We start from the raw sequence: 288,358 nt of genomic DNA on the forward strand, positions 1-288,358 counted from the left end.
TTCTATTTTAATTCTTCCTCACTTCAATTTGTTTAAAGTCTTTCTCTAATGGGAAGCACTCTCTCTTTTCATAGCCAATGTCCTCTTTGAAATTTCTGCATAAAACATTTGTGCATATTAGGCACTTGTGTTTCATGCTGCATAAATTTCTGCAGCAATTTCTGGACAATCTTACATTTTACTTCTTTTACATTCTGGCATATGTTTACCATCTTTGGTGGTGACATAGACAGTGAAGTTGTGTCCTCAGCAAGTTTACCAATGACACCAAGCTGTGTGGTGCAGTCAGCACACAGGAGGGAAAGGATTCCATCCAGAGGAACCATGACAGGCTTCAGTGAACTTTATTAAGTTCAGCAAGGCCAAATGGAAGCTCCTGCCCCTGAGACAGGGTAATCCCAAGCACGAGTGCAGGCTGGGTGCAGAACAGGCTGCCCAGAAAAGCTGTGGATGCCTTATCCCTGGAAGTGTTCGAGGCCAGGTTAGATGGGGTCCTGGGCAACCTGCTCTAGTGGAAGATGGACCTTCCCATGGAAGGGGGTTGGAACTGGATGGTTTTTAAGGTCTCTTCCAACCCAAATCATTCTATGATTTTATGATACGACTCTATGATAATCTTATGTGTATGGGTCTTTAACTAAAGTCCCATGGGCTTTTTTGACCTTCAAGTAAGCTGAGATGGAAACAACAGTTGGAATTAAATAATCAACATGTTCTGGAACTACAAGTAATAGGGCTGTTTTCGAATGCCCATAAGTTCCAGGAGAGGGGAAGATACTCATATCAATTTTATATGCCTCAACTCCAGATGTAACACACCTTTCAAAGATTTAATATTAGTGCTGGCAACCTGGACACAACCTGCTGAGAATTAATTTATTTTTAACTATGGTATGTGATTTAGTCTGCCATCACACAATTTTGAATAATAATTTTACTGCCTAGCTATTTTCACATTTGCCATTCACTTAAACCTTTCTTATGTTGTAAAGAAAATAGCTTTGATGTAGGCAGTTATACAGTAATTTAACCTTTACATCTTCATCCTTTGGGCATTTCAGTTGTATAACTTGTCTTGCTTAAACACCTGATCCCTCTTTCCTATCCATCAAATCACAGTAAAGATACTTGTATCAGTGAAAATTTAATTTTTAATTCTATTTTCAGGTAGAAGTTTTTCAGTCTAACTTGCTATGTTACAAAAGAAATCTTTTGAAAGCAATATTAGGTATAAGAAAGAGACTGATGTTAGTGACTGTGGAAAAAATCTTTCCTTGACTACATCAGATCTTTTGTTAGATTTGAAAATATCATTTTATTGCAGAGAGAAGAGACAATAATTTTTTATAGATAGATTTTCTAGGAATGAGTGTAGGAGCTTGAGCTTCTGTTCTAGACTTGCTTGATTATCTCCAAGGTAAAATCTGCATTAGATTTGCCATGAGATATTTATATAAATTACCTTTTCTTAAGAGAAATATTTAAGATGCAACTCCAATCGTATACAGAGGCAGAACTGCACTCACAGAGCCCTTCACAGAAATCAGGCACACTTTACAGCAGATACCTGCTTTCATCATGCATTGCTTTTACATCAGCTGTTATGAACCTCTGCTTGAATGAAATTGCATTATTGAATGTTGATCATGTAATGAGAATTCTGTGTTTTCTTTCAGGGATTAATTGTCAGATTAGATTATGTGGGGGTCTGAAGCAAGAAGAACTGTTTCCTTTTCTCCCTCTGGGAAAAACAGAGAATGCAGATTTCTCAAGCAAAGTTTTGCTACATGAGAACTTGGTATTCACGTGAAAAATATGCCTCTAAGCTTTGCTACTACTGCCTGTCCTCTTTCTAAAGTTTGTGGAAATGCTGTAAAAGGAAGAAATGTAATAGGCATAGTCAATAAAAAAGAAATAAAGTCTGCCATGAGAAATTGCACAGTGTTCTGAAGCTCATCTGTACAAACATGTATACTAGTTCAAAAGAGAACAGAATAAACCCTTCCTTTTGTAAGTTCAATGAAGTCTTTTGCAATTAATGGGTAGGTAATTGATCTAAGAGCTACAGGACTTTAAAAACCAGAGATAGTTCTCAGTACACAATTATATGAATTTTAAACTCTAGTTGATAATTGGAATGGAATAAATTGCAAGTTTTAGCTATAATTCTGTTACAGTGTTTCTGCGCACATAAGGATTTCTTTAGAAAATCAGTTATCTTGGACCTACAACTTAGCACAAAGGAATATTTGGTTTACTGAATATTTCAGGAATTTATTTTCTTTGTTTTCCTGGGGACTCTTTTTCAGGTCTTTGTAGTCTTTAAACTCATGCTATCCTTAACAGAGCTTTTCTTCATGCTACACCTGACTACACATTTAAGATTTTACCCATAATGTGTTTTTTAGAATACAATTGCAGGAAGACTCAAAAAGGAGGTAGCAGTTAAATATCTCTATTTCCCTTTTTTTTTTTTTTTTTTTATTTTCAAACCTTATTTTCTGAGAAACACTTGGGCAGTGTGGGTCTGATCACATGTCAGGGACAGGCTGGAGGGATGAGATAATAGAGAACAGCAAGAGCAGAAAATTCCCCTCCCAAACCTACTCTGCCTGTTCAATTTCTATTCTGTCCAGAGGAGCTATAAAACTCGAGAGAGGTGAGTAATAGATTTGAGAGTCATCAGAAATATAAATTATAGCTAGACATTTCCTATCAGCATCCCATGCAGTTAATGATAAACAGTCAATGAGATGTATGCACTTCTAGCATTTTTATAATGAATCTATTGCCTCCATGACAGCTTACTGTCAAACATTATGCTTTGGAATTTATAACTTTGATACCATTTTTATACATGGTCTGGATATGCTAAAATCTATTCATTTTCTTTTTACGGGTATGACACTTTTACCTGATGAACCTAATGAACATGCCTAATGAAGTCCAAATGTCTCTGCAAACACTTGCCCCTGCACGAGGACGTTTTTCTTTTTTCCTTCTTTTTGTCTCTCTCTCTCCTTTTCTTTCTCTCTCTTCCTTTCCTTCTTTTATTTTTTTAATGACTGCCAATCAAAAGAGAACAAACAATATTTTTAGAGATGAATGGCTTGGTGGCTCATAGGAAATGAAAAAAAATACAAATTAGATTATTTAAAACTCTAATTGCATAAAAAAGGGATCGCTTCTGTACTTACTCACTTACTGATTTATTATTGATCTTCCTACTAGTTCTCGATGTGTTTACAATCATATATGCCAGATGTCTTTAAAAGCATTCAAGTAATGAATGCTCTCCAAGTCTGACTCCTCTTTGCATCATTCTGGGTGTGCAGAGTTGTTTGCTCAGTGATCAGACCAGATTCAAGAGACAGGAAAATGCAGAGCTGTATCTCTGCTAGCAGAAAAGCAGGTCTCAGCTTTGCAATTATTCTTGAATATCAACCTTTTCACTCATCTGTGTTTGAATCTGATTGTTTTTACCAAAATATTTACATTAAAACTTTCCTGCCCTTTGCACCCGCCCTAGCCCTAAGGAGGTTATGATTTTAGGTGACAAGAAATGTGTAGGGTTGAACACAAATCTATTTCTACTATAAAGGTCTGGTTCCCCCCATGCTACTTTTATGGCAGTTTAACTCTACAGATTTCATTATCTGCCAAGGCAGTGAGCTGTTTGGGAAACACTTTCCTTTTCCTGCACTGCCTGGCAGGCAGTTGCAGCCTTTTTGCCCTCAGACTTCTCCATAGTGATAGATCTCAAAGGTAGCTCAGCCTTTTCCTGGCTTTATTGATGGCCTGTTTTGCTCACTAGCTATTCTTCTATTTCTGCTAACATGGGAGGGATGAGAACTCCCTTGTAACAAAGAATTTTTGGAAAGAGTAGGTGACGTATTCAAGTCATGTCTGGAGGAGTTGCTTACTGCAAGCTAAATAGCATTCAAGATCAAAACACATGAAAATGGCAGTCAAGACCTTTAATTTATTTATACTTTACAATCTGAATATCAATCCCATAATTTAGAAGAGTATCACATGCCTATTCTTTTTATAAGTACGGGCAGGGCATTTTTATGCACTGTCTTATAGCAGAAATCTACACAATTGCTAATAAGCCTGGTGTTTTTTAAATAATTTCATGCTGAACTTGAAAAAACCCAGCTTTCTGTTGTCTTCTAATGGAAGAGCTGGCAGATTGGTAACGTCTCATAGCATATGCAGGTTTCATGCATGTTCATTACCTGGAGTCCAGGTACTGCTGCCTAATTGCACAATCAGGAAAGCCAAGGAAGTTCTATAGAGGAGCAGGGAGTAATACAGCTGTGGTGGAGCTCCTCAGCTATTACATTATATTGCATATAAATGTGGCAGGAGCATGTGTGGCTATCCTACTTAGTAAAGTCAAGATGGGAACAAATGGAAACATGAAGGGAGAGCTCCACAGAGTGGGTGCAAAGCAGTATAATGGACAGGCTAAATGGCAGAGGTGGTGATGTGGCAGCTAAAAGGCAGGAGAGAGGCTTGAGAAGGAGAATTTATAATGAGCGCTATGGACTCTACAATCAGATTTGCAAATGTCACAGGGCACTTGGAGCAGAGATGTGAACAACTAATAAGGGTTGTGAGCAAATTAGGATGGGGACCCCACTGGGATAGGGGGACTGTGAGATGAACTAATTTTCCAGGAGATAAAGCTGTTGCTATCTATCTGAGAGACTAGTATAGGCAAGATGCCTGTGAATGGATATACTGAAGACAAAGCTGATAATGAAGCCACAAGTAAGAGGGAGAAGATAAAATGGAGAAGATGATGGTAGCTGTTCTGTAAAAGAATGGGGGAGTGGGTCTAAGACAAGGAGATGTACTGCATCACCCCACGTTGCAGGAAGAGAATGGACTTTAGTGCAATACAGTCCTCTGTTAAGGGGTTTTGGTTACCTTTTTCTTTAACTCGCTGACAGGGACAACTACAGGCTGAATTCTGTAATTTTGTCTTTTACTACATTCTCTTAAAGCAAATTTTTCTAAAGTGTTCTTTCTAGTAAGTATCTGAACAGTTCATAACAAATCATCCCTTCTAGGAGATCATTCATTATTAGACATATTGATGGCATGTTTGAATCTCTAAAGTGGTAATTTATGCTATTAGCTGAGTTGTCTTGATGACCTTCACTACACTAGTATTTTACTCATTCTTTCATATTCTTGTGCTTCATACATACCAGAGAATAATTCATATCCTTGGTAACCTTTGCAAATGATTTCCCCAGAGGTTTTTCTTCATCAATACCAGAGAAAACTAACCCATTGTCATCATCCCCTAAAAAGTAATTAGCCATGAATAATTGCTCCTTTCTGACATCTTTCTAACTTTGCACTGAATTGATTTTTTTTTTTTAAGTAGAGTCTATTAATTGTGGAAGCATTAGGCTGCTTCACACTTTTATTCTCCCATTCCTTATTCTATGCTTTTGTTACAAGTGCTCTGGATTACATTTTGTTTGTCTTGTTTAATGTTGCTTGCGCAGTTCCCTAGCTTTATGATACTTTGAATTCCAGACTGGTAGAATAGATTTTTCTATGCAGTGTTATTAGATTCGATTTTGGAATACTTTTACACACTGAGTTATTTTGTGGAAGTTTTATGCCACTTTCATGGGACATTTTTTCTCTTATTTACCCAGCAGGTAAATAAAAGTTTGTCTCTGCCTAGCAAGACACAGGGAAGAAATATTGATCAGAGCTGTAGGCCCCTATCTTTTTGTAACTGATCCTTGCTTTAGGTGTGTGGCACAATTTGTGCTTCACAGGGTCTTCTGAAGCTAGCAACTGCACAGGGCTCAAGGGTGTGGACTACAAGTCAAACAATTACGTCTCACCCTAAAAGTCCTAAGAAGAGGTGTCTCAAAAGTAAAAGAGTGGAAGAGAAACACCTTCACATGAGCATGCACAGGTATTCCCCTGAAGGGACGATCTCTCTTCATTAGTGGTGACTGAGTTACTCCACTTTCCATGGAGGTACTTTTGTAAAGGTGGGTTATGCTAAAAATGTCTCGTCAATGGACTAGGTGGGAAAAATGTGATTTCCTTCAACATAAGGGAATCCTTCAAACATACTGCTACACCGTGAGGAAAACTGTTGTTTTAAACTGCTGCAGCTCTGTTGACATTTAACAGAGCCATGATTTTTAATAAAAAGAGAGGATGCAGGAAATAGATTGTTTTGTGTTCAACATGCCCATTCCTCTGCTTCTACATATGTGTAGAAAATCACCCTGTTTTTCCTTACTGTTATGATTGAATCCTTCCTTTTATTGTCTTAGTCCTGCTGCACTCCCACCTCTTTTTCATATACTGCAGTGGTGCTCAGCATATGCTTCAGAAAGCCTTGAATCCATTTTAATAATTAAGATAGCTTTTTATTTTAATTTCTAAAAGAATCTTCTTGTACATTTCTATGTATTTAATGTTAGATCTTCTAGATTTGTGGGCCTTTCTTTCTCCTAATGTATTTGTGAAGGCATTTGAAAGTTTTTTTATGAATCCTGCTCTTTTACTTCTCTGTTTTTTGTTCCACATAACTATTAGACTAAAAGACCAAATGTATTTTTTTCAGCTTACTTTCCCATCTTTTATAGATTTAATAGATTCTTTACAACCTCCTATATTGTTTACTTCATTTGACATTCTTTTACATTTTAGTCTAGAGAAACTTAATCACAATGGAATTGGAAAACATGGTGGATTTTAATGCTTTCTTCCAACTTTTCCTAGTAACTTCTTGTATTTGTAAGCCTTATACATGTAAGGTTCCCCTTGATTTCCATTAAAGTTCTGCCTTTAGGACTGAATTCTTGTTTACTTAGATCCTCCAAGTGCTCCTTTTTAGATCGAAAACATTTACACTGCTTTATTACATGAACTCATTCTTTACTCTGTTGGATAGAAACATTCAGTAGTCACTATTTTCAGGTTTGTCTATCTTTCTTTTTTCTTTCTATTTTTGTTCTACCTGTAAACATTACTATGGGCTGAGGATATCTTAGCTGCTGACTTTGGTAGTTGCTTCATGAATCCTAAAGTTAACTTCAAAAGGATATAAACATTTTTTTCTATCAGAATACCCCCAAAATACAGCAACCTAGACTGTTAGCTCAGAAATATTTTATATTTTTCCTTTTGCATGTTTTGACTTTGCTTTCTTTTTCTATTTGAATCTCAAGTAGTATCTTCGCTGTGGAACTACAGTTTATTGAGATAGTGAATCTTTTCCTGGACCAAAAGAGCACAAGGTTTCTCCTTGCTTTTCTGTCTCAGTCTTGAATGCAGTGCTTAGATTGAGATGCTGCTTAGAAGGGAGATTAAAGGACTGCCAGGGAGATATTCAAGGAATCTGTGATTCTATGTAGGGAAATTTGAGTTACAGCTACAGATTCTGGTTATACAATTGCCATCCTAACAGGGTTTCTTTGTATTCACTGGTAAAAGTTTATTTTGTTTATTTACATGTCTATGACTGAGTAGTACCAGCTGAAAATGGAAAACATTTAGATTATACATGTATGTGTACAGGAGGGAATGGAACTTGTCTCAAAGAATTAAAAAAATAAAATACATTTCTCTCCTTTTTTTTTTTTAACTTATTCTGATATAAACATATTGGACTATATTAATAATGGACTCAAATACTAAAGCAACATCTTCATTGATTTATATCCCTCTGGCATAGCTCAATCTACAAGACATCAACAAACAAAATGTAAATTTTCTCCCAAACGCACAATCTTTTCATGCCACCGCAGATTCTGAGAGACTCCTTATTATTACTTTTGATCTCTCTGGGTCTTGATATTATGAAATCCTTCTGTAAACTGAGCTGCATGCACATTTCATCTGTGCAGAAAGCACTTAAGTTGACTTTATATTTTTTCCACTTTCAAAACCCTTTGTTTCCATCCACATGAAGTTAAATTTCTCAGGGGAAGAGGGATTGAAGCCTCAGTAGAATGGGAAATTGGGAGGAAAATCCCCTGTTGACTGCTGGGTATGAAAAAGATTCATAGGCATCTCATTGGGAGTGTTATCTAAGCTCAGATGCTTCTGTGCTACCTTGTATATAATCTGATATTTTTCATTTGGAGTCCAAATACATATAATTATTTTCATAAAAATGTAAAATAAATGTGCATATAAATGATAGATTAGGAGTGAGGACATCCTGGTAAGTAAATTCATATAGTTCGTCCCCCTTTTTTTTCCTATTGCATTATTGCTTTAAGTTTGAAGTAATGAAATCCTTTCTTAAACTTCTAGAATTACTTGTACTACTCCTTATTTTTCCTTCTGAAGCCTCCATGTATGAAAGGTTATTTATTGTGGCACTAGCACTTGCTAAAACTTAATAGGAAAAATTCTTGTAAGTGTCACCATGGAATCTGTCACAGTCGCAAGTAATAATTTTGTTTCCAAAATCTGTCGCCTCTTTCTTTTTTTTTTTTTCGGAAAAGATACCATGCTGATCTGAAAATTGTCTGTGCTCCACTCAAAGGTACAGAGAAAAAATACTTGGTAGCAAAGTTTTTCTTAGGCAAGCCTGGTGAAATTCCTTATTCAGGTGAATTTTCACCTTATTCAGGGGAAATTACTCATGTCAGCAATTAGTTTGGTCTGATATTGTTCTAGAAGGCATTGCAAAAGTTAACAGGGAGTCTTACTGTACCTAGAAATAGTGCTGGCTTTTCCATGTCACTTCTGGGTCACAGTGTTGTCAGTTTCTGCTTTTTAATGGAGTCTCATGACATTTGTTGTTTGCTTTTTTTTTTTTCCTATAAGTCCCAGATTCTGGGGGCATATTTCATATTTCATTTTAAAAAATGAACAGGTCTGTAGTTCTTGTGGTACCTCAGAAATCCTTGACGACTTGACCCGAGTTCACCCTACGGTCTCAGAAACACTGAGTTAATTAAAAGAAACAAGCATTCATGAGACTGCTAAAAATTTCACTTTTTTTTTTTTTTTTTTAGACAGTTATATTCCTTGGAGACTGTAGTAGAGATAATTTGTGACTTTTGAATGCACAGGTCAGCTGTGCAGTGTGCAGCAAAGCATGCCTCCAACTGGTGTGTGCTCAAAGCTCAGCAAAGTCTCAGCCACATACTCTGAGTAGAAGCTTTTCTACTGGATAAGGGGCCATACCAGCTTGGCCATACCAGCTTGGGCAACTGATGGACTGAAGTTCCAGCCACAGATATCCTGCAGCTTGTCTTGGTAACTGCTGACAACCCTTGTGTGACTTCATCACTGCCATAACAAAACAGGACTGATATTTTGCCCTTGGCAAGGCTGTTCTGAGCATTGACTCATTGTTTGAAGTGCATTTGATTATACTGAATGGGATGGGAGGTAGAGGCAGGTTGAAATTGGTGAGCAAAGTATGTGTTGAGAGCAAAGGAAATGTTAAGATTTACCCTTCATAAAATTTGTAGTATTCTTTTCTGATACTACCAGATAGACAGGAATATGCATATTTTTTGAATTTATATATACCCACATGTATTTCCAATGAATTTCTTGCTGGATAGCTGAATCTCTCATCCCTTTGTCTCTGAGGTGTGCTCTGCACAGCACATTGAGGGTCAGTGCAAACTGCTAATGCCTCGAGGTGGCCAAAATCTGGGTGTTGGGAGGAGTGCCCTGCAGAGTGCTGGTGATGAGTACCTGCGGGAGTTCCCTCTGGAGGTGTGCATCCCACCTGCAGCTCTGGTGCAGCTCCCACCGAGCTGCAAAGGTGTGTAGATGTGTAGAAGGGCCATAGCTGGGAAAGGACTGACAGCTAACTCACTGCTGGGAGTGAGAAAGTCAGCAAAGACTTTGGGTAAGATAAAGGAGTGAGGGGTTTAAAACAACACAGGCCAATTTGCATGTCTGTCTTACTTGGGTTGCTGCCAAATGCTGACAGAGCTACTAAACAGGCTTCCTGCTCATTGTCAGCCCTAATGCCTGCGGTTAGAGCTGTAACCCCTGTCTGCCTCCCTTACCTGCCTGGGAAAAGCCTACCCCCTTCTGCAGAAAGAGTCGTATTTTATGGAGAAATCTTTAGTCATCTCCCCTTCCTGCACTTGTATATCTCCCATGTGTCTGTTGAGACATATCTTGTCTGAGGTTGTCTCCTGCCTTTTCTCATTGTTTCCCTATTTCCGTGTTGATTTTACCCAACACCTTTTTACAGTAAACTGTAGATTAACTGAATTAAAACTTGGTATTTGGGAATTAACCCAGAGCTGCTCCATTTCTGTCATAGGCTGTTTCAACATTCCAAACAGTCTTTGAGTTTTTGGTGAATATTTTTTATGTTGTCTGGTGTAAACGGAGCCACTTGAACAATCAGGGCATTGTTTTATAGCAAGATAATATTTAACAAAATAAAGGCAAGATTGCTAAAAGCTTTGAAACAGAATTTTTGAACTGTTCAAAAATGCATGACTCCTTTTCTTAAACTATCAAATATTTGGACAAGGGTTTTACTGCAGGGATTCCCACTCGGAAGTTTTGTGAGGCTGTAATAGCACAGGAATCAGAAGCAAGTATGATGGGGAAAATCCGAGTCTGGTTAGAGAGTTGCCAAGGACTTAAATTAAGCCAGGGCTTTGCCTGAAGTTTCTGGAAGGCAGAAAGCCTGCTGCAGGAGCAGTGGAGAGGATTCTGATGTAGTTTCCTTCCAACCAGTACTGGAAGTCAGCTCATCTCACTTAAGCTGCCTGGAAGTCCAGTATCTACTCTAAACCAGTTTTCCAAGCTGCCCTTATAATTAACAAGAGGAGATAAGCTCCAGAGGGCAATTCATGCTGCTTTTCTGAGACATCTGCTTTAGCACTGGATCAGCCTCTTCAGTATTTTTCATTCTTTGCTGACTGCAGGTGGATGCCAGACAACCAGCTCAGACCAGATATTTCCAGTTAGGGAGGTGAATAGGTTGCTTGTTATCTGCATGATTTTGTGCCTGTGGAGTGTGAGTACAAACTCCTGGAGGATTCCTGCTCTCTTGCTCTTTGTGATTAAAAAGGAAATCGATGTTTGGAAGTGAATTTGCCCCTTACTGTTTTAAAAATACAGTCCTTAACTGTGTAGCACTAGCTTGGTGTGGAGTAGAACACAAAGTTGACTGCAGACATAAAACAAAGATGCAGCAGCTTGTAACCAGCAGTGTCTCCTGCAGTGGTCACCATGCTCCTCTCAGGCACTGTGACTGTTATAACATCAAACTTCAGCCCAAAGATCAAACATCTGTCTACTCCTAGCAAGGGAGGAGACATCCACAGAGCATCCATATAACACAACACCTATACAGCCTGGTTACAACCAGGAGTGAGCAACAGTGGCTATGGCCATCAGATGCACAGACACACAGTAATTATGAGATTTTAAGATGTATGGCTCTATTTTCCTCTAAGCCATGCAGTCCTCATGCATTAGTGCATTGTGGTGCAGCAGCCTTTGTGGATGTTCGTTGCTCCACACCTTGATATTTGTGGCAAAAGAATTAAAGGGGAAAAGGACTCACAATAGCTTCTAAACCCTTGTAAATGGCAAGGGGGCAGAGGCAGAATCTGCAAATGGCAGCAAAACAGTTCTTGAGTTTGACAGGCTAAAGCAAAGTTAGAAAACAACAAAACAACCAAGCCTCTAAGTAGTGTTTGTCTAACTATTTTCAAAGACGGCATTTTGAGCTTTATGTTGCTTTAGTCAGTGATGTGTTTTAGCACAGAAACAACAGGAATCGCATTGAGCTCATCTCAAACGCACATAAAATATTTTAGTTTCTTTTCTTTTATCTCCCCTTTAAGATACAGCTCAGGAGAACTATGTTCCAAGTGACAGCATCTTTGACAACCTGTACTTTTTGTTCTACCTTTTGTTTTTCTTCCTGTGAAAAGCCGTGTGATGAAGATTGCTGTAGAACCTTGATACCATCCCATCTAATGTGGAAAAAAAAAGAAGAAGAAGTAACCATATACTTCCCAGAGGGTCAGACTCAGCCTTTAACAGCAACATCAGTTGAATGGCTCTATATCTCTGAAGCAGCCTGGGGCAGGATATATCCTTGCCTGTATATATCAAAACGAAGCAGTAGAGCACTGAACAGAATTCCTCACTCTAGTGTTAACAAAATTCCTTACAGTAAGTTAATAAGTCTACCCAGAACCATGGAAATACCATTGGCTGAGTTTTCTGAATGTGTTTTCTCCCTTTTGTGCCAGCAAATGTCATTCTGATGCTCAGAGAGAGACAGATTCTGAAAATGTAGGCATTGTTCATTAACCTCGAAATTATTGATTTCTTGAATTGGAACATCACTTTTTCATTTTAATAATTTCTAACTTTGTATTTTTGCCTAATTGCATGCATCTTGAACTTGGTCCAAAGACAGCAAGCACTTATGAATGTATTTAACTTTACTCGTGACCAATGATAAGCCCAAACAAAACCAGTTTTTGAGAGGCTTTTCTATAACCCCTTATCTCTGGTAGTAGAGTCTTTCACAAGAATAATGAATTTTCTTCACAGAATCCTAGGGAGATAAAGCAATGTTATTATGAAGTGCAGAAAGGAATTACTTTTCCTAAAGTCTTATTTCAGTTTAAAAAGAGGTTAAAATTTGAAAAAATGTCATTGTATTATTTTAATTTAATTGATCTGGCTGTCCCAAAGACTTTGCCTGTGTATCCATACACAAAGCAAGCAGTACTCTAAAGTGCTAGTGATCATTTATGATGACAGAGCTCTGCTGGAAAATGAATAAAAACTCTGTAATGTGAGCCTTTGTGTCTGTAAGTGCCTGTGTGCCTGTTTGAGTGCACTTTTTGGAGTTTAGAGCAACTAAACGAAAGTTTAAATCCTCTCGGTCTCACAGCAGAATGCTGAACACAGTAGAAATCAGCAGAGACTGTAGAGAAACAGTGATGAAACACATGCTGTATATTTTCAAAGCAAGGTCAGTATTCATTAATACTGCAATGGAGAGCTCAGCTACACACCAAGTTCGTCACAGACCTTACTGACCGAGGTGCTTGGCACTCCCAATCGTTGCCTGCTCGCGCTCAACACGACACTGCTGCACTCGCAGGGGTGTGGGAGCTGGTTGAGACTGTGAGGACTGGCCTTCAGATTAACCCTGTGTTTCTGTTTGGAGGTGCTGGGATATTCCTTGACTGCACAAACTCAGGAGCAAGTTGTATGGGGCACAACTCAGTTGGTTTCAATGACAGACAACTGGAAAACATGATGGGGGCACACCCCACACCTGGCATCTGCTGCATAAACACACCCACTGCTATCAAACCTGGTGCTCTCTCCAGATTACAAAGCAATGTGGAAAAGCACCTTCTTACATTAAAATAAAGTGAGCCCCAACCAAGTTTCAAAACTCATCTGACTTCATAGAGAGGAAAGGGGTAATGAGAGGTTAAGACCTAGGTGGAAATGAGATGCAAATGACCCTGTGTGGGCCCAATGGTCTCTGATATACGGGAAGCAGATTAATGAAGAGAGACATAGAGGCATTGGACTGGAGAAGATAGAGGAGGTGAACACAGACATGGGAGGAGAATGGAACACCTTGGTGCTCCAAATGGGTATGGAAGCATAAAAAAGCAGAGGAAAAGACTCACCAGAGGGAAAGAATTACAGATCCTTAATATTCAGGAAGCAGGGCTGCAAAAAGTCCCTAAAACAAAGAGTAAGGGGGAAACAGAGCGCCGCTTTCTAGAAGGGTCTGCAAATGTCTCCAGAGTGGGTCCAGTAAATCTAGGCTGCAGAAGAACAAAGCATTTACCAGTCTATGAAGCACAATATATTTGGTTGTGCCTGTTCAATTTAGAACCTGTTATAGCTCCCATACTGCCTTCAGAAGCATGGGACATGGACATCCACAGCTGAGCCTTCTCTCTTAGTTGTCTGTAAAAACTGAACAGGTCTGAATCTTGATAGAGTATTTCTATTTCAGGGCCCAGGGGCAATCACAGTGTAGCCACCATAGTTAATGGAGAAGAGAGTACAAAAGTTAAAACTGAATAGACAATGAGGATCCGAAGGCAGAATTTTTTTTCTAGGAGAAAACTATAGGATCAAATAATATATTTTCAATATTACAAAATATTTGTTTATTCATTAAAAAATACCCACTTGAAAGAATTTCCCAAATCTCTCTCCCTATTCAATTAAATTTAATATCTGAGGTTTCCCAGCTATAGTGATTTAATTTCATAACCCTCTTTCAGATGAAAAATGTCTGCAGAACAGGTGACAGCCCATGATAGGTCACTAGTTTGCAAGAACTGTTCAGGAGTGTTTTTCCCTTCAGCTAAGACCTCACGTGTGTAAACTGTGAAGCTGAGAAAATAGATAAAGGTAGTGTGGACAATTCATGAAGAACAAGGAGCATGTCTTTTTTCCCAGAGTTTTGAACTTAATTTAAAACACTGCTTCCAGCTACAACAGAAAAAAAAAAAAATACAGGCTATTAAGGTGTAATGAAGGTACAACTTCAGATCTCCTTGAAGAGAAGATATGTGTAAAAGCGGTAGTTAGAGTGTTATGATGTTTTGTAGCAGAGATCATCAAATACCTTTGAAGAAATATACCTTCCAGAGCACTGCAATCTATGTTTGAGCTGTTTCAATTTTACAGAAGATTGAAATGATTTCTCTAAAGATTCATTAGACTGAGGTAAAATAAATGTAAAGGCCATGACAGATTTTAGTATACCACCCCACTCCCAAGTTTATACTTCAGCTGCATGTTTGTGTGCAGCAAAACAGAGATTTAAAATAATAGACAAGTTGCTACATATGTATTAAAATTCCTTTCAAAATACATTAAATTGTATCTTAATTAGAAAATTCTATTTTAGTTTCTTTCATCTAGTTCATAGACATAAACAATAAAGGAATGATATTTATAGGTATGTTCTTAACAGACAACATTGTGTAGCAGGAAAGTTTATTTTCTACGTCTTACAGCTGCTGTAATCTTCAAAACCCCCACTGCAGCAGTCTACTTCAGCAGCCCCAAAATTCTCTGTGTCTCTTGCTGCTACTTTTCATCTCAAGGACTCTATGATATGTCCAGCTTTTAATAAAACTGGATATTAGGACACACAGGGCCAAAAGAGTATCAGATGTTTATAGCTGAAGTTTGTCCTGAACAACACTTTGACCGCTTTTCAACAGAAGAAATAATCAGAAGGACATGCAGCTGCTGCATAAAGGCCAGGGGAAATTAAAATGTTTCCCATAAGGAAACAAATGAACAAAATACATATGCAGCTTGATTAGAATTTGCATTGTAACATCATTAATTACTAAAAAGCCACAGGTGGGAATGCCATGAGGCATGAAAATATTATTATGAAGGGAGAAATGATTCTGTGTCAATAGGACAGTCCTTGCAAAGGGACATCAAACTGGTAGATGGCTAAGGCTGTCAGAGCAATATTTTAGCAGATTAAATATTTAATAAGAAACAAGTACAAACCAATAGAATATTTGTAATGCTTACCTTCTTTCAGTCTATCAAAAATACAATTTAAGTACTTTTTATTTTTTTCTTAACAGAAAAATGTGTAAACACTTAGTAAGCTAGTGGCCTTCTGTACACAGCAGCTAATCCTGTCAGTTGATAATTTTATATTTAGGGAAATGGAGGAGAGAGACGCTCAGGGTAAGACAATGTGTTTGAACCAGAAGTGAGACTGGCAATCCCTGCATTTTTTTGACAGCACAGGGGTGTTTTGGAGTCTCTTTGGTTGTGATTTCTCTTGTGTTACTTTACTCTTTTTCTGGTATTCTGTATAGATGCTTCTGCCTGGGAACTTTATCTAGGACTCCATTGTTGCCATATTCCAGACTTTAAAAAGTTGTTGCAGAATTTACAGAAATGCCTGCAGATTTCACATTTTTAAGAAATTGAAGTAGTAAAGCAAAGTTATAAGGAAGAACATCAGCAACAGATCCAACTCATTACGCTTGCAATTATTTAACTGCACAGAATTTAAACCAGTTTAGCTGGACATCAGGCTATGTAGGTAAAGCTAGTTTAGCTAACTATTATAAATGTCAGAGAAACTGCCAGTCAGCAACTAATCTGTTCTTTTGTGTTAATCTTTTCTTGCCACAAATTGCAAAACAAATGGAGCAATACTTGGAAAGATTTTTTCATACTTCTGAACTCAAAGATCTGTCCCTTTCAAAGAATTCAATAGAGGAATTGATAAATGAACTAAGTCTTCCCTCAAATGCTGAGAAACAGATATTGATGCCTGTGATACTAGAAAAATGAGCATTATTCAGAAAAAGAAGTATTGCACACCTTAAGGTTATGTTGAAAATCTCCTCAAAGAACAGGTCTGACTGACAGAATAGATTGGTGTGCTGGTTTCAGCTGGGGTAGAGTTAACTTTCTTCACAGTGGCTGCTATGGGGCAGTGTTTTTTATTTATTCTAAACACAGGGTTGATAATACAGAGATGTTTTTGTTATTTTTGAGCAGAGCTTACACACAGCCAAGGCCTTTTCTGCTTTTTGGATTGCCAGACTGCCAAGGAAGTTGGGGTTACATAGAAGGCTGGGAGGAGATACAGCCAGGACAGGTGACCCAAACTGGCCAAAGGGACATTCCAGACCATGCGGAATCATGCTCAGTGTAGAAAGAAGAAGGAGGAAGGGGAGGACAGTTGGAGTGATGGCATTTGTCTTCCCAAGTCACCATTATATGTGATGGGGCACTGCTCTCCTGGAGATGGCCGAACACCTGCCTGCCCAGGGGGAGCAGTGAACTAATTCCTGGCTCTGTTTTACTTTTCTGTGCAGCTCTTGCTTTCCCTATTAAACAGTGTTTAGCTCAAACCATGAGTTTTCTGGCTTTTACCCTTCCCATTCTCTCCCTGATCCTGCTGGTAGGGGATTGAGTGAATGGCTGTGACGGGCTTGATTTTTGAGGTGCTGGAATTAAACCATGACAACTGGTGACAAAAAGCATGAAAAAAATTTTAAGATTGTTCTGAGGTTATCAGTCCAGAACACCATGATTTTAAAGTATCTTCTGACTGCTATCCCTCACCCACTTGCTACATATGAAGTGCAGAGCCCTACATTTATGGACAAGGCAGTTTGGGTAGCTGACTCTGGTGAGCTTGCCATTGTGCTTTTCATTCCTCCTGGACGGCTTATATGAATTTTGTGATGGAAAGCAGCATTATCTGTAACAGCTATAGATATTTCAATGCAGTCCATTTGGAACACAAATTCTGATATGGGATGAATGAAGAACAGGAACAGAAAACAAAATGAAACCGGACAGCAGCCTATCACTGTGCAAGGATGCTGATTACATGTAAACTGCAGCATGGGTGAGAATGTGGCCTCTGAAAGCTGAATAAACAGTCAGTATGAGACTCAGCCTATCTGCAGTGCACTGAAGCCCTTTCCCTTCTTTCCCTTCAAAGTAGAGTACAAATTCTTTTTCACCCTTTTTCATATTTTCTCTGAAAAGAGGCTATCCCACTGTGTTCAAAACAGGGCAGTAAAAAGTAAAACAAACAATCTGAAGCAAAACCCAGCAACTTTTGTTATTATATGATTGTTTTCTGTCTGAAGTAAAGCAATAAAATTATTGATTGCTGGAGGAAAGCCTAAAAATCAAAATGATTTGTCTCAGTAGCAGTCCCTAGAAGAATGAGCTCCTCAGTTGCTGTAAATTGGACTACTTCTATGGACTTAGATTTTAGTGCAATTGTCGCGTGTGTCTGAAATGTCACAAGAGCTATGAAGCATTAGATATTAGATGGTAAAAATAAATAGAAACTAACAAGGTTTGCCTTCCTACTCAAGCCCTTCAGTCATTCTCTGCCTTGCTTTTTGAACCTAAATAAAACCAAAGGACTTTACTTTATTGCTGCTAGCACAACCTAGTGATCACTTGTAGTCATGGAATGATTTAGTCCATGAAGTTCCCCTCCATCACCACCTGAATTCAGATCAATCAACCCTGCACAGCATAAGCCTTGCCATGTCATTATCAGCAGCTGCTTGTTTTCCTCTGACTGTCGGAGACTGCCTTAGAGAGGGTTAGGATACCCAGATTCCTTATAAGTGAGGCCAGAGGGAGGTCTCAAAGCCCTATCAGCAACATGCATGCTGCACACAAATTGTCATCCTGTCTGAAGGAAATGCAGCTGCAGAGTTTCATTTTGCTGGGCAATTTGAGGAATTATGGCACTGCTGCCATGCTTGCGCTTTGGGGATGAGGGTCAGCAGGGGCTGGTTGGGAGGGCTGAGGGGGATTCTGCCTTAGGAGGAACCACACAGTACTGCAGGAGTGCTGCTTCTCATTTCAATTCCTCATCCTCAGGCAAACTTGTCCTTTTTGGACTTTCTGTCTCATAATATTTTTCACTTGCACCATTTTCCCTTCTGCTTTCATATCTATCCTCCAGTTATTTTTTTTGCCTTTTCTGTGTTGTGAGTCCTCTGTTTTTCACTGTTGATGTTTTAGCATTCTGAATCCAAACTCAGTAAGCTTTGCCTGTGGTCTAATCATTGTGCCAGCTATGTCTTGGTATTAGAATTTGCCCTCTGTCTTCTCATCTGTTTCAGTAATCGACCACTTTATTTGTTAGTTTAACATTTTCATTCCTTGCTCTAGTTATTGTCATTATTCTACTTATACAGAATCACTAATGTTTAACTCCATAATCATTATATGGAGAGAAAAGCTGCAAGCAATTTGGAACAGTAAGTTCCACTAAAAAGAGAAAAAGCTTTAGAACAATTTCTCCCCCCTCTCCAAAGAACTGTTTTTCAAAGCTAATCAACTAATACAGCAGAATGAACTACTTCATCTAGAGAGTCAACACATGGCCATCTGTCCAGTAAACAGGAATGAAATCGTGCCTCATAAATGCCTCAAGGAGAAAGAGATTTTCTGCATCTTCCACATTCAGAAGAGAGACAGTGGCCAAAATATTTACTGCTGATAAACATTAATATGCCCCTGAAAGGCTGCACTAGACAAATTGTTCTAACATAGGCCAAATCTCCAAATATGTTTCCTGTTCATGCAGCTCCCGCTATTTTAATTAAAGTCAAGTTTTTCTTCTTAACTTTCCAGTACAATTTTAAAATAAATAAATTGTAATTCATTTCAGAAGCAGCAGCTTGGCTCATAGATCTAAACTCAAATGATTTAGACAGGCTATTTTGGCCATCCTTAGTCTGAAAACAGAATTGCTATTAGTAAACATTTCTGTCTTTCATGTATCGCTTTTAAAAAGCTGTAAGACTACCCCATACACACCATCTAATCCTTAACATTAAGGATGTCTCCTCTAAAGCTTCTTTGAAATAGCTCAAACTTTTAACTTCTTGTCTTACCTATTAAACAGAAAGATCAATTAATCCCTTTCCTTTTTGGCAGCAAAATTTTGAAGGTTTGGAAACGGTGCCTTTTAGTCCCATGAGTAAATTGAACCAGTTCTTCCCATATTTCCAGCTGGACTGTGATTTTTAGACCTCTGGTCTTTTTAATTTTTTTCTGGAGTCTTTCATCTTAGTCAGCCATTATCTTGAACTATGAATGGCTGACATGACATCACATTGAGACTTTCTTTACCTGGCGCTAAGCAGAGTATGAGGTTTACCTTTACATGTGACTCTTATAAATAATGCATACGGGTTTCAGTACAATTCTTGCCTTTTTTTTTGTTTTGAGTTACTGAATTTGTTGGACAGAATAATTCCTTTATAGCAGCACTGGCAAAAATGTGGGTTGCTAGCTCAGCTACAGAAGAGGCTGCAAAATATCAAGAAACATGTATTTTAATGCTTGTCCTTCTTTCTCCTTCCCTGCCCCTGTATAGGTGCTGCAAAGCCTCTGACTAATAAAAGGCTTTGAGAGATAATGTGTTGTTTAATACCATTTAGTTTTTGAAAAAGAGTTTCCCTTTCAACAAGCAAGTAGCTGTGCTGATCCCTCTAAAACTTGCTTTCCACACACAAGATTACTGCTTCCCTTCCTCTGCCTCTTGCAGTCACCTGGACCGATGCTTCCCTAGAAATCCTAAAACCCTTTTGCAAAGGTGTGGCTACTTTTGGAGCATGGTAAAGCCTTACATAATACTGAAGCTTCATTAAAAATGCACTTTAACTCCAAAGCTTGTGAGCTAATACAGTGTAAAGAAGGGCAGTGCAGAGTGATACTGATCAATGGTATTTTTCTTTGCATAAGTCTTTCTTGTCCTCAAGGCACTCAGGGAGTTATCTCGACTCTAATCTTCCTGTCGCCCTGCACACTGAGCTCTTGCTGAAGTTAATGGCACAGCTGCATGCAAACTTCCAGGTTCAAGCCCTCTCTCAGAAGCAATCTCTGCTATACTTGCAGATTCTGTGATAGTATGAAAGCTTTACTGTGCTGCTGCTTTCCTCTTGTAAACAGGATCAAAGGCAGCATGTCATTTTTTTATTTTATTTTATTTTGGTCTGCTGTCTGGTTGCTGTCATCTTTTTCTATTCTGGCTCATCTTGTACTGCACCTTGAACATTTTATCTCACAGCACTTCACAGTTTGGTTCCACCCTTTTTGTGTGGTACATGACACATTTGAGTATTTTTTCCTATCAGTATGGCATTTTGTATGATACATGCTACTGTGCTGAACTAATTGTGATAAGTCATGCCGCTAGATCCAGTACAAATGCCCCTTTTTCAAGGTTTTTCTTGTGCTCACATATCCTTCACTTTCTAAGCATGCAAGTTCTGTTTTCCTAATTGATCTATTTGTATGACAATTTGATAAGGTAAACTGTCACTATTTTCCTAGGACACAAAAACACAGGCTTTTCTAGACGATACCTGAGAGGAGTCCTGAATATCTATCACATGGATGATGTAAAGTACCTAGGTTGCAAATGCCCTAAATGTCTCAGCTTTGCAACTGTGAGTATTCAAACAGTATTTTGTTTCCCTGAGCCCTTATTTGTAACCTTTAGGCAACAATAAGCAGCTGAAGAGAATGCAAACTCTTCTGAGCTTAGGAACCTCTCTCAAATCTCAAATTACACTAAGCAAGGTCATCCCTGCAGTTCTCAGCAACTCCAGGAAAGTAATTGCAATCTTTCAGTCAACGATTCAGTCTCAAAGCCTTTGAGGATTTCAGTCCTCAAAGCCATTTTCCTTGCTTCTTTCACATCTGGATTTAGACTCCTGCCTTTCAGAATGCAAGCAAAATCTATCAGATGAAACACTGACTCCTGAAAAACAAATTACATTTGGGGTACATGAGCCTAAGTCATCAGTGCAAGGGGTTGCTGTGGGGTAAAAAAAGATGGATTTCCACATGCAAAAGGGACAATTGAGCAGAACTGGTGGGGTGATCTTTCCTCTGTACACAACACTGTCAGGGGTACCATGAAAGGATGCCCTCATCTACAGGAGAATATAGAAAATCTAATCGGGATAAGATCAGAACATACCCTCTTCTATCTGCTGAAGAAGTGGGTGAGGGGCAGTCTCTGGACTTTACTTTTCACTGGATTTAGTTAGTACTTTAAAGAGAGGAGTTCTAATAGCTAGGTGGGAGACATAAAGAAAGGCTCCAACTTGTTGACCCACACTACATGAAGCACTGTATCTGAATGTCAAAGGTAAGAGAGCCACCCATAAATAACAAAATGTAACTTTGCAGCAATGAGTTTTAAATAGGATTCTGGAAATTTCTGACTAAACACAGGGAATCAGGACTACTGGACTAGTTCCACAGATTGCTGGCACTTGGAGAGAACACCAAGCTAGACGAATACAACAAAGCACGAACAAATTCCCCAATCATTCCTTCACTGCTGAGGCTGTAGGAGAAGCTGGGTGTTCCCATTAGAGTAGATAAGCAGACAGAATTTTGTCTTCAAGATCGGGAAAACTCTCCCCCAGGGCAGATCTAGGCATAGCTCCTACGTGGTACAGGGGACTCTCCGGTTTGGTTCATGCCCATTATGCCAGGTTCACATGTTCAGGGGCAAAGGTGGCTTCCCCCTGACCCACAGCATCAGGCACTCTGTTTTTGTCCTGCTATAAAAGAGTACTGTGCCTCTTTGTTATCCGGCATTGCAAAGGCCATGGGCATTTGTGGTGGCTCTGTTTCAGCAGATGTCTGTCTGAAGCACTTAACAGTAAGGTCTCAAGGGAGCTGAAATGTTTTAATTTGAGTAAAAGTTACTGGATTTCCTTACGGGGAAGAAATGTAATGGCCTGTGATACAGAAGAGGTGACCTTCAGCTCTGATTTTAAATCCTGTTATAAATTCCTATGCACATATATTGCTGAGGGAAGGTTTTGGCACAATATGCATTTAATTTAACAGTCTTGTTTATTCCAATAGTGCAGAGGTGTTCTAGCATGTACGAAAAGTTAAATTCAGAGAAAGTAATTTTAACCAAAGATCAAGATGAAAAGCCAAGCCACATTATAAAGATACTTAAGCAAATGTACTATATTTAATCTATTTTCATCTGAAAGCAACTTCCAATTTTCTCTTTCACTTACATTTCTAATGCAGAGATATTTATTACTTATTGCCTACCTTACCAAATGAGCAACAGTATCTAGAGATACCTTCCTGCTGATTAGAAAAGTTCTCACTGCAAAATAATAGATTTATGAAATATACATGAAGAAACTTTTATTAAAATTACATTAATAGCCAAATTCTGCACACAATTACACTTGGCCATTGTGGAAATCAATGAATTGCACCAGGATAATAGAGAGCAGAGTTTGCCCTGACTGAATAATTTTAGCTGATTAGAAACAATGAAATGAGATATTAATATTGACACTCCCTGTTTGAAATACCCTTGTTGTATGGACCCAGGATTGATGATTTGGGGTTCTGTGTGGAAGCACAAAGTCACTCTGCTCGCCAGCCCTGCCAACAACACCATATATATGACATATGGTCTCTTCTGGGAAGCAAAAGGAGGAGAATCTTCTCTCCTGCTTTGCTGCAGGTCACCACTTAATATTCTCCCCAAGCAGCTGGTAATACATATCTGAGCAAGCTTTAAACTCTCTAGCTCAGGAGCTGAGAGCAATGGAACTCCTGCAGCACAGGGTTCAATGGAGGCTAAGCACCCAAATCCTTAACCTGGTCTGTCACTAGTAAGCTTTGGTACCTCTTGTAGTTAGCTACAATATGAGACTGGCTGCAGTCCAACCAGCAGGTTTATTACCTCCAATGCAGAACTGGTTTTATTAGCCTGGGTATGGTACTGTGCTGATGTAATATATATGATGCTGTATAGATGGGGAAGTGTCTTTAATTCTTTTGGTCTGTAAGCCAGCACACGGCTCTGCATTGTGTTTTATACTCTAAGAGAATTATATCCTTCATCTGAGGGAACATCTGGCCTGGGGGAAAAAAAGGGCTCTGGGACTAATGGCTGTGCTCAACTGTTTGGACGTTGAGTCAGGGCTTTGTTGTCAAATGTTCAGACTCTCAGGCAGAGGACAAAACTGGTGTCCATGAGAGATGGAGACAGACAAGGACTCAGAAAGCAAGGGATGTTTTGGGAACTCATTGCTCCTAAAATAGCTTTAGTGACTGACAAACACTGTGTCCCCTCCTGTGTTGGCTGGAGCAAGGGTGAACTCAACCTTCCCTTGCCCTTCTGTTTGGAACTGTAGGGCTGTGCTGCAGCAAAGTCACTGAACTGTGTGAGAACTTCTTATCTGCTAGAGCTGTGAGACCCCAGTGTCTTTAGAGATGCCAAGGGAGTATGCACAGCTGCTTTGGATAGGTTACCTACCAGCCCAAGCAACCAGAGCTCAGCAGGCTCTTCTCTGCTTGACTGTGCCAGCAGCAGTGACTTGGTGTGGAATAGAAACCACCATAATTACAAAATTATATAAAGACCAAAAACCCCAAAAAACCAAACCAAACCCAAAAACCCAGAACAAAACCAACAAACCAACCAAAAAAAAAAAAAAAAAATAAAAAAAACTCACACAAAAAAAAGCTGTGTTGCTCCCAGCTTCAAAAGTGTCAAATGTCTGTTTCCAAATACTAGAATAATAGAATAATTTATGTTGGAAAGAGCTTCTTTTGAAGTCATCAAGTCCAGCCCTGCTCCAATGAGCAGGGACATCCCTGAACTGCTCAGGTCTCTCAGGGCCCTGTCCAGCCTGACTTTAAGAGTTTCCAGGGATGGGACATCCACCATTTCTCTGGGCAACCTAATCCAGTGTCTCACCACTTGCATTGTAAAAACTTTCTTCCTTATACCTAGCCAAATTCTGCACTTTCTTAGTTTAAAATCATTAGTCCTTTTCCTATACTACTGAAGGGTAAATGCAATAAAGAAGAGCTAGTATCTACAAGAGAAGGGTTTGGGTACATTGGCAGGCTGGCAAGAGCCTCACAGAAATAAATTAATTACACTTCAAATAATGCAGGTAGTTCTTCTTGACTCAGATTTTGGAGACCTGGAGAGTAATAATACAATAAAAGACATCCCTACTGTCTTTTTTCTTCTGTTTTATACCATATTTTATACCACAGGCATCTCATTTTCTGGGGTGGAGGAAAAAGCTGTATATTTACTGGAGAAATCTCATTGTTCAGCCAGTTAATGTGTCTCTGGTCACGGGTGCCATGTAGGAATATTTGCATAATTGAAATGGGACTTCAGGGACTGCTGTGCCCAGGGCCTGGCCTGGGAAGCAAATGAACTGAGAAATTCAGGGGTGCTACTGCAGATACCCACAAACTGGACATTTTCCTCTCTGGCACTCCCTGTGGCACAGAGGCACATTCTCTAGAGACCACTCAAGCACATGACGCAAAGTGGCAGGAAGAGGCTGGGGAACAAGACCCCTGCATCCTTCTCATTGTATGCTGAAAGGAGCAGCTGGACTGAGATGCCTACTTCCCTTTGCCACTCTTCTTATCCACACTGAAATCACCAGGGCAATAATATGTTGGATGTCTGAGGACTTCAGAATGGTTGCCCTATTATTTCTCTCTTTTGTTTTGTTATAATGCATGTGACCTTCAACTGCTTTCACACACTTTTCACTCTGCAAAGAAAATACCATGCTGAATGGCTTAACTGTGATTTCAATACAAAACCAACCAACAAAAAGAGAGTTTGGGACAAAAGCAACAATGCGGGTAAGGACATTCAGAAGTGTTAGAAGTAAATCTAACTGCACACAAAGCAGAGTTCAGCTAAGTGTCACTGCCAAAAACTGTCTCCTGTTCTCTATGAAATGAAGTTGGAAAAGAGCTAAACTGAGTACTGAAATTCCCTGGGTGCAAAAAAATAAAAACAACAAAAAAAACCCCCCAAAAAACCAACAAAACAAAAAACAAAACAAAACAAAACAAAAAAACCTCCAAAACAACAACAACAACAAAAAAAAGCCCAACAAAAAAGTGGTAAAGTGGCAGAAAAAGGATGTACCTGCTCTGGAGGACTGCAGTCACTCGTTCTGCATCTATGTGTATTTGGCAGATGGGATGCAGAAGGACCAGTCTTTCAGCTGGTGTAAAAGCATAGAATGATTTGCCTATGCAGAGGATCTGCTCCATGGCCTGTGCTTAATCCTCCCAGGCAACACTTTAGGAAGTAATCAGATAGTCCTTCATATCTGATTTTGAGTGTACAGCTGGAGGGAAATGCTGCAATTCCTCCTTTTTGAAATGTTTTCATAAAACCCCCATCTATTTTAATTTCCTGCCTTATCTTCACCTGCTCTTCCATCTCAGTTTTATTGCTGTTTGGAATAGGTTTAGTCCTACACATCAGACATGGAAAATGTTTCCTGGCTGGACTGAAGGAATAGAGGAAGATCCCCCAAATTTCTGAACGATATTATGCAGCCACACACAAGTTGCTTTCAAATGCAAGGGGTGATGCATAAGCCAATGCTTCATTTGCATGCTAAGGAAGGTCTGAAAGCCTGCTCATTCTCTGCTTGGATCACTGTAATATGCATGAGTGAGAAAGGAGGATAGTAACCAGTAGAAGGAGTTGCTTTTATTAACATGTAAATGCTTCTGCAGTTTTTCTTTTAGATGGAAAGTTTGGAGGCAAATATTTGCTTCCTCTGCTTATGTGTGAGAAAACAGATTTTGTCTGTGTTTCAAATACTAAAAATAGGAAGAAAAGGTTTCAATTTTGATTTTTTTAATTAGATGGAAACGAAAATACCCATGCGGGTTTGATGTGAGACTTAAAATACTCCCAGAGAAAATACCATTTTCCTTCCAGCTGCAGTGAACAGGGACCTTGATATTTACCTCAAATTGATGCAGCAGCTTGTGCTTGTGCACAGAGCTCAGCCTTTTGTCAGACTGTATGGCCTGAGGTTGGGCTTGCCTGGCAGCATCAGTACCACGGTGTCATTCATGTGCAACACTTCAGGTGAGAGCCCCGGTACACTGCCCACCCTGCACAGATAAACCTTTAGGGGAACTGGTCCTTGTCCAGCGATGGGCTTATTGCTTATTGCCTTTTATAAACTACAGGAATTCAGGAAGAATTTCAGGCTGGTAGGGAGAACCACCATTGGAATATCATATTCTCAGCATCTTTCACATATAGGAAACAGGAGAGCAGTAGTCACTTCTGGTCAGCTTCACCATTGCATATTTTTTGTCTAGAAATCCAGGAAGTCTACAGTGAGGTATTTTACTTTGTACAGAAAACATGGGATCAAGAAGCAACAGATGGGAGAAGTAGCAAACATTCCAAAAATAAGTTCCAAGAATCCAAGAACGAATTATTATACCTTGTTCATCTATAGTTTGCAGCAGGAAATGAATATTTATGTCTCAAACGTTATGTTAAAACATTCTTCCTTAATATGTATTTATATACAACCTTCCACAAAAAATCTGCCTTCAAAAGCAGCAGGCACTGACATCCTGTCTTGCCAGAAACACAACATCTCATCTGATGCTCAGAAAGAATTTATATGAGACTTTGTGAAGTGCCTAACAAATAGCAGTCATTCTACTGAAGAAAGCATCAGCATTTCAAGATGAAGAAGTAAATCTGTTCAGTGCTTTAGGAGTTTGAAGCTAGCTACTTTAGGAGTTTAAAGTGACTTCTTTAAAAAATGTAGACTCCCAGATTAATGTTTCTTCTGGAACCCTGTGGCTAACAAATGACTTGTTTATAACATTTCTAAATATAGATCTAAATATAGATCCAGGTAACTTGGATTAAATCTCATTCAAACCCCTCTTTATTTCTAAGCAAAAAAATAACAAAGATTGTATTGCTCTTTGTCATAGTCCTTTGAACATAAAGAAAGCCTCTGAAAAATTTCCTATTAATGTACTCATTATTTTCATATAATCCAAATATATAGTCTTATTTCCAAATAAAACCCAGAATGTTTTTGAACACTTTCCTGCATTATTACTGACAGCTCTACTTTATTAATTAAGGAAAAAAATTCTGGCAGAATTCCTTACATTTGAATATTTTATTACATACAACTGTATCATCTCTTGCTTTTTATTTTATTACTTACTTGTTTCCTTCATCAGTTCCCCAAACTTTCTATCTTCTAAATTTATATACATTTCTGTCATGTAGCCCTTTTTTTCACCATCCCAGACCTCAGCCCTCCCCACTGATGAACACATACACAGAGATCACAAATATATTTTAGCTTTTGGAGTTGCTTTTGTTCTGTCTTCTAAAGTCAAGTTTTTTTATAGCTAATGTCACCTAATTTTTCAGCTGTGGGATGGTAGCGTTTTGACCATCAAATAAAATATTTAATCAGTTCTCCCAAATTATTCATACCTTCTTCCAGGTCTATTAGCCTATAGTTGTTTTCAGCTTTATGAACCTGTCTCTTTTAAATCACCAACCATATTTATTACTGATTTCAACTTTTTTTTCAGTCTGCACATAATGAATGTACTTAAGTCATGATGACTTGCTCCTAAAAAAATCTTTGTTTTTAGTTCTTAGATCAGTTCCCTTTTATCTGCCAAGATGAAATCAAATTTATCGTTCCATGACACTATTTTTTTGAGTTATGAAATTGTCAGTACTTTTTTTTTAGAAATTCCAAGGTAGTTTTTGTACTGACAGGTCTCTGATATATATCACTCACGTCAAGATGTCAGCTCCTCAGCTTTTTTTCCTTAATAGAGGACATGCAGGTTTTGAGGAGCTGTTGATGCTGTTCTGAAATGTGATACGATGGTAGGAGCTGCTGGTGGCTTGTGCCTCAGCTTGCACTATATTGGCTAGAAAATTAATCCATAAACCTTCAAGATCACTTGCACAGGGCTGTGTTAGTGGCTCAGACATGAATATTTTGTGGAGCTTGAGCAGGTATATCAAATGGTACCCTTGTCCCTTGTTCTACAAACCCTGATTTGTCATATAGCTTGTTCCTTAGTGATGGGTCCCTGCTGCCTTGAATCTTCAACAGTGATGCTTTCCAGATGTGTTTTTTCCAAATATCCCTCCTGTATGTGAAGTCGCTTTCTTTTCATTCTTCCCTCATCTGCTTGGTTCCAAAGGACGGCAGGCAGAATGATTTATATATAAATTCTCGCTGCAGAGTCTCATTCCCTCAGTAATATGGGAGGGATTAGCTATTTGATGATTTCAGGCACTGATTCTGATCAAAGACCTGCTAGTCATGGCCAGATGGGTCTCACAGAAACTCTGACAAGCTGAGCAGTACGGCCTGGTAGGAGATTGCAGGACTGTCCCCACAGCTTTCCAAAAGGACAAAACTTGAATAGATAATGCACACACACACACACACACACACACACACACACACACACATATGAAAATACTCTTCCAACTCACCTTCTGCGACTGCTCTACTGCTGAGCACACGGTCTGCAGCTAACCCTTCAGAAACTCCCATGTTAGCTGCTCTGTTTGCTGGGCTCAGCTGTTTCATTCTGCTTTTGATTCTGAGTAAAGTTATTTCAATGGCTAAACAGAAGGAATGATGCATGCAATGCCCTTCTGGATTATCCCAAGTTATGAGCTGTGAGTGATGGTGCAAACAGTAATATACATGTATCATGGCAAAGTGAAAGATGGCCCCAGTGATCACAACAGAATGGCAGAGGATAAACAATCACCAGAAGTAACCTTGCTGGCTGAAACAAACATCTGATTTTTACTACAGCCAAAAGTAGAAAAAACGTTTTCAAGTTTGCTGAAAGACAGATGGAAATGTCTTAGGGAACTTGACGCAAAGCAATTATGGATGCTCAAACACAACAAAGATTTTGAACATGAAAAGAGAATACTAAAAGGATTTTTATACTTGACAGTTCATTTCATTGTATTCTCTTTTTATATTAAATTATTAAAGAAAGATATATCAATGTGTGTATTTTCAGTCCCTTTTTTCTAGTTTATCTTATTGGAAAAGTTTAACATTTCCCAACAAACTATTTTCATAATATTTCACAAATGTTACAATTTGCCAAGTTTTGCCCCCAGTCAATTAGCATTGGTCTGAGCCTCTGATGTGCTACTCTTCCTCTCTTAAATGAAACTTCCTTCTTAATTTAATAAAGTCCTGAGTGTTGGAAACAGATAAGAGAAGTTGCTAATCATCTTTAAAATATCTTTGAACCCTCATCTGTATTATACCACTGAATTCCACAGTACCATAATTTTCAGAAGGTTTAAACCTCCAAGAGCTTTAATAGTGTATTAGAATAAAGTAGACATCTAATTCCATTACTTATGATTCTTCCCTGCTGCTGAAGGTAGTTAGAAGTGTGCTGTGACTTGGGGGTTACAAATCAATTTTCACACTCTTAATGATTGCCATGTTTTTAAATTCTTCTGTATCACTTTATGTCATATATTATATAGATTACAGGCATCTGTTCTGAGCTGTTCACATGGGCCACTGCTATAATGTACTGTGAAGGATCTCTTGAGAGAAAGCAAGTTATCCCACCTCAAGATGTCTAAGAACACTAACATTCAACTGGAAATACCTATCTCTGCATTGAATGCAGAAGGAGCTTGGAGAAAAAGGAGCTTAGGCAAAAGCTAAGCATTTGCATTGCTAAAATTAGGTGAGATAAATCCCACTGCAGGATCTCAGGTGTGCTGCACAATGAGGAGGTAGGAGACAAGAGCCTGTGTTAGGAGGTGGCGTCTCTCCTTCAGCTGTGAGGAGACTTCACCATTCTCATGTAAGCTTCTACACCAGACAGTGTAATATAGATGTCCACATTTAATATGGATACCTGTGTATCAAAGCACTTATTTGAGTCCTACCAGGATTCAAAAGGAGCATGCTGTGCTGAAGCTATACAATTCTACAGGAAATTGTGGTTGCCATGTGCTTACAAGACACTTTTGATGTATGTATATATATAGAGCAACAATAGAGTTAAAATCAGCTCAAGTTGTCATGTGATACTATTGGGGGAACTATTATGTGCTCTTCTCCGCTCTACGAGTTATTACTTTCTGCCTAAATGCAGATTATGTGCAGGAACCAGAACTTTTATATGACTCAGAGGTGCTGTGTACTTTCCTGGCACTAGAATAATAAGCAAGGACTTGCATGCAGCCAAAATATATTGATTCTGCTAACCAAGATTTTAAATTCTCTGTTGGATGTCTGCATGGATCTTCTCACAGGCACTCCCATCCCAGAGACATGCAGCTTCTCTGATAATAAGGCTTTTAACAAGAACAACAACAAAAAACTTTATTTCAAATTCATGTTTTTTTCTCCTAGCATCCTGATCAGCTGCTGCTTCAGTTTACTGCTTGACAAACCCTTGGAATACTGGAGGAGTTGCTGAGCTCTCCAGTAAGAGCTGGAAAGGTTGGACATTATTGCAACTCAGAACTTAATGTGTGTTTCTTGTGGGTGGCTGATCCCCAAATAAAGTTTGGGTGAGACATGTACTATTTGCAGAAACCATACCATTAAGGGAAAAAAAATGAGGTTTAGAAGATGTGAATTAAAGTCTCTCTGATTATCTTTACAAAGACATCTTTTTAGCTTTGCTAGGAATTGATTGCATTACTAAATGTGGATTTTTTTTTTTTTTTTTAAAGTAAACCATTTCCAAATAACTTCCAGGTATAGGATCTACTTTTGCAGTGAAAAGAAACAGAGACCATTTTGCAGTGAACCAACATAGATTAACTCATCTCACTCATAAAAGAACTTTCCTCACCATTGAGTGAGGGTGTTGGCAGACAATATGTGATGTACATTAGTGCCGATCTTGGATTCCATCACAATCCTTTGCCCAGAATAGTCTGAAGCACTGATGAAAACAAGGAGACACATGGGAATTAAGAGAGGGTTAGTAAATGACTTTGCTTGGGGACTGAGGTTCAGGTACATTCCCACTTTCCATGGCTGTCAGTTTGGTAATCTTTCACAAAGTATTTCATTTTTTAAACTCAAATGTGTGAATTCTTATACCATATCACATCTGCCTGTCAAGGGCATTTTCTTACCACCTATTTCTTCTCATTTTATGAGAATGGAGACTTCAAAACCTCTCTGAACCTTTTGTGCCAGTATTTGACCACCCTCACAAAACAAAATTGTCTTCTTGTGTTCTGATGGACTTTCCTGTATTTCAGTGTGTCCCCATTGCCACTAGTCCTGTTTGTTACAGGGCACCACAGAGAACAGCCTGGCTCTATCTTCTTTACACCTGCCTTTCAGTACTTACAGACATTGATAAGATTCCTCCAGAGCCTTCTTTTCTCCAGGTTGAACTGTCCAATCTCTCAGTGTCTCCTTATAGTAGAGATGGTCAGGCCCTCAGCCATGCTTGCAACTCTTTTCTGGGCTCTCTCTATGTCCATGTCTCCTTTGTAGTGGGGAACCCAGGACTGTATCCAGCAATCCAGAGGTGTCTCATCAATGCTGAGCAAAGGGGAAGGATCAGCCAGTTTTCATTCTGCCTCATTGTCCATTTATCTTGCCTGTGCATTATCAGCTTGTCATTGATGATATTATGAAAGACTGTTAAATGCCTTGCTAAAGTCTTCTTTTGCTCTCCACTCATGCACCAGATTAATCATTTCTTTGCACAAGGCTATCGGGTTGGTCAGACATGAATTACCCTTCATAAATCCATGCTGATTACTTCAAATCACCTTGATATTTTTTGGAAATGGTTTCTGGGATTATTTACTCCATCACCTTAACAAGAATTGAGGCCAGGCTGACTGGTCTTTAACTCCCTGGATCCTCCTTTTGCACATCTCAGTGAGTCATTTGAAATTTTCCAGTCCCTGAGAGCCCTCTTTTCCCCTTTCCCTTTCCCTTTCCATTTCCCTTTCCCTTTCCCCAGCACAGAGCTTCTATTTAATCCAATGTTTATTAAATGTGTTTTATTGTTTTGCTTATATAATTTTTTCTCAAACTAAATGAACAATGGATCTTTTTGGCCTGAGGACATTTCCAAGTGAGTCTTTACTAAGCAGACTCAAGCACCAGGGACTATGAAAACAGACTTTTTACAAGTTGAATGGTTTATTAATCCATTTTTACTATTATAATTTATGAATTTTGAAATCTGTATTTGTCTCTCATTCAGATAAATCTTCAGCTGAAGTGAATGTAAGTTTAGTCTGTGTAACAAATGGGTGATAAATGAGTAAGACCTTCAGGATCTGGCATGCTAATGATTATAATTTAACACTACTATAGCTCTTTCCATCTTCAGAGTGCTTCACGAACATTAACCATTCTAATTAATTTCATTTAGAGTTGTTCCTACTGTATCTTTTCCTCTGCTGAATGTTGCATTACACTTACTGCTGTATTGTAATTCAAAGGTTGTTATGGTAAAGATTTTGACAAGAACAGAGAATCCCTTGTGAAAATTTGCAATTGTGTTAATTACATCAAAGATCAGATGTCAAGATTATCCTTGAAAAGGATGCTGGAACATACCACAGGTGTACCAATCCCTCAGTAGAAGAGCTAGGTTTGGTGGACCCACTTAGACTTTTTGGCATGTACCTGCTGTAGGGGCAAACAGATTTAATAACTTGCAAAATTGAAAGTCATGTTAATTTTTAGTCTTGGGTTTGAGAAGAGGCAGATGAGGAAACAAAGAATCCATATAACTATCATACCAGTCAATTTGTCAGAGGCAGTAGGACAGAAGAATGACATATGACTGTAAGACAGTGAGGCATCTGCGTTTTATAGTTTCCCTATCGTAAGATGCATAATTCAAAGTGTTACCTTGTTAGTCTGTGTTACTGGGACTTACAAAAGACAGTTTAATAGATGCATATCAGTCATTTGACAGATTGGTCCAACTTGCCCACCATGGGGAAACTGACTGCCAGTTTCAGGACATATCTTTGCAATCCTCTAGCCGGGACATATCTTTGCAATCCTCTAGCACGTAGTGGGGGTAGACTGTGAGTGTAACTGCTGGGCCACCCGGAGGTAGTGCAGGAGATGCCCTTCTGCTGAGCCTTGCTGGTTGTCTGAACAGCTTTATTTCCTGCTATTTCCTCAGGCAAATCTGCATCCTTTGGAATCATCTTTTGGAAGCTGGCAGTCAGCATGCTGGCATTTTAAGTGTCTGTGATGCTAGGATGTTTGTGGAAGTGTCTGTGGGGAGGAACCCATCAGCCCTAGAGCAACTGTGTGAGCATCTTGTGCATGGAGAATGGGATTTGGGTGTCTAACCAGAGCATCTAGAGAGGTCAGTACAGCTTTGCAGGTACAGCTAGTGAAAGTGAGTTTATCATACACTGTTTCTTTTTGGTATAAAAATGGAAGAAGCTAAGCACTGAATCATAGAATCATTTAGGTTGAAATAGACCTCCAAGACCATTGATGGTGATGGTGACTCAACCACTTCCCTGGTTGTTGAGTCAAAGTGGGATATGTATAATATTCACCACCAAGAAGGACTCGGCCTATGGCAGCACCACTAGTGGAAGGAAGCCAGGCCCCCGGGGCCAGCTGACACTGACTGCTGCCCAGGGCCACAGCTGATCACTAACGCCCTACACACTGATGCTCCTTGGAAAGCCTTGGTGAGAGAGCTACAAAATCAATAGGAGGGACACTCTAACAACTTGGGAGTGACCACAGAGCCTGTGTTCAGTCTGCATCCCAGATCTAGTTTGTAACAGTTTTAGCTGAATCCTACTGAGTCCTCCTGAAATCTATCTCTTTCTAGCAAGCCCAAATGTTTTCCTGGAAATTGAGAACAACAAACGTTACAAGCTGGAGGATGGCTTGAACTTCTGAGAGAAATTAATCCTCTACAGGAATTGTAGCCATGTTCTACACTGGTTTATTTCAACACTTTGTCATGCAGACACCTATTTATGTGGCATATATCTGGAATGATCAAATGCAGAATCATCTGATTAAGTATTTTTCTATGTGCTGGTGGACTTCTATTGTTTAGTAGCACAAAGCTGTAGTTCACAGGGGCTCCTGCAACAGCCTTTCTGATTTCTCTTTGTAAGATGGGTAAAGAATCACCCAGGTGTTTCTTAAAACAAAAGCAAAAAACAAAAGACCATTGTTTTTAAATCATACAGTGTCATTTAACAGATGAGTAGGTCCCTGAAATGGCCATTTCACAATAAGGAATGATTCATTTAAGTATTGGTTATCATTGTTAAATCATAGATGTTTCCGGGACAGCTCCTATAGAATCTTATTACATTTCTAGAGAATCTTGTTATTTTAATTGCTGCTCCTTTCCTCTTTTTCCCATCACTGTTCAACTCCTTAACTAAAAGTGGACACTGTGGTCAAGGACCTCAGGCTCCTGCATTTCAGACCTGAATAATACATTGTTCATGATTTGACAAAACAGTAGATTTCTCCTTTTCCATGTACTGATACCTCAGCTTTCAGAATGTGACTGAATACTAGTTGCTAATGTTTTATAAATTTCTCATTGTATCTGCCCTGTCTTCTGAGTTCTTGGAACTCTTGGATGTTTCTACAGTGGAATTTTATATAAGTGTGGTTTTAAGCAGCAGTTTGTAGACCTTCTGCACTGCTACACACATTTTTCCAATGACCCCTGGCACATTTATGACAACCAAATGACAGCATGGAGACTATTAAAGCACAGATACATGAATTTTTATGAGTTGCATGGCTTCCCTGCTTCATGGCAGCAATGAAGTGGGCTGGGACAAATGACAGGTGGGTCAGTGCAAGAGTGCAACTGTATGGTACATAGTCCTGGACCTGGATTGTGTTATCCCCAGGACTCCTCAGAAGTCACTCAGTTCTTCTTTTACCTGGGTTCCCTCTGGGGTCTGTGCTCCTGGAGTTCCTCTGTAAATTCTTTATTTTCCTTAGTTACAGGAATGGGCAGAAAATACATGCCTGGTGATTCATCCCTACAAATTGCACTGTCCTTTTCTGACTTACTGTTGGTGATCACAATCAGCTGCTGTTGTTGGCACTATTTGGACACTTTTGATTCACAAATTTGAACCTTCTTGATTTTCAAAAGGTTTTACATGCAGCTTGACTATTTATTCTCATTGAATGCGCAAAATCCGTTCAAAGTCCTTTTTTTGTTTGTTTGTTTTTGGAACAGAGGATTCATCTATTTCTGAGACAGTAAATTAAAGCTCATGGACTTATGCTAACAGCTCTGCAAACTAGCACCAAATCATGATAACTGCTGCAAGCCTTCAGAACAAGACTTGCTGATGTCAACAAGTTGCTGACAAGTTGCATGGCTTGCAGAATAAAAAGGTTACAGAAATCTGGAACTTGAGGTTGATGTTCTGCAGTTCAGAAAGTACAGTGCAAATAAGGGAAAAGTTCCAAAAGGTTAAAATCTACCTGCATGCTCTGGGGATCCCACGACACTGGAGAAATTGTTGCTGCAGTACAAAATGAGGAGATCAGATTCTGTTCTGCAAGAGTGACTTTAAAGCACCGATTTTGATCCATGCTGTATCTTCCACAGCTCACTCAATTTGCTTGCACCAAGAAATTGCTCTCAAAATTTTAAGGGTTGTTTCAAACTCATCCTGATCTAAGGAAGGACCATGCCTAAAGATCAATCAGTCCAGTTTTACTTGTACTAAGTACACTTCCCACCTTTACCTCTTCAGGATCCTGAGATAACTGACATTTTAATGTTTCACTTTGATTCCTTTGAAGCTGTGATTTAGTGTGTAGAAAATATAGTGAGAAATTATGTTAAAACTGTAATAAAAGGTGTTTACTGCACTTAATTGTCATAAGTCATTCTATTAAACTGCTGAGGAATATTAACAAGGGATATGATAATATCACCATCTAAAATTCATATACATTTTTCAGCAGTTGTAAAATGTGTTATAATTATTTAATAGCTTTGCAACTGGTTGTGTTTGATAATTAACTGCTGTGGGTAAGGAACTGTGCTATTATTTTAACTATCTGGAAAACACAGAAGAGCCACAGTTTAACCTCAGTTAACAGAACAGCCTCAGTTTATCCAATTACTCACAAAAAAAAAGATCAAGAGGCAAAGAAAGTATTTTTATTGGGTTTTTTCCCCCACAAAGTAATCATGAGGCAAAGGTAGCCTACCTCTTTCAAATGTGCTCGTTTATTTTGTCTCCACCAACATATGGATTAGATTACAGTAATGCTCTTTACTGAGAGACTGCATCTAAAAAATTCTTCAGAAACAGCAGAAACAGGTTTTATAATACTCATTATCTGCTACTTAACTGCAGGCTTTGTGTAGGAGAGAAGAAATGTGTGGAAGAGTCCTGTCATGACCTATAAATCACATTTTCTAAAGCATTTAGGCAGGTGTTTAGGTGTGAAGTCCCACCATGGGCAGTGAAGCTCCCTGCTCTTACATCCTGCAAATCAAAAAGATGCTGGCTCCTCCAAGGAGAACTATGAAGAATTCTGACATCAAAATGTGCAACCTGAAAATCCCCGCTCAGCTCTCATCCAAACCTTGAAAAGCCTCACAAACTGCCTCTAGAGATGCCCCAGTTTTTAACCTTTAAAATCCCTGAGAACCTCCTGCTCTGCTTCTGTGCTTACCCAGAAGTGCTCAGCCTGGGGAGGACAGATGAAAAGTGCTTCATTCTCACCAAAGTCCTCCCAGACAGTCCCTCCTGCCAAGAGGCTCAGCCTGATCAGGCATTCTTAGAAACTGCTTCTGGCATACCTCAGAGATATCTGTGACAAATGTGCAGCACTGGCTGCTGCTTTCCTTGAAAATGTGCACAGAGTGGCCTCACGTCTGAGCATTCACACAGCTATGGGAGACAGATTCAACTCACTTCCCCAGCTAAAGCAGTTCAAGCTCACCTTCTTCCCTCACTGCTAAAAGAAATACAGAACTTCCTGGTATCTTATCTCCAGCCCTCAGATATATCTGTAATCCCATTTAAGATACCAAATTCTTATTTTTGAGTCAGGCTGAAATTTGAAATCAGTGATAAGTGAAGAGAGAGGGATGACTGATAATGTTTACTTGCATTTGGTGCCTAATTCATTTTCAGAGACCATTTAAAACAACCTGTATGGAAGATCCTACTTTGTGCAGTATTGCCATATTATTGCAGGTGCCTTTGACTTCAGGTTCTCTCTGTCAAGCTAGTAGAGACATTTTGGAGCGGATATCTTAGTAGTGGACTCATGGTTCCATCTGTATGTGTTAGAAAAGCTGTCACTAAAAAGCTCCACTTTTGGGTTGACTATGACAGGAAGGTATTCCAGGGAGAAAAGGGATATTTAGCTTGGGCTTCCTGCTTCCTTTTCCTGTGGGGCCAACACAAAATGGCTGGACAAGATGGAAGCTGTATTTCCCCCTCACTTGACTGCATGGTTTTTCATCTTTTTGAATCATTTGAATGTCACCTAGTGTGGAAAGGGACCTATTTTTGCTTGCTGTTTGGTATCAAGTAATTAAATCAAATAAGCAATAATCGAGTATTGAATAAAAGTCAGGCAGTAAACAGGATAAATCCCTGTTCAAGCTCTTTAAATATGGCCCTGCCACCAGCTACACCTTAAAATGGATCAAGTATCTAACAATTTGAGTTCATTCTTGCATCCAGGGCATTTTATGAAAAGACAAAAGGACATTCCTTTGCTTGACACTTTTCTGGGAGATGAGTTCTATAGCTGATCCTAGCACCATCTCCTTGTCTGTCTGCCTTCTTCTCTGACAGCTCAGCTGTGATTCAGCCCTGTAAACCAGAACTGAGACTTTAAATCTGCTGATAAAGCCATTTGTAACAGGAGAGGGAGCTCTCACAACACTTACGGAGAATTTTTGAGGGTGCTGTTTACCCAAGGCAAGCAAAGGACAGAAACCTGACCTTGTTTTTATCAAGGAGGATGAGGTGCATGCTCATTTTCCTGTATTCCTCCTTGTGGGAGGCACTCAGAGTTTAGGTTGCCTACTGTACAAAAAAGACTCGGGATTTGAACAGATTTAGAAACTGCAGGTATCCATACTAACAAAACCCAGAAATTATTTGGCCCCTGTCTGTGTTCTAACTCATGAGAAGGTTTCCACACCTGAAAGAGGAAACTCCATGACTTTCCTCTTGCAGTCAGCTGACCTGGTCCAGTAGTGGTGGTCAGCATGGTGTAATGTGACATCCAGCACATGGGCGTTCCAAGAGGGCAGTGAAACACACATGAACCTCTCAGCTCACTGGGCTTGTTCTGGGAAAACTTACTGAGTAGGTATTAGCAGAACTATGACTTGCTTTCCCTCATCCCCTTGTTTCCCCAAAGCTCCTACCAAAACTACTAATTTTGCCTTTCCAGAATTATCTCCTTTGTGCTTACAGAGACAGTTAATCTACCTAGTTAATTAATGTCTTAAACAAATCCAAATATTCAAATCTCCTCTTTTAAAAGAAAAATGAAGAAATATGTTCTTCTATTTAGTAAGAAAGTCTTAAGATAACATACTTTAATCTTCTCATAGATTTTATTTCTAGAAATTCCAAGAAAACAAAAGTCTGTGTTGTGCTTTCAGCCACTTGCAGAACTTCCTCTCCATTTTGAAACTTCTGTGTCTTTAAAATACATGTCAGTTGTGAGCTATCTTTGATCTGCAATAATTGCAGTACCTTTGGTTTACTAAGAAACAGTATTTTTATCAGTGTCTAAAATTTTGAGATTATTCACTAGTTTTAAGCAATATCTAGCTCTATTTATAAAAGAGCTAGATATTATTTATAGAAAATACAATCTCTCTGTAAAATCTTTATTTATTTTCTGAAGACATATATTAAAGCTCCTAGGTGCTTTGGTAACCTGTAAGAAAATGTGCACCTCTTCCCTGCTCTTTGCCTACATCCCTTCTACAGAAGTTTTCTTGTGCAGTATAGACACTACTCCTTTTGGCTTTTTATTTGTGTGCTCAAATGAATCAAGCAATATGACAGCACAGCTACCAGGGGAAATGAGAACATAAAAATATCTAAGAACCAATCCTGCTCTCGATGTGATGATGTTAACCCCACGCTTCTCCATTTGCTGAAATGAACATACTGCTGACTTAGGCTTTAAGATTGCACCACAAACAGTGCATATTTAAGACTGTGCCAAAGGACATAATTGTTAATGTCAACGAGGCTTTCCTTGGATACAAATGATTTTTCATGGGGAATCTCAGTATAATTTCCAGAGGACAACGAATGTGTCACCAGAAATAGAATGAAACTGAAAGACTTGATATGTTAATTTGAAACTAACCCTTTTCACTTGTCTTTCTAGATGACAGGAAGAGCAGTGAGTCATAATCTGTCATAAATCTGAGGAACAATGAGTGAAGTCAGAGGGATTCTTCAAAAGGAGATCAAGAACAGAAATTTATTTTAGATTTATAGTGTACACAGAAATGTGAGGAAAATGGTATATGATCTGATGAAACACACCCCCATATTTCAAAAAGAGCCCAATGCAACAGAACATCATTGTCCTAATGGCACAGATGACTTGGGAAACTGTTTTGACTTCAGCAGGAAGAAGAGTGATTGGCTAAAATGCAGAAAAAGTGCTATCTCTTCCTTGTTCTATCTGGAGTGTTTAAATCCCTACCAGAAGTTCATAAATGCCACTCTACTAGGGATTTCCTGATACTGTTTCATCCTGCAAAAATATTTAGATACAAGTGGAGTAAAGATTGAACTCTGTCTCCTGTGCTGTGAGCTGCTCTCTGGCTAGAGATCCAGACTCACTGTTCTGCTATTTCTATTAGTAAGTGTCTATATGTGGTATATGAAGCAGAAAAGCTCCAATAAAAGGGAGAGCTGAAACCTTTTATTCAATGAATAGTTCATTCTAGCAGTCAAGGACTTTCCCATGGAAAAGCCTGACCTGGATCTTCTCTGTTCAGGGAGAGATTCTTGATCAAAGAGCTGTCTTTATTGCTGGGTACTGAAGACATAACTCTGTAAAATACATCACCAGTTATGTGGTATAACTTTCCAGTCAGGATAGGAAAACTCACCTGATAGTTGTGGGGTTACAGTCCCTACTCCCTGCTTGGATCTGTAAGGATACCAAGGTAGCCCAGCATTTTTGCACACTCATGGATGGTGGATTATGGTGTTGCCAGTCCACCTAGAAGGGATCTCAGTCTGAATCACCCACCACTCTTGACCTATCCTCGCAGAACTTAAGTTTTGGGTAAAAGAGAGATAGTGACATTTTCTGATAATTTTCTAAATCTAGGTCATTATAATATTTGTTTCTTTCAAGCTCTTGGAATGAGATTCATGGTTTCAGAAAAACAACAAATTGTCCAGAAAAACATAGCATTTTAAGTCTCTTTCTTTTGGAGTATTCCTTCCATCTCTTGAAAAATTGAAAAATCAGTGATTTCCATGACTTTAGTTTTTAGTTAGATGTTACATTTCTTCCACACAGAGTCCCTTCAAAAACAGAGTTTAGCCTGTTATCCTGTTGTAAAATTGATGTCTCATGTTTAAGTAGAGAATAAAGCAACAAAACTGATTGAGGAACTGAGAAGGTAAAATGTAGAGCAGGAGAAAGATTAGAATTTATGTGGACTTAACTCTGATTGTTAAGAGGGAATTTATTGAACCTTATAAAATCCTCAATTGCATGCACAATATCCCTGTAGTTTACTGTTTTCTTTAATATAAACTAAAGAATTATAAATATGGAACAGATGGTATGAAACACGTTTGCCATACTGAGAATCATAAGTGCATCTTCCTGCAAAAAGGTTGTCGGAGCAGCTTCTAGGGGGAATAAAAAAAGTCTAACTAGCATTTTATCTGGGTGGAAAATACATGTGGGAAGTATTACCACTGAAGTTTGTATGAATTTTGAAAATCAAAAGCCACCTCTGTCTACTAGATCACTTGGTGAGATAGAAACATAAAATGGCTTGGCTTGGAAGGGATTTTAAAGATCAGCTGGTTCCCAGCCTGCTGCTGTGGGCAGGAACACCTTCTATAGACCAGGCTGCTCAAAGTTTCATCCAAGCTGTCCTTCAACATTTCCAGGTATCAGACACCCACAGCTTCTCTGGGCAACCTGTTCCAGTGCTTCACCACCCTCGCAGTAAAAAATTTCATCCTCATATCTAATCTAAACTTGCCCTCTTCCAGTTTGAAACTATTGCCCTTGTCTTGTCACTCTGCCTGTATAAAAAGCTCATCCTACTCCTTTTTATAAGACACCCTAAGGTACTGGAAAACTGCTGCTGGAAAACTGGAGACTTCACATTCTGAAAAACGCCATCTCTCTGCCTTTGTAGGAGAGGTTCACCATCCCTCTGCTCATCCTTGTGGTCTTCCTCTAGATCCCCTCTAATGGGTCAGCATCTTTCTTGTGTGGGAGGGCCCCAGACCTGGACTCAGCACTGGTGCTAGCTGTGGCCAGGACAGAGCTGTGTTTTAGAGCAGCAGGGTGCAGTGGCACATGCCTGTAGTCCCACCTTTGGGGGAAGCTGAGTCTGCAGGATGGCTTGAGCCCAGGAGTTCTGGGCTCCAGGGCCCAGTGGGTGAGGCCCAGGGACTCTTTCTCTTGTTTCCAGGAAGAAAGGAGTTCCTTTTCCCGGTCAGGAAAAAAGGCTTCTGTCCAGTTAGGCTCTGCAGTGAGCATTTTTGCCTGTGAATCATTCCGGTATATTTTTGTATAAAAATTTTTTTGAGGAGATTCACTACAGATTTCTGTAGTGATTGTAGGTTATAGTAAGAGGAAGGATTTCTGAGGAAGTTTTGCAATATGAAAATGAAGTTACTCCCAAAAAACTGCATAATTAGTGAGGTAAGCGTCCCTTCAGGTTCATTTAGTTCATTTCAGAGTTAAATTTTTCCCTGACGTTATCCTCTTTCCTTCACCATGCAAAAAAAAAACATGTCAAAAATCCTAATTCTGAGCTCATTTACACTGAATTTAATTCCAATTTATGTTATTGTAACCGAAAAATGAAATGGTGATAATCAATCATAGTGTTTCCTAATGAGATTACAGTCTACTTCTGCTTCCTGTTATGCCAGAGTAAATCAGAAAGGTTTTGATAGTGATTTTTCTGGCATTACTGTAGATAGCTTAGTTGAGACTAATTTGAGTCTGTGTTTCAGGAGCTGATGTTATATGTACATTTTAAATAAAGAAAGATGAAGAAGTCATATCCATGTTGGGGATTGAATGACCATGTATTTAGACTTTGATATCGCATTTCCTTTGCTTAAACCATTCTTTACTGAATAATTTAGTCTTTATTGTTATTAGAATGAGATTATTTTCCAGAGATTTCCTTATAGAGTGTGTCCAGTGCTAGACACTCTACAAGCACACAACCAATCTGCTTCTGTGAAAAATGTATTGCTTGAGACAAAAAAATTAGTGAAATCTCTGTGTCTGCAGAAGTCAGTCACAGGTAGACATGATTTTCTCTTTTCATCATTTGAACTGGTTTAATGTAACACTGTCTCAGAAATACATAACAATGCTAAAATGACTTTGTGCCTGGGGATGTATTGATGGAGATAGTCCTTTGGACACAGTGCTGTCCGAACATGCTCTTGTCTCATATGGCATCCTGCCAGTTTGGAGCACAAGCAAAAGAAACTGGATCTATGTACCCATCAATAAGAGGCAGGCACAACACTTAAAAAGCACTCATCACAGAAGCCAGAAAATGCTCCCCACCCCTGTGAGACTGCGGGAGAAAGGAATCATGCTTGCAGAGAAGGAAGACTGAGTGGTGTCATTATGAATGATCCATAAAGCATCATCAAAAAGCAAAATTTCTTATATTTATCTGCTTCAATTTACGGCCATTTTGTAGTGTCTCCCTTAATGCAAGTACTTTTTGCTTTCATGATATATTCCTGGTTTTAGTCCCACTCCTTGTATTTATTAACTAGATAATCCATCTTTACCCTATAGCCAGTGCCATGATTGCAAATCCTACAGGTTCTCAAAATGGCTATAAAGTAAAACTTTTTTAAGAGCCTCAGGATGGTGACTGGTTGCATAAAGCAGATTATGCCTGTCTAGGGTTTCCAGGAAATTGTTGTATTCCACTTATTACCTGTCTTTGAAATGAAAACATCAAGATAGTTTATCTCTGGAATGCTACACTCCACAATATACGAGACCAAAAACTTAATAGGATCATGAATTTCATATAAAATAACAATACATTTTTCCAAGACAGCTTTCTCCCTATTCCACATCATGAAATCACAGTCAATAAACTTATACACCATTGTGCCATATAAATGTATTAAAATCCTTGATTGACTGAACTAATCTTTTTTCAAAATAGGCTGTAAATAAATAAACAAGGTACAGGGTAAAAGCCTTGCCTATATGCCTCTCATAAAAAAATAGTCCAGTCAGGTTCTGACATTCAAGAGCAGCAGAAGTGAAGTGTTAATGGGCAGAAAGCACTCTTGAAGAGCCCAGCAAAATACAAGTAATCCAAGCAGTCCTTAATGGTCCTCCTATCTATTGACTATCTCTTGCTGTCACATATCTCAGCAATTATTTGGTCTGCAGCAGAGCTACAAGGAGGTGGAGATTTAAATTATGCATAGGCATAGAGGCGTGGGTTCATTCTACTCAATTTAGGCATCTCACTGAGATTGCAGGAGTTAGGAATTTGGTCACTCTAAACTCCATAGTGAATGGAGACAGACAGAAACCTCAAGAAGACAATGCAGCTCCTAAGTGGGCCGAACTGTGCTCTGGAGGTCATTGTCTCTCTATATTTACGGCAGAGAGCTCTTTGGGCAAAGCTGCCCTTCTGTTAGGAACCTCAGGTTGGATTTAACCAGAGACAGCATTTTTCTTATGTAGTGAAATAAGTAAGTTCTCCAAAGTCACTGAGTTTGCACTGAGTTAAAATACATGTAGGTGAGACAAAAATATTTCCATCTATTTTAGGAAGTGGAAATAACAGTGAATAAAGTGCTCCTTTAAAGTACTAGGGCCTGGACAGAAGAGAAAAATGGTACATGCATAGGACATAATAATTTGTGTTTTCCACCAATTAACTGCCAAGTACTTCCTCAAGCTCATCTTCATGTCCTTTCAATAGTTCATTTATTGCGATTTTTATGCCTGGGACCCCAATGCCTTGATATGTTTGTCCTCATTTCACTGAGCTGATGCTGCAGTGGCATCTGAAGATAAAATCGAAATCCCCAACTCTCTCCCCAAATCAGCAACAAGAGAAGTAAAACTGAGCAGCAAGCTCCTCAGCCTGTGGGCTCAACAGCAAAGTTCCTGTGGACTCCACTGAGCCCAGGGTTTTACTCAGTGACCCTGCAACAAACATAATCACTTCTGTCATTTTGTCTCTCTCCCACGCTTGTTTGTCTGTAATGCTGTTTGTAATTTTCATGTTTTAGATTTTAAACATTTCATGTAGGGACCCTGCCTGAATATGTCTGTAAATCACCTATCACACAGCTGGTGCAGTAATACAATAATAATAATTAATTAATAATGGGCCTCTTCCTTAGAAGTGTCAAGATCTGGCAACTGACATTGATGTCGACCCCTCTCAGAGGAATCAAGTCATTAATAATAAATAATAGCAGGAAAATAATAATATCACATTCTGTTTTTTCTCAGTGCTGTGATGATCAAATCTTTCTTTCCATTTGCTAACTCTGCTTGTATAGATCCAGTTACATATAGGACACACGTCTGCAGTCATAGCAGCTGGCTGCCCTGCACAGGCCCTGGGCTGCCTGCAGCTCTTTGGCAACTTAGTGACATTTGCAGTCTCCACAGCCTGAAAGGCATATATATGAGGGGCCAGAAATCCGAGTGTCCTGCAAAGCAGTGATATGAAGGTTAGTTAAGAGCATAGCTCATTACACAGAATCACAGGAATGCAGAGTAATTTAGGTTGGGAGAGACCCTGGAGCTCACTGAGTCAAACCATTAACCTGACATTGCCAAGTCCACCATTAAACCATGTCTCTAAGCACCACAACCAAACATCTGAAGCTGAGAAAATACCCCATCTGTGATTTTGTAGAGGGGTCCTCCAGTTTGTTTCTGCTGGCATTTGCCAGGCGTCTGCCAAAGCAATGCTACATGTGAAATACGCATCCTTTGACCTGGATTTGGAAGAGTGCTGCGCAATTCATCAAGCCACATAAAATTAAGATCATTGGTATTTGCATTATCCAGCCCCTCCAGTCTCTTCATGCAAGTCAAAAAGTCCCCAAACATTCCTACAACAAAGATTTCAAAATGCAGGCTGGTATTTATACTAAAGAGTTGCAAAACTCCCATGGACGAGAGGGAAACCGTCTGTGACATGCCAGCTTTTCCTCTGTGAGTCTGTAACATGTCTTACTATGGGCCAAACTAAGCCTCTTCTGCTGCCTTAGCATGTACTGATCCAATAACACATTGCTTTACTGGGCTTGCAGTTAAAGATGATTTTTAGATTGGGACAAGCTAGGACTTTCTGCCCTTTTAGGCACTCATGTTCCATATCTCATTTGGTTTAGATTGATCAATGGTAAATAAATGTTATTATAAAGGTAAGTAATAGTCATTATGATAGTGAAAATTTTTATTATAAATAAGATGATATTACTATAAATAAATTACATTTTAATTAAACAAATTAGATTTATTTTTAAACTCGTTTCATTTAAATCTTAAGTAAACTTATATCCCTACCACCATCATCTGTTAGGATTTGCTACTTTCACCTGCCATAGAGCTTCCCCCAGGAAAACCTGTGCATCCAGCCTGCCTACAGATAACCTTGCAATCTAATCTAAGGCGCTGGTGTCACAGGGAGTGTATTTGTTTCACTGCTGGCCAGGGTGAGCTTTCTCTGCTGCTACACAGAGGACTTCATTTGAGGCTGTCAATCATCTTTCCGTCATAAAAAGCACTTTTAAAACAAAGGGGCTATTATTCACATAATTCCTTGCTTTTCTTAACTTCTGTTTTTCTGAGCTCCTCATGCTACGTTATTACATCAAAGTTGATTGAAAGGAGTTAAATGGCAATCACTTGATTTTTAACATTGCTGGAATCTCCAAGGACTGTGTTACTTGTAGTTACAGCATTTTTCCTCACTTCACTCTGAATCCTTGTAGACAATGCTTTTGCCAGTACTGCCGGTTAATCCGCCTTTGTTTCTTCAGCTCATCAATTTCTGTAATGCTAGTGGATAAAACACACAACAGGGAAACTGCACAGTGGTAATTGTGCTGTCCAGCACTACATACACATTTACACACATCTCTATATATATAGATATTGCCAAACCGTCTAAAATCTTGGGGGATTTCTGCATCTTGTTTACAAACACATGTGTGAATGAGGTTTCTTTTGTCTACATCTTTAGAAGAATTGACATTGTTATACCTTGACATTAATGAGCACAATTATGAGGAGAGCAAAGAAAGGGAGAACAAGAGGAAGCCACACATATTAGAAAGGATACATTACAATTTCCATCACTGCATTAAATTTTGGGTTCTGTTGTGCCTTACACTGCTTTTGTTGTGTTCTTTTGTGTAGCAAGGCCACTAAATTAATAGCCTGGCATCCAGAAGAGAAGCAAGGCAGAGACAGCAGCACCAAGTCACACAGAGAAGGGAGAATATGATGGCATCCATGCTTGTTCTTGGTAGCAATACAGAATTCAATCCAAATTAATTTACTTCAAAGTTGGAGTGCTGCATCTTTGATAGAAGGAAAAAAATTATAATTTTTTAAGCAGCATGTATTTTCTGTGGTAGCTAGGCTCAATTGGAATGCCTAAACACAGACACCTTTTGTCACTTCAGATATTTCCTGGTCCCTTGCTGCACGCCCTGTAGCCCTGAAAGGTCTGGTAATTCCTCCATTACCTTGGCTCTCTCCTTATTGCCTTTTTGGTTACAACAGGCTTTTCAAGAGGAATGGCAGCCCATTTTACCTACAACAGAGTCTTCAGCTTTTTTCATGTCACTTCAATCAAGAAATAATGCCATTTCAATTTCAAGATAAATTTTCACAGAGCAGGGGTATGACATAATTTTTGGGATGTGTATGAATTCTAGATACAGTAGTGACTCTAAGGGTGCTATTAGAGGTTTTAGGAAGGCTGTTGTGTTTTATGGCCGTTGTTATATCCCTGTGTTTGCAGATGTCACGTGCCAAACTGGAAACTCCATTGCACAACTTGAACTGAGGGTACACATACAGAGTTTCTATTTAAAACAGAAGTTATATTTTTTGGGTTTGATATTCTTTAGCATGAAGACATTGAAACATCCTCATGAAATCATGAAATATCTGAAATAATAATTTGCTTGTAGAACAGAAGTGTTGGTTTAAAGCCTTTAATTACTTTCTAACAGCATGAAAACCCACTGTTATTGACAGCAGTTGTGGGCTGAAATTGATTAATTTAAGACATATTTGAGAAAACTTGTGAACCTTATGTTGGTTCCACATTAACAGTCACAAATTTTAACCTAGCAGAAAAATTAAATTCTCACATAAATTTAGGACTCTGCCAGCTCAATCTTTCCTAATTGTGGTTTGCTTACATTTTCTCCACTTACTCCAGGTGCTATTTGAGAATTAAAGAAAGGTGTCTGACTATTGATGTTCTCAGAGCCTTTTTTCACATAGTAAAAGTTTGAATTTGAACATTTTATATTAAGCAGGTATTTGAATAGAGATGTAGACATCTCTTGGAGTGGGAGCCAGAATTCCATCTACCTATCCCCCAAATAATTCAATTCTACCCAGAAAAGCTTGGATCTTTCCTTAGGTCATCTGCTCTTTATAGGGCTTAGATAAGGCTTACTTCTGAAAAAGAGTTTTAAACTCCTGCCTTTGGAGTATTGCTTTTTATAACTGAGAAAAAAAAATTGTTCTTTGAATTTCCTCAAGAGAGTGTCGGTATTGTAGAATACATTAAAAAAATAAATGTCCCCGCATCTTAACATATTCTAGTAAACAGAAAACCAATTTAATGTTGAAATTATATTTCTATAATTTATTTTCTTACACTTACTTCATGTTTTCAAGTGGCTTTGGTATTCACTGCAGTAGAACTGTTTCTTATCCTCTGGTAGATATTTTCAGTAGATATGAGATGAAAATTCTTAATCAATGTCGGCATAGCATCCCTGACAGCAGCATTTCTAGGCATGTCTATCCAGACATGATTTATCAGTATCAGTATGTTTTAGGGTGCTATTTGATGTATCTTTGAACCCCACAAACAGATCCATTCCCAAGAGTCAGCTGCTTGGATACACTTTTGGTTGTGTAGATTTGTAGGGAAGGCAAAGGACTGAAGTAGCTTAATATAAAAATGGGAGGAATTATAAATATAATAAATTTTTTACAATTGATCTTTTGTAATAATTTGGTTATTATTATTCCCTGTGTTGTCATTTGGCCATGCTGTAAATCTGTTTCCCTGAATGAGATTGTACCTGGCTCACTTCTACCCACAGAGACCAACAGTAAAAAGCTTCACCCTTCTCTGGTGTGCTACGGCCAGTGTCACTGCTGGAAGAAGAGAGTTGTCACTGGTGTCAAGCTGGTCTTTGAATGTCTTGTAGGCACATCACAAGTGAGCTGTGAAACCTGCAATGCCTTCCTGATTATACTGGATATCGAATGCAAGTGTACATCAGTTGGATTAAGGGCAATACCAGAATTCGTGACTTTTTCCAGAGACTTTGCTATGGAATAAATTCCTCCCCAGAGCAAAGGTGTGATGTCCCACTCTTAAAGGGAAGGAAGCACTCAACATTAACAAATACTCATGGTTGAAAGAAAAAACAAAAGTCAGAGGGTCTGCAAAAAACCACAAAGTTTTATTAGTAAATTACATACTTGTCATGGAAATTGATGTTAGTCCCTGACCTAAGGAAGAAGGAAAGAAAGAAGAAGAGAAAAAGAGATCACCAGTCCTGATTCCAGCACCCATCCAGCTGATGGGCTGTCCAAGGTCCTGGAGTACCACCTGGGCCTGGTGGGGGTACCTTTTTATAAATAGGGTTCCCCATCCCGAAGACAGATTTCTCACCATCTGTGCAAATTAGTTCTCATGCAGTATCTATTCTTTCAGATCTTTCTGGAAATGGGTTGAAGAACTTCAGGGGTCTTGGGTGGTCTTGATACCTCCTTACAATTCATGCCCACCTCCTGACCATGTTCCTGCACTTGTGCTGTGCTGTATTTACCTCCAGGAGCTAGAACAAAGATGTTTGTTCTGGAAAAGTGCTGCCCTATTTCTTCATGGCTCCCTTCTCCAGTCATATATTGTTCCTTCCCATTGCCTGTTATTACAAATAATCTTTAGTTATTACCCAAAATTCCTATCTGTTTTTCCAAAACCCCTTGGCTGGCACCACAGACATCCAGCTATACGTGCTTGGGACATACACATTAACCTCATATTTTCTGGGATTATACAAAAGGTTTTCCTCTAAACCCCTGGCTCTGACACTGAATATGAAGTGTTTGCCCACGAAATATTACTGAATTATGTATTTTTAATATTATTATGTTATATTCTTTTCCCCAAATGCAGTTGTCTGTGAAAGAAAGAGATTCTGATTGTGGTATGCTACATTCTCTTCTCTTTCAGACATTTCTACACAAAATGCTATTTAATTTTTCTTACCCAGTGCTTCAGTGAGATTTGTGGAGTGACTGAGGACAACTTGCATAGGTAAGAGCTCTTAGGATCAAAGCCTTTAAAATATTCTGTGCTTGTTAATTCATTGATGGAAGTTGAGTAGCACACACACATACAAAAAAAAACCCCAAAAGACACAAAGAACTGATTATGAGCAAGCCTCATTTGAAAGCAGGTGCTGTTGTCGTTATCCAGCAGGAGACTCGGTTCACAAGTTGTCCACAGACTGCAGAAAAAAGAAGTTTTAATTCAAAAAGATTGTCTCATTGACCCAGCTTGATCTGTGTTTCAAAGGCAAAGTTGTAAGAGCACTATAATAGGCATCACATATTGATCAGTACAAGGAGAGAATGACATAGCTCAGCCCATAACATTGTCCTTTTTTTTTTTTACCTTTTATCTCCTGCCCCTACTTCTTTTCAAGGGAAGAGAAATGTTAAGAGTTAGTTCATCTTAAAGAGATTAGACTTCCTACTCAAAATCTGGAAAAGATGCTAAGAAATCACTGGTAACCTGTAAGCATTTATTTTTGCTCTATGTATGTTTGACTTCACACAACTAATACATGTTTCTAAATGAGAAGGAGGCCATTAAAGCAAGAATTAGAAATGCCTCTTTCTTCCCTTTTTTCTTTGTCTCATGCATGACACACAGAGACACACATTAGTTTTGCAAACTGAAATGAATATGGACATCACTGCAAATAATCTCTCAGTTCCTTATTTTCCATTTTTGTGAGGAGAATGAAATCAATTGTAAAAGACTAACAACAGACTGTTCTCCCATGAGTCAAAACTAATTTTCTGATATGAATGAAGGAATTCTATATAGTGAATAGTGTGGTGCGTTGGAAAGATTTTAATGACCTAGTTTGGGTGTTTGTATGTGGCAATGTACGAATTATATAGTCAGCCTCAGCAAAACCAGATAGCTAAGTTTGGTCTTAGCTACCAAAGGTCCTATTTGCAGCGATCAGAGAGAGGAAATGTAAAATTATTTTGTAAGAAATCGCTAATAGAGCTGTTGCCTTGCTACTAAAATGGCTGAATGTTAAATTAACTAACTTGTACTTATTCATCCACTCTGAAGAATTTACAACATCAACATTAAGTTCCTTAGACAATGAAGAAGAGTGATCAATTAAGCATGGGTTGCACCAAAGACAGCATGACTTGTTACTAGAAAACTCAGACAGTTAATTACTAGAAAACTCACATAGTTATTGCAGCTTCATTAGCTTAACCCAGGAAGAAAAACAAAACAAAACAACTCAACTAAACAGTTTTAAGCCTTACTTGCATTTACCAAGCTTCTCTGACCCTCTCAGACCTCTTTCTTACTGTGGAGGATGGCCAGGTCTTTATCCTGCTTGTGAGTTTGACAGCATATCTTTGAAGGACCAAAAGCAGCTCAGGCCTTTACCGCTGCAGTGCAGGAAAAGAAAGAGATGCCATTTCATTTCTATGTTCCAAAAGGACAGCATGACCATCCTGATAAACTTTTGGAATAGATTCAGGTTTTCTTAGATGGTGGCAGAAATTGAATAAAAATCTCCAATGTTTGAAGGAGTGCTCCTGGTAGAATTGGTGGATACTTATAAAGCTGGGAAGACAGGCAGGCTGTATTGGGATTCTGGAACACAAGACAGAGGATGGACTTTGGATCTGGTTTAGTATAAGAAATTTGATAACAGGATGCCTTGGCAATAGCAAACAGAACTTTGAGGATTAAATAAAGATTAAAAGAAGATTCAATCAGACTGACTTACCAGAAAAAGAAAATGACATCAAGACTTCTGCAAGAAAGAGATGTTTAAAATGTGTTTGTTTATGTGATCTTTAACCCAGTCATTGTAGTAAAACATTACTAGCCTTCCTAGAATAAGTATATAGCAGTGGTACTCTGCAATAAATTCGTATTCTTTGACCACCTCAAAGTCTTCCCTGTCTCTCCTCATCACTGATAGACAGAAAAGTCTTCAGTGTTGTTGAGGCCAAGCCATACTGGGCTTGTTTAAAAGCAGAACTGCATGTGTCAAAGGAGCTTTGTGTGTGAAATCATGGATGGTTCAAAAGCCTGAAGACTGTGTGTACATCCCTGTCTACGTACCAACTAGGTAAAGGCTGGAGGACTTGTACTTGGACAGGAAACATGCCAGTGGCCATGACATGATTATATCTTTTTAAAACTTCTTTGTGAAACTACTACCTGGTCAAAAATTACCCCAAGAATCTATAGAAAGACATCTGCATACGTGAAAATACTGTTCTTTCCACCTGTATTTTCATGTGGAATAAATATAGCCATCTGTGGCAAATATTCTTTCCCACAAAGAAGTGTTTCCTGTGGAACCCAGCACATGAATTAAATAATTATTCATTTGGGATTTTAGGATCGTCCCCCCCACCCAGCTCCTTTTTCTTTTCCCAGTGGCATATAGCTTGGTTTCAAGGTCTGCAGGTCCATCAGACTTTTGACATCAAAGCTGTTATGTTTCCATTCCTAATAGTTTTATTTGACTTATTGTTTGCAAGAAAAACAAAGCGATGCAATTCAGTCATTATAAAAGGTCATTATTAATTTATTCCTGTTGTGCTAGAACTTGATAGTCTGTCTGTGTGCTTAAAATGCCTTTGTATCTTGTACTTTGTTATCTCCTAGGCATGTAATTTAATTAACACATGTACACTGCTTTGAAGATGTAAAGCAATATATAAATGCTTAAAGAATCAAATTAAGGCTTTTACAGGTGAAACAGTGGGGCAGCAGGTGGGAAGCACAACATACAAGCAGCAGTGCTTGAAGGTAATTACTTCTGCAAGGGATGGGAGCAAGTATAATGCCCCCAAATTGCTGTGGGGAGCAAAAGAAACTGTCAGCCCTTGAAAAAGCACCTGGCTTTTGCTACCATCCAGTGATAAAGAGTCAGGTGCTTGCTGCTAATCAATCTTCTTAAATACAATGGATGATTTCTCATGGTGACTTTTTCATGTAAGCCTTGGAATGAAGAAAGAAAGTAACACAGGGGAGCATAATACTTGCGCATTTAGGCCTGTATTGTGACAACTATTAAAACGGGAAGAAAACGGATGAATTAAGTTCATGTGAATAAACACATTCATGCCGGTCAATTACAGACAGCACTGAGTAGGGGACAGGTGACATTATATAATCTCTCTTAGTGAGCTGTACCTCTTGTCTGAGTTATTTTACAAAGAAAGCTTGTAAATAGCAAAACTACTTTAGAACTTCAACTGGTCAGAAGCATTAGTCCCATAATGCTACCATAATATGTCTTACATGTGGCATCCAAAGAGCTCAGATGAGAAAAATCTGAAAGAAATTCATTGGCTTGGGACTCAGTAGCTTTGAGAGTTTACAGTTAGGGGACAATTTTAATCAGCAAGGGTGAAGTCAGCTGCCTAAAACCAGACATCTACTTCCATTTGAAATTCTTTATCTGTACCTGGGCCAGCAGATACGGTGCAGGCCCGATGAGGGACATGTCCCTTCCAGAGCAGCAGTTTCAAGTTCAGGAGAGCATTGGTCTGCCAGTCTTCCTGCCAGCCCTAAATGTGTGCTAGATGATGTTAGGATGTTCCAGAGGGCGTTGGCTGACTATGTTTACGCAACTGAATCCCTTCTATTCAATTTACAGGTCACTAATCTCTCTTCTTTTGTAATGTTTACATGCAGCATATATCAACCCAGTGCCACAAACATTAGTTACAGACTGTATAAAAAAAAGATATTTCAACGAAAAGAAAATAAAATTGCTCCAGTGCATATTTCAGGTGGCATTTCCTGCCAATGAATGGGTTCATGCCATTTTGGCTTTGACAAGCACCTTGTAGTTGTCATGACTTCTTATGACATCCCACTAAAAAGTTCAGCCAATTAACACTGATGCCAGATTGTATATATAATACAGAAAAAGATTTTTATTTTTCATCTGGAAACACTTCCTGTACATTTTATTGTGATCTCAAAATTTGTTAACTTGTGTGGGAACATTTTCATTTTTCTGTATTTGCTTTGTCTTGTTTTGGATGGCAGTAAGGAGGAATCAACAAATCAGAATATTTATCACTCTGACTGACACGTTCACTTCTGATGGGTTTTATCTTGCACATGCTTATTATATTATTCACAATGGGAACCTTATTATGAAGTGGATGAATGTGACTATTCATTCAAAACAGATGCACATTAAGTGACAGTCACTGAGTCATTGCCTTTTATATGACAAGGAAATCAGTACAAAGTTGGCTTTCCTTTGACACAGTTACATCAGTCAGTTTGCAAAGGATAGCTATCCCTTAGTACCAACAATATCATCTTATTTCGACTGTACAGGTTGCTGTTGCCGTGATGTCCTACCTTGGTTTTGTTGTTGCTGTTGTTATTTGTACAAGAACCACCAGATGTCACGAAGCAAACCTCATTATCAGCTTTCTTAGGCTGCAGTGCTGTATCTCTCTCTCTTTCCTTTTCTGATAAACAGGGAACAGACAGAAGAGTTCATCTTTTATACAAATATGTAAAGCTCTGTTGCCACTAGTCTTCCAGCTTTGACTTTCATTCTAATTGCCACAGGAAAACAATTTACAGATTTTATCTTTTTTTTTTCCCTCTAGGAATGTGTAAATTTTCAAATTCAATCGTTATAATGATAAACATGTGTTGAAGAAACATACTAAAAGAAGCATATACCTGTCAGAGAATTTTTTTTCAGTATATCTGAGCAAAACCTATTGTAATCACTGTATCTATTTTTCAAAGGCAACAGAACAACGAGACATTTCTAGAATTGCAGTTAATGATGACAGTTGAAAGATATAAAAGTGTGTGAAAAAGCCTATATGTAGAGTCACATTTTTCTTTTTATTGCTAGCTCAGTATATCTTGCATATTCTCTTGATGAGCCTGTGTAGTTTTAGTTCCTGTAGAGGACTGAGTGAAATTAAGGAGGCACTGTTTTTTTTCATCAAAAAATTGAGATTTTTCTAGAAGAAAGTCCCCCCATGTCAACATATCAGCTTTTACAAAGCTCTGTTTGCTGTCATGTACACAAATGAAATTCAATTCTAGCAGTTCACAGAATTTGCTTTCTTTCTCACTTCTGTAGAAATAAAAAGATCAGATGTATGCACATGATCTACAAGTAATCCATCTATATTGCCTGCTGCCTGAATAGGTTGATTAATGATTACTGATGATTATCTGCTTGGAAAATAATGGGCAAATTTCCCTTTCTGTAACTTCTGTGATTTCAGCCTGCACTGTTTTAATTATAACATATTCAGACCAGACTCAAAAAAGAACTAGTAGATGTGCTAAAGGGAGAAATCCTCCTTTGGTCAGGTGTCAGACTATTACTATTATTTATTTAAGTAGTTCTAACGTGACAGTCTCGACCTACTTGGTCTTTTCTTCTGCTAATGGCTGTGAAATTGAAACAATTCACTTGGCATTTTAGACTGTCATTTAAAAAAAGGCCCAAGAATGCCAGAATGGACGACTTTCTTGCCTGTTTATGTCTCTGCAAGCTGATTAAGAGTTGCTTTGCTGCACTGTTCACAGTGAAAAGCCCATAAAGCCCTCCTGCAACAAGTTATTGTACTCAGAGAACAAAACCAAGGTAAATTCATTTCAGCCATCATTGATATTGGGGATATCAGACAAAATCTTTAACCTTAACATCAGTGGAGGTTTCTTGTTCGAGGGGATTGTACTTGAACTCATAGTGCCCCTTCACATTTGTTTAAAACATCGTGAATTGACAGTTCCCACAGTGAGAAACTCAACTGATGCAATGCAAACATTGAATATCACTGGAGTGTCTTGTATTGTGAAGGTATGCTTGGGGTGCTGAACACAGCAGTAGGGGAAGGAACTGCAGGTCCTGACCCTGACTTGGGTTTAATTTGTGAGCTTTCAAAGGTAATTTCTCCTGCATTCCTTTTATTTCTTTTTTCTGCTTTATTCTTTTTTGCTTTTAAATGTAATTAATTTACACTTGTAAATTTTCTCTTTTCAGCATAAGTGATGCTATTTTGGGGCTTAATCAAGCATTTGTCAAGTGCTTTATTGATGAAAGACAACACAAATGCTTTCTGAAGCGTGTGCAGATCCACAGAAGTAAACATTTAACAAGCAAACAGTCTTTAAGGATACTGATGTAAGACAGGGACAGTAACATGGGTGTTGAAATCTGCTCAGCAGTGCAAGGAGCCATTTGGGAGGCATCTGAACACAAAGACAGTAAGGACAGATCCCTTAAGCTGCTACTTCCAGCTTCCTGTTTGGTCTCAGAATCTCATCAAACCTTCCCACCTTCCTCCTATCCCTTTCGTCCCACCTTGCCCCCTGTGCTAACCTGGGTCCTCCTAAGCAGTACAGCTCCAGCCTTTCTCAGACTGCAGGCTTTCAGCTGGCTTTGGCTCCTCCATAATTCCATACCTCTTTCTCCAGCCTGCCTGGAAAAGCTTTCTGAGAGAGATTTATGCTTTTGACCAAAGAGCAGAGACAACAAGAATACAGGTGCTATGCTACTGGAAAATGGACCAAGAGACCTCTCCTCAGTTACAGCCTTTTCTCTCTTGTCCCTCCGGTGGCAGTCACAGCTTTCCTTTTATGAGACATAACTGCTCACTCTGAAAATTTAAAGAGGTTTATTAAACCTTAACAAAAATACAACAAAGGACTATATAAGGAAAAAGCTCTAGCGCTGGGAACTGCCCCTCATGAATACCACATTTCCTGTTCATCTTCAACATGGATGCTCAGTCTTTTATACCTCTGGGGGTTGCATCAGCTAACCCTGGCCCCTCCCAAAGTCTGTCAGTCAGCTCTTCTTTGCCATTTTTCGGTGGAGACTGCTTTCTTGTAACTTGATTGGAGGTCAGGAGTTGCCATGCCACACCCCCTAAGCGCCAAGCTTTTCCATTTCAGTGCCCCATGCCCCACATCTGCCCCCCTGGCTGTCTGACGGTCACAATACAGGGAGGGAAAAGGGGAACTAGGGGGAGAACAGAGGACATCTAAACCACAATAACATAAGTATACATCAATAAGGCTTTTCTTAATATTCACACTATAGTTATCTTTTAATTTAATCATCTCACTATCCATCTATAACACTTTCCTCTCTCTGGCTGCAAAACCCTGTATCTTGCTCCCCAGGTCTCCAGAAGCCACCTCACTTTCTACTGCAGCCCATGAGTGGGTGGAGAAGGATGAGACCAGTTTGAGGCTTACACAGTATTTCCTCATTTGGTCCCTGGGTCTGTGAGCTACCAGATGGACTACAGTGACTCACATCCTCACGTATTCACATGTCAAGCACGGCTGAAGAATTTAGCACAAGGTGCAGAGGGCCGAGCATTATTCCTTTTAACAACCTGGAATAATTTTTCAATTTATTCAAGCTGTCCTCTCTGAAAGTAAACTGAACAATTAAAGGGCATTCACTTATTTTTCATGCACTGAAAGTATGAATTTTTCATTACGTTCCAATTCACATTTTTTTCCCCAGCTTCATTAACTGTCTAGTGTGAACTTCATTGTCGACACATTCGTATGCTTTAACTAGCTGGTGTGTTTGGGGGAATATATTTTGCAGACTCTGTCTTCTCTTCCTCTCTGCACAAATCTTGTTATTCTCTGAAAGTGAAAAGAGAAAGAAAGGGAAGAATAAATAATGATCAAAAAACATGTTTCTTTTCAGGCAGCAACACTCAGCACTCCGCTGCAAACCATGCTGTGTAGGATCTTGTAAAGCTTGATTGGAAACATGTTATCATATTAAAAATGTGTGTATCTCTTCCATCCCCCGCTCCTCCCAGCTCCTACAATTAACCAAATCACGGGTTTCAGGGGGATTTTCCCCTGAAAAAAACAGCTGTGTTCTCTGCTAAGGTTGCTTTTTCCGTAGAGCCTCAAAGACAGGAGTTTTAAAGACCTTATTAAAGACAAAGTCAGAGCAAATAGACTGGCAGCGTTATGGCCGTGTCAGGTGAAAACGACAGGTCCTTTCAGAGACTCCTCTGGGGGTGTGTAATGAAAACTGTTTGGGAGATGTTGCTGTCGTGAATGGCCGGCTGCCTAGCTCAGATCTGTTGCAGCAGTTCGGGGATGAGACGGGGAGAGCCCTGACCCATTAAACCCTGGCAGCGCCGGCCGCCACCAACGCGCGCCCCGAGCGCTGCCCCGCGCACCGCCCGTGTCGAGGGCTGTGTTTGCCAAGCCATGGAAGCCAGCCTCCTGCTGGACACGGGCAGGAACAGCCCATTCCAATCTGATGCACAAAAAGGCTGCCACGCAAGAGGAGAAAGATTGCATTCAGTTGTGGTGTAGCTGTGAAAGTGGACTATTAACTTCTAGTGCAGTCTTTTTTCTTCTCTTTGGGAAAGCTACAGAGACATGGCATTAAACCTGTGAGTGTCGGAGAAGGCAGGAGCAAGCAGGGGAGGGTTGGTGAGATCTCGGGTCAGGGTGTTGTGCTGTGAGTGCAGCTCTCCCTCTGGAGCTGGCAGCGGCTGCCCTCTGTCCTTCTCCACCTTTTAATGCTAATATTGTAGGGGCTCCTCTCACTCAGACACGTGTATACTCTGTTGCAAGTCTAGTTCTGTGCGCTAGCAAGTGGGGAGGGAGAAAAAAGGAGGTTTCTGAAATACAGCCAGATGATAGTGCTGAGATTTTGGCATCAAGTGCTTTTCTTTTGGCTGTTTATGATGATGGCATCTGGCTAATTAGGAAACATCAATGCTACAAGGACTTGAACTTTTAGCACACTCAGTCTGGGACTGCTTAAATCTTAGTCTGGGGTTGCTTGGTCTTCTAATAAGTGCCTGTCACTGATTGCATTTTAACGTTTGTGCCTTTGTATTTTGCTCGGGTAAGCATTTCTGAAGTTTGGCAAAAACCTGAAGAGTTCATAGGACTGGTTCCTCAAATGGTCCCTTCCTTTGCCATTTCTTAGATATTTCATTGTACTGATTCAAGCTTTAATGTCTGCCAAGAGGGAGATTGAATGAGGGTTAATGACCAAAAAAACCCCATTCTTAAAACACTGCATTTGTTTTGGACTTCCTAATTCAAAAAAGTGCAAACTTCATCAGATTCTAAGCACCTGTCTCTCGTGACAGTTCTGAACAGCAATTTTGGCTCACATGCCAAGCCCTGAGGTCAACTCTGCTCATTTGGGACATGCATTTTGAAATACAAAGTTTCCTTGCATCTGAAACTTAGCCTGAAATGAAATTACTTGAGTGCTATTTAAAAGTGTAGAAAATGTTGATGAAAAAAAAATTTGTGATTAATTTTTCTGTCATAGAAATGTACTCATAGGTCTCTGACCCAAGCCCTCCTCCTAATCTAAGCTCCACCAAGTAAGAGAGGGCAGAAGGTGACAGTCACATAGCAGAGTTCCTGGCACTTCAGGTATTTATACTGTTATTAGCTTTTCTTTCTTTTTTAAGTGTCATCTGCTGTTTTAGATAGGGTCTCTGGAATTTAAAAAGGGTCTCAAATTTGCCAGGATTTAATCACATTTTATGAAGATTATATTTCCCACTATACATTTTGGAATAGTTCAATGGAGCTTTGGAGATAGGCCTATTACAAAGTACTCACTTGTTAACTTTAATATTTATATTGCCCCCTAGAGACATCATCTGAATTAAGGCTCTGCAGTGACAGCTTATCTATCTATCTATTGGAAGAGACATGTTTTAATTATTAAAGTTTTTTTGATGAAACTCAAGTGTTATTGTTACCATTTCAGAGCAAAATACTCAGCCCATGGAAGCTAGAACTAGGCCCTGAATCCAGGTCTTTGGAGTTTTGCTTTGCAGAAATAATCCTGTTCAGATGTATAAATAGACACTTTACAGTTGATGTGTAAGTTCCCTGAGAACCTTAAAAAACTTGATATTTCAAAATCAGATTCCACATTTCAGCATGAATGTGTGATAAAGAAGTGGGAAGAGCAAGAAAAAAACATGTCACATTAACTGGAAGAGTTTACCTCTGACATTTGTGGAACCTGTATCTGACTCAAATGCTGTCATGGATGAATGAATTTACATTTTAGGCAAATGTTGGGAAGCGTATTTGTATCACAGCATATGGTGAAATGAGCAGTTTCCTACATGTGCTCAGGATGGGGAAGAAGAGATTTCTGAGAGCTTCGTTTCAGGCAGCACTGACTGGTCAAGGCTCTGCCTGCAGCCGAGCTGAGCATGTGCTCTCTTGGGATCTACCTGTGCAACCCTTACAGGACAAGATCTTTTTTGTCTTGCTTTCAGTTGGGTTGCTCAGATGTAACTAAGGGCAAAAATTGGGCTGCAGTATTTTTATGACTGGAAATTATGCATGTTGTGAAAAGAGGACTTTTTTTTGTAGCACAGGTTGAATCTGCATACTGGCAGCTGGAAAAAAAAAGCCATCCTTGTGTGAGAAAACAGGAAATCTTCCTTGGGTGTCTCTGAAAGAAAATAAGCATGGAGCCTGCTGAAGTTGTTTTTACAAAGTCAGTTTTCAGTACAGAAACACACTTTAACCCCAAATTGGTACAAAAGGCTGTGCCAAATTACATGTACACTATCTGAATGGGGAAGTTGTACTCTAATTGTTGGATATGAGCTTGGCTGCCTTTGAATTAACAGTTAAAGCTGTATTCATTAATCTGAACAGGGAAGAGTGGGCAGACTGTCACAACATACCTCAGTTCAGTAGTCATGCAGAGAAGATGAGAGGATGCTAACCGCTTACAAAGGGAAGCAGCTGATCTCCATCAGGCCCATCACTTGATGATGAAGAGAAAGACAACCAACTGCAATATCCAGAGAAAGATTTACCATATATCTGAAGGTTCAGAGGCCCAACAGGCAGTGTACAACCTACAGTGACCCAGAATGATTTGTCTTAATGCTTTTCAATGCTTTACTAACTGAAGAACTACAAAGGACAGAATTCATAAATGTATTTAAGTCGATTTGCTGTACACACAGCTTCTGGGGGAAAAAAAAAATTCCTTTGTGAAATAACCATGAAATTCACTAATTTTGGAGAAAACTTAGGGAATGGCAGCGCTAATTCAGAAAGACACAAAACTAGGGATGAGGTAAGGTGAGACAAAAAATTTTTGGCAAAGAGGAGTTGATTAAGGTTTATAAAACTGAATTAAATCCAATTTCTGTGCCTAATGATATTTTCACTTCCTCTTTGTCTTTTTTTCTTTTTTCCCCTCAGGAGATAGGTTAAGGGTTAACAGATTCACCCCTGAGAAGTTGAATATTTAACTTTTAAATGGTATCGGTTTTGAATAGAAGCTACTGTAGTGTATGAACTGTGGCACAAAATTTGTGGTAAGTCTTGCTGGGATAACATAAGATGTCTGCCCTGTCTCTTTCCAGAGGATACTGCCCTCATGGAAGTTGGTTTAAAGGAAGTGCCAGCAGTCCACTTACATTGCTTTATGTTCTTGCATGTTAGTTAAATCCAAGTTCACCAGTAGAGAGAGCTAAAACCAGTCAGGCTAGAATACTTAGCCTGTGCCTTTTGCAAACTTTATTACTGAGATGATATCTGCCAGCAGAGATGTAGGTGTTTGAGTTGTTTTAGTCAACAGCATTTTAAACACAGCCAGACTTATAAAAGGTAGGATATAACAACCCTGAGCTTTTTTTTGTTGTTGTTTTTGGTTTTGGTGTTTTTGATTTTGCCTTAGTCTTGTCTACTATCAATGTTGTAGAGTGGGATGCAGCAGAGGCAGTAAATTCTGTAGATAATCATTGTGAGAAGGAGCATTCACCTGAAAGAAATTAAATGGTTTCTGCAAGTGTATTTCAACTGGAAGTGTAGTCACAATTGGAAACAACTTGGAAATTGCTGATCATAACAGTCTTTTAAACATTACTTCTGAGAGTTGTGTGCTGGTGTGAATGCTTGTGCAAATCACCAGGGACAGGTCTTCAAATGACCATTTCTTTGTGCTATTTCTGATTCGCCAAGCTGAAGCAACAACCTTCAAGAGTGATACATAAAATGAACCTTAATAAGACACATAATTGTTTTCAGGTTTCCTACCTTAATGTTGCTAGTTACCTAATCAGGGACCAGCTGTACCATGCCTCTCCTATTTTTGTGTGAAGCTCACCTGGGAAGAAGCCAGAATATTGGGGGAAATTATCTGTGCTAAAAGACAGCTCTTGGCAATGAGATGAGGAATGAGAGATCTCACACAGGGCAAAGTCAGTGGGATCAGCCATGTGGAATCACCATCTTTTCAGTACAAATTGAATATTTTCTGTCTTCATTTTCCTTTACAAGAGAGGCTTTGTAAAATTTCCTCTCTCTGACAGAACTTGGTTTATAGTTTCTCACAATAGCTGGATCTGGATAGCCTGGAGATAAACATTATATGAAAGAAAGGAGCTTTTCCAATCTATCTGAATAAAGCACTGGTGAAACTTTCATGAGAAAACATGTGCTCCTTTATAAGGAATTTGTATATATCTCTGAAAGACTGCCTGCTTCTGAATGTGGAAATAACACAAGTAATATACACTATGCCATTTCCTGGTTTGAGATTAATAGCCCACAGTCAATATGTAGTCTAAGACCTATTTTCATACACAGAAAATAATGCCCCCTTGCATGAAGCATGAGGCATGAAAAATCTTGCTTCATGTTGAGATTTTTTTCCACCATAGAATTCTCTTCCCTAGCTGTACAGAGAAATTGAGCTGTGAAGGAAATTTGTTATTATTGCTTTGCCATACTAAGTCTGGAATATCAAGACTCCCATATCAGATTTTGTGGACTTTGTATCTATCTGATCACAGATATGTTGGTATCTTCTTGATTAATTTCCATAAATACCCATTAAAACATTAAATATACATTAAAACAAGACTTATCTGCACTTGTGATGGAACACAGTTCTGTGGTGTGCAGAGGACTATGCTGCCTGAACTGCATTTCACAGCAGCTGCTCCTTGGCTCCTTACACACTGCCACCAAAAAGTACTGCTTATTCTGATACTCAGCCAAGCTGAGTGTTGTATACCTTGAGATGCCTGTGAGAAAGGTTAATCTATCTTTTAAATATCCATTAGGTAGTTTGGGATCTCAATACTTAGGCAATATGGACTCTTTGAATTGAAATGAGTAATTTCACTTGTAAACATTCATACAAAATAAAGCAAAGGAGGAAGAAAGTGTTGTCTATTTGAACTTGAAAATAGTGTTCATACTTGTTTAAATTTCTGGTTTATTTCTTGTTACAGAGCAAACATGGAATTTATAAATCCTTGTGCATTTTCTGACTTTTTCTCAACCAGTGACCACCGCTTTTATTTCAGGCCTTTAAGGAGTCATTAGGTCCAAAGTGTGCTGACTAAGCAATGTTCACACTAGGAAAACAAGAATGGTGAGGTTATTATGATAAAAATAGACTGATACATTTTCTAATCTTGTGAAATAGACTTTTTTTCCTGTGTGTATCTGTCTTGGCCTCCAATTATGCTTTTCAGCCACAGGTACCCTTATAGAATCACAGAATGGTTTAGTTTGCAGAGGACCTCAAACCACAGATCATCTAGCTCCAACACCTTCCCTCAGACTAGGTTACTCAGAGCCCCATCAGCACATAGGTAATCCCAATAGCTATCTTGTCTGTGAATTGGCACCATGAAGCAGAATAGGGAAAGCAGCACATGTGTTTATTCATTCTGAAAGTAAAAGAGAAGAGTTAATTTCTGAAGTCAAAGCCTAGGTGCTCAGCTGTGCATTGTGTATTATCTTCATTAATCTACCGTAACGGAGCAGGAGCTGAGTGGTGAAGCATCCTTATTCAAACCTCAGATACACTTCTTGAGCATAATGAGGGAACACAGCATCCAGTACTCCTATTTGTATTCCTGCCTGCTAGTTGGAAAGCAGGGAAAAGGAATTGGTGTGCATACATGAAGACAGATGTGTAAGCACACATCTGTATTAGGCATTGAGTGATTTAGAAAAATGGCAAAATATGCCAGTTGTATTACTCATGTCTTTACATATATCCCCATGTAATTTTTAGAGATCTAGAAGCAACATGTTGGTATAGATTTTGATTTTCAAACTGAATGTTGAGTGGATGATGGATTCCATGCTGTGCTTGGACACATTTCCCAGCTCCCTCCTACTCTGTGAGAAATGACTGCAATCATAAACCCATCATGTAATGAAGACTTCAGTAGGAGCAGGAAACACTACCACACCAGGAATTTGCAGGACATCTGGTAAATCAACAGCATTATCACAAACATCATGGCCAACAGCCTGAGCTGTAGCAACAGTATATTCATTTTCCAAATGTTCCAACTGAGAAAGATACTCAGACCATTCCCACTATACACCAGATGGTTGATTGGGAAGCCAATATTTTCTCTATGCACAGAAGCTTACTCTTCCATCATTTTGCATGGGGACCAGATATTTTATTAGAGACAGGATTTTCTCTGGCCCATGTTCTGCTGAAGAAATATATATAGTGTACATCACACACACCACAATATGGGCAACTGCAAGATACTAGAAGAAGGGTCCTGGCAGGCCACAAACATGAGAAACCTCTGTGGCAAACTGCCTCCCTTTTCATTATTATTGATGTTAAACATATTTAAAGTGAACTAAAATGCATTAAATTGTATTAAATATGACATAATAACAAAGCCACATGAAAATGAATCAATCTGTCATGCAGTGGTGTTAGAGAGCCACAAAACAAGTCTAGTGATGTAGTAGCTCTAGTGCATAGTGGGATGATAACTTAGGCTCCAAGTAATTAGCATAACAATTTCTAGTGCCTTAGTCAAGAAAAACTGTCTGCAAAAGTCAGTGGAAATTGTGCTTACTGAATATATACTTCAGATAAAACCTGGAAACAGAAAGCTGAATTGACTTTGAGCGTTGACTTTGCAAAGTGCTCTCAAAATCATAATAGTGAATTTGCCTACAGAGAGAAAACAACTCCTTGTATTACTAAAACTTCCAGACTTGCTTTCAGTCTGATAATAAAGGTTTTGATGTAAGCCTTTTGTCTTTCTTCTCTTTATCTCTGTTTTAGCTGTAGTTGTAAATCACTGGATGGGTTCCTAGCTTCATTAATCCACACTTTGTCAAATGCCCTAAAAAGACAGGAATTTTCTGAAAGCTGTTGCAGTCTTCTGTGAAACCAAAGAGAAATATAACATTTTTATGTGATGGACATATGCCTATACTTTTTAAAACACTAAGTTATTCTTTCCTTGCAAGTTCACCACATTCTTACTGCTTGACCCCAATATTTCCATTACTAGTTTGTATGTCAGACTGTTGTGTTTCAGGAATCATCATCAGCAATGGTTAAACCTCTGCAAGGAGCTAGGAAAATACATTGTCCTATTATTTTTAAATTCTCCTAGAGTTTTATCAGGTGAATTCTAGTACTATATTTCAACAAACATTTGAATTTAAGCAGTGGTTTTAGCCTATGTGTTGAGAACGTGCCATCTGCTTGATTCGACATCCCTAAGAAAAATCGAGCAGCTTGGTAGAGTTTGAAAGCTACATTCTCTGAAGTGTCCATACCTTGTGAACAGTACTGGTCAAGAGGCACAGAGGATGGGTTGGATTTTTCCTGAAACTGCTCTTGTTAGCAGTTAGATGAATCAGGCTGGCTATTGGGGTTGGATCATGGAATGACATATTTCATCCAGCACTTGTACACTTGTGCATGCTCACTCAAAAAAATCCGAATGGACACCTGTGTACTTACACATTTTACTAAGAACCTATGCTTCCTTTCATCTTCCCAAATTTTTCAATTTCACTTCATCTCTTTAAACCCTGACTGTGTAAAGCCACATTGATATGCTTAACTTAAGAACGGTAAAGCCACTGAAGCAACAGAACTGACGGATGTAAAATTCTAAGTATGTTTGCAGGATTTAGCACTAAACTTCAAGTCTGAGATCTCTAAATTTGGAAGCCTAAGAGTTTCATGACCTTCCAAGCATGGATTATCCTTATTTTCTGCAGAAGTGGTTCTGAACCTACTGCTTGTGCTTAGGAATAACAAAAGCTCCTTAGGAGTGTGCTGGCATCCTTTGGAAGGAATTGTGGTATTTGGTTGTGGAAGGTGAATAACAGAGACAACAGAGAAGACTCCAGGATGGATCAGTCTAGACAAAGCAGTTCAAATCCTGGTCTCAGTAAAGTAAATGGCAGCTATGCCCTGTGACTTTAACTGTCAGTGAAGAGAAACGACTCTGTAATTGCTAAAATCTGATACTAGGCTGGTAGCAAGGAGACTGCATTTTACAGCTGCAGATACATTTTGGTTTTTTTTTTTTGTAAAAACCCAACCAAGCGACAGAAAAAGCCAGGCCAATGCATTAAAACAATGCATTAACTGAAAGAGTTAATTCCGGTCATACTTTGCTTAAAAAGAAAAAAGGAAAAAAAAAAAAAAAGAAAAAAAGAGATTTAATATATTTTCAATCATGTCAACTGAAATGTAACTTTCCCCAATGATAGACTTGCCTACATCTATCACAAGGTAAACAATCTGTGCTAAAAGCATAAAGACTTATTTTTCCTTTATTCTTATCTCAGTGAAACAGTCCACTGACAGAAACACCTTTTGTTTGGAAGAGATTTGGTCATGTTTCACCTTAAACTAATGCAGAAATAGAAGTCTATTAGGGAAGTTTTGACTGCCGGCAGCAGTGGAATTCATTGCCCATTATTTTTGCTCTCTAAAATATAAACACAATTTGATTATGTTGCCAAATAACCAAACGCAGATTTGCAGTTCCTTAAAAGTAACTGACTTATCAACTTTGTCAAGAGCGAAAAAGTCATTTATGACAGGTGCTTGCAGAAAGAAAAGAAAAAAGGGAAAAAAGGTGTTAATCTGTGTGGTTTAATTTTCACAAAACTGAGTGATAGCAAGCAGTATTCTTGTAGGCATGATCATCCAGCTATTGAGACTCTAAGACAAGAAGTATTTGGAAATTGTTAAGGTGTAGCATCACTCTGAAATTAGCAGGGTGTTTTTTTAAGTTGGAGAGTGTAATGTTTTTGTTTTGCTTTAGTCTGTTGCAAAATTTGTCCTCTTCATACCAGATTTCCAAGGGTTCAGGTAATGTGTAAAGAATACCCAAGGCAAAGCTGTCACATCTTCACATCTGTTAGATGGGATCTCTTTCCAATGACTGAAGCCTATGAGAATCAGGATGGAGCTGAACAACCAAGTTTCTCTTGCAACCCCTTCCAAGAGTGTGATTTGCTCACAGCAGCACGTCTGGGGACATCCTTAATTATGGCACACATTCTTTTGACTTGTGTCAGTCATCTGCAGAATCAGATACATTTTCAGTATTCTTCAGGCCTTTCCATCCTCTTAAAAAACATCATCTGTTGGGAGGAAACGGTTAAAAGTGAAAGAATGGTGAGGAGGATGGTTGATTAGCTCAAGTGACCTTGCAGCAGGGAATGCTGAAGCCTGGAGAGTAGGAGTGTGGGGAACCCCATGTATTATGCCTACTGCTGTTAGTCCTCTGTCTGTTTTGTGAAATAGAGTCCCTGTGTGGAGATAGCACAGGTATTTACAGAGACTTGGAGGTGCTCTCACAGACATGTTTGAGCTCCCTGTTGGGAGAGTGATCAAAGATCATAAAAAGATCAAAGATCATGAAAAGCACAGAGGAGATCAGGGCATGGTGGTAAACTACGTGTGTGCAGGCTGTTGGTAACTGGGTGCAAACAGCAGCCCCAGAGTCTGCCATGAGCCTGGTGTTGCTTGTGATCCCCCTCGTGTCTCTGCTGCCCTGGTGTTTCTTTGGGGATCCTCCAGTTAGCAAGGTAATGAAATAAATTTATTTCAGCATTTCAGCAATGGCTTTGGGGTTGTTCTGGCCACCTGCCTGTGTTGACTCACACATCATCTGAATTTGAAATCTCATTTTGGTACAAATGTCAAGAGTCCCTTCTGTTTCTCACCTTGCATAGTAACTTTTAATTGTACACGGTTACTTAGTGAAGCGAAAGGAGCAAAAATTCCAGTTTGGTAGTTCTTCTGCTCCATTTTATCAGCATTAAATTATTACTGTAGACATGTAAGCTATAATGTCACAACCATACAAAGTTTTAGAAGACTGAAGTATTAACATATCATCTGCCTGACAGATTTGGCTAAATCATCTGAATATATTTAAGTAAATATGATGTACTCTGCACTAGAAAGAGCAGAATAAATTTAATGGAGCTACTACTACTTCTTAAATTTAAAAAGTAAATTATGTTGGTAGTAGGGTAATAAAAAAAAATTCAATCACCTTGCCACTCCCTGTAACCAGAATATCATGAAATCAAGTTATATGCCTACCTTTGTCCTTAGCTTAATTACAGCATTTGACACCTTCTTAAAACACTCCTGTTTTCCAGCCTTTCACCTTCTCCATGGAATATCTTAATTACTCTTTCAAAAAAGAAGATTAAGTATGACTGCTTTGACCTCCCTTTTTTGTCCCCATTCCTCACACTTTCTAAAGCTTCATTACATTTCAGATCACATTTTCCTTTGTGGTATTCTATCCTTTAGTAGGATATTTTATTATTCACTGTTGGTTTCCCATGTACTTTTCCTTGCTGTTTTTCCACTCTCTCAGTGAAAACAACACACCCTTCTTTCCTTTGTTAGATGCAGGATTTTGTTAAGGTCTAATATCTCTTTAAGAAGCCAGGTGAAGACAAAATTTCATTTGCTATTTTTATATAATTCCCTCTCATATCAACATCTTCATTGCCATCTCTCCTTTCATCAAACTGGCCTTCATTGTCTTCATAAGATTTTCTGTATGTTCCCCTTCCCTTGAAGTGTAACAGAAATAAAAGCAAATTCCTTCCTCATTTTCTGAAGCTGTGTGAGCTGCTAAGTCCCTGCCAGTGCTATTAAGAAAACTCATTTATGTATTCTGTAACTTTGGAGGTCATTTTAGACCCTCCTTTTCTCTTGCTTTTGCTTTGTATATGAGAATGAATTTCTCTCTGTATATTGGTACCACTGTTTTACAACCACATTCATATACATTAAACAGTTTGGGGTCTTGTTATATCTTTCTTGCTATATTCCTTAGGAATTATTTAATTTTTTTTTCTGCGAAACATGCAATCACAACGTTTTCCCCAACAATTTTCTTTATTTGGCTCTTATTGACTCACATAATTGCTTCTCTGATTCTCTGTCTGCTTCAGATGTCTGTTCTCCTAATCCTTCCTGAAGCTAATCTCATCCCAGCTTTTAGGGGAATGGTGGAGAATGAGTAAACTCTTTGTCTACAGGAATAGTAGCTTTGCATGAGTAGCTGAGATCCTGGCACCCACTTCTCCCACTTAAAGGGTGGGTGGTGTGAGCACCTGATGAAAGACAGCAACCAAGCACTGAGAGAATAAGATACGTTTTAAATGTCATTTTTGCAGAGGTGTTATTTCAAAAACTGGATAGGTAGAACTAAAGGAGCAGAATAAACTAAAGGAGAAAATCTAATGTAAACAGAAGTTTTCTTCCTCTACTTCAGTAAGTTTTCTTACTGAATTAATCCAGTAATTCCCAACTGGATAAGTAAATTTACTCCATTTTATCTATTCAATCCCCAGGCATCTTATTTGGCTTTATGTGTTACACTGCCAGAACAAGAAATCTGAACCATTCTGCTTAAATGTCTGAGTTAATCATGCTAGATTTGCATTCTTAACCTTCAGATATTTAGAAAGAAAAGTCCTTTTACCCTTAAAGGACTTTCTTTGATACCAGCCTAACAGCCTAGATTTTCAAGCTGTAGAACCAGACTGATTCCATTCTCTTCTTCTCATCTTTTCAGAACCATTTCTTTCCCCATGTCTCTTCCCATTTCAGCTACTTTTTATTGTCTGAAAGTCAGTGTCTAGATAGTGGCCAGAATCCAGAGATGTTTTCCAGACTAAAAAGTAGTAGTTAAATTAGGCAGGAAGAATTGACAGAGCGACAAAGTAAACTTGACAATTAGTTTGGACCAAACCCCCCTGTATTTTAGACAGGTGGCTGTCTAGTTAGTCAAGTGAATTAGAAGTACGTCATTATGAGGCACTACAATTATTTCAACAGGATATTGCCTAAAATAGTATAACCAAGAAGAAATGCAACTCTGTTATTATGGTAACGCTTCCAACTCTGCTAATACAGTGCACAAGGCACAAGCACTGGCAAATGATTCTCTATAGTGTATATCAGGTTTTGGCTTAGGGCCAAAGAGGGTGTGATTGCTTTCAGAAACTGCTATATCTTGTGTTTGGGACCAGAAAATGTGGCTGGATGTAATTTCCTTAATTATATATCTTGGACTCTGAGGCTAGCCTAGCTAACCCTTCGCAGCATAACATTCAGTGGTCACACTTCAGTAACCTTGTAAAATTTCATTGCTGGAAACTCCTGAACACATTACTGACTTTGACAATAGATTGATACCTTTAGCATTTCACAGCCAAAACAAGATCTTGATATTCCATCTGGTGTCAAAAGCCTCATAACAACACCAGATAGGATCATAGATCACAGAATTTTTTATGTTGCAAAAGACCTCTAAGATCATCCAGTTGAATCCAGCAACTGCCAAATCTACCACTAAGCCATGTTCCTAAGTGCCACATGAACATTACCTTTTAAATACCTCCAAGGCTGGTGATTCAACCACTTCCCTGGGCAGCCTGTTCTAGAGCTTGAAAACAATTTCAGTGATGAAATCTTTCCTAATACGGGAATGAAATATCAACTGTATAACAGCTGCAGCCACACTATCAGCTCATAAGTTTGAGATGGAGATCATGGAAATGGTATAAGCAGTTTTCCTGAGACTCTGGGATTCCTTTTATGGCAGCTGGGTCTGACAGCTTTCACAGGCTGAGATAAAAACCCCATGATGGGTAACTAGGAGAGTACACGGAGAAGGATGACCAAATCATCATTATGTGACCTCACATCAGCTATTGCTGTCATTAGAAAACAAGGAATTCTGTATCTAATTGTAACTTGTTTGTTTGTTTGTTTGTGAGGGAATGTGTTTTGAGAAGATTATTTTGTTACAAAATTGTATAGCAGAGGAGGGAGTAGTGATAAGAAGAAATTATATTCCGTGGAAACTAAGGGAGAACTACAGGTTTCCTTTACTTAGGACTGAGGCAAAAAGGCAAAATTGATCCCCAATCTCTCTCTAAGTGTTACAGTCTAACCTGATAAGGAGTTGTAGAAAGTCTCATTAACTCAGTGTTCCCACAACTACTAAATTTTCTTGCAAATAGCTTAGCTTATTTTGCTAAACCAGACATGAATAACTTCCAATAGAGCCGTTTGGAAGGTAATTCTAACTGTCTTTATTTATATTTGTATAGATTGGCTTCATGGCAGGGTCTCTTACAATAAAGTGCAGCATAATAACTATCTACTAATGATACTTTGGCTTGAAATATCGCCAGGAAGTTTAAATTGGTATCCACCTATTTTTAGCAGAAATAGCTGCAAACAGTTCATAAAATAAGCCCCAGCTGTAATAACAAGAAAAAATTGACATAAACCAAATGCTCACCATGGGTGAATTTCCACCTACTCTTCACAAATAGAATGAGATCATAAACAGTGGGAGGCTGTCCTTCCTCTAATTTTAATTGTTTTATTTTTCAGTTCACAGCCTGATTTGATTGAGAATGGTAGGCAGGTATAATTTAATTTTAGCACTGACCCCCTACAGGATGGATTACGAATGTGATGAGCCCTAGTACGAATAGACTGTTTAGTTGAAGTATGTGCATGCAAAGAACTAGTTATACAATTTATCTTCCGAAACTTCGTTTTACCGTGAAACTTCAGTTTGAAGTTCACCACGTACCCTAGCATAAACTGACCACTATTATGAGCATGCACACGTCTTTTATGGAGTTCACAAAGTGATCCAATGAAATTTGCCCTTACATACTTCTCTATTTATTTAATTGGCACTATCTTATAAGCAGATGATTGACTCGTTTTATGGATTGGTAGGGAAAATAAAATATGGACAACCATAATCATTCCAGAATTGAAACTGAAATGTGATCTCTATTGTAAATCTGATACAGAAGTTTCATTCCATTTTATAATCAAAGGCCTAGATATCTGAAAATGAAGCTCACCTAGGATTTTTCTACTAAATTTCAAAATTATTTTCTTAAGTACTCCTAAAGCTAATACTGCAAAACCAATTGCTCCTATTAACTTAGAAGTAGGAAGCAAAACAAGCTGCTTCTGTTTAAAATGCAGCATTTACCTCAATGCTGCGTCTTAAGGTTCAAGTTTTCCCTTGTTTTTTTCTTTGACAGTCCAACAGTGATATGTCTATGCTTTTACTGTCTTCTCATCACTGATGATACAATATTTGCTGTTCTGATCCACTCAGTGCCATCCCCCATCTGGTAACCTCCAAGGATCACTTCTGAAACTTAGTAAACCTATTGATAGGCAAGGGACCAGTGAAGAACATGAACTCTTACAGAGGTAATAAAAAAAGAAATTGTGGTGTATCATTATACCAGCAGCACTTTAAGCTCCTGCTATTTATGTAAATTATTTTTACATTTGAAAACAGGATAAAACTGTACTGAGCATAATAACAAATATTAAAATTTTTGATTTCCCTCCACTTTTGGCTTGCTGAGATCTAGATTTGAGCACATGAATGATCTCACATCTGCCATCCGTACAGAATCTGTCTGTAGAGAACGGCTGAAATATTGCCTAGAATTGCTTTAAAATTAGAAATCTTTGAATTAGAATTAATTACAAATCCCCAAGACATCTAAGTAAAATTCAAATAGATAATTAATATGTAATATTTTCACAACAGAACAACTTATCTGTGTGTGCTCAAGAGTGAAGATTGATGGAAGTGAAGACCCCAATATTCCCCATGTGCATGCAGCACAGCATGACATATTGTGCATATGAACTGGAAACAATTTCCGATGGTGCCAGGGATCTGCAGCACTAACACACACTACAGTTTTACTAATCTGCCAATGTCTCAAATAAAACCTTTGGCAGAGTTCTTGCACAGGGCACAGATACAGAGAAAAAGTGTTCTGGAATAAGCATCTGCTGTTTTATTTTCTACATTTACAAGTCACTAAAAAGAATTTTCTTTCCTTTAGACCACAAATTTTATTAACTTGCTTATATACCACTGTGTGACTTCAAGCAGTGTTCAGGTCAAAATTTTCTTCCACCATTGTTTCCTCTTGTATGCCTTGGGTTTGCATTTCTACAATAAACAACTCCGTTCTCACCTCACAGATTATTTGGCAGAGAGAAATGAGAGTTATTTTATGCAGTAGCCAAGTGAACTTCTGTAAACATTTGGTTTCCTCTGAGACATTTCCATATCCCAAATACACAGCTATCAGAGCTGTGCTAAAGGTGGAATGCATTGCACAAGAGGTGAAATGTAAAGATGAAGTTGACAGTATGTTTAAACTGGTACCTTTGGGGAAATAAGGTCCAACACCATAAATTACAGACAGATTCAGGCTACATCTTGAATCTCGTTGGAGACATGCCTTCAGGAGAGAAATACAGCAAGGCCTGCATGAAAGCCTTAGAGGGAACAAGGCTAGGAAAAACTGAAAGCTAAAAGAAAAAAATGAGGCCTAAAATATGCTTATAAGTTAAAGCACTTTAGATTCCTTTACACCAAACTTCTAACAATTTCTCCACTGTTAGGTAGATGTATCCCTATGGGTTTCCCTGGCATGCTGAAGAACTGGTGGCTGCGTCATGTTTGTAATTTTTAGTTATGTATCACTTTGGATTTGGCTTACATTCTTAGTATTTTCAACTCATCCTTCTTCTTACTGTGTATTTCGTTAGCACCAAGGTCTTTGTCTCCTTGTCATCTGGAGAGCCTTTGAAGATGAATACTGGTGAACAAGGGCATCTCCATCCAGGTTGCAAGACTGGCTTTCCTCTGGGTGATGAGATCAAGGACTGACTTAGTAGTGACTCTCCTGGGACCCTCCACGTGCAGCCTGGGCTCAGCTGCTGCCCAGTCCTGGCTGCCCAAATGTGCTCAGAACGTGCGGACGCGGCCTGTGAAAGGACAGCAGCAGCAGACAGATGCATTGATATTAGCAGGGCAGAAAGGAGCTTAACTGAGAATCGGCAGCTCTGACAGCTCTGGAGGACTGAGCCTTGCTGTATTGTCTGTGTGCTGCCGGATGGTGGTTATGTTCACATGTGGCATTGAACCTGCACAGCCCCACTGGGGCAACTCCACACTGGGGCCATCTCGGGTTAGTGTTACACATGTGTCGAGCCAAGACTGGTTCTGGGCTTCAAGGAGGAGGCAGTGAGCTACCAAGCCAGGCAGCAGGCTTTCTGGGGCTCAGCTGAACTATGAAAGAAGCAGACCACCATCACTATTCAGAATGGCTTACATCTTGTTGCAAAAACGTTCCTTCCCCTCCAGGAAAAGATAACTACTACCATAGGACACCGTAGCAGCCTTTGCTCCAGTCATCAGCCTTCACACAGTTTTTGTTTATGAGAGTGCTATAAACATGCGAAAAATAGCCTTTGGACCTGAGGAAACAGTGCTGGCAATATCCTTCTTGTTTTGTGGGGCAAAATTTTAATTGGAATTATTAATAATCTCAGGTAATGAAGAATGCTTTATCATCCTTTTACTTAAATGCAAGATTTTAACTCCTTGCTCGCCCTAGTTCTGCTAAAGGATACTTTCTACAGGATTTTATTTATCCTGTTTGTCAGGAGTTATTTTTCTAATGGGTTTTACAAATCTATTTAAAACCACAAATTTCTTATTTAGATGCTGCTACTGGAGATATTTCCCTGCTATAACAAAACTGCCAGTGAATCCACCCTTGCTTCCCTTGCTTCCCCCTATGAAGACTTGGTTTGTTCAAGCTGAATTGCATGACTGATAATCTCAGCACATCTATGCTCTTTCTAATGCTGCAATATGCTGTTTAAGAGAGATATTCTTTCTGCTGCACAGCCACATTTAATAAGGACATGGGAGACATTTGGAAATGGGCAGCAATGTTGATTCCTGGACTTTTTGGCAAAGAAGCAGGGTTCACCTAAAGCATTGCTGATTAATTCCAACAGATACCATTTTCTACAGAGGTACCTTGCACCCAGTGAGCATCCTAATAATAGCAGGAAGAGATGACCCTTGCCAAAAGGTGAGGGAAAAATTCAATCCATTCAGCAGTTGGAAAGATTTTCTCATTTGGTTTTACATGTCTCCTTTGTAATTGCTCAGAAATAAAACTTTACAGAGAAGGGCTGTGCACACTCTGTGTTGCATTATATCAGCTTTTTGACTGAAAGTAGCCTACACTTGTTTCATCCCAGATGAAAAGCATTATATTTTCAAAAGAGAAGCTGATTTTGAGTGAGTTCATTCTGCCGGAGAAGTTTTTATAAAGCCACGCTGAACAACTTGCAAATGTGAACTAAGTTTCCTGTCTTTGGAACACAGCAGGCAAAGTCTGAAACACATTTTTTCTGCAAATGATAGCTTTGAAAGAGAAGCATATGGGCTTCCTGCTTTACTGTTTCTTTGTCCCATTGCTAGAGAGACCTTCAACCTTTGTGACACAGCAGTAAGAGGGAGGTGAGGTACAGTGGTGTCGACACAAGACAGGGGGCCTTGAACGCCATCTTTCTAATCCTGTCTGAGAGAAATCAAACCAAATTAAAAACATCTCTGGGCTAGGTAGTGCATAACGTCACTGCTTTAGCTCAGAAGCAGTGCTGAGGTGTGCAGCCCAGCGGGAGGCAATGTGCTGTCATTCAAACCAGCACTGATGCTCCTGAACCCCAGTCTGACAGTGGGGCTCTGAGGACAGTATTCCCTGTCTCCAGCAGCAAAACTGCAGCTTTGGAGAACCAACATCATGTTTTTGCCCTAAAATACTGCATTATGTGTAGTCCTTTCAATCCTTTTTCTGTTCCCTTTTCCTTTTCTCTGCCTTTGTTTCCCGCTGACCCACAGTCAGCTACTCCCACACACAGGCTTACAACAGTGCTTACATTGCCCTGGAGTTTCAGCTTCTGGCTCAGTACTTCTGCCATTGTCAGAAAGCACAAAGTGCAGCTGAGGATTTGGACTGCGAAGGAGGAATCAAGCTAATCTCTTCCTTGATCTGTGGTTGGTTGAGTGCCTGACTGATACCCTTGCGTAGATGAGAGTGGCCTGCAGGCAAACAGCCTTAACTAACTTGCCACAAGATGCCAAGGGAAGCAAGGGCAGCTGGACATGGCTGGTGCATGAGGAGATGCTGGATGCCACTCAACAAGAATTTACCTCCCAGCTGTATGCCACTGGAGGACCCCCATCACTTTGGGTGATTCCTCTGCATGATGCCTGCAGCAGCAGTGGGTTCTGAAGCAGTGTGTTAGCTCTTCTTTTCTTGATTATAATGCATTAGACTGAACAGCTCTAAGACCCAATTCTAAGATGCATAAACATTATGCTTAGTTGATATGTTTAATTCATGTGTGTACTTGCAAATGTGACTGGCAGGTTTCATCCTCAAAAGGACAATGATGGTGTACTCTGAGCTCTAATTGGAGAGCAATAACCTGAAATGCTCATGTATGTTGCATATTTACCTTCAAATTTCAAAGGCTATGGGTGCTTCCTTCTACTTACAAAGGTTTAATTGGCCACTACTTAAATAGAAATCAGGGTATGTAAACAGATATTTGCAAGAGTAGGTTCAGCTCTGTACTCCTTTGAGTTGAGTTGCTGTGCAAAATAAATAAATCTAATCACTTCTAAATATAGAAAGTGTGATGTGGTAGAGTGTAGGAGGGAATAAAAATATTTAGGAATATATTTTCTGTATCACCTCAGAGAGTAATGAATGTGTGTCCCACCTTGAGGCTCTGCTCTAAAGCAAAAAACCCCAAAACAACAACAACAAAAACAAACTATCCCAACTCCAACAACAAAAAACTACTGTCATGAATTAAAGCCATTAAATTTGGGATAAAACTTAAATACCATAATTTTCATATTTCTAATGCTGACTGTAAGAGCATAGGCTGTATTTTTACCCTTTGTTTTCCTTGTATTTGAATGCAAGTTTTGGCAGGATTTATTGCTGAGCATTTCTCAGCAATAGAGAGTGAAATTATCAGAATCTGGCCTACTGAAACTACCTCTGATCTAAGTGGAGTCAGAAGGTCTTCACAACATTTCAAGAACAAATTTGTAAAACCTTAGAGACCTGTTTTGTTCATGAGATAGAAATGAGAATCTAGCACTGAGTGATTGAAACTGAAAATTGCCTGTTAATCACTAATGTTGATATAGAATCAGTGGGTGGGAAAGTGATTGTTAATACTTCTTTTTCTTTATTTCTTTATTTTCCGCACACAATTATTTAGATGAATTTGTTCTAGAAGGCTGTTGTGCCTCCTTGGCTCCTGCTTTCCTTGAGAGCTTGCACTGGCCTGGTATATATATTCTTTATATTTGGAGCCTGATATGAGTGGAGATTGAATTAAAAACAACGTGACTGAATGGAGATTAACTAAAGTGATTTGAAAGATAAATGGGTACAACTTCAAAGTCTACAGTTCTGGGCCACTTTGTCTCAGCAGCATTTTCCTGGTTCCCAGGCTTGTGCTCAGGGCCTTTCCCTATCAGCTGCTATGACTGAAGCTGGATGCTGAACAGGGACAACTCCCTGAGAATGTTCTATTAAAGACCAGTGTAAACCAGCTTCCCTTTCACTTTTGGGATATAGCAGCCATCCTGAATGGAAAGAAATTAGGACCTTGCTTTCTGCTGCTATATTTATGCCAGAGATATAAATTTTCCACATTTTTTGGTGTTTGGAGAATTCTCTTTAAACTCAGAAATTTCCAAGGGATCAGTCTGATGCATCTAAGGTCAGAATTAATTTGGTATTAGCTATTTCTACTGGGGGAGAAATTTATTCTTGAATCAAGGGGGCATGAGGCACTGTTTTCGTGCTTACTAAAATGATTTCCATCACATGAAGGGTCTTTTTATCCCTTTCTTCTTCTTCATCTTCATAAAAATTTGAAGTAATTTACTTATGGACTCAGGTTCCTTCAATTCCTACCTCAGATCTAAGAAACATTGTTTTTCCAAGCAGGGTCTGTGAAAAGAAACATACATTTCATCATGGATCTTTGACTCTATTTTCAAAGCAGACTTCTGGGGAGAAGTTGGTATTTCAAAACCCACTTTGTTAAAAAGACTTGCTAATAAGGAGAGGGTATGTGCTGCCTGACTGAAAAGCAGAGCTCTTCATATTTAATAATGGGCAAACTTCATCATAAGTCCATGAAGATAGATTTAACCATTAGAATAACAATATGGAAGTTTTAGAAGCAAATGGCTTTAAAAATTCAAACTTAGTCAAATTTGTTTGGCTATTCTATATACGAATGAAGGCTTCCACTTTAGGATGATAATTTAATATGCCTTCTGTGACACTATCCAGACATTTAGAATGAGGCTGGTACTTGAGGAGCCTGCTGAATCAGGGTAAGAAATAGAAAGTGGCTTGCCATGTATTGCATTAAGTATCTTTTGGGTCTGTGGCCCTACTGAGAATGTTCCCTGATAGGATTAAACACTTCTTCCCCTCATTCACCCATTAAAGACAGAGGGAGCGTTAACATCCTTCAGTCTAATTTTTCAATACACTTCACAAAACATTTTGGTGATATGGTTTTTACTATTTCAACCTCTCTGAGCACAATGGGTACCACAGTTGCACTCCTGTAAAAATCTTACTAGTATTAAACATACAAGGACGACAAATTTGTGTCACTTCTTAAGAAAAAAACATAAGAAGCTACTGAAATGCATTTATACACTCTCAATTAGCACACTTATTAAGAATCATTTTGAGCAAACTAATGAACTTCTTTCTTCTTGGACAAGATAAAATTTACAATGGAAAATGAATAAGTAGAGATGGTGTATGCCATTGAATTATGGAGCCGTGTGAATGACTCTAATAAAAACCATTTTCCCCTGCTCAGAAATGATGGATTTTGTTCTGCTGAACTTGAATAATAGTATTCGTTGTAATGCACTCCTTAGCCCTCTAAGTGGCTAGTAAAAATTAATCTTCAACAGCAATGAGCAGTACTGGGGTGAATCTTCTGCTCTGAGATTAAATTGCTCAGACTTTAAGTTCTTGTAAAAGGGAATGGAATATGCTACATCCTGTTTACCAGGTGTTTTAGGAGCAATCAGCATGAAGACATGGAAATTAAGTCATCAAAAAATATGAAGGCATGCTGTGAAAAACCAGGGGGACTTTTAATTCATAGCATTAATTTGCAAAATTTCCATGTTTGTTTTTTTTTAAATTATTATCCTTTTGTTTTATTTTAGAAATAGAATGAAATTGAATGTGAAATAATATGAAATAATCACTCTCAGACATTTCTCTGCTTCAGTTGTTAATATAGCCTAATAATTGAGGGGCTTCCACATTTTCTCTTAAAAAAAGTTGAGGGTGACCTTAATCTCATGGACCTGTACTGTAATCATAGTTTAGAATTTCTTATCTTTTGAGTACCTAGAACCTAAGAGAATTATGCTCCTGTTGTAGGTGCTTGTATTGATAGATGAGATAAATATGACTTTATGTTTAAAATATTATTTTGGATGACATCCTGCCTTGACACAGCAACATAGTGGTGACTAGACACTGTCAGGTGTATACGCCGAAAATCTGGGAGCAATTAATCCTGGAGCTAATGGGATGGTGAAATTATTTGCATGGATTTTTTACTGTTAAGGTCAGAGCTGTCTTACCTGGCATTCACCTGTTAAAAAGAAAGAGGGACCAGCTATAAGAGGTTTTCTTTAATTCAGAACTGTCTTCAGAGCTGTATGTCCAGATTCATAATCTGGTTGCATCATGGCTGGTTGTGTGGAGATTTCCTGCTCTGATCACACCACTAAGTGTGAATGAGCAAATCTTAGCTGACTGGTAGGCAGCTAAGGAGGGCAGAAAAGAAGTAACAGGAGGGAGGAAAAAGTCAGCAATGGAGCTATGCAACTGATAACATGATTTTTAAACAACTGCTGTATAAGGGGGCACAGGACATAAGGAGCCATTAGGTGAACAAATTCCCCTGGGAATGTGTATCTGAAAGAGGTAGAAATTGCCATTGTTGTTTTCAGATGATTTTTTTAGCTCTATTCTGCTTTAATAAAAATAACCTTTGCAATGTATGCATGAGGGCGAAGAAAAAGGAAACATGGATTTCTTATTGATTGAATTGTTTTTAAAGAAAAGAAAATAAACCAGATTTAGAGGTACATAGAATGACACACATGCTGCCAAACTATCCTGCCCTTGTTGCTGTATTATGACCACTGGGTTGTTAGCGTTGCTCTATATTAAGGTATAAATACCAATATACCAGTCTGATGTCTCATTAGTAGTATCTGACTCAGAATTTCCAGTGATTCTATTTTCAGCAATATTTTTTCAGTTCTATAAAACCTCTCTCATTCTCATTTCTTCTGGAAAAATATGGGGAAGAAAGTCTGTTTGTATGGATTTTCTCAGTTCTGCTAAAAATCCATCTTTCCTGTGATCACTGATATAGTCATTGTGAAATGTTCTGTAGTTATAAAGGATTTGTTCCAGAAGTTTTGCTGAGATGGTCCAATCCCTAATCCTTGCTCTAAATTGTTTCTTTTGGTGCCACATCACGAAATTAATCTTTCCATTTGCTTTGCACTGAATCGTTTAACAGTGTGTGAATCCATATAAAGAGCCATGAGGCAAAGTTTTTGATAAAAGCTAGCTGCAGCTAAACCAACCTGCATATCTTATTTGGGAATAAGAAAATAAAAATTTTACGAATGACAGGTTTGGCTGCAGGTTTTAGTTTTTCTCCTTCCTTTCTGCCGGAATACACTGTCCATTTAATAATTTATTTTTATTTTGAATATATTTTCAGTGTAATCAGGTGACTTTGAGACATGACCTGAACACCAGTCATTCTGGTCACTTGTTTATTCCAATGTTTGAAGTAAGATTGTGGTTGCAATGTCTGACACGAAGAAAAGCAATGCCAGCAGAAAGATTTCTACTGCAGATCTCGGGGTGGATTTGAATATCATGCTGTGGTCATTAAAGTACTCTGGATAGTAGATTGGTCTTTGGGTAAATGTTAATACTGCACGTAAAGAATGTCTGCCTAGCTCTTTGATTCTGATCACACTATGATGGTAATATTAATGATGAAATCTGTTGGTTTCATGCAGCCAATCAATGGACTGTATAAAATTAGTAGAAATAGTATTTGTTGAACTCTTGCATTGTCAATTCTGTCTTGGAATTGATGCTGAAGTCAGACAAAGAGACTGAAAATATTGTCAGTTGGAGAAACTGAGGGAATGCTGGAAATGCACTATTCTGAGAAAGTGAGACTAAAGAAAATTGGCTAGCCTGCAATTTGAATACAATGCAGTAAAAATGTCTTAAATGCTGGAAAGTTACTTTATATTAACTAGTCTTATATTAGCTAGCTTGGCTTTAAATACAGAAGAAAAGGAGAAATCAGTTGCAGTTAAATTTATTATCTGAAGTGGGAATTATCTTGTATAGCTTTCAGGGAGTGATTCGGTGCAAGGGTAGTCACCTGGACTCAGTTGCCCATTTTTTATCTGTATTTCAGAAATATGTTTAAAATTCCACTCCAGTCAGTGCTGCACATATACTCCCTGCAAAATTTCACTTTTTGTTTTTTTCCCAAGACTTCCTCATTCTCATGCTTAGGTCTAATCCTGATCTTTCTTTTCTTCCCTGGGATTTGTAGCTGGAAAACATCATTAGATCTTCATCCAGATCATATAAAATGTTTTGATATGTTGAATTTGGTTTGGCTCTAGCAAAGTGCAAGTGAAAGATTATTGCAATCAAGATCCAGTTTTTTTTTTCTCACTTAGTCCAGTTCAGGAAGTCTTTATGTAGTTCCTTTTGGAATAAAGTACAAAGTAAGAGGAAGAACTAAATATTTATTGAAAATATTAAAAAATGATGATGATTTTGGCAAAATTGAATGCTCCTGTAACAAAAGCAAAGAACAAACATAGTATATTATAGCTTGTAGAATCCTAACTAAATTACAACATTTCCCTGCTTGCAGGAAGTCATGCTGAGGGAAATCATGTAGAGTGGAGTGAATTCACACTTAAGCTGACACTCTTGGTTACCTGCAGCCAGTTATCCTCCTGGCTGGGTTATTACAAGACTGGGGCCCATCACGTTAGTTTACAAGCTTCTCACTGCACTAAATGGAGCTAGAAACTAATCATAAGATGCAATTGTCCTCCTGTGACAGAATAAGTCAGGATGAATTTAATCATCATTGCAGTCAAATGGGTGCGTGTATTCTAACACCAAGAAAATAGTTAAACATCTGTTTTGTGTAGAGCAGTAGGGTTCATCCCGTTGACTGCACCTTTTCATTTCTTCAACAGCAGTCTCAGGAGCATGAGAGTACAGGGTGGGTGTGACCTTTTTTTCTCTTTTTTCTTTCTCTTCTATTATATCTTTATAAACCCACTGGAGTTGACAGATTATTTTTTTGTTTGTTTGTATTCTGATGTGTCTCATGATATAGTCACCTAATTTGGTAATTACAGCAGATGAGATAAGCAGAAATTCCCAGACAACCTAGGGCTCTCCCCCTGGGGCTGCTCTTACAAGTTCTGTTTTTAGAAGAAAAGGAAATTTGGTATTAAGAGCATGACTTGGGGGATGTGGGGAGGGAGACTGTTTATGACAACACATCTGAGCTACTTTTAATGACTTGATTTTTATAGCGCAGTTGGTTTATTTTTCTAAATTGTTATCTCCTAATAGGGTAGCTATATACTTTAAATTGATGAAATTTTCCTATTCAGTTCCAAAACTAAGACTCCTGGATATTATGATGAAACCTACTGTTATCAGCCTGGCTAGAATTTGAAGCAATACTGCTACATGGAGATAGGAAGACTTGAAGTAAATTGGAGAAGAACTTTGTATTAATGTCTTGATTCATGCCAAAACTTGTTTGATCTAATTTAGGATTAAGCATCCTTCACTAGTAAAATTCTTAAGCCAGTAGGGGAAATTTCAGCCCCATAGATAATCTGCATGGAAGAGAAGGTATCAATTCTTTGAGCCTTTTTAGCTCTTTCCCTTATGGGTGTTAAAGTACCTGTGAGAGATTGTCTGGAAAGTGTTTTATTATATTATTTTCTATTTAGAAATGAATTTACGTAGTTAAATTCTTGTCTGTTGAGCAGAAAATGAACTCCTTGGGGCATACATCTGATGCCAGCAGGAATGAGTAATTTAGAGCTTGAAGCCTGTACTTCCTCCCCAGAGGATGTGGGAGATATATAAAAGTACTTTAAAAATTATCCTTCACATTTGCATCTAGAGGAAAATACAGCACCTCCAATTTATTTGATTTGTTCATTAATTGCTCAGCTAATGCTTGGAAAAAAGGACAACAGGAACAAAATGTAACCAGGCAACTCACCAGGTGGCATTGTGAAGAATTTTGAGCTACTAGGAGAGTGGATGTAACACAGAAAATGTTTTGCATACTAATCCACAATAAACATGAAAGAAAAATCAATTCATATTTAGGTCTGTAATCTTTAGCAGTCTTACCCCATAGCATATGGGAAAGAACAAGAAAAAGTGTGCCTCTGTGGTACTGGAATGGAAAAGCAATTTTCTGAAGGCAACCCCTATGTCATAGGATGCATTTGATCCAACTGCACTTTATACCTAACAAATTTCAGATGAAATTTTTGTAAAGTCCTGCTACTCAGACAGACACGTGAATTCAAAAGTGTGGCAACCCTACCGAGACCTGTAAGGTGGATTACTAGCTGGAGATCACCAAACAATCTATTTTATTTAAAAGAGTAATTTTTCTTCTAGAAATCTCACGTCTGTTTTCAAGTCATGCCGTCTGTTACTTGACTTGTTTCCTCAATAGCATTCCTATTCAACTTGCATGTATAATTATAATAGCATAATTCAGGATCACACGCAGTTAGTTTAAAGACCTTTTACATAAAGCTATGTCACACAAGTTTGTGAGTTGTTACTTGTAAAAAACCAAAACACCAAAACCTGAGAAGCTCCAGCCTTTTCTAGTTACATTTTTTTGGTTATTGATGAAGGGCTCTATCTCAGATTGCTCATATTATCATAATCCATTGGCATTCCTGGTTCCACCAGCCTAGATTTACTTACTTACTTACCTCTTTATTACTTAGACTGGGATGTCTTTGCCTGTAAATGTTACAGAATATTGTAAGAATGGCACATATACAAATTCTCTTTCAGAAAACTTCTACACACTGGGATAGATGTGTCAAAGGAAGTTGTGACTCCATGTGCTTGTCATATGCAACAACCTGACCGTGTCTCAACTTTCCAGGCATTGGTCATGGCAAGTGGATTGTACCTGATGAGTTAATGGCAGGTTTCTGTGAGTTTTTATCATTAAGGTTTTTCTGCTTATCCCAGTTACAATCCCAGTCTGCACTGTCTTTGATCTGGAAACCCAACTACTTTCCAACTTACTATTTACTTATTTTCATTTATTAAAATATATCTTATGTATTTAATTTAAGGTATGGGTTTTGTTTTTTGTTTTGATTGGTTGGGTTTTTACTACTATGATGCAAGTGCCTTTCAATTTAGAGAATTTTCTACAATATTTATAGCCATCCAACTCTTAGTCTGAGAGACAAGGGACAGACTGAAAATAAAAAAAAGATAGCATCCTCATGCAAGCTAAGTTGTATGCCCATGGAGAGGAAAAATTAGTTTCAGTATCAGAAAAATATTGTACCTGATTTTTATAGCAGTGAAATAATGCAGGTATATCCAGGCTTCACCTGTCTGTCTGCAAGGACTGAGATTAATAGCTCTTCTCTCACTTTCTTTCTCAGGAAGATCAGAAATTGGACATTTCTACAGACAGTGGCTATCCTGATTACAAGAAAGACATGTTTTGTTTTAAAAGTTTTTATTACCTCCTTCATGTCAAATATTTTGTGAAATTTTAAGCCAAGAAGAAAATTTATCCTAGTTCCAGACACAGCTTAGGAGGTTTTCACTCTCCTCTCTAGGGTGGACTGTGGTCCACACCTGTCATCTGGATATTGTCATGTTACACTCTCTGTTGTAGGAAGGGGCTTTGACATTAGTGGCACATGTAATGTTTACCTTTTCTCCCTGTAGCATACACTGGATTCAAGGCTTTTAATCCCTTTTACTCAAAGTCCTTAGCTGGGGTGGTTTGGAGTGTTTTGGGAATTATGTTATGGAACCAGACTGAAGCTGTGATGTTTGCCACCTTGTGTTATGTTCCTTGTTATGTTTGTTATGTTCTATTGAGGATGAGAGTTTTCTGATTAAATGGCTGTATCTACAGTGGAGGTGCTTAAAAGAGAAACCCTGGACTTCATTTAGAGTCAGTGAAGAAATCTAGTTGTTTATTGAATGATGCAATTCATTCCACTCTGGACACTTGAAATTGCTCAAATGAATTATTCTCTATGAGTGCCTCATAACTGTAAAGGAAACATAGGGCAACTAGCTGAGATGTAGACATACAGGATGGGATTCAGTTGCTCATATGTAGGCACTTAGTACCACTGACAGTTTTTATTATCCAGAATATCCACATGGGCTGTAAATTTTTCACCGATGGCAGATCCATATCTCTTTGATGGAAGCTAAAGGGCAGAAATGATACTTTTTGGAACTTAAAGCAACAGAAAATAGCCCTGTTTAGATGATCAAATTATACGTTTAGTGTGCTCTTTCTGAATTTTGCTTTTACTGTCTCCTTTCCTTTCAGCTGCAGCTGCCTGGTTAAAAAATAAAGATATTTTGTCTGTTGTTTTGGAGTGTCAGCGTTACTATTTTCTAGGAAAGAAGTGCTTTTACTACCAATTGTTAGAAACCATGGAAGCACCTGAGAATGGTCTTGTAGGAATTAAGGTTTTTTCCTCCCAAAACTGTGGCAGGATCAATAGCTTTACTGAAGTACATCTACACCAAAGCACACAGCAAACAGGAGGAAATGGAAGCCACTGTGCAGCAGGAAAACTGTGATATAGTCACGATCACAGAACCATGGAGGGATGACTCAGACAGCTGGAGTGCTGCAATGGATGGCTGTTAATTCTGCAGAAGGAATAGGCAAGGAGGGAGAGCCCAGTGTGTGGGGGAGTGTTTTGACTCTCTATGTGTCACAATCAGGGTAATGCCAACAAGGCAGATATCTTGGTGGGAGTCTGTTATAGCCCACCCAAAATGGATGAAGATTCTGCTGAAATATCCTGTTAGTTGGGGTCTTCAACTTACCAGCAAATTACAGAGTTAGAGTCAAAAAATATTAGGTCAGGGGAGATTTAGATTGGATATTAGGAAAAGTTTGCTCACAGAAAGGGCTGTAAAGCATTGGAGCAGTGTGCTCAGCAAAATGGTGGAGTCACCATTGCTGAAGGTGCTTAAAAATCATGCAGATGTGGTAGTTTGGAAAATGGCTTAGTATTGGACTTGGCAGTGATAGGGTTATGGCAGACTCAATGCACTTTAAGGTCCTTTCCAAACTTAGTGACATACCTCAGTCTGATGTACTACACCATAGCTCAGAAAAAAAATTCATTGACAAACCAAAGCTTTACTACTTCAGTATCAATATGCTTGAGTCTAGAAGTTAAAGACTGAGGCCTGGAAAAATCTTTACTATATGCCATTTTATGCCCAGAAATTATATGGGTGAGTTTTTAGAATGAAATCTTGCTGTCTACAATCTTCTTTATCTCAAACTTAATCATCCAGAGCAAATATTTGATATTCATGAGAGAGACAAGAGACAAGTCTTGTCTGAAAGATCATTCAGTTTATCAGGATTTTGTGACCTAAGTGTGAGGAAACACCTTTGCTAACCTGTATGACTTGAAATGGGATGTGCAAGGCTGATCAAAGCACTCAATATTTTCCTTGCTAGAGAGCAAGAAATTTGCCTGAAGGGCAATTAATTTTATCCTAAAGTATGTCTGTAAGGTAAATCAGATGATTCATCTGATGATTCATCTTCTAAAAATGCATATTTCTAGCTGTTTATTTAGAAGGATGCTTCAAGGCACTGCTAGAACTTCAATACGTAAGTATTAAAAGCCTGAAGTTGGTTGGGATGAATCCCACTCTAAAATACATAGGCTGAGTTATTCTTAAAGTTATTGTTTTTCTGTTGGCTCTTCAAATGAGTTTAGAGAATTAGCTTTACATGGTTACTTAATGTCTAGGTGACCAAATTTGATGATTATTATTCTCAAAATGAAGCTCAGATTTTAAATACATGCATGATCTTTGTTACACGTAGAAAAAGAAAGGTGAAAAAAACCCCATAGATTAAAAAAGTTCTATAATGTGCCATACTGTCTAGTCAGAATTCACATTATAATAAGAATATAAATCCCAAACAACAGTAATTTTGCCTGAAGTGGGAAATTTCCCCTCCCCAGTATCCTGTACAAGGCATTGTTAAAAAGCAAATCCTCTTTTAAAAGTACTGAAATAATGCATCCCTAATATCAGTTTTCATGCCTATGACACCTTTAATAGTAGGTGCTTGGCATCAAGACAAAAGAGATCAGTATTACTTATGTCTGACAGGAACTGCGTAACATATATTAAGTTCAGTAACTCAGCCAAAGAAGCTGGAACATTTTTTTTTTTCATTAAAAAGGAATTAAATCTTCATTCATGAATTCATGAATTATAGCTTGTCATGATGCATCTAATGTATTTTAAGTTGTGCTCAGGGAGCAACAGTAAGAGCCTCCATTTTCAAATGACAGCCTGCTGCTGTATCTACAGTCTTCCCAGCTTCCACCAGGGTTTCAGGAGAGTGTTGCTGGCTTTCTTTTTCTCTTTCCTTCTTCCCTCCCTTCTTTCTTTCCTTCTTTTCTTATCTTTGGGGTTGGGGGAGGAGAGTCTGCCACAATAAACTAGAAAAATCCATTCTGTCAAATTGCATGCCCTGCTGCTTCATCACCATTATTATACTGAGGTTTTACATTAAAGTACCCTGGATTTTAAATTGAAAGTCAAATATAATTTGCCACAAGAAGCATGAAGTGAGTGACTAGAAAAGCTGATAGCTAGGCACAGCATGACAAATTGGTATCTATCTAATAATGAGCCTTACAAGGTCATGGATCACTACGAAACTCTCACTTCTGTGTAAGTAGAACTGGACTACATTGTGTCAATTGTTGTTTCGGGGGAAAGGGCAATATATTTTAGATTGGCCCATACATTTTCAGAGCTAAAGCTAGACAGGTACAATAAGTCCCTTTTGGACAGAAAAGAAAACCAAGGAAGGCGACATAGAGAGAAAGGGTGAGAAATTTTGTAGTTCCACAAACCCACTTTAGGGATAAATTGTGGATGAGCAAACTGTTTCAGCATGTAGGTTTAGGTTTTAGAGAGGCAAAAATACCACAGATTTATAAATTAATTTAAAAAGACGTCAAGTAAGTTGTCATTTAATGCAATTTTAGGGTAAATCATTACATTGATTTTGTGTCAACAAAAAAGGAGAGAAACACCCGTGTTCCTAAACAAGAAGTAATGTTATTAATAAAGACCATTATCACATTTGAAACATGCAAATCACTTCTCAGCAAGTATTAATCAATAGAGACCTAGTGGAACAGATAAAGGTGTGACTATTTATACCACAGGATAGATAATCTGATAGCATCATCCCTTAATGACATATCCACAGAATTTGTGCAACTGGCAAATGTTGTCATTTGAGACTTACACTCAGCTGAGATCATTACTCGGAGCAGCTCTTCTGAGACACAAAGACCTTTATCAGTTTATCTTATGACATTATTTTTATGTGCCTTTATGAGACATTCATGCACCATAACTTTGGCATCTAAAATGTAGTTCATTGTGTTCATTGTTTTAAGTTCCTTTGCATCACTGTAGTGAAATAGATAGATATCATCTTTTGGATAAGTTGAATTGTAGGCAGAGATTATTTAATACAAAATAGGCCTCTGGGACAGATCACATTGTCTGCTAGAAGCTAGAAGGACTTTTGGCAATAAGGGCAGCTTAGAGAGGAAATTTGGGTTTCTTCATGTGTCCTTTAGATGTCTGAAGCTAGATAAGAAGATTCTCAGAAAACCTGCCTCTCTTCTCATCTGTCTTACCTAAAAGGAAAGCTGAAAACCAGTTGAGAACTGGAAACTCACTGTAGAAATAAATATATATTTGTGAAGGACAGAGCTGGAAGATAAATGGTGGGGGCAGAAGTGGGACAATGGGGACAGATATATTTTAAGAACCTATGGAGCTGGTGGGTAACTGAAGGGCCCTGTCTGGTGACTACTATTCTGAGACAAACAGAAAATGAAATTCAGCAGAAATAACCCAAAATGCCCATGCCTCATTCAACCAGACCAGTGACCACATGACTTTTGTACAGAGAACATAAAAATTTTACTGGGACATTAGCTGTGATTTTCTGTTTCTCTCTTGTCTAAGAAATAGGATAGTTTTAGTATTGCCAAAGTAACTGTGAGGATGTCTCCCTGTAAGTGTGCTGTGTATTGAAAATCAAAATGCACAAGTTGTAATTATGTTAACAGTTCTAACTACAGAGTTTGGCTTTATAAAGTATCTTGTTTAATCTATTTCCATGTTGGAGGTCTCTTGTTTAATCTCTGCTATGTCAGGTAAAAGGGAGGCAACTGTAAAAGCAGTGGCTGTGAACAACCCTTGGTATTTGAAATGATTGTGATTTTATTTCCTGGGCAATGAACCTTTCAAATGCTAGGAGTCTTAGCTGGAAATGGCTGATGTGTTTTCTGTAATTCACAAAAGGGACATATTGTTCTTTGCCTCTTGATTCTACTAGTTTTGCTGGTTTTCTTTCACCCACAATAAACCCCACATAATACATGGGAGAAATAACCCAGACTTTGGTGCAATGATGTAACCTAAAATTCACTGAAATAAATACAAAATGCTGTTGCTGATTAGTGCTGAAATAGATCTCTAACCTAGTGTTGGGCATCAAGAATAGCATGCTGATCAATGAATTTGCTTTTTGAGGGGTAAATAGTAAAATCAGAGTCAATGTGTTGACTCTGATTTTACTATTTACTGAGCTGAACCAGCTCTTACTGGCACAGAACGGCCAATGGAGGATAAGATAACCATGAAAAGTAAGCAGCATGATTTATGAAAATAAATCTTATCAGACAAATTTGATTACTTCTTTTGATAGCATTACCAAATAAGCAAATGAGAGGAAAATGGCAGACCTAATATAGTTTGACTTGAGTGAAGCATTTGGTAAAGCATCCATGAAAGCTCATGCAATTAATTCAAATTGACAAATATGTGGACTGTCACATGGATTGAAGATTAGCTCAAAGGCCATAAACAAAGAATATTGATGGATCAAGTTGAAGGGAGATACACAGTCATTTGCTGCAATGCTGGTCGTAAATCAAGGCTTATTTAACATCTTCATTCCTGATTTGGAGAGAAGAATACATCAACTCATTGACAACATTTACACATGGCATAAATTAGGAGGAGGTTTAAATGCCCTTACGGGGAAAAAAATACAGTGGGTCAGAGACAGATGTGATAAAATAATAAATAAATTATAAAAGTGCAAGGCACCATTGATGGTATAATTTGAGGCAAATATTGAATGAGGATTTAACAATCTGGAAAAGATGAGAGAATAAAATACAATAGTTGCAGATAATGGGCACAACTTGAAAGGGCAAGAAAAAGGGCAAGTGAAGTTATAGGTGCATATGTATTATTGTCTCATGGAATAAGGTGATACAGTCATATATGAGAATAGGAGTTTAATTTTGAGCACAGAAACAGTCCTGGTGCACTCAGTACTGGCACTCAAAGCATAAAATTGGATTTTTGGAATGATTAATGAAAGAAACTATAAGAAACAGAAGTGATAGACAAATGGTCAGATGCAGTGAAGAAAGATTAAATGGATAAACTACACGGGGCTAGATTAAAAACATTGGTACGAGTATTGAAATACCTTTTTGCCATGAATTTAGAAATCAGTATCAAAAAGCTTAGATTGTCTGAAAATTTATCTATCTGTGTATGCTTAATTAACAAGTAGAAGGGTAGCCTGTTGTCTCCAAACATCAAAGTATAAATCTCAAGAATGGAGAGGAATTTTGTGTCATGCAGAAAAGTATAAACAAGAACAAAGGGAGAAAGTTGAGAAAAAATACTATTAGGTGACTACAATCCACATTTATTTGTCATATGTGTATCATGAAGGAGCAAAACTGCATGAGTAGAAAAGCACTGTATATATTTCTTTGGCTTTCTTTTCATGGCAGCACACTACACTTGCAGTGAATTTTGCTTCTTTAAGTGAATGTTCCTTTAGTGGGAAGGGTGTTAGAGAGATAAAATACTTGGGACTATACCATCTCCCATATGCAGAGTCTTTACCACCCCAGATGGCACGCCAAATGCCAAGTCCTAGAAATACTACTGAATTATTACCTTCCAAACATGAAGCAGACTAAACCAGAACAGCATATAATAGATCCTCCTGCAAATGATTCCAAAATTAAGGCTAGGTGCCTCATTTTATATACAAAGCCCAGATGGTACATACAAACCAACTGTGAACTACATTGCTGGTGGGGTGTTTAAACCTTACAAAAATGTATGCTGGTATAACAAATGGCCTCTATTTACAAATGGAAGACCGAATAAATGAAATAAATGCAAAGTTTTACGGCTTACACTGAAGATCTTCAGTTAGATACACTTTGGCTATCACTCTGTATTGCTGTTCTTATTCTAAAATTAGGTGCATAAAATGTTTTACCTAATTAGGAATACTTAAAATTAAACTACAGAATCTAATGTCTAAATTTGTGGAAGGCTAACTTAAATTCTTTCAGCAAAACCCCAACAATGGAGTAACCACCCAATACACTTGTGATCAATGCCTTGGTTGACTAAGTAAAAGGAAAAAAAAGAACAATAGAAACATGAGAATTATTTTCAACTTAATATTTGAAGAAAATGAGGGCTTTGTGTTTGCACAGTTTCTCAGATTCTTATCTCTTCAGTATCTAATAAATCCATTATCTGGTTTCAAGCAAAGAAGTGAGGAGGTTTAAAGACTAATAGCAAACAAAAGAGGAGCTAGGCAGATCCATGGTTTCACCATAAGCGGCACCAGCTGGTTTCCTGGTAACGGGACTGAGCAGAGGAGGAAACTCCACACACAAATTTGGCACAAGGAAAGTCTGCATTGTGAATGTCTCACGCTGGAAATAAGCAATATTAATTAAAAAGCAATACTAGTTAATAAGTTATATTAATTGAAACAAAAGTTTTGTGAACTAATACTTTATAACTGTCCATGTCCATGTGAAGCTTTTTATGTGGCATTTTTAAGCTGTTTCTCAACCTCTCTATTTGTCTTTCTGATTCTCTTTTCCCTTTCCTTTTCTTTCCTTTTCCTTCTCACAGTTGCTCTTGTGGACACTCTGATGCCTATTAGTGTGTGCAGTCAGACTGTGTCCATAATGCAATTAAATAAAAAAGTCAGTTAGAGATAAGGCAGTAATTCAAAGACAGTACAACAGTCAGGAGGCTGGATTGGGTGCTTCTCTTATGGCCCCAGGAGAAAACCATGACAAAAAATCAGGTGTTATCTGAGCTATAGTAGAATTCAGCAAAAAGTCAGCATTCAATGCCACATCACTGCTCTGTCTCTGACATTAGATATGTGAATATATCAAAGTCAGGACAACCTGTCCTCTAAAAGAGTGAGTGTTGAATTAGTAGCATTTGCTGTGTGGTAGAAACCTGATACAAACAAAGACATACATATTTCTGATACTGTATCAAAAAAGTATGGCAAGTTATGATTATCAAATTGTATTTTTTAAGCTCATTAAGGCATATTTTCAACAGAAAGAAGACATAACAGCATAGTATGGTCATCAGACTGTCACTATATGAGAGGCTGCTAAGGGTGGCTGTAGAAAAAAAGACTAGATTTGTCCTCTGAGTCAGCATTTTAAAAATTACATATATTCAGACATTTGACAGCATATTGTTGACTTGTTCTGCTGTGACAGGTCTAAATAAGTATGGAAATTGCCCCATCTGATATACATTCAAAATTTTCTGTACCTTTAAGTATATCAGCTTAAATAACTTCAGTTTCTCTGAGCAAATTTGAGCCATGTGTCATAATATCCAGTGTTACCAGAGAACTGTCTGCTTACCTAATTGCTGAATGTTTTGGGTCTTTTGAGTATAAAGGTCATATCTTCATGCAGTGACTTCAGTGGATGTACACCAATTTAAACCAATTGAAGAAATGGTCTATAAGATTTTGTGGCCAGGATTTCTTATAATAAAAGTCTTGGCAAATCTGAAAGTCATTATTTTAATGGCACTGCAGACAGCTATTGTTAAACATGAGGCACAGTTCTCGGGTAATTATGGTCTTATAACATTACTTTATAATTTGGCTCTTCCCAGCTTAAATTGCCATCATTTGAATGCGTTTGCCTTACTCCCATGTAGCCAAGTATCCTGCACAGAGTGCAAAACAGGAAGAAAACTTCTGCTAGTCCAGACACCAAGAGTTGGTACCTTTTGTTTTTACGAGTCTCACCTAGGAACAAGGCAGTGGACAACTCTATGCAGAAGCATAGTGATATCTTTGCCTATGTGTAAAATTGAAAATTGGCTGTAGTTGAGGCTGAAACTGATGGATGGAGTGGGAGAAAGCTTGGAAAACTGGAATCCCTAAGCCAGTTTCTAGTACCTGTTCCAATAGGGAGTGTTGTAGCACATATGTAGAGTTCTTGAGACTCGTGTTCTGAACACCAGTAATGTGTCAGCTGGCACGGTGTCTCATGGCCTGCACACTGCATTTCACAGCACACACCTACCGAGCTCACACCAGGGATCTGCCCAGCAATGAGACACAGGCATGTTTCTCCCCATCTAAGGGCTCTGGCCACATCTCCTCTGCCAACTGGGGATCCGTTCAGATGAGAGAACCTTTCAGGACAGGGTGCCTCTCCTTTTCAGGACTGGTGGTTTTCAGAGGTGTATGACAGCAGAGCTCCTCTCTGGGCTCTGTAGTACTAGTACTACAGTACTAGTGTATGGGGTGAAGGGGTAAAATCATGGTCATGCAATCCCTTGTGATGGGACTGGCTGGAATTGCCTCTGTCACTTTTGTCACCAGTTTAGGTGTGATGCTCAAAGATTATCTGAAAGAGCAACTAAAGCCATAACCACTACACCACTACGATATAAAAAAGGCTCAGAAGGTGCAATGTATTGCTTGGAAAATATGAGAATGAGAGATTTTGAGTTTTGCAGAAACGCCTTCAGGTTTGGTTTATCTGAACTAATGGACTCAAAAATAGTCAGGTTTGGGTTCTGAGGGGCAGGTTGTTTGTTTTGCCTTTTTTGTTTGTTTTTGGTTTTAGTGTTTTTTTGTGGAGGAGATTCTTTTTAGCTCAGCTCCTGTAGCTTTAAGGGAAGATTTATTTGTCCCAGCACAGGTTTGCAAGAGTAAACGGAATTGTTGCTTGTTCATGCATCCTGATTAAGGACCTCACCGTCAGTTCAGTTTCTCTCTGCTGAGGCTTGAAATGTTGGTATTGAGTACTTGCTATATCATCATGGTACTGTTTGTCTGAAATTGAGCTTGGAAAATGCGGAAGAAACTGTCAGCGTTCTGGCAAGTCCTGAATTGCTTTTCAATTCTGCAGTATTTATGGCCAAAGGCAGTGGTCCTTGAGGGGAGACATGATTAGCAGCAAAATATCCTGGCTTGTCTTACACACAGGAAGAAGGGCTGTAGAACTGTGACAATGTGGGATTCAGGTGCCTCACTGGACTAAAGGAACTTGTGTTAAACCTGCTAAAATGACACATGTCAAATCTGCACTGAACATTTGGCCAGTGTTCCTGTTAGCAGGATAATTTGGGACTGGATCTTCTCCATTCATTAACCAATAAGCCTGCAAACCCAAACCCATCTGCTGATGAATGCAGATATCTCTTATTTACCCCAGCTATTCTTCTACTCCATTTATGAACATTTAGAAATTCAGGCAAATAGTCAGAGCAACTGCCATGAAACTGAAGTTGCCAATCCCACCCTTGAAATAAGAAATAATGCATGCTGAATAGTAAAGGACATAATTAAATGAATAGTTTACAGCAGGAAGGCTGATTGAAAAATGTTTGTCCAAAGCACTTCAATTGTTTAAAGAAGATGAACACATTTAGAGGGATTATAAATTTTTCCTAATAATCTTCCAGCAAAAAAGGGTATAATTTATTAGCTAAAATATTTCCCAAGAATAGTTTGCACAGGCCTAGCTTGAAGTAACGTACTGAATTCTATTCCATTCTGAATCTTTGCTATGAAATAAAATGGCTTGCAGCTAGTAAAATATCCCTGGATAATCACAGAGGCCAGAAACTGTGACCTTGCTGTGTTGCATGCTTATTTACAGTTCACTCCCACTGCAGGTTTTCAGGGCTTCAAGTACCTGCTCTACTTTAAGTACAAAAAAGGAACCCTACATATTTGACACTGTGAAAAACCCAACCACCTCCTTTTTCTCCTAATTATGTCAATTTTTCTTCTTAACAAGAGAAAATATCCTAGCCCATTCAATGATTCAGGTACCTTCTACAGTGCTAAACTCTTAATGATACCTAACAGTGTCACTTGTCACATTGTTGCACCAAACTTTACTCATATTCTATATATTTATTCCTATTTACAGTACTTGTCATAGTTCCAGTTCAGAAGTACAGAATCTAAGCATAAAAAAATGCTTAAGTTACTTTGGGAGAATGCATTCTGGTCATTTCTCTCTTCCAGTCCTCCCAAATGTCCTCAGAGGTGGTAAATCTTTTATTTTTTTATTGAATGTGTTTTTCTTTCCTGCTCCTCCATTTAATCTGCTCAAATTTGATAGCCATGGGCATTTTATTTTTACCATCTGTTTTCCATTTTTATTAAATAGTTATATTTTAATTGTTAATTGAAATTGCAAATTTGCCATATTATGTTTATGCTATAATAATAGCGTTTGGATTTAAAACTGTGGGAAAGATTGCTTCCCAACTGTTCTCACGATGCATGGGCCTAGAGCCTTAAAATTGCACCTGTCCTATGGGGGATTTCCTGCCCTTCAGGTTGATCTCTTGAAGAGCCAAGGTTCTGTTTTCAGAAATAAAAGCTCTCCCTTTCTATTTGAGAAGAGGCAGGTCGAGGCTCCAGGATAGAAGTCTCAAACATTCTTAAATAATAAAAGCCCCTTGCACTAAGGCAGGTTCTATTAGGGCCTGTTCCAAAACTCCTCATTTCTGTAAAAAGCCAGCTCTACAAAAAAAAAAAAAAAAATACACTGAATTGTAAATATCTTCAACCAGGCTTGAGAGACGTTTTATTCTGTACTCTTTGGCAGTCCAGCATACTATTTCTAGAAACATTAGAGATGTATTAGTAAGTCTTGAGGGGATATTGAACACTGCACACTTCCTCAATGTATCACAATTACAGAAACACCTGTTCTAAGTAACATTTTGCTGAGCCACCATGAGAATTCAGTGCTCAATAGCCCTCAAAATTTCTCATTTCTTTCCTGTGGTGAGGTACTTTAGCAACTTCTCTCCAGACAAGAATAAAAAACTCTTAAGGTCAATGGTTCAATACCTTTTAAAGGACAACCTCCCTTTTCCCTTCCTTTTCCCCATTCTTTCTTATAGTGCTTTCTCTACACACATGTGATTCTTTGTTTAGCAGTTGCTATTTCTTCATCTCTGTATTTTTGTTGTGTAGAGTTGAGGAAGAAAAGCAGTAAGTAGCAGATTAATTACTGGTTTAGTCTACATTAACATATACAGATGCTATATGGAAAAAGGAAATATTTCATACATTTGTTTTCTCCTGAACAGGAGAGAACAAATGTATGAAGAATGTTAAAATAAATACTATGAAGTAGGACCTCAGTCCAGAAAAACTTGGAAGTCTCATGCTGAGACTGAGGGCCTTGATTCTGTATGAAGTTTGTGGGAGACACACCAATTCCCTGCACATAAGTGGCCAAAATTAAGCCCTGTATTCTAAACAAATTTCATAGTGCTTCATGTCTCATTTATGTCTCAAAACAGAAGGCCAAGAGTTTAGAAAGCTGGATGTTAAATGCTGAGTGATATTGAAAATTTCAGTCAATGTTTCACACGACTCAGGTATTTAAATACTCTGGAATTTTCTGTATGCAATAAAAAAGAGAAAACTGGTGCAAATACATTAATCAAAGGCACTAGTAAAAAAGTCACCATAAAGCTGTCTATAAAGAGTATATAGGATGGAGGAGATTGGTCTCTCTTCTTATGTTATTTTGTACAAGACATTATGCTGCTTTTTTCCCATCCTTTGTCTTGAACTTGTCTATTTGTGATAAAATATTTGAGGATAAAGACTGACTTTCTGTGTACTTGTACACTATTATACATAAATCTTACTGGTCTCATGATGCACTTTGCAGTCAGTATTGTATATTGCTGGATGAAAGACACAAGAATGGAAAATAGGAGTAAAATGAACTAAACATCAAAAGATGCATTAAAAGCAATAAACAGGCACCCTTGGTGGGCACAAGCACCTGCTTCTTCTCCAGAGCATGACAAAACCCACTTATTCTGTCAGCTGTAACTCTAAACACAAAGTAAATGGGCCCCAAACTGGAGCTGGATGAGATAGAAATAGCAGTTTATCCAATAGATGTCAGCTGTTTTCTCTTCCTGGATGATCTGTGGACAGCTCTGGATTCCAGTCAAAGTACTCAGTTTTTCTAATTGTGTGAGGAAAGTTATTTGATGTGTGGGACCCTTTGTACCTACTAGGTTTAAGTAAATCACCTTGTTCTGTTAAAGAAGAGGAAGTGTTTCAGGAAAGACTATTCATGTGTAAATATTTAAGTTCATGTTCAAAAGGAAAATAGGTATTTTCTTGGACATTGTTATCCATAAGATCACAAGGGTGAAGATTATGAAGATATGGCCCTTCTAGACTAGAGCAGGAATAAACCCAAGAATGTGAAGCCTTAATTCCTTGTCTTGATAACAATAGTCCTCAAAACACGTACTTTAAAAAGGTGATATAAAAAGACGATTAAATACTACTAGACATATTTAAATTGATTTTATAAAGTAATTTGTCATTTATAATGTAAATGAAAAGATTTTCTTTTTTTGATTCTGAGGGAAACAAGAGGCATTATTACTAAGATAATGTGCCTTCTTTTTCCGTGCTTCCTTATGCAATGTGCCACTTGAGTCATCTTCTGTTACAAAATTGTAGTTGTTAAAGTGTAGCATGTTTAAGACTACTATCTCCTTCAATCCACTCATCCATACAATTGCTGTCACAATGGAGAAGGCAATCTTTGACTTGACATTAGTTTCTTGTCCTTCCATATTGAGTATGACATACTGTCTTTCCCTTTGCATTTCACTTGGAGGACAATGGCATTTTAAAGGCAACAGAACAAAACCTTCTTGGGCTGTCAGTCATTGACCAGTCAGTAATTTTGGAAGACTTATTTTTTGCTCAGGGAAACATAACAGCCATAATTTCAGATATGCTGGCTTTTCAAGTACTTCACCATATTACATGAAGATTTGTTTGACTTCTCAATGTGGAGCAATATGGAAGTGCTGTGGAAGTTCTGCACATGTAACTTGTTGAAGGTAGCACTTCAGCTGGTAGCTGAGATCTCAGTAAGGCTTTTTACCTCTTACCTCATACCTAAATTTTCCATGATGCTGTGATCTCCTGCTCTTCAATATATCTGGGAGAGATTAAAAATCCAGTTACACAGGAAAAAATTACTCGGACAACTCCATTCTCTATAGAGGGAAGGAGGTGTCTGATAGGTATTAGTCTTTATGCGGATTAATAAAGAATGCATGATGGAGAAGCTCTTCCTTCCTGGCCTCTGCAACCTGGGAACAATAGTTTTCTGTGTTAGAAAACACCATGATGATAAAAACTGGATCTTTATAGAGAGCTTATGTTGCATTCCTTGTTAGTTTCTGAACTCTCTTATGGTTCTGTAAAAATCCCAGACAAATTCATTAGTGTTCACTTCTGCTGAGAAACAATAGTGATGGGAAGTATTGTGGTTATAATTCAACATGTCTGGGGTGGGGTAGGGAACACTTTTAATTTCCCTTTACTGCTGGTGATGGATTTTTGCAGCTTCACCTTTCTATGCTGCCGATCCCAGCAGTCCCAGGCTCTAAACAACAAACAGCTTGACTTGCAGAAACTTTCCACTCCCACTGGGAAAGACCACAAACTTACAGCATATTTTAAGCCGCTGTTCGATTTTCTGAGGGGAGAGAGTTGTCTCTAGGCACAAATTAGTGCTACCAGTGGAAGACAGGGTTCAGCTGTTTATATACTAATATGCAGCAATTATGATAAAACAAAACTCATTCTGAAATTCTGCTGTAACTATAGTAACCTACATTCAATGTATTCCATTAAAACAGAAAAAAAAGCTCCCCAGCAGGAGAGAGTAAATATTATCTATTATTGATTGATGATGGTTTCAGACTGTGAAAAGTAGTTAATATATTTTTTTGATGAAACACAGTTGTTAAACCTTTTTTTATTGATGATAATTGTCTGTTTAAATAGCATCAGGTAGTTGTCATTAATTTTTACATCTATTTTGAATAAGTTTCTTCCTTCATTTGAAAGTCTTTATTTTATAGAAGATCTCTGAGAAGTTATGTTATTTAACTTCTTTTGTCTGATTTCTAGCCTGGGACATTTCCACTAGTATTTGACTGAAACTTGACAGAGTTTATGACCCTAAATGCTGTTGGTATATTTGGATCACTTTAGTTTTAATAATAATAAGTTCTGAAGGATTCAATGAAGAATAAACAGGTTATGCAGATATTATTTTCTTTAGTCACTAGTTGATATGGTTTCCAAGTTACTTAGGTTAAATGTTGCAAATTACCCATGAAATAATTCTAAAATTCAGATGGCAGCAATCATGTCAGAGCATAATGACATGAGTAAAAATTGGTAGCACATTAGCAAAATGCTTCCTATGCCTATATCTCTGCAGAGATCCATGGACAGAGCTGCTGAAGGGGTAAGCAGGATGGCTGTGCCTCAGGGCAGTCCCCTAGGCTGAAATAAACCCAGAACCTGAGCTTGACCTTTTCCTCTCAAAACTGTTTCCTATGTAGGGTGAGTTCAGCTGTCTCCACAGGACTCTTCATAAATCTAGAGAAAGAGAGAGGGGTTTGCTTGGAGATTTGAACAGTCATTGACAGAAATGTAATCCTTACATTAATGAAGCCTAGAAAATGGTTTAGCTCACTGTTCACAAGTTGTAACTTAGGTGCTTTAATATGGTCAGTTAGAGAGGTTTAAGAACACTTCTTTGGATATCTCATCCTTCAGCTAAAGGTCTGGCAAAGTATTTTTCTCCTGTGCATGTTCTGACCTATTTACCAAGTGTTTGAAGCTATCACAGGTATCATCAATAATTTTAGAAGGAATTGCACATCTGTATGAACTGCAATACTGACTGGAGCCTTGATCTCTCCTCCCCATAGTGGGAACTTGTACCTATGGGTGACAGATGCCACACAGCTAAAGACACCTTCATTTGAAGCCAAATCCCACTCATGCCATGTATTCTGTACCTTTGTGGGCATGACACAACACAACACCAGAGGTGTGATCTATACTGTTGGAATTTCCTGACTGGGGCACTATTCAGGTTTCTCTTGTCTCCGTTTAAACCAGACTTTTCCTTCACCACGAGTGTCCGTGGGAGCACAGCTTAGTGGGGTGCATCAGGCAGAGCACTACATGAGAGATGAAATGTTACTGCATTAGCTGACACATCCTGTAGAAGAGATACAAAAAGAGATCTACAGCATTATTGAAAATGTGTCATGAAGAATTATTTTCTTATTTTCAGATCAACACCGAAACTGCAGTTAGGATTCTGTAAAAAGCATATTGATATCTCTTCTGTTGAAAAAAAAACCAGACAAAACCTTGGGTCTTCAGCAATGTATCCCTCAACTACTCACTGGTGACAGAAAAGGGTTTTCTCTAAGCTGTGTCTACAGTAGTACAACACCATGATTCCTATTCACATCCATTTAGGTTATCTGTACCATTTTGCTTTCTCAAAAGAAGAGAAAAAAATGGAAAATAATGATGATAGAATGTAGGGGGGGAAAAATGGTATTTTCATTTTACTCACAGCACAAATATCTTCTTGTTTGGTTTTGTTGTATGAATTCACTCTGAAGTGATGATACAGATTATGAGGCTGTTATCCTGAATAAAAAGTGCTGCTGTTAATTCTCTTTTGCTGCAGCTATGGGCCATTATTTCCAATAGCTGTAGGTGTCACTTCCAGTACGGTGACCCATCAGGAAATCTCTCAGAAAACCAAAAGAGTTTACACAATGGCCTGGCAAGAATATAATTTACAGGGCAGCAGAAGGGGCAACTGCCTCCTGATCTCAGACTTATTCCTCATTGCTATTGCAGAGCTGAAATAAATAGAAGGAAATGTACTTTTCCTGCTGTTGAGCTGTTCTCCTGCCACTCCACGGTGAGTTTGAACTCCCCAAGACAGTATACCCTCTGATCACTCCCTGCCTGCCAGTGTTAGAGGCTGTGTGGGGATTGCAGCCTTCTGCAGGGCACTGGCAGCAGGGAGAGCAGGAAATGTCCATCCTTCCAGGGGTTCCAGGGGGGAAAACAAAGATAAACAGCATAAAAATGGAGGAGGAATTCATATTTGGCTAGTAGCAAGTATAAAGGGGAAGGAGAAAGCAGGGAAAAGAAACAGCATCTGGTGGTGAACATCTGGGATTAGATATTCCATAGGTAGACTGAAATTTTTATTAATTTTTTTCCTTGTGTTCTTTCATTTAAAAGAAAATCTCTTTAGTCTCTGGATTTTTTGTATCCACAGTAATAATTTAAAACAAGAGACACATCTTTCAGAGCTATTAATTTGTTTACACTATTGGGAAATATTTAGCTACTCTATAAGAATTTGTGCTGCTCATATTCAGGTAATAGAAATTGATGGGAAGAATATTTTTTCTTGTACCTACCCTTAAAATGCTGGGAAATGATCCTCTGAAGCTGAAAACCAAACTTATTACTATTGGGATTCCTGGAGATGGACAAATAACTTGTGGTTATTATCTTTCTTGGGAAGCTTTGACTTACTTTCTATTTGATAATAGTCTTTAAAAAGGCTATGAGTTTTTTGTTGTGTCTTTCTTCTCCCCTTCCCTCTTTGTGTATTCACTATTCTGTCATTTTTGAGTATTTAGTGATTTGTAAAGACTTGTGAATATGTGGTAATTGAAGCAGAACCTCTGAACTGATGCAAGCATCACCATGAATGTGTTTTTTCCTTATATTTAAATGTAGCAGTTAGAATGAGATGTACATTACAAAACAGAAATATACTCTCCATAGATACTTCAAAATAAATCCTCTGAATCCCTTTGTTTTTCCGATTTGTATATTAGCTACTAGCTGAAGGTATGCAGAAAACATAAGTAAAATGAATAGTAATCAAGGACCAAATTAATTTCTAAAACTATTTGCAGCCCAATTTTTAAAAAAAGTCTTTTTGATCTATGTGTACGTATTTTGGCTGTCAGGCACTGGTTGGGCTCTGTACTGATTTTATTCTGGTATCCCCATGGATTTGTGTGAAAGAAAGGAAGCTGAGATTCCCACCCTCAGTGGGAATATCAGTGTGGATAATGGCTCACTATGGCTCCCCAAATATAAGTAAGAGCTCACAGTGCCTAGGTCTGTATCTGTAGGATTAGCCTTGCCTTCCTCAAAACATATTGGATTTCTTTACTACATTTGTTTGATTTGGAAATCAAAATGTATATCTTCCAGAATTAACTACTGCTTGCTAACCTAATTCTACCGGACTCATTTTTTTCCCTCTTTCTACATTATCCAGCACATTTTATTCAGTCTCTGCAGCGCTCCTGCTGCAACTGAAGAACAATTAGCAGCTTTGCCATGTTATTGCATTATTTCTTATTATGCAAAATTAAGGAATTATTAAGAGATACAACAGCATATTAAAAAAAAAAAAAAAGAAGGAACAGAATTAAACACTTTATGGTGAATTTCCACAGTTCATATATTAACACAACATATTGGTCTTGATAAAGTAGAGAACAGATCATTAATGAAGTGGTACATAGGGAAAATAATTGTTAATATTGCTGTTACAATATTTTACATATATTGAGAATTCATTGAATCAGGGACTATCTTCATTCTTTCTGAGTAATGCTTGACACCTAATGATAAAAAAATATTAAAAAATAATTTATAATATCAGAGAATTGTAACAACCTATAATATGACTAAAATTTTAGAAGCAACAGATTATTAATTTTCACTTATTAAGAGCATTAACTGGTAGAAAGCTGTTTCTGCCCATCTAAAACCTCACAAGAATTATAAGAAAATTAAATGAACACTACTAGGATATACCAGAATTTTAACTCTTTAAATTCATATATAGTGCTTCAAATGTATTTTGCTTTGCAGTTCACTTTAGTTTTGAAGTAGTTCCTAGCACCTATAATTAACATTGCATGACAGCTAATTTTGAAACAGAGCCAGGTATTATATTTGAAACAGTAAGGAATTTCTATTTCAGTCTTATTTAAAAGCTTTCCATATGTCAATTTATAAACAAAGGTAATGCAAATTTTTGTATTTTCACAAAGCATTTTGCCTGTTTTCCAACAGGTGTTTTCTGATGAAAAACAATTATACCACTAGATTTCCAGGAAACCTTTACCCATATAGACATTTGAGGAGTGAAGGAATCCCCAGATAAACTTTTGCCTTATTTCTATTGACTTGAAAATAAGATGGTATTAACTATTGTGTTTCTATTCTTTCAAACATAGATATCAAACTGTAGCTTTACTGGGCTGTGTTTCACAATAAACAAAATTTCACCCAGAGAAACAACATTTTCAGTGTGGAGTATCATGGAAATATTCAAAATTTCAGGAAGGAAAGCCAACCTATGAGAGGCTCCTTTTATTTTTTAGCACTGTATAGTTTTCCAGGTACATCTTGCCATGGAAAATATTACCCCTGAAGCACCCATATTATGTTTTTGTCATGGGAGTGAAAGAGGTATAACTCAGAGAGCCTCAGGCAACAGTGAATTACCATGGACTTCCCTATAACTGAGTGAAACATATTTGCGCTCTTCAATAGGCAAGGCAAAAGATATTTTGAGTAAAAACAGGAAAGTAAAATGTTTATGAACCAAATTGAGCATGCTATATATTTATCATTAAGAAGGAGGGTAAATGAATGCATATAGAAGCAGGAATCCAGCTAAGTTTTACAGTATAGGTAAAAGAAAAATGGTGTTGCTATATGATTACTAAATTATCAGTCAGGCTGCTGATGAAAGAGTCTGGCCATACAGGGATGTGGGTGAGGGCATATGCATGCACACAGCCTTGAAAATGCACCTCCAAACCTCATCTTTGTATGCAGGAACCACTCCCTAAGGCTGATATATGTGCCAGCTATGCAGCTGAATATTTTTCACCTAAGACAGTGCCTGACTCTTTTCTTATTCTTTGCATGTCTCTGACTGAGGTAAACCACAGAAAAATAAGCTTTCACTAAAAGGTACATTTACTTCCCATGGTTTAACTCCCTGTAATAATTTAAACATGTCTGCGCTACCCTACCTATGCTTTTGGTGCTAAAACCTTTTCATTCTGGAATTTAGACTGATACCTTCTTCCTGTTTAAACTATGGCTGAAGTTAGTGGAGCTTTCACACCTTACTGTTTGGCCAAGGCAATCTCATTTCTCTGATTTGAGACACAAAGTGGAAAAGTAACTCCCACAAACATTAACTGAGGTTGCTGGGCTGAAGTCAGATCTATTTTAATATCCCACAGTAGAAGAAATAATTCACAGTTTAGTAACGTACTGGTATTGCATTCTACTACAGACATGATTACCTTTGATGGCTTTTTGTCCTTGTAAAGATAAACATGACAGAGCAGTTAATGTAATTACAGTATGGTTAAGCACAGTTGTGATAAGAAAGAAAAATAAAAAATTCTGCTTACAGCTGGCTGCATTGTGAAGATTTGTCATTTCAAAATAAAAATTACATCAGAAAATTGTATGTAAATAAAAAAATCTTAAAATGGGAATTTAAAGAATTACTTAAAACCACTTACTAAAATGAATAAAATTCAAGAACTGTGATTTAATGGACACATATTTTTCTTGAGCACTTTTTCAGTGCCAGTAAAAAACAGTGAAGGCTTCCTACTGAATATAATTTGAATCCTAGAATTCCAGCTGAGAGGAAAAACTGCCTCATAGACCATTTAATTACAGAGACAATTTTCTTCAAACTTTTTTTCTCTTCACTCTCTTCCCTAAATAATGACTAAGCACATAAAAGCTGCGAATGCTGTATGCATACACTCTATTCCTGAGCGCTTTTTTCTTCACTCATGTATGAGGAATATTCACTAACCATTTGTCCAAACAGGTACTACCAAAACCTGTTGAAGATACTGTAGGTAATTCATGTATCAGAAGGGAAAAGAAGAGGTCAGTACATCATCTGGTCCAACACCCTGCTCAAGCAGGACCACCTAAATGCAGTTGCTCAGGACAACTTGGTGGCTTTTGAATATCTCCAAGTATGGAGACTCCATAGTCTTCCTGGGCAATCTCTGCCAGTGCTCAGTCCCCCTCGCAGGAAAAAATGCTTCCTGATGTTCAGGAGAAGCTTCCTGTGTTTCACTTTTTGCCCTTTACCTCTGGTCCTGTTACAGGGCACTACTGAGAGCAGTCTGATGTTGTCTTCCTCATTCCCCCTCTCCAGCAGTCTGAGCTTGCTTTTCACTCTCCCCTCTGCCCTGAATTCCACCACCATCTCATGGCTGCTGCAGCCATGGCTGCCTTTGACCTTCACATCCCCAACAAGCCACTCATTGTGAGCATGAAGTTCAGCACAGTGCCTCTTCTCATCGACTCTTCCATCTCTCAGAAGGGGAAATTACCATCAGTGCACCCCAGAAACCTCCTGAATTGCTTACATTGCTCTGTGCTGTGCTTCCAGAAGATGTCAGGGTGTCTGAGGCCATGAAAACAGGGCTTGTAAATGTGAGGCTGTTCCTATCTGCCTGTAGAGGATCTGATAAAGGAAAACTGACTGAGACTTCTGAGTAGGCAACAGACCAGTGCAGCTCTCCCCATTAATGATATATATGGGTTTGGAGAAAGGGCACAGTGACAGAAGGCTGCTGACCAGACTTGGGAGACAAAATGTTCTCTGAAAAACATCATTCTCTATAAGGCACTTCAGTAATTTCATTTTGTATGTTTCAATGTCGTGAAGACACATGGTCTACTCATACTACAAATAGGTTTCACACTTTGATGAAGAAAACATTACTTTTGTGATTTAACCCCCCCCTAAACCCCATATCGTACATGTAATTTATTCATTCTAGCAGGGAGAATAAGAAATCAGCCTTTAAACCTCAGTGTAATAAGAGTGGAATCCACTGTAAAAATAAATTAGAGACAGAATTTAATTATTGCTTTTCTCTGCATGATTTGCTCCCTAGCCCCTTTGCAAACTTTCTAACACTTATTTAAAATTCCTCTCTTATCCCACATCTGTTGACATTATTTACATACAGAACTCTGATGTGTTTACCATACAATTAGAATAGATCTTCATTTTAATTAAATATCAATTCCAGATCACAGCTTCAAGCTATTTGTCAGCACTGATAGTGATCAATAGCAGGAGACGCTGAACAAAGAAGACAAATAGATTTTCTGAGTAGTCAAATATTTTTCATTTCTTCACATACCCCATTTTTTAATAGAAGATGAAGAGATTAAATTTCTTGCATCCTTTTAGTTATTCCATGGCACATATTTAGAAAGTTGAAATGAAAAGCTAATTGCCACATCATTATGCTTAATTGACATGCTACCTTTTTCTCTGTAACTCACCATGACAGCTTAGTTGAACTGCAGTGTGGTGACTGCCTGTCCCAGGAGTAAAACTTTCAGTAGCTGTGGGCAAATTCCTAAAAGTAAAACTTGGTTGGGAACGTGAAATTCACACCAGGCCCCTTGGGGCCATTAATCTGTTTTCTTGCTAATGCAAAATACACATCACGTAACCTTGTAATTTACAGTCTAAGCATATATCATACTCAGCTAACAGTTTTTTGGTTTTGTGCTGACATAATTTTTGAGATTTTTCAGGTCTTTCACCCACTGACATCTGTCCCTTCATTATATGTTTATGGTCATATCCCATCTCAGTCTTGTTTTACTCTACTGAACAAGCAAAGTTCTTTTATTCTTCTCTCTTGAGAAAATGTCCATTTTCTTCTCATCATCCTGGTAGTTCTCTGCTCCTGTTAAATTTATCTTTGAAAAAGTGTGAACAAGTGTGAATGGGGACAAGCCCATTTAAACACAGCTACTTTCTCATCATCAGTGAACTTGTTTTATCCAATACATGTTTACAGCAGTTGTCTTTTCACATTTGCATTGAATTGGAGACATGCTGGACATTGTGTAATTGACTATTTTGCATCCCATACATACTTTTAGGTAATTTACAATCATTTGATTTCATTGTTCTGTAGAAATATTAATTGATAAATCCAGAATATATTATGTTTCTTTAAGGTTTTTTTTGATTGTTAGACTCTATAATAGATTTTATCTCCCTCCCATCTTCCCCAGTTCTCCCTTGCCTCCCTCCTTCCTGCTATTTTTTCCTTCCTTGTACCCCTTTCTTATCCATTCCTTTGCCTGTCTGTATCCATGCAAAAAAAATGGCAGTACAGAACTCACCTTGAAATGAAAATTTTGTTCAAAGGGAATACAAGTCAGGACAATCTTGGTGCTGAACAGCATCTTTATGGCTTTTTTGAATTTGATTATTTTAAATATCCTGGAGAAGATAAAGCTCCAGAGACACCTTATAGCAGCCTCGCAGTTCCTAAATAGGGCTTCAAGAGAGCTGGAGGGGGACTGTTGACAAGGGCATTTAGTAATGGGTCAAGGGAAAACGGCTTTAAACTGAGAGATGGTGGGTTTAGAATAGATATTTGGAAGACATTCTTCACTGTGAGGGTGGTGTTGCACTGGATCAAGTTGCCCAGAGAAGCTGTGATTCCCCCATCCCTGGAAGTGTTCAAGGGCAGGATAGGTGGGGCTTAGAGACAGGTGGTCTAGTGGAAGGTGTCCCTGTCATGGCAAAGGGTGTGGAACTAGATGGTCTTTAAAGTTCCTTCCAACACAAATCATTCCATGTTTCTCTGAAATACTGATTACAGACATTGATATGCATGAAAGATAATTCTTTGACGCTTTGTGGGACATTATTATTTGGCAATTAAATTACATATATTTTGAGTACTGAATTTTAAGACTGTACATAGTTTCATTTTAAACTCTAAAATTTCAAGACATGAAATTTAAATAATGAATTTCAGTTTTAAAATCCTTTTATTTTGCAAGAGAAATTGGCTGAGGAATAGAAGAAAGGGAAAGAAAGCAGAGGTATTTTGATACTACCCTATTAGCCTGTCACACTGGGGTAATAGATGAAAGTAGGCTGTAGTTCTGTAGAGAAGTTCAGAGGTCGCACAAAAATGAATTCATGAATGGAAAGGTCTCGTTTTCCTGTAGTAAATTCAAATCTGTATTAAATTTCTAGGATGAAACATTTTAATACTGTTCTTGCCTTTAACAAATCTGAACAGCACATTTCTAATAATTTGCTTTACTTCTGTGTCTACTGAATATCAATTTCTGTTTCATTCTAGTAGTGGTATTCTAGTAGTGGTACCTATTTACAGGTACTATGAACCTATGTACAAATATGTTTACAATGTGTCTAAGTGCATGCTTAAAACTTGGATGTTTTAAGTGATGGCTGTTTCGAAAGTTCAACAAGGGCTTCATGCAGTGAAGAATGGAATGGATGTGAAAGAGGCACTGCAAAGACAAGTGAATGAAGGGGCATAAATGGAGCGTTAGTTGTTAAATATCTAGCCAAATTTTCATTTGGCAAAGCTCTGGCTGAGTGACTCAATATCTAATCCTGATATGCCAAAGAGTATTTATTTATTGAAAAGGTGTATTTGATGGAGCATATGCAGGAATGCTGTAATTGGAACTCAGTAATATGTGTACAGTTTACTCTAGCTGCAAATAGTATGATTGAATTTTTTTTATGGCTCATTAAAGAGCTCTTTTATCTGTGTCAAATGGTATTCCCCTTCACATATAAATGCCAGATCCTTATGTGAATATTTGCATGTCCATGTTTATCATTCACATTTTCATGACTATCCAAGCATGTGAAGTAATAATTTTCCAGTAAAGTTTCTTACAGAAAGCAGATGTCAGAAGTCTGGAAGAATCCAGATAAGTAAGACCATAAGAAGTTAATTTTTAATTTTAGAATATTTGCCCAGCTTCAGAAACAGCAACAATTAATCACACCACCCTTTGTTTCCTACACAGTAATTACATCAAAATCCATTTCCACATATAAGGAATTACTGCAAAGTCACACCTCATTATAAGATTGTGAAGACCTAGCATGCATTGCCACTAGGTACTGCTAAATGTATTTTTACATGACATGGTAGGACATAAGTGATAGGAATGCTCAATGTTTAAAAGTTGTGAATAGAAATTCAAATGATAAGCAAGTTGTCTTTACAGATTCACATGAATTAAATAAATCAGAATTTTATCTAGTCAGAAATACTCTGGAGATTTAATTGTTAATTAAATGTTCACAGTAGAATTTTTCTTTATGTTAACTTTGCAATTTAGAGATGTGCTGGACCAATAAAATTATCCATATAGATTAAAAAATAGATAAACTGATTTAAATAAACTAAACCATATTCCCATTTCTAGCCAACGAAAAACACCATCAGGTAAGCACAAAGTGCTTACCACAGTACTTCTTCAATAAAGGCATTTAATCTGTATTTTTAGATAGTGCAGTTTGAAAAACCTCTGCCTTCTATCTTGGCAAGTCTTTGTTTTTTTTTGTTGGTTTTGTTATTGTTTTGGTTTTGTTGGTTTTGTTGTTATTTTGGTTAGTTGGTTAGTCGGTTGGTTGGTTGGTTGGTCGGTTGTTTTTCCCCCCTCTTCTTCCCTTACTTTAATATGTTTTGGCAGTTTCAAACCCTTTTTGAGAAGGATTTTCAGGCCTTCCAAATTTGTGACTCATCGGTATCTCTTTCTTCCTCCTTATGTCCCTCAGCTTTTCTACCTTTTGCTCTTTGCCTGTGGTTCAAGTAACATATCACAAATAATATTATAAACATGAATAGAAAAATCAGTTGTTGATCTACCTAATATCATATGAGGACATGGGCACCAGTCCAAAAATCTATTTAGACTCCCCACTGTCCTATGGGCTTTGAATATTCTGAAGTCCCTTTCACTAATGTTTATTACCTCACAATTGGAGTGGACTAAAAGCATGCCCGCAGGCAATTAAGGAAATTCAGCTAATGGCTGATAATTTATTAGGCCACTGTAATTCAATTCCACTATTTTGTGCCTTAGCTCTTAGCAAGCTCTTTCAAATGAACTTAATACAAAGGCTTTACTTAGTATGTTTATGGTGGCACAGACAGGCCTTATCAAATTTCTCAAGGATATGTTATTGCATAAAGTTTTTAACAAAATTACAACCTTCCTGCCTATTAATGTAGACCAGAAGTATTACCTAAAGCTATTTTAGAAAATAAATTAAAAAATAAGCTTCCCCATTATAAGGGTAAATAAGTTAGATATAGGGAGGGTGACATTTAAAATGCAGTGTTCCCCGTGCTCAGTGATCCTGGGCATGCTAACTGAGCAGTCCAATGTTTGCCAGGGTTTCTTGTGTCCCACTAGGTCAGCTGACAGATACCAGTTCTCAGGTAATGATGTACTTTGGGTCCATCTTGGTAAGCTCTTCATACCCTGAGTCACCCTTATGTGTGCAACTCTTCCCATGACTGCTGAAATTTCCTGCACACAAAAATCCAACAGATTGGTCCTTACCAGTTTTTGTGTCGGGTAACAGCTGAAGTAGAAAACCTGTGTCCAAGTGAATTGCTCTTGAAAAACTGAACTTGATAGAACATTCAAAATGCTGGATTCAGCAAGGAAAAAGACCTCTATGTAGGTGAGTGTGACTCCAGTCCTCACAGTGAAACAGACTGGCAGTGTCATTTACAGAAAAGGAGGTGTAGTGTTGCAATCAAAATACTTCATTTCCGAGTCCCACCTACCACCCCTGTGTGGGAAGTCTGCCACCTCACAGCTCCCAGTAGGGCTGATGCTTACATAATTATATAAAAAATGCAGTCAGAAAACAAGAAACTGAGTTTCTATCAGATGTATTTCTCAGAAAAGGAAGGAAAAGATTAAAGCAGGGAAGCACCCTGGGTGGTTACTATAACTGTAGTACTTCCTGGAGTCATCCAAAGGATGGGACACTGCTGTGCCCAGAGTTGTTGGGCAGGTGGTGGATAAGACTGAATTTTTCTTTTGAGAGTGAAGAAAAGCCAAAAATGTCTGCTAGCACTCGCTGTTGTGAACAGTTTCAAAGTACATGGAAAATCAATAGTCAGGAAAGAAAAAGCATCCATATGTATCAGAAATAAACTAGTGCAGTAAATTTTCTGCAGTTTAGCCTCCCTGCTTATTTGTGTGAAAAGATATTTTGCTGCAAAGACTGCTTCCTTCTTTCTGTGAAAGTCAGGAAATACAACCTGTTTCATGAAAAAATCACCCACCCTGTACCGAGTTCTGAATATGCTGTGTGTACTTTCCTCATAGGGAATCATGACATTAAATAATCATGGAGTGAGGAATGCTAGATGAGTGAAGAGGGCTATCTGTGTACCCATGACAGAGACAGCATTTCAGCAATTGTGACCAGACCAAACACATCTTATTAAAAGACGTGGTAGCTGAGAACACTATAGCTTTCTGAAAGCTGTAATTCCAAGATTCGTGAGCTGATTTTTTTTTGTGCTGTACTTTTGTGTGTCTACTTGTGTGTGAGAGAAAGAAAAATTTAAATGGGCAAAAAAAAAAAGACCTGTCAGAGTGAATCATTCACCTAGTATTTGCAGAGTTTTTTCAACAATTTGTTTCCAAACAATATGCTACTTGAAATATTTTTTCATTATTTGTCCAGTTGAAATTGAGAGACAAGGGATATACGGATCTCTTGAAAGATCTCAAGATTTGAAAAATAAACAAGACTGTGGTGGCACAAAGGTGTATAAAAAAATATCCATTTCACAGTGAGGGATAGAAGAGGGATGATGAACTTAATATTGAAGATACTTTAGAATGTAAAACCAGATTTTCAAAAAAACCTATGCCCTCAAAGATGATTGAAAAGGGGGTGGACCCTTGAAAAGACAGTTTTAAAGAAGTTTGTAATTTATTGGCTTAGATATGTGGCTGAAGTGTCAGGAAACTACAGTTAACCAGGGTAGGACTTAGCCCTTACATTAAGACATCCACATGCAGATATCTATATAATTAAGAGATTGATGCAAGTGCCTAAATAAAAACATCTCATGCTGCACCCTGTCCTCCATCTGCCAGTCCAGATGCACAGAGAACATTTCAAATGCACATTTTTATAAATGTGTACTTTTGCAAGTGTTGCCTACCATGGGAGACTAAAGCTTCATTATAGATAAGGGAGATGTAATCAATAGGGTCAGTCAAACCCAGAGATTTGGCTCAGCAGATGCCACTAACCATGTCAACAGGATTTCAGTTCGGCTTCCTGAATGCAGGCATCTTCTGTCACATTCATGCCATAAAGTAGCCAGAATATCCAACATCTTACAGGAAAGGGGAGAGGAGCCGGAGGTCAGACATGACTCTCACATGTGCTTCAAATATCACTCAAAGTTTATGCTAAATAGAGGACTGGAACTCCTCCAATTGAAATAGGAGCTCAGAAACCTAGCAGATGGTCCATATTTATGGGTAGGTGTCTACAGTCCAGAACTGAATCCTGCTCTTGGGTTTTGGTGGGTTTTTGACTCTGTTTCCAACACCGACCATATCTTCCATGGTTTATTTCCTTTGTCAATGTGAAATGGAAAGAGAGCATTTTAAATAATGGGAATCTGGGGAGTGAGTTCACAAAGGATACCTGTGGCACAGGAGTTTGCACAATGCTGCTATTTACACAGAACTCAGGAATATTGTTTATTTGAGTATTGAGTATTGATTTTTCTGCCATAGCTACCTTTTAACTAATTGACTTCTTGCAGTGTTGGAAAACAGCAGTGTGAACAGGTAGAATTGAATCTTGGTCACAGTAGATGTGCTATGCTTTTCACTACACTACAGACTACTGCTGAGCTTTTCCTATTTATTAGCTATTATCCTGTCCTACCATGACAATCGGGAAATCTAGCTTAAAGCTCATTGAAAAATAAGGACAGAACAAAACCAGGGGCTTCATCTTAATTAGGAATAGAGAGGGACTTGTAGAAGATTTGCAAAATGACTTAAAGAAAAAAAAAAAAAGGTTTTTTTTGGCCTTTGTAAACAAGATTCCTGGGGAACCTCTGGAAGAAATAAAAACTGCAGACCCTGAGGCAAGGTATTTAGTCTTTCCATGGCATGCCTTCAGCCAGAATTAATCTTCTCAGGAGGATTAGATGCTGCAGAGAGATATAAATTATATATAACTGTACCACTTTGTGGAAATTTGGTCTGTGCTGTCAACTCAGACCACTCTGGAAATTTCCTGCTCATTTTTATTACCTACTAAACTGCTTTACTGTAGGGCTGGAAGCGATAAGTTTTTTGATGTCAGAACTCACAGGATAATACCTTCTTGAATGGCTCACAGCTGTGTGAATGATGATATTGTCTGCTACTAAAGAAAAATCAGAGATATGGTCAGTGTTTGTTATCATGTCATTTTATACATCACTTTATCACTTGCACTATCTCCAGCACCCGGAATTGTCTGCTCAAAGCTTTTACCCCTTTACTGTAAGTTGCTGAGTTACTGCTAGCAAAAATTGCATTTCCTCTTGAAAATGTGTAGTGATGTAGTTAATCAAAGTAAACAGTGAAGGGATGCTGAACTCCACACAAGCTGAGGGTCTGATTCTGCCACCCATACTTCCATTGAGCAGCTGTTACTGAAGTACCCTCACAGAGGATAATTGAACTATTCAGATGAAATAATGCTACCCACTGTGTGCAGGCATTGGGGAGTTCAATTCTGTATGCTAGATGCTGTGAGGGAACTCACAAGGAATTATGAATTACAGCAAAAAAGGTGGTGAGGTTATTTTAAATTTCAATGCACTACAGTGAAAGTTTTCATCTGTTAGTTTTCTTAGACTTTTAATGACTCTCATGTAATGTTGGCAAGCAACAACTGTACTTGCCTGGTGATGCTGAATTGTTCGTCCTTCCTCATCCATTTAAGTGTGAGGATGTAATTTTTAATATCTGGTAATGGCTGCTACTGAACTTTGTCTGTCCTGTAGAGCAGGTGGGGAGATGGTTTTGTGAGAGGCACTGGCACTGCTCAGAGTCTGTTCTTGTGATAACTTCTTCTATTCAGTATTGACAAATTACTTTGCTGCCTGCATATATTTTCTAGGCAAACCAGATTTGCAGCACATACAAGTATACATTTTAACATTTGAAATCTAGCAGCTGAAGTCCCCTGATTGTTAAAAGAAAATTTGGATTTCAGATATGTAATAGCTTCCAGAAACTTGCTCTTAAATTAATGAGTCACTGAGTTCTTCAAAACTTTTTCAAGTGCTGATTAACAAGGCAATGCAAACCCTTTAAAACTTTTTGCCCTTTCCCTTTATTAAAAGCCTGACATTTAGCAAAACTGGTTGATGGAATATGATAAATCTTACTACGTGTGCTGTGTGATGGAACATGATGCAAAACCTAACACAAAATCTGAACTGAAATATTGCCATTAGTTTGGACACCTACTGTTTAATGTGATTTTTTTTTCTGAAGAAAATTACTTGCAGGAGCAAAGTGTTCCAAGATGATGTGGTATTGCAGGAGGATGGCACAGCTCCACATTAATCTTTTTCCAATTAGAACTAGGGAACATTTGTGGTGCCTGGAGGGCTCCAAGATTTCTTCAAATGTTACCTTTCCATTAGCAAATTCAAGATATTTACTCACAAAAAAACCCAAAACCAAAAAACAAAACAAAACAAAACAAACAAAAAAAAACCACCAAACCATACAAAGGAATTAAAATGCAGGTGGAAACAAGAAACAATCAATGCAAATGTTTGAAGTATAATGCTAAGGCAAAAACAAAAGCAGACATTACTGGCATGCTGGGTAGACAATAAGCACTAACTGTTGTTAGAAATACAGTGGAATAATTATCCAAATAAAATTAAAGTATGTATTCTAAAAGAAGAAAACTGAAGTAAGGATGGAAGTCATGTAGCAATATTGAGTACTGATGTGTGCAAAGATGAGAGAGAGGAAAGATTTGAGAAAACATAAACTGCTAAGGTATCCAAAAATGTGACTTGGATGAACTTCAAAACAAATTCTGTGGAGAAGTTGTTAGAAATAAAATATGGATGGCTATGCTCAGATTCAAAATCTATATAATAATATAAAGCTGAGCCTCAGTCATGAATAGAAAATAAATTTGGACCTGGAGAGCTCTCAGTTCATATCAAATGGACAGAAAGCAAAATGGGCCATTTCTGTCACAAAGACTCAGCCTTGAGGAATTGAGGAAAATGTTTGGTGAGGTCAGCGAGACTAAATCTGACCTTGGAAAAAGCTTTCTTATAAATACCAGTGGTCCAAAAATTATTTCAAATTGTAATGGCTCTTCATCTATTCTTTTAGTACAGATTTTTGGCATGATTTCCAGACGTAAACATGTAAAATACTACAGACAGGACCTTGGTGATTAGCTAAGAGTTAAGAAGGAATGAAAAAAGAATATTAAGAAGGAATGATAAGAAAATAATCAGAAAAGAAGGCTACAGCTTGCATATCCTGAAATGTGAGGTGTACCAAAACTTGAGGGTTTTTTTGTGCTCATGAAGGAAATTAAAATAAACATTTATTGGCTATTTAAAATAAGAGGGTGTGGGGCAAAAAAAGGCAATATTTTTAGTGGGTGGATACCATCTAGCTAATATTAAAGCCACCTGTGACCTACTTTAGCACTTGATAAATCTCTAGGGTCAAGCCAGGGTGGCCTGTGAAAATGAGGTATGGAAACGGGAACAGCAACATTTAATTCAAATAAATTACTAAAATCAATTGGATGGTCTTAGTAACATATTAACTGTGAAAACTAGCTCATAAAATTAGATAATAAGGCTTCAGGTAATGAGCCTATTGAGAAAGGAATGGTGCTTTTCTCCACAATACACCAAAACAAGTTGTGAAGGATATGAAAATTGAGAAAATGAGAATGCCAAGCAAACTTAAAACACTTTTTGCTAAGATAGTGTATGTTCCCAGTAGGGGTAAAAAACCAAAAGAATCTCTTTGATCTTCCAAAAGAAACAGATATGCCACATGGGAAAATATTAATTCATATGGAGAAGACAGCTGTAATTATGTGAAAATTAACAAATTGGCCAAAAGTTAAACAACAAGGGATTATGTTAGGAAGTAAGATTCCTGGTTTGAAAGGAAAATTGTCAATAGAGATCCTCAAAGGAATTTAAGAACAGATATAAATGTTAATTTTTCACTTGAAAATTGTGGGGAGGAATGTGCAGATGCAAGCTGGGAGGCACCATAATTCAAAAGTCTGGTCTATTAACAGAGGGAGACCTAGTTGTCTTAGAGGGTAAAATTGCAAAGTGGGATGAAATCTAATTGCATCTCATGCAAGGTCATTCATGTAAATATCATCAGGTGTAAATTTACCACCTGGAAATGATATCTTAGTTGATGTAATACTCTAAGGATACCTCAGAGCTATGAATGGGATGTTGTGAAAAAGTAAATATAACAGAAATGTTAGAAATTGTGGAGAAAGCAGAGAAATATTAGTTATAAAATGTAATAGTGAAAAAAACCCCCCATATTTCCAAATTGTGGGAAGGTCATTATTCTGAGCAGGATAATCTCTTAAGAAGGCTACCAAAACAATGAGTTAACTTTATGAATTAACATTTGAATCTGATTTGCAAAAGGAGAAGCCATCAGGACCAAATAATGCCATATATCTGACCAGCCCTCTGCCCCTTCACAGTGAAGACAGTGAGAAAGTAAAGGTGTGTTCATCTCATGTTACCTCTCTTAAAGACCTCAGTCTCACATCTGATCTGACAGTTTTACAGATTGAAAATTTTACAGATTCCTCTTTGCTGGCAGAGGTTTCAGTTCCACAGAGATCCACACCCAGCTGTGAGGCTGACCAAGATGTATGTATACTAACTGACTGAGATTATGTTTTAATTATGAAGCAAGGGCTCATATAATTGAAATCTCAGTGGTTACAGTTGCTGTAAGAAGAAAACTGTCCTCAAATATTCTATTCCTTAGATTTTTTTTTGTCTAGAATGATCCACATCAGTTGAATTAAACAGCTGCAGGGTTTTTCAGATGTAAGGGCTCTGTAGCACAAAGTGCAATTACAGCCAGAGCTGGAGCTTACATGACTCCAGAGAGAGCCCAGATTTTATGGGATCTAGGATGTCTTTAAGATGAGGAATCCTGCTAATACTGGTGGGTAAAAACACAGCAATCATTTTATTCAAAGTAAGCATTTGTGTATAATACATGTACTTGGGCTCTGTCCTGGGAGCAGCATTAATCCTTTGAAACTCCTTCCAGCAGTTCCTGCTTCTGCAAAACCAAGAAAGCATTAGCATGCTGGAGAGCTCTGCTCTCTGACAAAAACCCCCAGATTTTTAAGTTGAAAGAATTAATCTCTTATGACTTCCTAGTAAATCTGGTCTGCAGGATGTCAGTGATTTTGTTCAAACAGAAGCAGAATGAATCATTTCTGTATGTCATGGTTGAACATAACTTTTCTGACCTAGGACATGTCTGATGAATTAAGACAAAGACACTGAGGTTGGTCATAAACCAGCATTTGGCCAGGTCTTCAGAGTGTTAGAATACAGGATGCAGATGAACATTTCTCAGGTTTCTAAGTTTGAAAATGTCCATACAGAATATCTATTGGATGCTGTTCTCCAGGATATGCTCATATCCAGAAATTCTTGTTCTATTCAGCCAAGTATTTTTGTCTCTGACCTAGACAGTGGGGAGGTCGCCTCCTGTGAGCTGCTGCACGGTCTGAGAAGAGGAAAGAACCAATATAAATTGTAAAGCTTGTGCGATTTCATGGCTGAATTGTTGTCTTGATTTGCTTTTATTGAAGATCAAGAATTTTAACAGTAGCATAAACAAGATTGGAATATTAGGCAATTCACTCATGACATTTTCTCAATTAAATGGTGTGCAAGAGGTGTGATTGATTTAATCTGCTTTTAATTGTTGGCAATGTGTTCTTATATCCTAGTTCTGTTTATCTTAGGGTTTCTCTGTTGATGGTAGAAAAATGCAGTCACTTTTGGGTGTGTAATTGAACTGGAAGGTTTGAGAAAAAACATACTCCAATTTTCAGTTTTGAGTTAGACTTATTATTCTGTTATATTTTCATTTAATTTACTTGACATTCTACTCTCTATTCAGCAGAGCAGCTATTTGCTTGAGATGAATTTTAATTACCTTCTAATCAGTTGTTTCTTAAATATTATATTTCCTCCCCTTCTTCAGGAGATTTCTCATACATTATAGAATTCCAATCAACATTCCACAGAGCACCCAGCTTTCTTTCACCGTCCTCTTTCTCAAAGTCAAAACACTTCTAGTACACAGCATTCTCTCACGAGTATTTTGAACTCCATGATAAGCTGATGAGTAGATCCAGGATGCTCTGGGTCTTAAATGTGATTTCTTGTATTTAGCTCATTTCTCAGTATTAGACATGAAATAGCCTTGGACTATAAAACCTGCTCAAGAAATTACTTGAAACAAAACATCTGCACTGAGAATATGTAACAATTAGGGACGTGTTTTCTTTATAATTGCATTTCTGTTATCCTAATCAATATCAGTGTAATTAAAATGCCTCATGATCAATGTTTCTGCCTTGTTCAGGAGGTGTCTCTTATCTCTAAAAGGTTGTCATGATCTACTTTTTCTAACCTCACTAAAGGTTCTTTGCTGAAAATCATTTGACTCCCTATTTGGCTATAAATTACACTTAACTGCCTCAATTGTCAGATAAAATTGCAGGTTTTCCCTTCATGATCCCTGTAATCACTATATAACTTAATTTTCCTATGCACTGCATGGTATTTTCACTGCAAGAATATTTTAACTTTTTATCAGGTACTTTTATTATCCTGAATGTAATATCCATCCTCCAACCTTAGGTGGACTTTTACTTTTTTCATATGTTTTTAGCAAACCTTCTTTGTACTTACCATCCCCACCAGCAAGCATTTGGCTTAATGCATGCTGTGAGTTCTGACAGGAGGTAAAACACAGCCTTTCAGTCACTATAGAAACTGAATAATTCTGGTTGATTTGAGTGTCTGTACCAAGCTGCACACTTGTGCCAAAGGCCTGCAAGGAACTCATCTGATTTAACTTGGGAACCTAAAATTTAGACAGAACAGGGTGGCCCAGGCACCTAAGCTGCCTTTCTTGTTGATGCAGGTGAGTCCCACCCATGGACTCTGCAGGCTCACAGAATCAGCTTGACATGCTCCCAAACTATGGTCCTTGAGGTCCTGGTCCCTTCATCTGTGTGCTCATTTAAATCCCTCTCTGCACCCTGGCAACTACAATAAATGACAAATGACACCTGGAGTGCAGCCACCAAGATATTTCAGTACCCTAACCACAGCTGCAAATATTAAGGTGCCCTTTGGCCACGTTCTGTCAAGTGAAGGCTACAGCAATATTTCTATTTCTAGGTAACATTTCTAATCTCTCTTGGTTGTGTTCCTTTTTACCTTATATCACCAGCAGAACATCAGATAATTTCCAATTATATCAGCTAATTGCTAATTTTCTGACCTCTTATAAAACTTTTAGTAATATTTTCAGCTTTTGTAGGCCGATACTTTTCCTTTATCTCAGCTTATCTGACAGAAATGGCTCTCTATAAAGTGCTTCATTGATCTCCTATTATGAATACATCTTTATGTTCGACAGCTTCCTTGCATGTTAAGCCACAATCTGCCTCCTCTCCCCAGCCTTTCGCAGGCTTTCTGATATTGAGTGACTCGGTTCTCCAAGACTATTACTCCACTCACTCAGTTCTAAGTACTCACCTTACCTTTGCTTCTTTTCCAGTGTCTCCTTTTCTTCTCACTTCCATTTTTTTTTCATGTCATGCCTTTGAAGTAAACTTTTTGCTGTGAATTCACAGCTTGCGCACCTTCCCTGATGTCGTGACTGCATCAGATACTAACTGCATGTCCTCTATTATTCTGTCATTCCCATCAATCCTCACAAGAAAATCAACCACTTTCCCTAATTTGGCTGTCTGATCTTCTGTTAGCCCAGCTAGCTGAAGACACTCACACAAAGAAAGCATTTTTTAATGTTCTCAGCTTGATAGCCAGAAACATTTCACAGTCTATATGTTCCATTATATATATGCTAAACTTCAGAGATGTTTTCAAATTAAATAATTCACAAATAAACTTGCCTAGACCTACAAAGGGATAAAATAAAGGCAACCAAATGCTAAGAATTAGGGTACCTTCCAGGCAGGTTTCAATGCTTTTATTTAAATTAACATCAATTCAGAAGAAAACATAAAAGAGCATTCTTTAAACTTTAAAATGACTTAGTATAAACTGTTTGCATGTCTCTTGTTCTCAAAGAACAATGAAGAACCTGGTTCTGTGCACTAAAAATCTGCAGATTATCTATTATTTTATTATTAAGATAATTTAAAATTAAGATATTATTGATATCTTGTTAAAAAGAGTAGGCAGCAGAGATAATTTTCTGCCACATGAAGAGGGCAGAATCTGGGTGCCCTGGAATCAAAACCCATGTGAGCTTGCTGACACATTCCTAGACCCAAGCTGAAACCCCTGCCTTAATTTTGCTGTGACTGCTTCTTCTAGTTGTAGGACCACATTCTGTGCTCCCATGTTGTGCTGTTATTCTGTTTTGGCCCTCCAATAGTGAGTGAAGACTTTCAGTTTCTGTCAGGCAGGTTTAGAGCAGAATAACAGCCCCTGCCCCATGCCTTTTGCACAAACTGGGGATAATAGATTAATTATAAAGAGCAGAATCAGGTAAAACAAAGATTTGGAGGCTACTGTCACTGCACATTAGAATTATTGTTGCTTGAGTGGTTTGTATAGCTGTTACTTAACATAAAAATCTGTATTTTATAGTTTCATAAATATATTGTTGTAAGTTAAAATTCTTTAAGAAACCATGAATTTCTGAAACTTATTTTCCCATTTTTTATCTTCCAAAGAAATCAAATAAATAAATTAGAAAATATATAGCAAATAATAATTTTTAAAAAATGGCCAACAATTTTACCCATTTTTTCTTTCAGTTCATCTACCTCTAGAATAATACATAAGTAAAATGAATGTTGAAAAATTTGTCTATTTATAAAAGGAAAATGTATGTGTGATATCTGGTTTAAAATCCTTAAGGGGCACATAGACCAAAGTAATGTACCAACGAGCTTTAATTTCTTAAAAATTTGATTTCCTTTTTGAAAAATTTAAGGGTAAACCAGTTGGAAATAAAGAAACTAATTTCCTGAAACTAATTTTGATATTATAGTGATAATGATATTAATCTTCACTGCCATTGTTAAAGTGACCTTCATTATTCTGTGTACTAATCTAAAAGGTAAAAATAGCACATATCATATTTTGGATAGACAACTTTTCAGTCTAAATCACTGTCAGATGCAGGACTCTTTAAAAGGTAGCTCTTTGGTCACAACTAAACCTAACCCTTGCTACCCTCATTACTGAAGGTTTTTTAAACTTGTTGGCAGATTAAACTGTGAAAGTTTTATCATCATGCACAAAACATGTCTCCCTCATGCCTCTCTGTAAAAGCTCTCAGACTTCCTTGATGTGGAAATCTAATTTCCATGCTGTTTAGTTTAATGCTGAATCTTTTATATGTTATTTTTATTAATAAAAAACCAAAACCAACCAACCAAATAAACAAAAACAAAAATCAAAAACCTCAAAGCAGGTATTTTTATGACTCCTGTGTGATGCATCATAAAAACATGCCTTTTTGGGTCAGATTTGTAGATTTCAACGATGAAGTCTGTAGATTTGGGGAGGTGATTTTAAAAAAGTTGAGAAATGGACTGACCATGGAGACTGTATAAATAAAATATATACTGATATTAAGATAATATCTGTAAATGTACTTCAGAAAATAGAGCTGAGAATGCAATCCTTTAGCCACAAACTACTAATCCCAGGTAGTGTGTGCTACCCTCAGGTGTAATATGTTCTTGGTCATTTTCAGAAAAAGTGAAAACTTAGCAGCTCATTTTAAAAAACTGACAAAAGATAGTTTTAACAGCATTCTGTGCTTGCTTTGAATTACATATATGTTGTATTCATAACATAATTTACCTGATTCAAATTATGAGCTGAGAATAACATAGAAATTTTAATTCTGGGTAAAAAGAAGTCTGTAGAAGGTCCATCACTGGAGTCTCAAGAGAGATTAGATAAGTATCTCCTTGGTACAAATTTAACTGATCCAAGCTTGGATAACAGAGATGAACTCAATGACCTCCCAAAATCCCATTCAGTCTTTATTTTCTGTGATTCTACGCTAAGAAACATTTCCAATGAGGGCTAGATATTTAATCATTGGATCTTGAATAACACCTGAAAAGACTGTGAAGTAGATCCACATCTGATTCTTTTTAGAGACTTCATTTGCTTGAGTGCTTTTTTCAAGCTGCTTGGTCCTTCACACTTCCTTTGTTTTATGTAGCACCCAAATATAAACAAGACTTTTAATAGAGAAGCTAAAGCTTTTAATTTTACGGTTTTCACTTGCTGAACTTTACTTGCAAGTTTATTTTATGCGATGGTGTAGATTGGCAAAAATATTCTTCCTGACCTATATGGCAATCAGCCTACACTCCGAAGCGTGACATTTGATTACCTTGTCTTAACATGCAGAACTGCAAGTGTTATTAATGGTCATAAAATTATCCAACCCTTTTAAAAATCAGACACAGTATTTGACTTGACGACCTTCTGCAGTCATGAAATTCACGTTCTGATTGAAATGATATCAGGCTGGAGGATCTGATAGAGCTCTGGTGCAAGTGTCACAGCTCTGCCACCGAAGTGGAAAAGAATCTTAATGAGCTGTTATCCAGGAAATGTAAGTGTCTTTGGATTTCACTGTTTTCTGATTTATTCACAAAATATAGGCCACAAAATGTAAGTCTGAGATACCTTGTGTTTTCTCTGGTAGTAAACAGCTATGGAGTAATAGTTCATCAGCTTTCCTGACCTTTAGCAGCATGTTGCATGCACTTGAAAACCAGTGTGGTGAGAAGTATAGTTGTCAGAAGGGAAAACATATTTATGCGCATCTTGTAATCACGGTCATCTGGGGCATAAAGGATTTCTTTACTAATCTTTTTTCATGTGTAAAGAGCAAAAGAGCACATCCTTATGCATTAAATGTTCCGAAAGCGGAATTGCCAGAGTGGCTAGTATTGGTTGAGCAGGAAAAAGTACTCCTCTTAATCTGGAAATCTGATGGCAATGTGTCAACACTAGCAATAATTTAATTGCCAATTATCTGAAAACATATGTTTTCCATCAGATTTAAACTTTTTTTCATATGTCCAGCCCCAGATCTTGCCCTCATCCTAGCAAAATGAAAAGCCATTCGTAATGCAATAAAATTATTGTTCTGCAGAGACAACGTGGAGTCAGTGGGGAGTGATGAACCTCACTCAGCTGTGTAGGAGCACACATTAAACCCACAAGATTGCTCAGTTCTGTAGCATTTTACCATCCCTCTGGGGTCCAGCCCCAGCTATGAAGGGGCTCCAAGTCTAGGGTTGCTGACCTGGGTGTGCAGTGCCAGATTCCAAACACCACAGTCTCCAGGTGTCAAGTCTGAAATGTGGCTGCCCTTATTGTGGACTGTCAGGGAGACTTCATGTTGGATGCGCAGTGAGTTTGGTCTCATGCAAAATCTGAGCCTATAGACTGGAAACAAGTGTACAGATGTGTACATACACAAAAACTACGTACAAGATGCCTGTGGGAACTCTTCTGGGCATAGAGACCTTCTTTTAAACTTCAGATTACTTGGATTGGGTGTTTGAGGTTGGCAGTTGGCATAAGGTCTTAGATGAGCAACAGCAGGAATGTTACAATATTTTTACTTCTCATTTCCATTTTCTAGCTTATTTGAAACAGTTGCTACTTGCTCTCCTCTGTGTCAAGTGTTTTCTGTGGAACTTGAGTCTGGCTTAAGGCAGAGTTTGTAAAAGGCAGGGGCTGCATGTGCTTCCCTTTCCTGGCATAATATCATCTTCTTCACCCTACAAAGGCTGAGAAACTCTGGTCTAGCCACCCATTTTTTTTCTCTGAGTAACTTCAATTCACAGGATAAAGTCTTTCACTTTGACATTTTAATCGCAGTGTTTTGCTTTTTACATTGAATCAGTATGGAAGACCAAGTATAAGTTGCAAGAGGACCATTCTCACCAGGCTACTGCTCATAATAGTGTGTAATGGCAACCATTTCCAGGCTTGAAAATTGAGAAATTAATACATTATATGGAGAACTGAAGCTGAAGAAGAAGGATCATTTTTACCACATACAGCTGTTAGGTCTCTAACCTCAGAGAAAAAGAAACCCATAACAACAACTAGGTATGGCAGCTCTGTGTTCACAGATCCCTCCCTGCAGGCGAGGCTGTTGGTGACTCTTTGGTTACATATTACATATGAAAACACCCCATATACTCATTCTTTTGTTAATCATATCTGCTAAAAAATTTCTAAATTGGCAAGGATTAAGCACGGTACAGTCTTTTATTGTGAACCGAATCTCTCTGACAGCAATTAAAATTTCATTGCTAAGGCTGGTCAATTTGTCGTTTGTAGCTGTGGCCAAATTTCTGCATTTGAACTTTAAATGCTTTGTTTGTATGGTCTGTGCACACCAAAAAATGACAAAATCAGCTAAATCCTCTGCAAAAAAATTAGAAAGGGCTAGGCTGTTGCTGAACCATTATGATCTTATTTCTGTATTATTGTAAGCTTTACATATTTCTTGTTGTTTACAAATAGATACAAAGTACAGTCCTGATGAAAACCACTTGGATACATTGGAAAAGGCTGGAGAAATTAATGAGTCTGATTTGATTGTCAAGAAATAGGTGTTGAGTACTATTTATGGTCCCAAAGTGTTCCAGAGAGAACTTTGGCTTTGCTCCAGGAGGGCACAGATCTCCACCAAGCCCCATGTTATGTCAGCCAGTACCACGTCTCTGGTATCCTAAGACATCCCCTACAGCTCAAAGCAACCCACAACATTTGCAGGTTGCTAAATTTAGATGTCCAGTTGTGGCACAGAGGTGCAGAATGGTATTTTGTTGGCTAACATGGACATTTAGGGTCATGGTGTACATGCAAGTGTATCTGACGTGTCAGCCTGGAGCATGAAGGTGTGGCACAGAATTTGCAGGAGATTCATCTGCTCCAAGAAGGGCAGATGAAAGTGAAGCTGGGTAATCCAGGATGGCACTGTGCACCTACATTTAGGCAGCTGTCTAATGTCCAAGCTATCTAATGGCAAGTTTATTCAAGAAATGGTGGAATAGTGAAACTGCTAAGTATGTTATGGATTAACATTTCGGTAGTGAAAAAGTATATAGTTCTATTTCTCTTTCTCTTCTGTCTTTGATTTTGTTTATTTCTGCTTTTTAGATATTTTACCTGTGCATATATTGTTGCCCACTAAAATATAAATGAGATTACACTTTTTATTTGAAACATATATTCTCTTTAAGCATGAAGTTTCCTCAGGCATATTGCTATATTTGTGCCACATCAAATGTTGATATGATGCAGGAGAAAATTCGTTGTGACTGCTTATTTATTTGTGGGTTAGTACAGCATGTCAAGGCATACTGAAATATTCTATTCACATTTGTATTAGTAAAAAGCACTTGTGGTCCTTGGAAATTGGAAAAATAAAACCTTGATGCTCATGCTGTATAGTAAAAGGTGCTTTTGGAGAGGTTGTCATGCAAGAAAGGAATAATCAGCTTTTATTTCAAAATGAGTAGCTGTATTCCAGAAGGGTTTGTTCTTTGTTTCCCATGGTGATCCTCTCAGCTGGCAACAAAACAATATTCAGAAAAGCATTACACAGAATATGGCCAGTGTACCCCAATTCAAACAGCTGATGCTGTGCATCCCTGTGGAAAAAAAATGTGTAGCTGTTTGTGTAACTACTGAACAGGTATGGTTAATTTGGCATCTGTATATCAGCCATGCAGTGTCCTCTTCATAGTTCATCAGTGAGCCAAGAAAGCCCTGAATGGACAAACCCCCCTGAATTTTTAACAGTTCAAACTATTTGTTCTCCCTTATGACCCCATATGTAATCTGTCCCCTTGCCCCTAGACGTGGCCAACTGTTCCATGCTGTGGATAGTCCAATAACAGTTAAAAGGTACACAAAAGTTTAGAACACATAATTAGTTAAAAAAAGAAGGAAAACAAAAATATCAATGTTAAAATATAGATAATCTTTCAAAAACTATCCCTCAGTACTTTTAGGGGAAAGAAAATACTTAAATGTCATAGGATTCCTAGACATACCTTGGCAATAATGATTCATAAGCCATGCAGCCATCCCGGATATTTCCCATGGTATATTACAAGTATGATAGTTTGAGCCTTGTACATATTTAGTCTTTGTGATACAGTGTCCTCAGAGTTTCCCGGGATAAGGCTTTTGAATAGATCCTTTTCAGAAAATGAGCACTTTATAAAAGAAAATATGAAAAGAAAAAGATTTTTATTTGGTTAAGCTAAGATGATCTTGGAGTGTGGCAAAACCAGCCAAAAATTGTACTACATGACTCAGATATTTAAATATGTGCATATGAAGTCCCTCACCACTGGCAGTCAGTTACAACATGTGCCCACAAATACTGCAATGCTAAATGTATTCTGCTATCATAATCATAATTGGTTTCTGAAATGTATGATTGACAGGAATAGACAAAGGAAAGAGGAACAGAAGATCGATTTTCCACATCTTAGTGTGGTCCATGTCTCTTCAGAAACATTTTGACACAGCAGGTGTTTTTAAAACACTGTGACCGAGGGCTGTGAATACCTTTTAGCATGACCATGACACACTTTAATAAAAAAGAAGTGTGTTTTGCCTTCAGGGGGATGGACTTCCCTGCTGTCAGCCTCCCAGTTCTCTTGGTTCATTGTTTGTTCTCTTTTAAACTAGGACACCTATTGTATACTTGGGTACAAAGGAGAAGATGTGTTTCATCTTTTATAAGGAAGTCCAAGAAGTAAAGTCTAAGACAAGAATAACTGAAAGATGTTTTGTCTTATGATGAATAAGAATTAGATCCCGGTATCATACTGTCAAGCTGCACCACCACTATCCCTTTGTTTAGGTTTTGTTCTTTAGCACAAGGACTTAAAATTTTATTCATCCTTTACTTCAAGGGTATGCGCTTTCTTTATCAGCAGAAAGAACAAACTCAAACCAAATGTTGCATGCATTTGGAAATTCACAGAAAATGTAATGATGAGTATTAACCCTCAAGAGGGAGATATTTGAGCTCTTGAGAAAAGAAAGAAAGAAGCAACTTAGATGTGGGAACCAAGTGAAAATGTTATCCCCATCTCCTCCATCTTTCCCTTACTTGTATTTTCCAAAATAAAAACAAACTTTCTGATACAAAATTTGCAAGAAAAGATTCTGAATGCATTAGATGGGTTAATTCCCTGGAGCAGTCAGTGTTCTTTAGTGATAAAAGATATTGAAAAGGTTATTTTTTGCTTCAATGCATCAGTAGGATGAAAACAATCAAATGTTCGAGTTTATAGCATTGTAAGCCTATTTTTTGTGCTGAAACTGAAGTAAAACAACAATATTGTGTATTTTACATTTACAGTAATGTGCTAGCGCAAGGTTAACTTGTGATCATGCACTGAAACTTGGAATTTCACCCAGACTTGAGTCATTAAGAGCCTGGATATTTTCTGATCGGTGTGCTTTTTCTTACAGAGAGGCATGACTGCTATAGTTCAGCACACTGCAACATTAGCTGTAAAGAAAGTAGAACACTTTAATTATTGTGGCAGAGTAGGTGCCACATAAAGTTACAGTTTGCTAACAAGATTTAATGATAACTCAAAGTTCAGAGGCATTTTCAGCACAGCAGAGAACCAGGATTTTATGGTAACAAAAAAATTGCAATGTCTTGAGAAGAAGAACAATAGAAATGAGATTAATTTTAATAGAACAAAGTACGAACCAATTTTAGGGACTAATAATAAAGGGGGGGCTGTCATAAGTCAGAAGAAGAAGCAGATGAAAAAAATCTTATTTACTAACAAAACAGTATAAATTCGAGCTGCTGGTTTGATGTATTTCCTTAAAAAGTTAAATCAATTCTGGGATATGAAAGTGAAACAGAAATCAGAGAGATCTAAGGCCATGATCTTAAGGGACCTTCTTTGAAAAGCAATATTCAGTTCTGGCCACCTGCCTCAAAGAAAGGTGCAATTGATGTGGTGTGGGGATACAGAAGTCCTAGAAATATGTTGAAATAAGTGGGAGTTTTGTTTTATGGGAGATTATAAATAGAGCTAGGTTGGTTCAGACTGCTGTCCCTACTGAACTGAAAGGGAAGGAAGGACATGTTACTGTCCATAAAACTATTATAAGATAAAACTTGATAAGTTAAATACTTGTAGTATTTAACTCAGGAGATGGCATCAGCAGGGAAACAGATGGATATAAACTAACCATGAATACATTTTGCCTGAAAAATACAGACAAAATTAACACATGGCATTTAAGAACAGGTTTTTAATAATAATTATAGGGTCAAAACAAAGAAAGCAGATGTATTTTAATTTTAATTGTGAAAATATTATAAGCACATGATTTAAAGTCTTGTTTTCAATGGTATGAAACTGGGCACAAAAAAACAGCACATCTTTTCAGGCCTGTGTCTTTGCAAGGTGGTGCCTATCTATGTCTGAGATCAGAAGACATAAAGAGCTTCCAACCACAGAGAAGGGGAGGGAAGGCAGATGAGAAATATGAAGAGAGGTAATAGGTAATGCATGGATTTGTTTGAGGGGAAGAGAGATACTCAAGAAAAAGCTGTCTGAGTTCTCTGTAATTCAGCATGATCTACTGCATCACTAATGGATGGTTATTGGGAATAATAAAAGGGTTCATAATATTTAACATTGAGGTGGATCCACAAAGCAGCTGCATTTCTTGCACATAGTGACATTATTCTGTTAAGGAAACATGTCTCTTGGGCAAATTAAAGAAATGTAAATACACCCACAGTGAAGAATCAAGTTAGCTGGATTATAGGAGAATTCTGACATGATGAACTGCCAAATTTATACATGCTAGAGAACTGCAAACCTCCAGATGATAAACTTGCCTTTTGCTAATCAGCCATCCAGTGTAATATTATGCATTTCGTCTCTCTGGGTCAGTTCTTCCTTATGAACCTCTCTTTCTTGAGCCAATCAAGTTGCAAACCTAAATAGCAACAAAGGAGTATGGATATGGAATCACCAGAGGTATAAAAAATTGAGATTTAAATATTTTTAATAAGTTATGCAGTGAATAAATAGGTAATCCAGGTAGGGAAACTTCAAAGAAATTTGGGACAAATTCTCTTCAATACAGATTATGGTGTTGATCACTGTCTCATTTGCTGTGCTGAAAAAGCTTGGACTGGTGCAGCACTCAGTCACCCCTTTCCATCTGTCTCCTCTGCATCCTTCTCTTCTTTGACTTTCATTTAATTTCCATAAGGAGGACATTTATATGCAAAAAAAGTTCAAGGGAAATCCAGTATGTGTTCTAACTTCTGCCTAGTTTGGATGCTGATTGAACAAGATCTGAATAAAATTGACCATCTAGTTGTAGTTGTGTCATTTTTCTCTCTTCCCATCTTCTTCTCCCTCCCAAAGAACTATACTAGAAGGTCTGGACTACATGTGAAGAGGAAGATTGAGGATTTATATGTACCTGGCTTGTGAACTGGAATTTCAGCTTTTCTTATATGTGAAGTACAATGTACCTCCAGTAGCTTTCTTTTCCTACAACAACCAACCAATCAATCAAATACTTTTAGTCATTGCTCTATAGATATTCCAAAGTCATCTGACTGCAAACCTAGTCTCATGCACAGAAACTGCTTTCAGGAATAGTCTCATAAAACTTCAGTGGAGCCTGTCGTTTCCATGGCCTGATAACAATATCCTTGTCAAGTTTACCAAGAGGCTTAGAATGGATTTGCTTGAGTGACCTTTCCCTTTATTGTTTACTATTTTCTCAACATTTTTCATATGTACATTTGATCAGTTTTGTTTTAATTATTTTCTCGGTTATTGTGGAAATGTATTAGCAGCATGGAATCCGGAACATAACCTTGCAAAAACATAAAATAAAATGCACATGCTCCTAATGTTTCCAATTTAAAATTACCTATAAGCCTTGTCTTTTAGCTATTTTAAAATTAATTTAATATTTGGCACCCTGCTTTTGCGTAAGTCTCTTCTGAAATCTAGCAGCTTTTACCTCACGCCTCTGTACCGATAAAAAATGTGTACCTCAGTAATTTGACAAATTCTTTTGTCCATAAACCATGTTACATGGCATTAAATATGCTACCCTCTATTCTTTATTCATCAGTTTCTCCATCAGATGTTCCATTACTTTTCCCAAGATTGATGTCAGACAGACAAGCCTATATCTACCTAGATTACCCCATTTATCATAGAATTCATAGAATAATACCAGGTTGGAAGGGACCTCAAGGATCATCTGGTTCAACCACTCTCGGCAAAAGCGTGGCCAGTCACCACGTCCAGCTGAATCCTAAGTGTCCAGTTTAGGGGAATCTACAACTTCTAGGGAAGAGTAGTCCAGTGGCTCACTGTTATCATTGTGAAAAATGCTCTTACTGTTTCCAGTTGGAATCCACCCAGTAGTAACTTGTATCCATCATCTTTTCCATATGACTCCTTGTAAAAGGGGAGTCTCCATCTTTGCTGTAGCCACACTTTAAATACTGTGAGATGGCTTCCCCTTAGTCTTTTCCTGAGACTGAACAAACCCAATTCTTTCATCCTAACCTCACATGCCAGGCTTCCCAGTCCTTTCATCATCTTTGCAGGCCCTCTTTGGACTTTCCCAGCCTGTCCACATCTGTTTTTTGTATAGCAGAGACCAAAACTGAGCATGGTATTCCAGTGTGAGGCCTGACAAGTGCTGAACAGAGTGGAAAAATAACTTTATTTCTGCTGGTGATACCCTTGTTGATAGAATCCAGCAATCTGTTGGCTTGCTTTGCTACAGCTGCACATCATTCACCTGTATTCAGCTGCTTGTCCATCAGGACCCCCAGACCCCTTTCCACAGAGCTGTTCCTCAGCTGGGCAGATTCCAGCCTGTGCCAGACTCCTGGAATATGTTTTCCCATGTGCAAGACCTTACATTTGTCTTTGCTGAACTTCAAAAGGTTTTATTTAGCCCACTCTTCCAGTCTACCCAGATCTTCCTGCAGGATGACTTTCCCTTACAGAGTGCTTGTTCCTCCTCTCAGTTTGGTATCCTTGGCAAACTTCCAGATAAATTATCAAACAGCATCAGGCCCAGTATTGATCCCTGGGAGACCCCACTTGTGACAGGTTGCCAGTTTGGAAAGGAGCTCTTTGCCACCACTCTGTGTGCTCCTGGTCAGGCCTCTTGTCTAGACTGTCATGCATAATAAGCTTCTTTGAGGAGGACACTGTGGGACACTCTATGAAAAGCCTTGGAGAAATCCAAGTAGATGATGTCCACCATTTGAAAGCAAAATATGGATATAACTTTGACTTCTTTTCATTGCTCAGGACCTGTCTCAGAAATCTAAGATTTATTACAAATAATAATAATAAATGGCCTAACAAAGCTTATTAGGCTCTTTTTTTTTTTTTCTAACATACCTACATGCATTTTTAAATAAAAGACATAGCCTAGATAGCTGGTATTGGAACATGCTGCCTTTGTTGTTTTAAGTGTAATATTTCATCTCTTTCTTCAAATGATATGACTACATCTGGCTTTTTCACTGTCTCAGAGCTGAAATACTTATTCCATATTTCACTCTCTTCTGTGTTATTTTTGACAACTGCATCCTTTCCATTTAACAATGGACAAACTTCTGTAAGGTTGCTTTTATACCAGATATATTAAATGTTCCTTTTAGCATATTAAATTGAGATAGCCATAGAATTCCTCCTATATTCTTCTGTCTTTAGTAGCCATTCCAATCTTAAATTCAAATGATCTAGTCCATTTTCTCTCTTGGCTCCCTGCCAACCTGTTTACATCTAAAATTTCACATTGTCTTCATCTTTTCAGCTAGACTAGGATAGAATATACTTGATAGCAATTCTTAAATCATCTCTTAAAGCAAATATCTTTAATATTGCTGACATACCTCTTTCCTTTGAAATTCTTCCTCTTTCTAATTAGGCACAAACTTGTCCTGTTTCAATGTGGCCATTTTAAAGTAGAAGATGTTGTGTTGTATTCTATTTTTATGCAACAAATGTAATCAAGTTCTTGCTTTCATTTAAGGAATAGCTAACTTTTAGTACTGGAATAAATTTTGATTTAGCTGTCAGGATGTCTTGTACAGAATTCTCTATGGAGAGACACACAACTTTTTGATTAGGAAATTTTTATCAATCATTTTTTCAGAATTTCAAAGGTATATTATTGCTGGAAATGTCAAGCCTGTAGAGCTACATCTTTCAACCAGATACTCACCTGTGAAAAACCTATTTTTTTAAAAGCTCATACAGTACAAAAGGTCTTTTCTCTTCTTCTTCTTCATAGACCTTTTAAGAAGGGGTTTAAGGGAGTAATCATCTTGCTCCACAGGGTAGTTTCATGGTAAGTAGCTGCCTGCATCTAATTGTCCTTGTCACAGTCTCTGTGACAAGGGAGATTGATCTGTAAACACAAAGGCATTTACTACATAGTTGTCAGTGAGTTGAAATCGGTTATTGCCACATAGTGCCTCCTCTTCTCTTGCCACTGCGTTTTTCCTAAATTGCTTAGAGAGAGTGAGTTTAACATTCCTATCACAGAAATCTTCCTGCAAGTTCCAGTAATATCGAGCAGGTCAAATTCATTCTCATAGTACAAGTAGTTCCTACTCTTCCTGTTTACCACACAAGCTCCTGCCATTCATGAATAGGCAATTAAAGAATTTATTTTCTTTCTGTCATTCAGTGTCTTGATTAATTTTGTTCTTGACAACTTGACTGTGCTAAATGAGTGTTTATTTTCTGCCCCTTTTTAATCTCCCCTTTTGTTGTAAGTTTAATGCCATTATTGCTAGTCTAGTCAGCTTGTCCCCTGTAAAATTGATTTCCCCTTTAATGTGCTGGAGGCAGTGCAAGCCACATAACTCCTCAGCTAGAAAACAGCTCTTCAGTCCACCAAACTAAAATCCCCTCTCCCTCTTACACCTCTCTAATTGGCAGTTTATTTGTAAAAACTCCTGATCCATGTGTTCATTTCTGGTACAGGACCAGCCTCCAAAAACCTCATTTGTGTATTTTCATACTTCATCAGCTTTCTGAACTCTCTGAAATCATTCAGGACTGGTGAGGAGACACATGAAGCATCACCAGTAGTAATGCTAACCACTATTACATTAAACATCCCCCACTCAAAGGGGTAAGGTGATTCTTTGGTTTTGTTTCTGTTTTGTTTGTTTTTTTTTTTTTTTTTTTTTTTTCCCTAATGAAGAAGATTTGAGACTCTGTAAGAATGAATATTATAAAAGCCTTATCCTATGGAAAAAACGAGTAGTTTTAACAGCAGTTAGTCTGTTCATAGCATTCTATTACAAATGTCCTTGAGAAGTTTCTCTTGTTTGTGAACTAACTTTGCAGGAGCAATACTTCAGGGCAGCAGAAATGCATTTTATCTGTTGCATGAAATTCCTTTTGCTCTTTTCAGGTAGCTTTTGGTCCAGGTACATGAATTTAGAAGAGTGCTATTGTTGCTGAGGAAAGGTAAGGCACACTGCTCCCATAACACCCAAGCTCTCTAGGTCTGTGGAATACAAAAGGAGAGTGAAAGACCTGGACTGACTTCTCCCTCATGACCACTCTTTTTCATTCAGGCATGAATACATCACTTCTTTGGTTAGTACAGCTCTTTAGGAGCCATCTAGTTGGCTACCATGAAAACAGCCTGTGCTGCTGTGCTGTAGTCCCAGAGGTCAAAATATGCTTGCTCTATCTGTCTATCTATCTATCTATCTATCTATCTATCTATCTATCTATCTATCTATCTATCTATCTATCTATCTATCTATCTATCTATCTATCTATCTATCTATCATTCCATCTGTCTATCTATCTGGATTGTTGGAGTAATGCGTTATCAAGTTTACTTCTTCGACTTTTAAAAAAACACAAGAAAAAGTGTTTTCATTTGTTGGTTGATGTTTTAATGTAGATTTTGCATAAGATTTTAAAGCAATGTTAAATTCTTGAAAGTTAGAAAATACCCTGAAGTTACCCATGTAAGTACATTGCTACAAAATAACAGCAAAGGAGTTGTTCACAACATTTAAAATGCTGCATCCTAATTACAACATAGACAGGAATCCCATTAAATCTTCATGAGAGCATAATTTCCTGACTTTTATACAATGCCATCTCAGTAACATTATTTGTCATAGCTTAAGCATGACATACCTATGTCTTTGACGGTAGATAAATCTTCCAGGGTGCCACTAGAAGTAAAAGCATTTGTCATTATAGCTGCACTTGCTGTTGAGAGTACTTGTTTTTTCTGCTGAACTAAGAAAAAGGGTGGGAGGTCATTGCACAGGATGAAGTGGAGAAGTGATGCATAGAATATTCAAACTCTGTACCAAGAAACTTGGTTTTACCTCATTCTAGTGTTAGATTTTAACACTGAACTCTCCCAAGACAAGCCTAAAAGCCCCATCCAACCCATGGCCTTCTGAATAAAACATAGCTTGGTACTGACAGCCAGTGCCCAGACTGTCCAGTTTGCATTGATGTTAGAGTTCCCTGAAAGTGACACTTGCACAATTTTGAATCATTTCCCTTTATGCATTTTTAGGATATCCATCTCTCTAGATTGCACTCAGCAATTCTCACAGCCAGAAGAGGAATGAAAAGCTGTGGTGAAGCCCATTTTTTTCTCAGCTGAGAACATGGAAACTGAACAAATGACAATTTTACCTTTAGTAAGTAATTTGCCTACCACATTTGTGTGTGGTTGTATGCAGTTTGGCATTGGGGATTTCCTTTCAAAAAATTATTCCAACTCCACTGTGCCACAGTTTCCTTATGTATGAACCATGGATAACTCCCACGTCAACAAAATATTGACGGTAATGTTTGTGAAGTTGTGAAGTGTTCTTTAATCTTCACATGCCAGCTGCTCTATCATCATTAGTTTACTTGTTTTGAATTGCCTTGTTTTGTTTTCCATAGGCTAGGAGGCTTAGAAGTTATTGTAAAAACTGTGCCAGTGAGGTTTCAAGCTATACTTATTTGTTTTCAAATTGAATTGTGATTAAACCTTGTCAAATCCCCTCTATTGCCTTTCCTGCTGCTGCTGATTAGTTAAGAAGCAGAAGGGAACATTGCACTGTAAAACATCCATTTATCTGCCAATGTCAGGTTCTCCTGACATGAGGTACTAATGCAAAGCACATTAAGCATTAGCAGTAGGTGCTCCAGACCCAGCAGTTCCTAGACAGGCATTAGGAGACCTCAAATGAGTCAGTGTCACTCTATGGTTTAACCAAAACCAACCCCTTAGGGCACCCCTATCAAATGTAAGAGAAATGGAAGGTTTTAAAGGCTATTAATCCCAGTGACTCCACATTAGAAGGGCACAAAGTTATTTGTCACGGGCCTTTTTTGTCATCATGTTATTGTACTAAAATGCGAAGGATTCCTGAAATTTCTTTTTCCACCTACTTAAGCATGAAGGTCTTTTGTTGATACACTTATAATGCTAAACTGTGACACTTACTGTCTGCTGACTCTTATTTTCTGAACCCCTTTTTTTTCCTCCTCACCGACTTCTTCTCATATCTACAATGCATGAAAAATAGCAAAATCCTCCTTGGAAAACAAGGTTTGAACTGAAAGGGATCCTGCATAAACAAGGAAGCGATCTCTCTGCCCCCAGACAGGCACCATCACAACATGCAGCAGAGGCATTGAATCAGCTGAATATACTTCAAGGTGTAAACATCTTTTACCATACTTGTTATCTGGAGCTGTTTTATTTCTAACACAATCTATGTTCTGTTCCATGTTTCTTACCTTGTAGTGGCTGAGACTCAGGGATAATCGTGTTGTTTTAGAAATCTCTGATCCAATGTTTGCATGGAAAGGTGTCTCAGATATCTGGGTGTCTGGCAGCAGCTGATTCAAAGTGTCTGGCAGCCGAATGTGAGGAGCTCAGGTTTTGCTGGAAGTGGTGACAGTTACATGACTTCGAACTCTTGCCAGGGTCTGAATTTGTACATTTCAAATTCACTTCACACACATTCATTTGACAAAAATTGCCCAACCATCAGATTGCCATACTGGCAGACATTCTGGCTTCACGCCCTGTCTGATAAAAACTAAGTCCCTTTGGCTAAACATTCCTGCAAGATATTTGCAAACACATTCATGGGATACTAAAACTTGTAAAGTGTTTTTAAACCTATTGTTGGAATATGCCAGCCTTTGTTTTTTTTTTTTTTTTTTAAATTAGTTTTTCTGCATTGCAGCAAACATGCACAGATTTAGTGTGTTCATTTGAGCCAGCACCTGTGTATATCCATGTGTATGTGCAAAGAAAAGTGTGTACAATTGCTTGGCTTCAAGGAGTTAGGCAATATTTTAACCTTTGTCAGGATGCTTTGAAATCAATTGCAAACATCAGTCTTGTGTGTTTACACACACAAAAAAAATCCTATTAATTTGAAAAGAGTCTGGGGAAAGTCCTGCATCTCTGAACGTAGTAGTAAAACGCAGTTAGGGCACAAGAATGTAGCAATGGTTGTTCCAAGCCACATCAGAGGTCCATCTGTCACAGTGCCTGATGGTAGCCAAAACCAGAGGCCTGCAAAAGAGATAAGGATCATAACAAGTGTATTTGATACTTCCCTGTATGCTCTCCTACTGACCAGTAATTTGTGGCTCAGAGACAAGATTTGCTTTGGAGATTTCAGTGAGGTTGCCCAGCTGCTTCATGAGCCCACTTATAGTGAGGGCTGTGGGGCAAGGCGTTGGCAGTTAAAACTCACTGAGTGAGTGAGTGAGTGAGTGGTAGCACTCTGTTTCATTTGTTCTGCAGGTACCAATTTCATGCTAGTTTCATTTGATGACCCACAGATTTGGTACTAGAAGAGCCAGCTGTACTTATGCTAGACATCCTCCTGTACTACTTGTGGTTTTACAGATTTGTGTCGTATCATATTCTCCTTTCCGGTGCTGTACAGAAGTTGTTTCATACCTTTGAATTTGTTTTTCAGACTGCTATCAGCCTTTCTAATAATTTATAATTTTCACTTATTTTTTCCTTACCCCCAGTCACTACTGAACACTAAGGTGAATTTGTCCTGGGTCTGCAAGACCAGGATCTCATACTTCTGTAAATATTATACATCTCTGAGCTCATTAATTTATACATAAAATTAGGAACTTTTCCTCCTCGCATGATCCTCCCTTTAAATTCATGTATATCGAATTTCACTATTTCCTTGCCTTCTCATGTAGACCTTCTGAATTTATCCTAGTAAATGAATCAGGGCAGCAAAAAGCTTTCAAACACTGTACCCCTGGGATTAGCATCTGTCAATGCTGGAAAATTTAGTAGATCCAATATGATCACTTGTCCCTCAAGGTGGCTAGCATTGCTTACAGAAATAGAACTATGCTCTTTTCCTACTGAAAAAAGAAAAAAAAAAAAGAAAAAAAAGAGGGAAAAAATGAAGACTGGCTTTCTTCTTACTGTCCTCCTTGCTGTCTTCACAGCATTGGTTTGTTAGTTTTCTGGTTTATACTAGGAAGCATCCTGGCTAAATTGCCTTCCCTCCCAAAAAGTAACCAGGTTTTATCCAAAAACAGTGTCAGGGGTCACCACACCATGCTGACAAATGACAAGGCAGGAAAGCATGAGACAGGGTCTGAGGCCATGAGAGCCCTAGATTAGGCCACTGTTTAACTTTTAGCATGTCAGAAAATCGCTCCTGCCAACTGGTACAACTAGTACTCTCCAAACTAATGCTCATTCAAGGTTTGGAGATGGTATGTGCTGGGTGAGAAAATTCTACTTTTGGCTCACTTCATCCCACACAGTTTTCCAGCAGTATATAATGCAGACTTTTTACTCTGCAGCATCCATACCTACCTTCAAGCCAAATGCAAATGTACAATCAGTATGTGCTTCTTTGCTACCAAAATGCCACTCTGATGAAGTAGTTCTGCCCTCACATTTTTTATTCCCTTTGAACATAAATATAAAAAAGAAACAAACCAAATTCATACTTTTTAAGGTAGCTTTAAGAAGATCAGATAAAGCCAGTTGAAAGTACTGTATAATGTGGGTTACTACCAGCCTGTACCATTTGGGTTAGGGCTGGAAAGAGTACCTCACTGTTTTATTTAGAAGTATTATAATATCCATGCAGCACCTCTGTTATTCTCCACAGTAAATCTAGAATACCTAATATTGTGAGTGATCTTAGTTCTTTCATCCTTTTTTTCCACATTGTTTATGAATATTTTAAACAGTCCAGGTACCTGTGCAAATTCCTGTGGGAAACAACTCATGGCTCCTTCTTACTGGGAAAGCTGACTATTTACTCCCACATTGTTTTCTTCCTTTCTCCCAGCTGTTTATATAAGTGTGGACCTTCCCTGCTCTGCCATGCAAGTCTGGGCTCCTAAACAACCTTTGGCACAGGACTCTGACACATATCTTTTGGGAATTGCACTAGATTGTTTTCTGCTTGCTTTAAGGTACCCTCAGCAGATTCCTGTGGATTTTATCATCATTAAAAGTGACATAAAAGTCTCTTTATAAGAGAGACTCTTCTGTTTTAGAACATGTCATGTGTACCCATAAACCGGCCTAATTGCTTTGTACTCATATGTACTCAGTGAATATGCTAGATCTTTTATTGGTCTGTAGTTTTCAGATTTTCCCTGTAACTTCTTAAGGCTGGTGCCATATTAGCTACTTCCCAAGCCTTCTGATAACAAGGCAGCTTTAAATGAGAATTGACATGCAGTGGTAAGTTCAGCTATTTCAACTTGAGTTCATTTAGAACTGATGATATGTGACTATTCCATTGATCCATTTGATTCCTAACCTCTTTTTTTCCTAATAAAATCAGCAAATTGCTTGATCTAAGACAGAACTTCTGAATAAAAAGTAGTATGAAATGTAAACTTTCTTGGATTCCTTTACACTGCAATGCAGATACAGAAAATCCTGGACTTCATTCATTGTGCACTCCTTGATTCTGTTGACACTCTGGACTTTGCCTTTTTTTTAAGGAAAGGAAACCTGGCAGGTGAATTCCATGTTCCAAGGCCAAGTTGTACCAACTACCTTACATCTAACCTGCTCGTTGGGGCCGTAGGGAACACTAGTCCTAGAGATAGGAGTTTGGGGAAAATATAAACAGAGTCAAAGAATGAACAAGGAATTAAAGAGTGGAGACTACAGTACTCCAGTGTTTGACCTTGCTCCCTGCTCTCAGTCTCATTGATTGAAATGGATGTAGGCACAGGCTCTCCAGCAACCTTCCTGTTCTGATGTGCTAGAAAAGGGATTTATTGGAAGACTTAATGCCTTTTTTCAAGTTCAACCTCCAACTTCTTTCAAGGTGATGTGAGATGTTTTTTTTTTCTGCTTTTCCTGGAGAGTCCTGTTCTCTCAGAAGTTCATCTTCTGCCTCCATTAGTGACTGTGCTTTTAGATGTTTATCTCAGTGTCTCCTGACATTCCTTTCATGGTTGTGCTGCTCAAAGCTTGAGGGAAGCAGCTGGTCAGACTTCAGATTTAAAATTATGGGAGAAAGGAGGCTTTCTCATTTTCTCTGAGTTAGCTCAATCACAGCTTTCTGTCTGGCTCTGGACAGTCACATTTACTGTTTCAGCACTTTTAGTACATGAGTGGTTTCTTACACTTAGCCTAAATGCCTAGCACTCTCAATAGCTTTAATGATGTCTGTGATTGTCTGCAGTTCAAAGACAGGCTTGCTAGCAGCCATTAACACCTTGCAGTGCCAAGAAGGATAGCTCAGTAATAACTATAAAAACGTTGAAAATCGAAATGTGCTACAGAAACAGTTGTACGTTTTTGTCACCTGTCCCTGTTTACGCCTATTTCTGCTGGCACAGAAGGCTTTCTCCTAGTGGCTTGGCATGTGTTTATATGTGTTCTGGTTTCAGTTTCATAAAGCTTTAATGTTATTTTATTACAAAATTAGTTATAAAATATTTTATAGGGAAAAAGAAAACATTATTTTTATTCATTTAGATTTCTAGGGCTTTTTCCCTGTGATAGATTGTTATGAATGTGTCCATGCAGCATGAGCTCAATGCCTTTAGCCTGAAGAAGACATCAGTGTAGGACCTTTTTATATTTGCACATGATGAAGAACGATTCAAAAGGCAGCTAATTGACAGCCATCATAATTCTACGCTGGGCTCCAGGACTCCAAATTTAATACATGATCATTACTTTTATCATCTCTCACAGCATCAAATTTCAACTTCATCCTCTTCTGAGTTTGTTGAAACAATGCATGGGTCAAAGTACACCTTTACTTTATATGCAAACTAAGCATTTCTGTGAAAATATGTCCTCTGTGAAAGGGATCACTACCTACATCTTATATTGAGCTTAATGGAGGCAACTGTGACCACAGAGGTTTTTAGGTATATAATTAACTGAACAACTTCTGGTGCATATAGCTGAATGTATCATGCACAGCATAAGGTCATGAACTATGAAAATTACACTACTGGTGGTATCAGACATATTCTTAAGTCATAGTTGCTGGTTTTTTTTTTTTTTTTGGTAGACATAGGTTTTTTTTTTTTGGTAGACATTTAATTCAAAGCCCACTAAGTCAATAGAAATAAGTTTTTTCTACTGTCATCATTGATTGGGGTATAGAACAATGGTGTGCTTACATCACCTTTAAACAGCATTAAACCCCTTTTCAAATTGAGCTGGGAAATACACAATAAGGATTTCAATCCTGATTGATAAATTGCAAGAAATAAAGTTATCATAGCATTTCCCATAAAAAACTTTATGAAACACAAATGAAGTCAAAATACTAACAGTTCCCAAATGTGTGCTTAGATAGGTATGTAAGCATTTAGGTGTATTTATGATCTCAACACTTTTACCTGCAAAAGAATAGAGAAAGAGGCAGCATAAGAATTCAATAAATATCAAAAGAGAATCTAAGAGAAGTATCTGCAGAAGAATTAAGCAGTTTCTTTATGAAGGAGATGTAACTCAGCTGATTTTCTGAGAGGCGAGGTATTTTTACATAGTTTTCTTGCTAAGGAATGAAGAGTCAGAAAGATAATGTACTTAAAGCACTTTTTCACTGAATGCTACAAATACTCAAGCAGAATTCTGTAAACAAATGGTTAGCAATGGCATGAACATGTTTTTGGTAACTTGAAAGAAAAAGTGGTAACTGAAAATCAAGCAGTAAAACAAATGTTCACCTATATCAGCTGAAATCGTTTAAGTGAAAACCACTCCAGGAGACTTTCCATATACATTTGACACACAAAATTAATTATTTGCTTGTGAATGGATACAGAAAGATGAAATGCTTCATTCAGGGTTCTGCCATTTTGTCTTCTTTTACCCTTCTGTATATATTATTTGCACTATGTTTTCTAGCCTTTCCTAGTCACAGATGACTTCTTCCTCATGCCGCTTTCTGCCACTAAGTCACACTGAGTTGTAGGTATTCAAACACAAATGATTGTATGCAGTAGTCCCATGGAATCAAAGGAAAAACTACTCCTCTAGTCACTGGGAGTCAGGGAGGTAGACTAGGATTTCATATAAATGAGCTCTTCCCACAAAGCAGCAGCAAACAACAAGAGATTGTGCATCTGGCACCTCATCATCATGAATGTTGCATCCAGTTTTGTGATCTTGCCATTAGAAGTCTGTGCAGATGGATTGTAAAACTGACTGGAGCAGCGTGCACTGTGGCAGAGTGTAGGTACCCAAATGAGACAACATATTAAAGCACAGAATTATTTGCAGCTTTATTTACAGGAAGCTGGGAAGAAATGAACTCATAGCAGCAATCAAAGGTAAATGAAATCATGCTAAGATTGTCTTGAGAGACACGTGTTTCACTCATAGACCCAGAACCCACTCCTTTCTCACTTTGTATTTCAGCTTGCAAGTAATTATTTTGCAAATGTAAATGCAATTTTAGGAAAATGTGCTTTTTTGTTGAATGCTAGAAAATTTATTTCTAATTGTCTCTTAAAGAGCTTGAGCAGCTGAAAAAATAAGACAGAAGGTTCAAAGCCACGTGGCCATTTGTACACAGATGGCAGTTTGAGAACCTCTGATACTGTAAATGCCTGGCTCCTGCACCTGTTTACCTTATCCTTTACTGCAAAATCAAGGGTTATCTCTTTAGGGTAGGGATTGTGTCATCAGGGAACAGAATCAGCAAGATGCATTATGTTTGATTATTAACTTTTTTCAGCTTAGGTCACTTTTGGATGCAGGACATTTCACTAGATGGAGTATTGACAATGCAGTATGAAGTGCTCTATGAAAATTGTCAACAAAATGCCAATTTCTGTCCTACAAGAAGATGCCAGGATACATTTGAGAAGCACACGTTTCCATTCTGCCATTTACTTTAGACTGCCAAAGATAAAAGGTTTCAGACAACAGAAGACTTTAGCAGTGTCAAGAATAATTCATTACCCAGCACTATGACATTCACTAATGAATATGAGGAATTTAGCATTGCGTCTTGCTAACATCTCTGTTGCAGACATTGTTTTCGACTTTTGAAAACATTGTTCACATGCATAAAGCAATTACTGAGTCATACCATTGATTGTGTATCTGTCTTTATTTTTTATGAGCCTTCCAGCATAACTCCGTGATGCCTATTAGCTAAATTTGCTGAGCGGTGCCCTTCTTTCCTTGTTTTGGTTTTTTGATTTGCTTGTTTTCTTCCCTGGATAATCAGCTCCTGGTTAGTGTGGAGGCTGTGTTGATGTTTGTATGGAACAAATATCTTCAACTTGCTCCAGCTATGCATTTGGTTCAGTAAACAAGCTAGCAAAAATATAAGCTTGTAACCCTGTGGACTAGCCCACAGGTTCAGCTGTTTGTGCTCCAGGGCTTGGGTTTGTGAAGCACAGCTGTGTGACCTTGGCTCAGATTTACAGAGAAAAGGCACAGTTGTTGTGCTGTGAAAAAAAATACATACACTAAAACCACTCAAAATATGAAAAATAAAAACAGAGAGAAGTGAATTTTTTTGTGCTAGTAGTTGTATGTCAAGGACTCAGAAGAATACTGACCTGAAAAGGTCTAAAACTCTGGGAGGAAATGTAGTGAGGTGGAAGATTACATCAGCAGGATTGAGGACCTGCCTGTTCTGCAGGTCTATAGGGTCTTATGCTTCCCCATGCTACCAGCTGAAGAGACTCACCTGGTAACTTGTGGCAGGGGTGGCAAATATATGACTGATCTCTCCTGGTGGGTGCTATTCACCCATAGTTATTGTTAGCTCGTTGAACTGTGTGTAGTTTTGTCTTCAAGTTCCTAATAATGGCAAAAGATGCCCAAAGAAGAGAAATGCAGCAAAGACAATAGTGCAGTGGACAGCCTGTTGAGGTAGAAAAGGGGCATATTGAGATATGGCAAGGTTAAATAAGTTGAGGACAGATAAGGCATGATGAGGCATTTCTAGGCACCTGTGCCAGTAAGCATTCCTATTTTTATCTAAAGATTTTGTTGAATGTAATATATGTGATCAGTTGAGAAAGCCAAACTTTGAGTGATTCTACTTCATCTTACTTTTCACCCATGTTTTTTATGGAAATTTCTCTAATGCTCTCTCATGCTAAGCTACATGCACACAGTGTGGAAATGGAGACTGTGCTTTGCAGTTACTCTGCCTGGAGGGATATTATACAATGAAGAGAGAAATAGGGACTGTATTCATGTGGAAGCATAATGTTCAGGTATCCTAACTCTTTGTGCACTGACTGTGTCAGGATCCAAGGTCTGGCAGCCATGGATGGCAGCCATTCTGAATCACTCATTGCTTATTTGAACTTAGATGCCAGAGCAGCCTCCTAAACAATTTTTACACCTATCTGTGTCATTCAGATAAACTCACTCCTGTTCCAGTACAATGAAAGAAAAATAGAGGCTTTCCAAGAAAAATCGCAGTTCAATAGTGTTTTTTAAACACATTTATTTTTCATTTTGTTGAGGACTTCCCACTTGGAAAAGGTTTCATGAGGGCTGTTGTTTTCTAAATAGGGATATACTGTGTGGAGGTGGAAAGAATCAGTTTGTTCCATTTCTTTTCCAAAATGACTAGTAATGTATATTACGGAGACTGTTTTCAAAATAAAGAGAATTCCTGAAATCAATAAATGTAAGTGGTTTGTTAAAAAAGTATATGATTCTCATTGACAGCAGAGATTTGTGGCTTCCCATTGGAGAACAGATGTGGTTTATGTTTGAGTTCACTCAGCTAATGAGTATGTGGAGAAAAGGCTTTTGAAAGAAAGAAATGGTCTTCAGAGAGGCTTTTTGGAGGATATTTACTGTTATAGCAGAAGTCTCTGAAATGGCATTTGTGTCAGCTAAGGGGGATAAAATGTGTCACGTTTGTGATAATTTAAAGCCTGTATCACTAACGAAGATAAAGGGAGCAAAGTATTTAAAGCTTAATGATACAGCAATAGCAATTGCCCTGCGATAATGAACAGTGGAGATTATCAGGCAAAGCCTAATGAGTGCTTTGCTTATAACAAGCTTTTTATAAACAAATACTGGTTGAGTCCTCTTTCAGAATTAGTGCTGATATGAAAGTGAAATGATTTAATTAAAATGTGCAAGACAAATAAGAACTTTGGAAAGGATGCTGTGTGAAATAGTCTGGCAAGGGTTTGCTGATAATAAGCTTTGCAAAATCACCAGGCAAGAGTACAGTATCTGTCTGGTTTGACCCACAAAATAGCTTTGGCACTTGGAGGGCAGACTGTGGTTCTACGTACAGCTCAGTCCATCCCATATGTGGAAGGAAATGCTTTTACTTACTTCCTTTGGGTTCCCACAGTTGGGAGATACACATCTCCAGGGAAAAGCGTTGACTATTTTCCCTGCTGGCTGTCAAGGGGAGAGGTGAGATATCAAAGCAGATATTACCACTCATAATGGAGATTCTGCTGCAGCCAAGGTAGCACTGGCCAGGGTGAGGTTTTTTGCTTGATATGATTGTTTTCAGTGTCCGAATTCAGGGACTGGCAGGGAGAGGGGAAATTTCACTGCAAGGCTTGTCTGCCTTTCACAGGGATTCCTTGTGCCACTCATCAGCTTAGGGACTGACCCGGTCAAGAATGAATCTGAAGTAAAAATGCAGTCCTGGGGACTCTTTTATTAATACCTTAAAACCATGCTCTCAAAAGTTCACAGGTTTCAGAAAGCTGTGTGGAACATTAGGAAAAAGTGCACAAAGAGCTACAACTTTTCTATAACACCTCCTTTCTTTGATAACCAGTGTTACTGAATCATAAAATCACACAACAAGTGAGCTTGAAAGGTACCTCCGGAGGTCACAAATTTCAGCCCTCCTGCTCAAGCGGTGTGAGTTACAACAGATAGCCAAGGATGGGTCAAGTTTTGACTGTCTCCATTGATGGAGACCCCACAACTTCACTGGAAGTCTGTTACAGTGCTTTGTCATGCTCACAGCAGAAATGTTTTTTCTGATATTCAGATGAACCCCCTGCGTTTTATTTTTTTCCCATTCTCTCTTGACCTGTAACTGGACACCACTGAGAAGAGCCTGGCTTTGTCCTCCCAGTTCTCTCAGCCTCTCCTTTTATCAGAGGTGCTCCACGCAGACCCTTACTCATCTTCTGGTGCTTTGTTGGACTCTCTCAGATATGTTCATGTTTCTCTTATACTGAGGAGCCCAGAAATAGATCCCAAATTTCAAGTGTGGCCTCGGTAGAACTGAACGGAGGGAAAGGATCACCTTCCTTGACGTGTTGGCAGTGCTCTTCCTCATGCAGTATGTTATTGCCTGCCTTTGCTTCAAGAAGTATTGATGACACATTCAACTTGACCACCAGGATGCCCATTCCTTCTCTGGAGAGCTACTTCCAGCCTGTTGTTCACCATCATATACTGGTGCCTGGGTTCATTCATCTAGGATTTGGCATTTTCCTTTGTTGAACTCTATGAGGTTCCTGCCTGTCCATTTCTCCAGCCTAGAGAGGTCTTTTCAAATGGCAGCCTGACCAAGCCTGATGTATCATCCACTCCTCCCAGCGCCACGTTGTCTGCAGACTGGCTGAGTGCACACTTGATCCCATCATTGATGCCATTAATGAAGAAGTTAAGTACAATTTGACCCACAGCTGGCCCATGGGATATACCATTACTGACTAAGTCCTGACCAGACTTTGTGCCACTATTCACAACCTGCTTAACCTGGCTGTCAAGTCAAGTTTTGGTCCACATCACTGTCTACCTACCTAACCTGTATTGTATCCATTTTTCTATGAGTGTGTTACAGGAGATGGCATCAAAAGCCTTACTGAAGTCAAGAAAAATAACTTCCATTGTTTTTCTCTAACCAACAAAGCCAGTAACGTCACTGTAGAAGGCTATCAGGTTGGACACATTCATAAATCCATGATGACTGCTCCTGAGCACCTCCTTGTCCTTCATGTGTCTGGAAATGGCTTCCAGAATTAGTGGCTGTATCAGCTGTTTGTGTATTAATATGCATCGACATCTGCTGCTACGTTCAGACTTTGGTTGGAGGTGCAAGCAGAAGTTTGTTTTGAAGGCTGATGTCATCTGCCTGAATATAGATAATTAATATAATGATCGCTTAGAACCCAAATTACTTTTCACAATGCTAATGTCCAGTTTTGGCTGTCAGAGCAGGGCTACAGTTAAGAGATGCCTTTTTGCACATGTGAGAAATACGGTTCTAAATATCCATTGATATTCTATTGCACAAAAATGTTTAAGATAACCTTTCTTTTTTTTTTTTCCCTAAGATTATATGCAACTTCATTACTGTGAAAAAATACTAGTTAGAAACAGTTAGAATTTGTGATCAGATACAAAAATCAGTTCTATACATCTCTGGGCTTATGAGATGTATACAAAAAAATAAGCTTTGAGGAAAAGGCAATCCTGTTTTCAGTGGTAGATCCCGTTTATGCTAAAACTGGGGCCAGATTCTGGTACACTGGGGTCAGAGACTGGTATGCACAGCAAGACTATAAAGAAGGTAGAGCCTGTGGCCTCTGCCCATGGTGAAATGCACATGCCTCTTTCTGTCTCTGTCATTTTGAGACGAGACACAAAATGTCATATTAGTCCTACAGAATTTTGTGGGAGTGGGTGTCAGTTAGCAGGTGATTTAATGAAATGGAAAGGACTGGAGCACTGGAGTAGAACACAGTAAGAGTAAAATATCCATTCAGCCTTGCTTGCTTCCTTCTCTGTAGTTCCAGAGGTCTGACTGTATTTTCTGGTATTTCCTACTGTTTAAGCCACTAAGCAATTTAATTTCTTTTGACATCTGTCTTAAACAAAGGGTCATTAGCATGTCCACTGATCTCAGGATGACCTGGGATAGCCTAGAGATCCTGGCCACTTGCCATCAGCAGCCTCTAGCATGAGGACACAAACATGAAACTAGAGCGCTTCAGCGAAAAAAATGCTTCAATGGAAAAGTGAAAGAAAGACAGATTTCTAGGAAGGAAAGGCTTCCAAACTGTAGGGGCAGTGGCTTCAGGAGAAAGGAGGAAAAATCTAACTTTTATTTCAAAACCCTTTGTGTATTTCTTTAGTATTCTGAGGGGCACGAGCACCCATGTGGGGAGTCCAGAGTACACTCTGAAAAGAGGTGGAGAAAAAAAGAGAAAAGCTTTTTTAAAAAAAGTCCCAGCATATTTGCACACACAAAAATATATATATAAATATGGATATATATATGTACATACACATGCACACATATAGATATAGTTAGATATATGGCAAATCACAAAATGTTTACTGAGCTTTATTGGGTCTAGTCTACTAATTAGGCTACATGTGCATTGATATGTTGAGAGGGAGAAAGAAAACACTAACAGCTCTTTGTAGCTCTGAGAGAGAGCTGCTGTTCTAACACATTACAAGAGCCATTACAGGCAGCTGCACATGGAAAAAGAGACAGCTTTTTACCACTGAAAGTAAGCCTTCTGTGAAGAGCTACTTGCAGTGACTCCCTTCCCTCCCACAGTGCACTCTGCTGGGATCTTCAAGCCCAAAGAAGATGGTTACTTTTTCTTTTTTTCTGAAATGGGTTCTTACTCAATATACTCAATAAAGTTATGTTTATTCCACTCTGGAAGCCCTCTGACAATCATTTTGGTATTGTTGGAGCAAATGAAGCTGTGTGTGGGTTTTCTGTGGCAGGGTGTGTTTGCTTCTTTGTTGGCTTTGGTGTTTATTTACTGTGGATTTTTTTTTTTAACTCACTGGCTTGTATCTTTCATTTCTTTGTGCAGAATGGATCAGCATTCTAAAATAATTTGCTAATAATAAAAAAAGAAGAGTAGGCTCAGCCAACAGTGCAAGTGACTTTTTGTGCATGAAATGCCGCTAATCATGCCCATCCTAAAATTCAGGTCAGATTAGAGATGTTCTTGGTACCAGAAAGGAATTATGCTGCAAAAACAAGGCAGACATAGGCAAAAGTGACAGTTTCACAAAGAAACTGCACTTGCTTCAAGTTCTTTTAAAAGCCATGGAGCCCATTCAGAATAGTGAATTGAGTCAAGTGAATATATGCTGTGCATATTAGACATTTTTTAAAAAGGCATGATGTGCTCCTATTTTTGTTATTTCTTACACTCATTAAGGTACAGTGTAGAGCCCCTAGCATAACCCTACTGATGAGTAAAACTTTGGAAGACTCTTGTAGGGAAAGAGTAAAGGCTAATAGAGCTTAAGAACATGTAGAAAAATTATGACAAAAGCAAATTTTAACATCCATTAATGCCAGCATTTACACACAATTCCAGGCACTCGGTCCTAAAGGTAACCTAAGAAACAAGTAACAGTGGAATATTTGAACAGACTGCTTTTTAACAACTCAAATCTGGCAAGGCGAAGGGTGCCACTGACTTGTTTACAATCCAATTGTTAGATAAATTTTTTTTCCTGACTTTATTCAGTTAAATTAAAATGATGGCTAGATTCAAGATCAGTGGATAGGCAGTGAGAACGAATGGGGAAAAAATGAAATTCTTAAAATAAATTGCTTGCTACAAGTTTCTTCTTTAGCTCCAATTACAATAAACACAAAGGAAAACCGAGGCCTATAAGCCATCTGTGTGTGCATAACCTCAAGGCTGGCAATGACAAGCTAAGTTAACAAACAAAAATCTGCCAAGGGGGGTTAACAACTGCTGACAGTGTGGTGAATGCTGCGGCAGGTGATACTCATCAGATATGGCAACAGCAGAAAGTATTGAAAATTTAAGTTTCCAGGCTCAGAGTGAAATGAGAAAAAAATAAAAAGGCCAATGGAAGCTTTCTTTTGTTTAGTCAAAGCCAGGCATATTTCGGAGCAAAATAAAGGCAGTGAGCTTTTCAAAATTTTAAATAACTATTTAAGGGTTACTATTTTATGGCAAAAATTGTGCTAAGAGTACAAGGAATCAATTGCTTTCAGGGCCAGATGTGTTCTCCCTTCATGTTTCAGGGTGGATCAGGCACTGTGGCTTACTGGCTTAAAGCAATGGTGTTCCAGTTTCGGGATCTAGATTTCATCTTCCCTGGAACGTCACAGCATCAGTGATATATAATTCAGTTGCAGTCTCCCAATACCTCCAAAGTCACCTACAGCTCACCACCACCTCACTGGTGATCAGTCCCTTCTTTCTAGGAAAAGAAAACTGTACTTCTCTGACATGACAAATCTCAGCAATGTGTGCTTTATTTTTAGATATATATGTATGTTTTAGAGTGGAAAAGGCCGAAGATAATGCATAATTATTTTTTTTTAACCAGGGGTAATTTTCCACATTAGTGTTTTTAATTTTTTCTTTCTTTTTCCCTCCTATTGGAAATTACTCAAACAAATGGGTCCCTCCTGGTTCACATGTATGCAGTAGATTCTTGTTGGTTAAGAGCTCTTTGTACAGCTGTTGTACAAACAATAAAATACCTAAAAGCAGGGGATTGAAAACAATTAGTGCAGTCTTGTTAAGTTGCAGAGAAAAAGACAGCTTGATTCAAAGTTAGCTTTTATCCCTGTATTCTCCATTTTTTTTTCCTCTGGGTAGTTTGTGTTAAGTATGCAGTTTTTAGGTATTACACATGGACATTTTGATGTTTCATCAAAAGCTATAAATGACAAAAGAGGACAGAAATAATAATGAGGAAAGACTATTAACCCCTTTATGTTAACAAGAAAAGAGATTACAATTGGAACAACCAGTTCACCAGTGAATATATTCTCAAATCTGTAAGAGTAGGAATACCCCAGAGGAAAAATGTTGTGGAATAACTTCCTCCCCAGAAAACCCCACCAGTGAGGGTGCTAGATGTGGCAAAAGTGCTGTGTTATATAGCCACAGCTGAAGAAAATTCTGAGCAGGTAAATGTGTAATTTAATGAGTGATTTGTCTTTCCTGTGGGGAAAATAATAATTTTGCAGTGAGATTGCTCTAAAGGTTACATATACATTGACAATGTTGATGCAGAAAGTACAGAGCCTTTATCCATATAAAGATGTGTTTGAAGATTTGGGCTCTACAAAAGGCATCAAATTAAAGTTCCTCAGCTTGTGAAGTGCTCACCTCTCAGAGCACCATTAGTATTAAGGGAGCAGATTAAACACAATTTAGATCACATTGAAAGACTAAAGTCAATTTAGCAGGTATATAACCATGCATGATAATGGTCTCTAAATCTACAGCAACAAGGTGAGGATATGCTTGGATATGCAGGATAAAATGTGAAACTAAAATAATTTCCTTTGAGGACTATAAAAGAAGCAATGATGAGGAGACAAATTTTAGATGCTAGTTTGTTTAAGTATGTAAATTCAATGGACTGATCTAGAAGGGAAATAAATCTGATAGCAGTTTTATATATATCTGGTCTGCAGGGTATTATGAACTTGGCCTTTGTTGGAGTAAATGGCTTATTAGCTGAATAGTGTAGTATTTCATTATTATTTCCATGATAGCAACATGCAGATGCAATATGGGGGTCACATGAAAATCTTTTTCAAAAAAGCATGTGATCTTCCAGCCTCCTCCTCCTCCTCAAAGCTGTAAACCAGCTGGTTATTTTGTTTGGTGGGGTGTGGAGGCATGTATGTGTGTGTATGTGTGTGTGTGTGTGTGTGTGTGTGTGTGTGTGTGGTGGTTTCTTTTTTTTTTGTTTGGGTTTTTTTTTTTTTTTTTGTTTTTTTTGTTTGTTTTGTTTTTGTTTTTGTTTTTCTGGTGCTAGTTTCTTATCTGTTGCCCATTATGTGCAAAAGTGCATAAGAGACTCCCAGGGGAGAGGAAGCTTTAAATTGCAGGGAGGTCGCATTGTGGATGAGAGTGTGTAGTGATCTTGGCAACACATGGTTCCAAAGAGCATTGAAAACATGAAGAATAAAACTCATAAAGACTTCAAATTTACATAGTGCTGGGATAGCAGGTGGGCTTAGAAAAACAAGCAAGCAACGCAGCTGCCTATGGAAGTCTTGTCTGAATAAGTTGAAAAGTTTCCAAATTCATTTGTATGGCACAGCCTGACAGTTTGCCCTTACAGGCACAAGAAAATATGTGATTAAGCACTTAATGTTCAGTCTCATCTGAGTAATGAAGACACTTAACTTTTGCCAGAATCTTAGGGAGGGGGTTGAGGCAGAACCTTAAGAAGAGGGGAAAAGGACACATCGAAGGAAAAATTAATCTATGGCTGCACCTTTCCTTTCCAAAAGACCTAAACAAAAAAAAAAAAAAAAAAAAAAAAAAAAAAAAAAAAAAAAAAAAAAAAAAAAAAAAAAAAAAAAGAAAAAGTAAAGATGTAAGTAAGCTGTCTTTGCAGGGAGTTATTGACACTACTGCTTTTGCCTGTGAGTTGCCTTTGCCACCCTGTTCAGTGGGACTCCTGTCACGAAGTGGAGCTCCACTACCACCTTCTGTAGGCCTTTCATCATCCCTGATGGTTCAGCCATCAAGGAAACTTTCCCAGATCAGCCTCCCAGTCCAACTGCCTCCTTTCTCTGTGGCCCACACTGCTGTGCAGCTGGTACCACCTCCACAAAACACAGTCTGGAGCAACAAGTCCTTAGGCTCTGCCCAGCCCCCTAATGTCACATCTTGTGATCCTATCAGTCGTGAGCAGTCAGTGAGCAGTCTCCTCACCAAGAGTTTCGTGTTTAATGGGATGTGTGGTAACCAGCTTTAAGGATTGCAAGAGCCTGCTGTGTGTCAGCTTTCTGAGCCCACAAAAATGCGGCATTTTCAGAGACTCCTCATTGACCTAATGGGTCAATATTACCTGCTATTGAGAGTTAATGGAAGTTTTCTTTTGTTCATTTCTGAAATAGTGCACTTTGAAAATAGCATAAAAACTGGAGTGTTCTTTCATAGGCTGAAAAAAGAAAAAGCCATGGTGGGAAAAATTAATTGTAATCCTCTTTTGGGAGGGCCAATAAAATCGTAGGGTTGGACTAATGTTCACCTGGCATAAGACTCCTGTTGATAGCTTCAGTGAAACAATTAAAACATGGCTCTAAGTCCATATGAGCATTCTGGTGTAGCTGTGTTGCTCTAGTTTTTATGCTCTGCCAATGTCCATGTTTTAATATGTGTTTTAACCTCCTGTGCTGTTGATATAAATCTTATCTCTTACAAAAAGGGTGGAAAAGCTCCAATAGTGTGAATTAACATCCTGATTCAGTTATGTAGTAAACTGTGGGCTTCATTGGATGTAGTAGTAGTTGTGTTGTAGCAAATGGGATTTCTTGCAAGCACCAAATTAGAAATGTGCTTAAATACCTTGCTGAATTTCAGTCTGACTTTGCATATTGCACTCTTCCTAATAAACAGTGCTGTATTCTATGTCAGGGTGTTGCATGCCATAAGTAACCCATTGTCACCTGCAGTAAACTGAGCAAAATTGCAAATGTAAAAACTGTACAGAAGGCAGGGAGTTAATTAAGGGCTCTATCAGGTGTTTTATTTTGATCAGGACACAAAATTAAATATAGGTTGCATGGCACATTAGTGTGTCTGTCAAAGACAGTGGCTTTGACCAGGCAATTAAAGGGAGCAAAATAATCTAAATGAATTTTTAAATTGCTTCTTCCAGTCATTAAGCACAGTTATCACATCCATATTTTGTAAATGTAAAACACTGAAGTTCTCAAAAGTCTATTCTCTGCAGTAGTTTTTATTGATGATCCATCTCAGCTTCATTTCCTAACTGAAAACCCTTGTCGGTCAATTTTTTCCAGCATAACACTATTTGGTTGGGTAGTTATTAATCCTGTAATTGTTCATGGCATGCCAAGAATAATTCAGATAATTATTACAATATGTCTTACTTTGCCATGCTTCTATATGTCAAAATGGCTTCTATACATATTGGAAAAAATCAGTTTTCTAATTTAACTGAAGATATAAAAATTGATTATTAATTCCCTAAAAAATGGAGACCTGCTTTTTTTTCCTCTCTGCCCCACACATAATCTCTACTGATCTGGATACATTTTTGACAAATATTCTGCTGCTAACTTTAATTGATCCATGAATAACACTGTGCAGCAAACCTAGGAGTGCTACCCTCACTCAGCATTAGTTTCAATTATAGGACAACTATAGCAGAGCATGTTGGATCCTAATAGAATAAGACTTCATTTTTTCCAGTTCCTCTTAGATCAAAAAAACCCAAAACTACTTGAAATGGTGATATTAAGAGGTTGATTATACTTGCAAAAAGAAAACTTGTTCCATACGTAAGTAGTCTATTAATTAAATGATATAATGCATTAAAAATACATTTTTATGCATAAAATGCACTATATTTAATTCTCTACTGGCGAATTCCCATCAATAAAGTTCAGTTTGTTTATCTTTGCTTTTTTCACATTTGACAATATGTCTGATGTCACTGAAGTCAATCTCCAATCTCTCCTTGGCCTAATAAAAAGAAAACCAGACTCTTATGTATTAAAATATCTTTTTAGTTCACAATAAATGCAAGAAAATTGAAAGCACAGTGAGTATCACAGTATTTGCTGTTTTATTGTTCTCATTAGCACATTTCCATAGTACAAAATTCTTAAATTGTATTCTGTTGGGGCAAAGAAGATCCTGAGCTCCTAATTAATGAACCACTGTGTGTACACTGACTAGAAAAGTATTTTACACAGTGGAGTTCCATGCTGTGAAATATTGAAGCAAGACAGGATGTGTGAAAATGAGAACCACATAAAAAGTCAGTAACTTTTATTCTTGTGAGAATTGTCCCAGAACATTGTTCTCACTGTGAATTTCCTCCAAAAAAAGATGGCTCACTCAAGGTTTCATATGTTGTTTACGTTCCGCACAGGGACTTATCCGGAGATTTAGCAAACAATTTTGAGAACTTTCTGAGTGGAGATGTATTATCTTTTGTCGTATATAGCTCTGATGCTAAAGGACGAGGAAATGTAGAACAGTCTGAAAGAACAAATAGCCTCAAAATTAGAGATTAAAACCAATGGAAAAATCCTGTTGTTGTGGCAACTGTTGCTTTTACTGATAATGGAGAACTGATACTGATAACTGGGGGTACTCCAGAACTCGAGTGATTAATTTGCCTGATCTAGAGTCAGTATTGGTGTTTATTCTGCTCTAAGGAAGGCATGTGACTTTCAGAATTCAGTCAGTTTCAATGATCATATTTTTGTGGGGTGAAATCTGCTACTTCCCAAAACCATTTGAACCTCTTGGTTGAGTAATTTTTGGAAAAATCTTTGCAATTCGCACTCATTTTTGTCACACACAGACAGAGACTTGAGACGTCTCTGTGATTTATCTGAACAGTGCAGCTCCTCTGAGTCTTAAAAATTGGATGGTAAAGGCTTTAATCTAAGACTTTGTTACATTTTTAACTGATAGCTCCAAGTGTTGTCACATTGGGAACCACTGTCATGATATTTTGGTGTTTATTGTTGTGAACAGAAGCAAATACAGCAAAACACACTAACTCTCAAACAGAACAAAACAGAAAAGTCTAATGCTGCAAACTGCAAAAACCATTAGGAACACAGCTCAAGAAACAGAGAGCCATGAGAGCAGTCTGCCTCTAACTGAGCATAATTCTAAATTAGGCATTTGAAATGCTGCAGTGTCTAGACACTGTAAATGCAGTGGTTAAGTTACTTGTGTTTATTTTCCCTCTCAGACTTGTAATGGGACTACCATTCAGTGCTCACTTTTCCATTTGGGTAATTCTATTTTTCTCTTTTTCTTTTTATTTTCTAACAAGGAATGCTGTGTTCTAGCACAATGTTCAGGGTTGGGATGATGCAGATCTACAAATGCATATAATCCTCAGCATCATGTACCACGGATGCTCTTACTCATTGATAGGAACTTATAAAGTAAGAAAGAGCACTCTTTGGAGCACTTTGAAAGGAAGCTAGCTGGAGAACAGGAGAGAGGTATTTCATTCTTCTAGGCTTATTGATCCTTTCATACCATTTTCACCTCTAAACTGAATAAAAAGGCCTAAATTTGTACATTTCTCATGAAATTATGACAAAAGCAGGTATTCTAAACTGTTGAGCATTACAGATTTTCTTTTTTGGCTATCAAGATATGTAACTTCAAATAATATTAGAAAGTAATGCAGTTAGTAAGCACAGAGAAACGTCACAGCAGACAATATTCTATGTACAATCATATAATGATATAACTTATGACTTGCTTTAATAGCAGTTTAATATTCAATATTTTAAAAATTATTGTAGAAAATTAAATGAATGCAAATGTCTAAAAAATGGTTCATGAAATTCGCAAATTTTAGATACAGTAGAAACTAATGAGAAAGTTAGAAAATGCTGTATGTTTTCCTATATGTTTCTTTGCAAACTATGCTCCCATAAAAGAGTTCAGTTTAAACAAAAACATGTTCACAGTTCAAGCCAAAGAGCAGTCAGGTCAAATAAGATTCTCGTTAGAAGTACCTACTGTAATCCCTGCTTCAAACTGATCATGTTTCTTCCATGAAAAATCCTTTATTATGGAAGCAAATTGAAAACTAGGAGACAGTCCATCTCATGCTCTGTTTGACTGGGATTCAGCATCCATTGGTTTCATTGTGCCAAACCAGTGTCTTAAGGCTGTGACAGAGTGGACATGAAAATGTTCACATCTGTAATTTCTGTTGCCAAATTCATTCTGCTCCCTAATGCAGCCAGTTCAAATCATTGCTTATGTGCTTACAGAAAAATAAGTGCATAACTATTTGCATATAGATTGTGTATCTGCCAAAGTGAAAAACTTAAAAGAATAAGACTAGCAATTTCTTGCGTGCATATTGAGGGAGAGCCTTTCATTTAAAATACAGGCCTAAAAATTAGGTGGAGCACTGGTCTATTCTTTTATTTTTTTGCCTTAAACTTTCTTTGTGACCTTGAATAAACAATGTAGGACTCTTTTTCCACAGAGAAAGTATGTGTGTGCAATCATAAATGTGCTGCTGCTCTAATTATGCCAAGTTTAAAACATAAGGTCCTTCCTTTTCTATTTTTCTTATGTAAAACAAGGTTAACATCATCTAATTTGCTTTGTAATAACTAGGATGGCGTTGTGTTGATTCATTAGTTTAACTTTTTTTGTGCAGTGCTTTGAAAACCACAGAGTTTTTTGACAGTTATAAATAATTATCATCAAAGGCAGGTAATTTTTCTTCCTTGATCTATCCTGCTGCATATTTATGCCATTGTTTTTATCATTATATCAGGACAGCAAATGGAATATTTTTAAATTTATCTGGAGTTGACAAGGAACTTTTGGGGTATTCAGGGGAAGAGAGAATTACCCTGCTGCTGGACCAGGGTGCCCACCATGGACTCATTGCCCATCTGAGCAAGGCCTGAGCAGGTATTATCTTCTGTCTTCCCCTGCCAGAATTCTATCCTATCTTCTGAAGAAATATGACTGCATGGTACAAAGCACATTGAAGATGCATTAAATTCAAAAATCAGGAAATCAACATTTTGTAACACATGATGGGGTTCATCACCCCCATAGTTTAAGATGAATTTCTGGATAAAACACTCATATCGACTTTTAGAGGACTTTGGTGAATAGGACTAAGACTTTGGAGATATGGGTTCTGTTTGGCAGAATTTCTCTGAGCAAAATAATTTCTGTCCCTGGCTTTTGGTATTTTTAACATGAACAAATACCAATGCAGTTGGAGAACTGAATAATGAAAACTTCCATCAAATTATCACGAATGTCACTGTTATTGGTAATGTTAGTAGTTGAATTATGGGAGAAGAGCTAGAAATTCTGAGAGCTAGTGGATCTGCTGGAATTCCTGTACTCATCGTGGAATCATTAGATGAGTCTCTGTAGGGAAAGAAAAGCACACCAAAATCAAACCGGGCACCATAAACAGTGGGTGCTGTGGGATAGATTATCCTGTTTTTCAAACTTGGAAATTGTACCAGAGACAGTGATATTGCTTGGAAAGGATGTTGAGTGTTAATATGAATAAGTGTGAAAGACTCTGGCCTTTCATTGTTAGTGCTGTTATTAAACCATATTTTTCTAATACAAAAGAAAAATTCCGGTTCTCATTTAGTGTGCTAGCAATACCTAAACTGCAGTTTTCTGTGGCACTTGTGTTGACTTTATCTAACTTACATTATAAATGTTCCCATATTTTTTTGTCCCTGAAAAGCTTCAGGCATCAACTGTGTTTGTGACCTAAGTGTAATCTCAAACTTGCTTTCAATTATTTCTAGCCCAAGAGGCCTGGACTATACAAACCCAGTTTGAAAACCTGAAAAAACCCCATGTTTTTATTTTTCCTCTTTGATACAAGTTATACATAAGAGCCATTTCAGAGAAAAACATTTGTATCTAATATCTGGTAGTCTAGTATTTCAGTTTTTATGTACTAGCCCAGAAGCTTTGTTGAACTTGGAGATTACTGTTGTAATTATTATTTATAGCTTGTAATGACACAATACCCTGGCCAGTGCAGCTCCATTTCTGTTAGAAATAGTACAAGAAAAACACAAAACAACACACCCACAAAGATCCCACACCCTGGTGTGATGTAGCCACTTCATGATACACTGGTATGTTAATTTTCTTCCATATTCTATGTGTTACACAAACATTGATGATCCCTTGGAAAAGAGTAAAATGCACAGTGATGATAGAGTATAAGATTGTAAATAGGTATAAAGTGGTATTTTTGTCTGCACAGTGTCTGTGAAACTTCACTTTAATTTGATTGGCCTCCTTTTTCAAATGAAATGTTGAGGTTTTCTCTGATTTTTTTAACTGACTGATGTATAAAATAGAATATATTGTATTTCATAAAAGCTTTTTATGCTTGCCAAAATAGATTGTACAAAACCTAACAGTAAATAGAGATAGTTTAGTTCTGTCTTAGAGATAGAGCACTAAGAAATTGGGTCCATCACTGTCATTTTTCTCAGAGATTCCTCTCATCTGTCACAACACAGTAGTTATGAAAAATGAAACCATAAATTCAATTTGTAGCTAATCTTTGGAGTAATTCCAGTGTGAATAATGCAGCAATTTGGATGCATGGTCAGTCAATTCTGTCTCTGATTTATTAGGATTTAAGAATTTTTTTCATTCATTAATGATAATTACCCAAGAAGAGAAAATAATTTCTCAAAAATTATCTATCTTCACATCTGTGGCCTCAGTTTTGAGAAAGACTGCAATGTTTTTTAAACTTATTATTGCAGTGGGGGGGAAGGTTTTTACAAAAGATATATGAGGTATTTAAATTCTGAACTGTATCTCTTTACAGCACATGCGTGAACTGATCAGCACTGGTTTATGGCTGCTTTTATATGACTCCCATTAGAGCTAACATTTTGAATATCTCAGCATAAGGACACTGGGATTTGCTATTGATTTGCCACACTTCTTACACCTTGAAGATTGCATTAAAATCCAACTCAAGTAAGAGTGACATTTTTTGTTCCTGTTTAAAAGTCAAATTTATTATCTATGGCTTTTTCTACTTATTAAATCTGTACTTTCTCTGATACATTATTTATGTATATTTTTTCTATATCTTTCCTTCAGCTCTCAAGGCCTTCTCTTGATTTTAGCAGATAGCATCTCCAACACAGAAATACAGTAGATATTATCCCTACTTGTGTGTCTGTTGCTAATGAGGGATGTTGGGACGAGGCCAGAGGGAAAACCAGCTCATTTAACATTGACTTTGAGCTTCTGTAAAAAATTTTAGACATCTAGAGAAGAACTTCTGATGAAGAAAGGGCCTTTATAAACTTCTAGAGGAAGTCTCCAAGCTGGGTGTCTCCACTTGCTGTACTTCAAAGCTTCTTGCCTCTCTCCAGAGCTGATGAAGGAAAGGAGTCTTCAGGGGTCCTGGCTTCCAAGGCACCCAAAGAACTGAGAGCTCTTTGTAAAACTGTGAGCATCCTACTGCCACATGTGGCCTTCTCCATCAGCTCTATGCCAGGTACCTCTGTCACAACATTTTCTTCATAGGGAAAGAATTTCAGAGACAGGAGGGTCAAGAAGGACTGACACCACCCTCCCACCAGAACAAGGTGCTGAAGAGGGCTTAGCCCATGGACAGAGTTTTTAATTATCTCGACTTGCTCCTTCATAGAATCGGAGAATCAAACAAAGGCTTGTGTTGGAAAGGACCTTAAAGATCATCTAGTTCCAATTCTCCTGCCACAGGAGATGTCACCCACTAGATCAGGTTACTTGGGGACCCCTGTAACCTCACGTGGGACACTTCCAGGGCCTGAAACATCCACAGTTAGTCTGGGTAGCTGTCTTCCAACCATGGATTCCTACTTTTACCAAAGTAGCACTTTTTTCTTTGTTTCTTGTTTATTAAAATGTTACATGTTAAATGTACAGTTAATTTGCCTACTTGAGGGTTCAGAGCACCAGACTTTGAGCTGCAATGCCAGTCAAAGCGGGAGGTGCAATCCACAAACTTGTACATACTGGTTTTCTAAAGTTAAGGGTAATGCTTCCATACCAAAAGATAAATATTTTCTTTCCTGAAAATACTGTGTATATCTAAACAAGATATCAGGTCTGTTTGGCAAGATTTTTTCACTGGAAGCAGTAATTCTGCATATGAACTGGCAGCATCTGTCAAGTGAAACATACTTCCCATGTTATTAAGTATTTTGTGTATTTAAAATGTGCTATTAACACTCTTGCAGCTTTACTTTAATTTACAATTACATTTAGCTATTTTTAGTTGAATTTTGCACCCTACAGAATAGATTTCATATATATATATGGAGAAAAGGAAAAAAGGCAATTACCTATTTTCACACCTTTTTTTACACTAGACTGTGAGCCTTTTAAAATAAGTCTGTAAAACTGTGAACCTGGAAATGGTTTTTGATTGCTGAAGAAAGTGTGTATTTTCCTGCTTTGAGCATATAATCTTTTTATTCCTGTGAGGAGAGTTTAAATGGGCTTCACAGGAAACTCACACACTGATAACAATTTTCAAATTATCATGTCAGAAGCCTACCTTTATTTAGAAATAAAATATTTGTTTTATTTTTTGTTTAATAAATTCTTTTATCTAGTTGCTATTCACTGAATAGGTTTCCAAGAATATTTTCTTACTAATTTTTTTTACAGATTTCTTCGTGCATGTTTTTCAGTCTTGCAATCTACAGGCGTTTTTTGTTTCCTCTCAGTGAAAAGTCAGTCCTTTTAACAGTTCTCTATGTGAAGATATTAGAAGAGGCTATTTTGCTCAACAAAAAATACCCCATAATATTTATTTAGTTCCAGTTCTCTGAACATTTCCAATGTTTTCCCAACTGCAATGAAGCTGATGGTTAGTCTGTGAAGTGGGGCCTTTTCTGAGGTTAGGCCACCTCACCTCTTAACTACCAGAAACTGCAAACCTTCTTCTCTGCCTCCTGCTCCTGCATCAAGGACTTCTGATGACTTGTTTTGTCTTCCGTGGATTTCCACTCGCTCACCTTGATGGACGTGTGGTGGCTGCAAGGCAGCTGTGCATGTGCAGTAGGAGAAGTTTAGGCTGGGTTCATCCGGCTTGCTGGGACGCTGCAGTGGAAGTTCATCAAGCAACTCAGTGGATTTCCATGTGGATCCAAGGCTGCATATGATATTGGACATCTGGGCAGGTGCGACGATGCCTGTAGTGGAATCTGGTCCTGACGTGCTGGGCCACTCCAAGGGATCTGGATTAACCAGCAGCTCTCTTCTAAACACTTCTGAACTCCATCCAAGCAGAGAGTGGGAGCTGGAGGCAGAGTAACCTTGCACTGGAGTCTCAAGGCAGGTGATATATTACAAAGCCAATCTACTAAAAATCTGAGCCTTGTGTTAGAGTTGTAAGTGAAATAAATGGAAGGAAAAGGAAGATACAGCACAATGTTTTTCAGTACTTTTTTCAATATATGCTGCCTGCTAGGTTAAATTTTTTCTGGTTTAAAACCTTTTTAAAAAATCCAGCAAGGTCTATGGCAAGCTAGCTCGTAAGAAATCACTGAAGCAGGGGATGAACTGCTCTTTCAGTTCCCTGCCAGTCTGTAAAGTCTGAACAGAGTGCAGCATGCAATCTTGAATTTACAGTGACTTCGTGCATTGTGCTGGTTGCTAAATAACCTCAAATTACTTTAGGCAAATGCTTCTGGGAACATTACTCCTTTGTTCACTTATTTAGGGGTTTTAAGTCTTCATTAGTCAAGGGATAAATACATCTGTGGAAGTAATTTATCAAATTAGTACATGTGTCTTTGGGCTGCATTCTTTTCATTGGTTATCTTAATAATAACTTGAGGTGTGCAGCCTAAGTGATATTTACTTACAAAATATGAGATTTCTGTAGACACTGTAGGCTTGAGATGGATTCACAGTGTGCATGAAATTACATGCAAAATTAAATTATGGATGGTAATGTGTGCATGGCATTCTCAGCTGAGTGTCTTTAAGTGTAAAATACAAAATTACATGGTCTCTTTTATTCCAAACCACACGAAAAGATTTTTTTTTTGTACCTACACATCATCAACTGATTGATTTTAAGGAACAGATATTTCTATCACTCCCTAGTATAATCTATGCAAATACTTATGTGTTAAGTGAAAAGGCTTGTTCAAACTGAGCATTTCTACTTCACAGGAGATGTCCAGATTTTCAATTTTTCTCTGAGCCTGTTTTTTTTTAATGTTAGCTTGCCCCAAAGCCATTTGTAAAGAAAATTATAACATTTTACAAAATTTTAGTTTGAAATTAAAATAACCATCAGAAATATGCTTTTCTTTATGTATCTTTTTATTATTTCGTAACCTACAAACAGAATTGCATGTTATTCTACTGTATACCAAGTAGAATTGGGGAGAGGTTAATTTTTACTACATTTGAGTTCTAGTCATCCAGATCAGAGCTAGCCATTTAGAATTGCTTTAAAACTGGCAAAGGAGAAGGGCACTTCTAATGTGTGCCACCTGTCAACTCAAGCTAGACAACTTCAGTATACCAGTTGAACAATGAAGTACCTACCTCACCCTTTTGACTCTAAAGGGAATCTCCATAATATGTGTCAAGGTGAGGTGAGAGAAACTGTCCCTTAAATGTCCAGCAATGACATCATATATTGACCAAAGTATTTAAATATAAACCAGTGGTTACTACTTGATATATTTGGTGGTACTCAATCCATTTGATATTATCAAGCATAATTTCTTATGTTGAGCATCCTCTTCCAAGACCTGGAGTATGAAAATAATGGAAGTAATCAGGTTTATGTGCATCTCATCTAACTTAAAGCTTAATAATTTACTTAAAAACTCAGTTGACTCTCAAATCAGTGTTCTCCACTGATTTGGTGGAGATGGTGGGCATCTCCAGAGTCACAGTCACAATTCACAATTCACAGCGTTGAATGAATAATCCTCTGGAGATACCTCTTTTTCCAGTGACATTTAGGTAGCAAGAAATAATAAGAAACATCAGTTGAAATTCCTGCATTTGGGAACCTAGTCTCTTGGTAATTTTTTAAGTCCCAGGCATCAATTTAATTGTCCAGATTTTCAGGACTGCCTAAGCTTAATGCCATCTAAATTTACTAGTTATCTCTGTGCTTAGCTTGAACCTTAGGCATCTAACTCTGGGGATCTATACATGTTCATACTTGGGAGTTGAGCACTTATTTCCCCCTCAAGGGCTTCTTCAAGCCCTGTTGAGACACCCAAGCTATTCATATTACAGAAGTAACTTGCTAGAGAAATCTGGAGTGTTAGATAAGTTTATCATCAATTTTTGCCTGTCTGCTGAGCAAGTTAGACCATTCATCATGGAAGTAAGAGCAGGCAAACAGGCTGTCCTTAAGCCGTCATTCCTGTTGCAGAAAGGTGGGCAAACACCCTGGAAGTAGCCTTTGAAACAGAGTTCCTGTGCTGCAAGTAAAGCAAGAGTCAGAGAAAATTAGATGGAAGGAGGGATTCTTGCTCTGATCTGTTAATGTACTACGGTGAAACAGATACAGGCAGATTGAACTAGTTTCTATGCTCTATTGGTTCCTTACATTCATAGCAAACATGTTTGACAGCTTTCATAAGATGAACTGCAGAAAATATTAGATTTGTCGGAAGAAAATGTGATGTTATTAAAGGATCCTTCTCTGCAGGTGTTCAGACACTGCACTTCTTTTCCTGCTGTGTTAAAGGAGAACATAGTTTTAAAGAGTCCTGTTTTACCCCTGCAATCTTTTCTGTCAATGGCCCTAGCCAGTTGAAAGATCTCTGAAAGAAATTACAGATTAATCTAGACTGCAATTTAGGACATTAAGTTTGATGCCTAAAGCAGAGCAGGACAAATCTGGGCCAATATACTCAGTGCAGAAGGTCTTTCCAAAATGTTGGTGTTGGCAGAGAAACAATTTTCTAGGATACTGCAAAAAGCTGTTCCTTCAATAATTAACAGTCATCTAACTTTCTAGATGAAAAGTATGGCATTTTAAAATTACAACATAGATTAATCTAAAAAGATAAGATTTTTCTATCAGTCTTGGGTAATCATGGTTCATAATAACACTTCAAAAATTAGAACATTTTAATTTTCATATTATTCATGTGAAGGAATGTTAGCAGCAATGTAGATTGTCATGTCATTACTTGTATTTCTGAAAATATATATTCTGTATTTCATGTTGCTGTTTGTACCATGAAATATATGAATAAGTATAAAAACCCTGATTTGCCATTAAAGATTTTTCAAAATAAGCTTCGAAAAATATTTTAAAGAAATATTGTCATAAAAGTTCGCCAGAAGTCAAAACTACACTTTGGATACATCTGTTTGAGTATTAGATTATGGAATTCATGTCACCAAAGGGAAATGTTTACATATTACATGGGGCAACTGGTTCAGATGAGAATACCCCCAGTAGAGGTATACTAGGATGTGGTCCAGCTGCCCATATGTGAACTTCTAGTGCCTTATGATGTGCTGTAAGGTATCTGAGAGCTGACCCTGGATGGATGCCAGTTACCCACTAGAGTTACTCCATCATTTTCCTCCTCAGCTAGACAGGGGAGAGAAAATATTAAAAAAGGCTCATGGGTCAAAGGAAGAGCAGGGAGAGATCACTCACTAGTCACTGTCATGAGCAAAAGAGACTCAGCTTGGGAAATTAATTTATTACCAATCCAATCAGAGTATGATAATGAGAAAATAGATAATTTTAAAACACTGGGCTTAAATTCACTCATGATTTCTCTATTTCCTTCCTGAAAGCAGCTCAGGGGGATGGGGAAAGGGTGTTATGGTCACTTTATCATTCGTTGTCTCTGCTGCTCCATCCTCCTGAGGAGAAGGACTCCTTACACTCTTCCTCTGCTCCAGAAGCATTGCTTCTGCTCCAGTGTGGGGTCGACAGTCCTCCATAAACATCTCTGATGCAAGTCCTTCCTGTATGTTACAGTTATTAATAAACTCCACTGTATATTCCTTCCATGGGATGCAACCCCCCAGGAAGAAACTGGTCCCATGTGGTCCCTCCCATGAGTTCTTATGTCCTCCAGCAAACTTGCCCTTGCCTGGCATCCTCTTCCATGGGGACATGAATCTGTCGTGGACTGCTTCAGCACAGGCTTCCCACACAAGGTCACAGCCTCCTTTGGGCATCCACCTGCTCTTGGCTGGATCTCTGCGGCCCAGGGGCCACCATGGGCTGCAGTAGCACAGCTGCTTCACCACTCTCCTCACCAGAAGCTGCAAGGGAATCTCTGCAGCTGCTGCAGAGCATTTCTTCCCTCTCCCTCTGCCCTAACCTGGGGGTCTGAAGGGTTGTTCCTCTCATGTGTTGTTGCTCTTCTGTTGCTGTTGCGCAGATTTATCTTCTCCTTTGTGGCTCTGTTGCCCCAAAGGCACTGCCATCATCGCTGATGGGCTTGGGCTGGGCCAGTAGAGTGTCTGTCTGGGACCCACCTGGTACTGGGAAGGCTTCTCACAGCCTTTCACAAAAGTCACCCCTGTAGCTCCCCCTTACAAAAACCTTGCCACACAAACCCAACACAGCAGCAAAGAAATGGCATATTCAACACAAGAATTGCAGGAGACTGTGATGACAGCTGCATGGACCCAGACTCTATACCACCTATGTTAAGGCTGCTAAATTGAACCTCCAAAGAAAAATGAAAGAAATGGTGCCCAATACAGCTTCCCATAGCTAAAAATAAGCAATGTTTTTAAGGCACAAAACGGCAAGCCTAGAAATCCAGATTTTAGAGGCATCTGTCATGTCTGACTTCTTACTGTACAGACCAATAAAGGAAGGATGCTCACTGTAAGAGCTGGAAATCAAGCTTCTGCTGTGCCATTAATGTAATTGCAGCAGATGGAAGACTTTAGAACATGTTTTGCATTAAATAACCATTTTTTAAAGTGGTGATAAATAGAAATTAGAATGGGTTTGGAGAAGAGCTGCTAAGATGACCAAAGAGACAAATTACTTATCACCTATAAAAGAAAGTTTAAAACTTCTTCAGCTCAGACAAATGCATCAAACAGGAGTAAGCAGCAGGGGAAAAAAGGAGAGCTACTTAACCTAAGGAATAATTTTGGCCTAAGTACAAGTGTATGTAAATTGGCTAGGAATAGCTGAGCTCTAAGCTAGAAGAGTGTTTTTTGATCAGAGTAATGATTTTTCAGAATATCCTTCCAAGTGTCTGCCAAGTGGACTAGTGACATCAAAACTCCCTTCTGTCCTTGTGCAGAGGTTTAAAAAGAAGATGATGAATTTGTGAATCAGATTATCTGCTGTGATCAGCTGTGGAGGCAGGCAGTGAAATCCCCCAGCTGTCTTCTTGCTGCTAAGAGGGTCAGCATAGCCTGGCTCTTCCCCTCACTGATGAAGTTCAATCTCTTCCAAGTAGACTCTCTGTGCAGTGTGGCACTCAGTTTTGGCCTCATCTGTAGCCCATGTGATGTCCTTAGGAAAAAGTAGCTATGTTGTGTGAATTTGTTTGTTTGTTTGTTTGTTTGTTTGTTTTTGTTCAAAGGCACTCAAATGATGTGAAGACTGTGTTGTCACCCAGCAGAGTGCTGTTTTATTATAAGATGAAATAGGTTCTTTCTGCATACCTAGGGTTTCACTATACCGCACGTTGTACCTGAGAGTACAAAGCCTGCTGAGCTATTTCACTTAGAGTTTCTTTTTGTTTAGTTATGCTTAATTTATAGACCACATTACAAACCCCAGTACCTCAGTGGCCAGCAGATCCGTGATAGAAAACTGGGATCTTCCACATTTTTGTTGATGACTGTCCATAAAGGATCTCATACGCTGCGAGGACTGTGTCGCTTCCAGAGGAACAGAGATGGAGGAAGCCAAGTCTGGTACAATACCATCCATGCTGTCTCCCAGGATCTGACCCTGGTGTGACAGCTATCCCAGGCCTTCCCTTGCCTTGGGAAGAAGCTTTGAAGAGCTGAGCAGATGAGAAGAGTAGCAGAGAAGGACTATCAGTGATTGTGGGTGCAGAGCTTGATGGTGCTCCCCAGTTCTCTTCTGTACAGCAAACTGTGCCAGTGTCATCTCCTGGGTGAGATGTGCTCAATAGAGGTGTGAGTGAGGAATTCAGAACAAAGTTTAAAAGATACAGGTAACCTGGTAAGCATGGTAATTCTAAGGTGAACAGAAAACATTCCTAAAAATAAAATATTGTAAGTAGAAAAATTAATCTTAGACTTAATGTTATTGTTCCTGTTTAATCACTGCTAACCCTGCAGGTAAAAGAAGATCAGTCTAAGAAACTTTATGGATGTTTTAGTGAGACTTAGATATTCTTTATGAAATGTATTAACTTCTCAGTCTCAGTTGTTGATTTTTATTGAATTTCAGCACTGTTTTTGACAAGAGAAGTGGCTATTTACCCTCTACTTCGAAGGTAAATGAATTTTTTTGCTTACATCTGGTTGTTCCTTCTATGCAGGGGAGCAACTTTTTGCTCCTTTCACTCAGACAATTTAGTTTTGTGTGCACAATGCATACTAAAAACCCACTGGTGGCTTAAATTGGAATCTAGGAGCTCTGTGGGCTGGCCCTTTCTCTCATGATCACCTCTGTTCACACAAATGGCATGCAACTTACCATAGATGTGGTCCCTTACCACATGGGACAGTGCTAAACTGATAACTGGGTTTCCCTCTTGTCTTTCCCTTCCAGTATATTTATTTAAAAAGTATTGATTATATACATATAAAATCTCTATCCATACACACACACATATATATATATATGTATATATATAGATAGATATAGATAGAAATAGATATAGATATAGATATAGATATAGATATAGATATAGATATAGATATAGATATAGATATAGATATAGATATAGATATAGATATAGATATAGATATGATAGATAGATATCATATATAGATATATTATTCAAAAGAAATCAGAGAATTAACAGAATTAATTGCACTTGTACTATATGTGGGTATGAAGGGCAGAAGATGTTAGAAGAATGACTTCAATTTTGACAAGAGAGATGAGGGTTGTGTGCAGCGTAGTGCATCAAAAACAAGAAGCAAAACCAATAATTGATTAGAGTTCTTAATATATGTGTCAGAACCAGAGATGGAGGTGGGCCAGTCTATGTCCCTTTCCTTCTGGAAGATCTCTAACTTTTTTATGGGAGAGAAAGGCTGAGAAGAAGAGGAGTAGAAAGAAAAAATACAATCTTTGTGTGACTAGAACTGATGAATGCATGAAAGTGGAAAAAAAAGAAACATATTTTGGTGATAATAGTACCAAATTAGTGCAAAATGAGTATAAAATTATTGCATTAATAACAATGGCTCACAGACTGGAATGAATGGCTGCAGTGATTTGTTTGGTTGCCTGGATTGCATATGCTGCCACATACAGACTCAACATACTGAGGTGTATTAAAACTGTTGGTAGTGTTGATGGTGTAACATAAAATTTGCCTTTAAACTCAGATATTTATCAAAAGGTTTGCTGGAGTTCATGAGCCTTTTGAATGAACTTGAACAGAGTTATGACTTTGCAATGGCATGATGAAAAATTTGTGATGTGATATGAAACACAGTAAAATTCCTCATTTTCAGAAGTAATTTTCAGCCAGGCAGCACCTAATACCTCCTGCATGTTAGTGAGACAAGCATATCACAGCCCTTTTGCCTTTGAGAATCTCTTCTTCAAAAAAATAGATGCTGCAATATAGAGTTTCTTTGAAACTCAGCTTTGAATGGCAGATTGTAATTAGTGTTTAGAGCATGTGAAATGTGACTTGGGGAATCTGCTGTGTTCAGATTACAAATTCTGATTAATTTTGTAAAAAAACTGTTTCATTTGGTGCCACCATATGTGATGAGCCACCTAGAGCTGGCGAGATTCCTGACACATATTGCCTGTTCTGTCTGAAAGATATCACAAATCTTCCACAGCGAGGTTGCTAGCATTAGGGAATGAGAAGTGGTAAAACAATGCTCATGATAGGGAAAAGCGTTGGAAAAATATGATACCACAATGCTGTTGGAGGAAATGTGAATGGAAATATGCTTTGGAATTCAACAGAAGAACAAGGACCAAAGGGGTAAATGCACTTTTAAAAGGATAAGGGCAAAAGAATTACAGGATTTTTACTAGCCTGCTTCAGACTCAATGCACAGAGACTTCTAGCTACCTTGAAAAGGATGTCCTACAACACATATGATGCAGCTCATTCAAGAGAAAAAAACCCACCTGAATGATATCAATGATTTACATTAAAATAAAATATGAGAGGTGTGTTTTGTTTTGTCTATTTGGGCTTTTGTTTTTTCCCAGCAGTTACATCCAAATCTTTTTTCAGTGCTTCACACTTGGACACAGATCTGACCACACAGAGAAAGGTCAGATTCAATACAATGGGAAGCTGACTAGGCTGGGGAATGTGTGTAAATGAATCAGTACTCCAGAGAAGTTATAAGGTGAAAGATTCAGGAAGTTACACTTTTGAACTTGAAAGCATATTTATGTAAATCTGAAATTTACTCAGGATTTTTCAGGATTCTGATGTATAGAATAAGGAGTAAAATTTACTGCTGTGTCTGGAAGTACAAACATACACACATATTTCCTAAACTGTCTGTGATTTGAAGTGATCAGATTTACAGAATCTGGCAAAGTTTGTGTGGTATGTGTTCAGCTGCCTTATGTGCTGGAGAAAATGATCTCTACAGAGAGCATATCCACACCTGTTGAGTATGAATGTAAATGAAGAATTACACTATCATGTTTTAAAATACAAAATAATAGCTGAGTGATAAATAATTTATTTTAAAGTAGAATTTTTTTTTAAAGTTTAAAAATGTGTTTAAAGCATAATATTTTTTTAAGAAAAAACATTTTCTTAAAATAGGATAAATGTTGCAACATATAGTTTCTTTGCATCTCAGTTTTAAATGACAGATTTTAATTAGTGTCCTGGTCATGCCTTTTTCTTTCATTTGCATTAGCAAAATGTTTCCTCAATCCAGGATTTAGATTGCTTCATCTGTGTTGAAGTAAATTCTCTCTTTCCTTGAAATATTTTTCATTTTCTTGTCTCAACATTAAACACCTTTGCTATACTCAGTCTACAGGGGTAACTGGCAGTCCTTTACAGAAACTAGAATCTTTGTGTTTATTTCCATGCTCTCTTCTTCATGTGAGGCCAAATAATACTTGCTTGGTGCACCATGGCTTTCGTTAAAGAGAACCAAATCTTATATAAAGTTTTCACTGTGGATTTTCCCCAAAGCAACAGATGGGAAATGTGGGGACCTGGTTTTGAAAAATCCTTAGGGAAGACAGAAGTAATGAAAATTGAGGCTTAAAGAAACTTGGAGTCTCTTGAGCAGACCTGTGAAAGATTACTTTATCCTCAAAATGGAGTGACAGTAGCAAATACAGGACAAAGAAATGCCACGTGTGCTTCTTTAATGCATCTTATGGCATTATTAGGGCATAAGTAACATATATTAAATTAGAATCCTTGTATTTTGACTGGAATGTTCTGATTCTGGCTACTTGATAATCTTCAATCTCAAATGGGAATCATATTTCTAAGCTTGATTTGTAGTGGGAACTGACAACAATGGGAACAAGCTAAACTACGTAAAATACCATTTAAAAAAATGCTGGCTTATGGTATTTTTAATTATTTTCCTTTTAGCCTTGTTGTTTTCTTTATAAAAAATTATCCTGACTTTACATAAAGCAAGACAGAAAACCATAGCAGAACATTGGCAGAATCTGGGACTTTCAGGCCTTTTTTAGCGCCTCAAACATCAGCTCCTAACTGGAGCTGCTCACTGGACCTGCACTATCTCGAAGTGGATTTGACAGCTCTCACACTGTCCTCCAGAGGAAACTGTTCTTCTGGACAAAAATAGATGTTAAGTGGTGCAAGGAGGGTTTGATTTATATGCCATAGTGAGTAGAAGAGTTAGAATCATGGAATCTTTTAGGCTGGGAAAAGCTCTTATGGCCATTGAATCGAACTGTTAACCTAGCACTGCCACGTCCACTACCAAATCATGTTCCTGAGCACTGCAAGTGGAATTTGAAAGGAGGTGCCACTACATGAAATATTCTGAAATTTTACAGTTGGGCTGCATTCTGTATGAGAATTGAAACAACGTATTTTAAAATTCTCTGAAGGAAATTTCCTTTGAAGTTTTGTTAGGTGGCTAGAAACGGTTTGTTTCAAAAATATTGAGGCATTTAATTCTGAGGCTGACAATTTTTGCATTACAAAATATAGTAATACACAAATAAAATATTCAAATTATGATAGATATTTAAAAAAAAATAAAATACTTTGATCTGCATCCACTGTGAAAGGGAATTCAACCCTCTGGAGAATTATCTTCCTTTTTTATTTCCAATATTAAATTTTGGAAAACTGACCTGATTTCACAAGGATTTTGAAGGTACTGCATATTCTGATAGAAAATGGTTCATTGGGAATGTCCCTGAGCAGCTTTGGTAATAAGTTTATCCATGAAACATTTGCTGAACGGGTAATGCCTACTGAATTGAATTACTGTGCTTCCTTTATAACACACTGATCTTTAGATTCATGTTTTCATTTGTTTACTTTCCTGTTTTATGGCTAAAGTGAAACTAATCAAGGAATAAAAAAACAGGACAGAACATTATATTGACATGCAGTTTACATTTTCTTATTTGCAGATCTGCAAGCTTTTCAAAACTATGGCAATAGAAAATCAACGTTCTGTTGAAAGATGCTGGGAATTGCTCTCAATCCCACCAGGGAAAAGTTTTATCTTTTGAAACATGGACTGACTTTAGTTTTTATTCCAATTAAGTCAGTTAGTAGAAAGAGGAAAAAAAAAACTGCCAAGACCAGTCAGTTCATTAAAAATAAATAAGTAATAGATAAATAAATAAAAAAAAATACTCATTCTGGCTCTGCAATATATCACAAAGGGGAGAAGAGATTATAAAGAGGAAAAATAAAGTAATTATTTTGATTCATTATAAGCTGTACTTCAAGTCATTCTAATGAAATAAAAGCCACAAGTTTCTCATTCACCGAGTTATATTCTGAATATTTCAGTTTTATGTTTTTAGGAAATGCATGGCTTTGCTGTATAACTGTTTATCTTTTTCACTGCCTTGACAAGACAGAGCACTGAACTGATGGGGGTGGAGTATTGAAAATAATTAAAATAGTGATCCTTAGTCTGTCACAAATGTCCTTGTGATAATACCATAGGATAACACCAGTTCTGAAAAGGGAATTTTCTTCACTGCTCAACTATGATTTATTTTTTTTTTGGTCTTGTCTCTCACCTGACCATCCCCTCAAACTATTCAGTGTTGTTTGCGCTGGTCCCACTGCAGGCAGATAATTGTGAGCTGTGTGTGGCAGGAGCACAGAGCAAGTGCAGCCTCTGTCCCTAATACCTCTCAAACAGATAGGGAACACAAGGACAGAATTCCACCTTGCTGTTAGCAGCAGGCTGGGCACTATCCACTGTCTTCTGTCAGGACAAGGAGAATTTTGAGGAAGGGCTTCCAGTAGATCACGGTTTCCTCTGTTCTTGTGTAATCTGCAGAGCACCTGTACCCTGGGAATGTTGTGCAAAATGTCTCAGTGAGATTAAGTGGTGTTCTACATAGGAAAGATATCTTAACTGAAATTATGCAAAGCTGCAATAAAAAGGAAGGTAATAATCCAGTATCCATGTCCAAGATTGCACTTTGCTGGGTACACAGAATTTCCTCAAAAGAAAGGACTCTATCTTTACACTAAGGGAGGAGAAACAATGGATTGGAGTGTCTGGAGCAGATTTGGAGTCCCCCATTTGTGCATTAAAAAAACCCCAACAAAATATGAAAAATACTTGTTGGAAAAAAACAGATATAGTATGGCAATTGGATCAAAGAATGGACAGAAGATCTCTCAGGTTCACTTCAAGCCTATCTCTCATAATTCTGGGATTGACATTAATTGAACTTGTGGGTGCCAGAGAGAAGTCAGCTCCTCCAGCAGAATTACAGCTGCTTCTCACTGACTGGGCCTCCTGATGCTCTCTGGATCCATTTGAAGAAAGTATGCACTGCAGATGTGTAGTTGCTTCCCAGCGTGGTTTCCTCTTTATAACCCAAGTTTGTTCAAGTTTGGATGTATTAGAGGTTTCCAAACTGGATCCACGCACGGCATTGTAACACTTGGCCCCGTGCCTTTCTTGTGCTCTGCATGTTGTCCTTCTAGCCCTAGGAGACACTCCCTGCGTTGCCTTTGCTGGTGCAGGCACACTGGTGTGATTGATCTGACAGTCAGAGTGACCTGGGGAGGCCAGACTTTTAGTTCCAGAGAGCCTCAGGAATAACCACTGGCTGAGCATGTGAAGCACGTCGAGTTCAATAATCTCCGGGCTGCTGCTGAGCTCTGTAAAAGCAGTGCCTCTTGCTGAAAGGCAGATTGCCTCTGACTGGCACAGGCTCATGCAAGAGCAGAGACACTGCTCCCTCCAGGGAGATGTGAATTTCATTTCTCTGGATGGGGCTTTCCCAATACAAAGGGATAAGGGATGTTGAATATCACCATGGGGTTACTTGCATTCCTGATGCAGCCCATTTTCTTAATCTGCTCCTTGCCTCCCAAATGTGATAACATAGTAGCATTGACATTTTCTGGACTGTTTTAATGAAGCTGGTGGCTGGAACAGCTAGCCAGGTCTCCTTATCTGTAGGGACCTTTAGCAGCAACTTTAGTAATTTGGAATTATATGAGTCTTCTGAGACATATGTTAAATATTTTCCTTTGGGATCTTTCAAAGCTGTATTATGCCTGTAAATTTTGCTAGGGACAGGGTAGAATAGCTTGTCTTCCTGTGTGATACTGCAGTCTGCATGTTGGATATCCATATGGTGTAAATACTGTTGCTCCATTGACTTCACAATGATTTCCTACTGAGACAGCTGCATCTCCTGGCTGTGTACAGCAAAAATTAGGACTTGAATGCAAAATATATGAGGGAAATTCAGCTTCTGTTGGAAGCAACATCAGTTGGCCAGGGAAAACAACTTACAAGTTTGGAGTATAAGGGGATATTTATCCTCCCGAACCAGATACTTTTGACAGCAAAATTACTACAGTTAACAAGTTCAGTGCTTTGCTAGATCTCAGCCTCTTATTTCTGGAATCAGCTTACTGGGCTGAAAATATTCTGTCAGCAAAGACCAGGGGCTGGGACTTTATTCCCCCACTTATCTCTGGCTATCAAGCTGCCATCTATTCTCCATGCATGTACTATCCTTGTCTTGTCCCTTCTTCTTCCACGTAGAATCTGAGGTAGTCCAAAGTGATTCTAGTTTAGTGTTAATAATGAGATTGGTTAGGAATATGAGCTTTTCCTAATTAAGATTAAGTAATGAGTACTTCAAACTGTTCACTGTCTTTAAGTTTAGTTGTGGCAGAGGTTCATGATGCTAGTGTTTCTCTATGACAACTTTAACAATTTAGACTTCTAATGACAACTTTAACTATTTAGGCTTCTATTGTCCTACAGGTCATCTTCACACTTCTTTAGCTTGTCAGTTTGAGAATAAGTGATTTGCTCAAGTTTATAATTCTCACAGCTGTTTTCCTGTGTTTGAATCACACAATTTATGGAAAAAATATCCTTTGCTTCTTAGAAGCACTCCTTGTTTTCTTCTAGCGGCCTTGCTGAATCTTTTTGACCTTCAAAACAGAGATGTATCCATGATATTTTTTGGTTCAGTGTTCAAAAACAAAAGAAAGCCATTTTAGGTCAACCCAAAAAGAAAATTTGTTTGGTTTCTTCTCTCCAGCTCCTGACAATCAAAATTAAAATAATTTTAGATTGAAGGGACTATCTTGGTTGACTCTGAAAATGTTGGATAAATTTATTGCCACTGTAGTAATATAGAGGAAATTTGGGAACAAGTATTGAATTGACAAGGGAAATTAATTAAAAAGTGAATGTATCATGCTATATTCTTCTGTTTACCACCTTTTTCTTGTCTCTTCAATCCTGATATTTTGCAGCAGCTTTTGGGAAGTGCAAGCTTCAGGTTCAGCTCCCCTCTCTCTCTGATTTTAAATATAGATTTTCTATCTCTCTAGCATGCCTATTGGTGCATTTCAGTCTCGCTTGCTGAAGCTGCTCCAGTTTTTGTAAATAATTGAGTATTCATTTTGACAGACAGGGAAATAAATGTGAAAGCCTGGTTCTTTAGTTTGCGGGTTGTGACATTTTAGCTTGGAGGTATGAAAGTCAGTTGAAGTCCTTGCTTCAGCAGCGCTTTAACCACTTCTGCTGGCTACAGGGCTTTGGAAGCAGAGCTCGCTCCTAGAAATATTGGAATGCCTGATGGTATGAATACTTTTCTGGTAGTAAGGGAGACTCATTGAGCTCCGATGCACACAGAGAACAGGAGGAATAGAAAACAACTTCCTGCCCTCCAGCCACAAGTGTTTCCATGAGGGGCAGTACCAGCCTGCACTGTGTGGTGCTCATGGGGCTGCCACAGTGTTTTGGTGAAGTTTATGGAAAATTATGTCTGACCACAGTGCTTGTCTAAGCTGAGCTGAAACCACAGATGATTTCAAATATTCCCAGATTAATCTTTTGGTGTAAGGAGACATCAAAGCAATGTCTACTGTTAATTCAGAGCTCTTAGATTTAACTTAATAGGATTTTTTTAGGTACTAGTGGAGGGAAGGAGAGGCTTTATAAGGAAATTATCAACTTGATGATGTTGTTTTCTGTATGTGAATTTAAAAAAATCCAATTTGGTCTTGTTAGTCCTCCAGACAGTCATTTCTTATAAATAGAAATAATAAACGTGATCACAAAATGCTTATAAGTGCTTTGAAGATGTAACGTGCTAAAAAAACAAAGAAAAAAACGAAAAGAAGTTCTAAGTTCATGTCAAAGGAAAAGTCTCCAAAATTTTGACAGTTTGACAGTCATTTTCCATTCTGGGTGCTCCTGTAAGTGATATCCCAGACTTCCTTTTAAAGGCACACCAAGCAACTGATGAGTATGTATACCAGTAAATTTATTTCAAATAAGAAAAGATCTTTCAAGTTGACAGATAACAAGCTCCTGAAAAAAATTATTTTGCAATAAATAGCTCAATGCAAAATATTTTTAGGAGAACACATGTTCAACACCCTGAAGACTGAGGAAAGCATTATAGGTCACTGAGTGGATTCACTCAGTGATATCAGTCACATCAAATAATGAAATTATGCTATTGAAGCCTGGTCCAGACAACACATGATCACACATCTTTATACCTGCCATCCGAAAATGCCTCCCAGCAACCCTATATTAATTAAAGACCAGATTATAAATATAACATTCCACAGTCTTTTTTCAGTGTTTTGCTCTTGAGAGACATCAGGACAGCTACATCTTGGCATTACTGCCCATGCTTCAGAATAAGGGAGAAACAGCAGTGGTGCCTAACAATTTAACCCGAGGAAAAAAAGCCCTTTGAAATTTCATGGTCAATTTATGCCTAAGAATAGGACTAGAGACCTAGAAAGCACTACACTTACCTCACTAGACCTTGTTTTATGACACCATATTTTATGAATCTTCTAAGCAAAATCCTACGTTTGAGCTAGTCATAGAGACCACCTTAAAAGAAAATGCACAAAAATGAACATTTCTGGAAGAATTTTGGTGGTATGATATCTAACATGTTGGTTGTGCATTGGTTATGTGGGTTGTGCATTGGAAGTGACTCCAAAGGAAACATTTGTTCTCGACACAAATGTAGGCATCAGTACAGACAGACAGTACAGACAGGTGTACTCCAGTCATGTTAATCAAACTTACTTTATGCCAGGATGCCCACCTAAGATTTCTGCCTGATGACTGAGACTAAAAGGTCTTTGAATTATAAGTGTCCTATCTTCATCAGTTTTGCCTCTTTTATAGTTGCCTCTTCAGAGTACATAAGGTTAGCGAGGCAACGGAAGAGTTTGCTTTACAGAACATTGATTCTGAGAAACTCTAAGGTAGTAGAAAAACAAAAAAACTGAAGATAAAGAGGAGAAAACAGAAAGGAAAATAAACATTCAGCTGTGTAAAATTTCCTATTATGTGACTTAAGATTATTGAGAAATAATAATAATCTTGAAGCACAAAATGTACCATTTTGCTTTATTGCTGAGAAGCTGCAAATTTATCTGCTTGAGAGTTTAAAAAGTCAATTCTTTAATGAACAAGAAACCCTGCTGGTGTTATATTCTCTCCCTTGTTTCTGTACTATTATATGCCAAGTTATTTTATTAAACTGAGAATGTAATACAACACTATTTAAAATTTTGGAATCTTATTTTATTAAAGCTAATACTCAGAAGTTATTGGGAGAATGAGAAGGCAATTGTTACAATTGCATTAAAGCAATGGTAATGTTAATTTCGACTTTTTTTAATTCTTGCCTTACCAGAACCCTATGCCAATCAAGAAAAACTCATTAATCCAGTTAACAAGCATAACAACAGTTTTTCTTGTGGAATCAAGCAGGCAGAACTCTGCTACACATTGCCCATTAGCCCAATATCCTCTGCATTTTCTTATGAAAAGCTTATAACTCTGCTTGGTAGAATATTTTCTTGAATTAATGTCATAATGATCTGCTCCTTTCTGGTTATGCAACAGTGAAGAAAATGGCCTTTGGACTATTTCACATGCTGTCTCTGAATTCTGTAAGCACAGACAGTGTTTCTTGAATGTGTCTTTCAAGAAAAGAAAAAACAACAAATCTCATCAAAGCAAAGGTGCAGAGAGCAAAGATGCAGAGAAGAGAGGAGAAGAAATTTGTCTCCTCACAAATCAGTCACCCAGCTATTCTGGGCACGAGGTTATGGCTGAGGATGGTGCATTTGTTGGAAGGGTGATATTTTTCATGCCCTACAGGTACACGGGAGATGGGCCTCCACTACTGTATGGACAAGATTCATCAGGTTCATCACTCAGGTAAGGAGTGGCACCTTAAAACCATAACAGAAAAATAAGGATACTTGAAAGTACCTAATGCCTTTCAGTCAGGAATAGATTGCTTTAAGTAAGAATCACCTCTTACCATTTTTCCTATGTTCTCACTTCTGGCAAAATTTTATCCAGTTTCTCCAATTTCGACAATAAATCTTTAGAGATGTACTATTCATCATCCACACAATTTCTTTCATTATGACAAGCAAGGACTTCTCAGCTACACAAAGTGTTCCCTAATATCCACTGTGGCATGGAAACAATTTACTTTTTAGCTGAAGGTCAGAAAATATGGCCCCAGAATTTGATATTACTGATTTTGTCTTTCAATAACATAATAATTGCTTAAAACCTACTGCAAGCTGTAAGTAAATTGTTGGAAACACTGGCTCAGCATTTGATAGACTCACATATTCACATTTACTTTAGGGGGTCTTTCCCCCAAAGAGATTTGAATAATTGAGTTCTACTGGGAGGAAAACAATACTTAAATTCACATACAGATGTGCTCATGCCCACAGTGCAGTACTCACCAAACGGAGAAAATTAAATAAAGCCACATGCTTCACCACACCAGCTACAATGTACCAATGCAGATCAGGTAGCAATCTCACAAGCTTTGTATGTCAAAGGCTTACAGGGAACTGTTCAGGTTCAATCCATGGAAAAAATATTTAACAAAATGATCAGATGGTTTTGATTAACAAATAAACTGGAAAGTAGATTTGTTACTGGATATTCAGCAAGCAGAAAATGAGCTTACATTCAGCAGATGAATTATTCATTGTGAATTATTTGCTCAGTTCTAATAATTACAGCAGGGAAAAATTAATTAATGTTACAGCAAATACTTTAATTTTATAATAAAAAGATTGATCATTGAAATGAGTCTCAAAAAGAGATTTCTAAATGAAAGAAGGAATGAGACATGATCAAGAATAATATGAAGCTTCAACCTGAATAAAATTTACACCTGTGAATAATTTTACACAACTTTAATCCCATATGCACATAGTTCCAGTAGAGAACTTGAACATTGAAATAGTTTCTTATTTTCCTTTGCATTATGAGAAATGTCTTTTTCTTAACTATGGCTTATAGATGTATTCAGAAGATGGTATCCTAGTTGTATTAAGTCCAGGTTTAGTTTTAATTATTTACTGGTAATTTTCTTGTAATTTCTTTGTTTCTTGCAGTCACTGTCCTAGAAGCTTTATTGAACGGAGGTATTCCCAGAAATGAAGCAACCACAAAACTGGTGTTGAAGACACTGAACTGACGATATGGAGACTATCAAGGGACTGGTGACAGGAAACTTCTGCACTGGCATGAAATGAATATTCTCATTCAGTCTTAAGGGGAGATAATGGAAAACAATGACAGTGAAAGCTGCTTTATCTCACCCACCCTCTTAAGTGGTAAATTTTAAAAACAAAATATAGATGCTAAGGATTTTCCATATAATAGAATTTTACTTATTTTAATTATTATATCAATGGCTTTACAGAAGGGTTATTCAGTTATAGAGATTAATTTATCAGCAAACATCTGTTTTGAGACATTCACAACTTTCATTGAACCAAAAGCTGCTTTGCTATCAAAGTGAAAATTTTCACAGAAAAATGTGGCAGTGAAATTTTTCATGTTTTCATGAAAATAAAAGGGGCTTGTTTTTGTAAAATTTGGCATCAAAAGTTGTTAAACAACATATGTTTTAGAAGAAGAACTGTAATAATATTAAATCAGTTTAGTTTGGCTTTGCTAACTTTTTTATCAACTGCCAAAGCTTTTTCTGACCAAGTCTAATAGAATCTCCTGATAATTTCTGTAGGTTGTTTAAAACTTGAATATAAAATGCTTTCTGCTGCTGTAGGGCTGATTGAGAAGGATACGTTTAATTCCTCTGCTGAGTTGTTTAACTAACAGAAGTTCCATGCCATTGTATGTTATTAAACTCATAATTTAAACCTGTGCTCCAAAAACATTTTGTAAAAACATGGGTTCCCATCAGCATCCAGCTGCTTGAGAGCTGAATATCTATTTTAATGTTATGACTCAACAGGGTGGAAGACAAGAGCAGCACCTGTCAACATGAAGCTGTCCCAAAAATACAAAAATAGAGATAACAGTGGAATTAGAGATCGCCTGTGCTGAGGAGACTAACAACACATAGCAAAGGTGTCTCTGTTCCAAAGATTTTTCCACTATGATATTATCCAAAACCACAGCATCATCATGAAATGAAGAGGTTCTGCAATGGAAGGCAGAGATAATAAGACCTTACAGGTCTTATTACACAAAATACTTACACGCCTGGTTTCACAGGCTTAAGCTTAAAAAGTGAAAAATACATAAGGAACAAGGGACATTAAATATGTCAGGATCCCTACTGGCTACCTGCCTAAATGTTAGACAGAGTGCTTGTTAATGCAGTCTAAATTCAAAGAGATGCAAAAAGCTGCTTGGAATAGGAGTTCAAACAAATGCAAGGCAAAAGGATTTTCTACAGGCTCCCTTTCCTTTTTCCCAGGGAAACTCTGGTCCTTGGGTCTGTCCAAATTTAGAATATGAAAAAGTAATTTTTTTTTTAAAATTTTTTTCATTTCGCTTTTTTAATGTGTGTGTATTTCCTGACTTCTGTCCCTCATGGAGCAATTAGCCTAATCTGTGTGCCCTGATACAGTTTCCCATGGCAGATCTCCACAGCAATCTCTGCAGTAGGTCAGACATCTGCTGAAGTCACTTGCTTCTATGATTTCATTTAACCCTTTTCTTTGCTACATGAGAAGGACATGCAGCTGAGCATCAAGAGGACTCAGAAGCACTGACGTTAATTCCATTCAGAACAATACTTTGTAGAGCCTCAGATGTGGTATTTTAATCCTCTGAGCCTCATTTACTAGATATGCCACATGGCAATTCCTGTTTTCAGTTTGAAGGTAGCATTTGGGATCAGCAGCTCTTTTAGCCGTCTGCCTTCCCCCCCTCTGTTAGCCTCCTCTGTCAGCAGCATGTGCCCTGCTGGATCCCCTCTATGCTCCTCTGAAGCATGTTGAAAGTACCTCTGCCTGTGTGCTACGTTTCTCCTTTTCACATCTTTTCTCTCTTTTCTTTTCTTTTCTTTTTAAAATGAAATTTTGCCTAGCCAGTGGCAGCTGTTGGATCTTTAATTGGCAGTGGAATACCTCTCAAATAACAAGACTGGGTCACATAGAAAATATCAATGTTTCCATAATATTGTGACTTGGCAACCAGTACATTAGCTTGGGAGGCTTTGTGACATCAGGTGCTACAAATCATCCCTTTAATTTTCCTTAAAAAATACAACTCAAGAAAGGAGATTTTTCAATCACAAAGCTACACATTTCATTAGTATTCTCATTACAGTTCATGCTACTTATTTATGGAGTGCTCACAAGTGTGATAAATGCTATATGGCTCTGCAGACCTCAGGAGCAAGCTTTACATACGGCAAGGCAAGCGAGACCTGAACAATAGGTGAACCAGTCAATTTCTTTTTGTATTAATTGGATCTGTGAGGAAAACCGAAGGAGGGAAAAAAATCCCTCTGCTATTCAAGTATCTCTAAAACTTCCACCGACTTTAATGGCATTAGAATTGAGGCTTTAGAGACAGCCTCGTTCTCTTTGAGAAGCAATGACAATAATTTCTCACTAAGACTCTGTAAAACCTCCTGCTTATTTTTCCTTTCTGTACCTTTTCGAGTAAGATTTCTGTGTCAGCTTCCCAAGCGTGCCTAGTGGGGAAAGTCTGATTTTCACTTTCAGTGGATTGCTGATGCCTAACTAACAATAATAAAAGCAGTTTGTGTCCCTGAACCCTCTCAGGAGCCTTGCAGCCTGAATTGGGTGTTATGCATTGCAGCTCGGCCTTTTGAAAGCGTCCACGGAAACAGAGCAGAGAGCCTTGTCAGCCGCTGTTCCATTCTTCAATTAAAATGTGAGCTGTCTCCTTTATAGTTCTGTGTTTTGTCTCCATTCCTTATTGCAGCACTTCTACCTGATGCAGGATATTTTAACACTTGCTTTCTGGCAGTCAGTTATATATTGAAGATTTTTTGTCCTCTAGGAATGAGCTCTGTTGTTTTGATTGATTTTTCACTCTTTTTATTACCTGCAAAATACTAGATTCTGAAAGTAATAGCAACCATCGTTAAATAGTATAGGAAATAAAAGATACTTCAGTTGTCTTAAGGCTGTTTCAATCTCCTTTTCCCTTTCTACAGAGGGACATAAGTTTGTCTATGGCTTAGCAAAAAAAAAAAAAAAAAGAAAGAAAGAAAGCTTTTTTTCAATGTAGAGGTTTTTTGTCCTTTAAAGGCAAGCTTGAAAGGCTATATATTGTCTGAAGAGAATAAGAAAAAAAGTTAGGCTCCTAGATCCTACTTTATTCTGCCCACTACATTTATTCCTGCTGTTAGCAGGATTAAAATTTACTACTAGAGAGAGGCATAAATAAAGACATGTTCTTGGAAAATATATGCAAATGTGAGCACACCTTTCAAAACCTCATTTGGCAGTTCAAATGCCTAAGTGCCTGAGCTAGAAGCTACTGTAAAATTGACTGCAAGGTGGAGAAAATGCATACAAAGTAAGCCAGAGGCAGAACAAGGCTGCAGTCCAGGTCCACAGAATAGCAGTCCAGGATAGCATCCTCTAGGGTACATGGCCATATATTTGCCTTGGTTATGTTTGTGAGAGGGCATTTGTCTTTTCAGGATGGCTAAAATTTCCTGGATGGGATGCTGAATCTGGATTTTAGGACATAGTCCTCCTCTTAGGAATTTTTCCCAGCTGTCCTTCCAAGAGTGGTAAATAACCTTGCAGGATGAGCTATGGAAAAGTCAGATTGCTGCTGGGAGAGGAGAGAGACAAAGGCTAAAGCTGCTTCTGGAAAGGGTGGGCAGCGGTTTTGACAGCGTCATTTCCCACGTCTGGTCCCAGGGGAGGAGACTAACTGAAGCTGGGCAGTAGAATTTGTGTTTGGACTCCTCCAAAAATCAATAACCCAAGTCTGTATTCAGAACCAGGATTTCCAAGGCAGGTAATTTAATATGGCTCTGAAATCCTCCTGTATAAGCACCCCAGCTGTGGATGTTGGAAAATTGCTTGAACTGTCAGTCCTTGACACACAGCCTTGTTGGGAGCAGATTCTCCGGTAATCACTTAAAATTCTACCCAGATAATTAGCCCCCAGAGGGCTGGGCACACCTTTATCACACAGAGTTGGTCCTGGCATTCCACACCACTGTTCTGCTGCTGGCCACTGGTAAGCAGAGATATGAGAGAGGAAATGGTGTGGTGGCTGATATGCCCTGTTAAACAGGTGCTTGATCTCTTTTCTGGGCACCTTGTGATATTAAAGGCCAGGGTAATTTAGAACAGCCTGTGGAGTGCTCAGACACAGGCCAAGGGAATACCTTTCACAGAGCAAAAGACCTTTCTGCACAACAGCCTCAACCTGTGCAACTTGATTGCACCTTAGGAACAAACCCTCTGAATGACAAGGGCAATGACCTGAACCTGGATTAAAATAGACTGAAAGCTGGTTTTAATCCTCCCATTATTTCCTCTCCGAATGATTTCTACAGAGGGGCCAACCTGTGAAAAGTGTAGCTAGTTAGCATATATTTCATTCTTCCTTGTGTGTTTATTTGCATTATTTTCCAGGCATGTGAATGAGAGATGTGAATAATGTGGTTTGAATGCTTCAGTGACTAGGTCTTTTAAATAAAACCAAGAGGGGATTGATCAGTGTCACAAAAGAGCCAAAGAATCCCTTAAACAGCAGCTCACATAACTGTGGATTGCATAATTCAAAGCTATCCTGGGGCATCTTTAAATGATGCATACATTTTGTTTTCTTACTTTACATTTTTGAGAGGAGAAAGTTAGATGGAACTTTGTCATTGGCCACGGTGGCACTGAGACATGCAGAGTGTTTCCTTGAAAGAGAAGATGTCACCCCTGCCTGCCTGCTGTCTGAAGCAGGGAGGGTGGGGGAATCAGCTCAGCTCCCTTCAGCAGGAGACGCTGCCTGAGCGTCGCTTTCCCCCTGGTCAATTAAGATACGGGCTGGAGAGGTAATAGAGGGAGACAAGCTGGCTTTTAAAGCCGCTATCAGATATTGTTAGCGAGGATGGTGTGAGCATCCCCGGTTTGCAAACCCAGTTGCTGCCTGGTGCCGGAGGGCTGCTGGAGCACCCAGAGCCCTGCAAATGCTGCTCCGTGCAGCCAAGCCCAGAGCGCCAGGCATCAGACGGAGCGAGGCAGCAGGTACGGCGAAGAAACCCGAGATAATGATTTTATTTGTTCAGGACATTTAAGTTTTTTAAATTGGCAAATTAAGACAACATAATTAGTTAACAGCACACTACATTTGCTCAGCCCGTGTGTCTGAAGAGCTGGCATCATTAAAATAACACCTGTGGATTATGTCTAATTACCGAAATTTTTGAGACAGAGGTATACATTTTAATTTTCTGCCTTTTAAAACCGAAGTCAGAGTTTAACAAGTTGATATTTATGAGAGAGGAGATTTTAATTTGTAACGCGAGCAGCGGGTTGGGGTTTTTATTTCCCCTTAACAGCCACAAGGTGGCACAGCCCGCCCGCAGTTCGCCCCGAGCCGCGCCGGGGCCGGGGATGGGGATCGGGATGAGGATGGGGATGGGGATGGGGATGGGGATGGGGATGGGGATGGGGATCGGGATGGGGATGGGGATCTGGATAAGGATGGGGATGGGGATAAGGATGGGGATGGGGAGTGGGAGTGGGACTGAGATGGGCATGGGCCGAGACCGGGGCTTGGCTCGGGGCCGCTGCAGCCAGGGCGGAGAGTCGTGTAAAAACAAGCAGGAGAAATGGCCAGCCTGAAAAAGGGTGATGGAAGTAAGAAGACCCCTTCAGGTACAGAGCTGGGCTACGTTCACGACTCCCACTCGCAAACCTAGGTGGAAATCGCTCCATGTAGAGAAATAAAAGGTGCCTGTAAGTGGGAGTGTTAGAAGAAGGGATGCAGGGAGAAGGTTTCTGTGCGATCTCTCGCCACTGTTCCAGCGTTCTACATCTGGTGTGTGTGTGTGACTGGAGATGCAGCTTTCAGTGAGTGCCTGGCTCTCTGCCTCAGCTCCCTGTGCATCTTTGTTACAGATATTATGGGGTTTGATAAGTTTCTGGGTGAGAAAAGTGGGGCACCCCCCCTGCCCCCCAGTTTGTCGTGCACAGCACACACCTTCTTTGGCGTACGGCTGACTGCAGCAAAGTAGCACCAGTTGTACAGGGATTGATTCTGGAATGCCCTTTCTGTAGCCACATTGGGGCAGAGACTTGCTTTTTTTATGTTCAAGGCAGTGGCAAGTGTGCTGGCAGTGCTTAATCAACACATGGCTTTTCATAGTGGAGCCTAGTTTTAAGTGCACTTCAGTGATACACTGCCAATAGATTAGCATGGGGGATCCCACCAAATTATACCCTGTAGCTTGTGATAAAATGCATTTTCCAAAGCAACAAGCATTTGAAGAGAGGAGAGGATAGCAAATACACTTGTTTCACTACTCATTTAAACAAAAAATATAATTTCAAAGCATAGAAATGAACTTGGCAAGTGAACCTGTGGCAGAGACCAGATTCCCTGATGTGTTAGGGGACTTCTGCCTGTGAGGGGGGTCATAGGTCCCCTGTGAAGCATGTCTTGCAGGGGATGCAAGGAATCACCTTTCTCCTCAACTGTAGGAATTTTGGATGCAAGGAATATCCTTTCTCCTCAAATATGGGGATTTTCTAGACACCACTGCATCTCTGTGCTGCCTTATCACAATACAGTGGGTAGTTTGGAAAAATAGAATGATCAAGGCAAAACTCTGGTCTCCTGTAGCAGTTATGGTGCCCGTGGCTGGATCTTGCATAGAACCACCATGAAGGAGGTGCCAGGCAGCAGCTCTGAGAGAGTTTCTGCATGGCAAATTGGAGTGGTGATTGAGGTACTGATAAACTGGTTCCCTTCCCTGAGGGCCTGGGGCTTACTGCCAGATTGAGCAGCCAGTGTGTGTATAGCTGTCTTTCCCAAAAGAAGAAATAGGGTGTAACACTCCCACGGCTTCTTCGTTCCATCAGTACAGCAGTTCATCCTGTATTTTCTGATTCTGAAGTGTGTATTGCAGGTGGGTTAGGTCTTTCAGGTACAGGTAGCACAGCAGGAACCTGAAATCCAACTTTTTCTCCTTCTTCCTCAGAGACTTGGAGGAAAAGATGAGCTCAGAGCTTGTGTGCATCTACAGTGCAACTGCTGACACTGCTGACACAATTGCAGCATCGCTGCAGATATCAAACATGCGGATGATTGGAGCCCAAGGACTGTGCCTGGCACATGTGCACATACACCCTACACAAACCTCCCATTTCCAGGGTATGAGGTACCCTGAAGTGAGTTCAATCCACTGCTGACGCTGTGTTACTGGGCTGCTAAAGGTGACAAGATTCCATGGAACAGCAAACATAATTAATTTAGTATGGCCCAAGGTTTAACATACATATTTTAGGGATTTTTTTTTTAACGCAGTGACTTTTTCATGTAGAGTGTGCATTAAATTTTTCATACTCTGTCATGGACACTTATGACAACACAACAGGTGCTCAACAGGCATTCCCTGGCAGGAAGAGCACAGATGTGTTCAGATGGAGAATGAATGACATCAGAAGCTGAAAACCACACCAAAACTTCCATCACTGTGAGAGCAAGAATATAGGCCACGGCTGCTGGCAGAGAAAAGACCCCCTTCAAAAAATACCATTTGTAACCTACTGTAGTTGGTTTGCACTCCCTCCCAAATTATAAAATTGTAAACAAGACCTACTTAATCAAAATGTATGCAGTCATAACATGAATTTTAAACAGGTTTTGGGAATTTACATAGGAAAATCAGTCACATAAGGGTTTTTTTTAACAGGAAGATTGAGGGTTAAATATGACTGAGGCTAAGCAGAAATAAAACCAAATGTCAGACTTTATGACAATCAATCGTTTCAATGTAATTGAACTCAGAAAATATAAATTTCATCCTCTCATCTGAGATTTTACTTGCAAGGATATCACTAAAAAGTGGGTGCATTTTACTGTGTATAACTCCATGGTTTCACAGCACAACTTACAGCTTTGCAATTAAGGCACTCTTCCTTTTTCAATTTGTTTAGCAGCCACACTAGTATTTTGTTCCTATAGGATTTCAGCCTGTATTTCTTGATCCTGAAGATAAACCATCCTGGGCAGTGCAAAGGGGTTAGACATAGATCAGTCAGGAATTAACGGGTTAGTTAGTTTCAAGTGATTGAGCTTAAAGCAGCATTTGGATTATCCCATGCAAAAGCATCTCAAGCTGTAAATCACAGTGGTAAAACACAGTGAATCTTGAGGGTATATCATTTGCAAACCTTCCCTAATGATTTTTAAACCTCCCAAATGAATTGGTATATTGGCACAACTCTGTCCACAGTGGGGAATATTTGTAGTTCAACAGCTATAAATCCTAGAACAGTTGAGTAATCTTACACTAAAACCAGCTCTGTAAATGTTATACATACCACTGTGCATTTTCCAGCTGTATTAGCTTATTTAACAGCTCTAACAGAGAGCTGCCATCTATTACTGCTTTCTCCACTGGCAGGTTCACAGCAAGGGAAGCTGCAACTGTCCCACTCTGCTCATGGATCAGGTACCAATTTTAGTGTAGGGACCCAGCTGCACACAGTGAATGAAGGAACTGGGAGGTTTCTGCTCCAGCTCTGCTGGGGATTTTAGGTGTAAGTTTTATATAAAACTTATTGTTGATCCTCTGCCTCTTGAGAATTAACTTTTTCTGACTTATTGGGGTCTTTTCTTTTTAACACCAAGTCCATGTTCTGGTATGTGTAATCCTGGAGGAAAATAAAAGAATTCCACCATACACTGACAGCTAATTTAGTAGTAATTTATACTATCTACAGCTTGAGTACAGAGAGATGAATCAGGAATATTGTCAGTATGAAAGAGACCAGGCTTTGATGGAAAAGTGCAGATTTATGCTGGAGTTTAAGGTTCTCACAGTGCTGTATTCAGTTATGGGAGTGATATATGTTGATAGATTTAAAAGTGGCACTTCTTATAGTGTGAATAAATGTAGCATACTGCATGTAGCTGCAAAAGAACATTTCTTCTAATGAAATTACATACATAATTAATGCTATGGACCTCATTATATATGAAACAGTTGAATAATTCTGAACTACTCGAGACATCTGTCTAAACAAATCAATGAGAAATCTTGAGGATTTATGCTAAAAAGCTTCTTGTGATCCAAATATAAGTATTTTCTATTAAAAATGGTGATCTTGTTGATCCTTTTAACAGTAACATTTATAGAGATTGAATTAGTACAGTAATGGCCTCATCAAACTTCCCTGTGTTGTAATTACAAAGATCTGGTAGGGGGTATATCCTTTTTCTAAACATTGTCACATCATTTTATGCTGATCCCTGATCCCACTTTCAATATATCTAGGATTACCGTACTGAACAGTACATAAAGCAAACATTATCTGCAATCAATACTATAAAGGCCTGTCTGAGTCAGCTGCAAGTGCACTTTAGAAACTGCCTCTTCTTAAATCATGGCATGGCACTGGAGATCAAACAAAGCACTGAAGAAGTCCCTGAATTTACATCTCAGGGTTTCACAAAAGGGCATTTACAGAGGAAAACCCTGCAAAAAACTCACATACACTGCACTTAAGGAGAAATGTCAAAGTCTGTTTATTCATCCCTTAGCTCAAATGGCCTGATCCTCAAATCTCACTGAAGTTAATGAAGTGACTCAGGTTATAATGGGGTTTGGATTAGAAATTTATTAAAATAAGTGTAAGTATTTCTATTTCACTAACATAAAATTTTTCCCTAAGCAATTAAACCTCTCAAGTCCTCAAGATGTTGAGATTTAAGGGTATAACTGAAGTTTATGAATTGGTTTATGTTCTGAGAATGTGGTGTCATTTATCTGTGTAAATCAAAACCCTATATAATGACACTTAGGTATTCTCTACCATTCACACATTACTGTTACAAAATACAGAAAGTATTGCTCTTTCCTCTTCTCCAGAACTACTTTTTAGCATTTTTTTTTTTTGCTACGCAGGCAGTAGCAAGAAATAAAATAAGATCTGATTATAGTCTTTTTGAATTAAAAGATACAAATATCAAAAATATTACTAAACAGAAAGGAAAACCTGGGTAAACTTCTAATAAAAACTATGCATAAAATCCCAAATGAGTTGCATATATGTTCACTGAGGACATATGTCCTAATTCAGGAGAAGATTTCTTACACTAACACACTGAGGTGTACATAAAGTTCTCACATTATTTAGCCCTGGTCAAAACATGGAAATTTCTTAATTTCAAACTGTGCATTGCAAAGTTGAAAGAGCAACGCTATTTTTACTGATGGAACTACCAGAAAACATTTGTTAGAGTGCTGTAAGCTAGTCTCTCTAGAGTTCCCCCTGAGAAGGGCTAATCTGCATGACTAATATTCAGAGTGTAATTCCCTCCCCTGGGCAAGACTTCCCATTGCACTGACAGTCCTTTCTCTGGCTGCTGCTCTGAGTGGTGTCTTCTCCACTCCCTCTGCTCCCGAGGGAATAAAGCTTAGTGGAGGACAATAAAAGAAGCAGGACATCAGCACACTAAAACTCCCATCAGGGATAGCAGGAGCCCCAACATATGCAGGTTTGTCTGCACCACTCAGACAGAAATAGCTCATTTAGGGTTGTTAATGTGGAATATTTTAGACTCCATTCTCAAGAAAACATATCTTTTGTGACTGGGATAATTATCTGTCTATCCATTCCTTTTTTTTTTTTTTTCTTTTTTGGCAATGTTGACCCTAGCATGGCAAAAAGAAAAAAAAAATTAAATCATTTTATAATTCACAAACATAGATAGCTATGTAGAGAAAAGGGGCCCAAGTAACAGAGGAGAATATGGGTCAAAGTCAGTTATCTCCTCTATTTTATCAAGGGGATTCCCACCACCAAACCTGTAACATACCATAAATAGGGGAAAAACTCTGCAGACAGTTAAAGGTACTGTAGGAGAAAGTGTTCTGAGTGACACCCTTTAAAGTTCAGAGGAGAAAGATCTCCTTTCTGCATAGCAAAGGACTAGTCCCAATTGATTGCTGTCAGCAGAAACAGGTAGGCAGACAGCACAAATGTGGAAAACAGCTGAATAATGGGAACAGCATCCAGAATTCCAGGAGAGAAAATATCTCATAAAAATTAATGTAAGATATATGAGGAGATGCACTCACCAAGCTCAGACATGAATCTGCACAGACACTGTTTCTGTGCACCTTTTTTACAAGAGCTGTAGCACATTATCAGTTTTGACCGACCCCTGAAGAAGAAGAAGCATACCCTATAAATGACAGTTCCACATGAGAAAAATGTAAGTTATCTTGGCATTATTTCTACATTTCTTGCTGGACCAGCTCAATTTGTTACCAGTTACAGATCCAAACAGTCTGGATTTTAGTATCAGTCCAGGCACTGCAAAAGCACCGGTGCCTCCCTGAAGCAGCCTTGCAGAAATCCTCTTTCAAGAGCAAATGTGTTTGTATAAGCCAGTGCTAAAGTAAAGCAGAAGAAGAGCATTATAGTAAAGTGCAACTTTCTTATGAATTCTCTTCTTATGAATTTTATTTGAAAGAGAGCACAGACAGCAAAAGAACTGTTTGCTTATAGTGTAATACATACTGATACATAAATTTTCATTAATAGCAATACTATTGCCAATGACATGCTTGTTTTTCTCTACCTTTTCTCTTTTTTTTAGCTGAAAGTAACGGAAGATAAGGAAAAGTGGGAAATGCAGTAACTGCTGCAACAGTGAAGGTTTTCTTTTTCTTTAGAAGAGAAACGATTTGTGACAGATTTCAAATATTATTGTGTTAGGAAAAAAGAAGAAAATGTCCTTTGGACTCCTTGTATTCCTGAAGCAATTACAGTAATTCTATTAATGTGTTATGAGCTGCTTTTCTGATTTGATACAACATAATTGCACGTTTGCTAGCATTTTCAGATTTCAGTCTCTAGTTCCCACTTAAATGGCTAAGATTTCAGTGTCTAGGTTTTCATTGTCTTTGGTTTTCTTTTGTGGGAGTCACCTCTTGGCTATCTGCAGAGAAATATTCTCATGCTCTGTGAGCACAGATAGTGCTGCTAGCATATACTTTTGTGCATCAGATAAAACAAAGCTCCCCATGAGGCCAACTGAAGATTCCAGCCACATTTTCATTGCCTATCATGATTGATACCATCACTAAAGCATTTCCTTGTCACCAAACACAGAGGAAAGTCTTAATAAATAGTGGACTCTCAATTACTTGCTCTGAATTTATCACTGTGCAGTTTTCATTCCTGTTTTCAGGGTTTAATGCAGATATAAGCTGCACTCAGTCCAAGATACCTGCAATTGTCAGAGGATGTGGAGAAAAACAGTTCCTATCCCTAAGCAGTATTTCCTGAGACCTTACTCCTGGTTAACCTTCCTGCTGCTCACTGCTGTCTCACCTCAGAGAGTGAGGAGCGCTCCTCACAGTCTGCCCAGTCTTTCCTGTGGAGGACTTTAGTTTTATACAGATGTTCCATCTCCCCTGCCCTCTGACTTTCAGCTGCCAGCTGACCTAGGCAGGTTAGGGCTGCAGAACCAGAAAGATTCTGTAGGTTTGCAGTTTTGCATGGATTTAGAAATGAGGACAGCAAAAGACATGGAGAGTTTGCTGTGTCTCCCATCCAGAACATAACAATTTCCAGCATTTCTATGATCTCACTGGTGGTATAGAGCTGTAAGACTAGAGTCCAGACCTCATTTCAATCAAATGTCTCTTCTGTTGATGGTACACCCCCAGTGCACAAATACCCTGAGTCTAAATATGTGCTGTTCAAGCTGATGCAATTTGGATGAGTCACCATCCCTGGAGGGTGATGTGATGTGTAGCTGTGGCACTTAGAGACATGGTTTATTGGTGCACTTGACGGTGTCAGGTTAGAGGTTGGATGCGATGATCTTGGAGGTTTCTTCCAACTTCAATAATTCTCTGATTCTCTGTGAGGTAGCTACCTGCTCTAAATATATATCAGTATTGTAACAGCATCCACAAGACCACATTTATTTCCTGTTTTGCTTTATTCTGTGATTCTTAGACCAGCTTTGCTGTATGTCACCTCATCATGCGTTTATCCCAGCGCCTCTCATAACCACTCTGAAGAGAAAGGTAGATCTTCACCCCTTCCTGATTCACAAAATTTGTGCCTTGCCAGTGAAATGCTGGAGCTGACCCACTGTGTATTTTAGGTCAATTGGTCCCTGGAGGAGAACATATGGGGAATGGAAGATTCTGGGCAAAGGCAGCAGAAAAACAGGGACTGGGAAGTAGTCCTTGTGCTCTAACTTCCACCTGGCATACATTTCCCTCAGAACTGGTTTTGACAGCCTGATAATACAGAGTTACTGTGATGCAGTAGAGCCTCCTCCCACTGAAAGTCTTATCCTACAGATCCCTCTGTCTAAAATTTACTTTTATCCAAAACATTGTGAAGAGGATTTTTGAGTATTGTTATCTGGAAAGACTTTAGTAATTAAGTAATTCTTTTATAATTTTTAGATTGCACATTTGGTGTTTCCTTGGCTCCCTGACTACTAATGCTTACCATGCCAAATAGCTCCTTTTTTGAAATGTTCTCTGTGGCATTCAGCTGTACTCTCTATTGTGGTCTGAAAGAATCTGGACCATGTTGCTTGTCATCAGAAATGCATCCAGGATTTTCTAGGATTTGGGGGAGTTCAAATTTGATACTCAGGTTTTGCCTGTTAGACTGATCCCTAGGTGCCAAAGGGAAAGTCTGAGTTTAGAGCTGCTGCTGTTCAAAGTTTGACAGTATTTAAAGTGGATGTTTCAGGCCTAACTCTGCTTGTTATATTTCCCAAAGCTTTCCAGCTATTGTGCATTCTGTGCTATAATAACCAATGCTCTAGCACTCGACTGCACTACTTATAATGCTCCCAGTGCTACTTGACTCTGCTACTAAAAATGCACCTGATGATAATGCCACTTGCCCACTACTTCCTAATGCACCACTGGTTGGCTCATTACTGGATGCCTGGAGGCAAAGTGAACTGTTCCAGTCTTTCTTTCCACCTTGGCAAAGATAAGGGTAGCATAATAAATACCATTCAGCCATTTGATTTCCCAGTTCCACTGAGTTCACGCATTTGGAATAGGTTGTAAATTCTCTTGAACACAATCACCCCTAGATTATCACTGATGCACATACACTGAACTCTGTGCTCTTTATTTCAAAACAAGGACTGTCTTCAGCTCAGCAGCTCAGCTGCTTTCCCATCTTCATGTGCAATAGATTGTATCTTTAACAAATTATTAATGTTCCTATTACAAACTGATTTGATTTATATTTTTGCTGCTAGCAATGGTCTAATTATTTTTGCAAAACTGAGTGGTCATAATGATAATTGTCCTCAATTTGCACACTGACTAAGCATTTACTTTCACAGATTTGGAGATTGAGAGATTACTGTTGAGAAAAAGCAGAGAATGTAGAAATTTAATATAGTTAGTTGTAAGGGAAGTCTCTAATAGGGAACCATAAAAACTCAATTTTCATTGAAAGGATCATTTTACACTGCATGGTTTCTGTGTTGGTTTGTGGGGTTTTTGTTTCTTTCTTTTTTTCCCTAGAATCAGAACAAGCTGATCTTACTGTCACAGTTATTTTATTTGATCAGTCTATTTATATGTGCTTTGTAGATTTTTGGTTGAGCAATAATATGTAGAGGCTAGTGAACTATTTTAAGGAGTGAGTCCTAACTGCTCCATACATCTTATGATATTTGAGGGAGAATAAGAGATCCTGGCCCTGCCATTTTCCACAGAGCCACGATTTGCTTTTGGATTGGCAAGGTACACATAGGTGTGTAAAACATCCACCAGGGATAAAAGGGTGGATAAGATAACCACAAAATAAACAAATTATCGCAGAAGAAGTCTGAGCTTGCTAACAGCTTGTCCATTGTCTGTAAGCCCTGTAGGTTTCACCAGGGATTCATGTTGTAAATAGTGATTTGACAGTAATTATGTGGATTTGTGAAGGAATGTTTGCCATGCATATTGAAGGTGGAAAGTTAAAACCTGAGCTCATCACCCAAAGGTCTTTTGGTAGTTAATAGAAAGAAACAAACATCTGTAAAGAGGAATTCATCTGGTCTTTGCTAGATTTTTATCTGAGGCTGACCACTTTACTGCATGTCATTAACTCTAAGGAAAGGAGGAATTATTCTGTACTTAGGCAATAGCAGTTTAGATGCTTAATTTACAAGGGATATATCCCACCCATAGAGGGTTTAAATTACCCACTTTCACATAAAAAAAAGGGTAAAAAATAATTAAAGGGAGTGGGTATTTTAATAGCTTCCTAGGAAAACACAACCATACTGCTGGAACACAGAAAGATTCAGCTCCCTGTTCTGTCTCTATGAGAATATTTTTCTTCTCCATAAGAATAACAAAGTTTTTGTAACAAAAGCTTTTAGGGAAGTTATTATCAATTCCATTGAAGAAAAGTATTATTTCTACTAAATTATACCAATTAAATAATCTGAAATCATTAATGGCTATAAACATTCTGTAGAAAGATATTCAAAATTTTTGTGCAATAAACCCTATTTTAGCAGATTTTATATATTTTTTATATATTTGCTTATGTTAACCTGTACATTCATAAGGGTAGATTTTCAAAACTTCAGATTTCCATCATGTGACATCAGAACAAAAGTATTTAGGAAAACAGTGCAATCTGTGAAGGAGCAAGTAGTTGTTGTTACACAGCTCCATTAATTAGAAACATAGTTTGACAAGTTATAACCCTTCTTCCTAATTTTAATTCTACCTGGTAGATCTGTAGGAATGAGTTATTAATGCTGATATTCTGAAATGCCACTTAGGTCTTGTGTAATCAAAGAACTGTATTCTCTCAGAACACAAAGGAACCCCTAGTGTGAATTTGTAATTAACGTGCTGAAGGGAATGTTTCCACCCATGTACTGAACACAGTTGTTGGGGCTAATAAACAAGCACAATGGATTCATCCTTTCAACATGATCAAAGAATACATAATGATACAGGCACATGTAATTTTGGGAAGTGTGGAGACATTTCTTAGCATAAGCTTATATCACAAGAAGGATGTTAGATCCGTGTTTTTGGATAAGAGCAATTTCCAGAAAAGATACAAACCATCTTGCCTAGGCTGGCAGAAAGATGCAGTGTGTATTAGACAAAAGATGGGGTAGAACATTTGGTAGAAATGAAACCTGGTACTACTTTCTAGCTACTGAAAAGATTGGTAAGATCCTGAACTAAAAGGACTCTTTCTAGTTAATGCAAAGACATTAGGAAGAGAAAATATCTTTTTCATCTTTATGAGATGAACAAAACAGGCAACTTTCCAGGCACAATAGTCTTTCTTTAGATCATTTCAGGCTCATGAGTCTGTCTTGCTTGGGGGTTTGGATTTTTTTTCCAAAGTGTGGTAGTTAGCAATAAAATATATCAGTCCATACAAGAATTGCTCTGTTTGTGTCCTTAGGACACTATGGTTGCTATGTATGCCACTCCAATGGCTGCCTTAAGCAGACTGACCAAAGGCATAGATTGTCCTATCTTAGTTCTGTCTCAGTAAAATATAAGTCAAGCACAAAAATCACTGATTTTTTTTATCCAAAGGTGAACCATGGCCAGGGGGTGGCCCCATTTAGCTATCTCACACTAAGAATAGTATAAAAATGCAAGAGGCTTGCCGGTTAGATTTGAGAGTAGGGTGGCTACTCTTGCTAGCAGATATCCTGCTGACAGAAATAGCCATAATTTTTGAACAAAGATACAGTCCAGAAGTGTTGATGTGCAGCAGCACCTATTCATAACAAGCTGTTGCATTTTTGTAATCGCAACAAGAGGAAGGGGTCTTATTTTTTATAGGAAAACTACTATGGACTAGTTATTACTGCTTAGTAACCAGTGTTTAAGATTTAGTCTAGAAACAAAATAAAATTGAAGTAGGGATGTGTGATTTAGAGATGTGTGAGAAACCATACCATTGAGTTCTCTGGTTATTTAAAATATTTTTTCCCTTGGATACTTAGTTATTGCCGACATTTGCAGAAAAAAAGAATTTCCAGACTTAAAAAAAAAATCCAGTTTCTCCCCTTGAATAATTTCAAGCCAAAATTATTCTAGAAGTCATATTCAGTACTTTTAACTCTTGACTGTTGTGCCAGGGCCTAGGGATATGATCTGTCTTTGAAATATCTACAAGTTATCAAATTAAGAAATCTATATCATAACACATACTTGAAATAGGGAAAGCTGATAAATTCTACTTGTAGCTTAATGGTCAACAAGGCCTCAAAAATAAAACCATATTTGAAAGCCTAAATAAACCTGTATCTATCTATCTATCTATCTATCTATCTATCTATCTATCTATCTATCTATCTATCTATCTATCTATCTATCTATCATCTATCTACCACAAAGTTAGCTAGATAGTTTCTTAGTATTTTTTTTCCCAATGTAGAGCCTATTATCACAGAATCTAAATACCTAACACTGTAAACAACATGCAAACTGAAGAAGCTGACAAAATACTTGCCTGCGACACTGCAAATCTTCCTATTACGTACTGGGTTTGCAAGCTCATGCATGAATGCTCTCCCCATATTACTGAGCTTTTGTTTGTTAAGATAGCGAGGATAAATGAGGAAATACATATTTTGTGACTTGAACTGAAAGTGCAGAAATATTTCCAGTGTTGCACATTCCAATTTATTTTTTATTTTTTAACATAAAGTTTTATGGTAATGAGGGGAGTTCATGGACATTGCTTTCTCTGATCTCTAAACCTGAATTTATTTATTAATAATTTTCAAATGTCATGAAGCCTCAATTTGCTACATATGACATTGCTTCTCTGAAAAGGAAATTGTGTGGATTTTTAAATTATCAATGCAATTGGTTTATTGTTGAAAGTAAAGAGACCTGAAAGCAGAGAGAAGCCTTGGGGAATTCATAGTAAATCAAATCAGGTGAAAAAGCATTTGTAAATCTCAGTGCATCTTCATATTATTTTTCTTTGTGGTACAATATTTTCAGGAAAATTTTTGTAGTAATGTGTTGTAAAACTAAGAACAGTCATTCCTTATTCTCTAGCAGGGTATATTACTTATGCATATGAACTCCTTCTCTGTCTCTTCCTCCTTCCTGTTCTCCTTTTCTGAGCAATATTGATTTTTTTTGCTTATTTTTTAGTATCCCTTAATGGCCTTTATTCAGCAGAACTCACTCTGAAAGTCGCATTAAATTCCAGACACTAAATGCAGAATGTGGACCACCTTGCTGTAAAAGCCACTATTCCAACTCTGAACAACTCCAAACTATGTATATTTTCAGTCTGAGAGCCTATATCTGCTGCATAAACTCTGGCTGGATGGTGTGCTCTATGCCACTAGCAGGGCTCAAGGCTGCACCACCTCTTTCTTTTTTCCTACCTGCTCTCTGACCCTCTCTCAGGCTTCAGCAGTTATGTGCCTCAGAGTCAACTTCACACCAGTGGGGAAAAAGAACCTTCCTTGAACAGTTTTGCCATCTGTGAGATCTGTTTATAAGTCATTTACCTCTGCTGTTCTAAACCCATCAGCTGTTATGCACATGGATAATTTTATGGACTGGGCTATATCCTTGAATGGGTAGAGACACACTCCGACAGCTAAGCTATGTAAATGCCAAGCTGTTTGCAGCAAGAAGGCTTTAGCCTTTAAGATTTTCTGGCAGGGACTGTGCAAAATGGATGCTTTTTATTTGTTCTCTGCACATGCCCTCCATTTTATTTAACATCCTACTTGCCCCAGTTTATAAATGTTCACCTGGCACAGTGGTGGATACACCTCACTCAGAAGCCAAGTGAATGTGGCACAGGAGTCTTTGGATTATGGAACACTAATGAGCCCAGGTGCAACTGGAACAAATCCAGAAGCTATGGGTGGACACAAGGAAAATGAAAGAGTGGGAAAATTCAGTTTTAGGCCCTCTTGTTACTATTCATGTGCAGAAAGAAACAATATGTGTCTGTGACAATTGCATTGGTGTTTATCAGCAAGGCAAGTGTTTTTAAAGAAATATTCAAAAATGGCCTTTCTTGTTCATAAAATCATATACATTCTATCTAGTTTTTATGGTATATGTTAATTATGTTTTGGATTTGATATAGTCTACAAAATTATGATTAAATATTTTTCTGTTTTATTTCATTCTATCACCCATGATAAGACGACATCCCTGAACTGAAAATCCTTATTCATTAATAAATAGTCCAATATTTTCAATAACTGCTTTGAAAAAGATGGGTTTTATCCAAGCACTGAAGCAAAAGCTTCAATAGAATTTCCTTTCCCTGCAAATACAATAGTCATCTTTGGAGTTTGCAGTCTCCACTCAGTGCACACCTTTTCCACAAAGCTGTGTTACCTCCTACAGAGCTTTGGTCTCGGGACCTGCCTTTCATCAGTTGTTCTCCACTCTGCCTTTATCTTTCCTTCCTGTACTGACACCACAGAGCTAGATCACCCCCTCCAGAGGCAAACCCAACATCTATAGCATGAATGTCTAGCTGGGGTCACCCTGCATGGTGCTCCCAGCATCCCTTCAGGCAGGGTGGTCCACACAAGGGATAGAATATTTCTATTCCTGCCTGTTTGTGCCTATTTGTAAGACTGGAGATCGGCAGGCTTCAGGAAAAAGACAGTACAGCTTCAGTTTGCTGTTTCCTAGGAGATTCAGTCTAGATCAATAAGAGCTGCTGAGCCTCTTTGGAAATCCTGATCCCTGACTGAACCAGCAGACCTGCTCACACAGGGCTCCCCCTTAGAAAGCCTGGCACTGCTGGGGCTGCCTTTAGGGGATGCCTTGGGGCTCAGTGTATCCTGCTGAGACAGCCGAACTCCTCAGGCATGGACCAGGGACTACTCAGGAGAGAGAATAGCAGACAAATTTCAGAAGAAGATGGAAGCAGTAACTCTATCTTGTGGTAAAGATACAGCAAGAGCAGAGCGATACTTGGTCTGTCTGAGAAAAGTATTAGAAATGGCCCAATAAAACCTGCTAATCTTACATTAGTTGTATATGAAGATTAAGGACACCATTTGTATTATATTTAAGAATAGGGAGATGAATGAAAAAGATAAAATGGCCTTTGAATTAGCAAGTGGATTGCATCTAACTGAACTTTGAGCTTGTCTAAAGCGATTGTTTTAGCACATAATATACTTGGACTCAGTGTGCATGGAAAATAACTGCATACTGGTAATAAAAGGAAGATTAGCACAAAATCATAGTGTGTGAACTACAAAAATTATTCTAAAGTAAAAATAAATCATTGGCTGTAATTCCTCAAGAATCAGAATTCGATCCAATGTTATGGAAAATATCAGCAATATCTTGAATAGAAGTTATAGGAAAGTGTTAATATTTTTTCAAGAAATACAAATGTACCAGACATTGACAATATGGAAAATGATCAGAACATCACATGGGAAGAAATGGATAGGCTTTAGAACTGGGACAAGGTATGTGATTTAATTAGTTTGAAATGCGAAGTAATGAACACAGGGAGCAATGAGAATTTCTTCAATCAGAAGGCCCACTGGTTGAAACAGGAAGACTTAGGGGTATTAGTCAGTCAAAGAATTATTATGCACCACCTAGGTGCATGTAACAGTAAAAAATGGAAATACAATTCTCAGATGTATTCAACGAGGCTTTTGCAAAACGAAAGCATTAAGTATTAATTATAAGTTGCACTGTTGAGACATTATCTAGTATGGAGTTTAGAATTCCAGTCATAAAATCTCAACAAGTTAAACTCTTAATGGAGCAGGTGAAGAGAGGAAACGAGTTAATAGCAGTGCTGCAGGAACAGCTAGACTGTTTTGTGGCCAAATGTTATCAAAATTTTTAATGTCATGAAATAAAAATCAAGAGTGCTTTTGGTCTATTTGTATAAAGATATGATAAAATCTGATAAAAGTAAAAGAATGCCCAATTAGGGACATTTTTGACCTAAATAGGACATAATAAATGTGGTATCAAAATGGAAAAAAATATGTTCTACAAAAATCTTAGTAATAGAAGTAGTGGTGGCAGAACACCTGAATTAGTTTAAATCCTTAATGTTATCAGTGAAAAGGACTTGACAATGACATTGATTATGATGAAAGAAAGCTGGATATAGAAAAGTGTCCCAGAGCAAGAGAATTCATGTTGAAGTTTGGAAAATGAAGTCAAAAAAGATCTAGTTTAACTAAGACCTACCTTGTCCTTATGCATATAGACCTGGTGTGTTGAAACCAAAGTCACATTTATCTGGACAAAGCAGTAAACAATAAACAATGGGACTAAAACTTGCAGAAGACTAAGGAAAGAAAGGATAAAAAATTCTAAAGAGATTACCCAATGGGAAATTTTCACTACGGTTTGGTATGTGCATGTCAGTGACATGTATGATTGCACACCTGTATGTAGATCTCCCTCTTTACTGTTTTACTGATCTAAGCTAATTCTCAGGGCCCTGTGGGCATCACTCCCTATCCAGGGGCTGGCTGCCTGGTCTGAGGGCCAGATCACAGTGTCTGTCTGTCCATGTTCCTACTTTGCTGGCCTGGCTGAGGCACAGTGGTCTGTGACCATGCTGGGCAGAACACTGCTCCGTGCCTGCCCTGCTACTGCCCAACATCCTTCCAACATCCAAGGATCCCCTTCCCCTGCAAGTGGCCCTGTTGTTAGCAACCCTGACACCAAACTACTTTCATAATCTGGTATTACTTAATCGAGGGGAAAGATATTTTCTGTTCTGAGAACCTAGGAAGACTTTGCTGTTCTTTTTTAATCTGTAAATCCAGTTTTGATCAGTGTTGAGTGGCATAAGGAGGGCTGACGAGCAAGGAGTCTGGGTCTGGCTAGGATATGCAGAGAAGCCCAGGAGTTGGGAAGCACTCTGGAAGTCTCTTTGGAAACTGCCTGCCGGGTCAATACTTGATGTCTTCTGTCAATACTGACCCATAAAATATCTAAGCACATGAAATCCAGATGGTTTCTTCTGAGCATGCAATCTGAACCAGTTAGGATCACCAGAGACACATACGCTTCACAACACAACATGCTGAATCTCTCCCTGGCATGCAGAAGTGCTGAAAACAATCTGAGTGCTGATAAAGGGCTGGTGGATATATCAGGGTTAGCAGAGAGCACTGCAATTCCTCTACAGTCCCAGGAGCTGCGATGGTGAGTGCCTTGTGTGTTTTAAATTTTGCTTTGAATATTCCACATAGGTCTATTTGGTCTAGTCTCCCCTGCAGTAGCACTCTTATTTCAGCAAAAGCAGTACAGAAATGATTAACATTCCTAGGTAATTTCCCTCTGTGCTGTTGCACAAAAGAGGGAAAAGGAATTCATTTTCCTTTGCACCAACCAATGCTTGAGACCAATGAACTTAAAGATATTTTTTTGCTTCCTCTCTCTTTTCCCTCCTGAAGTGTAATAAAAGAAATTTTATTTGTGCAAATAAACAGTGTATTTCTATAGCACTTGCCCAGTCCAAAGCTTTTTCAGAGAGCCTTTTTTTTTCCCCCACTGAAGATCTACCCAATAATTCTGGTACTGTATTAGAGATGCCCCAGAGTTCCTGTGTGTGGACTACAATAATGGGTTCCACATAGACCAGAGAAACTCTAAACATGCAGGAAATGTTTTAGTGCATTCTCCAAAAGCAAAATCTCTTCTAAATAAAAACTTACTGAAGTGTCAGCAAAGTAACTTTTACAAATCAGTGTATTTAATTTTTCTGAATTCACACTTAGCATGTGAGTATATTCTTCTGTACTTACTTGAATGCAACTGATCATATGTTAGTATTTGATTTGTGTTAATGAAGATGGTAATTGGATGATAGTGAAAAAGAGAAAGGGGAACCAACATGAAAATGCTGCAGGGGAAGCAAAAGATCAAGAGGGTTGGATCCATTTCCTGTTAAGTTCCTCAGGAGTGTTTCCACTGATTTAACTGAGCTTTAGCTCTTATCCTTAGTGGGATAAAAGATACTGAAGTTCATTAACGGCTTTTATTAAATAAAACTTATTACCATAAAAAGTACAGTCCCACCTTCCAAAGAGCTATATGGAAAGAGAAAACAGGAGTTTTTGAAGGTTGTTGGAAAGTTTTTGTTTGGGATTTTGTTTGTTGGGTGAGTTTTTTGTGGGGTTTTTTTTGTTTCTTTGATTGCATGTTTGCATGTTTGTTTTTCTTTTAATTTGTTTTAATGCAAATACTTTGAAACCAAAGCTCTCTTTCCTCAGAATTGCAGAAATGCCTGCGTTGCAAAGGGTCACTCGCTTTATTTACCTGGTTAAGAATTAGAGACTATGAAGTTCCCATGAGCTGAAGGAAGGACACAAGTCGTGTTTCTCCCTCCTGGATCTGATTTCATAGTTAATATGTTCCCTGACACATTCCTTGATTATCAGCATGGGTGTGGGTGTGATCTGGAGCAGCCCTGGGTGCGAAGGACAGGGGAGCCATTCCATTAGCAGGAAGAGAGCTTCCTAGTGCAGGGATGCTGACTTTGCCTTGTCACTTCCCCTCATGGCCAGAGAACAGACAGCTTGACTCATTTCATACACTAGTATAGACATGCCCGGTGAGTTCTGAAAACTAAGTGTTTTACCATTTAGAAGGCTTTTCTGCATTCTTGCTGCCAAAACTCCTGCTTGTTTTGAAATTGGCATAACATTAATCATTTCAGGATAGCAAATGCTTTGCCAGAACTGAAGGTAGTGTCCCCTGACACAGCTCTGATTATTTATTTTGAATCGTTTTCAACATCACTTCTTCTGTCTTCTGTTATGTCAGCCCTTACAGTGTCATTTTTCTAATAAATTAATTTATTATTTTGAATTCACAGAAGTAAAATATGAATAGGGTAGAATGAAGCAGACAAACAAACAAACAAGAAAGGATGAAAATTGAAAATTGTTTGGGAATACATTTTGAAATAAATGGATTTTAAAATACTCTCTTGGTTGCTTGAAAAGCAGTGACAACCCCAATATCTAACAAATATAGAGCAATTCATGCTGTAAAATAGCAGTGGAGTTTTTATATCTTCTAGATTCATGGGTGGAAAGGGGGATCTGCATGATGGGGAGTTTCAGGGTGTGGAGAGAGGGACTCGGACCTGATATTACCTCTCATATTACATGGTGAGTCATCCTAATGCAGACAGCGTAACAGCTTGGCTTTTAGCTTGAAGTTTACAGCACAAAGGCCTCAAAGACAAAGATTTCTTCTGGCTTTAGAGTAATTTTCACTTTGTATACATCCATATACACCTTTGATTAAATGACAAGTGAAAGGTGGTTTCTGAGGGCTCACCAAGCACCTACTTTTGTCTCCTTGACTTCTCCCTATTCCTCAAAACCTTGGCTTTAGGCAGATACCTAGCACACACTGCAGTTTTGTAAGGCAATGGTCCAGTGCACTGCTGGATGACCTCGGCTCTCATTGGAGTCAGGGGTTCCATACAAACAGCACAGCATTAATGCCCATGAGTAGTCTGAATACAGAGAAATACACACATGATGGGATCAGCCCCATGGAGCCCCCGGACTTTGCAGGGATAGAAAGCAATTGGCCTCAGCTAAGGAAGGAATCAGCCCTGAAGGCCTGGAGCTGTTGATCTTGCCACTGATAATACACTGGCTGTGTATGGAAGGGAGGACAGGAAGGAAGGAAGTGGCAGAAGGAAGGAAGTGGCAGAAGGAAGTGGCGGAAGGAAGTGGCGGAAGGAAGTGGCGGAAGGAAGTGGCGGAAGGAAGTGGCGGAAGGAAGTGGCGGAAGGAAGTGGCGGAAGGAAGGAAGGAAGGAAGGAAGGAAGGAAGGAAGGAAGGAAGGAAGGAAGGAAGGAAGGAAGGAAGGAAGGAAGGAAGGAAGGAAGGAAGGAAGGAAGGAAGGAAGGAAGGAAGGAAGTGGCGGAAGTGGCGGAAGTGGCGGAAGTGGCGGAAGTGGCGGAAGTGGCGGAAGTGGCGGAAGGAAGGAAGGAAGGAAGGAAGGAAGGAAGGGGCGGAAGGAAGGAAGGAAGGGGCGGAAGGAAGGAAGGGGCGGAAGGAAGGAAGGGGCGGAAGGAAGGAAGGGGCGGAAGGAAGGAAGGAAGGAAGGAAGGAAGGAAGGAAGGAAGGAAGGAAGGAAGGAAGGAAGGAAGGAAGGAAGGAAGGAAGGAAGGAAGGAAGGAAGGAAGGAAGGAAGGAAGGAAGGAAGGAAGGAAGGAAGGAAGGAAGGAAGGAAGGAAGGAAGGAAGGAAGGAAGGAAGGAAGGAAGGAAGGAAGGAAGGAAGGAAGGAAGGAAGGAAGGAAGGAAGGAAGGAAGGAAGGAAGGAAGGAAGGAAGGAAGGAAGGAAGTGGCGGAAGGAAGGAAGGAAGGAAGTGGCGGAAGGAAGGAAGGAAGTGGCGGAAGGAAGTGGCGGAAGGAAGGAAGGGGCGGAAGGAAGGGGCGGAAGGGGTGGAAGGGGCGGAAGGGGCGGAAGGGGCAGAAGGACGGATGGGGCGGAAGGAAGGGGCGGAAGGGGCGGAAGGGGTGGAAGGGGCGGAAGGAAGGGGCGGAAGGAAGGAAGGGGAGGAAGGAAGGGGCGGAAGGGGCGGAAGGGGCGGAAGGGGCGGAAGGGGCGGAAGGGGCGGAAGGGGCGGAAGGAAGGAAGGAAGGAAGGAAGGAAGGAAGGAAGGAAGGAAGGAAGGAAGGAAGGAAGGAAGGAAGGAAGGAAGGAAGGAAGGAAGGAAGGAAGACAAGACAGACTGGCTTAGTGCTTCAGAACATCATGGCGATAGAAGAAATGACTGTCTATTACCTATTCCCCCCAAAGGGAATAAGGCTGCAGAAAGGCCATAAGGCTGCCCTCCTCTTGCTGCAGCTAAAGCTACAGCTGTGTAATCCAGCTCAGACAAGTGTTCTCATGTCTCATTTTAAGGGAAGCAGACAATGATAAATGGAATGAAGCAGGCAAATTGGTGAGAGAGAATAATGGGTGAAACAACATGCAGTGGTGCAGAATAGTCCTTCACCTCTCTCTGCTTTGTCTCCTTTTTCCAGCAGCTGGACTTGAGGAAGGATGTGACTCAGGTCACAGTAGAGATAGTAAGGGCTGAGCATTATTTGCATTAATGGTTTTAAACTTTCTCATTCTCTCTTTTTTTCTTTTAGTTGACCTGAGCCTCATATTCTCAAAGATCCTTTTAGTATCTGCAGAAAACAAGCAAAGCACATACACTTATATTAGTATCGATGAAAGCCATTTCTTTGGATTTTTATTTGTTACCTCTTTGTAGGTATTTTTTTTTTTCATTTATTTTTTCTTTTAATCCTGTTTTGTTTCACTTGGCAGCTGCAGCAATAGTTTCTGGCTTCTGGCAAGGAAAACAGATGAGCAAATATTCTCTGTCTTGAAGTTAAATGCATTGCTGCAGCAAACGGCCTCTCCAGCTTTCCAGCTACCATGAATCCTGAGCCTACTCTTAAACTGGTAAGTCAGCAGCCATGCCAGCACAACACGTTGCCAGAATTGTTCAATCAGGCCAGTCTATACTGATTTATTTTTAAATGATTTCAGCATCAGTTCCTCTGTTTTCTGTCAGTTAGCGATACTGTCACTGCTTTGATTCACCACCCCTTCTCCTGCAAATCCCATGAACACATTATCAAGCAGCCAGTGCACCTTGGTTTTGAGGCTGACAATACAGGATCAATGTCCCAGGGGTTCAACCCTGAATTTCAATAATTCAATTAAATTCCTTGAATACTGGATTCAGCCGGATCGATTCCACATTGCTTGCATGTTCACGTACAAGACATTCTCCACAGAGAACCTGCATATAGTCCCCTTGTTGGTGTATAACAAAAGGAAAAGAGAAGATATTGAACTGGAGGAAAGATAATCAAGCATTGAACCTGCTGAGCCTAACAGTAAAAAACTATTCAGGAGAATTCTGCAGCAGCTGAAGCCACTGGAGGATACTGTATGTAAAATTGGGGTCCTATTAAAAATGTATAAACATATCCAGGATTAGGTTTTAAAGCTATTGCTATAGGTATGAAATGAGCTTAACTTAGAACTCCTGGGCTCCCTCTAGGCTCATTTACAACTAACCAAGGGAAAAAATAAACTCTTTTATTGCTTGAATAATTCTATGCTACCTATAACAGTAGTTAATAGTTAATAAGGATTTATTCCTCTCATAACTGAAAGGTGTATCTAGATTCTACAAGTGGATATATACAGATGGTAAAAATTCATCACCCGTACTTTGTTCACAAACAATATAGGAAGAAAGAAGAAGAAAGAAAGAGTCTGTGCAAGCCACAGGTTGTGACTACATAGAAAGATTCTTTAAAGAATGCCCAATCTTCCAGACCTAGCTCCAGACATCTGTGAATGTGTTCCTTTGGATGCAGAAGCCTGGAATACAATGCCCTCCGTCATGCATGGTACCCTGTGTGAATTCAGGCCAGGTGTAGGTGCAAAAACCTCTCTCCCGCCTTAGATTAGCAGCAGCTGCAAATCTCTAACTTCAGGATGTGCTGCTCAGTGATAAATGCTCCTCCTTAGTCTGCAGCTGAAAGTTTCTTGGGACCCTCATTGCTTCTTGGTGCTTGTTTGTATAACAGCCAGAATGAGAAGCTATGGTTTTATTTTAAGCTGTTGCCCTTGTGTAATGGAAGAAAGTAAAATAGCAGTAATTGATGGTAATAACTCTGTGAAATCAACTTCCCAAACAACAGAAAGTCTGCCATGACTAGATGTTCTGTATGTTTTGGAGAGGGAGAGGATATTTGTCCTTATGGTCTAATTCCCTGGCAAGGTTTCATTGACCACTAAGGGACAAGTCAGTCCTCTTTTAAAAAATTTACTGGGAACTCAATTAAGAACAAATTCCAATTGTTTTTTATTAAGCATTATGATTATTGAACACTTAGGCAAAACATCAAATAATAATAATATTCTGTGATAAATGATCCATATAGGACTTAGCATAATAATACCCTGGAAAATAGTCATTAATAGGACTTCCAGTATCAATAGCCAGCCCTGGAATAGCCAGCAACAGAAACAAAAGATCACTTTAATTTTTAAAGGAGAACTTTTTTTTTTTTTTCATAAACTGCAGCCATTTCAATTTCATAGGTTAGGTTCCTTCATGACTATTCTATTTCTTATTCATTTATTCCTTATAGTAGCAGACAGAGACCCATTCTGAGCTATTTCACAAACACTCAGAAACCCCCCAAAATTATTTTTATAAAACATAAATGAGGATCAATGAAAGCTGTAAAGTATAGAGGTTGGAGTGCATTCCATTATGAGAAGGGTAAAATCATTAAAATAAGCAAAAATGAGCAGTGTTGGGTAAAATGAACTGTGTAATAGTTTCAACTTAAAATTTTATTAACATGATGAAGGGGAGTAGGATGAATAGATGGCTATTTTTTTCTTTTAAAAAAAATTAATAAAATCTTATTCCTTTTGTCGACCTATTCTCAAAGCAGGGTGAAATTTTCATTGACTATATCTCTAGGGTCACCATTTTAATATCTTTTGATAGTGAGTACCTTCCCTCTGACTAACTGGCCTGTGTAGGATAAGCCTCCCTTCTATACCCTATTTCACCATACAGTTTTTTCTTTAATTTCAATCATCTTATTTGCATCCCACAAACTGAATTGTAATGTTGATGCTAGTAATAATACTTGTTTGAATTTCAGGATCAGTCCCCTACTATACCAGTGCAGTGATGGTTCATTATACAAATATGCCTGTGCCTCAAAATGTTGTCCTTTGTGGCTGAAGCAGAGCTAATCCAATTAATTTGTTCATGAAAGACAAGCTGGTTTTAAAACAGGGTCTAGCACAAAGAGGAAAGGACAGTTTTTTATTAACTTTCTCCCTCGTCTCAAGACATATTTATTGCTTTCTGCTCAAGCAGAAATAATAAAAACCTAAGAGTACAACAACTTGCATGAAAAATCTTTCAGCTCTTGTGCATGTAAATAGATTGGACTTTTGATTGAAAATACTCTATGCATTTCTTAAGGCTTAAACTTTAAAATGCCTAATTTGGAAAGATACCATTATGTGCAAAAGAGTGACTTTCATAATACATGGCAGCAACATTATTAATTAAAGCAGAGGACACTGCAAGGATATGTCAAAGCAAAATAACCTTCAGCTAGCAGAAACAGACTGAGCTATAGGTCAATTTTATTGTGTTATAGAGCAGACACTGTTTTTCACATTGTGTTACCAGAGATACCAGTGAGATACTCAAGGCAGGTTTTTGCTAAACAGAGAGCCCACCTAGAAAGCTTCAGTCATCACATATAGAAATTATGTGATAGATCAAGGATATTTTCTCTTATTCCATTATAAACACTCTTACCAGTGATGATGGCCTTTATGTGTCTCTGAAATAAAAGTTGAATCCAACAAAATGGAGTAAAAGGGTGAGTGTACATTTACAGAGTACAGAGGCAACATGTGTTAGCAATTGCTCTGCTGGAAGAGCTGTGAATTTGAGCTGCAAGCTGACAGTCATAGAAGATAATATCTTCCTGGGTGCTGAACATGTACTCTGACTGGCTGAAAACTTCCAGGAGGATGCTGTTGGTGAAATTGCTTTTTCTTGGTCCTAAAAATAAAGACATGTTTGTCTGAGTGTCTGGCAGAATTTTTTTTCCCTCCATGTTATGACACTAATAGTCATTAGCAGGTTTAAAAAGCTTTACCTACTCCAGCAAGGTAGGAGACTGGAAGGTAGCTGCCTCAGTATATACTAGTTCAGGAGTTGGAGTAGTATTCCCAAATGTATTATTGCATTCAGAGATGGGGTCATGCTCAGAGAGTTTTATTGTCTGTCTAAAACAGCTGCTTTGAGAAGTATTTGTCCAGTTGTGAGCAAACGGGCTTCTCTAAGACTTGTCCTCCTTGACCTTTATATATTGCAGCTATAAACAGGACAGAGCTTCTGGCTTTATTTGCCACGGGGACACTGAAGCTCAAATACTTAGAAAACTTTCATCAGGCAGAATCTGCACTTGTGTTGAGAACACATTTCTGTCACACAAACAGGCTGCCCTGAGTTGTTCTGTGGCACCGACTCATGATGCAGTCCAGTCTGGAATGTTGCTAATTCACAGCTGCTGGAAACACTGATGGATTGGCTGATACATGGCTTTCAGGGAGAGTGTATGCAAGCCCATGGTGCAGCCTGAAGTATGTAAGGTTCTGCTGTCTGGACTATGATATGGATGAGGCAGCTTTTGACCTGTATTGGGTACATTAAGTAAATATCATCAAAGATAATCCAATTGTAATACTCTTGTGAATAGCCCAGATCTTCTTGATTTGAATATAATAACAGAAAAATAAAACTCTAGAGATAATTAGATTGCCTAAACTTTGCTTTCAAAAATAAAAGGAAACTAGGTAACATTCTAACCATAAAATAATGATTTAATCTATCTGTGGAATATGAATATGAAAGTATTTACATGTTTTCACAAGTTATAACCAGAAACGTGGCAACAATGTGGAAGTTGAGGGGTATGTGAGATACACAAGCCTCTGACTTGTCTCTGTGACTGATTGAGAAGACTGGATCATCAGAAGCTGCTCACCTATTACAGGTGGGCACAGCTACACATCTTGTAGGGGGGGGCTACCTCTTGTGGGGACCTCTTCAATACCTGTGCATATTTTCCCTTGCTTGGCTGAGCTCCGTGTGTTTTGCATGAAGTGCACAGAAGCGACAATTCTGTACATACTGTGCAAAATGTTTATCCAACCCTACAACATCCCTGTGTAGACTCAGTCCTGCACATGATTCTTTCCCCTTGTGCTCTGACCTGTGTCACTTTCTTTTCACTTACACTGCTGGCTGAGGGTCATCAACCACAGGTGACTGGACATTCATTTACTGAGTGCCTCAACAGCAGCAAACTTGTCCAAATTATACAGCAATCCATTTTCCAACAAATGCGTCCCCTTCTCTCCTTTTGTGGCCAGGTTGTGCTTAAATCTATTTCCTCTGCTACTAGCCTTGTTTAGAACTGCAGAGATGAATACTGAAGTGTAAAAAGTTGAGAAATATTTAAATGGTTATCCTGGTATACCTCATCAGCATTAGTGAAGTAATCTTATTTTACATTTCAAGGAAGCTACTTTCCTCTTGGTTCAGTGTAGGCATCTTTTTTCTCTCTTTTTATTTTCTCATCCATAGTGACATCTTAGATCACTCATGTACATATTTTTGTGAGCATGTTTTCTGTAAATACTTTTTCCTGGATCTACACGTTTGAGTGAAGAATATATTTTACAGGAGGTAGGGCTTTCAAGTTCTACCATGTTGTGAAATAAATTCTTCTACTAATTGATAGCTTTATTGATAAAAAAATCACCCATTGCTACTCTCAATTTGTCTAGATTAACTTCTAAACCAGTGGAAGATTTTTTAATCATTGTTTGCTAGCCAGAATATTTTCCCTGACATGGGCAGTGATCAAACCAACTCAAAATGTTTCCCATGTACATTAACAGGACTCAACTTTAGGTTTCTAGGAAAAGTGAGATTTTCCAGGTCTTAGGAAGCTATTTTACATCTTCACTAAACATTTCTAATTTATAAACATCCTCTTTTGCAGCAAACAGAATTTTTTTTGCTATATTGTTAATATTATTATTTGTTATATACAGTGGAATAAGTAGCTTGTACTTCTCAGTATTATTTTTAATTTCTGAATATGCTTGGCTGGACATTTCTGAATATAGCTTGGTTTTTTTTCCTTTTTTTTACCAGGAGGTCATGTTGGAAACACTGTCTATTTATCACTTCAAACCCAGCACTTTTTCAAAAACATTCCTTCCTTCATCTCTGACCTAAATTCCATTTTCACAGATGCTTGTCCTGAAATTCAATTGCTTTAGAAAGCATAATGCTTAGATGGTCTCATCTTGCTAAGTGAACTTGATTGCTCTGTCAAACTGACCTATCCTTATCCTAATTTACCCCTTTACTGCTTTTGTGTAATCTGTAGACCTTACCATTAATGATGTTTTCTTCCAGATCATTGATAACAATATTGACTAGTGTGGAGGCAAGAAGAGATCATGGTGAGATGTGACTAAAAATATTCCTATTAGGTGATGGTTATCCGCCACTTTTAATTCATTGAATGTATATATACCACAATGAATTTTTTTGGTAATATATTAAATTTATTATTTAGAATGTGATGAACTTCTGTGTCAAATTATGTACTCTTAAATGACTATGTCATATTTGTGATCTCAAAAGAAGTTCCTGTCAGTGAGATCTGTTTCCAATTAAGCTCTATTGATTAGCATTAAAGGTACTATGGTTTCTTTTTCATCCATATATCCACCCATCTATTAATGTTCCCCAGTATGCTTTTGTGGGGTTATATCTCCAAGAAGCTGATTCTAGGTTGAGATTACTTTCCCTTAGGTGAGTTTTCAGGGGAGAAGTAGAGTGTGAGGGGAAGTAAGAACTGGGTAGAAAGGTTACATGACACTGTATCCTGCATGCTGCCTTATTTTCATTTTGCTCCTTGGTGAGTTTTTTTGTTTGTTTGCTTTGTTGTGGGTTTCTTTGGTTAGTTGGAAGTTTTTCCCCTCTTAAATGTTTTGTGGCTCTGGTGCTCTGAACTGGGACATCTGTGGCATTTCAGGATTTTTTTCAATAATTTTTCTACTTCTCAATAGCCCACAAGAGTAGGTACATCAGTGCATGTGAATAGTAACCAACTCACAAGGGAGTAATTTTTCTTAAGGTACTGTGAGTTATATCATAGAGGTTTCATAGTTTAATGAAAACATTCAGTTCCTCTGCATAATCTTACCTCCTTCCCACTCCCAATTAGCAATAAATATTACAGGCTCCTATAGGTTTTCTTTCGTAAACAATCTGTAAGAAAACTGAATTTGAGTAGTATTTTAGGAATTTATTATAGACACTTTACATTCATTCACTGTACAAACATTCAATTTTAAAGACCTTTTTTTTCCCCTCCCAGCCACCCAACTCTTAATAATCTGGCCCCAAACACCACCTCGAAATGACATTTCTGGCTCAGGAAAGCCAAGAGCCACATATTGCTGGAGGCTGAGAAAGCATCATTGTATGCTTGACCTATTTTACTCCTTTCTATTGGCATCTGTTGCTGGCCCTTGTTGGAGATGGACTGTTGGGTATTTGGTTTAACCCAGTTTATTTTCCTAGTGGTCTACATTTCTCCAATAATTAATACATATTCTTTAGGGGTACTAGCATATTAACTTCAACTTGGCTGCACATGTTTTCAAGCCCTGAACATTCAGGCTAAGCACAGCACTGTAGCACTAAGGTAAATGGCTGCATGTTGCATGTATTCCCTTTTTCTGTTGCTACAAATGCAGCGTTCATTAAAAACGGAAGCACCCTACTTATATTGCATGTTTCAGAAATCCATCTGATCTCAAATGTACTCAAAATCTCTTCATATTTCCACCATGCAGAATAGCTGTAATTTTTTTTCTGTATGTATATTTTCAGAGAACAACAAAGTGGTTTTGGAATAAAAAGAACCACATAAAAGGTAGGAAAAAATTATAGAAGATGTTATTTTATATTAACAGAAGGTATCATTAGCTTACATATTTCTTAGAATGCAACCTGAATAAAACCCATGCTATTGAGTTAAAAGCAGAAGTACTTATTATACTGCTTTTACCATGCTCCAAGATCTATGATTTTGTTCAGTTTAAATTACTTGCTGGTACATGAGTGCAGTGACACCCCTAGGCTCATGGTTTGAGGACACTTCCATGTATCACCTAGTGAGACAATTGTTATGAAATTCAAGTCACCAAAAAACTTTGAGAAAAAGACTTTGAAAAAATTCAGATGAAGAAAGACTTCAATTTGGCTGTTTAATTTTTTTGTTTTCAGTAGCAGTAAACCCATCTGGTACAGTTCACTGTTCTTGAGCTACAGCCATCTGAAAACTGAAGCAAATTTGGTATAAGTTAAATGGATCTATAACTGAATAAAACAAATTCTAAATTGTATTTCCTATGTCACTTGATTGGAGATATGCAAGCCATCAAGATCCAAACATACTCAGCAGGAAAAACCACCAAATCAATAGAGCACACTTTAAAGGAAATGTACCAGAGTCACTATCTCAAAGTCCTTTGCAGCCCATACTACTGGCTTATAATAATACCTTTAGTACTCAGGCATACTGATGTAAGAGTGCAACATCGCCATGGGTCTGTAGGTACTGAGATGTGGGCACTGACAAAAAGAGAAGTCTTAACACAGCAGTAGAAACCACAGCCATGCAGTGAAATTGCTTTGTCAGTAATTTTGACTATTCCCTTTAGAGAAAGGAACATGCTATATTCATTCTTTCCACTTCCTCTCAAATTTTTTTCAGTATGCTGCTTAGGAATCAAAATATTTCCAGTTTCTACACTCTACCTTCAGAAGGAAGAGTGGAAAATGCAGCTGGACATTCAAACCTGCCTCTCATGCACATTGGAAGTTCCAGCAGAACGATTTCTGCACAATATAAGGATGTGGTTTATGCCTCTACTCTCCTACTTTGCACTGGCAAGCACGCTGTGCTGTTCTTTGCTTTCATGCAAACTGTAATCTATACAAAATTCTCTGTTTTCATATTGATAACTGAGGTACCTATTTACTTCAAGCTTAGAAGAAAGTAAAATAAACAATAGAATATGAAAGATTGCACACAGGCTTATTTTCCTTCCTAGAAGCCTCTTACAGAGTTAAAAGTGTGGCAGCCTGGCAGGAGGACAAGAATTTTTAGCTGTGCTTAATGTAATTAAAGCCAGTCAGACACAGACATGAGGTGGCTGTCCTGCAAATTGTTATGCACATTGATAATTACAGAATTTTATATGAATATATGTCTGTGTTTGTATCAACCCAACAAGCGGCTTTACTGAAACCACTGTGAATCTATTTGTATGACTAGGGCTCAGCTCTGCAGGCCCAGGGAGAAAGAATTGTGCTGGATCTTTTATTGATGGGAACTGTGAGACATCTTTGTAATTTTAAAATAGCCTTTGGAAGAAAAACAGAATCTATCAGTAGACAATACAAAATTTCCTTTCTACTTTCTTTTCTTCTTTTCCTTCAGTCTTTTCCTCATCTCCAAGGCAGCAGGAGAAATCTTAATTTGGTACATCAAAAAATAAAATATTTAGAATCTGGACACAGAATATTTCCTGCTTCTGTACCCATTGCAGAATGGATCAAGTTGGAAGGGACCACAGGAGGTTATCTGGTCCAACCTCCCTGTTCAAGCAGGACCATCCCAGAGCACATGGCATGGGATTGTAGCCAGATGGTTCCTGGATATCTCCAGTGAGAGAGACTCCAAAACCTCTCTTTTTTTTCAGTGGGAAATTTTTTTCAGGGAAATTTTTTTCAGTGCATGGTCACCTGCACAGTGAAGAAGTTCCTTCTCATGCTCAGGTGGAATTTCCAGGGCATCAGTTTCTGCCCAGTGCCTCTTGTCCTATTGCTTGGTACCACCAAAAGAAATCTGGCTTCAACCTCTTGGCACCCTGCCTTCAGATACTGATAGATATTGATGAGATCCCTCTGAGTCACCTCTTCTTGGTGCTGCACAGGCCCAGCTCCCTCAGCCTTTCCTCACAGCAGAGATGCTCCAGTCCTTTATTGCTCTCTGTAGCCCTACACCAGACCTGCTCCAGGAGCTCTATGTACTGAAGAGCCCAGAACAGGACACAGCACTCAGATGTGCCCCTCTCCAGAGTAGAGGGGCAGGATTCCCTCCCTCAGCCTGCTGGCAATGCTCTTCCTAAAATAAGAAATTCTTATTTATGACTCAGAAAACAAAGAAATACTTTGTAAAAAAATTTACTTCAAAGTCAAAAAACAAAAAAAAAGAAAAAATAAAGAGATTCTGATTATGCTGCAAAAGGGAACTTGGCTCCCTCTTACTGGTAGGGCAGTGTCTGTTGGTCTCAAAAGCATGGCTTCTTTTACACTAAGCAATAATTTTGTAGTCGAAAAACTACCATAAAGCAAAAATGTAATAATTACCCTCCTCCAGCTTAAGCACTCTAAGAATTTTTTCTTCACATATTTTGAGGTTTTTTTTGCCTTTGGATCATCACTTCCTTACTTGCAGAGTAGCTCAACTTTGTCGAGAGAAGAGATAGAAGCTAGTTATATATGTGGAAGTATCTTACATATCATGCAAAGTTTCAACACTCTTTAATAAAAAACTTAAATAAACCTGTCTCACTTTTAAGACAAGTTTTGCAGTGAAAACCAGTGCTCTCTTATGTGTCTGCATGGTTTTACTTTTCTTTTGGTACTCAGTGTTTGCTTCCTTCTCGAAAATATTGTGATGTTAAATTTACTTTGTAATCAGCTATAAAAGTATGTTATTACTGAATAGAAAGAACAATTCCAGAAATGAAAATTCGAAACTGAAAGTGGTAATGTTTGCTTTGAGTTGCAGTAATTCACTTGTGGGAGGAAAAAAAATCTGAGCTCTATGTCAAATTCTGGTATTCACATTTAATAAACTAATCATAAACCACATAAGAGCTACAAGTTATTATTATAAATTATAATTTTTAAATTAATCCAAAGATTGTTTAGCTGTTTGCATAATGTGTATCAAATCACTTAGGGACCTGGTCCCTGACCATGCAATGCTAGTGTTATATTTCATAATCAGAAAGACAATGAAATCCAACAATTTATCTTGTGTTTCAAATAAGAACTCCAGCTGCTTAGTGGTCAAATGCAAAATTTTAGATAATATCTTTTCAACTGACTTTTGCTGAAAGACTTAAACTCATATATGACTGGAATAAAGGCTAGATAGATACTGCTCCCAGGCAAAAGAGAAGGCAAAAGAGAAAGAAAACAGCAGACAAAACCAGAGCACATGTATTGCAAATGCTTACATGAGAATCCAAATAAACATACAAATCATCTGGGTTTAGATCACTTTCAAAGACAATTGTAGGACTTCAGTGGTTTTATGGGTTCTCTGTTAGTCTCATACTGTTGAAGAGTGGCATTACTAGTGAATGGTGCAACTTTTTGCATAAAAGCGTTCTTGAGTATTCAGGTTTTGTCATTTCACCAGTAATGATTTGTAAAAAACAATAGTACTAAAACTTGCAGTGTTTCCACAGAGCTTCAGTCACCTCTAAGCTTAACTGGAAACTAAGAGACAAAGCACCTCTGAGAACAAAGTCTTACAATCCAGAATTGGAAGCAAAAAGATTTGATACTGAAGTATCAAATTTCTTGGACCTTTCTGACAGGTTTAGCCCATTATTTAAATGCTAACACCCCAATATGAAAGGCAGAGGGGAGTTTTGTTGTTTTTTTTGGTTATTTTTTTTTTGTCTTTTTAAAATGTTTTTTTATTATTAATCTCCATTTATCTGCTATACTGAAAGATTTAAAACAAGGGAGCAAACAAGCAGTGCCCGAAGACAGACTCCAAAGTATTTTCCATTAACTTAAATGGGACTTGGTGGAATTTAAAATTTTAAGTCAGACTGTTTCATTAGTATGATACCATGGTTCTGTGAACCTAAATTTAAACTTGCACTTATGAAAGTGTTGTCTAAGATACTAAGTTTGCATTTTAAGGTATTTCTGTGAGTTAAGAAGACAGAAGATTAAGATAATTATCCAGCATATGTCTTTCTCACCAAGCAGTTAGGTTAAGCAATCTTTTAAGGTTTTCCCTACAGGAGAAATGTGGTGGTTGTTTTTTCCTTTAACAAATGGTCAAATATGAAAATTTATTTAACTGAAGAGTTACCAGCAATTTTAAACCTTTTTGTTTCTACATCTTAGTGCAAAACATTTTACTCAACTTGAAAGAAGAATTAGTAGGCAGTGATGTTGCATGATTGAGATGTAGACTAATTTCTACCATATGGTGTTTTTGTTTTTATCACCATCTTTGGAACAAAGGGTAGAACTTCCTAACTTATTTGGGTTTTTTTAAAAAGATTTAAATGGCTGAGTTAAATCCTATAAGTTCTGTTCTTTTTTCCCTTTTTTTTTTTTTTTTTTTTTGGTAGCTTTCACATATTCAGCACTGCATAAAAGACCCATTTGTAATTATGTGTAACCTTTATAAAGCCTCTGGGTAAGGTCTACTCATTAATCTTTAACCTGACTAGCCTTGGGGGTGGTGAAATTGGTGCAGCCATGTATTAGAGACCCAGAGACCATGGACTAGAGGTACAAAAGGGATAATTGAGTGATAGTATGAAAGGAAAGTGAACAAAACTAAAGGGATAGGATGATATTATGGTACATGCCAGACAGTAGTAAGGACAAGGGAATGCAAATTGGTATAGATAAGAATAAAAAAATAAAAGCCTTTTTCAAAACAAAACCTATTTAATGTTCTCATTTCTTAGTCAAGCACAGATAGGCTTCACTAAATTAGGCCTCAAACATTGCAGTAATCATACAGCACAGATACAGGGTTAGGTTTTAATAGTGAGCCCCTATTTATGTTTTGTTTGTCTGTTTAATGAACAAGCTGCCTCACAGTAACTGTAAAGGGTGCAAGTTATAATGTCTCAGTATGTCTCAGCAGAAAACAACACTTGGATAAGTGTCAAGCTGTAACTAAGGGAAAAATCTTGTCCCTGGCCACCAGGCTGTGAAGAGCACCTGGCTGCTGGGCAGCTGCTCTGTGCTGATCCCTCTGTGGGCTAGCAATGAAGGTGATCATCAAGGGTCTGAGATGTGAGCCATTTTTGGGAAAGGAGATAGAGCCAGGATTCAAAATATTAGCTCTGATGAGGCTTTATGGCTTTTCCAACATCTTGGTAGGGAATTCTTAGAAATTGTGAAAGCTATTCTCTTTGCTGTCCCTAAAGGACAAGGTCCTGTCATCTTTTTGACTGCATGTTGAGAAAAGTGTCTAATTTTAAATTTATTAATTATTTCATTAAGTACAGGTTTCATTGGGTAGAAGTCTCTCCATTTGATTAGACACTTGCCTTGGCATCCTTCTCTGTCTGATCTCCTCTGACCAGTCTCTAAAGTGCTGTCATTAAGTGGTGATTTTTTCCCAGATTCCTTCAAAAATCCTCATCATTCTGTTGAGATATTTAGACTTGGCTTCAGGGACTGGGTTCCCTTGAAAGAAAATTTCATTTTATGCTTCTGTAATCCTTCAGTGTGTTACTGAATACAGCAAGACTGTCATGCATTCATAAACTAATAACATTATAACCAGCAAGTTATAATCTTCTGCACTGGGTAAGGATGGGGTAAGATAGAAAACTCAAGCATTATCAACTTTTTGGTTTTTATGTACACTTTCAGAACAAGGGATGATTACTTTCCAGATGGGTAAAGGTGCTTTTACCAAGAGGTTACATGAGAATCTCATTTTTCATCATTAACAAAAATTAATTTTTAAAAGAGCTATCCTTTATGCTTTAAAAGAGCTAGCCTTTGTGTTTTCATAGAAGTTATGAAGTGTTCAGAAGACCCAGCATGGTTGTCTGTACCTTGTCCCCTGTGCATGAAAGGAAAAATCACTATGAGGGGAATGTAGTGATAGGACAAGGGGGAATGGCTTTAAATTGACAGAGGGTAGGTTCAGATGGGATGTTAGGGAAAAATTCTTTGCTATGAGGGTGGTGAGGCATTGTCACAGGTTGTCCAAAGAAGTTGCGGACGTTCCATCCCTGGAAGTGTTTAAGGGCAGGTTGAATGGAGCTTTGAGCAATGTGGTCTACTGGAACTGGATGATCTTTAGGATCCCTTCCATTTTCTGATTCTCTGATTCCACAGTCTCCAGCATACTGGAGTTGTAATTTTGACAGTCTTTTAAAGGAAGGTCATATGCTCAGTGAGGTACAAACCTATTAGGAACTAATTCTATATTTGAATATGCATCTAGGTGACTCATTAACTTTTCAAAGTTGATGTTTATCAGGAATTTTATTTGAAATTCTCAATGAAGATAAAATACATACACTCTAAAGAGGAAAAAATGTAAAAGGAAATGTGTTCCCACTGTACCTCTCTCTGTGTTTATCTAGCTAATTATGTATGTATGGGAAAGCAGAAAAAGGTTTGGAAAAAAAATAAAGAAGAAAATAATCATGGTGTTGAAAAGAATGCATCTTCATTTGCCTTCTCAAGAGCAAATACTATAGTTGCAAATATAACTAAAGAGCCTTTTAAAAAGTGCAACAGAAATTTTAATGAGCTGGTAGAATGAGACTTCACCAGTTTGCATAGGATGGCCTGACACACAATGTGGAAATAGACAGCTTTGCACAAAGAGTACATAGAAAATCTAATAAATCACACACTTCAGTTTGACCACAGTAGCAAAAAAATAAAGGATTAACATTTTGCATTATTTTCTTTCTGCTTTACTTCTTGCAAGGGGTCTAGGTAACTATAGTAAGAAGACTGAGTACCAAGTGCTACCTTTGTTAATGGTTGAAATAGTCTCTCTGTTTCTTAAATAAATGTATAGGTTTTTTAAGGCCAGCAACCAGTATTTTTAAGATCAAGATCTGAAGTGCACATTAGTGAGGCACTCTTATTATGACAAAGTGATTTGAAAAAGTAGATTTATAGGGAAAAAGTAAAATTTCATCCAGTAATTTTTAAAAATTTCATTAAGGATGCAAACGTCATATACTGAGAAGTACTCAACTTCCTTGGTTTTGAATGAACTCCAAAGTTTGTTGAATGTAGTTACTTTAAATAGTTAAACCAGAATAAAACCAATTTAACAACATTGAGAATCATGCCTTGGCTTTCGAAAAGATCAGTGCAAATAGGAATAACCCTTCTTCTCCTTTCTCCCCTTAACCCAGCAGTTTTCATTCCTTAATGAGATAGAGTACATGTGTAGGACCTACTATGCTTATCTTTCTCAGTCCTTCGGGGCTCCCAAGAGGAACTAAATCAAAGCTAATCAAACAAATTCTCACTAAATTTAACAAATAACTAGGAAGCCAGAATAATGGATGCAACCAATATGTGAACTTCAGATATAACTGTAAGACAATTATGGGAAAGAAAAGTAGGTCAGAAAAAATAAGGCAGAAAATGCTGTGTTTTTAAAGCTGCATTTATTAGCTGTCTGGGTCAGCTACTTTATCTCTTTCTAATCATCTGTGTAAATAAGACTAGCGATGTCATATTCTTTCATTCCTGTGCTACACTGACAATTTTCATTGCTTAATGAGATCGAATGTTTCTGGGTTTTACATATGTATACTCATTCTCCTCAACCCTTCAGGGCATCTTCCTTCCCATGATGAAAAAATCGTCAAAGAATAATAAACAGTTTGTAGTGAATTCAGCAAATAAGCAAATAATATACATGCAGTGCTTTAAATTTTCAGTTATAATAAAGTTACACTTGAAACATGCAACATAGATCACTGCTGAAGATGCAGAGTGTTACAAATGAGTGCACTGGGCATTTGCCCTGGAGTCTACAGAGTTGGCTACTGTTGGATACAGAATATTGGATTTTATAATGTTTCTTTATTAACACAGTGATAAATACTGTGTTACCTTAAACAGGAGTAGTCTTTTTATCAATATAAATAATTGCTTATATTGATACATGGTTATATTAATAAATGGTTATATTGATAAAAGCTTACAGTGAAGATTTTTAAAATGGACAATATGAAGCAAAATATAACAGTACTCATCTCTGTGCTTTTCCTACTTCCATGCACAGCAGTTTACTCATAACTTTCTTATAATTTATTTTCTTGCCTTTCAAAGTTATCTCACAGATAGAGCAGCTCCTTTGATTCACAGTCCAAACAACTGAAAAAATGTAAAATATCATCCTAAACAAGAATCTATTCAAGACTCTGGTGTAACGTTCCTAGAACAAGTTAAGGTCAGGATGATGCTTTATTTGCTTGGAGTGGAAGGGAAGCAGAAGGCAAAATATTTAGATCAGAGGCAGACTAAAATAACAAAGAAAACAAATATCCAGGAGCAGCAAGATTGGAACCACTCAGAGTTGAATATTTCCATGTGTATAGGCATAATCCTTAGGAGAAAGTAGAAGAACTCCCTGTCTAAAAGACATGAATATCAGCATTATGGAGATGTTGATATTATCATAGGGATGTTGGTACTGGGGGAAAGAGAGGAGCTCTTAATCTAGCAGAGTAAACCACATACCCTACAAATCATAGGAAATGTGAAAAAATAGATTCCTCTTTTTGTTCTAGATATTAATTCCTGGAAAGTGTCTGTAAGTCTCTCAAACGCATTTGGGGCAATTTTTCCAGGAACAAATACTTCCTACCTTGGAGTTACCGTTGCAACCTTCATATAATTACATTTTTAGGTTTCTTAAACACTGTCATCAAAGGCTGACTGGTTAATTTGACATCTGTCTGGAACATTAATGTTGTTTTGCTGTCCTTAGTCTACATTTAAATTTTTTCAACTTTTTTCCATTCACATAGACTAGTTAAATACATAAAAAGAGAATGATTTGTCTCTGATGCTGCTAATTAAGTTAATACATATTTCATTATCACATTTTATATGTACCTTTTAAACTGGTTTTACCCACTCACATGCCTAATGACTGTGACTCCTAGATCTTGACCTAAGTTCTCACTCTAGGTTTGCCTCCCTCTGCTTATTTTATCAAGGTGATGCAGAAATCTGACATCTCCTTGTTAGATTGCTGCCAGTTTCAACTTTACAAGTCCATGTGTGATCTACTGTCCTGCCCTGTGACTGCTTTCACCCCTCCTCTTTTTCTTCTGTCACTGTCACCTCCATCATCATGCTCTTGATCACTGAGCTCCATAAATAACCCATTTATTCTCTTTAAGACTTCTTTCTCTGTGGATCTGTGCAGGTGCACTGCTTCCAAAGGTCTCTGTTTTCCTCATTCAGATAATTTTCAGACTGTGGATTTCATTATGTCTACCTTTAGGAACTGGGCATCTAAGCTAATCCTAGACACCCTAAGGACTTTCTATAATCATTGAGACAGAAAGGCATATCCATAAAAATTGACTTCTATCTTAAATGTCTAGCTTAGGTTTAGATTAATTACTCACAAGTAGCACTTAAAGGGAGTATTAAGTGATGTTTTCAGACTTGAAAATATCAAATTTCTAGATTTAGAGCATAAGACTTCTACTCCTGATGGAATTTTGCTCAGTTAATAGCTGTCCAACTTTATCCATGGTTATACTTCTAAAAGTTATGGTAAATATATTTGTTCCAAGTTAGCAATGTTGTTCCTGTCCCACTTCAGCACAACAATCCCTTTTCTGTAGCCATGGGAGGATTTTTTTGCTGTTATATTTCTTTCTACAATGCACCCTCTGATTTTGACTCCTTGACTATAGATGAGCCAGAATTACATGTTTCCATGGCTGCAGGGATGTCATGAGTTTAGATAGGTGGAAGACATAACCAGTCAATAATATCTTTGCCCAGATATGGGCAGCTATGATTTATCACAGCAGACTCTGTGTGGTTGGCAACAGGTGAATTGCTTTGCTATTTAGCACAGACAAATTAAAGCAAGATAAAATGCATATTAATATTAACATAACTTGTTAAAATTATAGTCTGTTCTGGGCAGTTGGGTGGCCAGGGATGTGGAGAGAAAGCCGGCTGAGCTACCTGATTCACTGTCAGCACTAAGTCCAGCTGGAGAGCAGTCACCAGCATTGTATCCCAGGGGCCAACATAGATTCTGTTTAACACCTTCATTGATGACCCAGATGGTGATGGGATCAAGTGTGCTGCCAGGAAGAACACAGCGCTGGGAGGAGTGGTTGATGGACAATATGCTTGTACTCTTATCCAGAGAGCCCTACTCCCGCTGAAGGAAGGGGCAGATGGGAATCTTATGCAGTTCAGCAGTCCTGCCAGGGGGCAGGAAAAGCTCCATGCACCAATACATGCTGTGGGCCCACAGACTGGGGAGCAGTTTTGCAGAATGGGGCCTGGGGGTGCGGGGGGCACCAGGCTGCCCATGGGCCAGCTGTGTCCAGAGCAAACAGGCACAGTGGGAGGAGTGCTGCCAGCAGACCAAAGGTGGCGAGTCTTCCGTCCACTCAGTGCAGGTGGGACAATGTGGAGTGACTGATCCAGTTTCCCGCTTCCTCATGTACGAGAGATAAGGACAAACTGTAGAGAATTCAGGGAAGGGCTACTGGGGTGATTAGAGGACAGGAGCCTGTGTCATATCAGGAGAGGCTGAGTGTGCTAAGTCTGAGCAGCCTGGAGATAAGAAGGCTCAGGGGATCTTATCAATGTGTATAAGCATGTGACTTGAGGGAAAGGAGACATAGCTAGACTTTTCTCAGTGGTACACAGTGACAGGGCAAGAGGCAATGATCATAAATCAAAACACATGAAATTCCTTCTGAACACAAGAAAACTCTTGTTATTACTGTGACAGTGCTCAAGCCTAGAGACCTTGTATGTTTTCCACTTTTAAAGATGTGGAAGACTGTTTTAATCACAGTCCTAGGCAGCCTGGTCTTTGAATATGCTGGGGATTGGATTAGATGATCTGCAGTGGTCTGTGTCAACCTCAACCATTCTGTCATTCTGCAAAATTGGAATAGGATTTATTAAGTATAATACATGTAATACCTCACTTGCCATGAAGGAATAGGCCATAAATTATCATATATTAGTGGTATCTGGACATTTAATTTTTGTTGCAATTCAGATAATTACAAAGTTCCTGAATTGATAGTGTTAGAGAAGGTGTCACAAATGGTTTTTTCAGGATGGTTTCTGCAACATCACTTAGAAAACTTGCATTATTTTAATTTTCTGATACTTGATTTATAAACATAGTTATTGATGCACATGCTCTTTTGAATTGGGGCTCATATCTTGTCTTCTGCTAAAGGAGAAATGGACATATGTGATTTATAGCTGTTATTAATGATTTGGAAATAGATCTTTTGAGTTCTGCATGTCTTATTCAGAACCTGCTACTGTGGAGAGATGTAAGTGATAGTCAGGACAAAATTCTGTCAAATTTGTTTCTAGTGAAGCAGAAATGCACATTTTACTGAGTTTGCTTTTTATTTATAAGATTTGAACACACAAGTTGACACTGTGGCATATGCAAATGCATAGCTGCTAATGTTAACAAACATAGCCTAGGAAAGAGAAGACAGAGAGGGAAATTACAGATTCCTTACAAGGACAAATGCTTCTTCACAAGGATTGAAGTGAGGAAGGAAAAAGAGGTTCTGATCTCTTCTCTCTGGTGACCAGTGACAGAACCCAAGAGAATGGCCTGAAGTTGTGTCAGGGGGTTTAGGCTGGATATTAGAAAAAGGTTCTTTACTCAAAGGGTTATTTGGGACTGGAAAAGGATTCCCAGGGAAGTGGTCACACCACCAAGCCTGACAGAGTTCAAGAAGCATTTGAACAATACTCTCACACATGTGGTGTGATTTTTGGGGTTATTTTGTGCAGGATGAGGAGCTGGACTTAATGGTCATTTTGGGTCCCTTTTAGCACAGGATATTCTGTGATTCTGTGATTCTCAGCTGTGACACGGGAGTTTTTTATTTGCATGCTAATTGGTATGTAAACACCTAAGATCATACCTAAGGACTGGATATTGATCATAATCTTGAATTTTTTATCTCCCATCCTGTTTTACTTGTAGTATGGCTATAGATACAACAATGAAAAAAGTCCTTTCTGGACTAATCCACAGAGTCTATTGCAAAGTCATTCACATCTCTCATCACAGGTTTGATGCATATAATTAATCATGAGCAAAATAAAAGATATGCTTAAGTGCAAGGTCACTTTGAAATTGGATCTATACATACTACTTGCCTGTGATTTAATGTCTCTGGCCCTATGACCCTCACCTTCCCTCTGTATGATCTCTGACTACTTGCATTGTTTCACAAATTAGATCCTGACTCCTTGACTGACTTTTTTCCTGTCCTTGGACAATGTTAGTGTTTGGTGCTACTGAGTACCATTATTCTGCAAATGAATGGAAACAAGAATATCAGATGGATATAGCCTATGGTTTGAAGCTGAGCAGTTCAGATTCTTTCTGGGAGAGTATTCATGAGCTTTGTCTTCCTTTGTGCTCTTTTGGCCTAGTCTATAAATCTTTATTCATGTCTGCAGCACCTTCACCTATACAAGATCTGGGTCATAGCACACAAAGCTATAAGTGATTTAAGAGAAACTTTTATTAGTCAAAATTTTTTGTTATTTAGATGTGAAATGCAATTAAATTAAGACGCATTTTGAATCTTAGTACTTAAATTTGAGCTTTGGATCTTCCTTTCTCATTTTTTTCTGATGGTGGGTGGTGAGACCAAATAAGATCTTGCTTTCTCATCCATCATATTGACCTCTTTTCTAATTAATGAGTGTGAGAATCTACAGAACTTGTGAGTCATGGGGACATTTCATTTATTGGTGCATATAAAAGCATTCACAGCACTAAAGCATCATTCCAGATGAACTAAGGTGAATGTTTGGCAGAAAAATTCATCCTAAATGAGCAGACCAGAACAGTATCACAAAATCACATCTTCTCTTCAACATTCCTCTGTGGCCTCATACCTCATTGCATTTTAAAGACTTTGTGTTGCTGGACTTGATTGAGCACAGTACAGAGGCCACATTCATCCTGTGTACTGCACATACATAACCAAGACAACTGAGTCAGAAGTGTGTTGTCTTTTGCTCTATGGGCAACGGAGACAGGCATTTCTAGAAGACAATCCAGACCTTAGGTGTAGTAAGCCACACTTTAGCATGGCCTGTTCTCCCTATATAATAGAAGTTAAGGCTAAGGTGATGATGAAATGCCTGCTTCAGCTTTTCATTGGAGCCACAAGAGCTGCATAGTTAATAAGTCAGTGGAGCTCATCCTCGGATGCTTTTAAAACCCCAGATGCTGTGTAGTTGCAGATGTTGGGAACAGATGTATTCTGTCCATCAGTTACAGACTTTGGAAACAGATGTGCATTGTCCATCAGTCAACAATGCTGACTGCCAGGTGAAGGATCCCACACTGCCCTAATGGAGATAATGCATCATAATTTGACAGTAGCTAGCCATGAAAGAAAGTTCCTACAGCTGTTTATACCTTCTCATGGTACAATTTTTTTCTAATTCCTAGTGCAAAACTGTTTCATCTCATGAAGTCAATATATATAAACCCCCCTAACATATGGTTAAAATTCTCACTTGTGATACTTTATTGTGATCTTTACTGGTTTTAGCTCTCAGGTTTTTCCTCTTGCTGATTTGCCATTCCCATATCTTCTACTGCTAGTTCTATTCTACATTAGCTACATTCAACATCTACTTTAAATCTGTAACCTTGACAGGCAGAATGCTAGCTATCACACGGGCTTCCTCTTGGCATATTTTGTTCCATGGGTGCTGTTCAGAAAGGTGTGAAGTTTTTTGGTTTTGTTTTATTTTCTTTTGTTTTGAATCTTGAGTCAAATATGGATGTTATATTGAAAGATTAATGATATTTATTAATTATCTGAGAACAGGCTATACTCTAAAATGCAGGAGATCGAATAGGTATTGAGAAAGACTTCTTCCTTTAATTCTTCTTTCTTTTCTTTTTTGTTTTTTTGTTTTGTTTTTTTTTTTTTTTTTTTTTAATGAGTGCAGGGTTTGAGGTATGCTTTTAAAAGCTGTAATCCTGATGGCAGAAAATATTGGTGCTCTAGTAGGTGAGAGCAAGAGAGAGCTATATATTTTTTGCTGCTATTTACTGCAAAAGTCGTCAGAGGTCAACATTCATCATACATGTAAGAACAAATTGTGTCATTTAGGGTATGTTTACACTCCTGGGTTCAGGTAAGTGCAAGAACCTTTGTTCATGCTTTGAGTTACAAGTAAAAAAAACCTTTGAACTCTGGTCCTCTGGCTGAATCAGTAAATCTTGCCTCTCCAAAGGACTTATTATAACAAGGTTATATGGCTTCCGAAGGGAGGCTGAAATAAGGAGAGTGACATGTGGTCATCAGCATCAGAGAGAGCAAAGTCCTTGGGTACCTCCAGTTGCTGTCATAGGCTGAATTTCTAACACTAAATACAGTAGTCCTGTAGCCCTGTGTTCTTGATATAGCAGAATTTATCAAATCAGAGAAAGAAAGAAAGAAAGAAAGAAAGAAAGAAAGAAAGAAAGAAAGAAAGAAAGAAAGAAAGAAAGAAAGAAAGAAAGAAAGAAAGAAAGAAAGAAAGAAAGAAAGAAAGAAAGAAAGAAAGAAAGAAAGAAAGAAAGAAAGAAAGAAAGAAAGAAAGAAAGAAAGAAAGAAAGAAAGAAAGAAAGAAAGAAAGAAAGAAAGAAAGAAAGAAAGAAAGAAAGAAAGAAAGAAAGAAAGAAAGAAAGAAAGAAAGAAAGAAAGAAAGAAAGAAAGAAAGAAAGAAAGAAAGAAAGAAAGAAAGAAAGAGAAAGAAAGAAGGAAGGAAGTGGCGGAAGGAAGGAAGTGGCGGAAGGAAGTGGCGGAAGGAAGTGGCGGAAGGAAGGAAGGAAGTGGCGGAAGTGGCGGAAGGAAGGAAGTGGCGGAAGGAAGGAAGTGGCGGAAGGAAGTGGCGGAAGGAAGGAAGGAAGTGGCAGAAGGAAGGAAGGAGGAAGTGGCGGAAGGAAGTGGCGGAAGGAAGTGGCAGAAGGGGCGGAAGTGGCGGAAGTGGCGGAAGTGGCGGAAGTGGCGGAAGTGGCGGAAGTGGCGGAAGGAAGGAAGGAAGGAAGGAAGGAAGGAAGGAAGGAAGGAAGGAAGGAAGGAAGGAAGGAAGGAAGGAAGGAAGGAAGGAAGGAAGGAAGGAAGGAATAAGAAATATTTACATCAATGAAACTTAGAGGAATATTAGTATAGATCAAAGAGTTATGTACATAAAGGGCATGCATACCCGACATTTCAATCAATCACTGATACTTTTGTGAGTTAGAAATAACTCCATGAAATCTATCCCATAATCTACAGGCAACGTTTTGGCACTCACCTCTGAAGCAACTGCTGCTAGACAATGGAAAATATCTACTGGTTTAAATAAAGTGTCATTCTCATCTTATATGGAAGGTTTTAAGAGCAACTACTTTATTTTGTTTTCAACTGTTGCAACAAAAGTGACAAATAATATACAAGACAGTAGTTCCCATGAAACCTTTTCACATTGCTAGTTTCTCCTTGACAGTCAAACCTAAATGGGAAAAGCCCCCATCAGGTAGCAGGACTCACTGAAGGATGTGGGTGCACAAAGCAGTGTGTGGTGCTGCTACTCCTCCTTTCAGTTAATTGGAGGGAATACAAGCTGTTAAAGTTTTCATAAAATGATGCTTCCACTTGGCATTTTTCCTTTCTTTCAATCATGTTAAATGATATTTAGTTAGATGGGGCCCACAGACATGATGAGTCTGTCACCACATAATTTCCAAAGTACAGCATAAATAATATTTTTGAGTCAGACACCAACAATTTATTTCTTGTACATGTGTAAATGGCAGTTGGTGTTTTAATTTTGGCTATATGCAGTTAGTACTGTGGCCAGCATATTTGTCAGAAAAATCAAAGGAAGGTTCAGCTTAACCATTTCTGTAATTACAGTGTGGACTTCCCTAAAGAAAGAAAAGCAAGTGTTTCAAGGAAAAAAGAGACCAGCAAATGCCTCCATCAGGAAGTTCTGCCACAGTAGAGATGGACATTGGAGGTTTCTTTTCTCATACTTCTTCTGTGGCTCAGTACTAAAGTCTTCCCGTCAACTTTTACTACTCTTATTGCCCTTAAAGGAATGTAGCACATGTATTTAAAAGGTGGCTTATGCTGCCAGAGACCTTGACCCACTAAATTTGAAAACGTAGGGTGTACCTCAGGAGTGCCCCAACTAAGGTGATAGAATCCTGAAGTTTCTTGACTTCTGATGCCCTGGCCGCAGTGGTGACTAAATGCATTGTTCAAACTGCCTTCAGGTTATATCACCTGGAGGTCATGTACACTGGTTTTAGACTAATAATGAATAGTCCTAAATACAAAGATCATAATTATTAGTTGTTTATAGATTATTTAGCAGAAGTGCCTAAGCAAGAGCAGTTTTCTTCATTGCATGTCACCAAAGAATAATTGAGGTCTTTGATAGCTGAAAGTCTCCATTCACTCTGCAGGCAACCTGTACACTTACACTAACTTAAATATCCGTTCTGAAGGTCTAAATATAAGTGATTTAAACGACCTCTATTGTCCCTGGAAATATTTTTTTCATTAAAATTTGCATCTGAGTTAGAAATACAAAAAATCTCAGTTGATTTTAATTATCCACATGCTCTATTTTCAGTGCATTTTTAATCATTGGGACAAAACATTAGTGGGGATTATAACTAAATGCTGTAAACTGAAACTTGGTGGAAAGATTGAAAACTCTAAAAAGACAGGAGTAAACTCATTGCACTATTTCCTTAAAAATTCAATATTTCTTAATAATAAAAAGAATAATTTCTCTTTAGAATTATTTAAATAATAAAATTATCCCTCTTAGGTTCACCAAAGTCACTAAGCTGGAAGGTGCTGTTAGAGACTTAATTGCATAGCTTATAAAAGCTTACACTGAAAGAAAAGGAGAATCCCATGTAATTATTCCTAGATGTTCCTATTAATTACAGTACACCTGTGAATTATGTATTCAGAGTTGTTAGATTTTTGTTGTTTTGCATTACTCAGGAAGAATTTGAATTTTGGTTTGAATTTTTATCTCGTAAAGCTCTTAAAAAGAAGGAAAAAAAATCAATGGAATTCCATAGTATACAAGACTGAAATATGTAGGACAGTCAAGTACAAGCATCTGCCTCAGAGAACAACCTTCAGCAATATTTCAGGGGACTTCTAGTCACATTGTATGCTCCCATTTGGCATGAACAACTGAATACTAGTGGCAGGTCACAGCTAAATAACTTGTGGACATGCTTGTCAATATGGTATGTTTCAGGAAATTAATGGCAGAAGACTGATGTTAAGAGAGAGAGTCATTAGATCATGTATTCCCAATTGAGACTTCAGTTTTCAACTTCTGGTATGTTTTCACTAAGAACATTAATTTTTCAAAATATCCTTGATGCTGGATGATAAAATAAGTATTCAAGGAAGTAGATTTTTGAGTTAGACCTCAGTCCATATATTTAACGCATTAAAGCAGGAGATTTCAGGATAGCTGTTAATCTACCAATTTACAGCTAATTATCATGTCAAGAAACTCAACAGAAAAAAACACTGAAGACAGATTACAAAGAAAGAGTAAAAAATAACAGAGTGGATATCACTGGCCAGACACTGGTTACTAGAGGATGCAATATCTGTCTGCAGGCAATTGACTTGTGTAAACACCTAAAACGCACAGGATTTGCTTAGAGAGGTCCAAGGGAGCATAGCTAGGAACTACTGAATGGAAATGAGCCAAGAAAAATGCAGGCTTTGCATCAATGAAACTTCCTGTGAGGACTATTAGTCCATAGTAATCTCCCTGAGGAGGTATTGGGAGCCCACTATGTGAATAATTTAACACTGTACTGGATAAACCACTCAAGAATATACTGTAGAAAACAATAATGTAGTGATGGATGAACTCCATGCCTACACACCACGGAGTTCTCATGGATTTGAGGGCCTGGCTGCTCAGTGTGTAACTGGACTAAGGTCTAAACTAGACTATGGTGGACTATGTTTCCACCCGGCAACAAAAAACTCTTTGGGTCTCAAAATGCACTCACTTCTTGTTTTCCCTTCCAGTATAGTCCACAGAAGGAAAATGTTATCCTCAAAGTTACTGCCTTTCTTTTTTTTTTTTGTATCTGGATGCCCACAGTGTTAGATTGGTGAAATGTATTGTGGTGTCAGGTTATTAATGTTAATATTTTAACAGTTTTACACTGACTCAAAAAAGCTGATCCTCCAAAACTCAGCAAGATTCAGGAAAAACAGTACTTAGAGGACTTTTTAGAAACTTTGGTAAAGTTCTAAGGTATGTCCTAGACTTTCCAGGGCAAAGTTACCCATATTTTTAATATTGCCAGCTCTATGGTTCTATTATGACAATTTCCATTTTGCGTGTTTCTGTCCCATGGGATTTATATTTATCATTGTCCTAAAAAGATTTTGAATAAGTGTGGTTTCAACCTATTGTTTTCTACAGGGAGTACATATCTATAAAGTTATTTTAATTGCTAATGTCTACTAGCAAAGATGTGTTAGGATATGGTCTAATTTAAACTATAAACACAATTCTAAAATTCAGTCCTTGCCAGTCTTTTAGTAGAACTAAAAGTGAAGCGTATCCAACTTTCAAATAGAAAGTGTTTTTCAGTAAAACAAACATTGCAATGTTAGAGTAGCAGGATTTTTTGGCCTGACAAGGGTTGTGCATTTTTTAAACTAACATGACCACTGGGGATCACATCAAGGATGTCTTCAGTGTCTTCTGCTGCAGCAATCCCAGGCTGAAAAGATATGATTTTATGCAGACTCAGGGAACGGTGACTGCTATGACTGGGAGGTCAGCACTTGCAAATGAAACAAGGAAACTGAAGCACCACCAAAGCATATTTGCAATTCTAGTTTTGGAATACTTTTGGGAAGCAGTTTAATCACAATAAGAAATATATCTTCCACCTTGTAAAAGAAAAAGCTAAAAATATTGATTGCAGAGGGTACATCCAACACCCCCAATGCAATTTAGCTCTTTAGTTTAGTATTATCTGTGAGGAGATTGACCTACATCCTTTTCAGTTATTAAAGAAAATTCTATAATTTTGGTATGGGCTATTTTCTCTGGATTACATTGCAAATGGAAGTAACAGATTACCAAAAAATGGGCAATGGGTTGCTTTCTAGCACATGGCATGGGCAGGTAAGTGCTTGTCCATCTCCAGGAAAGCTCCGTCACGTTCACATGCAACAAACTGAGAAGGTAAATGTTATCACTCCAAATTTCTCCCCCTTTCTTCTTCTTTCTTGCAGATTTTCTTGCTGAGCATGTTGTCATATGATCTGGAATATCCCTCTGGCCAGCTGTGGTCAATTGTCCCCTCCCACTTGTGCACCCTCAGCCTCCTCCCTATCAGGCGAGGTTGAGAAACCACAAAGGCCTTGATGCTGTGTAAGCACTGCTCGATGATAGTTAAAACGTCCCTATGTTAACAACGCTGTTTTCAACACAAATCCAACAAATAGCATGACATAAGCCTCCATGAAGAAAATGAACTCTATCCAAGTCACAATAGTACATCACTGTCTTAAATACTGTGACAGTCTTTAAGTACAGTGATGTTATAGCAAGGGCAGATATAGCAAGAGACAGTCTTTCTTGTACTGTATGGGAATTACAGGAGTTAATCCTTCCAGAAAATACTCTACAAAGATCATGCTTCAGTTTTGAAACCTTCCTCTTATCCAACAAACTGGTAGTAGTTTTTGCTTAGATGCTATTATTCCCTTCAGATGAATTTGCAGCATGCTCAGAATATTCAGTAAAACATGACAAATTTTCTCCAAGCAGGGGGATTTCTTCCTTTTTATCAGAACTTGGCAAAACCAGTCAATTTCAGTATATTCAATCAAGTACTTACGAATTTGAAAGTTCAATGATATTTTCACTTATGTATAATTTTGTATTTTACAGAAAATAGAACACAAAGTTGAATGAGAGAAACAAAATTGAAATTGCTTGTGTTTTAAGAAACTTTCTCTTTTGTACAGAAGTATTTCTTGGATTTATTTTCTTGATAGATTAAAAAAGTTTTAGAAACTGAGGTAGGCATTTCTTTGCCCTAGTTTTTTTAAGTGTCCTTTAATGGTTTCAGATCTACTTGTAAAACTCTTTCTTGATACGGGAAGAAAAGTCTATTTCTACGAGCAAGAGTTGCAGGGTCAAGGCTTATAGTTATAGTGGAATGCTCAGGCAGAACTAAATAACAAAGAATAAAGTGAAAAACACCAGTAAATTAAAAAAAAGCTGGAATACACTCAATTAGCTAAATTACTATTGATATCTGTCATTATAAAGTACCCAGGGCTGTACAATTTTCTTCTAATCCCCTAAATGCGCAACTAAGCAAGTGAGAGGACATATATTCTTACAACCCCCAGTGGAGACATTGAGATTATGCATGCTCTCACTAATTTAAAGAGGGACTTTCACACTGGGATACATTTTAAAAAGAGAACATTTAAATAAAAAGCAATTTAGTCTGCCTGTAATTGCGTTCCCCTTGCTGTTATTGCTAATTATTGAAGATATTTGTGCTTGAATGTGTGAACTTCTTTCTTTTCTATTTTTTTTTAATTTTGAACAACTCTGTTTCTACTTTCACTCAATCCTTCTGAAATCACAGGATCAGAGTCTTTCTTTCATGGGTTGGTTTATTGGTGTCAGTGTGGTGGGCTGACCCTGTCTGGACATCAGTTGCCCACCAAATCCATTTTATCCTTCCCTCCTCAGCTGTACAGGGAAGAGATAATGTAATGAAGGACTTGTGGATCAAGATAAGGACAGGGAGAAATCACTCACTAGTTACTGTCATGGTAAAAAACAGACTTGGCCTGGAGAAAATTAATTTTTTTTGTTATCAATCAAATCAGAGTAGGGTAGTGAAAAATAACTCCAAATCTTAAAACACCTTCTCCCACCCCTGCCTTCTTCCTAGGCTCAGCTTCACTCACAAATTGTCTATCTCCCTCAGTGGGGCAGAGGGATGGGGAGTGGCTGCTGTGATCTCTTGTGCTCTGAGAATTAGTGAATCCTTTCTCTCTTTGTTTGCCCCCATATAATGACTGGGTGCTTTGTAGATGCTGTTTTATTAACTCAAGCCACATAAGTGCTATTGGACTCAACAGAGAGGTGATTATTTTTAATTTACAGTTAGCTAATTATCTGTTGGCTGTTTCTGGCATTAAAACAGTCTGGTATAAACTTTGACCTCACCATAGTGGAACTGAAAAGTGATGAGAAATACATTAAAAATTACTAGACTTAGAACGATTAATCCTTATTTAATTCTATAATTTGTGTCTAATATAAAATAAGATCTCTTTTCTCCATACAGACCAGAACAGCAGAAAGAAAGACCTTGTGATGAATGCAGCCCTGTAATATGAGTGTGGGTTTGTTAATATTCTCAACCAGACAAAAGACAGGCTTTTTTAGTTTTTTATTATAATGTGAAGTGTGAATTTTTGAGCATGGTGGGCAGCCAGTGACTCCTCAGCGGTTCAAGAAGAATTCCCATGCTGGGGATTCATCACACAACGATCAACAGAGAGGTCTTGGCTCAAAGCTTCTGAGTGAATCAAAGTCCCAGCTGTGGGAGAGCGTGGGGTCCTCAGAATTATCAGGCCAATGTTACCAGGTTACCCCTGTAACCTGGCACGTGCCGGGCCAGTGAAGACTTTGCAATTCTTCCATTGTGAATTACTCACTGAGTTCCCTTATTGCTATTCTGAAATGTGGGATGGATATTATATTTTTCCAGCCATATGAGGGTTTTCAAATGTGGTTAATAGGATCAGAGAGCCTGGCTGTCCTCCAAATTAATATATCTGACAGCTGAATTTCAGAAAGCATATTTTTAATAAAATATTCCAAATATTTCCTAACTGAGTTACCAGGCATAGCAGTGTGCTATCATGCTTTTAAAGACACAGGCACTCCACTTCTCAGGCAATTACATTGTCTTTTAATAAATTTAATTGTTTATCCTGACATATTATATACATACTTAAACGCGACATATCTGAACACTTTCTCAATATATTTTTGCTAAAAATAATAATTTAGTAAATCACCACATTTAAGTAAAGACACCTCATCTGGCTTTAGTTTTCTGCCACATTAGCTCAGATCTGGCCCTTAGATTATTTCTTGATACTGCAGCTATTTTATGCTTCTGGTTATGTGGCTTAGCAATTACATGAACAAGGTAAATAAACAAGAATTAGGGAATGTGAAATGAAAAAGTTATGTGGCAGTAGATTAGGAATGGTCTGAAAACATTGGTTTTAGTACAAATCAGGAGTAAACTGGATAGTTTCTTGCTATATTCAGAAGTCCAGACTAGACATGCTAGATATAGACACATTAAGATTGCAATTTTCTGGCACTGAGGCTAACTGGCAAGGAACAGCTAGTATTTGCACTGAAGTCTTGTAGCCTCCAAGACAGAATAACTGCATCCAAACTACCTATTGGGAATGGTCTAGCTTTGGAATGGTTAGCTTGCGCCTAACTCCCAAATTGTGCCTGGGAATTATTTGAGAGAGGTCTAAATGGTACAAGCCAAAACTGTGCTAGCGACTGTTGTAACAGCTTAGCAGATGATGTAGTTCCAGTTTGGGGATATTTTCTGGCTCTGTTTAGTTTCAAACCACTGACATAGTCTACAGATGTTGAAAACATAAATAGTTAAAAAAAAGTGATTGAAAAAATAGTAAAAAAATACAAATATATAAATAAAGTAAGGAGAACATATTATCTACAAATCTAAGAAGGAATGCTTTTCAAGCCACAAAGAGATGAAGATTAGAGGGATATCACTAAATGCTTACTTTAGTCTTACATTTGTCCCTGGGGATCATTTCTTGGCTATTCTCAAGATCAGAATAATAGGGTGCATTAGAAGAGGCAAACCTTTGGTGTTTTGCTCAGCAAATGCAGTGGCAGATGCAAACAGTGGTTAGTGGTTGAACTGAAGGTTGTTCTGTGAAAGGGGACTTTCTCAATATCAGGGCATGTATTAGGCAAGAGGACAACATGAAGTTTAACTTTGAAAAAAGCAATCTATCCTAGACTCTTGGGAAATTCTTCTTGTGGGTGATTTATTGCATTCAGCATATAAGATTGTGGAGCCAGGCTGATGTTGCAACAAAATGCTGGGAAAATGAATTGTACCTATGCCATAGGAACAGAGCAGGAGACAAGATGTAGTAGGTGGTGTATGAGAAGGAATTAAAGGTTCATGGCAAATCTATGCCTGGAGCTCTAGAAAAGCAATTACAGAGGTGAGCTGATCACTTCCCCTTACAGATGAACTACTACAGCACATAACCTTGCCACTCTAATACTTTAAAGAGCAGCTGTATGGAAAATATGAGATAACAAGAATACCTGGTGACTAAAGATATACAAAATATACCTAGTTTTTCAAAATACTGACATTTAACACTCAGTCAGTCCTTTGAAAATGTAATGACTTTGGAAAGTGCTCTCTTGGAAAGTCCCTCTGACTGTGTACTCACATGTATATGTATTTGTGTATATATGTGTGCATATATGTATGCATGTAGCTACCTATCTGTCTCTCTACATATAAAATTTGCAGCAAAAATCCCTAAAAGGTAATTGATGTAGTAAAATGTGTTGTAAAAAGGTGGGATATTGCGCATCCCTTACAATTGTGAAGACAGCTCCAGATAGCATTATTAAATAAAACCGTTAACCTCTATATTTTAATGTAAATGTCACAGTTTTTCATGTTAGATATATATTTGCTTTTAGATAGAGGAGTGTTTATTTGCTCACTGATGTTCTTTTCTATATTTTGCCATTTAGTTTTCTGGTGAAAGATGGTATCCTTGTTCTGCAGCCACAAGCACATCTGTACTTTTGTGCAAAAGACACTGCATGTAAAAAACCCCATCTTAGTGAGGGTTTTAAATTGCAGATGAGTCCATGCCATAGGCCTGATTCCTCTTTGTCACTGCTGTAACACTCTTAAACTCAGTACAGCTCCACCAACCTAAACTCTGTGCACTTGTTACTAGAACTAGTCTCTCAAATAAAACGTGACACTTTATGATTATTGTACTTCCAAAGGTATTTTATTAGCTTCTTTGATAAACAGGCAATGCATTCACTGTTGATAAAATGGAGAGGAGCAGTAACATTCAGACAGAAGGACATGCACAATTTTGCAAATTGCACATTTACATCCAGCCAGATTTATACTACACAGAACTTAAGTTTGCTGTTTCAGATGTATCTCCCATAGAAAATGACTGTAAATTATTGCTGTATTTACCTGTACTTTCTAAACTACCAGGTATGAACAGACAAAAAGTTGTTGCTCAGGGTGTGACAAGTGCTACTAACCAACCAGAAGAAAAAAAATCCATTGATTTTAGGTGGATCAATATTAGCCTTCATCCCAACTGCATGATCTTGGATGTTGCAAGAATGCATCTGTAACCACTTGCAAGGGGGACACTGCACATTTATTAAATCTGAGACAGCACCATTACAATCTACTAAAACCTGAGATCCAGTGAACACTTGAAACTGTAATTTCCAAATATCTTTCTTTTCTTAATTGAGTTTTGTTCTGCTGACAGACAAATGCACCCTCAGCTGAATTTGAATAGGGCTGCTGCAATAATCAGTGATTCCACTCAAATGAAAAAACCTGCAGCCTGGCTCTCTGCATGGTTATGTCGAAGAATGTCTCTCAGACAGACCCGACTCCTACTTTTCCTAATTAAAAGTGGTAATAACTGTTTTATTAGATCTAAATTACACTTTTATATGACAAACTTAATTTAAAGTGTGACCTATCAACTTAATGACATTTTGAGGCTGGGCACAACTACACATAAATTAGAAGAGAGTGAGATGCTTTCCTATAAAGAGGTAAAGTGAAGAGGGAAAAAAGCTCCAAAATACTAATGAAGGATAAAAGCACATCAAAACATTGTAGCTAACGAGGTTTGCTGTTTGGAATGGAATCAGAGTTAACTCTGCAGAATATTGCTTACCAGGCTAATGGCTAATATAAAATATATGTAACTTTGAAGTTTCTGATAGGTGTGATTTGATTTCTGCAATATAAATGCAGGAAGTTTTAGAACTGAATTTGCAAATAAAGAATTAAAAGCTTTGCTTAGTTTTAGAATTCCAGCAAGAAAGGTGTCTCCTTTTTTCACGTGCTTTACATCCACAAATCTTTGAGCACTTTTAAATAGGCATCTGAGTACCCTCATCCACATTGTCCAGATGAGGGAGCTACTGAAATTGTACTAAATCTTGATGAATATTGGAGAGATGCCAAGAGCCTGACAAAGTTGCATCCAAAAAGGGATCAAGATAATTTGTAGGGAGTGACATCCACCACATCTTCTAAAGAGCAGAGGATAAGCACATTGCCTTTAAGAGATATATCCATAACAAGGATTCTGCTAGGTTGTTATTTCTGCAAAGTTGCTATTTTTCCAGCTACACATCAATACTGTATCATCATTAGTGAATCTCTGAAGATTTTCACAGAATTACAGAGCAGCTGAGGTTGGAAGGCACCTGTGGAAATCATCCAGTCCAATCCTCCTGCTCAAGCAGGGTCACCCAGGGCAGGCTGTGCAGAACCATTTCCAGTAGGGTTTGGAATGATTCCACAACCTCTCTGGCAGTGCTCAGTCACTCTCACAGTAAAAGGGCATTTTCTCCTGTTCAGATGGAATGCTTCAGTTTGTGCTCATGGCCTCCTGTCCTGAAAGAATGGCTTCCAATGGTCTCTTAAAAATACAGTGAAAACAGGTTGATGCAGTGTATGTATCTTCCTGGGAAGACAAAACTGTTTTTTTTTTTTTTTTTGTTTTTTTTTTTTTTTTGTTTTTTTTTTTTTTTTTGTCAATGACAAGTTTACTGAATTTTTCAGGTAGCTTGAAACCATACAGTCATGATTAGTAGCTGAGGGAAAATATTCTGGAAAGCACTGTCAAGAGAGAACAAAGTTCCATATAACCTAATTCTTGCCATAAATTTTGAGCTTATGTGGTAAGGACTTGTAAATTCAAACAAGCAAAGTGTATTCTTGCTATGATCTGTGAGTAGTAATTAAGTAATTTGGAAAACAGAAATGTAGCGAGTCACTTATAGTGACACTCAGACCTTTGCAAAAGTTGTCTCTTATGGACCTTGAGTCTTTTTCTTCTTGTGTTCTCTGTCAATAACTATAAAAACAGTGAGCCAAAAATAAAAAGAAAAGGAGAAAGCATGTGGTTTTTTCATGGTGTCCACTATATGACTTTCTTGTTAATCTGGAATATATTCTTCCAAAACTTGGTTACTCTTTTTAGTTTGAGTGCAAATAAACACACACATTCCCATTCATATAATATACAGGGAATTATTTCTCAGAAGAAGACATAAATTTCTTTCCTCTCAGTATTATCACATGTTGAACAAGCTTAGCTTATCTGGAGTTGCAAACTCTGCAATGTTTTTACTTTCAAAAATTCCAATGAAACATCGTGTCAGCCTCACAGCTCAGTCCACAATATGGCCTGAAATATCTCACCATAGCTCTGTTTTAGCTTGTCTTGAGGAATTTCCTCATGGAAACATCATCAAGTTCAAGTTCTCTAGGCTTGCTTCTAAAGCTCTGACATGTAAATCCCCCTTTAAGGACAGCAGTTTGTACCAGACATCTTGGATTGACTTAGGACAAAACGGAGATAATTAATACTCTCTTTCTGTTATTACTATCACTGAAATGCAACACGAGAAAAAAGTCATTAGAAAAGTTTAAAGGCATCAGAGGGACGTGAAGTAAAAGATGTGTAACTTCACAAGTCGTAGGTAAGATGAAAAGAGGCACTCTAATGTAGTTACCAGCGTGTTGCTGCTTGCTATTTGAGCTCTCTAAAGATATCCCCCTATCTTAAATCTGCATCTTCAAGAATCTCCTATAAAAAAATTCTTCCCTTAATTTTATAACGGACAACAATGGACAAAAGTATATACATAGCCAGTGTGGATGTGAACAGCACCTTGCCTGGGTTTGAAGGCAAATATGCTCATTATTGGGATTATCTTTAGGTAAATGCCATCAAAAACAGGCTGCTGGGCGTTTTTGAGGGGGAAAAATCCCCAGGAGTGCTTTCTAGTTTTAAGCACAGTCTCTTTTCCTAGATTCCTGGGTTCTTTTCCAAGAAATTCAGAATTTCCTTATGCCTGAAAGGTAATTAAAAAAGTTAAAAGTACAAAGGAAAGCCTAGACTTCATGATTTAGGACTTCTAAACTAGGAAAGCAATGCCTACAGCACTAATGTGGATTTATTCAAAGGTCTTCAAACCAATGACAACACTTTACTTACACCAGAAGGAATGTACTAGTTTAAATAACATTTGGGGGTTTGAGGGCTCTGTAGTTACTGTTGTATAAATATTTGGGGTTTAATATACTTCTGTTGTGTCATATTTTCTGTTTTATTTTATTATTTTTCTTTGATTTCTTTTCTGAAGGGGAAAAAAAAATCAAACATCACCCCACAATATTGCATTTTCACCACGTTCACGAGCCTGCAGAAATGACAAACTATGATTAATCTGAATTGTGGGGCTTTGTGTGTTTTCCCTACATGATGTTTGAAGATTTCTTTGGGAAATTAGAGGTGTACTTCTATTTTTACTGGTGGCAGTGGTTTTTGACAATTTTTTAATGCAAGTATAGGAAAGTATGTAAGTTCCTGTGTATTAAAATGAAATTTTCCACTCCCCCCACAAATTAACATATTCAAATGTCACCAAATGACTTTATATTGATTTCTCCAGCAAATGAGGGGTTATTTCTTCTATATATATGAGACAATCCTAACAGTAGGAAGTTTGAATACACCGATAAATCAGAAAACGGGGAAATTTTATCAGAAGAAGAGTATCAGTATGAAGTGGAATTTGGATTGCTGTTCATTACATAAGCAGGAATCCCAGCTACCCAGCTGAGAAAAAGATTGAAAATAAAATGAAATGTAAAAGAATTTTTTTTTCCTGGAAAGCTTTGAAGACAAGAAAATGGAAAATAAATATGCATCTTTTTATCTTTATATCCTTCTTGTTTATATGTTTGCATGTGTAGATAGAAAGAGACCAGAAGAAAAAGAGTGAGGTAATGTGGATAATATCACACTTTCTTTAGTGCACTTTAAGGAGGGAAAAGCTGACATTTGGTATAAGAAGGTACTTATGCTCCTTCTTCCCGTACATAGTTCTTGGGAATACCTGCAATATCAGGGAAACACAGCTTCTACTTTCTTTTGGTGTCTGGAATTAAAAGCTCAGAATTAATGAGTGGTGACTGACCATTCAGTGGTCACTAATGATGACAGACTGAAACTACAGCTCTTTACAGAGAAGCTTAGTTAAGGAAAAGGAATCCCTTGCAGACCATTCACAGCCTGCAGATTTGCAGCAAGAGTCCAGTGGATCAGCCTCTTCTAGTTTATTGGTATATCCAGTTTGTAAGCACCTTTTGCTTTTCAGGCAGCTCTGTGGGAAGGGGGCACTTTACTCCATTCTTGGCTTATTAAGGAGGAAAATCGTATGTCTCTAAGTGTGCATGTGTGTATATAGTCCTATTGACTTCATGTATGAGTATGCTTGTATTACGCCAAGTAACTTAGACTTCTTTCTTTCTTTCTTTTTTCTTTTTTTTTATTATTCCACACCAAATTCTACAAAATTTGTGACTAGGAATTACCATATAGATATATCTGTGTGTGTGAGCATATATATATATATGTATGTGTGTGTGTGTGTATATGTATGGGTATATATATGTATGGGTATATATATGTATGTGTATATGTATATGTATATGTATATGTATATGTATATGTATATGTATATGTATAATTCTACTTCCTAGGTGTTTGATGGTGCTAATTGGTACATGGTAGGATTGTTCAGGACAATGGTCGTTAGCCAGTAAAAACTGTATTTCTTATTTACCCTTGTAAGTCTGTCTTGCAGAACCTTGCAATAATTCATTGCCATGTGTTGTTTGCTCCTTCCCTCACTAGAGCAGCACTATGAAAATTTCTACCATGTTGCAATATTTGCTCTGGAATTTCAAGCCAAGTTTTGCTACCATAGGCAGATTTGGTTGTTTTGGCAATCACTTCACACTTGTCCATTTTAAAGTGTAGCCTTGGCATTGCTATTTTTCTGCAGGCTGGGAAAAATGCAGTCAGAATACCACAACCTGTTCATTATGCTTCAGTAGTTCTAACATATTTCCTTATGGTTTCCTTCTTCTCCTTAATATCTGAGTTCTCCCAAAGAAACCTTCAGAAAATGGTTGGATCCACAATTACCTCAGTAGCTGGAAAAGCCTGCGTTAACTGAATTTACTGATTATCAAGAAACAGCATTCACCCTGAGATAGGGACATATATCCATGAAAGTAGTCATCTTTTCCTAGTTTTTTGTGTGAATAGTACTGGTCTGAGTTAGAATTATAGAACATAGAGGTTTTCAGTTATTTGTTGAAGTTTTTACTGAGTCTTGTATAAGGGATAAAGTCATTGGTGTCATGAAGGTGAAAACAACCAGCTATAAAGGGACAGGTAAAAAATTCCAGTGGCAGGTTACTAAGGATCCTAGTGCCTGTCTAAAAGAGACTTCTGAAAGGTGTTGAAAACTGTTCACAAGATCTTGCTTAGGACAGTATACATGTGTAGTGCATGGTTGTCATTCATAAAAGGGTTTCAGCTTTTCCTTGTGGTACTTCTTCAGGACTTGGAAGAATTAACACCTGAGGAGTCACCTGGAAGGAGATTACCTGGAAAGCTGCTTTTTCCCTGAGCTACATCTTCTTGAAGGATTACAGAAGAATGATTTTTCTTTGAGAAGGCTGGGTTTTTTTTCCCAGTACAGAAGTTTTCACACTAAGTAGGGTTTATGATTTACATAATCATAGAATTACAGAATCATTTCGTTTGGGAAGGACCAGCAGAGCTGTTCTACTTTCACTCTTGTTCCAAAGAAGGCAGTGGGTTCAGCTGGGCTTGGCTGATCAGGGCCCATTCCAGTTGAGGGTTTTTTTGTCTGAGGAATATGTTCCTACAACCAGCCTTTCCAGGCAGCTTCTTCCAGTGTTTGATCACCCTCACAGTGATGGCTTTCTTCCTCTACTTATATCTGCTCAAATGACCCACATGTATAGACTACCCTTTGTGTTTGTGAGGTGAGCGTGTTTATGTGCACAAAGGAGAAGAAAATGATAAATAATATTTAATTTTTCTTCTGTCTAGTCACAGACAGCAGCACAATCACTGTCACAAAAGTAAAAGGGTAACGTTTCATACTTATCTTACCTCATTGGGAGTCAGTATTCGGGTGGTGCATTTGACCTTCATCCTGAGAAACTATGTGCATGCAATTTAAGAGTTTCTTTCAGAAACTTAAAAATTACTTTCCCCTTAGTTTGTGTTCATTTAAAATTGCTGGAAATGAGGTGAACCTTCACACAAGTCAAGATCAGTGTGACTTTTCTATGTTGTCATTGGTGGTGTCCTACTTTTTAAACAGCAGATACAGATTGAACAGGTATATGATGATGTCAAAAACATTTTCAAGTATTCTCCTCAGAGAAGTAAATACTCACAGAAAGCTGAAGGTGGCTTCTAAGGTGCTCTTCAATCTTCTAAGGTAAAAAACCCCAAAATCCAAAATAATATGAATGTAAGTTATTGTAAGACAAGTCTTGTAATTTCACTGTGGCATTTGAGATGCTTTGGAATAAATGAAATTACAACCTTGGAATATATTGCAGGTTAAACTATTTTATTATTTTACTATAACAGAGTACAGTATAACTGTACATATATTCCTGTGTTTGTGCAATTTTACTTCAGAAATCCCTTGCAATCCAAAATATTCTGAGATTCTGTTAAACCCAAACATATCTACAGCAGTTCATGTAAACCAATATTCTTCAAAATAGGCTTCCACAAGTCCTGAGAACTCATTTACAACATGATGAAATTACCTGGGGCTTACAGGGTCTCTAAACAACTTGGTTACAACCTCCACTGAGTCTCTGCCTCAGTTACCAATGCCTGCCAATCCCTTTTGAGAGTCACGAGAGTTTATTAAAGCTTGAAACAAGTTACTACTATCTAAAATGTCAGTGGTTAGGGTATAACTGTGTTAGGTTAACTTATAGCCAGCTTGAAGAAATTTATGGCTTCTGTATGAGGGGGTGATATGGAATCTTATTATGCAAATTTGTTAAATCATATTTCGCTTGAAAGTCTTTTCCTCCTCTCACGACCAGCAGACTGAGCTAGACACATGGCACACCCCTTCCTGACACACTTGAACGTGATGGTCATATTGAATATTCACAGTTGTTTTAATGTGCTCTTTTAACTTCCACAAAGAAGAGAAGCATTTAATACAACAAGTGCAATGTGTGGAGTAAGAAAACTTTTGACTGTGCATGACACAAAAAGGAGATCTTTAGTATATCTCATTATCTTGGAACTGTTTCACTTGTCTATTTCTTTTTTACCTTCACTTGATTATTTAGGAGTTTTATGCTTGCCGTAACTCATCTGTAATATTTAATTGATTCCTCCAGTTGTCTCTTACTGCTGTGGGCATTCTAATCAATTAAGGATCTTCACTGAACTGCAGCCTTCTATTTTCCCTCCTCCATGTTTCATCTATTAAGTCTCTTGAGTGTGACTGCATGCCTACTTTTCTTTATGTATGGATGTGCTTGTTTGTCCTCTGGACTTAAATCGGGTTCTTTCATTTCCTTTATCTTAACGTTGTTTATCTCCACCTGAATTTCTTCAAGATCCTATATTCTGAGGAGTTTGCTTTAATTTCCAGCTAACCAAAAAGCTGCTTGCACAGCATCCAAAAGCATAAACAGTATTTCTGCAGTGTTTATCAGGCAATCTTGTGATATTATTGCATCGATATATCTATAATGATTCAGTGTCATAACCAATGTTATCATCAGGAAGCAAACACCTAAATAATCCTCTAATATCCCATAAAGCTTTTCCTTGTATTTAATGCTTTCTACATCTCTAAAATGCAACTGGATAGGTAAAGTTCACAGGTTTTCTTCCTTTCTTGTAAATTGCTGTTTCTTTTTCTCATCCCATCCCAAAAGTATTTGAAAAACTAGCTTTTGATTTAATCTCTGTGTACTTCAGAGCTGCAAATTTCTAATTGTTAATGCCTTTCCTGTAGGGTTATTGTCCTTCATGTCTGGCATGCTGAATATTTAAACTTGAGGAGTCAAATTCACAGATACGCCTAACCTCTGGCCCCTACATCTGAAAAATGTTGCGCTTCAATTATTTTGAACCAGAAGCAGAATAAATTCCATTAATACGGTCATCTTTTTATAAGCAAGGAAGAGGAACAGACTTAGAGGATTAAGTAATTTCATGTTTTGCTGTGAGGTAATGTAGTTTGTCTACCATAAATTTTTGCTGGCAAAAATCACAGCATTTTTGCTTGTGCTAAGGTGGCTGATGTGGAGACTTTGCAACTTATGTACCATGAATTAAGGGGCAGTTTGCTTTGCTGCATTTTCAAAGGCAACCTGCAGTTGCCAGAACACACCAGAAAGCAGGTTACACTCTTCAAATGAGAAAGTGCTCATTGTGTTTCCTTCCCCATTAAGGACCTGGAGTCACAGGAGAGGCTCTGCTTCTGGAAACACAAGGGCTCCCTAAGGCTCCTAAAGGGATAGCATTTTTGTGTGACATGTTTTGCTCTAAATTTTTCTGTATTTTATTCTTGCACATTTGTACTCAGGAATTCTCCGGGATGAAAGTATCTGAGGAGATTTAACTAGTTAACTTGAACTAGAATTTGCATTAGATCAAAGTCTAAGCCTTCTTCACCACCACTATATATATATCTATTTTCTCTTCCTTAGCCTCCCTAGAGAAACCTTAAAAAGTATTGTAATACCAAGCTGCTGGCTCAGGCTTTTTTCTCTTCTAGGGATGGCATTAAAATCCTTTCCTCTGGGGATTTTTGCTACTGTTAGCAATAAGAAAATTTATCTGATACTCTTTTTTTCTTTTTTTTTTTTTTTTATAATTGCTAAGCTGGCAAGCAATAATTCTTTTCTTCTTTTCCTCTGAGTTATTTTTTCTCTCTGTTCTTTCCTTTGATAAAGTAGTAGAGAACTCATGGGAGACAAGAAAAGACCTAAAAGACTTAAATTATTTGACTGGAGAATATGCTGCTTTTTTATTACTTCAGCATCTCAAGGAAAACATATTTGTTTTACTTTTATGGAAGATAGCACAACACTTACTGGATTAGGATACTTTTCAGTGAAGCACACTTGTGTCATTAATTGAGCGCAAATCAAATTTATTTTGTAAGAGCAGATAAAGTGCTCATTTAGAATTTAGGCATTTATACAATATTGTTTTCCATCAAATATAGCCAGCTGCACAATCCAAGCTCCCAGCACATATGCAGACAGCTCAGAGCAGACCTTGGCTGCGCGTGGCTTTAGTGGACAGTTATGGTAGTCATAAACACCGTGCTTATGGACAGTTTCAGACCTTCTCCATTTCTGGAGACTGGGCATGATGAAAGAGACTTCATGACAGCTGTATATTTCCTGAGATTCCTCCTGTATGAAAGCACAATGTTTGGTGTGAGCTAGTTGTTAGAGGCTTTTGGTGCCAGCTCAGCCCTGCTGCAGCCCAGTATCTAGTCTCATGTTTATTTAATCTTTCAGTATGTGCTTTGTCCTTCAACTGGCTTCAGAGGCATAAGAACAAAGCAGCCACTCATATGTAAAGAGCACACATATACCCATACAGCTGGGTGTGTACAGGTGTACTCTCCTGCTGGTTTAAAGCCAGGATCAAAAATCAAAAGCAAAACCCAAAAAACTCACCTAGGGCACTTGAACATTTCAACACTTTCTGCTTAGAAACAAGCCAAAAATAAGACATCCTACCTTGAGATATGTATAATGAATTTTTAAAGCAAAGAACAATTCACTGTGTATGTTAAGTTAGCCAGCCAATGGCAAACTAACTTTCCAGAATGATTCCACAGGCAACAGACAGACCAGCATTTCCAAGAGTGCTACACTGCTGGCCAAAATGATTGTAGAGATAATTGCCCTATGAAGGCACCTGTCTCTTTCATTAGCATTAGAAGAAATCTTGAAAATTATCTTGGGCTTTTGCTCAACTTTTTGGCAGACAAATTTAGATGAGATAAATGCTACTGTGTAAATCACTATTTCAAGCTGAAACCAGCTTCAGGTATGCCATATGTATATATGGCTTACAGACTTTCATTTAAATGGCCTCCATGCACAAAGCATGCTCTGCCATTGACATAAAATTAATAAATCCTCTGGGCAAAGAGGATTGTCTGTTAAGACAATTGAGCCACCCCAGAGTGCTTTGCTCTACACTGGCAAATTAAACTTCCCTATCCCTTTTTGTCTTTGGGAACATAACAAACTCGGGGAATCTTAGGCCTCGATCAGAAAACAAGGGGCTATGAAAAACCTGTTTAAACCAAACATAGAAAATATGTCAATTAAAAAAATAGAAAGGATTTATTACATCATGTGGCAGAAGTGAAGCGCAGATCCAGCAGGGTTAAGACGTGAGCCTTGCTGCATTTGTGATGTGCAATTGGTCTATGCGGTCATTCCAGGAAGAAAAACCACCTCGGAGTAACAGAAAGGCACATACACCAGCACACAGGTGAGACATCTGTAATTTTGCCAGTCATCAAAGATCCTCCAGTTACAGAAAGGAAAACTTTGACAGATTTTACTGTTAAATTTAGGGTTCTTTCCAATAAGGAATACAGCTGTGCATACTTTACCTTAACTGGACAGAAACCGTAAGTCTGCCATTCTAAAGCTGCTAGAACATGAAAATGAGAAGTAATATATTTACAGCATTCAGAATTAAGAGCCAAAAAGTAAACAAAGAAAACAAACGAATAACTTCAATTGTAATAAGAAAATAGAATTATAAATCAACTCAGATTTTTTTTTCCAAACTTTTTGTCATAGTATGAATAAATTTGTGTTTAAAAAAATGTTTCTTTACAGAAATTAATATTTAAGCGCAGGGAAAAAAAGGTAATGGGTGCGATTAATGTATTTTCACTGAACAATTCATTTCTTGACAAAAAAGACAAGGTTCAAAGTACACAAATTGATGGTTTTTATATAGGGATGTTTTTTATCTTGCTCTTTATTAAAATCTGTTGTGAAAAAATTATTTTTCACACACTCACATGACACAATTTCAATTGAGAATATTGTACCTACGTAGATATTTTAAAGAATTGTGATTAATTTAAATTAAAACATAAAAAAAAAAGAATAACAAAAACATGAAATCTAGTCTGGCCTCTGAAAGCCAAATAGTATTTTCCTTTTTTTGTGGGCAACTAATTTTGTAGAGTGATTTAGCGGCGTGTATTTGGCCTTCTAGAGCAGAGAAGGTCAGAGTCCGGCTGGCTGAGGTTAAGGCCCACACCTCGCTGCATGGTCTGCCAGCGCCCCTCGGCGTCGTAAGGCCTCAGGCTGTGCTGGCTGCGGACTGGATCGCTGCTAACGACGAGAAGGAAGGAGCTGGACACTCGCTGGGGGGGGGGGGGCTAAACTTGGTTTATTGGAAAGCCCACGATGTCCCAGCAAATGACCAAGAACAGAACGTGCCTCAGGGTTATACAGGGAAGGGGGACCCGGGAGGGGTTTACAGAAGACCAATGGGGGGAGAAGAGGGGATGAGCTTAACACAAATGACACAGTGGAGAGCCCAATAGGTACCAGGTATGGGAGGGGTCCCAGGACCACAGCCAACCACAACCCCCAAAGAGGAGAAGCTTCTGGAATGCTAGGTGGAGTGGGGGGGTGATTGACTTGGCCCAGGGAGGAGAAAAAGCATAAATATAAGGGAAAAAGGGGAGGAGGAATTATATAACCTAACAGATTGACAATAGAACTGGCAGGGCTGTGGCGGGAAAACTGAGGGCAGAACCATTTTACACAAAATGGGGGGGGAGCAGATACATAAAATGGGGGAGGAATTAAATGAACTTAATGAACACACTACAACAGAGTGAAATGCTTTCATTAATTTAAATTAAAATTAAAATGGTAAGGTTTGGATATTAAAAAAACACAAGAAACAAAGATTGAATGACTGCTCAGAAGATGAAATCTAGGGCTTTAAATCCCATATAAGTGCTTGGACAGTTGTCCTCACAGGACAGGAGATTGAGAGCCTATTCTTGACTTCCCCTTATCTTCTCCTTCGCCTTTTCCTTCTTTCTCATTCTCCCACTTTGCCTTCACCTCCTCTCCTCTCCTCTCCCCTCCCCTCCTCTCCCCTCCCCTCCCCTCCCCTCTCCTCTTATTCAGATGGCATTTGTGTCACATATATAAGTTGGAAAATTTCAAACATCAGGTCCCTTAGGTTACATCTTTGTTTGACTGAAAATCAGTGATTTGCAAATGGGCATTTTGTAAAAGATGGTATGTATGCATAGAAGACTTGATTGCAGTATTTCACACACACACTGTTCTGCACTTCTCAGATTGGTGTATAATTTTGCTTTGTAGGTACTTAGAGAAAATGGCTGGTGAGATCAAGGGGGTGTGCTACTGTTTCTTTTAGCTGAAAATATCAGCAAGCATTACAATTTTCCATTTGATAGATAAGTTTTTTATTGTAATTTAAGAGCATGCCACAGTTCCTTTTATGATTTGTCAGACTACAGGCAGTTGGCTCTCTTTGCTTACATAAATACATTGGTTAGCTTGCAAATCCAGTTAGTTATTGGGGGCTGCTCTGTGAGGAATTGATGCTGCTATAAAAGAGGAGCTAAAGCTGTAAATATGTAAGATTAGAAACAACATTGCTACAACTTGTAGAAATCAACAGATTTTGTTGTTTTGTTTGAGTTTTTGTTTCAGCCAAGTAATACAGTAAATCCAGAACATTCATACAGAAAGAAAATCTTGTTGATGCATATTAACTACCTATAAAATATATATCCCTCAGACTGAACTGGGTAATAAGATGTCACTTATGTTCTATAAAATACTTTGCTACTGGGGAAATTAATTTAAAAAGAGTAGTCGAAATCTGAACAAAATTATATCCCACAGATTTGTAGTCTGGATCTTCTGATACTAATGGGTGGGAAGGGCAAAACTTGCCCACCTAATATCCATCAAAAACCCAGTGGGTTTTATTTAGGACCATAGAATCAAAGAGCATCTGACTGGTAAGGGACACACCAAGATCACCAAAGTCCAACTCCAGGCCCTGTGAAGAGTCACCCCAAGAATGACGCCACATGCCTGAAAGCATTGTCCAAATGCGTCTTGAAATCTTGCAGGTCTGGTGCCACAGTCTTTTCTTTGGGGAATGTCTCCCAGCGCCCAGCCACATTGTGCGTGAAGAACCTTTCTCTAAATCTCCCCTTGCACAACTTCAGACAATTCACTCATGTTTTCTTTCTGATCACTAATGAGGAGATATTGGCTCCTACCACAGCCCCTACCCTTGTGAGGAAACTGCAGCCTGCAAACTCATTTCCCTTCAGTCTCTGTCTATGGTAAACTCCAGTGTCTCTGGAGTTCTCAGTAGGATTTTTAAGGTACAGTGAAATGCTGCCTTGCTGATGTGGCAGATGATATTTTTTACTTCTATGTATCTGCTCTGTTAATGGCATTGTAATTCTTTAATATCTCCACCTATCTACCCTTCCCTTCTAATTAAACATTAGTGACATGGTTTTATACTCTCTAAAGCAGCATAAATTAGCACCAGCTATGACCGACCACAATAGAGCCTAATTGCACTAATTGCAATTTGATGACTAACTAGGAGATATATATTGAAGTTTTAAGATTGGATAGCTTCTGAGAATGTTATTCTGCTATGAAGAACTTTTTAAGTCAAAAGTTTGGTATACTTTCATTCCATGCAAGTAGGTGAAATAAATACTGGAATATTATTTTGTCGTACATCTACTGTTTGAATTTTACCTGAATCCGTGTGTTGTTTGTGGACACACTGTAGGGGCACATTATAAACAGTCATCTATGGAAACTTTATGTTCATATGCTACAGAAGATAAAATACACTTCAAACCATCCAGGCAGGGCCTGACACAAAGTATATTTATTGCAGGAATATTCAGCCTTTGGGGAGCTATGTCACACCTGTAATGATTACTGTAAGTAACTACACCAAGTGTCATAGTTTCCCATCCAGCAGTACAGATTACATTTCACAGAACCATAGAGTTGTTTGGGTTAGAAGAGACCTTTACAGTTAATCTAGTCCTCACCACACTGCAATTGGCAGGAACATCTTCAGCTTGATCAGGTTGATCATAGTCCCATTCAATCTGACCCTCAATGTTTCCATGGATGGGATATATAGAAAGCCTCTGGATAACCTAGTCCAGTGTTTCCCCACTGTAAAAACTTCTTCAACATATCTAGTCTGAATCTAACCCCTTTTAGTTTAAAACCACAACTCCTTGTCCTATTGCTACAGGATCTACTTAGCAGAATTGAGTTAGAGAAGGCACTGGGATTTGAAATAAATTAACTTAATTAAAGGGTAATGAACTGTAGCCATTTATTATATTGATTACTCTTCAGATGTATTTAAATGTCATATTTTCACAAAGTTTAATCTTGTCTTTCTACTTCCCAGTAAAAAACCCGCAAAAATTAAGACTCTTATTCTCCTTTCCTCAGATGAGAAAAATGCAAGGAGATGGACTTTACTGTTGGCTAATGTGGAGTGCTTCTGCTCTTGGCAGCCTTTGAGGTGAGCATTTACAATGAGAGGACACTTTCAAAAGACTTCAGCCAAAAAAGTTCTGGATGCTAAGCCAAATCTAGGACTCACTTGCACTATTGTCTCTCTTGTGCCTCATCCGTCAGATGATATTATTAGTGCTACTTGAACATGATAGTATCTCTGTCTTGCAGAATTACTGACATTGTAGATCACTGAGACATGCTGTATACTTGCCTTGCAGTTTGTCCTGTTTCATGCTTTTGCCTAAGCTTTCAAGTCTGCCCATTAATGAGGACAGGATACTTTTTTGGAAGGAATTTTTATTTGGCTGAGAACATTGTATCTCAGCTGTGCAGCTCACAGTGAACTTACATGTGGTAGATGACTTTCATGTTCACTTTCTACATATTTGTTTCGCCTTTGGCCACAAATTTCTTGTGACAATTATTCCTTCTGGATTATCTGGAAAATGCTGGATTATCTGGAAAATGCTTTGTGTTTCAAATTACAGAAACAGCAATAGGTGCATAATTCTGTCACTGATAGTGTTCAGTGAAATCATTTTGAGCTCTTTCAGACTAACAGGTAAGGACAATTATGTTTAAATAAGTTATCCTCCACTGTTCTAAATGAGAACGTGCCCTGTATTCGTACATTGCAGGGATGATGCTATAAACCATATAATGTATTTCTGCACAGGAAAAATAATCAACAGGCTGGTGTGTGCAGTCGTGAACATTATCCTTTGGATGAATCTCCAAATTACTGAGAAAGAAAGCAACATCTTTTCTGCTAACATAAAAGAAAAAGAAGCATTAATTTCAGAGCCTTGCATCAGTTTCTATGTGTGCTTATGTATCAGTTGTTAATATTCACAACAGAAAGGTTAGTGTTCACAGCTTTCATTCGTTTTTACTCTTCAAGTTTTCTGTTTTAAGTTTCATATGTCACTTTAAAATGCATCTCTTTAGCTTATAGATACTGACAATTTTGGTTTTTAATGTCTCTGAGTAAAATGCTCATAGTCCCACTCTTGTCAGCAACAGCAGCAAGAATTATCAGTTTCTTATGATTTTCTGAATCTTTTTTTCATATATTACATATTAAAATTCATCCCATTTGGAATTTGTAGGGTAAAAATATTGGCATGTCTGGGTGGTATATGAGTCAGCTGTGGATGCCGCTTATCATAATATTATTTCTAATGAATTACAGGTCAAAGTCTTGTATCTCAATGTGTTTATTATGAGTGTCAATAATTTATTATTTTCCAGTTGAAATACGTAGACATCTAGGCAGACCTTTAAGGGATGCCCTGAGTTTTCCTTAAAATTTCCTTCTTTCCCTGTCTCATCTGGTGGGTCTTAATGATTTAAAGTAAAAAAAAATTGAAATAATAATATATTTGAAAGAAAGACCTGAACAACCATACAAGTTTTGTTACTGTTATCCACAACCTCCTAAATTTATAGTGCAATTTGAGTTTTTTTCCTCTCTGTCCTTTTCAAATAAGCAGAACTTCCTTGATTTTCAAGAGAAGGTCACCTTAGCCTTTTAAGTTCAAAATAAAGGACATTATTAAAGAACTAACAGAATCCTCAGCCTAAAGGAGAGTTATAGTAAGTTATTAATTAAGTGGCATCCTCAGAAAACTCGACAAAAAAGAAGGATGAAACTAATTTTGTGGATAGCATTTAAGATGGTATTTAGGAAGCAAATTATAATAAAAATTCTCTTGGCTTTTGTTGTTTTGTTTGGGGTTTTTTCAGCAATGTCTATGACTAATTCAAATAGTAAATTTTTAAAAATCTTTTTAAGTACTGTTTTTTTTCTCATGGCATATCTGTTGGAAGTGTGAAATGCACAGAAAAGGATCCTTTATATAGAATTCTGGAATCATAGAATTTCTTGCATTGGAAAAACCTCTAAGATCAGGAAGTCCAACCATTAACCAAAGGTAGCTCTTTGATATGATTCATTGGAGAAACTAACCATTGTTTACTGAATATCTCAGTATTTAAAAGACTTTTTTTAAAAAAGTATATTTTCTCAAGTATCTCATTTACAAATAGCATAAAAACCGAAGAAACATCCTTGTCTTCAATTTATCATCCCAATTAAGAAGTATTTATAGTACATTGTGTGACTTGAGAATTATCTGATCATCAAGGTTTGCAAAAGTCTGCATCTAGTAAAAAAAAAAGAAGTTTTCACTGCATTATGTAAGTTTCTGATGAAACTTACATAATGTATGTATTTATAATGAAACTTATAATGTATGTATTGTATGGTATTTTTTCAGCATATTCACTACTTCTTGACATCAATATTTTTTGTTCATCTTTAGCAGGTGAGATACGCCAGCAAAGACTTGACATAGTAATTGTGGGGAGCAGTTTTCTGAAGTGTTTAGTGTTTATCATAATTTGTTTCCACTGAAAGCACTGGAACATACACAAAACAATGAATTTGCTGGATCTGGTATTTTAAGCTTTAGAAAATGAAGTTTCTGATCACTTGAAATTTTTTTGAACTTTATGGAACCTTCCATTACAGTTTCAATTTATATAGAACTGAGCAAAAATAATATTTCAAGATTTAAGAGGAGTTCCAGACGTCTCAAAATAAAAAGTATTTCTCTGCTAGTCTTCTACGTCTTTAAGTACTTGTATTAAATTCTGCATGATTCACATTTTATGTAATTTCTCCATCATATCTTTATACCTTCAGCCTTCTGAAAGTCTCATTTCTGGTCAACAATTTCAAATTAAGTTTCATGTTAAATGTCATGAAAAGTAGCTAGAATTTAAAATTACAAACTGACATTAGTGCATAGCATCATATATTAATTTGAATCTACTTGGTGAAAAGAAAGGTTCTTCTTCCTTTGTGTTCAGGCCCTTCATTTAATGCCTTTATGGAAATTAAGGTATCTCTAGAATCGTTCTAGTGTGCTGCTCTTGTTTCATGGACAATGATATTTATGAGGCATGTTACTTATATATTTCTGCCAAAGTCTATGAGACAACTCTTGGCTGTAAAGTTGTGTAGAAAGGGGAGGGTGGAATTTGGCCTACAGACTTTACTGATTACCAAGCACCCTAGCTTAGAAAGCAGACAACTTAATTATGTAAATCAACAAGAGATTGACCCTGCAGTGAATTTTTAATAATACACTAATTGGCTGATTGATAAATCAAATTAGACTTTAGTGGCAAATCTTCATCTCAGCATGCAGAGAGCTATATTCCTCAATCTTTTTACTAACAGAACAATTGCATGTAATTCTTGAAGCAGTAGGGGAACAATTTAGGATGGAATTTTTCCATTCATAAAAAGAAGTAATATTGAGCTCAAGTCTGTCTTGGCCCTTAAATATTGATCTTCAGAGAGACCTTCAGCTACCTTTAGGTGTTATCCATGGTAGTCACCCACAGCCTATAAATTGGTCATGAGATGAAATAGTCCAAACCTTTTGCACAAGATAGTTGTGCAGTGGAATAAAAAGCTGTCTTCCCAGAGAAATTCTGTGAAATAACTATTCTAAAATTCCATAAAAATTCTTTTGAAAGTTTCAAAAATTACATTTTACATTCTCTTTTTCAATTTGTCTTTAGTTATAACAGACATGTAAAATAATTCTGCTACTGCTATGTCACAATAATGAAATATGCTATTTGTATAATCATTTTTTTTGTAGCTACTACTGATAGAAGCATCATCTGGAGATCAAAGTGTCTTTTGTTCTCTTCTGAAAAAAGCTTCAAACTGCTGCTTGAAACTTTTCAAAAATATCTTTTTGAAGATATTGGCTTTCATATATAGTCTCAAAAGTATCTGGTTCTTTATCTAAGATCCTGAAAATTTTAATGTCATAGATATTCTGATTTTCAGTCTGCTAGTTGCTAGTATCAGCAACTGGCAATTTATGATTGAATTAATCCAAACATAATTTTCTTAGAATCATGAATTGGATGCAAAAAGATTTTAAGGTATATTTATTATCACAAAGTGTTTAAAGAATAATTTTGGAGATCTGTTGTCCTGCAGATCTTCAGGATTTGAGTTATTAATACCTTTTTCTCAAATACAAAAATTAGAAATTATTTTCTTATTATTTTAAAGTTGATATCTTATGTGACTTTAGGAAATGGGGTTCTAAATAGCTAAAAAATTAAATATCATTAGAATTGTGCTAAGATTATTAATGGTAGCCACACAAAAGCTGAGAAAAATAAAGTAATCCAAATAAGATTCTATCATCTGCTATGTCTGTTTAATGCTATTTGACCAGGTAGACATCAATTCCTGTTAATGACAATGATACAACCTATTAAAATACAACTCCAAGAAGAGAGAATGATTAGAGTTTGATTTCAAGGCATTTGTAAAACTTCATTATACACCAGGACACACACCTCCTTGATTCATTCTATGGTGGTTAAAAAATACGTTTAACAGAGACTCATCACAGTGTTTGTAATTTCAACAAAATTTAATATTTAACTTTATAAACTTCTCTGGTTTTTGTTTGGTATGTTTTCACAAAAAATATGGAACTCTACTATGATTAATGTTAATTTACCTGTATGGTCAATTCTCAAAATAAAAATGTAACTTCTATGCATCAAAACCATAATTTGTAAATGTTATAAATGCTCTGTCACTGGAAGTGTTCCAGGCCAGGCTGGACAGTACTCTGAGCAACATGATCTAGTAGGTGATATCCCTGGCTATGGTGAGGGGGTTAGAACTAGAGGAACTTTTAAGGTTCCTTTCAATGATACTCTTTCTATGATTTCTATTGTTTCCTCATAGAAATATTTAAATTAAATCTTCTTTCTTCACACAGGATTAAAAAAAACTACTCCATTATTATCTAGAAGTAGTTATATGATTTAAACAATTAATTAGTAAATTGTCTCCCTAGCACAGATTTTGATTTAACCAATTGATCGTGTGTGAAGTGGTGGCTGCAATATTTGGCTGTATTAAAGTGTAAACATTTATATCTATTCCAAAATTTAATCCACTTGATAATTCCCCTGTTTTCACTGAGCAATCACACTCTTAGTCAGAGCCCCCACAAAATAATCAGCACTGATTGCTGGTAGTTTCTGCCACCTTTAATACAAGAAATGGAACAAGATTCTTGTCCCAGGAGCGTCAGCAGCAAGGACTTGGCATCTCTTTCACCCCTCTCTCTTGCACCAGTGTCATCATCTGGAGTTTTAGGCAATCAACAAGCAGCGTAGGAGTGGTGACTTGCAATCAAACAATTATTTTGGCTTGCATAGTATTCTGGAAAACATTCAGATGGCAGTTATGGATCAGCTGGCAACAATGTTTTAGATATGTTTTAAGCACAAAATAACAGTCCTGAACTATGCTTGTCTCCATTGGTTTCTTGTGAAATAATGTGTCTCACCCTGGCCTGAGTGGTAGATGAGAGCATTTCTGAACAGCTCTCTTAAGCAGTTGTGGATGGGCTGTAGCACTGCTCTGCTTTGTCCTGTGGCTCTTCTAATTCAGATTTTTGCTGCTTTTGACATTCTCAGGTGATGCTTTTCATTATACCTCTGTCTCTATTTCCTGTTCACAGAATGGCTCTGCCTTTAGTTACATCTAATCAACTTCTTCAATCCTCATCTCAATTTCCTCTCCTTTTCCCTTTAAAGTTCAGAATATTTACTTTAAAAACCCTAATTGGTTTGAGACATGAGTTCTTCAGGGACTTTTGGTTTGTTTGTTCTGCCTTTTTGTTGTTGTTATTTTCATTCAGGATTTTGAATTTTCTTTTCTTGCAGTAGAACTAAAATATCCTGTGGTTCAACTTTACATTGGAATAGAAAATGACAGCATGCAATGTTCAACACCACTGTTCATTTTGTTTACATTTTTCACATTTTTCCTTCTCAGTTAAACTCCTTTGTATGTATAGAACTTCTTGAATATGGTGAAAGCATTGGCTAGTCACTGAGGCTAACTTCTCAGATGTGCAAAGACCTGCCCTTCAGGACTCTACAAAACTCAAAAACATTTCACAAGATTTCCTCATGAGACAGGTTTAGTTCTGGATTCATATTTACCAGTTCTTAAGAACCCTGTAAGTACAACTGTTGTTCTTCATCCAACTTGATTCAACCCAATCTGACTTTGAAGGGAGTTTATTCTTACTGTAAAAGAGAACTAGACTTTTTATTAGGTGCATTAAAAAGACTGGCCTCCAAAAAGGAAAGAATCGTTTTAAGAGAAAAAAAGAGAAATCTCCCTAGAAATGACAAGTTGACAACTCAATAATAAAAGAAAGAAAACTTGATGGCCTACTTTTTTGCATTTCAAGGTATTGTTTTACACTTATTTCAGTGAGAGGGTTTGATCCAGTGTCATACACACTCTTGGATTTGTATCTGTATCTCTTCCTAGCTTATAGGAATCTGACCAGGAGATCTGTTAGGTGGCAACAAGTCCGAAGTTTCCTTATAAGCAGTAGGTTGTGTTTGGGGATGCTGTGCTAGCTCCACCAGCTTTTTGTGTCTCTTTGGCTTCTTTTTCACAAGGAACACTTGCTTTCTAATATGTCTACGGTACAACAGAAATAAGGAGGCCAAAGCTGACAGGGAATATCTCTCCTCTCATGAGGTAGAGAAGTAAACATGAAGATACGCAAATCTATACACATATGTGTATAGATGTATGCATGTATGTAGACACACATGTATGTGCATGCATGTATGTAGACACACACACACACATATATATGTATGTGGGCATGCACACAGACACACACAGAGTTATGTAGACATTCCAGCACATATGTATCTATGTATCTAAATAACAGGCCACATACATATCCATAAAAGTAAAAATTAAATTCTGTGAAAAAACAGCATGGACTAGAGCTACTTGAAGTAATTCTGAAAATGACTGAGGTGACATGCCCTTTGTATTATATGCTATGTCATATATTTGAGCCTGACAGAGTGTTGTCATCTTATTGCAAAAGTTCCAAACCTTCTCTGTAATTTCTCATGGGCACTCCCTTGCAGTACTGATTCCTTTTTCTTCACAGTACAGCCAACAAAGTCCAACTCTCCTCTGGACCAGCTAACCCACTCTTTTACAGCACTCTTCCTTACTAGTCACAGCTGTGGCCTATCAAGAGCAGGCCTGTTCCTAATCTTCGATAGTTAGTACAGCTGCAACTCCTCAGGGGCAAGATTACCTTCTGCACCATCTTTATTTTCTTACATTCTATCCCCCCACAACAGAGTTCTTCAAAATTCTGCAATTCTTACATTTTGAAAGTATAGGATTCCTGTTGTACAACAAAAAAAAAACCCTCATTATTTCAGATTGCATTCTTCTAATCCATATCAACAGCCATGATGACTCATAAGAAAAAAGAATGAATGGACTCTTCAGTGTTTTCTCTGTAGCTTGCAGACGGAACACACATCCTAAAGAAAAAAAAAAGGAACAAAAAATTACCGAAAGCTTCAAAATTAGAAAAAGAGACACCTAAGAATAGGCACACAAGAATAAAAGGACACTATTTGAGAAATGTTCTTGTACTTGTTTATGTTAAAAAGTTTCTATTTTTCAGACAATGTTGACTCACCAAAGAACTCATCTAAAAAAAACCTGATTTTACATTCTAACAATTATACAGCCAGATTATTTCTGGACAGATATATTTCAGACAGCAATAATTAACCCTCACCATTGCCTTCGACGGCATCATCAGGAAGAATGACTAACATTCATGTTATAGCAGTTGAAGATGCATTGAATGATTCTGAATTAATTAGTGCTGCTCTGCAGTACAGCTGTTGGATGTGCACAGGCAAGACAAGCACTAACAGCCCATGTATTGTTACTGTTCACAAGTATTCATTTTTCAGCTTTGCCATATGCATATATTATGTGTAATGGTTCTGAAAACTCCTTTTCACAGATCTTAATGATATTGTGCCTCATGTAAACTGAAGTGAAAGAGGAAAGAAAAAGACAAAATCAATCAGATAAGCCTCTTTGCTATTCTACTTTAATACCTGCTTTAAATCTCCTTTTTGCTGTGATGCTTACAAAATACCAGCTGCAGTACTGAAATTCCAGGCTGCCTATCATACTCCTCATATTCCTTCCATGTCTTTCTCTATCTCTATATCTGATACAGATTATCTGATTGAAAATATATAACCTTAATGCAACCATTCATTTCTGTGTTTAAATCCTATCTGTTTTTAGAGTCTTGAGCTACAAATAAAGTATTAGCTAATAACAGAATATATGGCATAATATCAATTTGGATTTTGTGACAAGCAGAAGAAAGGATCCGATTTCTTTAACACCATCATGAAAAACAAAGACAGCTAATCTAATGCATGCAAATAAGCCTTCTTATGGGCTACACTTTAGGGAAGTCATTGAATTTGGTCAAAATTCTTGTTAAATAGCTATTCTTTGTCTGAAACAGAAAAAGAATCATACCTGCTGTCAAATTTATACTGAATATTTTGTTTAATGTATTTTTTATTCAAATAGGCATTAGCATGGAAAATATTGTCTCAGTGCAGAAATTTGGGTCCTACGTTGTTCATGTCACTGAGTAACAGTTTAGTTTCCTTTAGTATGCTATGGAAAATGTATCAGACATCACACTATGAACATGAGAGAAAGCACAAGCATTTTGAACCATTTCTTTGTGGAGCCAGACACCTCAGGATTTTGCAGTTTCTGCCAAGGAATAGATATCATAAAATCATCGAATATGCAAAGTTGGAAGGGAACCATCAGGACCATCAAGCCCAGTTCCTGGTCCTCAACAGGACACACCAAGAATCACTCCATGTGCCTTAAGAGCATTGTCCAAACACTTGAACTAAGAGTGCGGGCACTGGTCAGGAGTGAAGAGCTGAGTATTTGCCCTTTTTCTCCCCCTCATGAGGAAGAGGTCTCCCCTCAGTCTCCTCCACACTGAAAAGACCAAGTGACCTCAACTGCTCTTTGTAGATTCCCCTCAAGACCATTCACCACCGTTGGGGCCCTCCTTTGGACACTCTCTTTATGTTTATGTTTAATGTTTTTCACATACTGTGGAACCCAAAACTGCCCCAGCCCAGAGCAGAGCAGGACAATCCCCTCCCTTGTCCAGCTGGCCATGCTGTGCCTGATGCCCCCAGGGCAGGGCTGGCCCTCCTGGCTGCCAGGGCTCTGCTGACTCACGTTCAACTTGCCATGGACCAGGACCCCCAGGTCCCTTTCCACAGCCCTGCTCTCCAGCCTCTCATTCCCCAGTCAGACTGTACATCTTGGCGAGGGCGTAAGTGGCCTAAGGTCCGGCTACCTTAGAGGGGAGAAGGCCGACGCCTCCGCCGCATTAGAGGCCAGCCCCCCTTGGCGTCCTGGCCTCGGGCTGGGCTGGATTGCAGACCTGGATTTAGCGCTGGACGAGACGAGAGAGAAGAGGCGACCACTTGCTGGGGGTAAAACATCGGTTTATTGAAGGTGGCGGTGACCAACAGCAAGGAGGGCACCAACCAGAAAATGGCACCAACAGACGGAAAAGTCCAGCAGCAAATGGCCAGGAGGGAGTGGAGAGGCAAGGTTTTAAAGGAAAGGGGTGGAGAAGGGAAGGAAGCCCAGCTATCCAATAGGAGAACATAATGGGAGGTACTACACATAATTGACATACAGAACTAACCAGTAAATACAAAGTAAGGGAGGGGCCCCGGGACCACAGGCAACCACAACCCCCAGAGAGAAGAAGGTTCTCGAAGGCTGGGAGGAGTGGGGGGTGATTGACTGGGCCCAGGGAGGAGTAAACTTTACTTATATGGTGGAATAAGGGAGGGGCAGTTACATAACTTAGGAGATTGGCAATTGAAGGGGGCAGGGGTAACCATAGTAACTTAACTATCAGGACAACAGTGGCGGGAAAACTGGGGAGGGAGGAACCATTTACAGAGAACAAAAGAGGGAACATACATAAAATGGGGGAGCAAACTGAGAAACTTAAAAACACACCACAACATACATCCAGGGTTGCCCCATCCCAGGTGCAGAATCTGGCACTTGCCCTTGTTTGACTTCAAATGCTTGGTGATTTACCAGCCTCTGATTTGTGCACATCTCTCTGCAGGGCCTCTTTGCTCTTGAGAGCATCAAGAACTCCCAGTTTGGTGTCACTGGCAAACTTAGTTTGGATTCCTTTGGCTTTCACTGCTACATCCCACAGGGCTTTATTCAACTCTTAACTCAGTTCTTACAGATTTTCACTTGTTAATGCCTCTTTTCCCTGTGCTGCCTCTTTCCTCTATAGAAAGCTCCATTTCACAAATCTAGGGCCTGCTTCTTTGTCCTTTATTCAAGTGTCTACTTCTTACTACAAACATAATTGGGACTATTATTTGCACAATCAAATCTAATAAAGGAACCTGATTAGGAGACTTGGGGGAAAACAAAAAAGCCATAAAAAATAGGACTTTTATTGTACTGAATATAGGACTGCACTGAACATACTAATGGTAAAATATATTACCGCCTTGTCCCTAATTTCCCTGATATCACAATTATATAATCTCCATGAAAGCAAGGGGTTTTTTTGCAGTAGGTTTTATATATATGGTGGCTGCTGGTGGTAACTGATCCACGTGTGAAGAAATTATTGGATACCCAGTTAACTCAAAGAGGTATTATGTATTTTGAAGTTCTTGTAAGATTGCATTAGAGAGACCTTTGGCTATTTTTCCAGATTGCTTATTTCAGAATCAATAACTTTTTTGGTTATAAGGAAAGTGTCTTCTTTTTTATTTTTTTCTTATGTAGTCGTTCAAAAACGCGAATATCAATCTCCTTCAAAAAATTATTTATCTCAAGGACATTTATAGATCCTCAACCTGAATTGCTGTACTGGCACAAAGATTTGTTTAGGAAGAAATGACTTGCATTCAGACACCCAAAATGTGTGACTTTATGGAAAAACATCACAGAATTTTCTGTTTCCTGAGAAACTTTCTGTCCACTGCTTGTGTGCATGTTTGGCATGAGAATTATTCTTCCACCCAGTGCACACATTTGCTGTGTGACAGGAGTGGAAAATGTAGAGCACAAAGCTGGACATGCACAAGCTGTGGACTGTAGGCTCAGTCTTAGCCAGGCAACACTGCACGTCTCGTGGATACCAATGACCAAGGCAGCAGCAGGCAAATTATATATAAACCCTCCAGGTTATAGACAGTGAATCTAAAGTAGCACATGGCAGCAGCCAGCTACAAATCCTTCTGTTCAGGACTTGGAGCCCCGAATGTGGCATCTGGGCCCAGCAATTGCCAGCTCTACTCTCAGTCACCATCAAAGGTTGACTCATCTGCAAAAATAGGCAGAGGAAAATGAAGGCCAAGGGGTCTGTGTACAGTCTACAACCTGCCAGCTGCAAGAGGAGGGAGTGCCAAATACATTTTAGTAGCATTTTAGCCACAATCATATTGATGAGTCCGAGGATTTAATAAGGGCATTAGTGTCAGATAAAACCTGTGTTGTGTGTATTGGTTTTATTAAGAGAGTATTAGATATTACACTCTCCAAACACCACATATTTGAAATACTTTGTGATCAATCATTTCACTGCTTAGAACAGATATCAGGCAAGTCAGGAAAGATGCTTGTCAAAAGATCAAAAAAGGACTGAAGATAAAGTCAAAGCAGTTTATATATAAGAAGTAAATACATATAATTTCTCACCCCAGCTCCACTATCCTTTCCAAAATATAGAAACCATGCTGACATGAAAGATTTTAAAAACTCCAGAAAAAAACCCAAACCCTCACAAACCAAACCCCAAGCCAACCTGCTCTTTTTGCCCAAAACCCCCAAGAAAATACCTAAAGGATGGATTCTAGAAGCACATCACTTGAATTATGTCATGGCACATAGGAACATAGTGCCTTCTCTCTGCCCCAGTCTTATTTCATTCAATAGAGGGTACATTCAGTCCCTTTATATTGGACGACATGAACTGGAATGCCTGACTTTCATCTTTTTTCAATGTTGGCAAATGGGGGCATTTTCTAGAGCACAACTGCCGTGGAAGATGATAAAAAAAATCTGTATTCTCAACCACAACTTTGAGTAGTCTTGCATATTTATGTGCTAATAAAATAAAAATATACAACAGAATAAAAATCTTTCTGTGGATTGCTGGAACAGGGAATCCCAAGCATTCCTCAGAGAAATGCGGACACAATCACTTGTAATGAGGAGTTTAGTCAATGATCAAAGAATGGATTAAGATTCAAAGTATTTGGGTCAAATTCTTCTCTTCAGTCTGGAGAAATGCTGTTATTTTTTCCCTGCCTCTTTCTAAAAACAGAATAAGAATTTTCTCCTTCTTGCCCTTACACAATAAAAATTACTTTCAGGTAAATTATTTCCTTAGTATGGACTGGTCTAGAAAATAAACCCTTGACTTTATTTGTTCCTCTAGCTGTCACTGATATTTAGATAGATAACTCAGAAATTTATCTTAATCAATACTTTGAATTTCAGTTGAATAAAGTGGGAATGCTCTTTCTCAGACTTGAGGTTTAGGCTAGTCATCTAATCAGCGCAGAGATGAACTGCTCTTTAAGAAACTGAACTGTTTTATGCAGATGTCCCAGAACAGAATCAAACATTTTTTCAGGGCACTTTTGCAGTGAATAAATATGCCTAGACTATTGGCTTAGTCTATTGGTCTTCCTTCCAGACACCCAACAAGATCTAAGATCCACTTTGTTCATATAATAGTACAAGGTGTGAAGATGCTCCAGGAAGTACTTGAATACTTAAAATTTCCAGCTAGAAATACTAAATCAAAACAAGGCCTCTGCCCAAAAGCATATCTGAATTCAGAGTTTTGTGTTGAAATTTGAAGTAGTATATCTCAGTAGTATTTGAAGTTTGATATCCTCAGTGGTATTCATTCAATCAATATCAAAAATTTGAGCTTTTTCCAGAAGGATATCATTCATTAAACTGGGCTGTTAGTGACAGCTATGCATCAATCTCTCTATATAGTATGTAGTCACCAAAAAGTTTGACCTAAAAATTTCGGTTTGCCCATTGTTGATACACTATGTAACCCAAAATTAAATACTGGGTTAATACAAAAGCTGGTTAACAATATTATTAGAAATTTTGGTGAAAAATAAACCCTTTATAAAACAACAGTCCCCTGGATATTCATGCCACTTGAAAAAGAAACTAGTCCTGAACACTTCCCCTTAATAATCTCCTTTCTTTGTCACATTTTGTCAATGGCCAGCACATAAAGGGCTGTGAAAGAAGAGGAACATGAATTATTAATATAGTTTGTTTCATTTGAAAATTCAGAAACTAAACTACAGCTATATCTAAATGCTAATGAAATATGTTACAAATTGCTGCAGAAGTATACTGTATGGAAAGGTATATGGCAAGTTTTGGACAGGAATCCAATCTAAACAGGACTTCTGTGTTGTTCTGCTATAAGATCACAGCTCATGGTAGAGAGATATAAATCCAGTATCAAGGAGACCTCGGTCTCTTGAAGATGTCACTAAAACCCTTCTAAACCTTTTGGAAAATTCATGTAACTATTTGGGTTTACTTTGTGTTTTACTCATTCACATGTGCCCAAGATTCCAGTAACTATATTAAAAGCTGATAGATTTTGTTTTTGTTATATTCTGTTCATTCTGAATATCTGAGTGAAATTAGTAGATCTGTTATCCAAAAAACTTCCTGCTCATTATGGACAGCAGTGCTGATTCCCAGTGATTTTCAGATCACGTATCTGGGCTTAAAGTCTATCTAGCTAACCCTTTTGGGCACCTCTGCACAATTAATTCAGTGCCTACTATCAAAGATTCTGATGTCTCCTGAAGTATTAAACATCAAATGCTACTGCACACAGGAAACATCTAGAACTTCCTGTAGCTATTGACCTGAGATGCCAATGACTGAACTCCTGGCTGCAAAGCTATGACATCAGCACTCAGCCCTAAATTATGTGTTTGCTAGGAAGTGCTTAAGTTTTTCATCATAAAACTGCATTTTGTCATGCACAAACACTGAAAATCACTCATGCTTTGAATCTGACTATGCTTTGAAAGTGATGACAAAGGAAGGAAAAATTATGATTGAGGAAATAGAAATGCAGAAAACCAGAATATAGAAACTCAGCAAAGCTAAGTATATTCCAAAGGGACTTTATAGTGATGAACAGTCACTGGTTAATGAAAAGTCAGCCATTTTTGTTTTGGAAGAATTTTTCCTTAGGTAATGGTGACATCTAGAATGACGATTATCCTGTTTGGTTGAATACACTTTCTAAATCCTCCCTTTCATGTAATGTCTAGTTTTCACAGATTCTTTTTACAGACCATATCTAAGAAGTGGCTTTGCTATCTATCTCCACAGCTGAAATATCTCACGTCTCAGCTTCTGAAACACTCTTTTTTCCTTCCTCCTTTGACAAATGCAATCTTGCTCAGCTTCTGCAAAGATCATTTTCCTGGCCTGTCATTTCAACCATTTCACCTCTCTCCACACCTTCCTTCACTAGCTACTGCTTTTCTGACACTTCAAACACGAGCTGCTTGGCTTCACCTTCAAAACCCTTCCACGATCCTTCCCCACCCCACAAATGATCTTTACATTCAGTAAAGAGTAGTTGACACCTGCTATCGATTGGTACACAAAACCAGCCTCAAACAGATTTTTAATCAAGTGCCTGATTTCTTCTACTATCTTTATGATTAGGATGCGCTTCACATAACCATTTCCTATATTTGATCATTTCTCTTTTTTTTTTCCATCATGTCATTAAAATTTGTCTCGCCGTCTTGCCCAGACAGACCTAAGGTGATAGAAGTGTCAGAAGTACAGTTTTTTTATTGCCCAGTATCGCATTTTTATTTTCTCACTTCTGACTGTCTCTCTGAATGCAAGTTCTTTGCAAAAGTTATATTCTGATGTTTATGTATTTCTCCTACACTGGCATCCTAGTTAACTATTGAGATCCTTTGAAAGTACTAAAAATGAGAGATCTTTTTCAATGCTTTTCTACAATTTTTGCATCTAGAGTGATTTGAGCAATGCTTCTATATTTCCTGGAATTTCCGATCCTTGAATATTACTATTTTTAGCTTTTGATTTCCTCTTCCAGACTAAATATTCGTCAGATTCATTTGAGCTACCTGAAGTCTTCACTTTCATTACAGTATGCTGATAACTGCCATAGCTGAGCCCATCATCAACATTTACACAGAGTGGCCAGGTGCTTCTTAAATGTAGAAATTTAGGGATAATGATAGTACCTGAAAAAGAGATTCTCTCAGAAGTGAAACCATATGTGGTGTAAGTGGCCAGCTCCTTCTGTCTTGCATCATTGCTCAGAAAAAAATGAGGTAGTTCAGGTATTTTATGGGAAGGATGTATTGCCTATAAAATTTATTTCTCTCTTCACATGGTGAGAAAACCCTCTAGGGTATACCAGAGAACAAACTTGCCTGGATTATAAGGAACAGAGCACATTGGATGCAGACCATTAAATTAGTGCTTTCTAAGCTATCTGATCTGATGCTGCAAGCAAAATTGACTCTTCCAAGTATTAGGTACAAATATATTTTCCCCCTTCTTTCTCCCTTGCTCTTACTTGCATTTTTTAACCATGACCTTAAAGGAATTTGTAAGGATAAAGGCTGACACATCCATGGATGAGCATATGATAATGAGCAATACAAACCCCAGAGTGCTGTGGTTAATAGCGTTCAGATCCAGGACGTTCAGATCCATAATATTTTAATTATTTTCTTGTAAGGGCCATGCCAAGGAAAATCAGATCTTTCTTCAGATAACATGAAATAGAAGGTTGAATTGTGAAAGCTCCACCAAGAACAAAAAAGCCCAAAAAACCCACAGTCCCCAAACAAACCTCCTAAACCACCAAAACACCTGTTTCTCAAGAAATGGTCTGAAGCCACTGGATGGGTACAGAGGTACCAACAGAAACTCAAACCTAGATCTCACTCTAAATCACAGTGGTTTTAAATGAATTTTTGACAGTGGTATATGAAAACTGGTGTGTACTGGTGAGTATCCATATCCATGGGCTTTTATCAGCAGTTTGACTTTTTTTTCTCAGAGTTACTGAGATAGGAAGGTGAATGTTGATTTTTCAACACACATAAGTAAAAATTTTGGGTTGGATATGAAGCTCATTCCAAGGACTGGTAGTTTTCCAAACAGCACTAAGAATTTTTAATGCCTCATGCGGTACATCTTGGTGTTCTGGACTTCTGATCTTGCAGACCCCTTATTTTGTATGCCTTCAGTGAAAAGGAATAAGGAACCAAAAGGATGTTGTGTGTACAGATCTATATTTGTATAAAGTCAGTGCATACATAGGAAGAATTGAAGAACAAGGAAGCCTTTCTGACATCTTTAACATATTTCTAACCTGAGTTCAGTGATGATGTCTGGCCCATTCATATGGAGAATGTTGATGTAGAAGGTGAAGCAATCATTACTTGTTGCAAACTTTTTCAGGATCAGTCTCAGATCACAGTATCTTATGGGAAGATTAAAGAAAATATATATTTTTATTGCGACAAATGCTTAATTTGTACTTAGATGCTCTACTTTGTTCTTTTAGCTACAGAAAAATAAAAGGTATTTTTTTAAGCAAGTAGTTTTTGATAGTACTATACAGTCAAGACAACTGTGAGAAAGTGAATTCAATTATTTTTCCTTGTACATCTGTTTTATTCAGTCAAGACCGTGCCCAGAATCTTTTCTCCTCTTGGTGATGTGCCTTCAGAATAAAAACCAACTTTCACATCTTGAGTAAATTATGCCTGAAAGTCATCTTAAGTATGAATTTCTTGAGTCACTGCAAGATAGGAAGGATGACACTTCAGTGTGAGTATGACAGTACTATCTACAGAACATTTACAAGGGAAAAAAAAACAAGAAAAAAAAATAGTGAGAATGGGATGTTCAGTTTGTGGAGCTGTGATTGTAACTGCACAGATTTTTGTGACTTGAACAATCTTACTGAGTTTTTAAATTTGTTTGTCACTGATGAAATACAATCAGATTCTGATTTTCCTATGGCTTTCGTGTTTAGCATGAGTAAAATGTTCATAAAAGAAATTAGCAAATTTTCCCTTGAACTACTTGCTTTTTGGTGAGGGGCCTCCTATTTCAAACACTTCTTCATTCCAACCTTGTTCTGGAGACTGAAGCTTCAGCAGAGACTGATTCAAAACAAGATGCAAACAGCTCCATGGAAATTTTTGCTACATAAAAGAATTGGTAGAATTTCAATCCAAAACAAACAAATAACTGTTAGTCAGGTTTTCTGTGTTCTCTTAGCTGTAGTAATTATCTGGACATCCCTTAACAGAAATATTTTTCTTGTTTAGAATATAAATAAATTTCTAGATTTTTTTACTTTGTTTTGACTTATGAGAGAAAAATATTTTTCTAATACAGTGGTCAAATTATTACATTAGAGATCAGAATGTGTCTGAAGCCCTAGAAAATCAAGGAGGGTCTTTTGAATTTCAGAGAGAGCACAAAGTGATCTTTTGACCACATAATTAAGCATACTCAGATTTTTAAATTTTATTTTGCTTTGCATGCAATTTGTGAATTTGACTTTACACCTGGCGAAGGTTGATGGCTTGACAATCTGTCTCTGAGCAGTAAACATATTTCTGAGCAAGTATATTGGTTAGATGTGGTATGGTTTTCTTGGACCTATGTAAAACAGAGGATACAATAGCTGTTTGGGGACACAGCTACAACAAAGCCTGGTTGAAGTGTCTTAATAAAGTCTTGGAGGACATTTACTCTAGTCCTTTCTGATTTCCATGCATGATGGGGAAAACCAAAAAGCAAATCTAAAATAAGAATTATGTGATTGGGGGAATCTGCCGTGTTTCACATGAGGTGCAATAGAGCTGCCTCCATTTCCTTCCTTTTCTCTATAGAAGGCTTCATTTCTTCAGTGGAAATCTTTCATAGTTCACAGTAGCTTTTGAACTTCGTGACTGTTTATAGTGATATAAAATGGTGGGAATCAAAACAAGCCCTACTTGCATGCACATCTAGAGTTGGTACACCCCAAATACATCAGAAGTCACCTTGGTGATATTTCTGAAATAGGAAAGCATTTCTGTGCTTAAAAAGTTTATTTTCCCCATTATTTTAATGGGATCAAAGTACAACATTTCCAAATATATTCCTATTTCATGTAGTCATTCCTATAGACAGTTTAATGCTGCCCTGTTTTTAATTTTTTTTAAAGTTTTCTCCATGAAAAGGGAAACTAAACTAGGCTTAAAGGGAAAAGCGTGAACAAAATCATGATCTTGACTCCAGTCATCTTATTTAGGCTGCATCAAAGATGAGTGGAATGACCAATTTAGTTGTAGAATGAATTACATATGAACCAAAGAATTTTCTTAGGTGTTCACTAAGCATTTCTTTTGCTGTTTTTGATAAGGAAGAATGGAATGAGATGGACAGGGTCTTGAGTACATTGCAGTAATTCTCTTCTCTTTAGTAACTAGAGTTCCAATTTAATAGTCAAATGCTAGTTTAACAGCACCCATTCTCTAAAAATCTGTTAGCTTGTGTTAATTATGTCTTCTATTAGTTATGACCTGAGTCATGAAACAGCTGTTCCACTATTTCATCCACAAACTGGCATGCACATAATTACTTGTGTTTGTGTTTAGTCTTTTACAATGTCATAACAGTAACTTTGCTCAGTCAAGGAACATGATGAAAGACCACGTAGCTTCAAATCATTTTTCAAAAACTTATACAAATCAGGCTTTTGTTAAGGAAGAGGCTATGTGACCAATGAAAACTGCATTTGTTACCCTTGGCATATTATTCTTTGTTTGGAAGTAGAAAAGGTTTTGAGTATATTCTGATGATTCTGTGTAGCAAAACTAATGTGATGAAAAATATATCCCCTTTGCACCTGCAAACTTAAAAGGAGCTTACTTAATTTGGGGTGTACAAGAAAAACATGGATGAATCCTTAGAGGTATTTTGCTAAGATAAAAATTAGTTGCAAGTGAAACATTGATGGAAAGAACTACGTGCAGAGAAACCCTACACTTGAAGCTGCTTAGAATGGATACAAATTAAACCGTGCTTCCCAGGCTTGATTATCTAGAGGCAAACATCACTGCTTTAACATTCTTCCCAAATTCATCTCCAGGGTTAACCATCCATGTTTAATCATTGGTGATAATTAGATTTGTAAACTTTCAAAAATCCCTTAACTGGAACTCTATGAATAGGTTTACACATAAAGCAGACTCGGATGAAGGGATGAATTTGCCCTTTTTATTTTTTTTAATCTAAAGAGGAAGAGTTGATTGGCTTTTTTAGCCCGCACTTCAGAAAATTTCACTATGCAAAGAGCAAGTTTGATATGCCAAGGTGGTGGAGTGAAAGCAATACAAAAGAAATGCAAAGAGGCTATTCAGCTTCTTTAGTGTCTGAACATTACTCAGTATACTGATTTCTGTTGTGCAGGTAGTCAGGGTACACATCTATCTGACTGTTTCTTTTTTCTTCCCTTTGAGCTTTCAAGCTATAGAAAAAAAATTTCTGAGTTTGAATCCACCTGGACTTTGTAAATTTTAAGTCTAATAGTATTTGGAAGGAATGTGTCTATTCTTTTAAGAATATCTGGGCAAAGGAATCATAATAAAACCCAACCAATCAAACAAAAAACCCAAACAGATACAAACCTGACTGAGACATGGTAAGACAGGTTGCAATAAGAACAAACATGGATATTCACTCTAATTAGTATGGATATCTGATGTGTAAGAATGTTTTATTTTTTTGTGGAGGATAGGGAAAGGAAAGGGAGGAAAACAGAAATAGAAATAAAACCTAACCAACCAGCATTAAAAAAGACAATAGTCAGAAACAAACCTGGTCAGTCAAGGTAACTGATAGGCTCTAGGCAAAGTGAGTTCCCAACAGATGAAGAATGAAGGCACTGAGTGGCTTGGGTGTTGGAATGGCTTGGTGGGATTGTACCTAGTGCTGTGGGTACGTGCAGGGGAGGGAGGAGCCAGAAGGAACAACTATGGATTAACAGAAAACAGTATAAAAGGGGCCAGTCATGTGTAAAATGGGCCCAGTCAGTGCTGTTGCCTAGCTGAAACCTTGCACCTGATTAACCCAGCTATCCTCTTTTCTTAATGGATAATTTCCCAACTCTCTCCCTGGAGGATCTCACCCTGTATGCTGTGTATATGCATGCTGCAGGAACTGCAATTGCCAGCTCCTGCTGAGAGCCTTGGGAGCGCGAGTGAAATGTTATGCTGGCTGCTGTAGTCAGACATGGGGGTGTTGATGAGCACCTGTACCATCCCACAACTGCTAGGTGTGTGTAAGGGGTGTGCCTGTATCTGGGAGCCTCTGGGGTATGTGGTAACCTGCAAACAGGGAAGTGTCAGCCTGGGCAGGAAGGAGAAGGCAGCTGGAGAAGGCAGACACCTTTAGCATCCCCCTAGCACTAAGCTGGACATGCATATATTTATATAAAATATTATAGATACAAATGCAATTTTATGCATCTATAACATAAACAGTTTTTTTTTTTGAAAGTATGGAGGCACAGAGAAGAACAGAAATATCATGGTTAATTTGAATGCAATGCTCTATAATAGTGCCTGAAAGGACAGTCTAGCTCAGATGCCACTTACCTAAAGGAAATACTGACAACAAATTAATGAAATTTGGAATTAAATGCTAAGCAATTAATTTTGTATCCCTTTATTAATAATTTGTTGGGAAGGAAGAGCGACACAATGCATAACTTTCAAAAGGATGATCATAGAAAAAAATATTTATATATTCTTTTGAGAAATCAAAATGGGCAATCTAGTAAACACGTATACCTATTCTACTCATTATACAGAAGCCTTTTCTGACAAATAAATTAGCTTTATTTTGTCACCTCATTTATCACACAGGAAAAAAAGAAAGGCAACAAAACCGTACCTTGCCCTAAGCCTTTTTCAACTAACTTCAAATTGACATTAGAATTCTACTTTGGTGTTGTTCTGTCTAGTGATCTGTTTCTTCTTCACAGCTTCTAATCTTAATTACTACAGCCATATCTAAGACGCAGAGTCTGTTGGAACAAAATTGTTCCTTGGTGCACTTGTTTGGTAGCATCCCAGTGCAGTAAGATGCCAGTTAATTGTAGCTCGTGATGGGTGTTTTCTCAAGTCAAACTATTTTCTTTTCTTGAGCTAAAGTTTTGCAATATAAAGGACTTAATTATAGAATTTCTAGGCTCTGTTCTTAAGTTCTTCTAGCAGAGTCTTTTGTCAAAATATTTGCAAAATTCTATTACCAAGGTCTCATGCTTTAGCCTGAGTTGTTAGATCTGATGCTAGTTGGATAATGTGACAAGACAGGCAAGGCTACCTTTTCTTTTACGTAGTAAAAGACCTTGGTTTTCCTCTAACTTCCCATGACAATTGTCATTGTCAGCCTCAGCCATGTTCTCCCACTTTTGTCCTCATCAATGACAAAAAGAATATCCCTGACTTTAAGGAGATCTTACACTCTCCTGCCAAGGCACCCCATTATCCTTCACCTCAACAAGGTCCTGTCACAGGAGGTGCTGCCGAGGGCCTGGCACTTGAAGCTGCATGTCACAGACAAATTTCAAATCAAATTTGTGTCTGCTTTGCACCAGGGATATGCAACCAGAATACATTCTAGGGAATGTATAGCAGGTAAGTGCTGTTTTTAATCCTTTCATGCTGGTATTTATTCCTTCAGGGAAGTTCAAAGAGTCTCTGTAAGGGCAGCAGCAGTGTGCTCCAACAGGTTGTGAAACCATCATCACAGAGTTAATTTAGTTCTTGCTTGGTTTTTGTTTTTGTTTTTTCTTTTTGGGTTTTCTCTGACTGGCTTTCCTGATTTGGGCAGTTCTGATTTCCTCCTTGCCTCCCTTGATACACATGTGCCAGCAGCTGGTGTATCAAGGAGAAGAGGTTTTCCTGCACAGGCAAGGCAAGGGGCATGTAAATGCCGGCAACTCTGTCTTTCTGCATCTTGGGATGCTCCTCAGAGCCCTGGTCTATTTCTCTGTGCTCTTCTTTCAAGGTGTTTTAACTGCTCCTGCTCCATAATCCATCATCCTACGTGCGTAGCCTGTAGCCGATTCATTTAAAATGTCACTGGGTAGCACTGTGGCTTGTATAACAATGTGGTTGATGAATGGGAAGTGTATACCCACAGCCTTCAGACTTGTAGGCACTTGGCATTTAGAAGGGAGAGGTTGAGTCCCACCCCTCTGATTCTTCCTCCTCTACCTTCCTCCTCAGATCCTGTGGGTGGAGGTGGTGATTGCTGCCATCATAGGAGCAAGTGTGTTCCCTTCAGCCTGTCTGCTCCTGGACCTTGGGAGAGACGGGGTCGGGCACTGTGGAGAGAGTAGCTGACCCTCAGGCAGAGGAGGCTCAGATGTAGGATCTCAGGTCTATCATATAGGAGACTTGGGGAATGGCACACAATGAATTTTTGAGGTGAGGAACCTCAAGTCCTGTTACTGCCCTGAATGCTGCTCTTGCATCCAAGGAGATGTTTAGGGGCAGGCTATACCTATGAAAATACAGTTGCTAGATCTTGTTTAATGCAATTCATCCCCCGAAGAACAGTTCTAAAGTGCTTTCTGCTTTCAATCTAACTGCTTCTACCTGTTGAATTAATCCAACTCATTCGTTCATTCACTTTTTTGGTCTGTTCTTTTTATCTCCACTGATTATTCTCATCTCTCTGTGCTTCTATAAAGCTTTGTGCGATCCCAAATTGGATCTTTGGGATATATTTCTTCTAAGTCATCATGCTACTTTTTCTCCTAATCACATCCTTCTATTGCTTCTTTAATTTCCTTCCATCTCTTTCATTCTTTACTTTGCCTTTCTGTTTCTACTGCTACTAACTACTTTCAGTTCTCTCATCTTTCTCCTCTGCTGCACGTAAACCTTCTTTTACTCTTCCTGCCGTGGTGGAACCTTATTTGTTTTGATGTGCTCTTTTCTTTTCCCAAACTTTTCTCACTTTTGTGAAACTGTACTCTATTTCAGAGCTAAGTAATCCCTACAAATTCTTCCTGCTCTTTTGTACTTCAGGAATATCTGCTTATTCTCAAAATGCCATAAAATTATGGCATTTAGTATGGTGTTTTCTTCTTTTTTGCAGGTTCTCCTTTGTGCAGATCCTTCTGTTTCCCTGTTGTTCTTCTCCTGGACTCTCCCATATATCTTTATTTTCAAAGTGTAGGGGCTGAAAATTTGTCTGGTTTTTTTTCTCCCTCTCATATATTATTAACTATGAGAATTTAATATTTTGTTTGCTATGTAATTGCATTTAGAATCAGTAGACAGAACAGAATTGCTTAGAATTAGCACCTCTACAAGTTCCTAAGAAATGTGATCTCTGTGTTGGATTTATACAGCCCTGAACAAAGTGAGTGCAGACTTTCTTTTGTTTCCAATTGTTAATCTTCCCAGAAACTAAGATTGCCTAAAGCATCAGCTTTGATACTTATATACAGGGTGATATTGAGGGGCAAAAATAATATTTTTCTTAGTCTGTTGTGGCATTATATCACTATAAAATTATGTAAATTAGAGGTTCCTGTAACCAAGGTGTTTTTTAAAGAGACTGGGGATGGAAATGGGCATTACAGGAATCATAATCCATTTAGATACTATATTCTATTCCTTATCCATGACATCAAATAAATTCAAATTAAATTTGAATTATGTGTGTAAACACTTTAATATTAAATACAATAACTTCTTGAAATCAATGCATTGGAACAGAGCTTTTCACTATATTTATGTTTCATGATATCCTGTGCTGTGGATATTTGTATGACTTCTGTATGATTTTTGTATTTTTATATATATTTGTGCACACACATATAAATAGGTTAGATTTCATTATATAGATTAATATAAGCATATTTATATATATGTCTTTTTATAATTTTTGGTTGAATTTCTCTCATGGGGAGAACAGGATTTCAGTCTCTGCGCTCTTTTGTTCTCTTTGACACTAGTAGAACTTTGTTTTTCATTTGTTACTTCCATCAACTTCGAGTACTATCAAACAATGACATCCATTGATCCTCCTATGCATGGATTTGAAGTTCTGTTTCTGTGCTTGGATCCTGAAAAATTAAATTTATTTAGAATAAACAGCTATTAGATCATGATTTTACCACTTTAACGTTTCAGATTTCTAAGGAAAAAATATTAATATTTAAAATGATTCTTGTTTTGTTTTGTTTTGTTTTTTTTTTCTGATAGCATTCATACCTATATGGCCAAATCTAATTACTGCCCTATATTTTTGGAATCTCTGTAGCAGTAATAACTCCTGTAACCCTGAATAATTTGATTTAAGTTCACTATCCTTAGGGCAGTCCAGTAAGTCATTAATAAACTGCCAAAGTTCATCAAGTGAAGAGTATCTTAAATGCCATTTCTGGGGTATTATTCAAATTCTTATTAAAACATGAAAATGTTTAAGAAACAGAAAGAACTACCTACATGTTTCACAGAAATCTTTAAGAAAAAGAAAGGGCTTTAGAAATTAAAGCTATTCAGTTTGTCAAAGAGTACTTTAAAAGGGGTATTATCATGTATTGGAAATACACCTCTGATAATAGATGTTTCTTCATTCTTGGCAAAATACATATAGATAACCAACAGCTGCATGTGGTAGCTAACCATGAGCAGGCTAGAAATAAGGAATATTTTTAAAAAAAGAAAACTATGTTAATTATTCATTGGATGAATACCATACATGATGAATTGGATGAATACTCTGCATGGAGGGTAACTTCTGTCAGTTGTTGTTTAAATCAAAAATAATGTGTCACCTCTGAAGGTTCATCTCTCTCTATTGACTGAAGAAACTGTAAGTGTCCTAAGTTAGGTAAAATAAATCACAAACTATGACTATCCACTAAAAGAATAAAGTTTTCTTCAGTGTTATATTCAAGATGAAATTTAGGGCCTTACATGCATCATTTACTGGATGCAAAACAGAAAGTAATTTATGGTCTGGGTTTCAGAGGTGTTTGTCATGTTGAAGAATACCTACACAAATTCTAAGACTTAATTCTGTGGGTCTTTTCAAGTGATTCGTACTTCACCAATATGACTAAGTGCTTCATGTTCCCCCCTGAAGTTATTTAAAGCATCTTAAAATTCTACTCCATACTTTTTCAGTATAATCTATAAGTACATTTTGCTGTCCCGTGGTGTTCTTTATAACAAAGATCATAATACAAATTCTCATTGGCTAGATAGATACCAATCTGAGGGGCTTAGCAATTTTGTTTAAATTCCAAAGCATTGTGCAAAGGATTTGCAGAGGCTCTGGGGAAAGCCTCTTATCTTGCTCCACTATTGTCAAACTTCAAATTTGCACGATAAAAATTGTAAGCAAAGAAAAAATAAAAGCCCCTTTGGTCTCAATGTAAAAGCAATTCTGGTGGAAAAACAGCATAAGAAAAAAAAAAAAACACTCAAAAAAAAGGAAGGGAAAAAATACTGAGGAAGGAGATTGAATATACATCAAGACATAAATTTAAGAAGCTGATGGAATTAATATAACAACAACTATCTTACAATGGCACCACATGCCACAAAGGAAATAAACCATTAACTGTTTTCATTTGGTGTTCAATGAGGAAAAAATCACATGTGGAACTGTTTCTAATCAACATCTAACAAAACCTTCCCTCATCTTTCACCAGTTTGCTGTATAAAGAATGACCTGTTTTGCATTCTGAAACTGATACTGGACAGAAATTATTTTCAACCCTGACTGGCACTGGGCCACATTGAAAATTATTTGGGATCAAAGCCTGACTAATTAAAGCAAAATGATTTAGAAGTCATCATGATAATCACTAAGTGACTCCAAAAAGTGGAAACAAGTTGTGAAGCAGAAGCAATAAAGAAAAATAGGATGAGTAGTGAAGACTAATCTGTGTTATCAATGTACTGCATCCCTTGTTTTCCCCTTTGTTCCTTTTATCTTTCAGGATTCAGCATTATAAAATGCTAAGGAAGAGTTAGAATTGCAAATAGTTCTATATCAGTTTTAAGTTTTGGATGCTATAATAAGGGGTTGGGTAGATATAGTTCTTGCTTTTCCCCAACTCCTGCCACTCTTGCGCCTCCAGTCTCCCCCATGTGTGATACCAGGAGTTCATTCAAGGAATGGAACATAAGTTTATATTATTTTTTATTTCTTGTTCTTTTACTTTACTCAGTGATAATATGTAAAATGGAGGGACAGATAGATTCATTTCTGGATGGAATTTCATCCAAGAAGAGGGCTCACAGCCCTTACACTTAGGGTTTTATGACATAATTACACACATAGAACAGCAAGCTGGAAGGAAACAAGGAGGAGGGAAAGATTAGTATCGTAAATGGCTGACAATTCTGAGTTACACTTCTTCAGATAGCCAGATGTGGCATGTATTCAAAGTGTATTGAAATTCATATTTGGACATGTTAGACGGGCCAAATATACAGGAGAGTAGAAGGAGAGTGAGTTGAGAGAGGTGTTTGTATTTGTGCTGCAAACTGTAGCTGAGACTGAAGTGGCATCCAGAAGTATAAAACCAGATTGAGGAACTTAAAAGATAGATGACATTTTCTGAGCGACAGGAAAAGTGAATCCTGCAGATGTGATGAGGAAATAAATGCAGGTGGTTTTACAGACTAGCAAGGCTGTGGCAAGTGATGTAAAGGAAAATCAGAAGGCACATTTGAGCAAAGTGGCCAGCTAAAGTTGAGACTGTTGCCATTGACAAGGCATTAACAAGGGCCTGGAGTTGGGGCAGTCTCCTTGTTTTATAAATGGTCTAACTACTGGGAAATTATATAAATGAAAAGGCTTGCTATTGTACTCAGGGCAAAGCAGAAAACCAAGATCTTCCCACTAAAATATTATTTATATTTATATTTTCATATTAATTTCAGTAAAGCTTGCATTGTGTTGCTGTATGTTTTTAAAGAATAACTATATCTTGTTGAAGAGATGGCTGCAGTTCAGCATGAAGGCATTCCTGGGCATTCTACGCTGTTTGAACGATCCATATAGCATGCTAACAAAGTGTGTTAAAATCCATTTCTATGACAAGTGGTAGATGAAAGTGTAACCTCTGTAATGCAATTAGAGTTTCTTCCAGATTAAATGTGCTCTTTAAAAGCAAACCCTCATTTTGTTGGTTTTATTCAGATTATTAGTGCTTGGTACATTATTTAGTGATGCTTCTGATTGAATGACAAAGGTATTAATGCATAATTTTACTGTAAAGAAAATTTGGTATTTATCAGGTTGGTTTATGAGACAGTGAGGAAGGAAAGCTCATGACTTTTCAACAGTATTTATGTCTAAAAATATTACATGCAGATGTGAAGATCACCACCAATGAAATATTTTAAATGCTACTCATCCCATTTTTAGGACAGGCTCCTACCATTTCACTGACATCTCAAGTAAAATTGTGGCAGGTGGCCGTGTAATTCAAAAAACCAGTGGTAGTTCTGAGCCCTGATAATATAGAGTTCATGTCATTTTCCTCTCACAGATTTTCCATTTACACAAATGGTGTAATTGTACCCCTCAAAGTTTTACCTCTGGAAGCTATTTTTATTTTCTACAATAGCACCTACAGGCAATAACAGCAGGGGGGCAAATCCTTTATTTTATGTTGTCAAAACCAATATGCTGTGAGTTATTCACATCACTTTCTGAAGTGCCAGTCAACAGCTTTGTGTTTGGAGTAGTGCACACCACTAAGAGACTCAGAAAAAGCAGTTTCTAAACTCACAGCACCGGAGTGGGTGTTAGTATGGAAAGAAAATAAAAAAATAGAAAAAAGCATTAAAAGGATTTTTTTCTTTTTTGTTGCTGCTGTTGAAAGTTTTCTAATGAAAGGAGATGAATCAGGAACTTTGTAATAACATGTGCCTGACCACTCAGCTTTAGCAGCAGATTGGAATGGCGCTTACTCAGCACAGGCTTTGGACCTTTCAGACCTATGTATCATTTTTCATCTACTGAGCTTCTCACAGTTGTGCAAAATAAAAATGGGAGTAAAAAAAAAGCAAATTAAAAAAATTTGAATCTAAATAGAATACACATATTCACCCAATAAAATTTTAGGAGAAAATGTAGCAGTGAGTCTGACTCTTTGCTCTGAAGATGAAATTATTTGTCGTCAGTGCCATCAATTTTAGAGACTGATAATTCTTTGTCTGTTTTTTTCAAAGGAGTTCAACTGAAAGCATAGACAAGAGAAAGAGCAAACATTAAATGAGCCTGTAAAGGTAATATCTGCCAAATTCCTTCATTGCTGGCTGGAATGCTACTAAAGCCTGGTATTGCTGTTACATTCCATGCAGAGAAACAATTCTTCAGGTCTTCTGACAATGCAGTGACCTCAAGACAACATTTCTGGAACTTACAGCAAAGTCTTGTAACCATAATAAATGTCTTCAATTTTTATTTTTCTTTAAGGGCTGAAAAAACCCTCACCTTGCTTTACTAAAGGGAAATACAGAGAAGTGCTGAAAAACCTCTTCCAGCTGACTGTTTGCTGAGAAATGTAACCTTCCTAAATCCTACCTTCAGGTTGAAGTTGACAGGAAGATCTGCAGAAAATTTACCATTTTATCTAGGGAGCTGCAGCTCAGTGGAATATAATAGTTTTCTACATGAATTTACAGCACACCAGTCGTCAGAGATAGATAACTTGGTAGGAGTCCAGCGAGCTCAATTATTCAGCGTGTCTGAAGTACCAAAGGACAACAGGAAAGACAAGCACAGATGCTGCTCTTTCAGTGACTTATGCTGACATGGTTTGCTTTCTTACTTAGAGAGTTGAACCAGGGAGGCGACTTCAGGTCCCAGCCGCAGGGGTTTAGGAGGTGCGTTAGCAAAGGAGTTCACATCTCACACTTACAGACTATTAGCCTAAGGCTGAAAGATTTTCCTTGGTCAAACGGGCAATAAATGGATACTTATTTGCAAAAGGAGTAGCAAAAGGAAACTGCATTTGACAAAAAGTACATTTTTTTTCCTATTCTGTTTTGCAAGAATTGGTGGGGTTGCTGTGATACTCTCTGAAAAAAATATTTGGCAAGTGATGTAATGCTGATCTCCTACAAGTGTTTTTTTCAGCTTAAACCCTGATGGGCCCAAGGTCTCCTTGGCTTAGTTATAAGCCATACAGGTCTAGTTTTGTAAAGCAGCCACTAGGATTTGGTTCTTCCTCTGCTATTGACTAGAATAACTCGGATTTAATATTTTTCTCGTCTACTATGAAGCATAAAACAAAAGGATTTTTTTTTTAAGCAGTAAAACAAAGCAAGATTAGAAGGAACTACAGAAACACAAACAGCTACTTTTGAATGAAGTAAAAGAAGCCTTGCTGCATAAATATTGAACTGTTTTTATTGTTTTGTGTTTATAGACTGATGTACACTTGGTAAAAAAAAAATCTTGTCTGGTCATAATTATCTTTGAAAGGAAGTGCTGGAATGCTCTAAACTGAAACCTTTTTTTGGCAGTGAGTTCAGAAATGATATTTTGAAAATTATTTACAAATGACTTATCAAAATAGCTATCCTACACTTCCACTTCCATCAAATTATCTCTTCTCTTCTAGATAATTCTGTATTCAGTAACATTAAAATAAATTTTGAACTTAAATATTTATATTAAAAATAGTAGTCTCTTATATAACATATAAGAGACATCTCATATGAAAACATCCCAAATCTCCCAATGAATTCGAGTTGCTCTGAAAATTGAAGTTAATTATTTTGTTTCTAGGAAAGGATTCATATTGCAGAAAAATAATCAACTATTTACAGAAGATGTTCGTACTCATCAGATGAAATGCTGAAATTAGATTGTGCCACATTCAAGAAAAGTAAAAACCGTATATCCCCGTTGCTGTGACTTAATAAAATTCAGACACACTGGCACCAAGTGAATCAATCATCATTTTTCAGGAAGACACTTAGCCAGTGCATTTCAAACCTGTTGGAGACAATGTTGCTTAAGCACATGGTTATCTTTTTTCCTACTAGAGATCGGTGCTATGTCCTCATTTATTTTTTATTATGATTTTAAATATATCCTTGGGGAAAAAATTATAGTTAAAAATAAGTTTTTCTCTTAATGTGAGTGCAGTTCTCACTCAACAGTCACAATTTCTTTGCCATTAATGTTAAAGGACAAGGGTGAGCCAGTTTGAAGAAATGGAATTACAGAAGATGAGATCACCAGGTTAGAGAGGAATCATTTGAAGCCATCATACTTGAAGGTGCTGTGGTAATGATAATAAGAAGGATGATTTGTTTGGGTAAAAATTCTGATATCATCTATAAATGGTGATGCCTTGACATTTGGTACTTTTACAATTGGCCTGGAGAGAAAATGCAACTATCAGAAGCAAATGCACATTGTCTTCAGGTTGAAGTGCAGTTCTAATTTTGCTTCAGTTTTTTTATTTAGCTTATTAGAATTAAGAATAGTTCTTCAAGAAATCCTCAAGAACAATTTACTGAAAAAACAATAAATATGGATAAATATCTTTCCATCAACAAAGACAGATGGGGGCAGTGCCCAATTTACAGTTGCATAAATGAATAACTGAGGCCAGCTCATTTGAGCCCTGTTCAGAAGTAAGTGAAATTCTTAACTTTTAGTATTCTGAGCTTTTTTTTTTTCAGGAAACCACAAATTGTTTGCTAGCTTCAAAATCAAAACCTTTGGGGGCTTGCTTGCAATGATAAATTGCAGAGTAAGTACAGGTCCGTATGTTGCTTACAGATACAATGTGTGCTTCTAAATTTCTTAGGAATGGTAAAATACATATAGCTTCAATAAGGTCATCTGCCATACAGTGATTCAATACCAAAGTGTTCCATCCTTTATTGGAACATGTAATTGCATTGTTCTTCATATATTAGAATCCTTGCTTATAATAATTGATTATGATAATACAGTGAATTAACCCTAGTCACTGTTCTATTTAACCATTTTATTTGAATGTCAGGTGTGCAGGTAAGTCATCTAGTTAAGTGGAAGTTTGATAACCTAATGTGATATCTTTGACATCAGAGATCAGATAAAATCTTTTATGTGTCATTGGCTCTGGGAATCTGCCTGGGCAGATGGTGTTGGTTTTGTAAGGCAGACATACATTGCCTGGAGAATTTCAGAGAAATATGGGCATTATTTTCAAACTCCAGTAAAGGAGAAAGGTGTCATTCCACTGACAGCCCCCGAGAATATTTCCCTGCTATTGCATGCTTGACAGATGCCATGAACAGATTGATGTGCAGAAAAAGGAAAGGTACAAGGAAACCGTACATTAAAACTCATTAACTTTAGATAGCAAAACTCTGTTGGGAGCAACTCCAGAGCATTTTTTGATGTACAGTGTATGTTTAACATTCTAAATATATGTGCTATTTAATATGTTGGGAATGCATTTACATATTTGGTGTAAATATGAATGAAAATGAAAACAGTGACAAGATAAACACAAGAGAAAATGCATCAGTAAAATGAATCATTAAGAATCTGAAGGGAAATACAAGAGACATTTTTCACACTCCTAATTTTAGATCTACCAGGAGCTATAGGTCTGGTATTAGGAGTGGATCACTTGAATTCAAGTATTAATTTTTTCAGAAAAAATATTCACTTTTGCTTGTAACATAACTTTTATTTCCAAAAAGTCGTGTCTGCTTCTTAGTCCAGCAAAACCTTATATATAGCCTTAAGCTTTAACACTGGAAAAGGAATTTGGAAACTTATTATCTGATTTACCTGGTCCTGTGTTGTCTACCTGGTCCTGTATTTTCTCCTTATCCCATTGACTTCTCACAGATGTGGTGAATTCCTGCATTAAAATTTATGGTTAAGTTGATTTTTTTATGTTAGGTGTAAGATGAATTCTGTAAAACAAATAAAGCACTGGATGATGAACACAGAAGCATAGCATATTTAAGATGGAATTAAAATTGCAATATTACATATACATAACTATAATGACTTCATTATAATAATTGCTATTCCTGACCATTGAATGGGCATGAATTTGAAGAGGTATTTTTTGAGGATTTAGAAAAACCACGGATTCACAAGGGATGGGAGATATATGTGCATGTGAGTAACACAGGCATACTTAATTTTGTTAGTCCTTCATTTGAGCGCTCAACTTTTCAACCTTAATATTCTTTTAAGGTAGATCTCATTGGGAATTTAATTTATGTAATTCCTGTTTTGATGTAAACAAATTTGATGGTAATTTTGTACATGAAAACAGATTTTAAAAACTAAACAGCATAGCAGAAAGAAACATTTGTAAGGAATTCTATTCTCAATGCAAATACAACAGTGTTCAGTGAACTGAAATTGGAAAATACAAACAAACAATTACATGTTCTTAGTGTGTGAATATCTAATTATTCTATATCTTCATAATAAGTCTGAAAAGGCTTTTTTTAGACAGGTAGAACTCAATTATTTTGTTAGAGCTGTGTAGATTTTAAATAATTGAAATAGTTATGCATAATTCAAATAATCACTTCCATTAAATACTTAGTCTGATAAATATCTGACGGAAATGCAGATTGAATATGTTTTCCTGATATAAAAATTGTTTTAATTTTGAATTCATGGTCTGTTTTGTAAATTTGCATAATGATATCACTGTAACAGCAGGTTATGGTTGATGACTCAAACTATGATGCTACATGATGCAAAATGACCCATTTCTTACCTAAACTTGAAGGCAGCATAATAGTATTCAAAACTGCAACTACTGCACAATTATAAAGATTAAAATAAAATATCTTGAAATACAGAGGCCAATTAATGCTTACTTTTCCTTGTAATAACTGCAAATGCTTGAATGAGGTACCATGAATGTCTGTACTACTGAAGTTTATCAAGACCTACTTCCTGTTTCTGAATAAAATAATGTGTGGCCATCAAATAACAGTGTTTGAATGACTTCTCGGAGTTTGCTGATCAACTCTGGCAATATCTGTTACATGTGGTTGTTTTCCCTCTCTTATACACATATCCTCTCCCCAGGAGGAGTAAATGAACAGACAGGATAAAAAAATGCATTTGATAAGACATACTGTGCCATCCTAAAGGAAGTCGCTGTATCCCTGATTAAAAAGGCAAGATCCTGCGTTTCAAATAATATATTATTGTGTTTAAGGGGGCCCCAGTTCCTGTGGCAGGTCACAGTCGCAAGCTGCCATCCTTCCCTCAGAAAGTTGCTTCTCCCATGAGGTAAATCTTTACCCCATGGTGAAGGTTTTTTCTGTGCTTAGGGATTAGAACTTCAGAGTTTCAGCTACATGTAACAGACAGCTTTAGAGTCTCATAGAAAAAAGGATTCCATGTTGTTTATGGTTGAAAATAATGCTTAAAAAAGAAACAAACATACCTTCTGGTAGTTCTGCATCTCTCCGACTTAATAAGGGACGTTCTCCAATTTTATCAACCTGCAAGGCTCTTTTTACTGATGACATGCCTTTAATCACCATTCCTACCCTCCTGTTTGCCTCTCTTTTAATGTCTCAGACAAAGAAATGCCTTTTCCTTCTTCACCCTATAATGAAAATGCTAGGAAAATAAGGTTCATTGTCTTTAAGAGTACGTTTAGTCCTGAATGAGACAAGTGAGGCAGAGGAGACAAAGAAAAGGAAGATGAGGAAGGGTTTTCTTTCACAGCTGAGTGCCCTAATAGAAATTTTTTAATTCCTGTGGGGAAATTTCAAGATATAGAGCAGGATTGACTAGGGGATCAATAGAGGACTAGGCTGCGAAAAGAAAAGTTTAGGAAATATGAGGATTTACATTTCCTTGGTGCATTATTGATAGGGCCGTCTACTTATTGTGTAAGTCATCGTGAGAAAAAAACCCACAAGGTTTTTCAAGGTTCAAAGGTCATTTGAACCATTTCAAGGTTCAAAATTCTACATGGCTTTGAAGATCTAAATATTCTAAATAGAATTGGAAGCATTCGGTAATTTTGAATTGCTTAAATGACTAAGGCAAGATTCCAGTGACTTTTGAAACCTCTTCATCCCTCCATTTTTTAAACTAATAGAGTAAACATGAACCAGAGGTGCTGACCACTCCATTATCCATATTTCTTGCCTAGGTGAGTAGATATTAAAATTTTCTGGGAAATTCTGAGAACTACATTAGGTCTTTGGAGCAGTTGTCAGGAAACTCAGGGACCATAACAAATTTGTAGTGAGTCAGTCTCCTATGGTATTGCTGGACAGAGTGGGAAAGAGTTGTGTTCAAAATAATTCTTTTTTTTGAGCACAATTACAGTTGTATTTAATGAGGAAGAAGAACTGTAAAGCTGTCGGGAAATGCTGTGGCAACAACATTTCTTGAAGGAGCATATTAAATAGTAATGATGTCAAACATCTGAAAGAGTGAGTAGACCTTGCAAGCACAGTTCTCTAGTCATAGGAAATTAAAAAGGAGTTTGGGATGTTGCCAGTTGACTGACTATAGGGTAAAAAAAAGACCCATAATAAGCAACAGTTGTAGTTACAATATTTGCTGAAACCAACACATATTAAATAATAATGAAAGCAGCCATTTAAAAATGCT

Source organism: Melospiza melodia, chromosome 2, assembly GCF_035770615.1.
Source record: "Melospiza melodia melodia isolate bMelMel2 chromosome 2, bMelMel2.pri, whole genome shotgun sequence".
In the NCBI taxonomy this organism is placed as follows: Eukaryota; Metazoa; Chordata; class Aves; order Passeriformes; family Passerellidae; genus Melospiza; species Melospiza melodia.